This window comes from Pseudorasbora parva, chromosome 8, assembly GCF_024679245.1.
Source record: "Pseudorasbora parva isolate DD20220531a chromosome 8, ASM2467924v1, whole genome shotgun sequence".
NCBI lineage: Eukaryota > Metazoa > Chordata > Actinopteri > Cypriniformes > Gobionidae > Pseudorasbora > Pseudorasbora parva.
Genome location: NC_090179.1, coordinates 30965057 through 31221527, shown reverse-complemented (window position 1 = coordinate 31221527; position 256471 = coordinate 30965057). Strand labels below are relative to the sequence as shown.

General features: G+C 40.1%; 8 protein-coding genes and 1 long non-coding RNA gene across 16 annotated transcripts; 4 read left to right on the top strand and 5 right to left on the bottom strand.

Annotated features, from left to right (window-relative positions):
- Window positions 1-23798: 23798 nt before the first annotated feature.
- On the bottom strand, window positions 23799-43595 carry LOC137084592 (alpha-2-macroglobulin-like). The gene is made up of 34 exons (XM_067450885.1): window positions 43440-43595; window positions 42867-43047; window positions 42599-42755; window positions 42118-42170; window positions 41992-42012; window positions 39566-39731; window positions 39369-39453; window positions 39063-39174; window positions 38842-38962; window positions 38214-38323; window positions 37965-38135; window positions 37658-37891; window positions 37340-37552; window positions 37104-37253; window positions 36761-36886; window positions 36512-36605; window positions 29941-30064; window positions 29505-29730; window positions 29308-29434; window positions 29107-29228; window positions 28957-29008; window positions 27037-27120; window positions 26777-26953; window positions 26543-26618; window positions 26289-26445; window positions 26118-26192; window positions 25880-26042; window positions 25592-25785; window positions 25287-25499; window positions 25064-25182; window positions 24776-24857; window positions 24609-24692; window positions 24414-24519; window positions 23799-24066 (listed from the first exon to the last, which is right to left on the bottom strand). The coding sequence occupies exons 1-34, from the start codon at window positions 43523-43525 to the stop codon at window positions 24026-24028; spliced, it is 4302 nt and encodes a 1433-aa protein (XP_067306986.1). The 5' UTR covers window positions 43526-43595; the 3' UTR covers window positions 23799-24025.
- Window positions 43596-43738: 143 nt separating this feature from the next.
- On the top strand, window positions 43739-59500 carry LOC137084593 (uncharacterized). Of its 3 annotated transcripts, none has more exons than XM_067450886.1 (2): window positions 43739-44470; window positions 53988-56202. In XM_067450886.1, exon 2 carries the CDS (start codon window positions 54296-54298, stop codon window positions 56192-56194), a length of 1899 nt encoding a protein of 632 aa, XP_067306987.1. In that variant the 5' UTR covers window positions 43739-44470; window positions 53988-54295; the 3' UTR covers window positions 56195-56202. The 3 variants fall into 3 exon arrangements, with proteins under 3 accessions (XP_067306987.1, XP_067306988.1, XP_067306989.1); XM_067450887.1 differs by lacking the exon at window positions 43739-44470 and adding an exon at window positions 47035-47412; XM_067450888.1 differs by lacking the exon at window positions 43739-44470 and adding an exon at window positions 58737-59500 and having other exon boundaries at window positions 53078-55417.
- Window positions 59501-66354: 6854 nt separating this feature from the next.
- LOC137084595 (alpha-2-macroglobulin-like) lies at window positions 66355-123735 on the bottom strand. Its single transcript, XM_067450889.1, has 35 exons — window positions 123609-123735; window positions 122640-122799; window positions 122053-122233; window positions 121785-121941; window positions 121100-121152; window positions 120981-121001; window positions 120634-120799; window positions 120435-120519; window positions 120131-120242; window positions 119908-120028; window positions 119690-119799; window positions 119424-119594; window positions 119117-119350; window positions 118799-119011; window positions 118563-118712; window positions 118205-118330; window positions 117962-118049; window positions 111482-111620; window positions 111042-111267; window positions 110845-110971; window positions 110646-110767; window positions 110496-110547; window positions 92504-92587; window positions 91980-92156; window positions 91746-91821; window positions 91489-91645; window positions 91318-91392; window positions 91080-91242; window positions 83228-83430; window positions 82923-83135; window positions 82712-82830; window positions 82424-82505; window positions 82257-82340; window positions 82041-82146; window positions 66355-66590 (listed from the first exon to the last, which is right to left on the bottom strand). Exons 2-35 carry the CDS (start codon window positions 122723-122725, stop codon window positions 66550-66552), a joined length of 4320 nt encoding a protein of 1439 aa, XP_067306990.1. The 5' UTR covers window positions 122726-122799; window positions 123609-123735; the 3' UTR covers window positions 66355-66549.
- On the bottom strand, window positions 76552-82034 carry LOC137084599 (uncharacterized). 2 transcript variants are annotated; one of them, XR_010906770.1, is made up of 2 exons: window positions 76770-82034; window positions 76552-76681 (listed from the first exon to the last, which is right to left on the bottom strand). It is a non-coding gene; the product is annotated as an uncharacterized lncRNA (long non-coding RNA). The 2 variants fall into 2 exon arrangements; XR_010906771.1 differs by having other exon boundaries at window positions 76790-82034.
- LOC137084598 (uncharacterized) lies at window positions 83437-91082 on the bottom strand. Its single transcript, XM_067450893.1, has 2 exons — window positions 90943-91082; window positions 83437-90414 (listed from the first exon to the last, which is right to left on the bottom strand). The coding sequence occupies exon 2, from the start codon at window positions 88710-88712 to the stop codon at window positions 87309-87311; it is 1404 nt and encodes a 467-aa protein (XP_067306994.1). The 5' UTR covers window positions 88713-90414; window positions 90943-91082; the 3' UTR covers window positions 83437-87308.
- Window positions 123736-137084: 13349 nt separating the features above from the next.
- LOC137084591 (alpha-2-macroglobulin-like) lies at window positions 137085-157615 on the bottom strand. 2 transcript variants are annotated; one of them, XM_067450884.1, is made up of 34 exons: window positions 157462-157615; window positions 157128-157308; window positions 156887-157043; window positions 156621-156673; window positions 155862-155882; window positions 154719-154884; window positions 154555-154639; window positions 154329-154443; window positions 154125-154245; window positions 153451-153560; window positions 153191-153361; window positions 152869-153102; window positions 152551-152763; window positions 151142-151291; window positions 150917-151042; window positions 150626-150719; window positions 149927-150029; window positions 149584-149809; window positions 149387-149513; window positions 149188-149309; window positions 149038-149089; window positions 148838-148921; window positions 148578-148754; window positions 148343-148418; window positions 148057-148213; window positions 147886-147960; window positions 147648-147810; window positions 147364-147557; window positions 147059-147271; window positions 138293-138411; window positions 138005-138086; window positions 137838-137921; window positions 137631-137736; window positions 137085-137282 (listed from the first exon to the last, which is right to left on the bottom strand). In XM_067450884.1, exons 1-34 carry the CDS (start codon window positions 157545-157547, stop codon window positions 137242-137244), a joined length of 4284 nt encoding a protein of 1427 aa, XP_067306985.1. In that variant the 5' UTR covers window positions 157548-157615; the 3' UTR covers window positions 137085-137241. The 2 variants fall into 2 exon arrangements, with proteins under 2 accessions (XP_067306985.1, XP_067306984.1); XM_067450883.1 differs by lacking the exons at window positions 137085-137282; window positions 137631-137736; window positions 137838-137921; window positions 138005-138086; window positions 138293-138411 and adding exons at window positions 142690-146068; window positions 146163-146268; window positions 146365-146448; window positions 146652-146733; window positions 146832-146953.
- Window positions 157616-183349: 25734 nt separating this feature from the next.
- usf1 (upstream transcription factor 1) lies at window positions 183350-192528 on the top strand. Of its 4 annotated transcripts, none has more exons than XM_067450882.1 (11): window positions 183350-183452; window positions 183872-183925; window positions 184036-184085; window positions 184202-184317; window positions 184748-184861; window positions 184953-185103; window positions 185242-185296; window positions 185737-185795; window positions 185887-185981; window positions 188370-188498; window positions 191745-192528. In XM_067450882.1, exons 2-11 carry the CDS (start codon window positions 183918-183920, stop codon window positions 191832-191834), a joined length of 867 nt encoding a protein of 288 aa, XP_067306983.1. In that variant the 5' UTR covers window positions 183350-183452; window positions 183872-183917; the 3' UTR covers window positions 191835-192528. The 4 variants fall into 4 exon arrangements, with proteins under 4 accessions (XP_067306983.1, XP_067306981.1, XP_067306982.1 ...); XM_067450880.1 differs by having other exon boundaries at window positions 185242-185329; XM_067450881.1 differs by having other exon boundaries at window positions 184202-184347.
- Window positions 192529-194743: 2215 nt separating this feature from the next.
- On the top strand, window positions 194744-206661 carry gkup (glucuronokinase with putative uridyl pyrophosphorylase). The gene is made up of 23 exons (XM_067450878.1): window positions 194744-194901; window positions 195048-195154; window positions 195237-195281; window positions 195487-195640; window positions 195762-195833; window positions 196077-196165; window positions 197431-197587; window positions 197701-197778; window positions 199499-199590; window positions 199671-199776; window positions 199861-199940; window positions 200170-200238; window positions 200569-200629; window positions 200734-200750; window positions 200937-200994; window positions 201090-201182; window positions 201264-201324; window positions 201868-201981; window positions 202063-202120; window positions 202242-202310; window positions 204669-204732; window positions 204844-204915; window positions 205882-206661. The coding sequence occupies exons 1-23, from the start codon at window positions 194845-194847 to the stop codon at window positions 205966-205968; spliced, it is 1860 nt and encodes a 619-aa protein (XP_067306979.1). The 5' UTR covers window positions 194744-194844; the 3' UTR covers window positions 205969-206661.
- Window positions 206662-206788: 127 nt separating this feature from the next.
- ubash3bb (ubiquitin associated and SH3 domain containing Bb) lies at window positions 206789-230756 on the top strand. The gene is made up of 14 exons (XM_067450877.1): window positions 206789-207325; window positions 220520-220573; window positions 221736-221922; window positions 222013-222211; window positions 223597-223766; window positions 223869-224077; window positions 227083-227227; window positions 227337-227457; window positions 227535-227657; window positions 227752-227844; window positions 228977-229121; window positions 229211-229317; window positions 229924-230033; window positions 230108-230756. The coding sequence occupies exons 1-14, from the start codon at window positions 207198-207200 to the stop codon at window positions 230243-230245; spliced, it is 1929 nt and encodes a 642-aa protein (XP_067306978.1). The 5' UTR covers window positions 206789-207197; the 3' UTR covers window positions 230246-230756.
- Window positions 230757-256471: the final 25715 nt, after the last annotated feature.

Below are 256471 nucleotides of genomic sequence, written 5' to 3'. Positions count from 1 at the left end.
CCTGTTGAGAGAATGGAAAAGACTTGAGTTAAGGGATGGTGTTCTCTATCGCAAAAGAGCCGTTGGAGACTGTACCACTTACCAGCTTGTTCTACCACCTCACTTAAGAGCCATGATCATGGAGAGTCTACATGATAATATGGGTCACATGGGAATAGAACGGACCCTCGATCTCATCCGGTCCCGATTCTATTGGCCCAGAATGGCCATGGATGTAGAAAACAAAGTCAAGACCTGTAATCGCTGTGTGTGTAGAAAAACACTACCAGAAAGAGCCGCTCCTCTAATGAATATTCAGGTTACCCGGCCACTAGAGTTAGTGTGCATGGACTTTTTGTCGTTGGAACCCGACCGTAGCAACACCAAAGACATCTTGGTGATAACAGACTTCTTCACCAAGTATGCGGTCGCAATTCCCACCTCAAACCAAAAAGCCCGAACAGTTGCAAAAACTCTGTGGGAAAACTTTATAGTCCATTATGGTGTTCCTGAAAAGCTCCACAGTGACCAAGGACCTGATTTTGAGTCCAAGACAATCAAAGAACTCTGTGAAATTGCTGGTATCAGAAAAGTCAGAACCACACCGTACCATCCTAGAGGGAACCCGGTTGAGCGTTTCAATCGCACGCTGCTAGGAATGCTCGGTACCTTGAAAACTCAAGAGAAAGCTCGGTGGAAAGACTACGTGAAACCACTTGTACATGCGTACAATTGTACAAAACATGAAACAACAGGATTCACACCATACGAACTTATGTTCGGACGACAACCAAGATTGCCAGTTGATTTGATTTTCAACACTACAGTGAGTCAAGACAATCCTAAATTCCACTCACAATATGTGCAATCCCTGAAAACCCATCTTCAAGAGAGCTACAAATTAGCTCAGAAAAATGCAGCCAAATCTGCAGAGCGAAATAAAGTCCGTTTCGACCGTAAAGTAACCGAGTCATCTCTTGAGGAAGGTGACCGTGTCCTGGTCAGAAATGTGAGGATACGTGGAAAACACAAATTAGCTGACAGATGGGATCCCATGGTACACATTGTAGTGAGTCGTGCTGGTGAATTGCCTGTCTATACAGTGAAACCCGAAAAACAAGAAGGTCCCTTACGAACTCTACACAGGGATTTGTTGCTACCTTGTGGATTCATATCTCCGCCAATGGAAGATGAAACTGAAACAAACCCTCAGAAAAAACGAATAACCAGACAAAACAGAGATGAGGAAACTGATGATTGTCAGGAAAACTATCAAAGTTCTGATGACGACTACATACCCCAATTCTCTGAAGTCCCAGCCATCACTACGCAAAGGTTCATCAGAGAGTACGATGTGAGCAGAAAACCTAATGACATTTCTTCTGATTCTGAAATTCAAACATCCGTCCCAAGTCATGGTTCAGAGACTGAGGATGTAAGAAATAAACCCAGAATAAATGATTCATCTGAAATGGAACACTTACCTGATATTCAACACTAACCAGATACCCAGTCTTCATCCTGTGGAAAAGGACCTGTGAAGGAAAACCTGAAAGAAAGAAACCACTTACCTCAAGTAGAGCAGCAAGCACTGGATGTACATGATGGAAACCAGAAGGACAAAGACACACAAGCTGTACAAGTTGAGGAAAGTGCACCTGATGTTTCATTGAGGAAAAGCAGAGTAGAACCTGCTGAACTTACTGAATCTGTGGAAGAAACAGATCAAAGTGCAAGTGAGGATGAAGTTCAGTTAAGAAGGTCCAAAAGAGTTAAGCAGAAGTCAAAAAGACTGACTTACCCGGAAATGGGGAACCCGATGATATCCATTATCCAATCCCTGCTTCAAGGACTGAACACTGCTTTTGTAGAATCACTTGCAGAACAACCCAAACCAGCAAGACACCCCAAGCCCTAAAGCTTTAGATTTTAACTATGCAAAGGGACTTGCACAGATTTAAGAGGGGAGGGTGTAACACGGGTTAGAATCCTGCTATGTGAGAAACAGGAAGAAAAGAATATAATTTCTAAATAATTATAATTCTAACAAACCACAAAGAATAAATATAAAGTTGTTTAAAATCATTGCAGTTTAATATAATAATAAAATAAATAATAAAATGACTAAATGTTGAAATGATATATTCAGTTCAAACTGCGACCGTGTGTGACGTCATGGAGACGAGACGCGGAAGCAGTGAGAAGCGCACGCATTGCTGATCGCGAGAGAGCGAGCGAAAAGAAATGAGATCAATCTAAGGCAAATATCTAAATAATCCTTTCTAATATCCGAATAATATGATATATATATTATGTTGTAGACCTGTTATTTGATTATATTGGGTTATTTTTAGAACGAGATTGTTGATATTTCCACTGATGTGACGATCGCTGATTGAACCGCTGTTAAATCCAATGCGGGTGGTAAATGCACATGAAACCCCTCGGATTTGGTGAGTTTTTAAGTAATATTGTTCACTTTACTAAAAAACTAAATGTTATATTTGTTTATTGAAGGTTTGAAGTGTTTCTAAAGTGTTTAAAGTGTGTAACAGTCACGGAAGAAATGTGAAAGGTGATAAAATATTCCATTTAACCATTTAAATGTTATATGGTGCAAAATTACATATTCTGGTATGTTATACATGTCATGCCTAGAGGAAAAATTAGTATTTTAATACTATTTTCATACATATGGATGGTTGATTGATGAATGTAAAGCATGTATTGCGTTGTTCTAAAAGAAATAGTGTGTAAATGGTTATGATGCTTAAGACGCTGTTTGTGTGAACAGGTCAGGTTTTTTAGTGAGATTGGAACCCTTTAACACCGAGATGGCGAGCCTACCCAACCCGAACCACAGTAACTTGAGGGAAACGCAAGCAGAGGATTCCGGTAGCACCTTCTACTAAGCAGGTGGAACCCATTTTTCATTGCGTACATTCTGATCGGAGGGATCAGACCTTTTCCTTGACGGTGATCATTTTTGCACTTTTGACTGTCGCAATACAACTCTTCTACATCAAGAGACTTTGCACACACTAACATATTTTTTGCACTTTGCGTGACAGCGAACATTTCAATTGAGTTTTGATTTTTATATTTTTGAAGAATTTAATTGTTTTAAATTGTCTTGATTTGTCTAATGTGATTTGATGTAATTTATTTTCCTTATATTTTGTTTTAATTTGGGTTAATCATTTTTATGAGTGGGAATTAAAAGGAGTGAAAAGAACTAAAACCCCAAAATAACAAAAGCTCTTATTAAACTAAAAGTCGGTGAATCTAAATATCTATAAACTAAAATTAGAAACTAAACAACTAAAATATAGCAAAATACTAGAAGTAAACAGGAGAAAGCTATTTAAATAGTGAACAGAGCTCAAAAGATATCTAAAAGAACAACAAGGGATTAAAGAGAACAATTGTTTCATTTAATTTTATTTGTATTATTTCATTGTTGTGATTGTGTTACATTTGCTTTTATATATTTTTTGCACCAATCAAAATACATACTTACTTTCGTTGCCTGTGTCTCGAGTGCCTTGATTCTTACCCTCCTGTAAACGAACCTAGACACTGGTCCAATATCAGGTGCTTAGAGAGACCTGTCACTGTAGCATAGCCACCAAACTAAATTGTTACAGACCGCTACCGTCTTTAACTGGAATCTGATCGAGTGCCGCGGGAATGCGGACCAGTCAAATCCTGTAGTCACCAGTGTGCTATGAATTCTGGGATAGGGAAGGCTGTGAAGTTATGGGAAGGTCCCATCTGCTGTACCCAAGGGGGTAATCTAGCGCTCGGAAAGCGTTCCACCCCTAGGGGCTGCCATTGCTAACCAAGCCATCACCTGCTGTTAGCATCCCATTGACTCCCATTCATTTTTGAGTCACTTTGACAGTGAATAACTTTACATCCGAGACGTTTAAAGACTCCATTTGTCCATTGTTTATTTCTAAAGAAACACGACAATGTATAAAAGGCTCCATTACCTTGTATCTTACACTATCGCCCCGCAGAAGCTGTTTTTGTAAAAATAGGCTAACGATTGCGTCATAACCAACGCGACTCTGTCGCACAGTTGAGAAAATACCGTATAGACCAGAGGAGACGCTCGCGGGCAATCTTTTACTGTCTATGAGACAGTCGGGGGGACGTGGAGACATAAAGTCTGATAAAGTCAAGGGGGAAGAATGGGGAGAAGCCCATAGTGAGCCAAAAGCAACGGGAGAAAATATTTAAACAACGTGATTCAGCTTTCACTTTCCACATCTACTAGAAGACTCACAGCTGTCAGACAGGAGGCCTACGTCACATCTACGTCGTCAAGCTCAGCCTGAGCCTGCGCAGTTCGCTCAGCCATCAGGAAGTGAGTGCCCCTAGGTTGACTTCATTCTTTCGCCGTTGACGTCAATGGGGTCGCTGTGTCCATTTCTTTTACTGTCTATGGCTGTACCCTTCCTTTGGCTGAGAGCCGAAGGGCGCATTTTGAAGTCGCTCATGAATTGCGGCAGCCTTCGTCGCACCGCTGTGACGCAATCGCACTTCAAATGCGGCCTTCAGAGCGCTTCAGAGGTGCAGCTCTCACTTTGGGACAGCCTACGTAGTGCCGCTGTGACGTAATCGCACTTCAAATGCGGCCTTCAGAGGGTGCAGCCTTCACATTGGGACAGTCTTCGTAGTGCAGGTATGACGTAATCGCACTTCAAATGCGGCCTTCGAAGTGCGCGCACTTCACTTTGGGACACAGCTGGTGTCAGGGGTGCATCAGCAGTCCGTCTCTCTCTCGTCTGCTTCCGTTTCCCCGGGCATTGTATACTCTCCCCGCGCCCATTACTGAAACGAGATACAGGTGTTATCAATCTGCGTCCAACCCATTCACTTACCGCTCGTCCCGCGGCTCTCTCCCGCTGCAGACCTCGCTGAACCACGCCCCCCTTGCCACAATACTGTTTTCAAGCTGGTCAGCTACATCCAGCAACAGCTGAGCCAGTGGTACTAACAGAAACAGTTGTTCTGACTGCTTTGCCTAATTGACCAATCCTGCATTGAGAAAGGATAGGACTGCCTACCTTATTAACTTGGGTACAAATAAATAAATAAATAAATAAATTTAGAAATACATAAAAGTAGTATAACACAAATGATACAAGCATAGCGCAATTAAAAAAATATTATTTGGACAAAATTATTCATGTATTAATTCATTTTTGATTAGCTGCATTTATCTATTTTAGCCTCTTAAACTCTGAGGACCCTGTACATTTGTTTTACACAAAGTAATGTATTTACACTAAATTACTCTGGTGTCATTTCTGCCTGGATTTGGCCTACCCAAATTGAAAAGCCTCCCATACACACATACAGTGGTCTAGGTTCAAAATGTTGGTGTCATTTTACAGGAAACCCTTGAAAGTTACATAAAACACTGCTAAAAGTAATAAACATGTAAGTATATGTTGTGTAAGCTGTTATAACCCCCCAAAAAATTAGGCACTTTTTGATTTTTTTATATAAATACATTTTTGAAAGTGAGTGTGGTGGGACAGGCAGCGGGGCGAGGGACCGCGAGAGCGGGCCGGTGATTAATGTTCACGAGTGTCAGCTGCGTGGCACACCGGTCTCGTCTCGCGGCCATGTGACATAACATAAATTCCAGGCCTGGTCCTCTCTCATCTTCCGCTGTCCTTGCTCCTCCTTATATGCTCCCGTCACATGGCCGCGAGACGAGACCGGTGTGCCACGCAGCTGGCACTCGTGAACATTAATCACCGGCCCGCTCTCGCGGTCCCTCGCCCCGCTGCCTGTCACACCACATACCCCCAATTCCCCTCTCAGGCCGGGGGGCAGTCCCGAGACTGCGCTCTACTCCCCCCTCCCTCCTCCCGGAGGGGCCGATCACGGCGGCCGCGGCACCTGGGGGTAAGGACAGAGAGGCGAGAGAAATGTAGACGGGAGCACGAGGAGCCTCGCGGACGAGAGAGGGGAGAGAGGGAAAAAAGAAAGAAAGAGAGAAAAAAAAATTCTCGTCCGGTTCCCAGACACACTGCCGTTCGGCCCTCCGCCCGCCGAGAGGCTCTTCCTCGCGGTGCTGTGCGATGGCACTGGACGCCTGGTGGGCAGCTCGATCCTCCTCCGCCCCCTGGTGGCCGGCGGTGACTCCTCCTTCCGAGGGACCCGGCAGCGAGCCCCGCGCTCCCTGCTCCTCCCCTATCAGGCGGATGGCAGCAGGCTCCGGCCCCCGGCAAGCGCGGCGACTCCTCCGCTCCCTCCCGGACGGCAGCCACCCCACCTCGAACCCAGGGGCACGGCAGCGAGGTCTCTGTCCCACCTTTCCCGCTCCAGCACCATCGCCTCGGGCAGCCCTCGCGGTCCTCATTCATCCGCGCTGCCCGACCTCCTCAGCACCGCGATCCCCCTCAGCAGCGAGGGCTCTTCGACAGCATGTCCCTCCTTCCCCCCGGGTTTTGGCACCAGTGGTAACGAGGTTCGTAGATGGGAAGGAAGGAGGCGGGAACCGGCGAACGTTCAAAAACATTTATTCAAAATAAATAAACAAAATGAAAGTAAAACCGCGGGCAGCCCCTCACGGACGACTGCCCGCAAACACACAAAATAAAACGTGGGCAGCCCCTCACGGACGACTGCCCACAAACACATAATAACACGTAAAACAAAACATAACATAAACTCCAGGCCTGGTCCTCTCTCGTCTTCCGCTGTCCTTGCTCCTCCTTATATGCTCCCGTCACATGGCCGCGAGACGAGACCGGTGTGCCACGCAGCTGGCACTCGTGAACATTAATCACCGGCCCGCTCTCGCGGTCCCTCGCCCCGCTGCCTGTCCCACCACAGTGAGCTTGAATGTAACTCAGGCCCTGAGTGCTCTAGGACCCTGCAGCCACTTTGGGCTGCTTTCGACATGTATAATTAATTTCACTAGTACACACTTACATCAAATTAAATAGAGTAAAGATTACGCGTATTTAGCGTGCTGTCCTGGTGGGCTGGCGTTTTGCTAAGCTTTGTTGCTTGCTGGGCTTGCTGGCCCATGCTGGCTCTGATGGGAGCAGGTCACAGCCTCGGGCGTATGAGCCCTACTGGCTGATTGACTGGGAGCAACCTCGTTTTGGAATGACCGATCGGGAAGGCTCTTTCCTTCTGAGAGGGAACAGCACTACTGCTGCAGCTGTGGAGAAAAAGTTAGCCAGGGAAACTGGGCTCCTGTGGGAGCAGAGGAAACAGCACTGCTGCAGCTGTGGAGAAAAGGTTAGCCAGAGAAACTGAGCTCCTGTGGGAGCAAAGGGAACAGCACTGCTGCGGCAGTGGTGAAATTAGCCAGCGAAGCTGAGCTCCTGTGGGAGCAAAGGGAACAGCACTGTTGCGGCAGTGGTGAAATTAGCCAGCGAAGTTGAGCTCCTGTGGGAGCGAAGGGAACAGCACTGTTGCGGCAGTGGTGAAAATAGCCAGCGAAGCTGAGCTCCTGTGGGAGCAAAGGGAACAGCACTGTTGCGGCAGTGGAGAAATTAGCCAGAGAAACTGAGCAATTTCTAACACCAATTAATTAATTAAAAGTCAGGTTAATATCAGGTATTTCTAGAAAATAGATAAGCGAAAAGACTTTTGTCAGGGACTGTATAGTAATCTCCAGCTCTTCACACTCCAAAATGATCCCAGAGCTTAATCAAAATGTAAACTGGTGACTTACAGTTGTTTAGTGATGTTGCACTGAAAATGGTTAGCCAGATGGAGCACCATTACAACACAGGAAATCGTTTCGTCCGCCGCTACCACCGATTCCACTAGGCTTCATCCCACTTGCGTATCTACGGCAAACACTTCCACAGCACACGTGAACAATAATAAACAGCACTGCAAACCTCAAACAATCCCTCTTAATTCAGGCGGCGGTCTCAGTGGTCGGAACCTCTAACAGTTTACATAAACAAGCACTACTTATCTTCTTAAACCCGCGTTGTTTTTCACTGGAGGCCCTTTTTTTACCGTTCTCTTCTAAAATTCCACTGTATCCAGCAGACTCCCGTTGTCCTTTCACTTTCACATCCACACTCTCTCTTTGTCCTTGTGTTGTGCCCATCTCTCCGTGCTGACTCCCCCTGCGTGGTCGTTCTGACAAACACTTTATATGTCCTTATCCCAATCACCTGTTCCCAATTATTCCCCCCGCGCAGCTGATCATCTGATCAGTATTCTCGCGTCGTTTCTCTCCATTGCTTCTGCATCTTCCTCCCGGAAGCGGCTTGGTGTTACCTCCTGAACTGTCCCCTCCTGCCTCATCTTCCAACTAAAGTTCCGCCCCTTTCGTCACCCCGTGACATACATCTTATTTATTTTAAGGAACCTGTTTGATTTAGTTTACCCATACATGTTAATTAATGCATTAATTACCAAACATGTACTAACATGTATTAATGCTGCTGTATTCATGCAAGAATCCTTATGACTCATGTCTTAATTAAAGGGGGGGGGGGTGAAACACTTAGTTTCAGTCAATCTCATGTCAATCTTGAGTACCTATAGAGTAGTATTGCATCCTTCATATCTCCGAAAAGTCTTTAGTCGTATTATATTTATAAAAGAAATATAGGCTGTACAGAGTCTTTCCGGAAAAAAAACGAGTGCCTGGAGGTGTATCGTGTGGGCGGAGCTAAAGAATGACGAGCGCGCACAAAGCGGTGACGTCTTCAAGCGTGGAGAAGAAAACGCTACCCTAAATAAACCATGGCTATCAATCAGATTCAACTAATACATATATGATCCAGAATCAGATCCGGAGGCAACAACAGCAGGACGTCCGTCTCTGTGGTATGTACTGTATTTAGTGGCCTGTCAACATTTGTGTGTGTTTACTCGCAGTTTATGAGGACATGCTTTGGTTTATGGACTATTGTATGTGACTAAACCTTAGCAGTAGCAAGCAAAACGGTTTTGCATGTCAGACTAGTGTAACGTTATACATAGAACAACAATAGAGTAACCGTTAGCACATTTGAATGACGAAGCACGCTTTGTGAGAACGTCCACTAGGTTTATGTTTGGGTGGTTTTACAATAAACAATCTGACACCTATATTGGTCAGCTAAACAAATGTATTTAAACTGAAGGGGGGATTTTGAAATCCACTGCCGCTTCAATATACCTGTATATATTTATATCCTAATTAATTCATAATCAAAACTTTAATCAATATTTATCCTATATTATTATAATGATTCTATCCAGTTATGATTTTGTTTTAGTTTCTTTTTTCTAAAGTGTGTATTTGGTCTCTGAGGAGTGACTGAGGGTCTGGCCTAGAGATGTGTGATGTGTCACTAAACACTGGCAACAAGGTCGTGTGTTTGGATTTGAGGTATCACACACCCCTAACATGTCAGGAGTGCAGCAACAGGGTTTGCTCACTTAGCCCGGCTTCCAGATATGAAATATGGATTTGTCTTTCATTTAATTTATTATGTTTTATTCCTTTTATATTTTCTTTTACTGAAACACTAAAAAGTCAAGATGAATATTGCCTGTACTATTGTGTGTCCCTCTCACTAAAAGAAAGCACATGTTATCAGTATGTTTTGGTAAGAACTGGTTAAAACTGGAGCGTAATCAGCTCCAACCTTGGAGAGACTGTGTATCTGTGTATGTGCGCAATATTCTATGTTACAGATCAGAATGGTGTTCAATGGGCACCCTAAGAGATGGGTGGACTTGTTGTTCTGGGCAAGCTGGCGCCTGCTCCAGATCTGGAAGGTCACTACGGGCCTGATTCTGGGGTGAAAGCATCAACAAGTGACACGTCAGTGGAAACGTGCATCAGATTAACTGACTCGAGTGGAAATTTACCATGACTGTGCATTGTCTCTGAGCCAATCAGAACCATCCACATTGCAGTAATGACGTGGATAAGACCTTGAAAACGGTATAACTGTTGGGACAATTGTATGTACGATAGGGCGAGGCAACGAGACGGTGAGAGAGGGAGCGCGGCCTACGAACTCCTTGTGAGACTTGAAGCTGGCTTCTGCTTTTGAAACTGCAAACTATTCTTAAGTAAATTTTTCTTTTATTTAATTGCAATCCTGACTCTGTCTTCATTTCTTCACTACTGGTCCTGGGTCATAAGCTGTTAACCCCTAACAGTTTTGGTGGAGGATGCGGGCAATCATTCCTTGGTGACACCCCTGGCAAAACAACAAATAAGGTAGTAGAAAGCTTTAATTATTTGGTTAGGGTTGTCTGAATGGAAGAGATTGGAGAAGGACAGCAGTGTGCTTCGCTTCATTCCACTGGTGAAGAGTGAGGCATAATTATACTAAAGGGTAATAGTATAAGAAGTCGCTGAGAGCCTCGTGACGTGCTGAAGGCATAGGTAAAAACGGTAGCAGACAGTGCAAAGAAGCAGACTCAATAAAGGGGAGGCCCTGCGGGGCAGAGGTAACGTCCTCTACAGGAGCTGTCTTGGATCAACTGGTAAGGTCCAGGAGACATTGTGACCCTTCTCCATCTCTTCCATCTCAGACAGGGGATCCCCGAACTTAGAGTTTAGAACTTAGAGAATCAGGCAGTCAGGGAATAAAATATTAGTTATTAGTTAAACAAAATAAAAATAGATTCAGGAGTTGTTTGCCAGGGATGCATCTGGAACGATCCCGAGGAAAATAAAAATTGTGACCCAAATTGGCACGGACCAGTATGTGTGACGTTTTCGTACAAGTGTCCTTTGCAGTTTCATAACGCAGAAGCCACAGCTGTGTTGGGTAAAGATCGCCACCTCCATCTCTTGCTGTTTCGGTGAGTATGAACTTTGACTAATATATGGCTGATAAATTGTGAGATGATCAGTAACTTGATCAGTCTTGATAATATATATTGAAAAGAAAGAGAGCAAATGCTGTAACTAGCTTTGCTCTGAAGCCCTCACTTAAAAGAAATTTGCAGAACATATTTATAAAAAATAAATAAAACATGGCAGCAAGGTTTTAATTCAGACTGAAAAGTTAAATAGCAACTTGACTGGCTACAAACAAAGAGTGCTTATTAATGAATTTGTAAAATGGGTGGGGGTTTTAAACCCTGAAAGAAAAATCCCAGGAGATTACTGAGGGATGGTATATTCTAATTGCCAAATGTAATAAATTGTCTGAAATTACTGAAATTGAGATATAGTCTGAAAAAGGGCTTGAGATTGTTTTTGAAAAAGCGAAAACACCAAGATGTGTGAGCAGCCAGTCTTATCTGCCCCCTCCCCTCTCGCGCGCTCTTCTCTTCTCTGACTGTCCGAGTGAGTGCCGCTTTAGGCACCGCCTTACAGACTGGGAACTAGACTGAAGCGTGCCAGTTGCTAAATGACAGAGTTTTAATTGTGGTCAGCAGGGCCATTTTGAATGTAACCCACCCATAAGGTGTAGAAATGGTGGCAAATCAGCCCATCAGATTACATTTTGTAGATGAAACAAAGTAAAAAGAAATAAAGAAGAGATTTACACTCAGTCTAAGAAAATAATAAATTATAATGTTGCTGAATTTAAGGTCTTAAGTAATTATTTTTGAAGGAAAGATCTATGAAAATTAATTAAAATTTTGAGGTAAAATCAAAGACATTGACTGAAAAACGTGAGGCAAGAAAATGTATAAATAGTAACGTAGAAGTTTACATGACAAATGTATGAAAAAGGTGGTTCCTGTTACTCTAACTCTTGAAAAATTCTAATAATGTTAATTTGCCTCAATATTGGTAAAAACTGTTTGTAAGATAAATTGGTGTTAATATGTTAAAAACCCTAGATGCTGGTGTTTTGGTTTCAAAAAGATAAGCTGGTGCAGAGCTGTAATAAAACAATTCGCTTATCTGAATCTGGCCCCACCATTTCTGGTGCTATGGCCAAACTTGCAAGAGTAACAGAGACTTAATCTGAGAAATTTGTAGTTTCTAAATTACTTGTATGGAAAAAAGACAAATATAAACTTATGATTAATTGAAAATGTGATCTCTGTCTAAGGATAGAGTTTAAAGGAAATGTTTGATGTCTTATTTGAAAAAAAAAAAAAAAAAATCAATTTCTAGCCAGATCTTATGCTGAGCTAGTGTGAGTAGTATAAAGTTTATGAAAACACAGTGAACCATCCTGAATAACTCAGAGTCTCTCTCTCTCATTCAAAACCAGCTCAATGCTGTTATCTGAGCCTGTGTCAGAGGTGATAAGATATTTCTAGTAAAAGCACAGTGCAACAGTTGAAAATCATAGAGACAGTGATTTGTTAAAAAGAGTGAGAGTGCCATTAGGAGGGCAATAATAAAGGTATAAGATGTTTTTAAATACAGATTTTTAATGAACTGCAATTTTTAAATAAATTATCCCATGACCAGTGACATCTTTGTCTAATCTTAGCCACCACCATGCACAGGACCAATGGATCAGGTCAGAGTCAACATGCAGGACATTAAATTGAATGGACAGTTGTTATGGCTAAATTCACTGAGTATAATCTACGCACTAATATGTTGCGGTTTCGAAGATTTAATTGATATCAGTGATTAAGTAGTGTTATGATTAACCTGTCTCCATGTTCTACCTATAGTTCGCAGACTAAATGGCTCTGGTGACTCTTGAATGCACTTTCCCCAAGGCTCCAGAAAAACATCTGATCCTTTTTAAGGGTCAAAGATCTCAAGCGATGACCAATGTGAATGAGGGTGATTCGCCGAAGACGGGTAAGATCCTCTTTTGGCCAGCGGGGGACGACCTAAGACATGGGGGTCACCGCCATTGGGCACTTCCAAGAAGGGAGGTGTTTTATGTGAGGTGTGTATGAGAGTTGAACCGATGTCTGTGAGGCCAGCAGCATCAGTAAGGGGGGACGCTGTGGTTGTAGGGGCCGAGAGTCCAGACAGGACACAGCATGGCCTGCCTTAATAATGGCTCCTCCATACCGCTCACTCAAATACCGCATTGTTTGTGAATGCCAGGGAAGACCCTGAGTGAAAGTTATGATGGTAAAGGTCATTCAAGAGCCAGCTGAGACCATGAGGTGGTTGTCAATAACTTTTGTGGAGACCAGAACAAAATTGCATTAACTGAATCAGTAAAACTGTGATATTGAACTAATATTTCCATATCATGAGTTTAATCCTGCAGGTCATTAGATATGGCAGAGGAGAATTTGAAGGCATGGTGGTGCCTAAAGATAAGGACAGCTGTTGAAGTTTAAAGAGGAGGTCTGGATAACAAAAGGTATTTAACAAAAGATAACTTGAAAGAATTCATAGCATAACTTATTTTGAGATTATATAGCTCTAATTGGAAAGTTAAACATTTAAATTTCTGATACAAATTTATTCTTTAAGGATAAACCAATTTCTACAACTTTGTGAAGGATAAAGGTTAATGAATTGAATATAAGAGACTATCCGTGTAAGAGAGAGAGAGACTGCTTGAGAAGGAGGAATGGTGCTCTGTCTGTCATCGTCCTGCTAAAGCTGAAACAAAAACAAAAGCAATGATATCAGAACCAAAACAACCCAGCTGACTTCTCTAAAAATGAAGGAATAATGAACAAACATGATTTGAAAATTGGTTAAGAAACCATGTAAGAACTGAGTTTAAATATTTTTTAGTTAAACACTAAAAGCAAATTTTGAGAATGAGCAATTCAAAATTATATGTTTAATGTGCGTATGTTTGTTGATGACTGCACTTTATGTTTTGTATGTGTTGGTTTGTGAAACTGTTCTGTCCTGAGAGTGTGTGTGAGGTCATTAACCTCTGGAATGAGTGTTTATCATTACAGAAGGGTTAAGGCAAACGACAACCTTTAAAGGAACTGCTAATTCTGAAGGAATCTGGAAAAGTTGATCCAGAACATGGGACGAGCTTTAAGTGGACTGGTATCCAGCTCTGTCTGTTACTGGTAATTATGACTAATTTTGTCATTTATGATGCTGATTTGAATTAATCTCTGGATTAGTTGAAGTGGAATTATAAAGTTAAAGATTGCCGTTTCTTAATGGGTTAAAAACCCGTGTCCAAATTTAACTGAGGGTTTAAATTGAAATAATGTCAATTGATTAGAAATGGTAAATATAAATGTTAGAAACTTGACGGCAGAGACAAAGTGACAAATTGGCTGAAGTCACTATCTAAATTATCCAGAGATTCCCTCATATTTCTGAAGGCAGAAGGGCGGCCAAAAAGATAACTTCTAAAAGAAAAAGTTTTTATTGTTTATCCCTTAAATGGATGCAGGACATTAGATGTCTAGTAATAATGTTAAAGGAGCATGTGACTAAGTTTTTCTGTGTGACTGGGATTGAGAGATAATGTAAAATTATATTTTGGTTTCTGTAGAGCAGTAGAGATAAGACTGAAACAATAATGATCACATGGTGCATCTGCACTGGAGACTTACTATTTTGATAAAGAATAATGTGACACGTTAAAACGAGAGAGAAATAGCCCTAACGATTAATGTTGTGAAAGTAAAACTTCTGACATAATTTATGAACACTTTACATCAAATTAAGTTAATATTGAACAATGACTGATTTTCAAAAATACAGATTGTTTTAAAACAGTTTTAAATAAATTGATGATGACAGTACAAATTTGAATACTTTATAAAGTAATATGGGAGATTATGGAAATTTGTAAGTTCTTGGTAAAATTATAACAATTTTGGTGTAAGTGGCAAAGGAAGGCTAGTGAGGATCTGATGAGAAGTATCACTGCCAGATGACATAAATCAACAGGGTTAAGATTTTGGTCATTTGGAGCTTACGCCTAAAGAGTTTTAATGGACAAGACATTGAAAGAAAAATGTTACTGTAAAGGAAACCCTAATGAATTGATTTTGAATGGTTTACTAAATAACATGGGTTTGAAAAGTTATTTTGAAAAATAATTTGTATTGAGTATGATTAAGCACAATGTCACAAGATAAAGATGTGAACAAGCTGAATGAATGTAATACAAATGGATAAATATGTCACTTTGAAGTTTTCAACATTAACAATTTTATGGTTATGTTCATTTAAGTTAAAAATGATGTGGGCTATCATGAGTGAAAACTGGATTTGATGGAAAAAGCAAGTGTAACAAAAAGGTTTGAGTATGTGGAAATCTATGTGGAAAAAAAAAAAAATGGAGTTATGAAAATGGGTTTAACAAGAAGGTTCTTGAGTAAAATCAGGGAAAAGCGATTGAAATGGATGTTATGAACATGTTTGAGAAAGAAATGAATAGGATGTGTAATTAAGATGGTACCTGTATGTAGACTGTAAACTGAAGGATGTTTTATGCAGAGACTGAATGTAATTGGATGGATTATGATGCCTATTTATTTTGTTTATTTTTATTTCAGACCACTATTGTTTTGAAGATGAAAAAGGTCTGTGTTTGATATAAGTGTATTTAAAATCCCTATTTTTAATTGAGATATCTTGGTATTTATAATGGGGTGGTATTTAACATGGGGTGCTAATGTAGTATGTCCTCCTGAGGATGAATATGTGCTTATTGTAATCAATCAAGCCATTGATAAAACCAAATTAGATGAGATTAATAATGGTTGAAGTTAAATCACTGAGGGGAAAAGAGAATTTCTTTTTTTTTCAAAGATTATAAACTAAAAAGTGGGGGGATGGAACATTATGAAGCGGCCTAAATTGGTAGACCAACTTTAGGGGGTCATTGGGACCCCAAAATTGGCCTTTAGGAGGGAGTGAAGGGGGGATTTTGAAATCCACTGCCGCTTCAATATACCTGTATATATTTATATCCTAATTAATTCATAATCAAAACTTTAATCAATATTTATCCTATATTATTATAATGATTCTATCCAGTTATGATTTTGTTTTAGTTTCTTTTTTCTAAAGTGTGTATTTGGTCTCTGAGGAGTGACTGAGGGTCTGGCCTAGAGATGTGTGATGTGTCACTAAACACTGGCAACAAGGTCGTGTGTTTGGATTTGAGGTATCACACACCCCTAACATGTCAGGAGTGCAGCAACAGGGTTTGCTCACTTAGCCCGGCTTCCAGATATGAAATATGGATTTGTCTTTCATTTAATTTATTATGTTTTATTCCTTTTATATTTTCTTTTACTGAAACACTAAAAAGTCAAGATGAATATTGCCTGTACTATTGTGTGTCCCTCTCACTAAAAGAAAGCACATGTTATCAGTATGTTTTGGTAAGAACTGGTTAAAACTGGAGCGTAATCAGCTCCAACCTTGGAGAGACTGTGTATCTGTGTATGTGCGCAATATTCTATGTTACAGATCAGAATGGTGTTCAATGGGCACCCTAAGAGATGGGTGGACTTGTTGTTCTGGGCAAGCTGGCGCCTGCTCCAGATCTGGAAGGTCACTACGGGCCTGATTCTGGGGTGAAAGCATCAACAAGTGACACGTCAGTGGAAACGTGCATCAGATTAACTGACTCGAGTGGAAATTTACCATGACTGTGCATTGTCTCTGAGCCAATCAGAACCATCCACATTGCAGTAATGACGTGGATAAGACCTTGAAAACGGTATAACTGTTGGGACAATTGTATGTACGATAGGGCGAGGCAACGAGACGGTGAGAGAGGGAGCGCGGCCTACGAACTCCTTGTGAGACTTGAAGCTGGCTTCTGCTTTTGAAACTGCAAACTATTCTTAAGTAAATTTTTCTTTTATTTAATTGCAATCCTGACTCTGTCTTCATTTCTTCACTACTGGTCCTGGGTCATAAGCTGTTAACCCCTAACAAAACACACACCATAGATCGCATACTCTATTGATAAATTAACTAACGTTATACACGATCGTGTTGTTTACTGATGTTTACTTACGCGACAATAGCCAACAACATAGACATTTGAAGCAGTTTTACTCACCGCCTGTTTCCAAAGCACGACCGTGAACCTTTATCGTTGGGACCGCTCCGTCAAAAACACACTTCTTTGGTAACTGTTGATTTTGTGAAGTCCTGACAGCATTGACCGTGGAGATCCACTTTTGCGACACGACTGAAGCAATGTTGTGAAGCTTCCTGTCATTTCTGGGTTCAAATCCGTTCAAATGCAGCACTGCCTTCCCGGAATGCTGTGCTGAAGCGTTGAAGTCGCTTGATGTCATCCATAGGAATAAAGTGGAGCGCGGCGTGACAGAAGTGTTGCACGGACGAGTGGATCTGCATCTGAGAGCAGTGTTTATGGGCGTGCATTTGCTCCCTCGCTCTAGTCATGCGCGTGCGTACCCTTCCGGGAGAAGAGCCCGTACGGCCCATACAAGGACATTCCACTTTATCGACATCAAGCGGACCCATACTCTGAAAATACTCTCCGAAACTTGTGAGAAACTGGAAGGAGTATTTTTGACACAGAAATACTCCATCAAACGTCCAACATTACTTTTTGAAATTTGTCTATGTTTAGGATGCGAATCCAACTCTTTAAAAGTGTAAAAAGCTCAGTATGCATGAAACAGCATTTCACCACCCTTTAAGGATGGCTCCTTATTTGTTCATGATTAGTTCATATCTTAACTAATCACGAGTTCATGTTGAATTAACTATTAATTAATGTATTAATACATGAAAATTCATGTCCTGTTATTGTAAAGTGTTAACACTTTACAATAACAGGACATGAATAAGCATGTATTAATACAACATGAATTCATGATTTGTTAAGATATGAACTAATCATGAACAAATGAGGAGCTATCCTTAATTAAGACATGAGTCATAATGATTCATGCATGAATACAGCAGCATTAACTACATGTTAGTACATGTTTGGTAATTAATGCATTAATTAACAAGTATGGGTAAACTAAATTAAACAGGCTCTCTAAGAAGGAATAACAAATATTTTGACTTTGAAATACATTTTCAAATGAATTATTGTCATAATTTAAACCCTTTTTATCAGAAGCTTCATCATAAATATTACTGAAAGCCAAGATTAGTTTTTCATTACTTTCACTGATCATCTAAATCTGCTATATTTGATATTTTCTCCTATATATCTCAAAAGGTCTCAGTCTGTTTTGTGATCTCTTTCTTATCAAACTAAACCTACTGTGACTTATAACAGTTTCTGAGGAATCAGTCCCCAAAAAATAGCCAGACAGGAAACAAGTAGTTATGTCCGGAAGTGAGGGAACGTCTGCTGGGATCCGTACAGTTCTCTCTCCACCCAGACATTGGCCATGATGATTCGGTACCTCCGTTCTCTTAACTGGGCTGAATACTAGTTATAGTTACATGTGAATTTTATAGTAAGTTTATGATAAATCATGAGCGAGCTGAATTTGGTAAGTAGTTAATAGTGAATTAATCATGAAGTCATGACACAATGACGCATTAACAAACTATGAGTTGATGTTAGTGTATGGTTAGTTAATAATGAATTAATCATGATGTGCCCCCTCAAATAAAGTCATGACAGAATGACGCATTAACAATCTATGAGTTGATGTTAGTGTATGGTTAGTTAATAATGAATTAATCAAGATGTGCCCCCTCAAGTAAAGTCATGACATAGTCATACATTAACAAGCCATGAGTTGATGTTAGTGTATGGTTAGTTAACCATGAGTTAGTAATGATGTGCCCCCTGAAGTAAAGTCATGACACTATAGCCCCGTTTCCACCAGAGGAACTTTACCCAGGAACTAGGAACTTTGGGTGGTACTTTGTGTGTTTAGACCGCAGGAACCAGGGTCTAAATGAAGTTCCGGGTAAATATTTCCCCCTCCAAACGGCCCTGCTCGCGAGGTAGTACTTTTTCAAAGTTCAGGAACTTTCGAGGGCGGGACTTGGGCGCTGAACATGCTGATTGGTTTAGCTCACGCAGCATTTTAGTTCAACCGGCATTTTTAAAAGTCTTTTGCGAGGTTCGTTCTGCGTTCAGTAATATCAGTCTTGCTCTCTGTCTGGTGGCGCGTGGTCGTCTCAGCCATCTCACGTTCAATGTCCGTAATAGCTGATAATAATATACATTGTCATTCTAAATCTAGCTTTACAAGCTTTCTGAATATGCTGCATGCTGCTGAATCTGCATATTAGTGTTCTTTTCTGTCGTTGTTAATTACCTCTTTAGTAAACCTATACATAACCAGCAAAAGCAGCACAGCTTGAATCTCTTCCATACTCGTTATTCTTTTTTTTTCACCATGTAAAGGACCTGACCGATTACTTTTAAGTGTGTGTCCTTACATGACGTGACGGCGCGCGCCGCGCTCATGTTGACGAGAGGAAAGTACATTTTTCTGAGGGGTAAACTTTTTATTTCGTAAGTTATGAAGATAATGTTGGAGTAATGACACAGCGTATATTGCCCCGGGCAGTTTTTACTTTAACTGCGCCTGACAGAAGATTTTTTTTTCTGAGATGATTATTACACTTTACAACAAATAGCTATAAATAATACTGTATTAGTCCTGGTGGCCGTTAAGAGTTGCTATGGCTACAGTTAACACACTCCAGCTGCTGGAGAAAACAGCGTTGACATTTTTGGTGCGGCAGACAAACTGCATGTGACAAAATGATTGCGATTGAAAGTCATCACATGTAAACACCAGATCGGTTTAGATAACGTCTCATGTAAACAGTTCACTAAATCTTTCAATCGGTACACTTAAAAATGATTACTGTCCTTCACTGATTTGGAGGAGCAGTCGCGCGCAGTCCTACATCACCGGACTAATTTGCCTAATCTTCACAGAACTTTATCGCGGTCGAAACGCAGACAGATGCAGGTCTGGGGGTGAGAAAAGTTCCTGTAAAAAAGTTCCTGGTACAAATTGTTCCGGGTAATTTTGGTGGAAACGGGGCTTATGATGCACTAATTATTCATTATTTACAAAATGAATTAACATATAAACAAAGAAACCTTATTCCTTTTCACCCCTGGTACAAAAAAATAAATAAAATATACAAAGTATTTGTAGGCTAGTTATTTTATTTATATAATTAAACTTATATGGACTTAAAATAAAGCCCAAACATACCTGTAAAGACACACACAAAGCACGTTTACATGTAAAGCAGAGCACATCCACCGGCTAATGCTAATCGAATCATAAACATTTAAACAATTAAAAAATACAGTTAATTACTGTACACACCTCCAGAAATATCCCAATAAAACAATCATACAAACATCTCTTAAATTATTATTTTGGTTTACCAAAGCAGTCGACATTATTATTTGATAAAATGCCAGCATTACCGCCACTAATGAATGTCCCACCAGAAATAAACCCTACATACTGTAGTTCCGGGAAGAAAATTATAGCTAAAAAAGAGTAAATGTAATTGAACTATAAAAATCAGATTTATAGGTTTATATACAGGTTTATATATCAAATGAAAATTATTAGTGGTAGTTAGTAGTCTATTTTCCACGTTTGATTAGACAAATCTGTGAAATTGATGGCTAAATAATCATGTTATTCGTCACAAAGCTGCAGATGGCAGATTTTAATACAGTTTACAGTTTAAATTATGACAGTATTAAATCACATGTTTAATTAAAAGTCAGAGTACTTCTTATTTATTTTAAGGAACCTGTTTGATTTAGTTTACCCATACATGTTAATTAATGCATTAATTACCAAACATGTACTAACATGTAATTAATGCTGCTGTATTCATGCATGAATCATTATGACTCATGTCTTAGTTCATGATAGCTCCTCATTTGTTCATGATTAGTTCATATCTTAACTAATCATGAGTTCATGTTGAATTAACTATTAATTCATGTATTAATACATGCTTATTCATGTCCTGTTATTGTAAAGTGTTACCGAGAATTGTCATTCAACAATAAAATAACGGGATCTTTGCGAAATGAATCCTAAAAGCCTTATACATACTATCAAGCATCATATATTCCAGATTTTTTACACATCTGGACAGTCCCAAAGTGTCCACGAATCAAGGTTCACAAAAATTATAATATACAGGCTGATAGAGTCATAGCATATGCGTGTGGTTGAAGATTTGTACCCCAATGTACCTTATGGGTCTTTAACAAGGCACTTAATAAAAAATAAAAAAAGTGTTAATAAAAGTGTTACGTGAAATATTAAAACTTTCACTTAAAAATTTGAAAATCTAGGACTGATTCCTCACTTTTTACGTCAATTACCGTTAGAATATCTTTCATAGCCCAGAATGGCTGCACAAAAGGTTGTCTGCCTTAGCCTACATTCAAATTGTGCCAAAATGAATGTGCCATATAGTTTTAGATGAAAATAGGTCAATAGCTTTCTGTAACAAAGTCCAGTTTCAGACCCCAAGTGCAGTTTTAATTTAAATACAAAAACAAAGACACGACTTATAGGCAAAACAACTAAATAAGATCAAAGCTCACCAACAGTAATTACAGCAAAACTAAGCTAGACAAAGACATATGGCAAATGGGCCTTATGCATTCACGTCATGAAATTACTATAACTACATAACATGTGGGACATCACTGATTTTAAAACCCTGCATAGGGCCCTGATATTGCCTAGCCCACTTAAAATGAAAAATACCTTCCTCGTCACAAATCATTAAACACTTATGGCCCTGATGTTTGTCCATTGACACAGATCAGGAGGAAAGAGAGCAGAAGGAGCCATTTCCAACAGCAGCTAATATTCAGAGCCATGATGACGAGCGATCATCGAGGTCATGAGAGGAACTGGACCGTCTCTTTTAAAGAGACTCATGCTAAAGGAGGTCCTTCAAAACATATGTATTGATCATCTGATTAATGATTCAACCATGTAAAATATATTATGTTTTTATATGAATTACATTTGTTAAAGAAGAGCTGTTGTACTTTTTTTTCTGTTGAAAATAGTAAAATGTACACATCATACCGTCTGAACAAACAATACACAGGACAAAAAACTGGTGACTGACCTGTTTCCCAAAACAAACAATACTGAAATCAAGGGTCAAGAATCACCTACACCCACTCAGAGTGAGAGAGTTACTGTAAATGTTTGTTTAAAGGTCCCGTTCTTCACGATTCCATCTTTCAAACTTTAGTTAGTGTGAAATTTTGCTGTTGGAGCATAGATAATACCTGTAAAATTATAAAGCTCAAAGTTCAATGCCAAGCGAGATATTTTATTTAACAGAAGTTCCCTTTCAAAGCCTACAGCGAACGGCCGGTTTGGACTACACCCCTGCACTTCCTTTCTTGAATGACATGACTAGAACCGTTTGTTGACTAACCCTCCCATAGATATCCATAATAAAGGCTTAGATGTCTCGTGCGCGCTGTTGGCCAATAGAGGTCGCTGTCCGCAACTGGCAGCCATCTTGTCACAGGCAGCTTGCTCACTCGTAACAGTGTGTTTTAATGGTGCATGTACTTTTAAATAACCATAACTTGCTCAATTTTCAACCGAGTTTCGTTTTGTCAGCGATGTAGTTATTACACTACATACTTATGAATAATTATAACCATGGACTTCAATATGAAAGTAACATTGAACAGAACAGATAGGTGCAATGAATATACATACACACAAGGTATTTATGTTAAATCAATATATAGGCTGCTAAAACTGTGTACTGAATGGCAACATGAGAAATGATATATATTTATACACATATACAGCTCTGAATTTTTTTTCAACAATAAACTTTAGTTTGCATGTTTTTTTGTTTTGTTTAATAAAAAAAAACAAATTATTTTATTATAATAGTGATATTCTTATTATAACAGTGAGTGTATATATATATATATATATATATATATATATATATATATATATATATATATATATATATATAAAATAAGAATATCACTATTATAATAAAATAATTTGTTTTTTTTTTAAATTAAACAAAACAAAAAAAATATGCAAACTAAGTTTATTTTAACTAGACAAAAGATTGGTTGTAAACCATTTGTAAATCCGTCAAGATTTCAGCGAGATAAGAGTATTTATGTTCGTACAGATCACTCATCTTACATCAGGTTCCACAGAGCCTGACAGAAAGCTTGCCTGTGAGCCAAGATGGCTGCCGGTGATGACGATGGTGACTCCGCCGTAAGACATCTAGCCTTTATTATGGATATCTATGCGCTAAGCTGCTGTCCAATCACAACACGGGAAGCGCTGGCCCAATCAGAACTCGTTACGTGTTTCTGAAGGAGGGACTTAATAGAACAAGGAAATCATCAGGCCGTTTTTAGGACCGAGAAACCAGCGCTGTACAGATAAGTAAATTGTGTGGAAAATACTGTGTTTTTTTAAACGCGAAACATGAACTCATGTTATATTGCACACTGTAAACATAATCAAAGCTTTGAAAACACGCGAAGAACGGGACCTTTAAAATGTGCAACACAACGGCAGTTAAAAAAAAACACACTGTTTGGGAAGCTTTCTTATATGTAATTGTTTATCTGGTTTTAAGATTATAGTCTGTCCTTTCCTGATTACCTGGCTGTGATAGGATGAGGGAAGTTTCTTATCTCTCAGTGATTTTGGGTAAATTTAATTATTATTTATTATTGGTATTTGTTCATATTTTTCTTTTTTTGTAATTTGTTTTGATGCTGTTCAGTTAATAATAAAGGACAGAATCATTATTATTTTACAGCATGAGGACCTACAATGGACATAAATTGCCCTCTTACAGTGTGTCAAGACAATATAAAAAAGCAGAGCTGAGATGAGATTTATAAAAAATAAAAATATAAATAAAAAGCACAAGATATAACCATTATAATCTTGTCTGATGTTGTCATAGCATGTAACTACTACACATTCAACAGTTCAAGCAGCTCACCAACTTGTTTTCATCATTTTTTATTATTTATGCTTTGAGATTTGATTAGTCATGTTCTCAAGAGACATAGCAAAAATCTGATGAGGATTTGGGGGTTTCAATTTAGGCTGATGTACTTGAAATATTTTTTTTTTTTGTCCAGGATAAACATTAAACATTGTAACATTAAACATTAGAGTGTTTAAACATCTTTATCCAAGCTGTACTATGAGGTGACGAACTTCAGCAGCTTCATTCACAGGGGAACGAGTATTCGGCCTCTGACTGATCACCTGAAGAAAAAGCGAGATGTTCACATTCATATAGTAATGGAAATCTGTACGTGGATTTAATATGAATAAACAATATGCATCACATGTTCAAATTAGTAGTATGTGCACATCCCAAAAGCTTTAGGCAGGTGCACGATCAGATTAAGCATTTCACTACAGAATAAGCAAAAGTCAACACAAAGCTGCTGACCCGAAGATGGTTTTCAACGGGTCGAAACGTTGCACATTTCAATAAAGTGATTTTTGGAAACAGCAGTAGCAGTGTGCCAACTTTGTTTGCTCTACATCACATGCTTGTGGTGTTGTATACGTTTCCTCATATATAGCACGGGCATATTAAATCTTACTTGTTTGGTAGTAATCGTACACTTTGACCACAGCTGGCTTGAGATTCTTTACTGGAAGAACCTGTTTCATTTGTATCTGGTAATTCAATGGACTATTTTTTGGGATCTGCAGGAGGAAAAAAAATGCGTTACAGATAAAACGTTTATGAATCAACCTAATGACATGAAAGCATATGAATGTTGCTGATCTCTCACCTCCTTCAAATAAACAATGACATGATCATCTTTGGAATCGACCCGTTCCACGAGTGATGCGTACGTTCCGGAAGAAGTCCCAAGCTGTGGAGAAGAAGTGATTGTTATTTTCTAAATAGGAAACACTAGAAATTTTACACATTTAGTGATGAATCACTCAAAAGCACCATTGATGTATCAGCTGTAAATCCAGATAAGAGTTTAATATCCACAATGACCATGTTAGTTCTTTCCTGTAGACCATCATATCTGGAAAACAGCAAAGGAAAAGGTTTGGTTCTTAAATGCCTCATATTAATTTACAAATAAGTGATAACAAAAGTTTGAATAACTAACAAGACACAGTTTTCATCACTCATATGATGTTTTTCAAGTGTTTAGTGTTGCAGTTTTAACTACTGAGATCCGCCTTTTCAGTTTATATAGCTTTTGTGTCTATTAAGATGTTTTCTTACTTGACAGTGAATTTCAGATTAAAATTTTGTCCCAATGTTTTGCAGTCTCCCTCAATATTAGCATCAACGCTCAATGTTTTAGCTTCAGTAGGAGTGGGAATGTTGTAGAACTGAACCATCTGAGAGAGTCAACACAAACAGAAAAAAATTAATAAACCATGTAAAGCAGAAGAAACAAGAGAGAAAGTGAGTGAGAGTAAATGAAGCTGAACGCATTGCAGACCTGCACAGACACACAGGTGGAGCCCTTCACTTCAAGGCTGTATTTGGCTGGAACGTTCTGCAGCTGCTTCTCCTGGTACAGTAACTTGTTGTCCTGATTGACATCAAAGTGGTGAGTGTCTCCTGCTGACTGTACAGTCACTGTGCTGGAGCCGTCAGAGCTGAACACTTTGGTGGCGTACAAAGACAGAGCCTGAAGTGCCACCACTGTGTCCTGGGAAATAAATGTGTTCAGTACTGTCACTGTTACTCATTCACACCAGCACATTCAGCAATAATGTGTTTGATTGGAGTAGTTTGAGAAACCTGTGTGGAGGAGAATCCTCCATAGGCATTCTGCTGCTTCACAAGCCAGCTGACAATCCTGTTAGCATAGCCCAGATCAGCTGTAGTGACTGAATCTGCAGTGAGAGCAGCTAGCAGCACATATGAGCTGATCTCCACTGCCAGAGAATCAGAGTCATCAGCAGATGCAGACTGAGACCAGTGGAGATGAGGCCCTTAAGAACAAAAGACACACACACATGACAAAAAAAAACAACAATAGTACAGTCATAAAAGACAACAAAAAGTCATCAGAAACAAACCTCTTACCATCTGAAATAGCAACATCCTCCAGTTTCTTGAAAAGCTGCTGTCGAGTGGCCGCGTCTCTAGCCAGACTGAAAGTGTAGGCGAGCAGAGCGGTGGTGTAAGTGTTTTTGACATCCTCAATGACGGACCTCAAACATGACAAACCTTTAGTGACGACAGGATCCTGTGACAAAAACAGACGCTGTGATGCTGTCATTTTTCTATAAGTTTATAATGTATTTCCTGTAGATGAACTTACTGTGACGGGAGTTTCCAGTTCAAGCAATGATGCAGTAATGTAGGCCGTCATGGTCACATTATCATTAACTCCACCCTGGAATATATGGGGAAAAGAAATAAATACAAATACCCAGTTTATACTTTGATCTAAGAACTGGTCACAAAAATTTTTAAGAAACAGGCAAAATACCTTCATTCTGTTGTTGAACAATTGTCCCTGTTGGATAAAACAGCCGTCTGTATCCCGTCTGCTTATTACCCAATTCTTTGCACTCTGAATAATTTGTGGATCGATGAATATGTATTGCTGTGCTTTGCCAAAGGACCTCAGCACAAAGGCAGTCAACCTGGTGGTTTGGAAGACATAATTAAAAAAAAAATGTCATCAGGTGTTTCAATTAATTTTTCTCATTGAAAAAAGAGTAATGGTGAAAATATATTTACCATGTATTCCCATCACCATAACCAAATGTGCTGTATGATCCATCAGAATGCTTGTAGTTCATTTGTCTCTGGTATCCTGTTTAGTGTGATATTGGTTAACACGTCAACAGTTTGTTTGGGTTGACTCAATGTGTCTGATTTTTCAACTTTACTGAATGATATTCACGTGTGTTGAAAAATGTATCATTTGGTATCAAGTCTCAGTATTTTCTTGACATGGTTGATGTCTCTCACCGCTCTTCAGGAAGCCTGTGGCTTTCTCTCTGATGGCTGAGGTGAGCTGCTCCGTGTTCTCCAGATACTGCAGAATGTAAATATTGGGAGAAAGAACAGCCATGTTTTGCTCTCCACAGCCGTATGGCATCCGTAATAATCCGTGAAGATTCCTCAGTGCCCGACCCAATATGTCTCCTATAAACCATAAACAAATGAAAGTCGCTAGAATTCCAAACCCAATCTCCACATTTCTGCTTGTATAAGTAAATATAGCTTACCAATGACTGAAACAGAGGATCTGGCTGATCCCTCTATCACATCTTTAGGAAGAGTCAGAGTCACTTCCTCTGAGAGACTGTCACCTATGAACCAGACAGACAGAAACACATGTCAGAGATCAGTCTGTTGTGTTCGACCACTAGGTTGAGGGTGTGTTTTTAGTCTAAGTGTGCGCATGTGTTGTGGAGTGAGTGGCACAGGACTAATAAAGTGGTGATCCGTTCAGCCGTGTGTGTGCTTCATGTTAAATAACTAACTGAACTACTCCGACATAACATTGGCGACGAGGATGGCTGAGTTTAGTTTACCACCACTGGCCCCTTTTCTTCCCGTGCCTGGTGAACCGCCTATTCCATGGGCGAGCTGGATTGATGGCTTCACAGTGTATCTCGAGGCCATAAACTATGATGATATATCTGATCGGAGGAAAATCACTTTGCTTCGTCACTGCCTCGGGGCTGAGGGACAGAGAATATACAAGCCTGCAGTATCGTTCTCAGAAACTGAAGATTTCGCGCCTCGATCGCCCCCCGGTAATGGTCCCAGTATACCTGCCCCTCTGTGTTTTCTAATGGACGCGAGGCAAACTAAACAATAAAATTACACTTCAAATATTTTTTCCTAAAGTTAGTTTATGTCATTGAAGGCACTTATCATCACGATGATTTCCTTTCAAGTGTTCGTTTTTAAAATAAGTTTAGTTTTAGTAAGTTATTTGTTGCTATAAAAACGGAGGGTGTGACGTCATGATTGACAGCTGAGATCGACGTCTTCTCTGAGTGAAGTTGTCACTGAGGCACTAACAGAATTTTTTCTGAATTTTTGGGAGCAGATTGGAGCTTTAGCTTTAATTCCTACATTTCCATAACTGATTATTTCACACCAACATAATAAATTGTTCTGCATCTGTGAGAGTGTGGGCTGGCTTTTGATAACGTGACAGTATTTCCTGCTCTACTTCCTGCTCTCTACTGCACAACTCCGGTCCCGAAATCGCTACTGCGCAGACTCGGTCCCAAGATGTCAGCGCCCTGCAGGCCCCCTGAAAGCTTCAAATCTGGCAAGCGGAAACGGATTATGTCGAGTCGTCCATATTTTTTTACAGTAAATGAGAATATATCGTGCTCTCGGGAATGCTGCGAGGAAGCGGTCTCTCTTCTCGCAGACCACTTCACTGGCCAACAGCAAATCATACTCCACCGATATAAACTACTCAAGCGTCTACAGCGACCAGGTGAGTCTGTGCAAGATTACGTGACTAATCTGCAGGGCCAGCCCGTAGCATAGGTGAAATAGGCAAATGCTAGGGGCGCCCCTCGTCCATAGGGGCACCAAAATGAGTGATTTTTCCGGTTTTATTACTGCTACATTTTATTAATATTAATTCAAAATATTACCCCCCAAAAAAACATTTTTCTGCATGAGGTGTAGCCTTCGTTTCTGCAGATAACCCACAATTCTTTACGTTGGTCGGTGCGGGCTGTTTATACATTGACCCGCGCATCACTGGTCTTTACTGACTGTATGTAAAACATATTGACAATTTTTTATCAGTTGAAAAAGCCCCATTCCCAGCCACCCCCCTCACACACACACACACACACACACACACACACACACACACACACACACACACACACACACACACACACACATTTGATATGTCCTCATAAACCACATTTATAGTGTAATACCAGTGTAATACCCATGTAGTTATACAAATTTGTGTCCTCATAAACCACATAAACAGGCTCACACACACACACACACACACACACACACACACACACACACACACACACACACACACACACACACACACACCACCACCACCACCACCACCACCACCACCACCACCAAAATTAACAAAGGTAAAAGGGTTCCAGCATTATCAGTGCTTGTTATCAATGCAGACTAACCATTTGGACACAGTAACCAGCTGCGAGTCTCTGTCTTTTCAGTCCCTTCCGCCTGCAGCATAAAACAATCACATCAACACATCATACTGACATAAGCAGCATTATGATCATGGGTAAATGATGTCTGAAATCTGTTTCACGTGCACTGACCTGTACGAGCAGACTTCGTGTGACTGTGTCAATGCGTCCTCTCTCTGGGACGCTCACAATCTCATTGTCACACACAGTCTGGGACGCCTCTGCTTCTGCACTGACTGTAATATTAATGGCTCCTACAACACAAGATATGTGTACGTGAATATACAACAGACACAAAGACTGAGAAACAATGATTCAGATGGGAAAACTCACCAAGAACAGACGGACTGAGGATCCATTGAAAGGTTTTTCTTCCATTAGCACATAGACAGGATGAATACTGATCATCAGAGGAGGCTTTGAGAGTGTAGTCTGAGGAAGGAGCTGGAGTCACTTTAACCTGTCAATCAACCACACATGATTAGAGACATATTTGATATGATTTGATTAGACTGAGTCTGAAATCTCACCATGATGCACTTGGACAGATAGTTGAAGACAGTGGCCTTCAGCTCAAAGATCTCCCCACGGATGATGGAGTAAGGCAAAGAGAGCTCCAGGAAGAAGGGCTGGAAAACTGTCAGCTGAGCCGGAGGAGCCAGACCCAGACCTTCAGAGGACAGACAGAAGGCCTCTGTCTCCCAAGAGGTGATGGTGTCAGGAACCGTGACAGAAACCTGAGCTGATCCAGATTCCCTGTGGAGGAATTACAACAATAGGCATGTTTTATTCTACCATTTTTCTTTTAATAAAAAACAATATTCAGCATTCAGAAGATTGAACTGAATTCAGAATGGAAAGCAAGCAAGGTATTTTCTGTCCCTGTGGCCATGAGGGTAGATGATGTATTAAAGATGATTAATAAGATAAATGTGATGATAAATGTCCTGATTAAGCTTTGCACACCCCACTTCAGCAAGTTCCCAGATCCACGTTTCTGGAAAGACAGTTCGAACCGTCACTGCTGGAGAAGGTCTGTCCATTCCAACAGAAGCAACCATTAAATACGATACCTCTGGAACAGGCATCACTGGAGGAAAAAAAAGTGATATTTTGTAGTTTCAAGGTGTGTGTGTGTGTGTGTGTGTGTGAATAGCACTTCAAAATAACCAAGTCTATATAAAGCTATAAGTAAATAACAAATGGAAGGCAGAACATAATTTTTCTCATGTACATCATTTTATTTTCATGTACAGATTTATTTTAGTGTTGTCAGTGAGTGCGTTTACATCCATGTTCTTAACCCGATTATGATTAATAAGCCGACAATTCATGTGATCATGTAAAGACGTTAATCCGTTTTCCTTTATCAGAGTAAGGACATAAACAGCTTAAGCATAAACCTATCATCACAGTTAGATTTGTATGCTGTCCAGTAAGTAAATTCATTAACTGGCTTTCTGTTGGCTTATTGAAGTGTGAGTGTGTGATGTGATAGGAACGGGTCCTTACTCTGGAATTAAGCGCATCCAGACAGAGTGAGCATTTTGCAGTAAGGGAGGTGGAACACTGTATATTGCAAACTCAGACTCTTTCTTGACCCAAAAAATTATAAAAGTGCTCTCATCTCAACAAAAGAAGAAGTGGAACAGTCAAAATACTGTATTTGTAACTGCATGAGAGGATTATATACTTTATGAGCAGTAAGCTTCCCTCTGAGGTGTTGCAATATCGTTCTGTTTTTAATGCTTTTTTTAACATACAACCAACATAAATTAAATACTCAGTCAGATATGCAAATTATTTTGCAATAGTGCTTAAGTAATGGAAAATGGTGGCCCAGGTTTCACAATTCAAAGGAAACTCTGACTGTTTTCGAAAATGTACATTATCACATAAGGTGCTAATGCAAGTACTACATCCAACCAGTTTGTCAGAGTTTTACCCATTATTACCCACAGCTTAACACATGTCTGCTAATAAAGCACTGTGCGCAAGAGCTGACATACTGTAGCTGCGATAGTCTAGTGGATTGAGCCCTCACTCCCAATGGGCATGGAACATCCTGGACCTGGTAAGCACGAAGAATGGTATTTACAATCCAGTGGGCCATTTTTTGTTCATAGCTGTTCAAATAATTTGAGGTTCTGCAACCGGTCCAGGTATATTGGCAAAGCGTGAACTGGACATAACAGAGATAGATCTGGGTCTCCCTCATCAGAAGGGACTGCTTGCAAGTTCACCACTTGGTCCAGAAGGGCACATATTTAGGCCGGTGTCTCAGGACAATGGAAGAGTAGGCTGGCTCAAATTCCTGGCACGAAACGGAGAAGGCTTGTAGATCCCCCACCCTCTTGACAAAGGTAATTGCAATTAGGAGTGTCATCTTTATACAGAGGCGCTAATCTCGACTGACTCCAAGAGTTCAAACAGATCTTTCTGCAGGTTCTGAAGGACCAGAGAGAGTTCCTAAGAGGGGATTAGGTGAGGTCTAGAAGGATTTAGCCTCCGTGTACCTATCCTGAACCTAATTATCAGGTCATTCTTTCCTAAGAACCTAGCACTGTGTTGTGATTAGCCATGATTACGCCCATGTACACCTTAAGGGAGGAGACCAACAGGTGCCTCTCTAGGCCCTGTTGAAGAAAGGCAAGCACAGACCCAACTACCCAACTCTGTATGTCTTCACCTCAGGAACCCCACCTTGTAGTGAAGAGATGGCACTTCAAGGCAAAGAGCCGCGTGGAAGAGGGGACTCTGGCGTGAGTGATGGTATCTATCACAGCAGGTGATAGTCCTCTGAATTCCTCCTTGTCCCATTCAGGAACCAGATTTGGGGGTTCCAAAGGTCTCGGTTGGTTGCCAGATTGTGCCCTACATCTGAGAAAGAAGGCCATTCCTCCAAGGAATCTGCCAGGAAGGGGCCCACACCATTAACGTGAACTCTAGTAAGATTAGTCTCCAGTCTGGTCGGGCCAGTAGGGTGCAACCAGTGGTGGAGGAAGTACTGAATCTCAGTACTTAAGCAAAAGTACAAATAACCAGAGCCATATTTACTTAAGTCAAGGTCAAGGTCAATTTATTTAAATAGCACATTTACAACAGCCACTCGACTGACCAAAGTGCTTTACAAAAAGCCAGATAAAAGTCCAAATAAAAAATTAAAAAATTAAAAATTAAATTAGCAGACAAAAAAATTATAATAATTAGAAAAGCAGCATTGGCAGAACAATAGAAGACTAGGAAAGGACGAGATAAATGCAGAACAAATTTAGGTGGTAACATAATACAGCAAAAAGGCAAAGAGTAATAAACTCAATATCAAAAGATAAGAAGGAAGTGATAAATTAAAGTGTCAAGTTAAGCGATAAAATAACAACAGACTTTAAATCAAAAGTAGTCAAAAAGCTTGAGAAAACAGGAAAGTTTGGTAACACTTTAGATTACGGCCCAGAAAGTATTGCATAATTAGAGTGAATATACAGCATAACTTTCGGTAATTATAGTGTAACTATAAAGTAAGTATATGGGAACAATATGTAATATTGAGGGAATAACGGGGTAACTATCAGGAAAATTGACAAGTATTTGTACTTCGTTACATTCCACCACTGGGTGCAACCATTAGGACTTGTTCTTCTTCCTCCCTGATCCTGAGTCTATGTAATCAGGCTCCCTAGGGGTAATGCATACTTGCGATCAGGGAATACCACAGTGGACAGTGGGAGGAATCCTGAGAAACGAACAGGTCTACCTGAGTTTTTCCATACTGACTTCATATCAGCTGGACCACTTGGGGATAAAGTCTCCACTTGGGAAAGGTTGGAGGAAACCCCATAAGCCTGATGCTTATGGCTGCCAGGGAAAGCATGGCTGCCAACCCATGGCTGGCTGTGAAGAAATTTACAAAACCATCTGTAAACTTGACAGGGGAAACTGAGCATGCTGAGGAATGAGAGGCACCTGGGGATTGATCCAGCGGCAGCACTTTCATTGTAGCCCTCAGCACTCATTGCCAAGGCCTCGTACCTGGAAGTTGAAGGAGCGGAACTCAGCTGGTAATTGAAAATGGCCTGCAAAGAGAAATAATCTAGAAGGACAGGGTCGGAACGTGCAGCTCTTTTAGAGGAATTCACTCTTTAAATAAGGAAATTGCCACTTTCAGAACAGTCACTGATGCACCCAGGGGATCTGGAGAGAGACTGCTGTTCCAGGCTGATGATCCAGCAGCAAGCAGTTCTTTGTTAAGGTGAAGGAAATTGCTGAGAAGCTGGCTTTGGCTCATAAAAACAAAACAAAGTGTGTAGTGCAGCCAACCCGTCTTATATGCCCTTATGTCAGGGGGGCATGGCCTAGCATACAAATTCCACAAGCTGGTTCCACTGACCTTTGTTTGGGGCTCTCGAGAGTGACACCTAGTGTCAGTATTTTGACACAACGTCGAAAGTGACCGAAAGAAAGGGAACTAATAGCCCCAGATTACATTTTTTTTCACTTAAAACACTTTTCCACATTTTCATAATTGTGAAATTAGGGGCCAAGCACCAAAGGTGCAGAGCCCATCTTGAAATCGTTAGATTTCTTATTATTATTCCGCCATTGAAGTCAATGGCAGCCCCATAGAACCACTTGCGGGAAGGTTATGAAATTTGGTACACTGATAGAGGTCAGTACCAGTAGCAAAATGAACCACATCAAATGTGGAGTCTCTAAATCATTCCCTCTAGCACCACCAACTGTCCAAATGGTTTATGCTAATAACTTTTGAACTTTTGGGCAAGATTTTTTTTTTTTATTCGATTACACCCTATGACGTCATTTTCCGTCATGTAAATTTCCCCCCATTTTTAATTAACTAAAAAACAACTTTTTTTAACTTAAGAACTTAAAGATTTACACGGAAATTGAACCAGATCATCTTCAGAACATGCTGACAAAAAGTTATGGAATTCAAGTTGATTCATCAAATCGTTTTTGATAAACGCGCAAACAAATTATATATCCAATTTTATCATGTCGGCCATTGTGGCTGTTAGCCATTTTGAATTAAGTGCTAAAATGCAGTATTTTATGAATGCATAAACGGATTGTTACGAAACTTGTTATGGGTCATCACTATGATGCCCTGAAGTAGCCTGATAAGTTTCGAAACATCTTAGCCACCTAGTGAAGATTTTTTTTCCTTCAAACGCTTATAAATTTGGCGGTGGTTGACATATTTTGATGGGATTAACTTTTTTGTCTCCTGAATACTTGCCGGCTCCAACGATACCAGATTTGCCAGGTTTTGATGTACAGTCCCTGACAAAAGTCTTGTCACTTGTGTACAAATTGACCTAAAGTGCCGCTGAAATATATTTCTAATCAAGATATTTTTACAAGAAATGGCTCATTTTAATCCCACCAGCTTTTGTGATAATGTTTCAGTGAAAAACTAAACTTTCAAAAAGTATTCTAATATTCACAGCTTGGTAAAGCCCATTGAGTCAATTCTTGCAAAGACATAAGTGTTGTCACCTTGTCATATGAGCTTCACCTGTAACTAATAATGGATCAATTAGGTCTCAAGTGTGTATAAAAAGAACCCCAGTACGCTAGACCTTCACATCAACTGCAACTAGAGTTCTGCAAACATGCCTAAGATTCACCCTTAGACTAAAGTTTTGATTATCATGAGGCTGAAGACCAGATCCACTGCTGATGTGGCAGACACCTTCAATGTGTCTCAGCGTCAAGTACAAAGGATAAAAAAAAAGATTTGAAGAGACTGGAGACGTTTTTGACAAGCCCAGGTCAGGCAGACCCCGCAAGACAACTGCTTGAGAGGACCGTTTGTTGGCTCGAAAATCCAAGGCCAGCCCATTTTCCACTGCAGCAAAGCTCCACGAGACCTGGTCACCTGAAGTCCCTGTGTCAACCAGAACAGTTTGTCGGATTCTGTCTCGAAATGGCCTCCATGGTCGAATCAGTGCCCAGAAGCCAGCACTAAACAAAAGACAATTGAAAAACCGTGTGGCATTTGCCAAGGCCCACAGCCTGCTAAAAGGATGGACGCTGGAAAAGTGGCAGAAGGTGGATTTTTCAGATGAATCTTCTGTTGAATTACACCACAGTCGCCGCAAATATTGCAGGAGACCTACTGGTGCCCGATGGATCCGAGATTCACCCAGAAAACAGTGAAGTTTGGTGGCGGAAAAATCATGGTCTGGGGTTACATCCAGTATGGGGGTGTGCGAGAGATCTGCAGGGTGGAAGGCAACATCAATAGTCTAAAATACCAAGAAATCTTAGCTACCTCTTATATTCCCAACCATAAAAGAGGCCAAATTCTGCAGCAGGACGGTACTCCATCACATACTTCCATCTCCACATCAAAGTTCCTCAAGGCGAAGAAGATCAAGATGCTCCAGGATTGGCCATCCCAGTCACCAGACATGAACATCATTGAGCATATGTGGGGTAGGATGAAAGAGGACGCATGGAAGACGAAACCAAAGAATATTGATGAACTCTGGGAGGCATGCAAGACTGCTTTCTTAGCTATTCCTGATGACTTCATCAATAAATTGTATGAATCCTTGCCAAACCGCATGGATGCAGTCCTTCAAGCTCATGGAAGTCATACAAGATATTAAATTTGGATCTCACAGCACCACAACTTAATTTGCTGACATATTTTTGTATTTGCAGTAAATTTGTTCCATTTCTGTATAGGCGACAAAACTTTTGTCTTGCCAAATGTCTTGATTAAATGATAAATATTTTTTCTGTGAAAATTATTTATTTCAGTGCATTTAACATCATTTGGGAGGGTTTTAGCTTTTCATATGAGCTATTTCTAACACCAATTAATTAATTAAAAGTCAGGTTAATATCAGGTATTTCTAGAAAATAGATAAGCGACAAGACTTTTGTCAGGGACTGTATGGTTTGTGCTGCCTTGTAATAAAGAGCTTATAAATTGTAGCTGATATCTTCTAAACCGCTAGTCCGATCGAGACAAAACCAACGTCAGAAGTTTGAAAACATAGGTCCAAGCTATATGCAAAATATCAAATGTCAAAATATTGATAGTAAGGGGTAGTAAAATCCAGTCAAAGTCAGGTGTCAGTCATTTCTCATGTGTTTTTTCACATAAATGTCTATAACTCCAAAACGAAATGAGATATTGCCACCAAAATTCACACACACATCTATGGACTCACTCTGAGGACACACAAAAAATTGGTAGGATTGTGCCTTTTAGTGGTGCTACAATTAAACAAAACATGAAATTGACTCTATACAACTCAATGTATTAACGCAGTTTTAACATTTTTGCTTAAACTTGTCTACAAATGTCTTTACTCATTTTTGCAGTTGGTCTGCTGCTAGCTTCCTTGTGTGCTTTTGTTGCGTTTGGCCACGGTTATAATGCTGCTTGCAGCTATATTTGTAATTGTAATTAAATGTTTTGTAATGCAGTATATTTCAAAATAAGCACCTACATATTTAAACTTTACATCATTACATAGGATTGAAATAATCGTTCATGTACCTATATTGTTGTATAGGTGATACATCAAGCCTCTGTATGACAGACACTGAGGGGCTCGCACAAACAGATTTGTTGCCATCTTCAATCCCACTCTCTGTCAAATGACAATGATGATCCACAATAAAAGTCATGAAAATACAAATACTTTGAATTGTCAATATAACCAAGAGGGCTTTTTAATGCAGCATGTGCAGTATATCCTCTCCCAATCATTATCTACTGCACTGACACATATAATCCACCTGTTACCTTAAAGGATTCATAGGCGTTGTCTGTCAGCACAGCTCGACGAGGTCTCACATGCAGACACTCACGCTCATCTTCAACACTATAAGGATAATCTGACCCCGATTGCACTGGCAGCAGGTTGAAGATCTGTGACGGGAATCAGAATGATTTCTAAATAATTATTGTATTTTCTAACTGATGAGAAAGAATGACGATTAATGTTAAATCTCCTGAGTTTGGGATGTCAGCTTAAACACTGATGGATCATTGCAGTAATGCCTAACGACTGTTATCAATAGATTCACACTGTAGATTCCCACCATAAAGACCCAGTTAATCAATACTCAATCTTAAAGCATCTCACCTTGTCAACAGCCAGACGTTCTCCTGACTTCAGGATCAGGACGCTCTGATCTACAGCACTGAGGCCGCACAGTGAGCCAGGCTGAGCTGAGAGCTGGAGAGTGTTTTTCTCACCAGGAACTGCTTTATCAGGAGAAAACTGCAGAGACACCTGTGAGAACAGTGAATGGGATTTATTTTAGAATTAAGTCAGTAATATAGTTTAAAGAGGCTCATTTCTAAAACTACAATACATACCTTGTTTTTGAAACACTTTTCAATGTCAACATTTTTGCTAATAGCAACAACATTTTCACTGGGCAGAACACAGTATGCCAGAATCTGCAGAACAGGAGCCAGATCTGCACTAACAGACAGTTTGAATGACACTGTGCCAGTTGCTACTCCATTTGAAGACTTCACTTCAACCTTCTCATATCCATGATGAACGATCACTCCTTTGGACAAAATCTGAAACAGACAGATGACATTGATAACAAACTGACTCGTGCAGCCAATTATTACTGTTAAACAAAAACATCTCTGTAATAATGTCCATACTGCACATGTTCTCACCATATAGACTATGTCAGTTTTGAAGTCTTCAATTGTCTCTCCAACAAAATAATACTTGATGGTGGCTGTAAACTCAGAGTCACACTTTAATGGTTGCTCATTATTCTCTATAATCAATTCACTTAGTGTTGGGGTGTATGGAGTGGCAGGCTGGAAGAGCTGAACTGATTTTTCTTCAGTAGAGAAGTAAGGCGTGTTGTGGCCATAATAACGGACCTCTTTATAGACACTTGCCTGGATAATCAGAAATAACTCATAAAATTGAACTATTCAGGGAACACAAAAGAAAACTAACAAACTCTCTTACAATCAGATTAATATCATTTTTAGAATGACTGGATGTATTAAAAGAGAAGCTGGCCAGTCCATCGCTGTCTGTAGTCAGATTTAGGAGCAGGTTTGGGGACCAGGTGTGACCCTCCATAAGATAAACCTCTTTGTTTTGAACTGGTGCGCCTTTGAAATTTGAGACTTTGATCTGTGAAAAATAAGATTTAGAAGGAACGTATTAAGAAATAATTCTGTACAAATTAATAGTGTTAATAAACTAACTTACTTTTCCTTCTATAACTGATCCATGTTCATATGTTTTGGGCAGCTCAGTAAATGTGGCTTTACCGATTTCATAAGTGAGAGATACAGATTCAGATTTCCTCATTGTGATCTCTGTAAATAGTAAAAACACCTAAATAAACATTTAATTCACTAGTTCACACTTACATCAAATTAAATAGAGTAAAGATTATGCGTATTTGGCGTGCTGTCCGGGGGAGGGCGCCGGGCTCGGAATTTCGCCCAAACCCAGAGTACCCCCCCGTGATAGAGATACTCTAGAACTGGACTGGAGTATATTATAGATTGAGTTGACATCTAATAAGAGTTTGTTAGAATCAAGTGAGGAGCTGGGGTGGTGGAGGGATGCTAAAATGAAAATGGTCAATGAAAGAAGGTAAATCAGCTGTATTTATACACCCCTCTTATCGTTGATTAGCTTGATGTGCTCCACTTGTGTTTAATTAGGTTTAATTATATGAGCGTGCTCCGCTTGTGTTTAGTCAGGTTTAATTATCTGCACGTGCTCCTCCCGAAATTTTGTTAATAAAAACTTCACTAAAATAAAAGTAAAATATCAAACATTTGAAGAAATGTAGCACAATCTGGCAGGACCAAATCCAGCAGCTCACCTGTTCCTTCTTCTGTAACCATTGCCTCAACATCAAGAAAATTCTGCAGCCTTTCATTTAGTGTGGCGTTCAGTAAGACTGATGTATCTATGGTATGGATGGCACAGCCTGTCTTTTTTATCTAAATATAATGAATGAAAACAAACATAGCATAATAACTAAAGTGTGTTTTAATTGTATAAATGGAGGAAAGATAATGTGCCATTACTTAAGTCACACACCTCAATGGTTTCCTCTAAACACACTGGATTGGTTTGAGAGTAACTGTAGAAAAAATTATTACGACACACTTTCACCCATGATTTCCCAGGTACAGGCTGTCCGTAAGTGTATCTGTGAAAAAGGTACAAGCAACTGATCTACAGCCCAGGGTTGAGTTAAGCAACTGATATATAAGGATTAGGGTTACAGTAATTGACTCCAGATTTAAAATACAATTAACAATTAAATCAAAGTAACTTAATTGTACAAAGAATGAAAAAAAAAACACTTCTCTCTTAATGCAGGAAATAAAATAAACCATTCACCTTCCGCAAACCTCAATTATCAGTTCCTCTTCTTCAACAGTTACCTGCTTTGGACTTCTCACAGTTACGTCAAACTTAGGCAAAACTAGAAGTAAAAAGTCAGAAATTAGAGTTATTAGTAGTCAAAATAGATTATTATATGAACATTATTGAAACTCTCCTCATGCAACCTGAAATTGTTTGTTTTTTTGACTTACCATATTTTTTCACCTCAAAATCATGTGAGATCATCCTGTCTCCAATAAAAGCCTTCAGTTTGTACATGCCTTGACGGGCCTCTGGGTTTAATTCATAAGAACGCTGCAAAATCCATCTTGTTGAAGAAACATTTGTCCATTGACCGATCCGGTTACCTTGACTGTCCTGTTTAATACCAAAGACACAGTACAGATATTTAGTTACAATCAGCAACACATAACCTGACTATCAATGCTATCCTATGATATCAAACATTGTCTCTCTTAAAAAGCCCTGCCCCTGGATAAATAAATCTATCCAGAGTTGTAGAAGTAAACGTCGGAAAATAGAGCGCTTATGAAAAACAACTAAACTCGAAGTTCACAGGCTCTATCTTAGGGAATTAACTGCTTCCCTAAATGAACTTCTGAAAAGTGCTAGAACGAAATACTTCTCTCAGCCAATATCCTCTAATAAGAAAAACCCCAAATTCTTGTTTGATACCATTAACTCTATTGTTTCGCCATGTGTCCCTCCAATTGCAGTTTTCTCTCCATCAGACAGTAATGTATTCCTTAACTTCTTTGTTGAGAAGATTAGGGATATTAGAGTTAGTATCTTACCTCGACCTGCCCGTATAAAGGCATGTATCTTGGCTCCTTCACATCCGTGTTTCTCCTTTAAACCAGTGACATTGCATGAGGTCACCACTCTGCTAGATAATCTGAAACCTACTTCCTGTCATAGTGATGTTCTCCTGATTATGCAGTTTAGGCAGGTTTTTGATAGTATTGGCCCCTGTGTTGTAGAAATTATCAATACTTCTCTTTTAACTGGTGTGGTTCCAAACTTTTTTAAGCATGCTATTGTTGAACCTGTTCTTAAAAAGCCAAGTCTAGACCCATTGAAACCAATGAATTATAGGCCTATATCCAAACTCCCCTTTATGGCTAAGATTCTAGAGAGAGTGGTAGCAGAGCAGCTTACGACTTTCTTAAAGATAAATTATATTTTTGATAAATATCAGTCAGGTTTCCGTAAAAACCATTCTACCGAAACTGCATTAATTAAAGTCTCGAGTGATATTTTGATGTCAGCTGATTCTGGGAAGCATACAGTATTAGTTTTACTGGACCTTACATCTGCCTTTGACACTATTGATCATAATATTTTGATTAATAGACTTCAGGATCTAGTAGGGATATCTGAATCGGCTATAAAATGGTTTACCTCTTACCTTTCTGGTAGAAGTTTTAGTGTCTTTATTAATCAGATCATGTTAGATACTGCAGGTTTATTGAGTGGTGTACCTCAGGGTTCTGTCCTGGGACCGATTCTTTTCCCGCTGTACATACTGCCGCTAGGACAGATAATTGGCCAGTTTACTGATGTTTGCTCCTACTGAGTTACATGAACTGTCTTCTTTAATCAGCTGTCTGAGCAGTATCAAGCAGTGGCTAAATTATAACTTTTTAGTTCTGAATTCAGCTAAGACTGAAACACTGATCATTGCCCCTGAGCAAAGCATCTCTCAGATTAAACAACATATCGGTGCCCTAAGCTCGTCTGTCCAGCCGAGTCTTAGGAGCCTAGGTGTTGTTTTTGATTCGGCCATGTCCTTGGAGAAACACTCAAATCTACTTATGAAAAACTGTTTCTTTCAATTAAGGAACATTTCGAAAATAAGAGCCTTGGTGTCAAAGGCCGAATTGGAGATGATCATTCATGCTTTTATTTCATCCCGTTTAGACTATTGTAACAGTCTTTTTTTTTTTTGTCTAAATAAGAAAGATTTGTGTCACCTCCTGACTGTCCAGAATTCTGCTGCAAGGATTTTAACCCACACCAGTAAAAGAGTACACATCACACCGATCTTAGCTTCCCTTCATTGGTTACCAGTGAAATTTAGAATGCATTTTAAAATTTTGGTTCTTACTTTTAGAGCCCTACAAGGACAGGTGCCTTGTTACATCTCTGAACAGGTCAAAGATTTTTAGTTGCCCCCCACACACATTTTAAAACAAGAGGGGACCGTTCATTTCAAGCTGTGGCACCTAGACTGTGGAATGCATTGCCTTCTTCCTTACGCTGCCTGGACTCAGTGGAAAATTTTAAAACACAGTTGAAAACTCTTCTATTTAAAGAGGCTTTTATCTAGAGTGTAGGGTTTGGCTGGTCTTTTGTGTATTTCTGTTTATTTTCATTTATACTTATTGTTTTTGTTACTTATTTTGACTAAAACTGTAATGTTGTGTATTTCCTCTTTTTGTTGTGAAGCACTTTGTGATTTCTATCTATGAAAAGTGCTATACAAATACATTTTACTTACTTACTTTACTTACAATGCAGAAATGTGTAATAAGCCTAAAGAAAAAAAACTGCAAAGATTATACAATTTCTACAGTGTTTAGATTTAAAAGCTGCACAGAAGGTTTTGTGTTCTTACCTCAAGAAGCACTGTACTATACTGTAAAAGAGCAAATGGTATTTAAAAATGAAAACCAAAAAATGTATTTATTCATTAAATGTGTATTCAACAATGCAAGAGAAAAGAGGAAAAAACACATCAGACCTGCTGATCAAGGGGTGCAAAGTTTGTATCCATGGTAACAACTCTGAAGTTCACTGTAAAATAGAAATGTTTATTAAAAAAACTCCACTTTTGACATCTTCAGCTTTTATGTAAGGGACACACTTTTGAATTTGAATTGAATTAAAATTTGTTATTACAGTATTTAGTCTGAATATATGTTTGAATGTGAGGGGATTGTTCAAACACACACTTTGACCATTCACGTTTCCAAAGCTACTCATCCTTATCTGCTTTCCTTATAGTTTCTACTGCTTCCCTTTTCTGTTTATAAGTTTGTTAATCCATTGAACTGTTTACTTCTTTTATCATCTGCTGGTTTGTGCAAGATTTGCCATTTTTGACCTATGGTACATCCGCTCATAGCATGATTATAATATGCGTTATTTAATGTATGAGTGTCACATGTGATCAGGGATGTCAGTGACACAAGCATTATTTACTGAAGACATTGACAGCTCACCTGTCTGTCCTGGAATATAGATGGGTTTATCAGTCTGAATAAAGGTCAGAGGATGGTAAGGCTTGAACAACACTTTTCTCTCTTCAGTCATCTTGAAAGTCTCTCCCTGAAGTTCAACCTTCATTTTCTGCACTGATTCTCCTTCGACCAGAGGAGCCTGATGAAATAAATAATATACTGTACTCACAACCTGCCATCATGAAAACTAGCTGCATTATAATGAAAAATATTTGATCATATTTATCATGTGTATGTTTTGATGGCAAACCTTAAAGTTAAAGCAGCGATGAAACTCTTCCTCAACTTTCTCCTCTAGCAGTAAAGTGTTCTGGTTACCATGAACCAGATGAATGTTCATGACAAGGCTTTCATTGGGATTGAGAAGACTTGCACACAGTTTGGCCTCAGATCCCGACTCGATGACTGCAGGAAATGTCGCCATGAAAGACCTGTCGAGAGATAATGATCATTCAATAGTGGTGAGAAACAATAAACAATATAAATTCAATCAATATGGTTAATTTGCTATTGATCAAGAAATGACAATACAAGGGCAAACTGTGTAATGAAGTCTAGTGACTTTCTTTATTTTTGCATGTTTATTTAGAACAATATTTCTCTTTAATAAATACACTGTCATTAAATATAAATTATCTTATACATGCCTTCATTTGTCTTTCAAACAGCAAACCTCTGATGTGCAACACAGATCAGTTAAATAAATACAGGAGAAATCATCAAGAATAATGTAGGACTAATAATTTATGACTAATGTCGGACTAATAATTTATCACATTTAGAAAGTAAAACACAGCCTTCCTCAGCAGAAAGTGTTACTTACGGCCCTGGTGTTTGTCCATTGACACAGATCAGGAGGAAAGAGAGCAGAAGGAGCCATTTCCAACAGCAGCTAATATTCAGAGCCATGATGACGAGCGATCATCGAGGTCATGAGATGAACTGGACCGTCTCTTTTAAAGAGACTCATGCTAAAGGAGGTCCTTCAAAAAATTTGTATTGATCATCTGATTAATGATTCAACCATGTAGGCAATGCAGTTCAACAGTCTGTCATAATATGCTTCTTTTTCTGTCCAACAATGAGTGATGAGTTTGATAAATACAAGCAGGCTCAGTTCAAGAAAAACCATGCAAAAACTTTACTCTTGCACAAAATAGAATAAACATGTTGGAATATCCAACCAATTTCCAAGCATGTAAACAAATCTAATTATTCTAAATAGTCTTTTTATTTGCAGTGAAAAGAGAAGCTGAAAAGTTCAGATCTTAGTAGTCAATAACATGATGCGATATATAATCTGAGATCTTTAAAGTACATAGTATAAGTGCACGTGATCTTCTGAAAACAAACTCCTACTCTTATCCTCTTCTACAGAGAAAAGCACAGCTACTGACCTTTAACTCCATGTAGACAAATAGTGGGGCCGAACATCCAGTGGCACATACACACACCCACTCAAATTAGGCCTCGCCACTGGTCTATGACCGCGACACCTCCCGCCTGCCTGGGAACGGGATCTCAGCGGCGTGCGGGTCCTCAGACACCACCACACACGCTTTCTCGATGCTGGCCCTCGGGCCCTGCTATCGCTGGTGTGGCGCGTGTCTGCTGCCCTGCATCAGGGTTTTTATTTATTTTATTTTATTTTTGCCCTGATTGAGATCCCTCAGCAGACCTTCCCAGTATACTTGTAACACCGACATTATGTATAAAGTAGCACCAGGCTGACCCGCTGCCGTGTATGACCTGCCATCTAATAAAGTTATCGTTAAAAAAGCTCAGATGGCAGGGTTGGAGCTCTCAGTGTTTCTGCCTACCTGGACCGGAGATTACGCTTAACAACAACCCATGGTGAGAACACCTACCCAAATCCACTCATCCTCCAAACATCAGCATTCATACCCGTTGATGTCAGTGCACAAACTGGATATCGGTTCTTCCATGCCCTCCCGATCTCAGTAAGGCGATCAGAAAGGAATGGAAAGCTCAACTGAGCCGATGATTTCATGGCGTAGAGAAATCGATCGTAAGTCTAATACGAGCGATCTCTCCTCTAACGCGCCCACATGGCAGCCGTAGCCCTTGCAGCGCGTACATGACATTCATCGGCTCTGCATACATGTTCAGGATGGCTGCTAACTAGTTGATCTTCTTTCCAGCCATCCCTGAGAGCATTTATAATAGATCTCTTCAGCCGCCAGATCGCCAGAGGGAACTGCCCTCTTGTGACGATCGGTAGGCCCCATCTGGAGAAGGGTATTCCTGCACAACCGGAGGCTGCAGTTTCAGGACCCCAGTTCTAAGACCCCAGTTCTAGGACCCTAGTTTTTTGTGACAGCACCACCTACCGAATTTAATCACCAAAACACTAATTTAAGATGGACGATGGACACTGATCAGACTGTAAGTACCGATATTCAATCAAGTTTTATTTTATAATGTTTAAACGAAAAACAAAATGTACTAAAGTGAGCTGCTAACTATGAATTAAGAATAAATTCACACGAATTAAGAATTTGTGTGCTAGTTTTATTAGTTACTATGATGTTCTTGATCGTGGCGTGGCCATGATTTATTAAATCCTTTTTGATTTTTAATGACTATAATACATCTAGCCAGCACATTATTAAACTTAAAAAGATGACAAATGCATATTGGTGTAAGGGTGTGTGATTTACCTGTAGCTTACTGTATTAGTGGGGAAACTTCCTGAATAATCATTGTTTTACCATAGTTAAGAATAAAATATTCTTACATAACTGCTCTGACTGCCTGGTTGCACTACAATATCAGCCTGTCTAAATGATGCATAATGTTTGACAAGTTCAACCTTTTATACTTTGGCTACGTTCTTATAGTCTGTACTTTTGCTGCGAAGGATTAAAAAGATTAAAATGAATCATTTAATTAAAAAAATAATAATAATTCTGTATGAATCTTGCACAATTTTTTTTTATTATCCTTGGAGCTGGACTGAAAAGACTGGGCATAATATTGCAGTGATTAATAAATGCATATTTAGCTACTTCAAACAAATACTATTATATTCCATTCTGCATATCATGTAGATTTCATAATGTAACCGAGATGGCAATGGCTTTTGACATGTAGCCTATGTTACCTTTTTTTTTTTTTTGCTTTTAGGGATTGCCACGCCATCACTGTGAAAATGACTGCAGGATTGCCATGTTCATTTTAGAGTCTCAGTGTTTTTTTGTTGTTTTTTTTATTTTATTTTTTTATTTTATATAAGTATATGCTTATATAGTATCTGTCAATGTCACACATCTTTCAGATGGACATGGCTTTCATTAGAAAGTGGTGGTGTCTTCTTTTGATGGAGCGCTTCCAAATAGAAGGGTATTATAACAATATATATTTGTATTTTCAACACTTGCTGGTTTTTATAAATTGTGCAGTATTTTATTGAATATATGTTATCATCTACAGTTCATTTTGTGTCATGGCTTATTTATCAAAACTACCATGTTCACCAGATTAGTATAATGACTTTCAGTCATCATCCATTTAGCTAAGTAAGAAATGTTTACAATAGTTGCCTCACACTGTATGCAGCTTCAACTGTATAGTACCATGGTCTCAATTGGTGGGTATTGCTCTTATATACTACAAATTTGGAGTTTGGAATTAGACAATTAGACATTAGTAACATTAATATTCTGTTTGGCTTTCTCTCTCTATAACTCCAACAGTGCACAAGTGTTAAATCATATATATATCTTTTTGGTGCTGTTGTTATTGCAAAAATGACATAAATATATATTCTTCAAACATTCTTGAGTCTTGTCTTGCCTCTGTACAATCTTTAAAATATCTGACTGTAATTTAGTGACTGCATATACTGATTCCATCATTTTTTTACCTGATAATGAACTAATTAGTTAAAGTTAAGGAGGTTAATCAATATACAGTATAATTCAAGAAACTAAGATTTTTAAGGTACTCAACTTTTTTTTAAAGATTGATATACATTTTAAAATTTTATTTTGTGTAAATAAATGTGCTTAAATTTAAAATTGTGACTCAAAGCAGGTATTACACACTTTGTAATTAACCTCTGATGCATTTTGAATTAAAAAAAAAATCACATAAAATATACTCCTGAGATTAAATATCGTTATACTATGTAGGCTACTAACTAAACCACATGGGTCATAGAACTGAGGTCCTGAAACTGCAGCACACCGCTATATCATCCAGTTCTGTAGGTGGTGCTGTCACAAAAAACGAGGGTCCTAGAATTGCGGTCCTGAAACTGGGGTCCTGAAACTGCAGCCTCCGGTTGTGCAGGAATATACTACTGCCCATCTGAGGTAACCATGACGTGCGTCCACGCTCAGCCTCGGCGTGAGTGGGACTATGTCACTAGTCTCAGATGCAACCATCCTCTTCCCTCGGGAAGAGAGTCAGACGAGAGCGGAGCGATCTCATCCTGTGTTTTTTTTTTTTTTAACAAGCGCTCCCGTTGCACACAAACAAACAAACAATTCCATAAGAGCTTGCCTGTGCCCGCTCTTAATCCCAGGCAGAAATCAAATGAATTCGGATTACCTTTGACTTGAAGCATTCAGACAAAACAGTCCCTTAAGACAAAAAAGCTAGTGTCATGTTTGCAAGGCGCCCTTATATACTTCTTGGTCGCACCTTGATGACATCATAGGCTGTCGCCGGTCAGTAGGATTGCCGTTGTCATGACAAATCCTGTCCCCCTGTGAAATCGTGTCCGCAAGGACCCCCAGAGCGATTCTATTGGCTGAAAGAAATTTTAATAGGTAATCTGTTCAGAGCCTGACTACAATTCTTACACAATCGCGTTTTGATTTTTGCTGTTTAAATTGTGTTAAAATAGTCTTTAATGTCTTACAAAACATATGTTTCATATATTAGTAGTATATAACTGAAGCTATAAGTGCTTATATAGGTATATAAGATATATACAAGCATATCTCGTATATAATCTATTTATTTTGTGCACCTGTTCTGTATATTGCTGGGGGTTTTTTTATTCTTTTTTTATTTACATTATAGGTACATTACTATGTCATGATTTTGTATTGGTACTTAGTTTATCAGTCAAAATAATTCAGAACATGTTTTTGCTCCCATTATAGCAATCAATTACATATTTCAAATAAATGTTTTGCGTGTGTACTTAGTATGGCAATGAATTCATAGTTTATTAGTTTATTATTTAGTTATTTTTAAACAATTGATTGTCCAGAACCATGTATTTACATTGAATGATGTTTTGAATAGCTTTATACTAGGGGTGTAACGATTTACAATGCTTTTATGATAGTTATTGGATCTGTTTGTTACAAAGTTTGAGAGGAATGGACAGTCCCACCGCTGGCCGTCTTGATTGCCTAGCGTCAATACTCTATGATGCCCGCGGCACTGGGAATGGACTTAAATGGAGGGCCAGAAATCACAGGTTTTATAACAAACATCTTCATTTGTGTTTACAAGCTAAAACGAAACAACGTGGCTTTTGACGATTACGTAATCTTAATATCTAACACGATTACAAATTTGATTAGAATTGTGCAGCCCTATACCAAAGTTGTATGTAACTTTAGAGACGGTCCCTAGATCCACGGATATCGAATGACCATGTCAAGCCAGCTTTACTCCAGTTAATTTCACCTGTAGTAAGTAAGTCTGGCCAGTAGGAATGTACTACAAACTTTGGAACGTAAAAAAAAGCCTTTTGGTGAGTTACTGTGAATTTGCAGATGGTCCCTAAAGCAGCCTCAGCTGAAAATGGCTCGGGTTATGTATATAACCCTTGTTCCCTGAGAGGGAACGTGCACTGCGTCGGAACGATGAATTTGGGGATGCTCCCTAAGCATCAGCGAATCTGAAGTCCGAATAGACACTAGTCCAATCCGATTGGCGTGCGTGATGAAGTCATTGTGACGGCATACCCTGAAGTATAAAAGGGGAGCTGGCGCATAATGGCGGCAGCTATTTCTCTGAAGCATGCGCTCCAGGCGTGCCGAGGTGTGGCAGCGCGACGCAGTGCTCGTTCCCTCTCAGGGAACAAGGGTTATATACATAACCCGAACCGTTCCCTTATCGAGGGAACTCCCACTGCGCCGGTACGGCGAATTTGTGGAACGAGTAACCACTAGGCCACACCGAGGGTAGCGCCTGCCCTATTGTGAAGCCGGAACCCGGGCACAACTAGGACTGAAGCACCCTAGCGCCAGGAGATCTCCTCCATTGTGCAGACTTCACCAATACACTCTAAGCGCCCTAACCGGGCAGAGTAGGTGCAGTGTCCCTTCTTCCGCCGTCACGTGAGGCGGAGGATGAAATGCCTGCAGAACCAAAGACCTGACCACCCTTGATGGGACCTTAGGCACGTAGCCTGGCCTAGGATGTAAGATGGTTTTTACTCCACCCGGGGCAAACTCCAGGCAAGTCGGCGTTACCGCCAAGGCCTAGAGGTCTCCCACTCTCCGAAGAGAGGTAATGGCGAGGAGAAAAGCCACCTTAAGGGTCAGGTAATTTTGTTCTGCCAACTCCAGTGGCTCGAAGGGGGCCTCAGCCAGCCCTCCGAGAACCACTGCCAGATCCCAGGTTGGAACTCTGGACCGAGCCATAGGGCCTCATCCTCCGAGCCCCACGGAGGAACTGTACAACCAGCTGGTGCCTACCCAAAGGCCCATCACCCAAAGGCGTGTGGAAAGCCGCAATGGCAGCCACGTACACCTTGAGTGTGGACGGGGTTAGACCCACAGAGAAGCGATCTTGGAGGAATTCCAGCACTGAAGCCACTGGGCAGTTAACTGGTTCCACCTCACGCTCCCTGCACCAAGTGAAAAAGACATTCCACTTGAGGCTGTACAGTCTCCTTGTAGATGGAGCCCTGGAACTGAGTAAGGTCTCTACCACCTCTGCCGACAGGCCAGCCTCTAGGTATCTGGCCCCCTCAGGGGCCAGACCCAAAGGTTCCAATCTCTGGCCAGGCGGAAATATTGTGCCCGCTGCCTGAGACAGGAGATCCCTCCTCAGAGGAATCTGCCACGGATGACCTGCCAGCAGAGCTATGATATCCGAGAACCAAACCCGAGTCAGCCAACGGGGTGCCACCAGAAGTAGGCTGACCCCCTGTTGACGAACCCTTTCCAGGACTCCCGGGAGCAGAACGATCGGGGGAAATGCGTACAGACGCAGCCTCGGCCACGTCTGCACCATGGCATCCAACCCCAGCGAGGCTGGATGCGTGAGGGAAAACCACAGTGGACAGTGGGACGTCTCTCTAGACGCAAACAGGTCCACTTCCACTGGGCCGAACCTCTCGCACATGGCCCCCACCACCTCAGGGTGGAGCCGCCACTCCCCAGGCCTCAGCCCCTGCCTCGACAGGATGTCTGCTCCCTGATTTTGGACCCCCGGGACATACATTGCCCTGATGGACAACAATTTCCCTTGGGACCACGGGAGGATTAGATGCGCCAGTCTGCACAGAGGGCGTGACCTCAACCCTCCATGGTGATTGAGGTACGCTATGACAGCCATATGGCGAGTGGCGCCCCTAGCATTTGCCTATTCCGCCTATGCCACGGGCCGGCCCTGCTGTAATAACATAAGATACCTGTCCTGATAACTGGTGTTTCGTGTCAGATATTATATTCATACTGTAATAACATCAGATACCTGTCCTGATCACTGTTGTTTTGTGTCAGATATTCATACTGTAATAACTTCAGATACATGTCCTGATCACTGGTGTTTCGTGTCAGATATAGGTGTCTGAAGTTATTCACACTGCAATGTTGCATCCCAATTTGCCTTCTTATACTACGTCCTAAAAGTATGTACTCTTTTTGTGAAGAAAAGGTATTAACTTTTGAGTGTGTAGCAGAAAAGTATGCAAGCTTCGGGACATACTCCGCCATCTTTAACGGACTCTGTCGTTTAGTTACGTGCATCCCGTCACCGTTTAAATGCCCTGTAAGGCATCTGTTACGTCAGATTTTTCAACTGATAATTTCAACTGATAATTTTACGTCAGATTCGTAACAGTTGAAATCTTTCACATTCAGTTTAATCTCCTAACGTATCGGAGAGAAATGTAGCCCCACGTTGATCTGCCATTTGTGGGTCTTTAATGCAGAGACTCTCCTCATGTGTTTGCAGTGTAAATATAATGATGCATTTAAAAGTTAATGGCCAAACGTGTCATTACATAAGTTCACAATGCTGCTGCAGGTGAAATATAATGTGGACAACACTAAATAAATATATTTTTGTCAGGTTAAATATTGATAGTTGGTCACTCAAACCCCTTTATCTAAACTTTCTACGTAACCGTCAAACTCGCACATCCGTCATGTTCGGAGTTTTTAACTCTTTTTATCCACGTTTGTAGTTCTAATCGAATCCTCATCCAACTCTCAATGGGTTGTGGGCATGGGCGTCGGAAGCAAATAAAAAGTGGGTCAGTAGCGTCTAAGACAAAATATGATAGGTGGAGAAATTGTTTTGCGGGGGGTCTGGGGGTTCTTCCCCCGAAAAAATGATTTCATAGATGTGATTTCCTGCATTATGATGCGTTTTAGGCCATATCCCTTTCCTAAACAAAAAAGACCTCAAACCAGTCAATACCAATAGTCTAATAAAAAGGCTATATTAATTTAACTGCCATAGAAATCAACAGTTTCACAGATAATGATAATGAACAAGTTGCATGTTTTTTATGCTCCGTATCCAGACAGAAAAAGTGTCGTTTACTAAACGATTGATTGGGCCAGACAAAATTACAGAAATCAGAGAATTATTTGCCGTGGCTATAGAGTAGGAGTAAGATGCATGGCACTAAGTTTTGATGCATATCGCGAGCATAGGTTCGAATCCGCCTTTTGCCACACTTTCTCTACTCCCTTTCCCCATCACATATCAGATAGAAATAGAAATAAAAAATAGAAAATATTAGAAAAGGGGAAATAAAGCGTTTAACATGTGTTTAATAATAAGTTTCTTAATAAGTTTCTCGGTTAAGGGGTAATCAATGTAAGCAGACATGTGCTGAATTAGAGACAATAAAAGTGAGTGGGTCCAATATCATTGGTCTTAAAAAGTGGGTGGGTCTTGTCCTACCCACACACAATGGTTCCCGACACCCATGGTTGTGGGCAATATCAGCCGTTAGAGTGCCCATCGATCCATACTTCGAATTCGTACCGGAAATAGTAAACCATCCGGTTATCTTTGGAATACTCTTTTCAACATACAAATTCTATTTTCGAATACTATTTGGGATGGATAGTATGCGAATTGGGACGCAGGGTACGATTTAGGACATACTATGCATACTATAGAGGTTGCATGAAGGCTTGAAGGTTGCATACGTCATAAGGCCGTCTCGTTTCAAAAAAGTGAGAAGGACAATCCAAATGCGTCCTTCGAAAGCGTCCTTCTTTTACAGGAATTCGGAGTGTGCATGAGGTGTAGCCTTCACGGCTGGAGATAACCCACAATTCTTTGCGTCGCCGTTAACAACCGTCATATATATTTTTTTATATTATATGAAAAAAACTGCACCACTGCCAGATATACATGCAAGCGTAGGTGTGGTGTTTAAAATGTAAGTTCAAGCTTGTTTTTGTTTTTTAAGCTCTATTACCTCAGATAGTTGTGGTTAACAGGATTACAACGTGTTAGTGCTTTTTAAACGTTTAGAACAGTACATTGCTGTCAAGACAAGAAACATTTCATAGTCATTTTCAAGTTATAAATAATTTCATATAAACTGGCGTGAGAGCGTAGCGAGGCTGAACATGTTGGCATAGCAACGTAATACTTCCTGCCTGTGAGTCCTACGAAGGACGTCTCGTTTAATTCTGACTGCGGACACTCCATATACTGCATCCTACACAGGACGGGTCCTTTGGAGGACGCAGCCTTCTAAATTTAACGAAATGAGACACAGCTTATTTAAGCTGTGTCCCAAAGTGAAGGGTGCGCACTTCGAAGGCCATGCACTTCGAAGGCCAGGCCAGGCCACGCCTTCAAAGTGCACGAAGTGCATGAAGCTGCACGAAGGGCGAACCGAGGAATAGGGTTGCCAGGTCTGAATAATAAAACCCCTCCAATTATTATTCAAAAGTATCGGAATCACGGCCAGAATAGGCCAAAATATCCCATAATGTGGGGCGTGAGCGGTAGAAATATTGCGTAAGTAAAGACAACTTAACCTGTGGATTATAGGCTACAAACACCCCAAAGCAACAGTAGCCTAAATGCAGCCCAATTCCAGACTTGGCAACAATGAACCAAGCGACGTTAATGGCCTAGCAGGTTGTTACAACTGACAGCGGACGTTCATGAGGAGATTTTAAAAAGAGAAATGGAGCATATATAATAATAATACTTATATATATATAATTTTTATTTATTTATTTTTTAAAGCTTTTTATTGGGTTTTGACTTGCTTCAAAGCCTGCGACGATGGGAGACCGGACCATAGCATGTAAATCTAGCCGCTTAAATATTGTCAAATTGCAAATATTAGTTAACAGTTTATTTCTTATGTTAAATGTAACTGTTACAATATATTTTAAACATTTAGCCTATATACGTCCAAGTTTTTTTTTTTAAGTTGGCCTACTTATTTTTATTCAACTCATCATCTCAGATGCATTGTCTACTTTTTATGACATGCCAGCCGTCGACCGATTCAGCCTCGCAAAGCTGTGGACAGTGGAAATATGCCCTGCTCATCCCAGAAGATGATGTCCCGCTCAAGCCTTACCAGAGTCTCTATTGTGCATTAGCTCCAGCTTCTCCCGCTCAGCGCAATGAAAGTGTAGAAAAGTATAATATAATTTCATTTCTATGCTTTTATTTAGTTGAAGCAGAGACAGATGTCTGTATGATGAAATATTTTGCAAACATGTGATAATAAATCAATATTTCTCCAAATATGAGCACTTTTGAACTAAGAGCTTAACTGAAAGCTGTCCTTTGCAAGCTGTGTGGACACAACTGAACCGCTGCAGATGAGAGAGAATTCATTTGCGTGTGATAATCTATTTAAAGTATCGTTCATAACGTATTGATTATTTTGCACTCCTGACATAAATTAAGAAATGAATGCCACTACAACAGAGTTTTATCATAAACAGTGTTCAAATATCGAAGCTGGGGTTTTTAATCTCTCTAATGATACAGATTTTGTCCAGGTAAATTAAGAGTGTGATGTTTTAACAAGCAGTAAATGTTGAATGTGGCAAGGGGGGCGTGGTTCAGCGAGGTCTGCAGCGGGAGAGAGAGCCGCGGGACAAGCGGTAAGTGAGTGGATTGGAAGCAGATTAATAACACCTGTCTCTTGTTCTAGTAATGAGCGCGGAGAGGGAATAAAACCTCGGTGGAACCGGAGATCAAGGAGAGAGAGAGATCGGACGGTTGATACGAGCGCACAGAGACCGAGTTACCGGAAGCCGGAAGTGCCGACCCGGAAGTAATCGAGCGTCTATGAGAATCCACACCGCAGTGTGTGTTGTGAAGTTTATTACAAGTTTTGAGTTATAAATAAAGAAAGTATCAACCGTCCAGCCGACCCCCGTGTCCTCTTCCTTCCTTCCATTATCGAACTTACTACAGTGGTGCCGAAACCCGGGAAGGAAGTAGGACCGCGCCGCCGCCATGACAACACCAACGCCCTCCGCCACGCCGTTTGCGGACATCATCACCGCTCTCGCGGCCCTCCACCAGGAACAACATCAGTCCATGCTGGACCTGCGGGCGGACCAGGAGCGCCGTTTCGAGGCCATCGTCCGCGGCCAGCAAGAGGACCGCGAGAGGTTCCGGAGCTGGACAGCCCGGGAGGTTCGCACCGAAGCCGCCGGGCTCGCCAGCGCACCGGTCCACGTGCCCCTACATAAGATGGGGCCACAGGACGATCCCGAGGCCTTCATCGAACTGTTCCAGAAGGCAGCGGAGGCCTGCGGGTGGCCCCGGGCACAGTGGCCGGTGCGCCTCATACCACTGCTCACGGGAGAAGCCCAGGCGGCCGCTCAACAACTGCCGGTGGCGAACCTCCTGGATTATGAAGACCTAAAGAGGGCCATCATCCAGCGGGTCGGCCGGACCCCCGAGCAGCATCGACAGCGGTTCCGCTCGCTGGCGTGGGGTGAGGCCGGTCGGCCCTTCGCGATGGCCCAACAGCTCCGGGACGAGTGCCGCAAATGGCTATTGGCCGGTGGAAGCGACGTGGACCACATCGTCGATCTGGTGGTACTGGAGCAGTTCATCGCTCGGCTCCCCAGGAAGACCGCCGAGTGGGTCCAGTGCCACCGGCCCACGTCGCTGACGACGGCCATCAACCTGGCGGAGGACCATCTGGTGGCGTGCCCGGGGGTCGGCGAGCCCCTACTAACTTCTCCCTCTCTCTCTCCCCCCTCTGTCTCTCCTTCTCGCCCTGTCCCTCTCCCTAGGTCCCGCCCTCCAGGGCCCCCTCGTATTCCCCCCAGAGGACGGGGTGGAATGGGCCCAGGGCAATACGGGAGTTCGAGGGCCCCGCCCAGGGGGGCGGGGTTGCTGGGGTCGGGCGGGGATAACGGTTCCGGTTCCACCCCCCCTCCGCGCTCATTTTCCAATCCACTCCCCGCCGCAGGGGTGGCGGGCAGGCCTGGGCTGGCCTGCTGGCGGTGCGGCGACCCGGACCATTTTGTGGACCGATGTCCGATGATGGACATCGGGACAATGATCCGGGTCCCGGACTTCCAGCGGACCACCCCTGATCAAGCAGGAGAGTACCAAATTCCTGTGAGTATCAAGGGGGGTACATATCAGGCCTTGGTGGATTCCGGCTGTAACCAAACCTCGATCCATCAAAGCCTGATGCAACCGGGGGCATTGGATACAAGCCGCATGGTTAAGGTGCGGTGTGTGCACGGGGATGTGGTGGAATATCCGGTTGTCCCAGTCACGATACAGTTTAGGGGAGAAAATCATAGTGTTGAGGTGGCGGTTAGTCCCCACCTCCGGCATCCGCTAATTCTGGGGACAAATTGGCCCGCCTTTCCGGCATTATTGGGGTCGTTATGCGCGGATGCCGCTTGGGAGAACAAGGCTAGGAACGGGGCGGTGCGAGTGCAGGTTGGCGAGACTGATGCGGGGCCCTCGGGAATCGCTTCAGAGGAAGCGAGCGGGGTCGAGAGACTGATTCTCTCGGACCGCGATGACTTCCCTCTGGAGCAGTCCCAAGATGAGACTCTAAAACATGCTTTCCAACAGGTCCGCACTATCGACGGTCAGTCCCTCCAACCCGCCTTGCCCGTCACGTATCCTTATTTTGCCATAATTAAGGATAGGTTGTACCGAGTGACCCAAGACGCTCAAACAAAAGTGGATACAACCCAGTTGTTAGTACCGAAGAGCCGCCGGGAAATGCTTTTCCAGGCGGCTCACTCTAACCCGATGGCGGGCCACCTGGGACAGGCGGCCACACTGAATCGTTTAATGACCCGATTTTTTTGGCCAGGCAATGTCATGACAATGTGCGCAGGTGGTGCGCGTCTTGTCCGGAATGTCAGTTGGTAAACCCACTGGCCGCTCCAAAAGCACCATTGTGCCCCCTACCATTAATGCAGGTCCCCTTCGAAAGAATTGCGATGGACCTCATCGGGCCATTAGAGCGATCCGCACGCGGACATCGTTTTGCGCTAGTTATCGTGGACTACGCAACACGATATCCAGAAGCAGTGGCTCTCCGCAACATCTCTGCGAAGAGTGTTGCGGACGCACTGTTTCGGTTAATCTCCCGAGTGGGGATTCCGAAGGAAATCCTCACTGATCAAGGCACGGCGTTTATGTCACGCACGTTAAGCGAATTGTACGGATTATTGGGCATTAAATCCATTCGAACAAGCGTCTATCACCCACAAACAGACGGCTTAGTCGAACGATTTAATCGCACTCTTAAATCCATGATCCGTAAATTCGTACAGGAAGACGCCAAAAATTGGGATCGGTGGTTAGAACCCCTCTTATTCGCTGTGCGAGAGGTCCCGCAAGCCTCCACGGGGTTTTCCCCCTTCGAGCTTCTCTACGGACGACAGCCCCGGGGGGTGCTGGATGTCCTACGAGAAACTTGGGAGGAGGGACCTTCTTTGGCCAAGAACGAAATTCAATATGTGCTGGACTTGCGAACAAAACTCCACACCTTGGGGCGGCTATCTAGGGAGAATTTGTTGCAAGCCCAGGACCGCCAAAGCCGGTCGTATAACAGGGGTACGAGACTACGCAAATTCACACCGGGAGAGAAAGTGCTCGTATTACTCCCTACATCGAGCTCTAAATTAATGTCGAAGTGGCAGGGGCCGTTTGAGGTCGCACGACAGGTTGGAGACCTCGATTATGAAGTGATACGCTCCGATAGGAACGGGGCACGTCAAATATACCACCTCAATCTCCTTAAGAAATGGAATGAGGTGGAATCAGTGTTGTTGGCGACGGTGATCGGGGGAGAGGATGATCTCGGGCCAGAGGCGAGCATCAAAGCACAATCGGTCGCACTGGCCCCTGGGGGAGATCACCTCTCGCCGTCCCAACTCACTGATCTCTCAAAGCTACAGGCGGAGTTCGCCGACGTGTTTTCGCCCCTACCGGGACGTACCAACTTAATTCAGCACCATATCGAGACCGAGCCGGGCGTGGTAGTTCGCAGCCGGCCGTATCGCTTACCTGAACACAAGAAAAAGGTAGTTCAGGAAGAATTAGGGGCAATGCTCGATATGGGAGTAATAGAGGAGTCCAACAGTGACTGGGCGAGCCCGATCGTTTTAGTCCCTAAGACCGACGGCTCGGTCAGGTTCTGTGTGGACTACCGCAAGGTGAACGCAGTGTCGAAATTCGACGCGTATCCAATGCCGCGGGTTGACGAGTTGCTTGATCGGCTAGGCACGGCTCGATTTTATTCGACATTGGACTTAACGAAGGGCTATTGGCAGATCCCCTTGTCTCCATTGTCCAAAGAAAAGACAGCTTTCACCACGCCGTTTGGATTGCACCAATTCGTCACGCTTCCCTTCGGTTTGTTCGGGGCACCCGCTACCTTTCAGCGCCTCATGGACCGGATTTTACGGCCCCATGCCGCATATGCTGCTGCCTACCTGGACGATATCATGATTTACAGTCACGATTGGCAGCGGCATATGCAGCATGTCAGGGCGGTCCTGAGGTCGCTGAGGGGAGCGGGGCTCACGGCCAATCCGAAGAAGTGTGCAATTGGGCGGGTGGAGGTAAGGTATCTGGGCTTCCACTTGGGTCATGGGCAGGTGCGTCCCCAAATTGATAAGACCGCCGCAATTGCAACCTGTCCGAGACCCAAGACCAAAAAGGAGGTAAGGCAGTTCTTGGGGCTGGCGGGATATTATAGACGGTTTATACCAAATTATTCGGACCTCACCAGCCCTCTGACTGACCTTACTAAAAAGGGGCTACCAGATACGGTCCAATGGACGGAGCCGTGCCAGCAGGCCTTCACCCGAGTTAAGGCTGCTCTATGTGGCGGGCCGCTTTTACACTCCCCTGACTTTTCTCTCCCTTTTCTGTTGCAGACTGACGCGTCGGACAGGGGGCTGGGCGCAGTCCTGGCCCAGGAGGTGGAGGGGGGAGAGCGGCCGGTGCTGTACATTAGCCGTAAGCTCTCGAAGAGAGAGGCTAAGTACAGCACCATCGAAAAGGAGTGCCTTGCCATCAGGTGGGCCGTTCTCACCCTCCGCTACTACCTTCTGGGGCGGGAGTTCACCCTCTGTTCGGACCACGCTCCTCTCCAATGGCTCCACCGCATGAAGGATACCAACGCGCGGATCACCCGTTGGTATCTAGCTCTTCAGCCTTTTAAGTTCCAGGTGGTCCACAGGCCGGGTGCTCAGATGGCTGTGGCCGATTTCCTCTCCAGAAATGGGGGGGGGGGGGGGGGGGCTGCAGGCCGGACGGCTCCCCGGCCTGAGTCGGGCGGTGGGGGTATGTGGCAAGGGGGGCGTGGTTCAGCGAGGTCTGCAGCGGGAGAGAGAGCCGCGGGACAAGCGGTAAGTGAGTGGATTGGAAGCAGATTAATAACACCTGTCTCTTGTTCTAGTAATGAGCGCGGAGAGGGAATAAAACCTCGGTGGAACCGGAGATCAAGGAGAGAGAGAGATCGGACGGTTGATACGAGCGCACAGAGACCGAGTTACCGGAAGCCGGAAGTGCCGACCCGGAAGTAATCGAGCGTCTATGAGAATCCACACCGCAGTGTGTGTTGTGAAGTTTATTACAAGTTTTGAGTTATAAATAAAGAAAGTATCAACCGTCCAGCCGACCCCCGTGTCCTCTTCCTTCCTTCCATTATCGAACTTACTACATTGAACAATAGAAATCTGGGGCCATCTGCGATCTTTGATACCCAAGGGGTTAACACCACCATCATCTCCAAGCAATTCATGTGCCAGGAACGATGATGGTCCTGCAACTGGTCCTAGGCTAAGCAACAACTCATGGTCACCCTCCAACCCGTGAGGGAAGCATCCATTGTCAGAGTGACTCGCCGACACTGAGCTCCCAACACTGGGCCTTGGGCCATGAACCAAGACTCCTTCAACATCACCACGGCATGAAGGCACCTTGATGGTGCGAAGAGGATTCCTCCTCAGGGAAAACCCCTTGGTCTTAAGCCACCACTGTAATAGTCTCATGTACAACAGGCCACAAGGTATAATGTTCGACGCTTCTGCCATCAGACCTAACAGTCTCTGAAACTGTTTGACAGTGAGTGACTGGTCTAGCTTCAACCCTTTTACTGCTGATCAACCCTATATGCAGTTCTGATAGTAATCCCTGCATAGTGAACAAATTCCAACTCACACCCAGAAATGTAATTCCCTGTGCCGGAGAAAGAACTTTCTTTTTCAAGTCTCAGCCCCAGCTTTCTTATGTACATGAGAAACACATCTTGAACTGTCATCTGAGCTGACTGCGCTAGATTTAGCCAGACGTCAGAATAATTGAGAATGCGGCTCCTCTGCACGGGTATGGGAACCAAAGCTGCATCTTCACATTTTGTAAAGGTGTGGGGTGACAATGCTAGACAGAAGGGAAGGATCTGAAATTTGTATGATTCTACCCCTCAAAACGAACCTCAGGAACTTCCTGTGCTGCGGAAGGATGGATACGTGGAAATATGAGTCTTTATATGAGATAAACCAATGCACCGCAGCGTCTTGAAACAGTGAAACAGCATGGAACAACTGGCTCGACTGCACTATGGCCCTCCTCAGAGGGTGAGAGCCATATTCAATAAAAAAGTCACCCCTTTCATCACAAAAACAAAAACCGTTCTCATGAACAACTCGATAGAACACAAGCCGACAGTCCAACTAATGACATAATACAATTATGACCAGATTAGAGTTATAGCGATCACAAAAACACAAACCGTTCTCATGAACAACTCGATAACGTTAGCTCTATAGTCCAGCTCACAACATAATACAATTATGCCCAGATTAGAGTTATAGCGATCACAAAAACACAAACCGTTCTCATGAACAACTCGATAACGTTAGCTCTATAGTCCAGCTAACAACATATTACAATTATGACCGGATGGGTTATATAGATGAAAAGAGGAAACAAATATATATTATGAATATAGCATCTTACCTGTCGGACACATTTTGTGAGCTGACGCTTGAAACCTTGAGGGGGATTTAGATGCTCCATACGGTGTGGAAATGATCGGGTCTTTATCATCGCTGAAGTGAGCGACCATACGATCGCAAATGGACAAACAAACGAACATGACACACAAGCACATTCAAGCAAAATCCAGCATATATTTGTTCTTTCTTGGCTAATGTCTGTCCTGTGTGACTCGTGTGTTTTTTGAATAATGAGATGCACTGAGCCTCTCTTCTCACCATAGACACGCCCCATACCTGCTGATATCAAATTTGATATTCCACTCGGCCCGAGTCCTTTTCTAAAACGGTTTTGAAATAACACTTACCCCACCTTTAGAGCGTTTTCACATCTGAAAGTCCGCACCAAGGTCCGAACCAAAGTTTGTGTTTGGACATTTGGTCCGTTTTGGTTTGCTTTCACATTGCAGTTATGTCAGCGCACCAAAGAACTTTACATGACGCACTGCAGTCCTCTTGTCATCATCTATGTGGGCTGCATCTTAACATAGATTGGTTTGTTAGCGGACGTGCGTCTGACGTCAGTGTGTTGTCAATTCAGCGTAACTTTGACAAGAATGAATGAACAGACGCATATCGTTGCCAATACTCTTAATATTATGGGATTACTATCTGCAGCACCAACTATACTCGAGGCAAATTCACCAAATGAACGTCCTCGTTGTGCAAACATTTTTTCGGTGCCGACAGGAAAGGAGGAGTTCCTTCTAGAAGATAGGCTTTTTAGCCAAACAATGTATTTTGTTTTATAGTTATGTTTAAATATTATAATGTTATTTTTAAATTTCATCTAGGCTATATTGATTATGAAACGTGCACAATATATGTCAAAGACATCGAGTCAGGAATTTTGACCACTTCATTAAGTTTTGTTTTGTAGAAAGCTTTGTATAAATTGTATCTTAATGTTAATAGCCTAAATGTTTTATAATTTGCCTGAATTTAATAAATTAGCTTTAATAAATAATATAGCAGACATCCCGTGATGGAGCGATCATTTGTGTTGCACATGAACTGGAGCGTACAGAGTCACAGAACAGGCGACAGCGGGTGTTTCAGCAGAAAACTTTTGTCTTTTTCCTTTATTTCAGTTAAATTTATCCAGAAATGCCTCTCCGTGGCCACCATGCTCACTTTCCCCCAGGCCTTTTAGCAGGTTAGCCTGGTAGGCTTGCACAATAGCCATTGTATGAGGACAAGCTGCAGCCTGACCTGCTGCTGAATATTCTTCGCCCACCAGCGCAGAAGTGGCTCTTATTGGCGCTTAGTAAGCAATGTCTGGACTTTGATCGACGAAGCTGACACAGGAGAGAGATATGGCTCACAAACGACTCCTTCACCCTCAGCATCATAACCATGTTTTTTCAGTCCCAATAACTATAGGTGGATGTTTGGGGACTGAAAATTCTAGAGGAAACCGGACGTTTCCATGACCTCCATACCTCGAGAAAGAATGGCAAGCCCTGACATGGAGGCTGAGCAGAGTGTGCAGGCAGAAAGCGCTCGTCTAATCTGCTTCTGTCAGGGTTGGTTGAAGGGATGAGTGAGGACTCAGAGATGCAAAGGAAATGTGCTTTTATTATAAAATAAAATAAAACAAGACAAACAAAAAAAACGTGACTAGACTTAGCTGGACTTTAATTGACTTCAGGAGCAAAAAACCAGGAGGAATGTTCGACAACGATCCAGCACAGGACTGCAAACACAAGGTGACTAAATTGAGAGCAAACAAAAGAGGGTAACGAGGAAGACAGGTGGGCTAAATTAAACAGTAACCAGTTGGGCAGGAATAGACAATCGACATGAGCACATGGGACAAAGAAACACATGACAAGCCATGTGCTCTAACAAAACATGACATAAACATGTAGCTAATGAGACGTCATAAGCTGCATGTTCACACATGCATGAACACCATGCTTCGCACACAAAGGACTGAAGAGCATGCTCAAAGCTGTGTGCTCACCCAAGGCAAGACAAACACTCTGAGCATGAATGTCCAAATCCCGACACAAAACTGAAACCAGACTAGACCGAAGTCTAGGACTCCGAGGTCAGGACACAAGAAAAACAGGGAGGGGAGCCAAGTCAGAGCCAGCAGGACAGCTCAGAACATCTCAAAAATGGACCAAGGAAGGATGGGAGGGTTGAGCCAAGGAGACTTAGGCAGGTCTGGAGTCCCAGCCGAAGGCCAGGGCAGAGCCAGAGGGACACACCCGGGTGACTCTGGACAATCAGGAACCCTGGCAGATGACCAGGGCAGTGCAGGAGGGACAGTCCAAATGGGCTGCAGTGAATCTGGAGTTCTGGCACAGGGCCAGGGTGGGACTGGAGGGACAGACCAGGGTGACTCTGGCAGAATTGGAGTCCTGGCAGAGGGCCAGGGAGGGACGGACCAGGCGGGCTCTGGTGGGTATGGTGTCCTGGCTGAGGGCCAGGGTTGATCAGATGGGTTTGGATGCTTGACTGGGGATGGCTGGGCAGGAGACTTGAGTAGGACCAGCAGTGCAGGAAGCTTGAGTAGGACCGGCAGGGCATGAGACTTGAGTGAGGTTGGCTGGACAGGCAGATCAGACTCTGACAAGACAGGAATCAGGGTGAAAATATTGGTACAAAATTGGAAAATTGGACAAAATTGGACTGGGGATGTCCAGGGCAGTGCAGGAGGGACAGTCCAAATGGCAGTGCAGGAGGGACAGGCAGATCAGACTCTGACAAGACAGGAATCAGGGTGAAAATATTGGTACAAAATAATGGTGATAGTCTCAATGGGAGTTTGGCTGCCAGTGCAGTGGGCATGGGTCTGGGGAGCGGTCAGGTAGGGAACAAGGGTCATGAACAGTTCCAGTTCTTAAGAGTGGGCTCACGAATGACCTCAGAGCAAACAGTGTGCTCTAGGACAGTCTCCGGGCAAGCAGAATCCTCAATCAGGAACCCTGGCAGATGACCAGGGCAGTGCAGGAGGGACAGTCCAAATGGGCTGCAGTGAATCTGGAGTTCTGGCACAGGGCCAGGGTGGGACTGGAGGGACAGACCAGGGTGACTCCAGCAGTGCAGGAAGCTTGAGTAGGACCGGCAGGGCATGAGACTTGAGTGAGGTTGGCTGGACAGGCAGATCAGACTCTGACAAGACAGGAATCAGGGTGAAAATATTGGTACAAAATAATGGTGATAGTCTCAATGGGAGTTTGGCTGCCAGTGCAGTGGGCATGGGTCTGGGGAGCGGTCAGGTAGGGAACAAGGGTCATGAACAGTTCCAGTTCTTAAGAGTGGGCTCACGAATGACCTCAGAGCAAACAGTGTGCTCTAGGACAGTCTCCGGGCAAGCAGAATCCACAATCAGGAACCCTGGCAGATGACCAGGGCAGTGCAGGAGGGACAGTCCAAATGGGCTGCAGTGAATCTGGAGTTCTGGCACAGGGCCAGGGTGGGACTGGAGGGACAGACCAGGGTGACTCTGGCAGAATTGGAGTCCTGGCAGAGGGCCAGGGAGGGACGGACCAGGCGGGCTCTGGTGGGTATGGTGTCCTGGCTGAGGGCCAGGGTTGATCAGATGGGTTTGGATGCTTGACTGGGGATGGCTGGGCAGGAGACTTGAGTAGGACCAGCAGTGCAGGAAGCTTGAGTAGGACCGGCAGGGCATGAGACTTGAGTGAGGTTGGCTGGACAGGCAGATCAGACTCTGACAAGACAGGAATCAGGGTGAAAATATTGGTACAAAATAATGGTGATAGTCTCAATGGGAGTTTGGCTGCCAGTGCAGTGGGCATGGGTCTGGGGAGCGGTCAGGTAGGGAACAAGGGTCATGAACAGTTCCAGTTCTTAAGAGTGGGCTCACGAATGACCTCAGAGCAAACAGTGTGCTCTAGGACAGTCTCCGGGCAAGCAGAATCCTCAGGGAGAGTCTCCGAGCAGGCAGCGGGCTCTGGGACAGTTTCTGGGCAAGCAGCAGGCTCTCGGTCTTGGCCAATGCACCCTCCTCAAAGAGCGTATAGCAGAAGTGCAGCATTTTCATCGGCAAATGCTCAGTGCTCACAGTCAGCTTCCTCGAGGACATGCTGTGCTCTCATGCAAACAACACAGAGTGTTTGTCCCCACCCTTGATGTAGTGTGGGCAGGAATGAACACACTTCCTAAACTGCTGTTCACTCGTCATTTGTGCCACTCTTGTCAGTATAAGTGTACAATTTGTGTGTGTGGTGAAAATTATTCTTTTAGTATCTCTTTTCAACTAAGACAGCTGACAGACAATATACATAGAGCACTTCATTAAAAGCATAGAAGCTAAATGTGTTTGATTCAGGTGTGCTTTATAATTTGCTGGAATGACATCACCCGCCTGTGATTAGAGGAGGTTGAGAATTGTCATTCAACAAATAAAATAACGGGATCTTTGCGAAATGAATCCTAACAGTCTTATACATACCATCGAGCATCATATATTCCAGATTTTTTACACATCTGGACAGTCCCAAAGTGTCCACGCATCAAGGTTCACAAAAATTACAATATACAGGCTGATAGACTCATAGCATATGCGTGTGATTAAAGATTTGTACCCCAATGTACCTTATGGGTCTTTAACACGGCACTTAATAAAAAATTTTTTAAAAAGTGTAAATAAAAGTGTTACGTGAAATACTAAACCTTTCACTTAAAAATGTGAAAATCCAGGACTGATTCCTCACTTTTTATGTCAATTAACGTTAGAATATTTTTCATAGCCCCGAATGGCTGCACAAAAGGTTGTCTGCCTTAGCCTACATTCAAATTGTGCCAAAATGAATGTGCCATATAGTTTTAGATGAAAATAGGTAAATAGCTTTCTGTTACAAAGTCCAGTTTCAGACCCCAAGTGCAGTTTTAATTTAAATACAAAAACAAAGACACGACTTATAGGCAAAACAACTAAACAAGATCAAAACTCACCAACAGTAATTACAGCAAAACTAAGCTAGACAAAGACATATGGCAAATGGGCCTTATGCGTTCACGTCATGAAATTACTATAACTACATAACATGTGGGAAATCACTGATTTTAAAACCCTGCATAGGGCCCTGATATTGCCTAGCCACTTAAAATGAAAAATACCTGCCTCGTCACAAATCATTAAACACTTATGGCCCTGATGTTTGTCCATTGACACAGATCAGGAGGAAAGAGCAGAAGGAGCCATTTCCAACAGCAGCTAATATTCAGAGCCATGATGACGAGCGATCATCGAGGTCATGAGATGAACTGGACTGTCTCTTTTAAAGAGACTCATGCTAAAGGAGGTCCTTCAAAACATTTGTATTGATCATCTGATTAATGATTCAACCATGTAAAATACATAATGTTTCTATATGAATTGCATTTGTTAAAGAAGAGCAGTTGTACTTTTTTTCTGTTAAAAATAGTAAAATGTACACATCATATTGTCTGAACAAACTATACCCAGGACAAAAAACAGGTGACTGACCTGCTTCCCAAAACAAACAATACTGAAATCAAGGGTCAAGAATCCCCTACACCCACTCAGAGTGAGAGAGTTACTGTAAATGTTTGTTTAAAATGTGCAACACACGGGCAGTAAAAAAACCACACGGTTTGGGAAGCTTTCTTATATGTAATTGTTTATTTGGTTTTAAGATTATAGTCTGTCCTTTCCTGATTACCTGGCTGTGATGGGATGAGTGAAGTTTCTTATCTCTCAGTGATTTGGGGTAAATTGATTTATTATTTATTATTGGTATTTGTTCATATTTTTCTTATTTTGTAATTTGTTTTGATGCTGTTCAGTTAATAATAAAGGACAGAATCATTATTATTCTACAGCATGAGGACCTACAATGGACATAAATTGCCCTCTTACAGTGTGTCAAGACAATATAAAAAAGCAGAGCTGAGATGAGATTTATAAAAAATAGAAAAATAAAAATTTTAAAAAGCACAAGATATAACCATTATAATCTTGTCTGATGTTGTCATAGCATGTAGTTACTACACATTCAACAGTTCAAGCAGCTCACCAACTTGTTTTCATAAATTTTTATTATTTATGCTTTGAGATTTGATTAGTCATGTTCTCAAGAGACATAGCAAAAATCTGATGAAGATTTGGGGGTTTCAATCTGGGCTGATGTACTTTATCCAGGATAAACATTAAACATTAGAGTGTTTAAACATCTTTATCCAAGCTGTACTATGAGGTGACGAACTTCAGCAGCTTCATTCACAGGGGAAGGAGTATTCGGCCTCTGACTGATCACCTGAAGAAAAAGCGAGATGTTCACATTCATATAGCAATGGAAATCTGTACATGGATTTAATATGAATAAACAATGTGCATCACATGTTCAAAGTAGTAGTATGTGCACATCCCAAAAGATTTAGGCAGGTGCACGATCAGATAAAGCATTTCACTACAGAATAAGCAAAAGTCAACACAAAGCTGCTGACCCGAAGAAGGTTTTCAACGGGTCGAAGCGTTGCACATTTTAATAAAGTGATTTTTGGAAACAGCAGTAGCAGTGTGCCAACTTTTGTTTGCTCTACATCACATGCTTCTGGTGTTGTATATTAGGGATGTGTCGTTCATGAACGATTCGTTCATTTTGAACGAATCTTTAATATGACTCAGGACTACCGAGTTGTCTCAGAGAGTGATTTGTTCATTTTGTGTTGACTGCGCATGCGCATTACGCAACATATGTGCTCTGAATCTCCGTGTCTTTTGTTCTTCTTGTTAGTACCATAGAGTCTATGCTGTCAGTAACAGAAGCAGAAAAGATTAGTTCTTTTGAGTCTCGAGTTTGAGTCATTCGCTCTTCCTGTCAGTCCCATGCTGTATGCATGCCATATATATATATATATATATATATATATATATATATATATATATATATATATATATATATATATATGTATATTATATATATATATATATATATATATATATATATATATATATATATATATATATATATATATATATATACATACATACATACAGGTCCTACTCAAATAATTAGCATATTGTGATAAAGTTCATTATTTTCCATAATGTAATGATAAAAATTAAACTTTCATATATTCATTGCACACCAACTGAAATATTTCAGGTCTTTTATTGTTTTAATACTGATGATTTTGGCATACAGCTCATGAAAACCCAAAATTCCTGTCTCAAAAAATTAGCATATCATGAAAAGGTTCTCTAAACGAGCTATTAACCTAATCATCTGAATCAACCAATTAACTCTAAACACCTGCAAAAGATTCCTGAGGCTTTTAAAAACTCTCAGCCTGGTTCATTACTCAAAACCGCAATCATGTGTAAGACTGCAGACCTGACTGCTGTCCAGAAGGCCACCATTGACACCCTCAAGCAAGAGGGTAAGACACAGAAAGAAATTTCTGAACGAATAGGCTGTTCCCAGAGTGCTGTATAAAGGCACCTCAGTGGGAAGTCTGTGGGAAGGATAAACTGTGGCAAAAAACACTGCACAACGAGAAGGGGTGACGGGACCCTGAGGAAGATTGTGGAGAAGGACCGATTCCAGACCTTGGGGGACCTGCGGAAGCAGTGGACTGAGTCTGGAGTAGAAACTTCCAGAGCCACCGTGCACAGGCGTTTGCAGGAAATGGGCTACAGGTGCCGCATTACTCAGGTCAAGCCACTTTAGGGCTACAGAGAAGCAGCACTGAACTGTTGCTCAGTGGTCCAAAGTACTTTATTCAGATGAAAGCAAATGTTGCATATCATTCGGAAATCAAGGTGCCAGAGTCTGGAGGAAGACTGGGGAGAAGGAAATGCCAAAATGCCTGAAGTCCAGTGTCAAGTACCCACAATCAGTGATGGTCTGGGGTGCCAGCTGCTGGTGTTGGTCCACTGTGTTTTATCAAGGGCAGGGTCAATGCAGCTAGCTATCAGGAGATTTTAGAGAACTCCATCTCCATAAAGCTTTTTAGCAGATGGAAGCATGAAGATTTCGTTTTTCAGCACGACCTGGCACCTGCTCACAGTGCCAAAACCACTGGTAAATAGTTTACTGACCATGGTATTACTGTGCTCATTTGGCCTGCCAACTCTCCTGACCTGAACCCCATAGAGAATCTGTGGGATATTGTGAAAAGAAAGTTGAGAGACGAGAGACCCAACACTCTGGATGAGCTTAAGGCCGCTATCGAAGCATCCTGGGCCTCCAGAACACCTCAGCAGTGCCACAGGCTGATTGCCATGCCACGCCGCATTGAAGCAGTCATTTCTGCAAAAGGATTCCCGACCAAGTATTGACTGAAAATAATTATTTGGAGGTTGACTTTTTTTGTATCAAAAACACTTTTCTTTTATTGGTCGGATGAAATATGCAAATCTTTTGAGATAGGAATTTTGGGTTTTCATGAGTTGTATGCCAAAATCATCAGTAATAAAACAATAAAAGACCAGACATATTTCAGTTGGTGTGCAATGAATCTAAAATATTTTAAAGTTTAATTTTTATCATTACATTATGGAAAAAAATGAACTTTATCACAATATGCTAATTTTTTGAGAATGACCTGTATATATATATATATATATATATATATATATATATATATATATATATATATATATATATATATAGCTTATCACGATGTATGTGATAAGCTATATATATATATATATATATATATATATATATATATATATATATATATATATATATATATATATATATATAGTTGATTCAAAATTAGTAATAGTCTAATTGAATTTGTGATGTTAGACTTGAATAGTCAATATATTTCCCATATTTGTATATGTCTGATATTAACTGAGAATTATATAAACAGTAAAATAAAAAAATAACTACGTGCTTGTTACTAAAAAGTTTGTGAACTAGTGTTCAATACGGTGACAAGTCACGTGACAAAAGAACGAACGACTCAAACTCGAGACTCAAAAGAACGTACTCGGTTACTTTCGTAACCTCGGTTCCCTGAGAGAGGGGGAACGAGTATTGCGTACGGGAAAAACTCCTTTTCTCGAGAATGTGAAGCAAAACTTTATTAATAAAGGTATCTATGTGAAGCGCAGTGTAGCTGCACGGCCATAGCCCGGCGCGAGGAGCGCTCTGATTGGCCGGTCCGCGGCAACTGCAGGAACCTATGGTGAGGCGGCTGAGAGGAGCGAACCAATGGGGGCGCTCCAGAGAGACCGCCGAAAAGGGGGCTTATATTAGCATACAGAAGGCTATATAAGACCCTGATTCACCATAGGTGTCAGGTTTTAAAAATCGACACCTGCCTGAAGGGGGCGGAGCGCTCTAGATACAATCTCAATGCTCTGACTGGGCAGAAGGTTTGCGTCTTATTCTCTCTGAGACGCGTGAAAAGACCTGCATACTGAAGGGGTTGATAGCACTTTGAGTATAAAACCATGCCTCGGTTTGAGCACAACCTTTAAGTTGCTGGACCCAAACTCAATACAGGAAGGGCTCATGGAGAGTGCATGTAAGCCACCCACTCGCTTAACCGAGGCCACAGCCAGCAGAAAAGTGGTTTTGAGTGATACGTGCTTCAAGCTCGTGGTCTGAAGTGGTTAGGAGGGGGGACCCTTCACGGCTTCTGAAACCACAGCGAGGTCCCAAATAGGGACTGAGGAAGCACACAATAAGAGAAAAAGAAAACATACAACAAGATCACTCTTCCCTAGTGAATGTGCCGCGATCGGAGAGTGGTTAGCTGCTATGTCGGAGACATATACTTTAAGCATGGAGGGGGAACGGCCCGCGTCCATTAGCTCTTGGAGAAAGTGAGCAATTCCGCCAGTTCGCATGAATGTGCGTCGATGTTTCTGATTGGAAAGCCACTGACCACTTCAAAGCAGAGCTGCCAGATAGCGGGGGCTCTAGCTTCTGAAACAGTGTCCATAACTTGTCAGAGAGGTTCCTGGATACCCATTGATGGGCCATACGTGGAGGGCCCACAGCTCGGGACTGGGATGCCAGATCTTCCCTTTCGCCGGCGTAAGGAGGTATTTCATCAGCGGAATGGGCCTGACAGCTGAATCAGTTCGGAGAACCATGTGCGGTTCTTCCAAAGTGGGGCTATTAAAAGCACAAGCTTGCAGCTGCATCGCGATCGGAGGGAGCATATAGAGGGAGTCTGGACCAACATGGGCCAGGGCGTCCCTGCGTTTGCAGAAAAATATTGGGCAGCCTGTGCTGTGCGAGCTGAATCGTTTGCGGGTGAAGGGACCATCCCCCTGGGGGAATGGGTCCTCTGGATAACATGTCCGGACCCTGATTCAGAATACCTGGCATGTGAGCTGCCCTTAGGGAGCTCAGATTGCGCTCTGCCCATAAAAGGAGATGCTTAGCCATGCAGTGAAGAGAGTCTGATCTCAGCTGCCCTGGCGATTTTATGTACGTTACCAAGACGTGGTGCTTCTTATGACGTACGCCGCTCATTGAGTCTTGAGTCTATGACAGTGACTGTACTGATAAGCCTGCCCCTCGAAGGCGAATCTCAAGAATGGCCTGTAGTGGGGGGGCTATCGTAACGTGAAAGTATGCGTTTTTCAGATCTACTGTGAGGATTTGTTTCACCGTCAGCATCTTGAAACGAGCGTGTCATAAGTGCCTTGTTCAGATGTCTGGAAAATGGGCCTGAGACCGCCATCCATTTTCGGGATGAGGAATTAGCGACAGTAAAAACCTGACTCGCTAGCGTCGGGTGCACTGTTTCCACCTCTCTCTCCTTTAACAGTTTTAACATCTCGGCGAGAAGCGCGTGACTGACACTGCTTCTTACTGAGGGCTCGACCACGGCTTGAATCGCGGGGGTCTGCGAGCAAAACTGTAGCAAGAACCTTGTTTTATATGTTCAAAACCCAATATTATATACCAGGAATGGCCTGCCAGGCCTCGGCTCGTGAAGCCAGGGGTTGAATTAGATTCAGGGGTGGGCCGCTTAGTAATAGGGACCTGTTAACCTAGTTGCTTGTGCTGCAACACTGCTTGTAACACTGTGGGGATAGTGTTAGGTTTTGGCGGTGCAGGCTTTGCACTGGGCGCGCGCCTCACATTTATATTGTGTGTGCGAGAGTGGGCTTTGTGAAAAGTGCTTGGGTGCAGGAGTGCAGACTGTAAAGTGTGCACATTTCCTACATAGAAAAGCTCTTTTGTGTGTAGTTGTAAACAATGTGCAGTGGCGCGCAACCTACGTAGAATACCCACGGTGCAAACCAGTGAGCGAGTCCACAGGGGTAAACGCACACAGCATTAGTGTGCAGACGAGTGTGTTTAACACAGGCTAGTTGACTGCAATATTTCATCACCAACTTAAGGGAACTGGGAGAATTTAAGAATGTGCGGGTGGTATGGGAGCCATTCCACAATGCCGTTATGCTCTAGTCTAGACTGAAAGCGAGTGTGCAGACAAGCGTGTTTGACCACAGGCTAGTTGACTGCAATAAGGCTAGTTGACTTTACATGGTGTAATCCGGCCGCGGCGGGATTTATTTGTGATTTTGTGGGGCTGAATTAACAGCGCTTATGTAGGGGTGCACACTGTGTAGTGGACACTTTGTCTACAGTGTAAAAACCTTTCCAGCCGCCTGAATAAAGGGGACTGGAAGTGATAGAGTGAAAAAAGGCTTAGCTTGGCAGCCATATTCCGACGCACTTATGCTCTGACAGTGAGCGCGTGCTATGACGTAAGTCGCGCTCTAGTCAGCAAACGCGCGCTGCAGAAGGGGCGCGCGCTATCATGACAAGGCAGCCATTACAACTTCCTTGGCAGTAAGCGCGCGCTGCAGCGAGAACGTTCTTGACACACCCAACAGCCCGAGCTCGCTCGTCTACCTTAATCTAGTATTCTCTGTCTGCGGCGGTTCTTAGCGTGACGGAACGAGAGAAGAGGAAGTGTGAGGATGGCTGTGTCTGTCCACGGCGCTTCAGCACGGCGGCGGTAAAATGAGCACGGCGAGAGCTTCGGCTCGAGTTAGTTTATTCACTCTAGTATTTTCTGTCCCCGGCGATAGCGCGACTGAACGAGAGAACTGGAAGAGTGAGGAAAAACTCTGTCTGTCTGCGGCGCTTCTTAGCACGGCTAGAGCTTCAGCTCGAGTTAGTTTATTTACTCTAGTATTCTCTGTCCGCTACGATAGTGCGACTGAACGAGAGAATTGGAAGAGTGAGGAAAAACTCTGTCCACGGCGCTTCTAGCGCGGCGAGAGCTTCAGCTCGAGTTAGTTTATTTACTCTAGTATTCTCTGTCCGCGGCGATAGTGCGACTGAATGAGAGAATTGGAAGAGTGAGGAAAAACTCTGTCCACGGCACTTCTAGCACGGCGAGAGCTTCAGCTCGAGTTAGTTTATTTACTCTAGTATTCTCTGTCCGCGGCGGTAGCGCGACTGAACGAGATAATTGGAAGAGTGAGAAAAAATCTGTCCGCGCCGCTTCTTAGCACGGTGAGAGCTTCAGCTCGAGTTAGTTTATTTACTCTAGTATTCTCTGTCCGTGGCGGTAGCGCGACTGAACGAGAGAATTGGAAGAGTGAGGAAAAACTCTGTCTGCGGCGCTTCTAGCACGGCGAGAGCTTCAGCGCGAGTTAGTTTATTTACCCTAGTATTCTCTGTCCGCGGCGGTAGCGCGACTGACGAGAGAATTGGAAGAGTGAGGAAAAGCTCTGTCTGTCTGCGGCACTTCTTCAGCACAGCGTGAGCTTCAGCTCGAGTTCGTTTATTCACTCTAGTATTCTTTGTCCGCGGCAATAGCGCAACTGAACTAGAGAAGAGGAAGAGTGAGGAAAAGCTCCGTCTGTCGCGGCGCCTCCTCAGCACGGCGGTATAGTGACGAGAGCTTTGGCTCGAGTTCGCCTATTCACTCTAGTAATCTCTGTCCGCAGCGGTAGCGCGACGGAACGAGAGAAGAGTAAGAGTGAAGACAACTCTGCGGCAGCGGCGGAAGAAGAGCCGCGCCGGCGGCAGAGTGAAGAGAGCTTCGGCTTGAGTTTGCTCATGCCCTCTAACATTCTCTCTCTCCGCGGCGCTATTCAGCGCGACGGAACGAGAGAAGAGGGAGAGTGAGAAGAGCTCCGTCTTTCCGCGGCGCTATACGGTGCGGCGGAACGAGAGAGTCCTCGCATAGAACAAGCCTGTAAGCTCTAGAAGTGGCGTTGCAGTGGCAACACACACACAAACACACACACACACACACACACTCAACATAGACACACAGAATAAAGGATATTTAACGCCGGATGGCGCAGCTGGAACGCAGGTGGCTGAAGGTGGAGACCCGGAGGGAATCCAGCGTCCTCAGGGCTGCAGGAATGTTCCGCTGGTTGCTTTTCAACAGCGGTTTGCTTGATTCCGGAGGTCAGCGACGGTGTTGCTGAAGGAGATAAAATCTGACAGCTATGGTGAATCAGGGTCTTATATAGCCTCCTGTATGCTAATATAAGCCCCCTTTTCGGCGGTCTCTCTGGAGCGCCCCCATTGGTTCGCTCCTCTCAGCCACCTCACCATAGGTTCCTGCAGTTGCCGTGGCCCGGCCAATCAGAGCGCTCCTCGCGCCGGGCTATGGCTGTGCAGCTGCACTGCGCTTTACATAGATACCTTTATTAATAAAGTTTTGTACGCAATACGAGGAACCTCTCTCGAAAGGGAACTAATCTTTTCTGTTTCCGTTACTGACAGCATAGACTCTATGGGACTAACAGGAGAAAGACTCAAACCCGAAAGACTCAAAAGAACTAATCTTTTCTGTTTCCGTTACTGACAGCATAGACTCTACGGGACTAACAGGATGAATGAAAGACTCAAACCCGAAAGACTCATAAGAACTAATCATTTTTGTTTCCGGACCTGTGTCACGCACGGTCCGGCCGACCCAGCCCGCAGTTCTGATGAGTCAGACACAGACGAGTCGACATTCAACTAACGTCTCGAGGATTTCGAAGACACGAGAGGCGGAGAACAAACGAGATAAATATGAAGTTGCTAAAGAAAGAATGTTTTGGATCAGGAGGTGAGGTGAACTAACAGAGTTAGACTGCAATAGCCTGCCCAACAACTAATCAATTAATTAAACATTTCAGTTTCTTATAATTGGCTTTGGTTGCAGTACCCTATAGTTTATTTTTATTTAGTTTTAAAAATGTGTGACGACCCTGAGTCTCCTGTCATCCCTAATTGGGCAAAGTGGGAGGAGTTTCTGATTAGTCTCCTGTGCTCATTGCTAATTGCTTGGTGTATATAAGAGTGATGTGTATCATTATCAGTAGCTTCCTCTGTGTGATAGATCTTCTAAGAGGTGGCTCTGTAAATGATGTAAGCTCTTATTTTCTCATTCATGTTTGTTTGTAATTTCCTAAGTCATGCAGTGTATTCATATATTTTATTATATGTTGATTGTTTCTTTGATCCCTAGACTTTTGTTTGTTTATATTCATTTTATGTGGTGTTCTGGCACTTTAATAAACTAGGTTTCATTAACTAGAATTGTTGTCCGCTTTCCCCTTTTTATGTTGCGACGTTCAACAAGCGGGTCGTAACATAAATTGGGGGCTCGTCCGGGATCCTACATGCTTAGGAAAATGCATAATGTGTTAGTGTGTCATCTGTGTGACTGAGTAGACTCCGGGAAGTTAGAGTGTTCTCAGCTGGGTTGGTAATCCTTCCATCGAGGCACTATTTGTTGTTGTTGTTTATTTTGCCTTTCTTATTTTTGAAGGTTATTCTGGGCGGAGGTTTAATCTCTGTCGGGGGTACACTTCAGGCTTTTGGTTTCATTACCAATTGTCCGTGAGTTCAGCGTTTAAAGCCGCCTCGAGCCTGGTACACCTTTGAAGAGCAGGTAGGTTAGTTAGCTCTGTGTTTGTAGTTAGCTGGAGTCTCTCTTTCATATAAGATGGCACTATTGCTCTTTCTGTATCTGTGTTTGTGATGCCTACGGAGGTTGAAGATAATTTGAGAAACGAATTGTGGTAAGTCTTTATTCATCTTAACTACGGTGGCTAAGATTCGGAGCGCGTATGTATGACGATTCCTGATGCAGTGGCTGATGGGATTTGTATTTTTCACGCTCTAGTGTTAGTGGCGTAATCGAAGATTTCTTTGTATTTCCTTCGGAAATCTTGTTGGAGAGATGTACGAAGGAAGAGCTCTTACAGATTGCCGAACGTTTTGATGTTGAGGTAACAACTAATGATAAGAAACTTAAGGAGACACTGATTAAAGTTGTGAGCGGGGTGTTTTGGAGGTGAGAGCTCATGTTGATACTGATGTAGATTTAGTCTCTCCTCTTTTTGGTCCTGATCGAAATGTTAAAATGAGTGAGATGTCGTTGCAAGAGAAACAGTTATGTGTTGATGCAGAAAGATTTCGTGCTGAGCGTGATGCGTGTGCATTAAAAGAGAAAGAATTAGAAAATGATTTAGAATTAAAGAAGTTACAACAGCAGTTTGAGATGCGGAGAATGGAGTTACAGTTTGAAAGGGATGAAATAGAATTTCAGTTAAAAAAACTTGAGCTAGAGCTGAAGGCAAATCCCGTTGAAACTCCAGTTCACGTGTCACCTATGGAGGCTGTGTTCACTGCACCCGGTTTTGATGTTTTTAAAAACATCCGATTAGTGCCGCCGTTTTTAGAGAAGGAAGTAGAGAAGTATTTCCAACATTTTGAGCGTGTTGCAGAGTCTTTGAAATGGCCAAGGGAGTTTTGGACATTACTCTTGCAAAGTGTATTAGTCGGTAGAGCACAAGAAGTGTATTCAGCGTTGACTATAGAACAGAGTGGCGATTATGATGTCGTTAAGTCTGCTGTTTTACATGCTTACGAATTGGCACCTGAGGCATATCGCCAGAAATTTAGGAGTCATTTTAAGGCTGAGAAGTGCACGTATCTTGAGTTTGCTAGAGAGAAAGAAAATCTGTTCGACCGTTGGTGTTCCTCTTTAAAAATTACAACTAAGGAACAGCTTAGAGAGCTCATTCTTCTGGAAGACTTTAAAACATGTGTTCCAAGTGCTGTTGCTATGTATCTAAATGAACACAAAGTGACTAAAATGTCAGATGCTGCCCTTATGGCAGATGAATTTGTTCTTACCCATCAAATTTCTAGTCACGCAAATGATCTGAATAGGTTTAAGTTAAGTCTATCAGTTAAGAATAAAAAGATGGTTGCACTGCAGAATGTGTTAACCCCCCTTGCTGAAAGTAGTCCAGTTATGCGTCCAAAAGGTGAAGTGGTTTGTTTTTATTGTAAAAAACCAGGACATAAAATCTCAGACTGTGGTATTCTCAAAAAGAAAGAGAGAACTGTAATACCTGTTATTTTGATTTCTACAGCGAATGAAAACTCTCTTCCTGTACAGGTAAATAAACAGGGTAAACCGTTAGATATTACTGAGATGGAGAATGTTAAAACCAGTGCTGATTTCACACCATTTCTTACTGAAGGAAGTGTCTCTTTGCCTGATTCTGATGACTCTGTGTCTGTTTTCGTATTCTCCGAGATACAGGGGCGGGGCAGTCATTCCTGCTGGAAGGACTTTTATCTCTGTCTGAACGTACTGCTACTGGATCTCATGTGCTGGTCAGAGGACTTGAGATGGGTTACATGGAGGTTCCTTTGCACCATATTCATCTTAATTCTGGAATTGTTACAGGAGATGTGGTGGTGGGAGTTCGAGCTATGCTTCCTGTCCCTGGTGTCACTTTCATCCTTGGAAACGACTTGGCCGTAGGAAAGGTTTGGGAAAAGTTGGATCGAGATGTTCCTCCTATAGTAATTTCTGATGTGGAGAAATTAAAAGGATCATCTGATTGTCTTTTATTTCCTGCATGCGCGATCACTCGTGCAATGGATAAGAAAAGGATGTCAGACAAGAATGACCGTGTTCTTAAAGATACCTTTATGGCTCTGCTTAACTCTCCAGATTTTGAACCGAGCACTGCCTGTTCAGAAGCTGAAGAGGTGTCAGCTGTTGAAGAGTTACCGTTTAATGATCACCAGAAGTCTGATTCCATTTCGGGAAGTCCATCTATTTGTGCTGATCATGTTTGTGCTTTTTCTTTGTCTCCACTTCAGGGTGTGACCCGAGATGAATTCATTAAAGCACAGCAGGTGGATGAAACCCTGCAAGAAATGTTCTCCATAGCTGCTGGTGGTGGAGAGAAGGAATTTTCATCTTTCTATTTTCTTCAAGATGGATTACTTTGTAGACAGCAGCCTGAGTTCTGATTCTTCTCTTGATCCTAGAATCCAAATTGTTGTTCCTCTTCTTTTCCGTCAGGGTGTCCTCCAGTTATCCCACCAGGGTCTTGCCGGTCACATGGGAGTACGGAAGACGTGTGATAAAATTCTGAGGAAGTTTTATTGGCCTAGAATCAAGAGAGATGTGACTCATTGTCACGTCACAGACAAGGGAAAAGGGTGCGAGGACTCAAGTGCAGAAAATGATATATTTATTTATAACAAAAATAAACATAAACAGAAAACAAAACCCACGAGGGGGCAAAATACATAATCAAAAACCATGAACTGAAGACATACCACACAGGGAACCGGGAGACGATGACGAGACATATACAAGGATCCAACACAGACTGACAAACACAAGGAGCTTATAAGGGGAAGAAATCAAGAGGGAACAGGTGGGGCAAATTAACCAATAATCAGATAACAAGAAGGGCGGGGTTGACAGTAGACCGGAGACATGACAAAACCCACATGTGCACACAAGACAGGACAGGCATGTGACACTCATTACATCCGGTCCTGTCATACCTGCCAGATGACAGGAAAACCAAATCAGAAGGTTCCAGTAGCTCCTTTACAGCCTATTGCTGTCGTTACTACTCCTTTTGAACATTTGATTGTCGATTGTGTTGGTCCCTTACCTCGATCTAAGGCTGGACACACTTACTTACTTACTATCATGTGTCAGTCTACACGTTATCCTGCAGCTTATCCTTTGAGATCCATTACTGCAAAAAGTATATTGAAAGCATTAACAAATTTCATGTCTACTTTTGGTATCCCGAAAATGATCCAATCTGACCAAGGTTCAAACTTTATGCCTCGACAATTCTCTAAAGTTATGCAACAACTAAAAGTAAAACACAACGCCTCGGGTGCTTATCACCCACAGAGTCAGGGATGTCTGGAACGATTCCATCAGACTCTTAAATCCCTCCTGAGGATCTTATTGCGTTGAACTTGATCATGACTGGGAGGAAGGACTCCCTTGGATGTTGCTAGCTGTTCGTGAGGTGGTACAGGAAAGCATCGGTTTCAGTCCAAATGAGTTGGTGTTCGGACACACTGTCAGAGGTCCCATTACTGTTTTGGCGGATGAGTGGACATCATCTCATCCTCCTGAGAACGTTCTGGACTATGTTAGTAGTTTTCGTTATCGACTGTATGAAGCCCGTGCTATTGCTTTAAGAGAGTTGGATAAGTCTCAAGAAAGGATGCAGAAGTTGTTTGATCGTAAAGTCAAATCTAGAATTTTTCAGGTAGGAGATCAAGTTTTGGCTCTGTTACCTGTCTTGACTAGCCCCTTTCAGGATAGGTTTTCTGGACCGTATACGATTATCAAGTGTTATCCAAATAATAATTATGTGTTAAATACGCCTGCTCGTCTCAAGAAAATACAGGTTTGTCACGTTAATCTGCTAAAACCATATGTGACTCCTGTACCTTCATTGTCCCTTGATGTCGTGACCGCTACTGATCCTGTATGTCTGAGTATTTCAGAAACGCCTGTAGAGATGACTGAAAATCTGGAAGAGAATGGTCCTTCTCGAGGTGCAGTGGAAGGCCGTCTAAACAACTCTGAGATTTTGCTGACTTGGGTTATCATTTACCTCATTTATGTGACCCTAGAACAGTGTCAGATTGCCTTTGATAATGCTAAATCTTTGTTGGCAACTGCTCCTGTGTTGGCTGCGCCAAATTTTGAGAAACCTTTCCTACTTGCAGATGATGCTAGTGCCTATGGTGCTGGGGCTGTCCTTTTACAAGAGGATTCTCAAGGAATTTAACATCCAGTCAGTTACTTTTCAAAGAAATTCAATCGTCATCAGGAAGTGTATTCTACAGTGGAAAAAGAAGCTTTAGCCTTGGTTTTAGCTGTTCAGCATTTTGAAGTTTATCTGAGTTCTGTTTGTGGTCCTGTTATGGTATACACTGACCATAATCCATTGACTTTCTTGGAACGAATGCGAGGAAAGAATCAAAGGATAATGAGATGGAGTCTTATTCTTCAACCATTCCACTTACAAATTAGACACATACGTGGTAAGGATAACATAATCGCAGATGCTCTCTCGCGGGTATAGAATTGTCCCAGCATAGAGCTGGGTATCTTGTTTTTGTTTTCCCTCTTCCCTATTTTGTCTATTGTTATTAGTCTTCCTTTTCCCCTTCTCCTTTCTTTTTTTTCTCTTTCTGACATTTAGGGCCCAGGATTTCAGGAGTGAGGAATTGAGAATTTTGGAGATAAGTGTTGTGGTACTGATTGTATATTTTCATTCAGGTAGTGGTTTCGGGATGTGTATTATTTATTGTTTTTCTTTTGTCGGGTTTTTCAGGAAACCTCCTTTTGGTGTGGGTGGTGTGACGACCCTGAGTCTCCTGTCATCCCTAATTGGGCAAAGTGGGGGGAGTTTCTGATTAGTCTCCTGTGCTCATTGCTAATTGCTTGGTGTATATAAGAATGATGTGTATCATTATCAGTAGCTTCCTCTGTGTGATAGATCTTCTAAGAGGTGGCTCTGTGAATGATGTAAGCTCTTATTTTCTCATTCATGTTTGTTTGTAATTTCCTAAGTCATGTAGTGTATTCATATATTTTATTATATGTTGATTGTTTCTTTGATCGCTAGACTTCTGTTTGTTTATATTCATTTTATGTGGTGTTCTGGCACTTTAATAAACTAGTTTTCATTAACTAGAATTGTTGTCCGCTTTCCCCTTTTTATGTTGCGACTTTCAACGAGCGGGTCGTAACAAATGTAATCAACATTTTCATAAGTACTAGATGTGTTGGGCTATTAACATGTCATTTTAATTATATTTTGCTGAAATGAACAAAATGACTCGAAAAAAGATTCGTTCATTTTGCTGAACGAGACTCAAAGAGCCGAATCAGTAAAATGATCCGAACTTCCCACTACTATTGTATATGTTTCCTCATATATAGCACTGGCATATTAAATCTTGAGCGAGATGTTCACATTCATATAGCAATGGAAATCTGTATGTGGATTTAATATGAATTAACAATGTGCATCACATGTTCAAAGTAGTAGTATGTGCACATCCCAAAAGCTTTAGGCAGGTGCACAATCAGATAAAGCATTTCACTACAGAATAAGCAAAAGTCAACATAAAGCTGCTGACCCGAAGATGGTTTTCAATGGGTCGAAATGTTGCACATTTCAATAAAGAGATTTTTGGAAACAGCAGTAGCAGTGTGCCAACTTTTGTTTGCTCTACATCACATGCCAGGGGTGGTAAGTAATCAAATAAAAATACTTTGATACTTTACTTAAGTATTTTTTTCGGGGATCTGTACTTTACTTGAGTATATTTTATTTGCATCTACTTTTACTCTTACTCCACTACAATATCAAAGGCAAAGTTTACTTTTTACTCCAATACATTTCCCCATGCCCGCTCCAAGTATTAAGTATTTATTACACTTGATTTCCAAACCGGTCTGGTCGGTCATGGATGATCCAGTCGGGTATAGACTTGGAAAAGCTGACAAGTCAGCTTTGCCACACTAACGTTAGCTCAGTGTTTCCCCAACTTTTTTATTTTGCGGCACACAATTTACTATGAAAACATCAGTAACATTTTACAATACAGGTGCACTATTATAATTCATGCCTAACTAAAGCACAGATAATCATGAGTTAATGTATTACTAATGAAGAACTAAACCATTTATTAATGATTACTGCATCAGCAACTAATGAACATTCTCTATGATTAATAGATTAAGTAATCTATGAATTGCTATTAATTAAATATGACATCATTAATTCCCTAATAACATATTACATTAACTAATAATGTAAATTCATGTATTCAAAGCCATGCATTCCGACTCTCAGTTGTCTGTTTAATTAATCATTAATCATAACAATTGGCAAAATTATAGTATGACTTTACTTGTTGAGGCACATGACTATTAACTAATTGTTACGTAATATGTCATTGTGGTTATGGCTTTTGAATTAATTTTGAATTAGTTAATAGTATCTTGCTCGTCATCTGTTTTATGGAGCTAATGTTATGGAACATGTCTGTTTTAAGTTTAACCCCTATACTGCATTAAGGTGCTTCATTGTCTCCTATTAATTGCAAATCTAACAAATTCTTAATTGCAGTATCTAATCTTATCATTTGTTCAATTAAAGCATTGCATATCAGTCCCAAAAGATTTTATCTGCTTAATCATTGATATTTACAGTTAATTTGAATATTTACTTTTTACTTTCGGTACTTGAGTATGTTTAAATCTGATACTTTTGTACTTTTACTCAAGTGATGTTTGAATGGAGGACTTTCTACTTTTACTGGGGTATTTTTTTATTTAGGTATATATACTTTCACTCGAGTATAACTTTTGAGTACTTTTACCATCTCTGTCACATGCTTGTGGTGTTGTATACGTTTCCTCATATATAGCACTGGCATATTAAATCTTACTTGTTTGGTAGTAATCGTACACTTTGACCACCGCTGGCTTGAGATTCTTTACTGGAAGAACTTGTTTCATTTGTATCTGGTAATTCAATGGAATATTTTTTGGGATCTGCAGGAGGAAAAAAAACATAAGTCATGGACATTACAGATAAAATGTTTATGAATCAACCTAATGACATGAAAGCATATGAATGTTGCTGATCTCTGAATGTTGCTGACCTCCTTCAAATAAACAATGACATGATCATCTTTGGAATCGACCCGTTTCACAAGTGATGCATACGTTCCGGAAGAAGTCCTAAGCTGTGGGGAAGAAGTGACTGTCATTTTCTAAATAGGGAACACTAGAAATTGTACACATTTTGTGATGAATCACTCAAACGCACCATTGATGTATCAGCTGTGAATCCAGATAAGAGTTTAATATCCACAATGGCCATGTTAGTTCTTTCCTGTAGACCATCATATCTGGAAAACAGCAAAGGAAAAGGATCGGTTCTTAAATGCCTCATTTAAATTTACAAATAAGTGAGAACAAAAGTTTGAATAACTAACAAGACACAGTTTTCATCACTCATATGATGTTTTTCAAGTTTTTAATGTTGCAGTTTTTACTACTGAGATCCGCCTTTTCAGTTTATATAGCTTTTGAGTCTATTAAGATGTTTTCTTACTTGACAGTGAATTTCAGATTAAAATTTTGTCCTAATGTTTTGCAGTCTCCCTCAATATTAGCATCAACGCTTAATGTTTTAGCTTCAGTAGGAGTGGGAATGTTGTAGAACTGAACCATCTGAGAGAGTCAACACAAACAGAAATAAATTAATAAACCATGTAAAGCATGTAAAGTGAGTGAGAGTAAATTAATCTGAACGCATTGCAGACCTGCACAGACACACAGATTGAGCCATTCACTTCAAGGCTGTATTTGGCTGGAACGTTCTGAAGCTGCTTCTCCTGGTACAGTAACTTGTTGTCCTGATTGACATCAAAGTGGTGAGTGTCTCCTGCTGACTGTACAGTCACTGTGCTGGAGCCGTCAGAGCTGAACACTTTGGTGGCGTACAAAGACAGAGCCTGAAGAGCCACCACTGTGTCCTGGGAAATAAATGTGTTCAGTAATGTCACTTTTACTCATTCACACCAGCACATTCAGCAATAATGTGGTTGATTGGAGTAGTTTGAGTAACCTGTGTGGAGAAGAATCCTCCAAAGGCATTCTGCTGCTTCACAAGCCAGCTGACAATCCTGTTAGCATAGCCCAGATCAGCTGTAGTGACTGAATCTGCAGTGAGAACAGCTAGCAGCACATATGAGCTGATCTCCACTGCCAGAGAATCAGAGTCATCAGAGTCATCAGCAGATGCAGACTGAGACCAGTGGAGAGGAGGCCCTTAAGAACAAAAGACACACACGCATGACAAAACAATAGTAAAGTCACAAAAGACAACAGAAAGTCATCTGTTCGATAGTAGTACTGGAACGGTTGGACTGTATTAGGTGATGGCTTAAATCTAGCATTCTTCAATGGAGTGTCGGTAAAAACACAATGGACTTGATCAGTTCAAGCAAAGGAGGTTTAATTGTAGGCAGTCTTTGGATGGACAAAGCACAGTAGTTCACAGGCTTTACAGCTTTATAGCATGAATGGATGCGTACATACGAGTGTGGTCTACAAAGAGAAAGGAATAAAGATTAACAATGTGTCATGAGTACCATTGCTCAAACATTCTCTCAATACATTGTTTCCAACATAAATCTCTCAATTAACATAATTCTCAAGTTATTAGAATTAAATAAAGGAATCAATATCCAAGCAGTGAAATTCTAAACCAACACCGCCACCTAGTGGTCATAAACGGTAAAACACACAAAACCGAAACTAGTTATGACGCGATTTAACTGAAAGCACGTAATTAGAGACATCGCGTTCATTAACTTGCAAAGCAAGTGCCTCAACTGTGAAAGTTATGATCCCACACATGCATACAAACCACACACTGGTTACAATGTATAGAATACAAATTGCAAGTTATTATTTGACCCAGTCAGCACATTCACGTGCGATCGACAGCACGCGATAAACTGCGTTTTATCTCTGGTAAATATTCATCACTCAAATGTCAGGATGACGTCGTATAAAGGCCTTATAAACTTCTTAACCGGCATAGCATTCACTTGGTAAACAGTCAACTTACATTTATTTATTGACGCAAACTTTGCACACACAGTCCCACTCGCACCTTCTGCTCTCTCGACTGATGACGACTGACTGAAAGCGGATCATGCGCATCGAACTCGGCCTTTCTAACACAGCCGCCCCCAAATTTGGTTACAAATTTGCTCCACTGAAAGGCCGACATCATATGGTCCACCATTAGTCACTAGTGTGGGTGTCATCTCCTTCATCTCGGATCTCTGGCATAACAATCAGGCGAGCGATGGGTCTTTTGTAGACTTTGTCCTTTATCTGTACCTCTGCCATCCGGACTCGATTATCAGCGCCAGGGAAGACATTCACTACTCTCCCGATCTGCCAGAATGAACGGGGTAACTGGGGGTCAACAAGCATTACAACTTTCCCAGGTTTGATGTTTGCAGATGGATTCTGCCACTTTTCTCTGGCCTGCATTTCAGGCAAGTAGTACTTTATGAAGGAAGTCCAGAATCTGTCAGACAATACTTGTGAATGCCTCCATCTTCGTCTCCCCAGGAGCTCAGACACTGGATATATGACTTGGGGAAGGGAACCATCTGGCCGCCCCATCAGAAGGCAGTTTGGGGTGATCGGATCTACATTAGCTATGTCTGCTGAAACATACCCAAGTAGTTTGGAGTTCAGGATGGCCTCTATGTCTATAAGTACAGTACGGAGCACTTCTTCAGTGACTGTTTCAGAGCCCAGAGGGGTTTAGAGAGCAGCCTTAAGTGAACGAATCTCTCGTTCCCACACCCCGCCGAAGTGTAGAGCAGCTGGAGGATTGAAATGGAAGCTAATCTGTTGTTTCGCTAGCTGCTGTTGTAGATCACCACTGAGCTGATTGAAGGCTTCCTTAAGTTCTGTTTCTCCCCCTCTGAAGTTGGTGTCTTGGTCAGAATATAACTCTGCAGGTTTCCCATGGCGACCAATGAACCGTCGTAGTGCCATGAGAAAGGCATCACTGTCTATGGATGTCAGTAGCTCCAGATGCACAGCCCTGGTGGTCAGGCACTTAAATAGAAGTCCCCATCGCTTCTCCATCCCACCTTGACCAAAAGAGGTCCAAAACAGTCCATTCCGGTCGAATGGAAAGCAGGCTTGAACAGCCGAAGTCGTGGTGGAGGAAGATCAACCATTTTCCGGGAGGCTGGCTTAGACCTCCATTTGCAGCATTCAAGACATGCCCTCTGATGCTTTCTCACTGCCTCACTCCCTCTCAGTATCCATACCTTTCGGCGAAGCTCCGCAAACACACGTTCTGGTCCTGGATGGCAAAGGTGAGGATCATATTCTTTTATGAGTAACCAAGTGTTAGGGTGACTGGGATCCAGTACAATAGGGTGTACTGTGTTTGGGTCTAGTCCTTCCACCTGTCTCAATCGTCCTCCAACACGTATCAGATCACTAGTTCTGTCAAACTCAGGGGAAAGACATAGTAAGCGACTGCTAGAAAGAACAGGCTTTACGCTCTTCAATAGATGGTAGTCTTCAGGAAAGCTGTCCAACTGGACCTGTCTCAGTGCAATCAGCTCCGCCTTGTGGTAAGCACTTGATGGAGGGGAACCACTCTGTTCTGCCGCCCCATGCAGCTCCAGTGCTACCATTTCGACCAAGTTTTTCCAGGTACTAAACTTCACTGCTGTCGGCGGTGTTGATTGAATCATACCACAGAATGCACTTCTCTTTAATTCTGTTGTGTCATCAGGCCCTAGGCTGTGAATTATCGGCCCTGGTGTTGGCCAGGCATTCTGTGGTTGGAGGAGGAACTTTGGCCCTTGAGTCCACCGATTGGGTTCACCAAGGTCCTTCAGGCTCTTACCACGGGTAAGATCATCCGCAGGGTTCCTGGCAGAGTCAACGTAATGCCAAGCTTTGATGTCAGTTAATTCTTGAATTTCTGCCCTCGTACCCACAAACACCTTGAAGCGGCAGGATTCAGAATGTAACCAGTGGAGGACAGTTGTTGAATCTGTCCAGAAAGTGATCTTCTGGATCTTCAAGGTGAGCTCCTTTACAGCCAACTTGGCCAACTGCGCTAATGTAAGAGCAGCACACAGCTCAAGTTTAGGAATTCAGCACTGCTTACGTGAAGCGACACGCGATCGGGCTAAGAGGAAGGAAAGGTGTATATTCCCACAATGGTCTTCTGAGCGAAGGTAAGCAACTGCCCCGTAAGCTTTCTCAGGAGCATCGGTGAGGATATGGATCTCTTGAGTGACCTCTGGGTTGTCCATGCTGGATGGAGTGTAGCACCTAGGCAGTACTACAAGAGGTAAGTACTGAAGCTCAGCTTCCCACATCTCCCATGCCTGCTGAATATCCTCAGGGAGGTGTGGATCATCCCAGTTCCTGTCCTAGCCCAGAGCTGTTGAACAATCACCTTGGCTCGAGTGGTAAAAGGAAAATTGACACCAAGGGGGTCATACTGACTGACTAACACACGATATATCTTCCGCATCGTTAGAGCACTGTAAGTGACAGGTCTGTGTCTGAATCCTAGATGGTCGGATTCACAGTGCCAATTCAGACCCAAGGTGGTTCACGGGGGTCTACTTTATCATGTGAGAGCCACAGCTCTAGCTTAGCAGATCTGGCTTCTGGTAGCAAGTGACTGACGACTTCCTGCACGTTACTGGCCCATTGATGGATATCAAACCCTCCAGATGCAAGCAGCTCACGAAGTTTATCCAATAGCTGCCGTGCCTCTTGAGCTGATGGTAAGCTCTGGAGACAGTTGTCCACATAGAAGTATTGTTCAACAGAATGACTCACATCTTCATTGGCTGTGCTGTACGATGAGACGTGTCTCTGGAGGGCGAAGGAGGCACAGCAGGGGCTGCAGGTGGTCCCAAATGGTAGCACCTGCCATTCATAGGTGTCAGGGGGATCATCTTGTCTCATACCACGCCAGAGAAAGCGCAGGAGGGGCTTCTCCTCAGGTAAGAGTAGGACTTGGTGGAACATTCCACATATATCACCGCTGATAGCCACACAGTGCTCCCTGAAGCGAAGTAGAACACCCAGCAAAGAAGGGCTTAAGGCTGGACCTGGCATCAAGGATTCATTAAGGTTCAGTCCCATATAATGGAAAGAGCAATTGAACACAATACAATCCTTGCTGTCATACCTCGGAGACTTGGGACCACAGCCTCTTTGGGAGCACAAAAGAGTGGTGAATTCTTTCTGCGCAACAAGGGTGTCTCGTAACGTAAAATTCCATTCACCTTAACGCGAGTCGTCTTGGTCTCTAAGAGGTTAATGGCGTCCTGATCCTTTCTGGACCTTGTCACCTCTTTCTCACAGCGAAAAGGCAGAACATCAAGTTGCCATAGCCTTTCAACATCTTTTTTGAGCTCCAGTTCAGCAGGGGTGTGGGACAGGAAAAGGCACTGTTGTGGCTGCAATTGGGTCTCCACCATCTTGGCTGGTCCCTGCAGCGTCCATCCAAGCCTTGTCTTTATTACAGCCGGACCACCAGGTGGACCTATTCGGACATGTGCAATCGGTGTGATCAGGTGGGTATTGTCAGCTCCTATAAGAAGTAAAGGACTCACTTTTTCAAAGGCTTGAAGGGGAAGATCTTTAAGGTGCTTATATTTCTCCAGCAAACTCATGGGATACGTGTAATCAGCCAGACCAAGGCGTTTTGCAGTGAATGCTGCATTAATCTTGAAGGTCTTCTGTGGTTCAGTCGCAGAAGATATGTGAAAGGTAACTGAAGTACCACTGATGGTCTGCACATCTTGGCGTATGGTCCGCAAGGCTATGTTTTCAGTTTGACCTTGTTTGCCGAGCTTATGAGAGGCATCAGGAAGTAGAATAGTCCACTCAGACCCATCATCCATGACAGCATAGGTGTCGAGTATCCTGCCTCCATAGCATAGCAAGACCCTAATGACCTTGAGGAGAACGCGTCTACAGTCAGTTGGTCTATCCAAGTACAGCGTTTCAGTGGTGGAACTAACCAGGCAGGAACATTCTCTGGTACTCTTTGTGTTGACATCATGCAGGATTTGCAAATGCTTCCCTTTGCAGATGCTACAAGGCTTCCTGAGTGTGCAATGGGCTGCTTGGTGTGCACGTCCACAGCAATGACGGTTGGTTTGGATCCAGTCTATCATCTGCTGCTTATCAAAGGTCTGAAAGGTGGTACATTGACTGAGATAATGATCCTCTTTATCGCAGTATGGACAAAAGGCTCTAGGCAGGGCTTTAGGTTTCTCCACTGAAACTGGCTTAACTTGAGCCGGTGCTGGGGTTACCTTCATGATAATATCATCTGCTCCATGAAGGATGGTAGCTGAACGAGAAGTAGTTTTGATTTCTCGCCGACGTTCTGGTCTCTGGCTCTTGTAACTTATCTGTGCCTCACTGCTTTGACACCAGGCCTCATACTGTAGCCATTCAGAAAACTCACGAAGGTTATACACAGACCCAGGACGGTGGTACATCTGTCTTCGGAATCCTGATCTCATTTTAGCAGATAACTTACTCAACAGTCATTCTACATGTGACCCACATCGAACTTCAGCTTCGCCTTCATCTCCAAGCATCTCCAACATACCAACTAGAGCCCTGATATGCAAAATTATCAAAGGCCTCAGTATCTCCTCGTCGGATATCTGATGAATCCATCACTCAAGGCAATCTTCTTGAGTGCCAACTTGTGTGGCTGGCCAAACCTTTTGTTCAGAGCAGCCATGGTCTCAGAGTATGGAAATGGTGAATTGAGGTAGGAATCTGCCACCAGACGAGCTTCATCTAGCTTTAGATGATCTAGCAGGATTTGGTACCGGAACAGTTCCGTAGCATCGGATGGTAAGAGGTTCTCGAGGGCTATCTTTAACCGAGTAAACTCGCTGGGGTCTTTAATGCAGAAGTTGGGTATGGTCGGCACTGGACCTCGGTAGGTGGTTTCTTGCCCTGCAGGGTTCATATTTGAGAAATGAGGAGATCTATGGCCTGACTTTGACCTCGTGGGTTGTGGAAACTGATAACACACTTGATTAGGATAATGTCTCTCTAGGGAACTCATGGTATGTTCATGAATGCCAGTGAGGGACCGAAGTCTCTCCATAGAGGCCTGGTATTGGCTGAGCTGTTCTCTGATAAGGAGATGGATGATGCTGATTAAGTTCACCCCACATGGCTGACTCAGTGTTTGATTTAGTAGGTGCAGCGGCCAATATCTGATCTTTCATAATCTGAAGTTCACCCATCATTGTTTCCAAAATGTCTAACATATTAGTGTCACTTCGGGGCTCAACTGTTCTCGCCTGCACTGTGTTGGGCAGATTGTAATAGCCAGTTCCCTGATTCAAACTGAGTGAAGAGCCCACTGCTGTAGTAGGAAAAGGTTGGTGTTGCCTTAGAGATGGAGCTGTTGTGTAAGCTGACTGGCGTTGCTGACCATAGGTAGGAGCGGGCAAGGATGGAGACAACATTGATTGTGGATGGTAGGGTGCAGCTCCACGATGTGGTAGTAGCCCATCCTTTGCAGGGAAAGATCTCTGTATCAGTGGCGTAGACTGGTGACCTTCCCAGGGCCGATGATATGGAGAAGACTGAGGATGGTGAACTGGCTGAACTGGGGCATAGATGGCGCTAGGTTGTTGCAGTTTAGTGTTATCCATATCTCGGAAAGAATCTTCCCTCTCACCAGCCACAGACCATTCATCCACTGTGTCCCATGGACCCTGACTTATGGGACTCGATACTCTGTTAGAAGGTGAAGGGATGTTCTCTGCAGTATCTCCAAACCATTGTGCATGCTGTGTTATGTGAGGCGATACTGGCTGCCTGACTGCTCTGTGGCGCACAGTTGTAAGGTCAAAGTCTTTAAGGTAGGCAGGGGGATGAAACTGCCGTTTAGGTCTTACAATCTGTGCAGCTGCTTCTTCAGGTTGCATATTGATTCTGATCAGTTATTTATCCATGAGAAATGCCAGATCCGGCTCGAAGGACCTCTGTTCGATAGTAGTACTGGAACGGTTAGACTGTATTAGGTGATGGCTTAAATCTAGCATTCTTCAATGGAGTGTCAGTAAAAACACATTGGACTTGATCAGTTCAAGCAAATGAGGTTTAATTGTAGGCAGTCTTTGGATGGACACAGCACAGTAGTTCACAGGCTTTACAGCTTTATAGCATGAATGGATGCGTACATACGAGTGTGGTCTACAAAGAGAAAGGAATAAAGATTAACAATGTGAATTGAGTATCATTGCTCAAACATTCTCTCAATACATTGTTTCCAACATAAATCTCTCAATTAACATAATTCTCAAGTTATTAGAATTAAATAAAGGAATCAATATCCAAGCAGTGAAATTCTAAACCAACACTGCCACCTAGCGGTCATAAATGGTAAAACGCACACAAAACCGAAACTAGTTATGACGCGATTTAACTGAAAGCACGTAATTAGAGACATCGCGTTCATTAACTTGCAAAGCAAGTGCCTCAACTGTTAAAGTTATGATCACACACATGCATACAAACCACACACTGGTTACAATGTATAGAATACGAATTGCAAGTTATTATTAGACCCAGTCAGCACATTCACGTGCGATCGACAGCACGCGATAAACTGCGTTTTATCTCTGGTAAATATTCATCACTCAAATGTCAGGATGACGTTGTATAAAGGCCTTATAAACTCCTTAACCGGCATAGCATTCACTTGGTAAACAGTCAACTTACATTTATTTATTGACGCACACTTTGCGCACACAGTCCCACTCGCACCTTCTGCTCTCTCGGCTGATGACGACTGACTGAAAGCAGAGCATACGCAGTGATCTCGGCCTTTCTAACATCATCAGAAACAAACCTCTTACCATCTGAAATAGCAACATCCTCCAGTTTCTTGAAAAGTTGCTGTCGAGTGGCCGTGTCTCTAGCCAGACTGAAAGTGTAGGCGAGCAGAGCGGTGGTGTAAGTGTTTTTGATATCCTCAATGACGGACCTCAAACATGACAAACCTTTAGTGACGACAGGATCCTGTGACAAAAACAGACGCTGTGATGCTGTCATTTTTCTATAAGTTTATAATGGGTTTCCTGTAGATGAACTTACTGTGACTGGAGTTTCCAGTTCAAGCAATGATGCAGTAATGTAGGCCGTCATGGTCACATGATCATTCACTCCACCCTGGAATATATGGGAAAAAGAAATAAAGACAAATACCCAGTTTATACTTTGATCTAAGAACTGGTCACAAAAAATTTTAAGAAACAGGCAAAATACCTTCATTCTGTTGTGGATCAATTGTCCCTGTTGGATAAAACAGCCGTCTGAATCCCGTCTGCTTATTAACCAATTCTTTGCACTCTGAATAATTTGTGGATCAATGAATATGTATTTCTGTGCTTTGCCAAAGGACCTCAGCACAAAGGCAGTCAACCTGGTGGTTTGGAAGACATAATTAAAAAAAAAAAAATGTCATCAGGTGTTTCAATTAATTTTTTTCACTGAAAAAAGAGTAATGATGAAAATATATTTACCATGTATTCCCATCACCATAACCAAATGTGGTGTATGATCCATCAAAATGCTTGTAGTTCATTTGTCTCTGGTATCCTGTTTAGTTTGATAATGGTAAATACATCAACAGTTTGTTTGGGTTGACTCAATGTGTCTGATTATTCAACTTTACTGAATGATATTCAGGTGTGTTGAAAAATGTATAATTTGGTATTAAGTCTCAGTATTTTCTTGACATGATTGATATCTCTCACCGCTCTTCAAGAAGCCTGTGGCTCTCTCTCTGATGGCTGAGGTGAGCTGCTCCGTGTTCTCCAGATACTGCAGAATGTAAATATTGGGAGAAAGAACAGCCATGTTTTGCTCTCCACAGCCGTACGGCATCCGTAATAATCCATGAAGATTTCTCAGTGCCCGACCCAATATGTCTCCTATAAACCATAAACATGGCTATCAAAATCCAGTGTTCGGTATTTTGCGTAAGTGAGTTTTTGTTGTCGGTGGCTATTGTAGATGGCTATATATATATATATAAAAAAATAAAAAAAAATAAAAAAAAACTTGTGTACTATGCTAATTAATTGAGACTTCTTAAAGCTCCTACAGGTTGTTGGCCCTGTTTGTTTCGTTGTTTCTATTGCTCTCCCCTTTTTTGTAAGTCGCTTTGGATAAAAGCGTCTGCTAAATGATTAAATGTAAATGTAAACGTAAACAAATGAAAGTCGCTAGAATTCCAAACCCAATCTCATTTCTGCTTGTATATGTAAATATAACTTACCAATGACTGAAACAGAGGATCTGGCTGATCCCTCTATCACATCTTTAGGAAGAGTCAGAGTCACTTCGTCTGAGAGACTGTCACCTATGAACCAGACAGACAGAAACACATGTCAGAGATCAGTCTGTTGTGTTCGACCACTAGGTTGAGGGGGTGTTTTTAGTCTAAGTGTGCACATGCGTTGTGGAGTGAGTGGCACAGGACTAATAAAGTGGTGATCTGTTCAGCCGTGTGTCTGAACTACTCCGACATAACATTGGCGATGAGGATGGCTGAGTTTAGCTTACCACCGCCGGCCCCTTTTCTTCCCGTGCCTGGTGAACCACCTATTCCATTGGCGAGCTGGATTGATGGCTTCACATTGTATCTCGAGGCCATGAACTATGATGATATATCTGATCGGAGGAAAATGGCTTTACTTCGTCACTGCCTCAGGGCTGAGGGACAGATAATATATCGTGCTCTCGGGAAGGCTGAGAGGAGGCGGTCTCTCTTCTCGCAGACCACTTCACGGGCCAACAGCAAATCATACCCCACCGATATAAACTACTCAAGTGTCTTCAGCGACCGGGTGAGTCTGTGCAAGATTACGTGACTAATCTGCGTGACATGGCACGCTCATGCAATTATGGAACACTTCAAGATCAGATTGTTCGTGGTCAGTTTATTGAAGGGATACTATATGACAAGACTCGGGAAAAACTGTTGTTAGAACCTGACGAATTTACATTAAACCAAGCGGTTGTAATTGCACTGCAAGTGGAGGCTGCCCTTGAATGCTCCACACTGCTCGCTGAAGCGCGCCCCCCTGTGCTGTCCCACACAACAGCTCCGATCTTCCTGCCATTTAGGCCACTGCCATTTACCCACAGAAAAGACTGAAGATGACATTGCAGGTTTTCCAGTGCAGTTTGCACAGTTGCAGAGAAACCAATGCAGTTTGAGCTTTTGTGCCAAATGTGGCTCCAGTTCACACAATTCAAGAGCCCAAAATTGCCCTGCACGTGGACAGACATGCAGGAAGTGTTTTAAAAAAAATCACTTTGCTAAAGTTTGCCGGTCGGCTCCCGCTACACAAGCAGCACGAAGGAGACCCTCACCTGTCCGTAATGACTACACTGAGATTAGACATGTATCAGCTGGCCAGGCAGTTTTTAGGATATGTACTGTGCTGCTGGAGGAGGTGAGCCTTCCACTCCTGATGGATTCGGGAGCAGCGGCACTGTGCTTAATGCAAGTACGTATTACAAGTTTTTCTCACATCTGCCATTACAGAAGCCCTGCACTCTCTGCAGCTCTGTGGTTACAACAGCTACAAGATTGGGATGCTTGGCGTTCTCCGGGTCAGTACGTTAACGGCTCTAAACATCTGCCATCATTTCCTTTCCACATTACTGAGCGGGGAGCCAACCTTCTGGGACTTGATCTATTTACAAGCTTGGGATTCATACTTTGAGATGAAAAGGGCTCTGATATCCACCATGTCACCTCCACCTGGCAACAGAGATGGCCATCACTGTTTGACGGACTGGGCTGCCTTAAAACATTCACCCTTTTGTTGACCCTGGTGTGCCACCAGTCATTCAGCCCCTGCGTAGAATTTCCCTAGCTCTGTGGGAGGAAGATACTGCGGAGCTCCAAATGATACTGGACATGGGAATTATTGAGCTAGTCAATGCATCCCCTTGGATTTCTAATTTAGTCATCGCATAAAAGAAATTGGGAGGAATACGAGTTTGTGTTGACCTGCGCTCTGTAAATAAGGCGGTTATGCCAGACAAATACTCCTTACCCACAGCTGAGGAACTGACTGCTTACTTCTTTTTTTTTCTTTTTTTATTGAGCAAAATTGCAAATTTACAAAATAATAACTTTTACAAGGTAGGGGATCAATGATATACATACACTTACAGAAGAGGAGAAAGAGAGAGAGGAAAAAAGAAAAAAAAGGGGGGGGGGAAAGAAAATAGTAATAGAGTTTTAGTAGCAGTAGTCATCATAATAATAAATATAACAACAAAAATAATAGTAGCAGAGGTGGTAGTAATAGCAATAGTATTCATGTTAACAATCGTAATAGAAGCTGTATCATCTGTGAATTATAATAACGATAATAGTATTAGTAATAATAATAATAGTTGTAGTAGTACTGTAGTTGTTGTAGTTGTTGTGATAGAGGTAGTAATGACAAGTATAAGTATAGTAGTATTCATGATTGTAATAATAGCAGTAGTGGTAGTACTAGTAATATATAATAACAGTAATATTATTATTAATAATAATAAGATTAATAACAGAATAGTCAGTAACGTTATTGTAGATATACACTATTTAATTTTATTTTATAGGTCTGGGAACAACTCCACAATTGCCAGTGAGCCCAACCAACAGACATCCCTAAGATAGACATGGTCCCCTCTCTCCATTCCTCATCCCCCAGCCCCTTTCCTCCTCGCCAGTGACTCCCAAACCCAGCAGTTAACCCTCTCATGTATTGCTGTGTTTTCCTCCACAATGTATGCTGGGGCACCACAACAGGCACCGCCAAACCAAGCTCTCTTAGTCTGGTTGTGACCTGTCAGAACAGAAGTTATGTTTGGGTAACCCTCGGCAGCTTTTTATTATTATTATTATTTTTAAATTATTATTATTATTATTATTATTATTATTATTATTATTATTATTATTATTATTATTATCTGTGGCTTTGGAACGAAGTGTGAACTAGTTAGCTCCCCAGCTAGAGCCACCATATCCAACCCAGATAGCAATCAAATGTAATTTTACATGAGAGGAGGGATTGCAAAGACACTAAGAGGGAGGGGCCAGCCAACCCAATCGCCAAGTCTGTGATGACCATGCCTACAGGATGTGCTAGCTGTACCCACTGACAGTATCTAGGACAGGCCTGACCCAGACCATTTTACAAAAGGTATACAAATAGTAAATATTTATATATGTTTTCTGAAATGTTATTTATTTAGACTAAGCAAAGGAGATATGACAAATAAATGTATAACGTCAATACCAATACCACCATCCCTACTACCATCATCACAAACAAAAGTAAAATAGTAATATATAGATTTTACATATATAGATCTTATCAATAAATAATTGTAGAGAAATGTATTCATTCAATAATACTCAATAATAATATTCAATAATAATAGCATATTCAATAGTAATACAATAATATATTATTTATTATAAGTTTGTGAACATGTGGTTGGGAGAGTGCGTGGGTCAGTTTCCAAGTGATTTATGTGTAGATGAGTTAGGAATGGTTTCCAAGTATCAAGAAATGTAGATATAATATTTTTGTTAGTGTAGGTTATTTTTTCTAATGTGATATATTCTGTAAGAAGGTTGGTCCAGTGATTGATATGTATACAATTTTTTTTTGTTTTCCAATTTAGCAGAATTACTTTCTTGGCGATAGTTAGTGAAATGAGGAGTGGTTTTTTATATTTGACTGGGAGATAGATTAATAATGCGATTGAGTAAACAGAGTGATGGAGATGGAGGGATTCTGCGGCCCATGATAATGGAGAGTTTTATAGTCACTAATATCCAAAATGAGTGAACTGGTTGGCAGGTCCATATGGCATGAAAATAGTCATCTGTGCTCCCCAATGTGCACTGTGAACAAATATCTGTGTCCCTCAAGCCCATTTTAAACTTCTTTCTTTCGGTGATGTGAGTTCTGTGAATAATCTTAAACTGTATGAGTTGGAGGTTTGTGTTGTTAGTCATTGAAAATGTATTGTTACAGATTTCCTTCCAGAGGTCCGTGTTGAGGGAAAAGGCTAAATCTTGTTCCCATTGTTGCTGACCGCTTACTTCTATGGTTTGACGGTTTTCTCAAAACTGGACCTGTGCCAAGGTTATCTGCAGGTGCCGCTTCACCCTTCTAGCAGAGACCTCACAGCATTTGTCACACATGCTGGGGTATTTCGATATACTCATATGCTGTTTGGTCTTAGCTCCGCCCCAAGTTGCTTTCAAAAGGTAATGACCACCATTTTGGCTAGAATTCCCAGAGTTTCAGTATTCTTGGATGATATAGTAGTCCATGCGCCAGATGTCCAGACCCATAACGACCGTCTTATCAGGGTGGCCAGTGCTCTCATGGCACATAACCTTACGGTGAATGGAGAGAAATGCACTTTTGCAGCCTCAGCCATAGACTTTGTGGGGTACCGTCTCACGTCTAGGGGCATCGCCCCTCTTCAGTCAAATATTGAGGCAATAAACAGAATCCCAGAGCCCACCTCCCAGGTGGCCTCATTTCTGGGCATGACGGCCTATTACCTTAATTTCCTGCCTCAGTACTCCCAAACCACGGTGCCCCTTCGCCAGTTACTAAAGAGAGAAGAGCCATGGAACTGGACTAGTGCATGCTCCAAGGCTGTTCGAACACTGAAGTCCCAGCTTACCACACCTCCTGTCTCTACCACCCTCAGGCTAATGGTGGGGTCGAAAGATTCCATCAAAGCCTTAAGAATGGCATTCATGCACACCAGGTCCAGGGGTATACATTCCAAACAGCAATCAACTTGACACTGATGCATTACAGAGCTAGCCAGCACACCACCACTGAGGCTTCCCCTGCTCTGCTAATGCTTGGCTGAGAGATGGAACTGCCATTGGACAGACTCCGACCACAAGAATTGTTGGCCGCAGTGGCAGGTGGCACCAGGGCAAATGAAGGCCAACTTTGACAGAAGACATAAGGCCAAACTCAGTAAGATAACAGTTATGTACTGGGTTTGGGTCCACAGACCCCACCGCTGCAACAAAATGGGATCGTTTTGGTCTAAACCTCTCCAGGTGGAACGTCAGTTAGGGCCTGCCACTTTCTTGTTGAGTGATGGTTCTCGCTGGCATGCAAGCAGACTGCGGAAAGTGCCAACCCCTTTCAACTCAAAGATATGCTCACAGGCAAAGGAGCCTAGTGGAGGACCAACACACAGCATGGTTTTTGAACCGGGGCCAGTACAACCATGGACAGGCCAGGTGCATCAAGGTTCCCCTGTCAGGGTGATCCCACAACAATCTCCACCAGCTGTGGGGCCTCAACCTTTCTCAACCAGTCACTGCTTGATGAAAATCAGGAGGGTTAGGAGGTGCCGCAGTTGACAGTAACCGAGAGCCGGCCAATTCGCGCAAGGGCTCGTCCCTCATACCTAAAGGACTTTATCACTGACTTTAAAGCTTAGGTGTTTGTTCATTCTTTCTCTAGCAAAGGCTTGATAGAGCACAGTTTTTTTTAGTTCTTTAAAGCTACACTGTGTAACTTTTTTAGTTTATTCGTAAACCAACACTTAGTTCTTTCCAAAATATATGTGCTCATTAATGTATATTTACTTTTTTCAAGTAATAAAGTATTTTCTTAAGTTTATAATATGCCATTGAAAATACATACGGGTGAGAGGTTCGAATGCCGGTCGCCATGTTGCCCCTCCATCTTGAAAGTACATTAGCCAAAGAGGGACATACCCGTAAATTCAAGCTTCACTTTTCACTTTTTAACACTCGATGGCAGTCATGAAGGAGGTCGAACTGGAAGCCATGATAATCTTGGACTAAATCGGCCACCGTAGGAGTTAAAACGAAAGCAGAATTGAGAGGAACCGAAACTAATATTCACTGGATTGTCATATACCTTAAAACCGCTAGATGGGGGAAAATATCACACAGTGTAGCTTTTTTTTTTGGGGGGGGGGGGGGGGTCTAAGTGTGCGCATGCGTTGTGGGGTGAGTGGCACAGGACTAGTAAAGTGGTGATCCGTTCAGCCGTTTGTGTGTTTGTACTTCATGTTAAACTAACTGAACTACTCTGACATAACACAGTCGAGAAACACTATACAATTAACATTCTAATAACATATGTGAAGTCCCCGAAATAATAATATAATACAAATAAAACCAACAATTACAACAGGAGCTTGGCCCCTAATAACCGTAAGCAGGGATTATTGTGATTCAAGCAGTTGGAAAAGGGGAGAAAACAGACACAATTTCAAAATTTGGCACATATGAACAACTGAACTACAGTTGTCATGAAAGACTGACAAATTTCAGCTTTTTCAATTAACCTATTAATGCATGGAAAACATCTAGATTTTGTAAGATTATTTTTTTATCCCATAATATGATGCTTAATTTGAAATCCATTTTAATTTTTACAAAATTCAGTTTTATTATAAATTATTTAACTGACCACGTATGTGAACACCATGCAACAAAGACATAAAATGGGACACAAAGCCACACATGACAATCTGGCAGATTGTTATTATTTCATGTTATGCTATGTATATCAGCTCACTTATTAAAAACATTAATATTACAATAAAACAACAATAAAACACATACTGTAGTAACTATAATGCATATATGCACAAACCTACAGTAGTAGCAATATTGGCTGGGTTTTGCGGGCGTATACTCCTTATCACTGCTCTCACTGTCACTTCCACTGTCCTCTGGGATATTCTATATTATTAATAATTATAAACGCATTATAAACGTTTTTCACATTTATGCTTGGGGATTTTTGCACATGGTTATCGCTGTCAGTCATCTTGGATTGAGGATGTCATCAAGCAATGAATATTTGGGCTCTCTCCCAAATGACACACTTTATGTGCACTTTCGGTCTTGTGGACTTAAAATGGTCGATGTGTCCGCGTGTCTGTTAAGTCCACAAGTCCGTAGGATGTCCCTTTCTTCATTCAAAACGTTAGTTTACCCAAAAAAGAAAATTCTGTCAATAATTACTTGGCCTAATGTCGTTCGACACCCGTAAGTATTCATCTTCGGAACGCAAATGAAGATATTTTTGTTGAAATCCGATGGCTCAGACAGGCCTTCATTGACACCATGTCACGGTTCATGGATTCCCTGTCTCACTCTTGGGTGCGTGTTGAATGTAGGTGAGGGCGGAGCCTGGGATTGGCACATCACGCACCTGTGGCTGATCACCTGCACCAGCTGCAACTCATCACCTTCACCCTATTTAGTCTCTCTGTTTCTCTCTTGTCTTTGTCAGAGCGTTGTTGGATGTTTCCCCTTGTGTCTCCGTGTTGGTTGTCGTTTCTCCCTTCCGTGAAACGCTGGATCCCTTCCCGGATTACCTGTACCGATCTCCCGAGTCACAGCTGCTCACAGCCTGCCCGTGTCGCCAACAGAGCCTCTCTCACTGCTCCGTCTTATCCGGACTTCTTCAGTGTTCTGAGTTTTGACTTCTGTGACACTATCCGTCAAATAAACTGAATCACTTGCTATTGAATCCTGCCTCTGTGAATCCGTTACAGAACGCTCTGACCAACCATGGATTCAGCGAGTATCAATGCCCTACTGACCAGCAGCAACGAGAGACTGGACCAGCAGGAGGCGAACTTAACTGCCACAGGAAAGGCAGTACACACCTTGGTGGCACGGGTGGCCGAGCTGACCCAACACATGCAACAACTCGTCGGTCCCACTGTGCCCGACCCACCGCCGATTCCCCACACACCATCCGCATCGCGGCAACCGGAACCACGTCTGCCTACCCCCGAGAGTTATGCCGGTGAGAGCAATTTTTGCAGAGCCTTCCTTACCAAGTGTTCCTTGTTTTTCGCTCTTCAACCGCAGACTTTCAACACGGAGAGATCCAAGGTGGCATTCGTCCTCACCCTGCTCTCCGGACGAGCCACACTTTGGGGAACGGCGGTGTAGGAGAATCAACATCCTTGCTGCTCCTCGTTCCAGACGTTGGCGGCGGAGATGAGAAGGGTGTTTGACCGAGCGGTGACCGGAAGAGAAGCGGCACGTCAACTCGCAGAGCTCCGTCAAGGTAACCGCTCAGTCTCGGATTATTCCATCGAGTTCCGCACCCTGGCCGCCGAGTGCAAGTGGAACGAGGAGGCACAGTGGGACATGTTCCTGCATGGGCTGGCTGACCGCATCCAGAAGGAGATCTTTACCATCAACCTTCCGGAGAAGATTGACGGTCTCATCGATCTTGCGTTGAGGGTGGACGCTCGTCTGAGTCGGCTGAGGTCCAGGATGGAGCCTCAGCTTGGGAGCGTCGAATGCCCTCAGGCCAGCACTACGGATGCGGTCAGCCACACCTTCGACCCGGAGCCCATGCAGGTGGGTCGAGCTCGGCTCTCCCGGGAGGAGAAGGCGAGACGGAGATCCTGTGGTCTTTGCCTGTACTGCGGCGGGAACGGACACCTGCTAGACTCCTGCCCGGTAAAAGACCACGCCCGGCGGTAAAAAGAAGGCTACTGTCGGGCGGGATCTCCGTGGAAAAGACCTCATCCTCCACTCTCCTCCCGGTGAGATTGCTGTGGGCAGCTCAGGATTATTCCAGCCTCGCCCTTCTCGACTCGGGAGCGGAAGGTAACTTCATTGACTCTGCCCTGGTTCATAAACTCAACATAACCACCATTGCACTCAAGAACACCATTTCTGTCAACGCACTTAACGGACAAGTTCTCCCTGACATTTCATTCACCACTGAACCACTCACACTGATCACTTCCGGCAACCACACTGAACGCATTTCATTTTTCATCCTGGACTCCCCCTTGGCTCCCATTGTCCTCGGTCACCCTTGGCTGGAGTTACACAATCCAAGGGTTGACTGGGGACAAAACTCTGTGTCTGCGTGGAGTGATAAATGTTATGAGTCTTGTTTGGTGTCTGCTTGTTCGTCTGTGTCTCGTTCTGTTTTTCAGAGTGAGACGGTGAATCTGTCTAACGTGCCTCCGGAGTACCTCGACCTGAAGGAAGTGTTCAGTAAGTCCCGAGCTGCTTCTCTTCCTCCGCATCGTCCCTATGACTGTGCTATAGATTTACTCCCAGGTAAGTCTCCGCCTAAGGGCAAACTATACTCTCTTTCTATTCCAGAGAGGGAGGCCATGGAGAAATATATTTCTGATTCTCTAGCCTCCAAATTCATCCGCCCTTCCTCTTCTCCAGCGGGGGCGGGGTTCTTCTTCGTGGGGAAGAAGGATGGTTCTCTGCGACCTTGCATTGATTACCGAGGGCTGAATAACATCACGGTAAAGAATACCTATCCTTTGCCGTTGATGTCTTCAGCTTTCGAGAGGTTACAGGGAGCATCCGTCTTCACGAAGTTGGACTTACGTAACGCTTATCATTTGGTTCGCATCAGGGAGGGGGATGAATGGAAAACCGCATTTAACACCCCCAGGGGGCATTTTGAATATTTGGTCATGCCTTTCGGCCTTTCCAACTCCCCAGCGGTTTTCCAGGCACTCGTCAATGATGTGTTGAGAGACATGGTCGACCAATTCATATATGTCTACCTGGATGACATTTTGATTTTTTCTTCGTCTCTCCAGGAACATGTTCGACACGTCAGACGAGTGCTTCAGAGGTTGCTAGAGAATGGGCTTTTTGTCAAGGCGGAGAAATGCGCTTTTCATGCACAGTCTGTTCCTTTTTTAGGGTACATCGTGTCATCGGAGGGAATGCGCATGGATCCCGACAAGGTTAAGGCTGTGATGGATTGGCCAAGTCCAGATTCCCGTAAGGCCCTACAGAGGTTTCTGGGGTTCGCCAATTTCTATCGGCGTTTTATTCACAATTTCAGCCAACTAGCCGCGCCTCTGACTGCCTTGACCTCTCCCCGAACGACGTTCAGGTGGTCCGATACAGCCGAGGCTGTATTCGCCAAACTTAAAAGCCGCTTTGTTTCGGCTCCCATCTTAGTCGCCCCTGATTCCACACGTCAGTTCGTGGTAGAGGTCGACGCGTCAGAGGTGGGGGTAGGAGCGGTTCTTTCACAGCGCTTTCCCTCAGATGACAAGATGCACCCGTGCGCGTTTTTGTCCCATCGTCTTTCTCCTGCCGAACGCAATTATGACATTGGTAACAGAGAGTTGTTGGCCGTCAAGTTAGCGTTGGAGGAGTGGCGTCATTGGCTTGAAGGGTCGGGGGTACCTTTTATTGTATGGACGGATCATAAGAACCTTGAATATATTAGATCTGCTAAAAGACTCAACTCCAGGCAGGCTCGGTGGGCACTTTTTTTCGGACGTTTTGACTTTGTTCTCTCGTACCGCCCCGGGTCTAAAAACATCAAACCCGACTCTTTATCTCGTATTTTTGATGCTTCCGAACGCCCGGTTACTCCCGAGTGTATTTTGCCAGAGAAGATAGTTATCTCTACACTCACATGGGAGATCGAATCGAAGGTCAAAGTGGCCTTAGAAGGGGTAACGCCCCCGCCCGGCGGCCCACCGAGTCGTTTGTTCGTTCCGGAGGGGTTAAGATCCGAGGTCCTCAAATGGGGTCACTGCTCCAACATTGCTTGTCATCCAGGGGTAAACCGCACTAGCAGTTTAATAAAGCAATGATTTTGGTGGCCACTTATGGCTCGCGACATTCACAGTTTTGTTTTGGCTTGCTCGGTCTGTGCGGTTGGTAAGACATCTAACCAACCTCCTCATGGGTTACTTCAGCCGTTGTCTGTTCCTTCGAGACCCTGGTCCCACATCGCTCTAGATTTTGTTACCGCCCTCCCGCCCTCCCAGGGCAAGACGGTCGTTTTGACCGTCGTGGACCGATTCTCGAAGGCAGCACATTTCATTCCCTTGCCCAAATTACCCTCAGCCAAGGAGACAGCGGTATCTGTAGTAGACCACGTCTTTCGGTTACATGGCCTCCCGATGGACGTGGTCTCCGACAGAGGTTCCCAATTCGTGTCCAAATTTTGGCAGGAGTTTTGTAAATTACTAGGAGCCACGGTTAGTCTGTCTTCGGGTTATCACCCCCAAAGCAACGGTCAGACTGAGAGAGCCAATCAGGATCTGGAAAGAGTGTTGCGATGTTTGGTATCCAAGAATCCTTCATCCTGGAGCCAATAACTCTCTATGGTTGAGTACGCTCATAACTCGTTACCAGTGTCATCTACGGGCCTTTCGCCATTTGAGTGTAGTGTAGGTTACCAGCCACCTATTTTTCCTAGTCTGGATTCCGAGGTCGCGGTCCCCTCTGTTCACGCCTTTATCCAGAGGTGTCATCGCACATGGACCAGAGCCCGTGAGACTCTGCTCCAGGTGGTAGCGCGCACCAAGGCTAAAGCCGATCGCCACCGGTCTAAGCCTCCCGTTTACGTCGTGGGTCAAAAAGTGTGGCTTTCAACCAAGAACATTCCTCTCCGCTCCGTATCTAATAAACTTGCTCCCAAATTTATCGGCCCGTTCACTGTCACCAAGATCATTAGTCCGGTGACAGTCCGCCTCAAACTCCCTCCGGCGTACAGGAGGATTCATCCCGCCTTCCATGTATCCAAAATCAAGCCTGTTTTTCACTCCCACCTTAATCCGCCAGTCCCGGTTCCCCCACCGCCGCGACTCGTAGATGGGGAACCAACATATTCGGTTAATCGCATTCTGGATTCTAGACGGAGGGGACGCGGTTTCCAGTACTTGGTGGACTGGGAAGGTTACAGTCCGGAGGAGAGAAGTTGGGTTCCTGCTAGGGACATTCTGGATCACTCCCTTATTGATAATTACAATCAACAGGTAAGGTCGGCTGGGAGCGTCAGGGGACGCTCCTAGGGGGAGGGGTACTGTCACGGTTCATGGATTCCCTGTCTCACTCTTGGGTGCGTGTTGAATGTAGGTGAGGGCGGAGCCTGGGATTGGCACATCACGCACCTGTGGCTGATCACCTGCACCAGCTGCAACTCATCACCTTCACCCTATTTAGTCTCTCTGTTTCTCTCTTGTCTTTGTCAGAGCGTTGTTGGATGTTTCCCCTTGTGTCTCCGTGTTGGTTGTCGTTTCTCCCTTCCGTGAAACGCTGGATCCCTTCCCGGATTACCTGTACCGATCTCCCGAGTCACAGCTGCTCACAGCCTGCCCGTGTCGCCAACAGAGCCTCTCTCACTGCTCCGTCTTATCCGGACTTCTTCAGTGTTCTGAGTTTTGACTTCTGTGACACTATCCGTCAAATAAACTGAATCACTTGCTATTGAATCCTGCCTCTGTGAATCCGTTACACACCAATGTAATTTTCTCTCTCAAGACCAATTAAAGGCACTAAAAACGTTGTTACAAAGCCCATCTCACTACAGTGGCTCTACAAGTGAAGTTGTATTAACTAATTTCAGGAGGAGAGCTGAAAAATCTGGGTTCGGGCAAAAAATTCAGAGCCTGGAGCCCTCCCCTGGACAGCACACCAAATACTCATTATCTTTACTCTATTTAATTTGATGTAAGTGTGAACTCGTGAATAATTTTATGAAGCGAAGAAAATAGTTTGTGTACACAAAAAAACCTAAATATCGACTTATATAGTGGTGGGCCGATTTCAAAATAAAGATTGAAACGGTTATATAAATCACCATATCAATTCATGATTCGGATCACCAATGTCACGTGATTTCAGCAGTTCAGCGGATTTGTCACTCTTGAGAGAGGAAATGATATTGTGTCAATGAAGTCCTGTCTGAGCCATCAGATTTCCACAAAAATATCTTCATTTGTGTTCTGAAGATGAACAGAGGTCTTACAGGTGTCAAACAACATTAGGGTAAGTAATTAATGAGGGAATTTTCATTTTTGGGTGAACTAATCCTTTAAGCTTAAAGAAGGGTGCTCATGAGCCCTCTTTGTGGCAGTCAATTACGTTTTCAATTACGTTGTGCATTATGTTGTGAAGGTTCGGACTCAGAGGGAGACAGTGAGGGTTTAGGGTGCCATTTGGGACAGGGCCTTGGAATACAAGACAGTAGGCTCAACAGTAGTTACAATATTGCTGTCAATCTACTGACAATGCCCTCAAGTGGTTTGGAGAAAATTACCATGACAAATGAAACCTAAAGGGAGCTAAATTAACTGTCCCTTAATGACCATACATGAAAGGGTTAAAATGTCAGAGACATATGAGAATATTTTGGATACCGTATATTTTAGCTCCCTCTTTTGGTCCTCAAATTTGGTGTCATCAAAATGTCTTTGTCAGTGGCTATAAACTCTGTCCTGGGGACCACCAACCACTGCACATTGGCTGTGTCTCATTTCGGAAGGCTGTGTCCTCCGGAGGTCGCATTTGAAGGCTGCATACGTCATAAGGCTGTCTCATTTCAAAAAAGTAAGTAGGACTCTCCAAATGCCCTTCTTTCACAGGAATTCGGAGTGTGCATGAGGTGTAGCCTTCGTTGCTGCAGATAACCCACAATTCTTTACGTTGGTCGATGCGGGCTGTTTATACATTGACCCGCGCATCACTGGTCTTTACTGACTTTATGTAAAACATATTGATGAGTCAAAAAATCTTTGAGCAATTTTTAATCAGTTGAAAAAGCCCCATTCCCAGCCACCCCCCACCCCCCTCTCTTACACACACTCTTAGCTGTCCATCGTATGTTCGATGATGACACTTGCTCCAGGGATGGAGGGAAGGGGGTAGGGTGGGGGGGAGGGTTTCAGCGACATTGCCGCTGGTGCCACTTCTCGTGGGTGTTGAGTCCAATCCTTGAGCCACACACTCTTCCGCAGATGGAGCAAGGGAAACCAGACACCAGGGGGGTACCAGCCGCCCGCTGGTGTCTCTTGATGCGTCTCTCGGATCGTCTGTCTTGGTTTTTTGGTGTATTTGAAAGACTGCAGTGGCACAGGTGACCTGCCAGGCTGATCTGTCTAGTGCCAAAGATTCGAGCTGCGTGAGGGGAATGTTTGTTCTCTTCAGAAGGTCCCTGGTGTAGTCCTTGAAGCGCCGCTTTTGTCCTCCAGCGGAGCGCTTTGAGCCCAGTAGTTGACTGTAGAGGACTTGGCGAGGCAGGCGGTGTTCAGGCATGCGTATAGTTTGCCCAATCCAACGCAGGTGTTTGTTGGCCACAGCTGCTTCCATGCAGATTGAGCCAGTATTGCTGAGGATGACTGTGTGGGGGATTCTGTCTTCCCAGGACAAGTTGAGGATCTTCTGTAGGCAGCGGATATGGAAGGCCTCTAGGTTGGTGATGTGCTGGCGGTAAGGGGTCCATGACTCTGCCCCATAAAGCAGAGTGGAGAGACATACTGCATTATACACAGCCACCTTGGTACTGACCTTCAGGTTATGGTTTTCAAAAACCCTGCTGCGTAGGCGTCCAAAAGATGATGAAGCTTTATTTATCCGGGTGTGTAATTCTTTGTCAAGGGAGCAGCTTGAGGACAAAGTGGAGCCGAGATAGATGAAGTGGTCCACTGTTTTAAGTGGAACACCGTTTATATGAAAGCTGGGGGGTATGGGGACTGGGGTGGTGAGATGAGACATGACCTCAGTTTTTTGAATGTTAACCTGTAGGCCAAAAGATTGGTACAGACTGGCTATAGTGTTGAGGGCGTGCTGCATAGAGTCCGGGCTGTGGGCTACGACGGCACAGTAATCAGCATACTGAAGCTCACAAATTTGCAGGGACTTTGTCTTTGTGCGGGCCTGGAGTCGACGGATGTTGAAGAGGCTTCCGTCGAGTCGGTATTCCACATGGACACCGTCTTCATGCCTCATGACACGATGGAAGAGGCAGGTGATGGCAGACAGGAGGATGTTAAAGAGCATCGGAGCTAAGACGCACCCTTGTTTCACCCCAACGTTTACCTCAAAAGATTCTGACTGGAGTTCTCCCATGATCACTCTGGCTTGCATCCCGTTGTGCAGCTGCTGTAGGATGCTGAGAAACTTGGGTGGTACCCCAAGTTTAGAGAGGAGTTTCCAGAGCAGCTCACAATTGATGGTGTCAAAAGCTTTACTGAGGTCAATGAAGGCTACGTAAAGGTCTTTGTGCTGTTCTCGGCTCTTCTCCAACAGCTGCCTCAAGACAAAATCATGTCAATTGTGGATCTGGACTTCCGGAAGCCACACTGTGTTTCCGGAAGCACAGCTTCCGAGATGTGCTCAGCCAATCTGCTGAGCATGATCTTGGCCAGGACTTTCCCTGCGATGGAGAGGAGAGATATCCCACGGCTGTTGCTGCAGACTGCTCTGTCTCCCTTCTGCTTGTAAATAACCACGATGTTAGCATCTTTCCAGTCCTGTGGGAGGGTCCCATGTTCCCAGATATTTTGGATCAGGAGGTGCAGACAGCGCGTGAGGATGTATCCTCCTTGTTTGAAAACTTCTGCAGGAATTCCGTCGGGTCCAGCGCATTTGTTGTTCTTCAGTCCTGCAATGGCTTGCCGGAGCTCTGAGTAGAGTGGTGGGGTATCCAGGTGTATGGTTGGTGACAGGTCTGGCAAATTGTCCAGGATATGTGGGTCAGAAGGGTTGGTGTGGTTGAAGAGACTCTCAAAATGATTTGCCCAACGGGCAAGAATCTCATGTCGGTCCTTGAGAAGCGTGGACCCGTCAGCTGATCGGACTGGAACAGTCACTCGTTTCCTGGGGCCATACAATGCTTTCAAGGCATCGTAAAAGCCTTGAGTGTTGTTACAGTCAGCCAGGTTCTGTTTTTTACTGTGCCTTTTGCACCCACCAGGTGTTCTCCATAGCCCGAAGGGCTCGCTGGGTTTCTGCTCTAGCAGCAGTGAAGGAGGTTATAAGGGCAGGAGATCCAGGGCCGGACAGGAGAGCTTTGTGGGCCTCGTGCTTGGTTTTTAGGAGTGACTGTATCTCAGTTGATTTACAGTCGAACCAGTCCTGATGGAGTTTCCTTGATTGGCCAAGCGCCTCTGAGGCTGCTTTATGAATAGCCTGGTGCAATGCTGGCCAGTCAGCTGATTCTTCCGGGATCTTGTTGAGGTTTTCAGCAAGGAGCCAGCGAAGGTTGTCTTTGGTGGTGTGGCTGTTCAGCGCTGCACAGTTGAGTTTCTTGTGTGAGGCTGTCTTTGGGCTACGAGGTTGAATGCTCATGGATAATTTGGATCTGACCATGAGGTGGTCAGTCCAGCACTCAGCTCCTCTCATAACACGGGTGGTGAGGACATCTTTTCTGTCTTTTTGACGGACAATCACATAGTCAAGGAGATGCCAATGTTTTGAGCGTGGGTGCTGCCAGGTGGTCTTGAACCGGTTCTTCATCTGGAAAATGGTGTTAGTAATGACCAGCTGGTGCTCTGAACAGAGGGCGAGGAGTCTGAGCCCATTGTGGTTCATAGGAAATTCATTGTGGTTGTGTAGAAATCCTCTTTGATGTTGTGCTCAGGATCAAGGGTTGGAGCGTATGCGCTGATGAGAGTTGCAAAGCGTTTCTTTGCCAGGGGAATGCGCCAAGTCATCAGTCTTTCATTGATGCCGATAGGGGATTCCGAAATGTGCTGCAGCAGTTTTGTCTTCACGGCAAAACCAACTCCATGGTTGCGACGAGTGCCTTCAGGGACCCCCATCCAGAAGAAGGTGTACCCAGCACCAACCTCTGTCAGGGAGTCCTCCCCATGCAGTCTGGTCTCGCTGAGAGCTGCTATGTCGATGTTATATCTCTCAAGCTCCAAGGCCACCAGTGCTGTCCTGCGGTGGGGCCTACCAGGAGTTTCAGCCAGGTCCAACAGTGTACGAACGTTCCATGAAGCAATGCTTAGTTTATTTTTTACTTTTGTTTTTCGACCGCGAGGGGGGATGCTCCGACGGTTGCGGTTTACCGTCCGGAGTGTGGGGAGCAGACAGTTTTTGGACCACCTTTTCCAGGTCCTTCCCCATCTCAGGGGTGAGCAGTGTGGGGCTGCTCAGTCGCAGTGGAAGCTGCCGAAAAGACCCGCTGTTCCATCCCGCAGTCCTAACGACCATCACTCCACTGCCGTCTGTGTGCATGGTTTGGCTAGGCACTCCCAGCCACATCCTTGGCCTGTGCCCACCACTATTCCACATCGCCACAGGACTTTTTTGGAGGAGGGGGGGAAGGGAGTCGGGGCAAGAAGCTTGTGCATAGGTGAGGATTAAGGTGGGTGTGAGGGTGCACAGACCTCACCCCCACCAACTTCACTTCTGCCAGAGGGATCTCCAGTGGCATGGGGGAACCCATGACGACCTTCGTCTGGCAGGAGTTGCAGGAGGCTGCCGGTGGTCCAATCAGCTGGACTCCGCCTGTGCCTACCCCCAAGTGCAGGTTTGTCTTCGAGGTTTGCTCCCCTTGCCACTATACCCTCCCGAGTTAGCCCACGTGGCTGTGGGGTTGCCCTCTTCCACCTTCCTAGCCGTTGTGATGGTTCTCACACCATCATCTTCCGTCTGCGTCACCGTTGGGGTCTTCCACTATTTACCCATAGCTGGGGCTATTTGCCCATAGCTGGGACAGTGGTTGACGGGCATCAGGGCATTTCCACTCACTGATGGGCCTGCATGCCGCGACTCTGGGGCCCACTGCTGCTCCGAGATCCCGTACAACTTAGCCTGGAACCGCAAGGGACCAGTTACCATGTGTGCCACGAGAAGGCGTGCACGAGATCTTGGCAGTGGAGAGGCTATGTACCGGCTGAGGAGGCTTACACACTCGGCTCCTCTTTTCGCCCCTAAATAACAAAGGGCTATCCGGTGGCAGTAGCTGAAAGCAGAAAGTGGCAAGCAGAAGCATACATGCTGCTAATACAAGCACTACTACTCCATCACTGTTGCACTGACGCATCACACGCCCTGTGTAACCAACACACACACACACACACACACACACACACACATGTTGGTCTATGTGGTTTACATGGACTCTCCATAGGCGTAATGGATTTTATACTGTACAAACCGTATTTTCTATCCCCTTACAATGCCCCTAAACCTACCCATCACAGGAAACATTCTGCATTTTTTCTTTCTCAAAAAAACATAATTTAGTATGTTTTTAAGGCCATTTGAATTATGAGGACATTTGATATGTCCTCATAAACCACATTTATAGTGTAATACCAGTGTAATACCCATGTAGTTATACAAATTTGTGTCCTCATAAACCACATAAACAGGCTCACACACACACACACAACCACCACCACCAAAATTAACAAAGGTAAAAGGGTTCCAGCATTATCAGTGCTTGTTATCAATGCAGACTAACCATTTGGACACAGTAACCAGCTGCGAGTCTCTGTCTTTTCAGTCCCTTCCGCCTGCAGCATAAAACAATCACATCAACACATCATACTGACATAAGCAGCATTATGATCATGGGTAAATTGTGTCTGAAATCTGTTTCACGTGCACTGACCTGTACGAGCAGACTTCGGGTGACCGTGTCAATGCGTCCTCTCTCTGGGACGCTCACAATCTCATTGTCACACACAGTCTGGGACGCCTCTGCTTCTGCACTGACTGTAATATTCATGACTCCTACAACACAAGACATGTACGTGAAAATACAATAGACACAAACACTGAGAAACAATGATTCAGATGGGAAAACTCACCAAGAACAGAAGGACTGAGGATCCATTTAAAGGTTTTTCTTCCGTTAACACATAGACAGGATGAATACTGATCCTCAGAGGAGGCTTTGAGAGTGTAGTCTGAGGAAGGAGCTGGAGTCACTTTAACCTGTCAATCAACCACACATGATTAGAGACATATTTGATATGATTTGATTAGACTGAGTCTGAAATCTCACCATGATGCACTTGGACAGATAGTTGAAGACAGTGGCCTTCAGCTCAAAGATCTCCCCACGGATGATGGAGTAAGGCAAAGAGAGCTCCAGGAAGAAGGGCTGGAAAACTGTCAGCTGAGCCGGAGGAGCCAGACCCAGACCTTCAGAGGACAGACAGAAGGCCTCCGTCTCCCAAGAGGTGATAGTGTCAGGAACCGTGACAGAAACCTGAGCTGATCCAGAGTCCCTGTGGAGGAATTACAACAAAAGGCATATTTCATTCTACCATTTTTCTTTTAATAAAAAAACAATATTCAGCATTCAGAAGATATAAAAAACTGAATTCAGAATGGAAAGCAAGCAAGGTATTTTCTGTCCTGTGGGCATGAGGGTAGATGATGTATTAAAGATGAGTAATAAGATAAATGTGATGTTAAATGTCCTGATTATGCTTTGCACACCTCACTTCAGCAAGTTCCCAAATCCAAGTTTCTGGAAAGACAGTTCGAACCGTCACTGCTGGAGAAGGTCTGTCCATTACCATTGATCCATCGGTTAAATACGCTTCCACTGGAGGAGGCATCAATGGGGGAATCATCACTGGGGGGAAAAAAGTGATATTTTGTAGTTTCAAGGTGTGTGTTTGTGTGTGAATAGCACTATAAAAAGTCTATATACAGCTATAAGTAAATAACAAATGGAAGGCAGAACATAATTTTTCTCATGTACATCATTTTATTTTCAAATAATATATTTTAAGTGAGTGTGGAAAAGAGGTGAAGAAGTTTGTGCAGGCAGGTTGGAATGGGTGGAGAAAAGTGTCAGGTCTGTTGTGTGATAAAAGTGTACCAAGAATCTGTAAGAATCTTGCAGTCTACCAGTTGAACTCATGTTATATTGCACACTATAAACATAATCAAAGCATCGAAAACACGCGAAGATTGGGACCTTTAAAATCGCCCATCAGTAGAAAGCGGTCAAAGTTTGTAGCGATAGGCTCAGTAAATTGCTGTATAAAATCCGTAGCGGGGTGTGGAGGGCGGTAGACCACCCCTAAACAGACAGGGCCATTCCAGTCATGGTGAAGAAGTTGAACTTCAAAACTGGAGAAGGCTGTTACAGGAACAAGCCGGCATTTTGCAGAAAGAGAGTTTTTTAGGATTGTTATTAGCCCACCACCACGACCACTAGGACGAGAAGAATTAAAAAAATTACAATTCGCTGGGATCAGTTCAGAGTAAGGAGTAAGATCACCAACCTTTATCCAGGATTCTGTGATGAACATGAAATCCAGGTTATAAGATGAGTAGAAGTCGTTCAATATGTAGGTCTTATTCACCACAGAGCAGGCGTTTATTAGAGCCATCTTAGGCAGAGGTAAAGTTACAGGAGAAGAAGACTCTTCTCAATGAACGCAGGTTTTCAAAATTAACTCCTTGCTGTCGGAAGCAGAGGCCACCTCTGTGAAGATCAGCCCGAGCGACAGGACTCACGTGAAGGGGGAAAACAGGACGAAGCCAGCGGACTCCAAACATCCGCGCACATATTGGAAAACAAACCGGCTCGTAAATGCGATCTACATTTCGCGATGTAGCCTCCGCGGCTGCTACGTTTCCTCCTCTGCTTTCTCCGTGAAGGGTTAAGCGGCCAGCGTCGGATGTCATGCGGGATGATCGCTCTGTGACTTTTGCGATTTGAAAACAGGGTAATCCACATCCGCTGTATGAGAGTAGGTGAGTGAATGAAAAACAGTCGCCAATGTCTAGAAGAAAATGACGATCGAATACTCGAAGCGCATCACAGGTTAAAAATATAGCAGACAACCAGAGAAGAAAACATGAGACCAGTAGACGGCAAGCCAAACACATCGGTGCCATCTTCCACCAAGTGAACTAAATTTAAGCTTTAGCCTTCTTGTAAAAGTAGCCTACTTTTAAGTAAAAGTAGAAGTACTACAATGACAATCTTACTTAAGTAAAAGTAAAAAAGCACTTGATTTTAAATGTACTTTTAGTATTAAAAGTAACAGTGCCTGTATAACAATTTATTCTCTTAATGTCAATATTCTAATAATTAAAAAGAAGAAAACAGTATGGGCTGTGGCGTTTTAATTAAGTTAGTTTTTGGTTAATGTAGGCTAATTGTGCGTATCATCTGATGACCAGTTTACATTCTGACTCACAATATCAGGGGGATCTGCAGAGTTAAATATCAATATTCAGAAGTAACATTTTTATCAGCTTTGATGTATTTAAATCTTCATATTTTTGAGGATTAATCTTAAATATAGGATATGCTTCAGCTTTCCTTTTATATTCTTAATTTGATCAATAAATTAAATTAGAATAACACTGTCACAGACACGCCAGGCTCCCACGTCACAGACACCCCACATTCATACTCCCCTGAGTACTGATTACACACACCTGCACATCATCAGCACCTCATCACCCACAGCATAAAACCCACGCTCACACACACACACACAAGTGTCCGGTCTCGTTTGCACAAGGTACTAACCTGCTCTGCTTACCTTAAGGACTCCCTCGAAGTGTGTTACCTCTCTCTCCGTCGATCTCCAGTGTCCAGCGTGTGTGTGTTCTGTGTTCTCCATCATTCCCTCCTGAGCCTATCCAGTCCATCTCTACATCACCCAAGAGCTCTCTACATCACCCAAGAGCCTGATCGCCGTCACCTCACTTCACTCTGCCACTGTCATTCTCTACTGGTGCCCTTACAAATAAACTCTGTTAACCATCTCTTGTCTCCGTCAGTCTGTACTGTAACAAACTTAACGGAGTTAACGGAGTAACAAACCTATATGGTTGTTAAATTAAATAATTTACACTGACAAATTACAACTGCATTAAATAATGTTATGAGATTGTTTTAACTATATATTTTTAATACAATAAGAAACGTTGGAATAGAATGTTTAAACATGAAACTAAACTACCAGTAGGTGGCGGCAGGTCTTAATGAGTGAGTCATTGAGTTAGTTCGTTCAAACGGCTGATTGGTTAATGAATGAGGCAGTCGTTTACGAACAGGTCATTGAATCTTTGATTCAACCGATTCATTCAAACGCTGAATCATTCATTAACACACTATTGCTGTGAGATGCGTTGTGGTTCTGATGTGGAAATATGGTCTGATCTTGGAATTATTTTCGCTGCTGTAATAGAACAAAAGCAGTTTATATTGCATCTAAAATGTAAGTGACTCATTTTAATTAATTGTTTATGGAACTGTTATGAAATCAGTGTCACATTTTCAGTCGTGATGGTATTCAGGAAAACAGCACTCTTGGTCTTGTCATGTGATGTTTTTTAACTGTATTATAAAATATAAAAACCTTCACATTTTGAATATTTACTGCAGTATGTTACTTAGTTTCTCTGAACGAGCGGTGTTGGTTTGTTTCCATTTCTCCTCGAGAGGCTGCGCGATTGTCAACAGCGCAACCGTCAGTTCATACATTAGCCTATTATTATCCATTAATTATCCGAACAAACCTTAATCTCGAGCCCTGAAACTGATCAGAAAATGTAACGAAAATGTAACGAAACATTGTAGAAATGTAGTGGAGTAGAAAGTAAAATATTTGCTGCAAAATGTAACGAAATAAAAGTAAAAAGTATGCACTATTGATTCTACTTAAGTAAAGTACAGATATACATGAAAAATGTACTTAAGTAAAGTAACGAAGTATTTGTACTTCATTACATTCCACCACTGGGTGCAACCATTAGGACTTGTTCTTCTTCCTCCTTGATCCTGAGTCTGTGTAATCAGGCTCCCTAGGGGTAAGGCATACTTGCGATAAGGGAATACCACAGTGGACAGTGGGAGGAATCCTGAGAAACTAACAGGTCTACCTGAGTTTTTCCATATTGACTTCATATCAGTGGATAAAGTCTCCACTTGGGAGAGGTTGGAGGAAACCCCATAAGCCTGATGTTTATGGCTGCCAGGGAAAGCATGGCTGCCAACTCATGGCTGGCTGTGAAGAAATTTACAAAACCATCTGGAAACTTGACAAGGGAAACTGAGCATGCTGAGGAATGAGAGGCACCTGGGGATTGATCCAGCGGCAGCACTTTCATTGTAGCCCTCAGCACTCACTGCCAAGGCCTCATACCTGGAAGTTGAAGGAGCAGAACTCAGCTGGTAATCGTAAATGGCCTGCAAAGAAAAATAATCTAGAAGGACAGGGTCGGAACGTGCAGCTCTTTTAGAGGAATTCACTCTTTAAATAAGGAAATTGTCGCTTTCAGAACAGTCGCTGATGCACCTAGGGGATCTGGAAAGAGACTGCTGTTCCAGGCTGATGATCCAGCAGCAAGCAGTTCTTTGTTGAGGTGAAGGAAATTGTCTGAGAAGCTGGCTTAGGCTAAAAAAAAACAAAGCAAAGTGTGTAGTGCAGCCAACCCGTCTTATATGCCCTTATGTCAGGGGGGCATGGCCTAGCATACAAATTCCACAAGCTGGTTCCACTGACCTTTGTTTGGGGCTCTCAAGAGTGACACCTAGTTTCAGTATTTTGACACAATGTCGAAAGTGACCGACAGAAAGGGAACTTTGGCCCCGTTCACACTGCAGGCAAAAGTGGCCAAATCTGATTTTTTGGGGTCAAGTGACCAGGTCAGACCACTTCAGAGGTAGTGTGAACACTCAAATCTAACCCAGATCTGATTTTTTTCAAATCAGATTTAGACCACATACATATGTGGTCCTGAACAAAACCCAGATCTGATTTTTTTTCCAATGCGGCCGCAGTGTGAACCAAAGCGGATTTGATGCGGATATGATGAGTATTTTACGTCAATCTATGTCGACATTTGTCACAATTATGCACCAGCGAGTTAGCCCTAGACACAACAGACACAGACAGTAACATTAAAATGATATGATCTTCACTAGATATGGAGAACAGCGATGGAGCAAGTCAGTGGAGGGAGAGTGAGGTGTTAGACCTAATTAGTATATGGGGAGAAACTTCAATTCAAGCTAAACTAGAAGGATCCTACCGTAACCGCTCCGTTTTTGAAAGCACACGAAATTGAAGAACAGGGACACAGAAAAACGTGGTTTCAGTGCCAAAGGCCAAAATAACCAATTTTGCTCTCTTTCTTTTCGTTCTTCTCCTCTTCAGCACCTGCTCATTAATGTTATGGCTTCCATTACACAAACATGTTTAAATAAATCGAAAATGCTTACTTCCTCTATAACCTCCCGAACTTTATTGCATCAGCGTGCTGCGTCTGATGTCATTGATATTGTGCTTTTGCACATGCGGGTTTGTTTGAATCCTGAAACAGTTTACACTGGAATCAGATTTAGGCCACATTTTAAAAGGTAATGTGAACAGCCAAACAAAAAATCAGATCTGAGCAAAAAATCAGAATTGATCATTAGGACTTGCAGTGTGAACGGGGCCTAATAGGCCCAGATTAAACATTTTTCCACTTAAAACACTTTTCCACATTATCATAATTGTGAAATTAGGGGCCAAGCACCGAAGCTGCAGAGCCCATCTTGAAAGCGTTAGATTTCTTATTATTATTCCGCCATTGAAGTCAATGGCAGCCTGGTACACTGATAGAGGTCAGTACCAGTAGCAAAATTAACCACATCAAATGTGGAGTCTCTAAATCATTCCCTCTAGCACCACCAACTGTCCAAATTGTTTATGCTAATAACTTTTGAAATTTTGATAACTTTTGGGGTAGAATTTTTTTTTTATTCGATTACACCCTACAACGTCATTTTCCATCATGCACATTTTCCCCCATTATTAATTAACCAAAAAACAACTTTTTCGAACTTAAGAACTTAAAAGATTTACACGGAAATTGAACCAGATCATTTTCAGAACGTGCTGACAAAAAGTTATGGAATTCAAGTTGATTCATCAAATCGTTTTTGATAAACACGCAAACGCAAAAAAAAATATAATTCACGCATTGGATTATATATCCAATTTTATCATGTCGGCATTGTGGCTGTTAGCCATTTTGAATTATGTGCTAAAATGCTGTATTTTATGAATGCATTACGGATTGTTACGAAACTTGTTATGGGTCATCACTATGATGCCCTGAAGTAGCCTGATAAGTTTCGAAACATCTTAGCCACCTAGTGGAGATTTTTTTTTTTTTCAAACGCTTATAACTTTGGGTGTGGTTGACATATTTTGATGGGATTAACTTTTTTTGTCTCCTGAATACTTGCCGGGTCCAACGATACCAGATTTGCCAGGTTTTGATGTATGGTTTGTGCAGCGTTGTGATTAAGAGCTTATAAATTTTAGCTGATATCTTCTAAACCGCTAGTCCGATCGAGACAAAACCAACGTCAGAAGTTCGAAAACGTAGGTCTAAGCTATATGCAAAATATCAAATGTCAAAATATTAATAGTAAGGGGTAATAAAATTCATTCAAAGTCAGGTGTCAGTCATTTTTCATGCGTTTTTTCACATAAATGTCTATAACTCCAAAACTAAATGAGATATTGCCACCCAAATTCACACACACATCTATAGACTCACTCTGAGGACACACAAAAAATTGGTAGGATTGTGCCTTTTAGTGGTGCTTCAATTAAACAAAACATGAAATTGACTCTATACAACTCAATGTATTAACGTGGGGTTTCAACATTTTTGCTTAAACTTGTCTACAAATGTCTTTACTCATTTTTGCAGTTTGTCTGCTGCTAGCTTCCTTGTTTGCTTTTGTTGCGTTTGGCAATACCAATTTAACCACCACTTTAACCAACAGGTGTTTTTTAATTGTACACCTGTAATGATGCTGCTTGCAGCTATATTTGTAATTGTAATTAAACATTTTGAAATATAATAAAAATAGAATTTCAAAATAAGCACCTACATATTTAAACTTTACATCATTATATAGGATTGAAATAATGGCTCATGTACCTATAAATTGGTGATACATCAAGCCTCTGTATGACAGACATTGAGGGGCTCGCACAAACAGATTTGTTGCCATCTTCAATCCCACTCTCTGTCAAATGACAATGATGATCCACAATAAAAGTCATGAAAATACAAATACTTTTAATTGTCAATATAACCAAGAGGGCTTTTTAATGCAGCATGTGCAGTATATCCTCTCCCAATCATTATCTACTGTACTGACACATATAATCCACCTGTTACCTTTAAGGATTCAAAAGCGTTGTCTGTCGGCACAGCTCGACGGGGTCTCACATGCAGACACTCACGCTCATCTTCATCATTATATAGATAATCTGACCCCGATTGCACTGGCAGCAGGTTGAAGATCTGTGACGGGAATCAGTATGATTTCTAAATAATTACTGTATTTTCCAACAAAACTTTAATTTTGATGAGAAAGAATGACGATTAATGTTAAATCTCCTGAGTTTGGGATGTCAGCTTAAACACTGATGGATCATTGCAGTAATGCCTAACGACTGTTATCAATAGATTCACACTGTAGATTTCCACCATAAAGACGCAGTTAATCAATACTGAATCTCAAAAAGCATCTCACCTTGTCAACATCCAGACGTTTACCTGACTTCAGGATCAGGACGCTCTGATCTACAGCACTGAGGCCGCACAGTGAGCCAGGCTGAGCTGAGAGCTGGAGAGTGTTTTTCTCACCAGGAACTGCTTTATCAGGAGAAAACTGCAGAGACACCTGTGAGAACAGTGAATGGGATTTATTTTAGAACGGAGTCAGTAATACAGTTTAAAGAGGCTCATTTCTAAAGCTACAATACATACCTTGTTTTTGAAACACTTTTCAGTGTCAAATTTTTTGCTAATAGCAACAACATTTTCACTGGGCAGAACACAGTATGCCAGAATCTGCAGAACAGGAGCCAGATCTGCACTAACAGACAGTTTGAATGACACTGTGCCAGTTGCTACTCCATTTGAAGACTTCACTTCAACCTTCTCATATCCATGATGAACGATCACTCCTTTGGACAAAATCTGAAACAGACAGATGACACTGATAACAAACTGACTAGTGCAGCCAAATATTACTGTTAAATAAAAACATCTCTGTAATAATGTCCATACTGCACATGTTCTCACCATATAGACTATGTCAGTTTTGAAGTCTTCAACAGTCTCTTCAACAAAATAATACTTGATGGTGGCTTTAAAATCAGAGCCACACTTTAATGGTTGCTCAGTATTCTCTATAATCAATTCACTTAGTGTTGAGGTGTATGGAGTGGAAGGCTGGAAGAGCTGAACTGATATTTCTTCAGTAGAGAAGTAAGGCGTGTTGTGGCCATAATAACGTCCCCCTTTATAGACACTTGCCTGGATAATCAGAAATAACTCATGAAATTGAACTATTCAGGGAACACAAAAGAAAACTAACAAACTCTCTTACAATCAGATTAATATCACTTTTAGAATGACTGGATGTATTAAAAGAGAAGCTGGCCAGTCCATCGCTGTCTGTAGTCAGATTTAGGAGCAGGTTTGGGGACCAGGTGTGACCCTCCATAAGATAAACCTCTTTGTTTTGAACTGGTGCGCCTTTGAAATTTGAGACTTTGATCTGTTAAAAATGAGATTTAGAAGGAATGCATTAAGAAATAATTCTGTACATATTAATGGTGTTAATAAACTGAGACAAACTCATTTTAGTCTTACTTTTCCTTCTATAACTGATCCATGTTCATATGTTTTGGGCAGCTCAGTAAATGTGGCTTTACCGATTTCATAAGTGAGAGTTACAGATTCAAATTTCCTCATTGTGATCTCTGTAAATAGTAAAAACACCAAAATAAACAGTTAATGAAATAAAAGTAAAATATCAAACATTTGAAGAAATGTAGCATGATCTGGCAGGACCAAATCCAGCAGCTCACCTGTTCCTTCTTCTGTAACCATTGCCTCAACATCAAGAAAATTCTGCAGCCTTTCATTTAGTTTGGCGTTCAGTAAGACTGATGTATTTATGGTATGGATGGAGCAGCCTGTCTTTTTTAACTAAATATAATGAATGAAAAAAAAAACATAGCATAATAACCAAAGAGTGTTTTAATTGTATAAATAGAGGAAAGATAATGTTCCTTTATTTAAGTCACACACCTCAATAGTTTCCTCTAAACACACTCGATTGGTTTGAGAGTAACTGTAGAAAAAATGATTACGACACACTTTCACCCATGATTTCCCAGGTACAGGCTGTCCGTAAGTGTGTCTGTGAAAAAGGTACAAGCAACTGATCTACAGCCCAGGGTTGAGTTAAGCAACTGATATATAAGGATTAGGGCTACAGTAATTGACTCCAGATTTAAAATACAATTAACAATTAAATCAAAGTAACTTAATTGTACAAAGAATGGAAGAAAACACTCCTCTCTTAATGCAGGAAATAAAATAAACCATTCACCTTCCGCAAACCTCAATTATCAGTTCCTCTTCTTCAACAGTTACTTGCTTTGGACTTTTTACAGTTACGTCAAACTTAGGCAAAACTAGAAGCCAAAAGTCAGAAATTAGAGTTATTAGTAGTCAAAATAGATATTAATATACAAACATTATTGAAACTCTTCTCATGCAACTGCAAACTGTTTGTTTTTATGACTTACCATATTTTTTCACCTCAAAATCATGTGAGATCATCCTGTCTCCAATAAAAGCCTTCAGTTTGTACATGCCTTGACGGGCCTCTGGGTTTAATTCATAAGAACGCTGCAAAATCCATCTTGTTGAAGAAACATTTGTCCATTGACCGATCCGGTTACCTTGACTGTCCTGTTTAATACCAAAGACACAGTACAGATATGTAGTTACAGTCAGCAACACATAACCTGACTATCAATGAAGAAATGTGTAATAAGCCTAAATAAAAAAAAAAATCCAAATCTTATAGAATTTATAAAGTGTTAAGATTTAAAAGCTGTTTATGACTGCACAGAAGGTTTTGTGTTCTTACCTCAAGAAGCACTGTACTATACTGTAAAAGAGCAAATTAAAAATTAAAACCAAAAATGTGTTTATTCATTAAATGTGTATTCAACAATGCAAGTGAGAAGAGGAAAAAACACATCAGACCTGCTGATCAAGGGGTGCAAAGTTTGTATCCATGGTAACAACTCTGAAGTTCACTGTAAAATAGAAATGTTTATTAAAAAACTCCACTTTTGACATCTTCAGCTCTTATGTAAGGGACACACTTTTGAATTGAATTCAAATTTGTTATTACCGTATTTAGTCTGAATATTATGTTTGAATGTGAGGGGATTGTTCAAACACAAACTCTAAAAAATGCTGGGTTGTTTTAACCCAATGTTGGGTCAAATATGGACTAACCCAGCAATTGGGTTGTTTTAATCCTGCGGTTGGGTTAAATATTAGCTTAAGACAACCCAATCACTGTGTTAAAACAATCCAATTGCTGGGTTAGTCCATATTTGACCCAACATTGGATTGTTTTTTACCAATAATTTTTCAGAGTGCACACTTTGACCATTCATGTTTCCAAAGCTACTCATCCTTATCTGCTTTCCTTATCTTTTCTGCTGCTCCTCTTTTCTGTTTATAAGTTTGTAAATCGATTGATCTGTTTACTTCTTTTATCATCTGCTGGATTTATCAAACATTTGTCATTTTTGACCTATGGTACATCAGTTCATAGCATGATTATAACATGCGTTATTTAATGTATGAGTGTTACATCAGCTGTGATCAGGGATGTCAGTGACACAAGCATTATTTACTGAAGACATTGACAGCTCACCTGTCTGTCCTGGAATATAGATGGGTTTATCAGTCTGGATAAAGGTCAGAGGATCGTAATGCTTGAACAACACTTTTCTCTCTTCAGTCATCTTGAAAGTCTCTCCCTGAAGTTCAACCTTTATTTTCTGCAGTGATTCTCCTTCAACCAGAGGAGCCTGATGAAATAAATAATATACTGTACTCACAACCTGCCATCATGAAAACTAGCTGCATTATGATGAAAAATATTTGATCATATTTATCATGTGTATGTTTTGATGGCAAACCTTAAAGTTAAAGCAGCGATGAAACTCTTCCTCAACTTTCTCCTCTAGCAGTAAAGTGCTCTGGTTACCATGAACCAGATGAATGTTCATGACAAGGCTTTCATTGGGCTTGAGAAGACTTGCACACAGTTTGGCCTTAGATCCCGACTCGATCACGGCAGGAAACGTCACCACGAAAGACCTGTCGAGAGATAATGATCTTTCAATAATGGTTAGAAACAATAAGAAACAATAAAAATTCAACTGGAAGTGAAAATCAAGACGGTTAATTTGCTATTGATCAAGAAATGACAATACAAGGGCAAGCTGTGTAATGAAGTCTAGTGACTTTCTTTATTTTTGCATGTTTATTTAGAACAATATTTCTCTTAAAAATACACTGTCGTTAAATATAAATTATCTTATACATGCCTTCATTTGTCTTTCAAACAGCAAACCTCTGATGTGCAACACAGATCAGTTAAATAAATACAGGAGAAACCATCAAGAATAATGTCGGACTAATAATTTATGACTAATGTCGGACTAATAATTTATCACATTTAGAAAGTAAAACAGTGCCTTCCTCAGCAGAAAGTGTTACTTACGGCCCTGGTGTTTGTCCATTGACACAGATCAGGAGGAAAGAGAGCAGAAGGAGCCATTTCCAACAGCAGCTAATATTCAGAGCCATGGTGACGAGCGATCATCGAGGTCATGAGATGAACTGGACCGTCTCTTTTAAAGAGACTCATGCTAAAGGAGGTCCTTCAAAACATTTGTATTGATCATCTGATTAATGATTCAACCATGTAGGCAATGCAGTTCAACAGTCTGTCATAATATGCTTCTTCTTTTTTTGTCCAAAAATGAGTGATAAATGAGTTTGATAAATACAAGCAGGCTCAGTTCAAGAAAAGCCATGCAAAAACTTTACTCTTGCACAAAATAGAATACACATGTTGGAATATCCAACCAATATCCAAGCATGTAAAAAAAATCTAAATATTCTAAATAGTCTTTTTATTTGCAGTGAAAAAAGAAAAACTGAAAAGTTCAGATCTTAGTAGTCAATAACATGATGCGATATATAATCTGAGATCTTTAAAGTACACAGTATAAGTGCACATGTGATCTTCTGAAAACAAACTTCTCACTGTAAAAAAAATTTGGTTGTTTTTTGTTGGTTTAACTTAAAAAAGTAAGTAACCTGGTTGCCTTAAAATTGTGAGTTTATTGAAATTAAAAATTTGAGTTGATATAATGAAGGAAATTTGTTTAATAAATAGAAACTCAAAATATTTTTGTATCTGAACCACATAAAAAATGTGATAAATCATGAAAATAGCACTATTTGGCATGTTTCACTGCATCATCAGAAATAAAACACACACAATTACCCAATATGCTTAAAAAATCTTTTAGTAATATTTTAATAAAGGTTGTCGAATCTCAAAAAATGTTCATTGTATTAGCTCAAAATTTCAATTTCAATTAACTCAAAATTTTAAGGCAACCAGGTAACTTTTTCTAAATATTTTTTTTCCTCATCTACAGAGTAAAGCACAGCTACTGACCTTTAACTCCATGTAGACAAATAGTGGGGCCGAACATCCAGTGGCACACACACACCCGCTCAAATTGAGAGTGAGAGTTACTGTAAGCTAGAGTTTGCATTTGTAAGTTATCTGCCGCCTACACAATACGACTAAACATGCCTACTGAAAGTCACCTTAAATCTGTTGTGTAATGGTAAATATGCAAGATAATTTCTGCAATCTGATATTAATTGTTATTTAAGGCGGCCCAGAAAGTATTGCATAATTAAAGTGAATTTACAGCATAAGTTTCGGTAATTATAGTCTATAAAGTAAGTATATGTGAACAATATGTAATATTGGGGGAATAAAGGGGTAACTATCAGGAAAATTTACAAATTATTTATACTGTAAGTATTTTTTAATTAAGTGGTAATTATACTGTAAGTATTTTTTTAATTAAGGGGTAATTATCCGTGTAGTTACGTGGTAAGTATGAAAGTGTGGGCTTTAATTTAAAGTGGCTCTTGTTCCCCTCTTGTTTCATGTAGTTACAGGGTAAGTACAATAAAAACACAAATACAATCTGATATCACTCAGAAACCTTTATTTAAAAAATTTAAAAAAAAAATTTTTTTAACAGATTTAGAACATTAATTTCTCTTGCATGGCTTCATCCTCCTCTTGTTCATCTTCTTTTTCTTTCTTGCCACAGATCTTAAGAAGGATCCCACAGCTTTTCTACAACTATTACACTGAAAATACAGTGCACGCAGAAATGTCCTCCGTTTACTCGTCTTTTACCCTCATGACATCCGAGATGTATACGACTTTATTTCCTCAGATGAACACAGATAAATAAATAATCTCTGCTAATTAAAACTCATTTGGGTTTCTAAGAGTTAAGGCATCAAACAGCACATACAGCAATAATGCTGCCTTCACGTGCTATCGAAGGTTTCCTACTTCCCACTTCAGAAGTCGTGATTATGAGCTTGTTGTGTTCAGGTGCTTTGTTGTCGGAAAGAATGGAGGACGCCAGGTTCATACTTTTGTGCGTCTTTGGAAAATGTTATTTAAACACTATAACCATTTCAATCATTTCCCGGTCCCAGAAAATCATAGAATCACTGGCAAACATAGCAGCACAGCACGAAAGCATATCGTTTATAGTCATCACAATAAAAGCATAATGTAGACAAGATAAGGCTGCTTAAAGACTAAAATGGCAATAGTTTTCAACAGTCTCTGAAACTGTTTGACAGTGAGTGACTGGTCTAGCTTCAACCCTTTCACTGCTGAGAGAATCAACCCTATATGCGGTTCTGATAGTAATCCCTGCATAGTGAACAAATTCCAACTTACACCCAGATGTGTAATTCTCTGTGCCGGAGAAAGAACACTTTTTTTCGAGTCTCAGCCCCAGCTTACTTATGTGCATTAGAAACACATCTTGAACTGTCATCTGAGCTGACTGCGCTAGATTTAGCCAGTTCTGCACGGAGATTCTGCACGGGCATGGGAACCAAAGCTGCATCTACACATTTTGTAAAGGTGTGGGGTGCCAATGTTAGACAGAGGGGAATGATCTGAAATTGGTATGCTTCTCCCCTCAAAACGAACCTCAGGAACTTCCTGTGCTGCGGAAGGATGGATACGTGGAAATATGAGTCTTTATATGAGACAAACCAGAACCGCAGCGTCCTGAAACGGTGAAACAGCATGGAGTGAGAGATGACTTGACTTGCAGATGACTTGCGAAGGCCCCCCCCACGGCCCGACATTGCGGCAGGGTTGGTGGGTCGACCCTCTCAGGGCACTGAAGGGAGGCTTGCACCGTATGCTGAGGTGAACACCGCCTGCCTTTGGAGAGGATTACCCTCATGACCCTGACACGACTGGCATCAGGGTCACTTCAATGCAGCCTTCTTAGAAGATAATGATGGTCCTCAGATCCATCTTACCCTTTGAGGGCTGCATCTGAGAGCACTGGCTATCCACTAGGCATGTGAACCTATATTGGTCGGAGATACATTTACATCTGTGTGTAACTAATCCAGGTCGAATATTCAATGAAAAAGTCACCCCTTTCATCACAAAAACACAAACCGGTCTCATGAACAACTCGATAGAACACAAGCCGACAGTCCAACTAACGACATAATACAATTATGACCAGATTAGAGTTATAGCGATCACAAAAACACAAACCGGTCTCATGAACAACTCGATAGAACACGAGCTGACAGTCCAACTAACGACATAATACAATTATGACCAGATTAGAGTTATAGCGATCACAAAAACACAAACCGTTCTCATGAACAACTCGATAACGTTAGCTCTATAGTCCAGCTAACAACATATTACAATTATGACTGGATGGGTTATATAGATGAAAATAGGAAACAAATATATATTAGGAGTATAGTATCTTACCTGTTGGACACATTTTGTGAGCTGAAGCTTGAAACCTTGAAACACTGAGGGGGATTTAGATGCTCCATACGGTGTGGAAATGATCGGGTCTTTGTCATTGCTGAAGTGAGCGACCATACGATCGCAAGATGGACAAACAAGCGAACATGACACTCAAGCACATTCAAGCAAAATCCAGCATATATTTGTTCTTTCTTGGCTAATGTCTGTCCTGTGTGACTCGTGTGTTTTGAATAATGAGATGCACTGAGCCTCTCTTCTCACCATAGACACGCCCCATACCTGCTGATTGGCTACAAATTTGTTATTCCACTCGGCCGAGTCCTTTTCTAAAACGGTTTTGAAATAACACTTACCCCACCTTTAGAGCGTTTTCACATCTGAAAGTCCGCACCAAGGTCCGAACCAAAGTTTGTGATTGGACATTTGGTTCGTTTTGGTTTGCTTTCACATTGCAGTTATGTCAGCGCACCAAAGAACTTTACATGACGCACTGCAGTCCTCTTGTCATCATCTATGTGGGCTGCATCTTAACATAGATTGGTTTGTTAGCGGACGTGCGTCTGACGTCAGTGTGTTGTCAATTCAGCGTAACTTTGACAAGAATGAATGAACAGACACATATCGTTGCCAATACTCTTAATATTATGGGATTACTATCTGCAGCACCAACTATACTCGAGGCAAATTCACCAAATGAACGTCCTCGTTGCGCAAACATTTTATCGGCGCCGACAGGAAAGGAGGAGCTCCTCCTAGAAGATAGGCTTTTCAGCCAAACAATGTATTTTGTTTTATAGTTATGTTTAAATATTATAATGTTATTTTTAAATTTCATCTAGGCTATATTGATTATAAAACGAGCACAGATGTGCAATATATGTCAAAGACATTGAGTCAGAAAATTAACCACTTCATTAAGTTTTGTTTTGTAGAAAGCTTTGTATAAATTGTATCTTTTTTTTAATAGCCTAAATGTTTCATCATTTGCCTGAATTTAATAATTAAGCTTTAATAAATAATATAGCAGACATCCCGTGACGGAGCGATCATTTGTGTTGCACATGAACTGGAGCGGTCTCATAAATAAACTAAAACTCAGCATACAGGCTACTTGTCTCACAGACATTAGAAATTGTATATATATATATATATATATATATATATATATATATATATATATATATATATATATATATATATCACAGAACAGGCCTTCAGGAGACAGCGGGTGTTCCAGCAGAAAGCTTTTGTCTTTCTCCTATATTTCAATTAAATTTATCCAGAAATGCCTCTCTGTGGCCACCAGGGCTGCCATAGAACTGCTGACTGATCTGGCCATCTCCTTGGTGGCACAGAGAGTTAAATTAGCTCAGGATTGCGAACAACATCAGCTCCTTTCTGCTCACTTTCCCCCAGGCCTTTTAGCTGGTTAGCCTGGTAGGCTTGCACAATAGCCATTGTATGAAGACAAGCTGCAGCCTTACCTGCTGCCGAATATTCTTTGCCCACCAGCGCAGAAGTGGCTCTTATTGGCGCTTAGTGAGCAATGTCTGGACTTTGATGGACGATGCCGACACGGGAGAGAGATGGCTCACAAACGACCCTTTCACCCTCGGCGTCATAACCATGTTTTTTTCAGTCCCAATTACTATAGGTGGATGTTTGGGGACTGGAAATTCTAGAGGAAACCGGACGTTTCCATGACCTCCATACCTCGGGAAAGAATGGCAAGCCCTGACATGGGGGCTGAGCAGAGTGTGCAGGCAGAAAGCGCTCGTCTAATCTGCTTCTGTCAGGGTTGGTTGAAGGGATGAGTGAGGACTCAGAAATGCAGAGGAAATGTGCTTTTATTGTAAAATAAAGCAAGACAAACAAAAAAAATCTTGACTAGACTTAGCTGGATTTGAATTGACTTCAGGAGCAGAAAACCAGGAGGAATGTTCGACAACGATCCAGCACAGGACTGCAAACACAAGGTGACTAAATAGAGAGCAAACAAAAGAGGATAACGAGGAAGAAAGGTGGGCTAAATTAAACAGTAATCAGGTGGGCAGGAATAGACAATCGACATGAGCACATGGGACAAAGAAACACATGACAAGCCATGTGCTCTAACAAAACATGACATAAACATGTAGCTAATGAGACGTCATAAGCTGCATGTTCACACAAAACAGGACAACATGAAAACACACAGCCAGTGAAAAACACCAACTGCATGCTACACAACACCAAACAAAACATGAAAGCGCATGGCCGTAGTAAACACAAACCGCGTGCAACACAGAACACAACACACGGACAGAAGCGCACACACTCACATGACAAGACAGAAAACAAACATGTGGAGCATTAATGTCCGAACCACCACACAAAACCAAAACCCACAGAAGTGCTGGGATCTGAGCACCACGCTTCGCACACAAAGCTCACAAGGACAGAAGAGCATGCAGCTCGAGCATGCTCAAAGCTGTGTGCTTACCCAAGACAAGACAAACACTCTGAGCATTGAATGTCCAAATCCCGACACAAAACTGAAACCAGACTAGACCGAAGTCTAGGACTCCGAGGTCAGGACACAAGAAAAACACAGAGGGGAGCCAAGTCAGAGCCAGAAGGACAGCTCAGAACATCTCAAAATGGGACCAAGGAAGGACGGGAGGGTTGAGCCAAGGAGACTTAGGCAGGTCTGGAGTCCCAGCAGAAGGCCAGGGCAGAGCCAGAGGGACACACCCGGGTGACTCTGGACAATCAGGAACCCTGGCAGATGACCAGGGCAGTGCAGGAGGGACAGTCCAAGTGGGCTGCAGTGAATCTGGAGTTCTGGCACAGGGCCAGGGTGGGACTGGAGGGACAGACCAGGGTGACTCTGGCAGAACTGGAGTCCTGGCAGAGGGCCAGGGAGGGACGGACCAGGCGGGCTCTGGTGGATCTGGTGTCCTGGCTGAGGGCCAGGGTGGATCAGGTGGGTTTGAATGCTTGACTGGGGATGGCTGGGCAGGAGACTTGAGTAGGACCAGCAGAGCAGGAAGCTCGAGTAGGACCGGCAGGTCATGAGACTTGAGTGAGGTTGGATGGACAGGCAGATCAGACTCTGACAAGACAGGAATCAGGGTAAAAAATTGGAACAAAATAATGGTGATAGTCTCAATGGGAGTTTGGCAGCCAGTGTAGTGGGCATGGGTCTGGGGAGAGGTCAGGTAGGGAACAAGGGTCATGAACAGTTCCAGTTCTTAAGAGTGGGCTCACGAATGGCCTCCGAGCAAAAAGCGGGCTCGGGGACAGTTTCTGGGCAAGCAGCAGGCTCTTGGTCTTGGCCAATGCGCCCTCCTCAAAGAGCGTTCAGCGGAAGCGCAGCATTTTCATCGGCAAATGCTCAGTGCTCACAGTCAGCTTCCTCGAGAACATGCCCCCCCCCCCCCCCTTGATGTAGTGTGGGCTGGAATGACCACACTTCCTAAACTGCTGTTCGCTCGTCATTTGTGCCACTCTTGTCAGTATAAGTGTATAACTTTTGTGTGTGGTAAAAATTCTTCTTTTAGTATCTCTTTTCAACTAAGAGAGCTGACAGACAATATACATAGAGCACTTCATTAAAAGCATAGAAGCTAAATGTGTTTGATTCAGGTGTGCTTTATAATTTGCTGGAATGACATCACCCGCCTGTGATTAGAGGAGGTTGAGAATTGTCATTCAACAATAAAATAACGGGATCTTTGCAAAATGAATCCTAAAAGCCTTATACATACCATCAAGCACCATATATTCCAGATTTTTTACACATCTGGACAGTCCCAAAGTGTCCTCGCATCAAGGTTCACAAAAATTACAATATACAGGCTGATAGACTCATAGCACATGCGTGTGATTAAAGATTTGTACCCCAATGTACCTTATGGGTCTTTAACACGGCACTTAATAAAAAAATAAAAAAAAGTGTTAATAAAAGTGTTATGTGAAATATTAAAACTTTCACTTAAAAATGTGAAAATCCAGGACTGATTCCTCACTTTTTATGTCAATTAACGTTAGAATATCTTTTATAGCCCAGAATGGCTGCACAAAAGGTTTGCTGCCTTAGCCTACATTCAAATTGTGCCAAAATGAATGTGCCATATAGTTTTAGATGAAAATAGGTCAATAGCTTTCTGTAGCAAAGTCCATTTTCAGACCCCAAGTGCAGTTTTAATTTAAATACAAATACAAAGACACGACTTATAGGCAAAACAACTAAATAAGATCAAAACTCACCAACAGTAATTACAGCAAAACTAAGCTAGACAAAGACATATGGCAAATGGGCCTTATACATTCACGTCATGAAATTACTATAACTACATAAAATGTGGGACATCACTGATTTTAAAACCCTGCATAGGGCCCTGATATTGCCTAGCCCACTTAAAATGAAAAATACCTTCCTTGTCACAAATCATTAAACACTTATGGCCCTGATGTTTGTCCATTGACACAGATCAGGAGGAAAGAGAGCAGAAGGAGCCATTTCCAACAGCAGCTAATATTCAGAGCCATGATGACGAGCGATCATCGAGGTCATGAGATGAACTGGACCGTCTCTTTTAAAGAGACGCATGCTAAAGGAGGTCCTTCAAAACATTTGTATTGATCATTTGATTAATGATTCAACCATGTAAAATATATGTTTTATATGAATTGCATTTTTGAAAGAAGAGCTGTTGTACTTTTTTTTCTGTTGAAAATAGTAAAAATGTACACATCATATCGTCTGAACAAACTATACACAGGACCAAAAAAAACAGGTGACTGACCTGCTTCCCAAAACAAACAATACTGAAATCAAGGGTCAAGAATCCCCTACACCCACTCAGAGTGAGAGAGTTACTGTAAATGTTTGTTTAAAATGTGCAGCACACAGGCATTAAAAAAACACATGGTTTGGAAAGCTTTCTTATATGTAATTGTTTATCTGGTTTTAAGATTATAGTCTGTCCTTTCCTGATTACCTGGCTGTAATGGGATGAGGGAAGTTTCTTATCTCTCAGTAATTTTGGGTAAATTGATTTATTATTTATTATTGGTATTTGTTCATATTTTTCTTATTTTGACATTTGTTTTGATGCTGTTCAGTTAATAATAAAGGACAGAATCATTATTATTCTACATCATGAGGACCTACAATGGACATCAATTGCCCTCTTACAGTGTGTCAAGACAATATAAAAAAGCAGAGCTGAGATGAGATTTATAAAAAATAGTTTAGCACTAAAGTTGCCGGGGCGCACTGGACTGAGGGAAGTTTCTTAACCAAACCCGGCTCTTCTCTTCATATGAGACTTCTCTGCGGTTTTTATTATAACTCCTGAGTTGTCTTTTTTTGTGGCTTTTTTACAGCACTCCTCTGCTTTCAATTTCAGTTGTGCTAGATGGTGGACAACATCATAGGATGGAGTCGATGGTAACACATTCTTACCCTGCAGTACTTTATCCATGGGACTTTGCAGCTTCCTTTCCATTTGGAGTGCTGCAGGGGACATCCCAATGCTTTCTTGCACAGCAGAGTTAATTGCAAAGCGGAGTTCAGGTAAATATTGATCCCACTTCTTGTGGTTGTCATCCACATACGAGGCAATCATGCATTTCAGGGTTCGGTTAACTCTCTCAGTCATATTTGTTTGAGGGTGGTAGGCAGTTGTTAATTTTTGAGTAACATTCCATTTTTCACACAGCTCTCGGAAGATCGAGGAAACAACTTGGGAACCACAGTCAGACAAGATAAAGTTTGGTACACCCCACCGGGTAAGTATTTCAGTTCTGAGAATCTTTGCTATAATGTGGGCTTTAGCAGTGCGCATCGGGAAAAACTCAACCCAGCGAGAGAAATAATCGACAAAAACCAGAAGGTACTCATGACGTTGTGTGCTGCTTAGCAATGGCCCCATGAAGTCAACCCCCACCATTTTGTTGGGTTGTTTTACAGTAATGGGTTGTAGCTTGCCTGCTGGTTTCTGGTTTTCGCTTTTTAGTGTTTGACATTTTGAAAAGCACTTAACATGTTGTTTGATTTCGGTCCACATCCCTGGCCAAAAAACAACATCCTTCAGGCGCTGGTACGTTTTATAGATACCTGCATGGCCACTTAAAGGATGAGAGTGGTAATGTCGAAGGATTGTTGGTTTTAGACTGCTAGGCAGGTACACTCGGTAGTGGACTTGGCCATCTGACAGGTGGGTCTTATGATACAATCGGTCGTCCTCCCCAATCTCATATCTGTCTTTCAAATCCTGGTTGTCACGTTCTGCCAATGCTTTAAACATCTATATAATTTCAGGATCTTTATGTTGCTCCTCCCAAATGCACACAATGGAGACTGGAAACTCAACATCGTCTTTCTGGCTGGAGTACAAACTGCAGCAAGGTGAGTGGGAAATCCTGGACAAAGCATCAGGGGCTACATTTAGGTTGCCTTTTCGGTATTCAATGATGAAATCAAACCTTTGCAATCGTAGGGCCCACCTGATGAGAGGGCTGGTGGTTTTCGGGGAGCTCATGACCCACTGAAGTGCAGTATGATCAGTGACTACCGTGAACATCTTGTGCTCCAGGTAATGCTGCCATTTTTCCAATGCCCATACGACTGCTAGGCATTCTTTCTCCGTAGCAGAGTAGTTTGATTCAGCTTTGTTAAGGCTGCGGCTTGCATATGCAATGACTTCCTCCAGTCCCTGGTTTTTCCGTTGTGTTAATACAGCGTCGAGTCCGATGTCACTGGCATCTGTATACACCATAAAAGGCAGCTGGAGATTTGGATGGCCTAAAATAGGAGGTGAGGTGAGGAGTGCCTTCAATTTCTCAAAAGCTTCCTGGCATTGGGGAGACCAGAGAAAAGAATGTCCTTTTTTCTTCAAGGCATTAATGGGTTCAGCGATCTTGGAGAATTCTGGGACAAATCGGTGGTACCCTCCCGCTAATCCAAGAAAACGCTGAACCTCTTTGATGTTCCGGGATACAGGGTAAGATCTAATAGCCTCGACTTTGGATGAATCTGCCTTGATACCATTGATACTAACCACATGTCCCAAAAAGGAAAGTTCTTTAAGGCAAAACTTGCTCTTTTTTAGGTTTATGGTCAAGCCTGCTTCCTGCAGTCTATGCAGAACAGTTTGGAGGTCTTCTGAAGGTGAATATATGATAATATCATCAATGTATACAAAGCAAATGGTTCTTAGTTCTCTTGGTTCTCAAATGGTTCTCTCCCAATATGGTCTCCATTAAACGTTGGAATGTTGCAGGTGCATTTTTTAACCCAAAGGGCATGACATTAAAGGGTTAGTTCACCCAAAAATGAAAATTATTTCATTAATTAATCACCCTCATGTCGTTGGACACCTGTAACACCTTCAGAACACAAATGAAGATATTTTTGTTGAAAGCTGATGGCTGAGAAAGGCTTCAAAAAGGCCTCCATTGGCATTCAGTATATTTCCACTGACCCACTCACAAGACCCATAAAAGGCACTAAAGACTTCGTTACAAAGTCTATCTCACTACAGTTGCTTTACAATAATTTTACAATGTGACGAAAATAGTTATTGTGCGCACAAATCAAAATAACGATATAATCCACCAAATTATTGACGTGAACTCTACTCATGCGCGAGAATATGACGCAGCTCCACCGTTCGAATCATAGCGAATACATGACCCGGAAGAGGAGGAGCGCCGCTATCGCGTGAGTTCACGTCCGAGACCTACACTGAAGACAATATCTTGGCAGATAAAGTCATTATTTTGATTTTTTTTGCACACAAAAACTGTTCTCGCCGCTTGGTACAATTATTGTACAGCCACTGTAGTGAGATGGAATTTGTAACGAAGTCTTTAGTGCCTTTTATGGGTCTTGTGAGTGGGTCAGTGGAAATGTACTGAATCCCAATGGAGGCCTTTTTGAAGCCTTTCTCAGCCATCAGCTTTCAACAAAAATATCTTCATTTGTGTTCTGAAGATGAACGAAGGTTTTACAGGTGTCCAACGACATGAGGGTGAGTAAATAATGAAATAATTTTCATTTTTGGGTGAACTAACCCTTTAAAGTGAAACAACCCTGGTGGAGTGATGAATGCTGTCTTCAGTTTACTCTGGGGGTCCATGGCCACCTGCCAGTAGCCGCTATTAAGATCAATTGTTGAAAAAATGGCTGCACCAGAAAGAGATTCAAGGAACTCTGTGATATTTGGAATTGGATAAGCATCATTTTCTGTGATGGCATTAAGCTTTCGATAGTCAACAAAAAATCTAAGGCTGCCATCTTTTTTTTTGGAACAAGTACGACAGGGGAAGCCCAGCCAGAATATGAAGGTTCCACAATTCCTGCATTCAACATCTCGACGAGTTGTTCTTGTACCATTGCTTGTTTACCTGGGGACATGCAGAGGTAAGGCCTCTGTTTAATGGGCACTTGATGCTGTATGTAAATAGCGTGTTGGAGGAAATCAGTACGACCTGGTTGAAGAGAACACACTTCAGGGTTGACCTCCAGGATTCGCCTCAGTCTAATTTTCTCAGCAGGGAGTAAGTGGGCTTCGCTCACAGCACTATCAATTAAAGTTTGTACATCTGCGATGGCACGTGAAGATGACTGGCATTCAGGTTGTGGTGGAGGAATAGAACTCAATAGTGAGAGGCTTTGATTAAAAAACTTTGCAGGCTGTCTTTGATTTTTGGATTGACCACTCATATCAGGGACACTGGCATTGCCTGGTTGAAATGGGTGATCTTCATGTGGCGAGGACTTAAAGGAATATTTTTTGACGATTACGTCGATTTGCTGGCCACTTTCCCCACAAACTCAAATAAGCTTTCCCAATTACATGGTACTTGCACTGAAAGATGTTGAATATCATTTCCATGAGTTGGGAGGTAGCCAGGCAGCTCATGTTGTGTTCCTGCAGATGGAGGTGAAACTTCAGGGGAGGTGCACAATTGCATGAGATCCGATCCTACTTGCCAGGTTGGCACTTGGACTGGTAGACTGCCATCTGGAATGGAAGAGACAAAACATACATGGGCTCTGGATGGGTCACTGCTGAACTGAGTGGGTGTTGAATAAAAGGTAGGAATATGTGGTGGTGGGAAAAATCTAGGTTGCTGTTGAAGTTGTTGCTCCGGATGCCAGACAGGGGTTGCTGTGTCTGGAGGTGGCTCAATTTCCACAAAAGTGGTTGGAGAGGGCGTAGTGGAGGGGTCTGCAGACATGGCCACGTTTGCTTAGGATGTCTGAAGATGAAAATATATATGTAAAATTTTATGTGAGCAATCAATAAACAATGAGTATGCTGATTGAATTTGAAGGTGTAATTTAAAAAAAACAAAAAACAAAAAACGATGTACAGAGTTCAAATTCCACAGTTTCTCTTTTTTTTCCTTTTTCACTGTACAGATTTACCCAAAAATACACTTATTTTCCCAATTTAATAAAAACACACCAAGTATTCAAGTATTAATTCAGACTTGAATTACCACCCTTAAATCTTCAATCATACAATTATAATTCACATACAGGAACCCCTTTTAAATGTCTTCTCTATATAATATTCAAATATAGCAAAAGCACACACATTAATCACTTTTTTGTTTTTTCCTCACACACACACACACACACACACACACACACACACACACACACACACACACACACACACACACTTTAACAAAATGTACTCTATGAATGCACCACAAAGGTTTCACTAATTCACCCACACCAACAAACAACAACAACAACAAAAAATATATGTATATATTTGTTTTAATGTTCAAGGTCCCTTTTTGGGCACCACTTCTGTAACGGTGGCTACCTGAACTAAATAACTCAAATAATTTGTTTCAGGCGCCAGGTAGACAAAAGTCTACCAAAAGGATTAAAGTTAGTCAATTTTACCCAGAATAACTCAAACCACCAGTTACGAAAATATAATTAATCCCAGTAAATAATGATTTTATAATGAAATACATTCCACACAATTTCAAATGCAAAAATATGTATTGTAAAGCAAACAAGAAACACAAAAAACAATAGTCACTTAAATAGTATGCACAAATCAAACAAAGTCTTTGAAAGTGGCCTGCTGAATCTTAGTGTTCAATGTTTACGAGTTCATGTCGCCACAAAAGGAGGAAAAAAACAAAGACAAAACAATGTTGCCACAACACAGATTCAATCCCACACACAAAAATAAAAATAAAATAAAAATAACCCTTCAAAATCAGTTTCTCACGAAATTGAAAAACAAATCAAAACAAAATCAAGGAAGTCTGTAAACGTGTGTGTGTGTGTGTGTGTGTGTGTGTGTGTGTGTGTGTGTGTGTGTGTGTGTGTGTGTGTGTGTGTGTGTGTGTGTGTGTGTGTGTCAGGAGTGCGAACTGCTGACGGGTGATAGCGTGGGAAGTTTTCTGAGGAGTGCTTCGGGTTTTAGACAGTACCTGAAGATGAGTCGGCAGTTTTTTAACTCACACACTCTGTAAACAACCTCAGAGATCCAAAACTCGGCGAACAATCCGTCATTCGATTCCAAGGCAACTGGCCCTTGATGACGTGTACCAGCAGGTGGATCCGGCAAGACGCTCTGCAGGTAATCGCGGAGACAGGACGCACACACACAGCGAAAGTACTCGGCCCGCGACTCTCTGTCGTCTGTATTCATCAATGTTCAGTAAGTGCCAGTCAGACCCTCCTTTGGTGCATTAGCCACTCTTCCATTTAGCAAACACAGCGTGCACTTGGTTAAAAAAAACCCGCGACTCAACTACTGCCTCTATTGTTGACTATACTATCGCACTATCACCGCCATTCAACATGTCACGGTCACTTCCTTCCCACAGCTTCCACTTCCTCTTTTATTTCCGCTCGTGATCCTACTGATTGGTTCTCAGATGTGTGATATATAGAAGGAAAAAAAAGGAAAAAAATGTATATATATATATATATATATATATATATATATATATATATACGTATATATATATATATATATATATATATATATATATATATATACAACCGTATACAATTTGATTAGTCGTGTTCTCAAGAGACATAGCAAAAATCTGATGAGGATTTGGGGGTTTCAATCTGGGCTGATGTACTTGAAATATTTTTTGTCCAGGATAAACATTAAACATTATAACATTAAACATTAGAGTGTTTAAACATCTTTATCCAAGCTGTACTATGAGGTGATGCACTTCAGCAGCTTCATTCACAGGGGAAGGAGTATTCGGCCTCTGACTGATCACCTGAAGAAAAAGCGAGATGTTCACATTCATATAGCAATGGAAATCTGTAAGTGGATTTAATATGAATTAACAATGTGCATCACATGTTCAAATTAGTAGTATGTGCACATCCCAAAAGCTTTAGGCAGGTGCACGATCAGATAAAGCATTTTACTACAGAATAAGCAAAAGTCAACACAAAGCTGCTGACCCGAAGAAAGTTTTCAACAGGTCGAAACGTTGCACATTTTAATAAAGTGATTTTTGGAAACAGCAGTAGCAGTGTGCCAACTTTGGTTTGCTCTACATCACATGCTTGTGGTGTTGTATATGTTTCCTCATATATAGCACGGGCATATTAAATCTTACTTGTTTGGTAGTAATCGTACACTTTGACCACAGCTGGCTTGAGATTCTTTACTGGAAGAACCTGTTTCATTTGTATCTGGTAATTCAATGGACTATTTTTTGGGATCTGCAGGAGGAAAAAAAAACATAAGTCATGGACATTACAGATAAAATGTTTATGAATCAACCTAATGACATGAAAGCATATGAATGTTGCTGATCTCTCACCTCCTTCAAATAAACAATGACATGATCATCTTTGGAATCGACCCGCTCCACAAGTGATTTGTACGTTCCGGAAGAAGTCCCAAGCTGTGGAGAAGAAGTGATAGTTATTTTCTAAATAGGAAACACTAGAAATTGTACACATTTTGTGATGAATCACTCAAACGCACCATTGATGTATCAGCTGTGAATCCAGATAAGAGTTTAATATCCACAATGACCATGTTAGTTCTTTTCTGTAGACCATCATATCTGGAAAACAGCAAAGGAAAAGGTTTGGTTATTAAATGCCTCATATAAATTTACAAATAAGTGAGAACAAAAGTTTGAATAACTAACAAGACACAGTTTTCATCACTCATGTGATGTTTTTCAAGTGTTTAGTGTTGCAGTTTTAACTACTGAGATCCGCCTTTTCAGTTTGTATAGCTTTTGTGTCTATTAAGATGTTTTCTTACTTGACAGTGAATTTCAGATTAAAATTTTGTCCCAATGTTTTGCCGTCTCCCTCAATCTTAGCATCAACGCTCAATGTTTTAGCTTCAGTAGGAGTGGGAATGTTGTAGAACTGAACCATCTGAGAGAGTCAACACAAACAGAAATAAATTAATAAACCATGTAAAGCAGAATAATCAAGAGAGAAAGTGAGTGAGAGTAAATGAAGTTGAACGCATTGCAGACCTGCACAGACACACAGGTTGAGCCCTTCACTTCAAGGCTGTATTTGGCTGGAACGTTCTGCAGCTGCTTCTCCTGGTACAGTAACTTGTTGTCCTGATTGACATCAAAGTGGTGAGTGTCTCCTGCTGACTGTACAGTCACTGTGCTGGAGCCGTCAGAGCTGAACACTTTGGTGGCGTACAAAGACAGAGCCTGAAGAGCCACCACTGTGTCCTGGGAAATAAATGTGATCAGTACTGTCACTTTTACTCATTCACACCAGCACATTCAGCAATAATGTGTTTGATTGGAGTAGTTTAAGAAACATGTGTGGAGAAGAATCCTCCATAGGCATTCTGCTGCTTCACAAGCCAGCGGACAATCCTGTTAGCATAGCCCAGATCAGCTGTAGTGACTGAATCTGCAGTGAGAGCAGCTAGCAGCACATATGAGCTGATCTCCACTGCCAGAGAATCAGAGTCAAAACAAAATGACAGAGGGTTCAAAGGTTACTCACAACAAAGGATATTTCAACACTTCCACTTTATAACGGCATTAACACATTAAAACAAAAGTGTATTTATACATCAGGGACAATTGAACTGGCCCATACTTCAGAATATCTTGTATTTCCGTTAACACAACACAAAATAAACGATATATAAAATTAGCAGGGGCTACATATGTAAATATGTACTAGGCCTACTTTACCGACAAGACAATGAAATGGGAAAGACAATGTTGAGGGAAAAAAACTAATAAAACACCTGCCACAGCAGAAAATTCGTCTCCCATCTGCCATTTTTAACGGTTATGCCACGCCCATCTCGGGAACTTGGGTATCAAATTATTTCCGAACTTCCCAGTGGTAAACACGACATCAGTGCGCGTTTTTCCGATAATTCCGATAGCATGAAGGCAGCATAACTACAGTAACCCGATCCCAATGGATGAATCAATGTCTTCTGAAGTTAAACGATAAGTGTTTGTAAGAAAAATAACAATATATCGCATCCGACCAGCAGTTATCTGCATGTGCATGCAAGGGTTGATTTCACGCTTGACGTATCTTGAACGATCTTGAAGCGTGACGTGTGCGCGCCGAAAAACTCTGGTCATGTGGATGTCTGATGCTGTCTGGTTTTTTTAATGCTCACAACAGTATACAAAAAATAACATAATATATGATAATAGCAATTAGAAACAAACAAGAATAAAATACAAGCGATGTCCGTTCTCGCGTGTTTCAGATGAAACGTGCATGAGAACGTCATGAAAGCTTGAAGCGTCTCATGCACGCGCTGGTAACAGCTGATCGGATATGAAACGATTACTGAATTATGACAGCATTTCTTGGTGTACTACTTTTTCTTTTAATAAATAATAATAAAAAATGTCAAGACATGGGATTCATCCTAACATCCATCAATGGAAACGAAAATGAAGAAGAGGAACAAGAAAAGAAAAATAAGAGAAAGGGACAAAACGTGTCTCTTTCTGTCAGGACTTTATCATCTGAAATGAAAAGTTAATTAAAAAAAAAACGAATACGTGTTTTTTTTTTTTTTTAAATAAATATCTATGACTGATATCAGATTGTGTATGTGTTTTTATTGTAGGCCTACTTACCCTATAACTGCAAGAAACAAGAGGGGAACAAGAGCCACTTTAATTTACAGCCTGCACATTACTTACCCCGTAATACACGAATAATTACCCCTTAATTAAAAAATACTTACAGTATAAATCATTTGTTATTTTTCCTGATAGTACCCCTTTATTCCCCGAATATTATATATTGTTCCCTTATACCTACACATACTTACTTACACTATAACGTAAAACCATGCCATGTAATGACAAAATAACTGCTTGTCAATTACTTTTAAAGAATATGAGTGTACACTGTATAAACAAGTTGATACATTTTTGACCTTGGAATGACTTGAGCAATATACTTGGTCATTGACTTAATTTACATTTTTGGGTGAACTAACCCTTTATGTCATTAATGACTCACCCTAATGTCGTTCCACACTGTTAAGACCTCCGTTCATCTTCAGACACAGTTTAAGATATTTTAAGATATTTCAAAAATATATGTGCTCAATAATGTATATTTACTTTTTTCAAGTTATAAAGTATTCTCGTAAGTTTATAATATGCCATTGAAAATACATACGGGTGAGGGGTTCGAATTCCGGTCGCCATGTTGCCCCTCCATCTTGAAAGTACATTAGCCAAAGAGGGACATACCCGTAAATTCAAGCTTTGCCTTTCGCGTTTTAACACTCGATGGCACTCATGTGCTGCGTTCCAGTTCGTTTTTATCATGCCCTTCACTCGCAAACTTCCCTCCGTCTCATTCACTCGGATGTGCGTCATTGCTTACGTTGCATGAGTGCCCACTACTGGCGGAAACTTTGCAATGGACTGAACTGGAACGCCCTAAGCCCTTGATCACTTTGAATCCACTATGGAATTGATTTATTATTATTTTTTTCTTTATGAAATTGTTTACTGCAGCATTCTATATGTATATGGATGTGTTTGGGTTGTTTTAAATGTTTTTAAAAATATCATAGAGTTGTTTGTGGTGGGGTAAATTAAACGCGATATGTGGTGACGTCAAAATCGCGTTGCATTGTGGTAGGGCTGGACGATATGGCCAAAATTCATATCACAATATTTTTCTTAATTTCGTTCGATACGATATAATTCCGATATCGATATGAATTATATAAAAGCTTTTAAAAAAACTACTAAGAACTGCCACAAAGGATGTCTGTACCTACAAACTTCTGAAAAATGTATTTGCCAAGTCTATGAATAGTCCTCCTATAAAACTATATAATATTTTAGAAATAAAGCCAGTACAAATAAATGAATGTTCACCTTTTATTTGTATTTAGCCTTTATATGAAAAAGAAATGTGAAATCAACATCAAATAAACATAAGACTCTCACTTTATTAATATTAATATCTTTAAGTTTAAACTATAATATAGGATGATTATATTATTCTTAATATAGATTAAACAAAAGTGCTTCAGCCAGGATTCAGCCTGACTCAGAATATTCTAGCGGATGGATCTGCTTCAGATGGTGGATCTGCTTCACAGGGTACAGTGCTCCTATGCCGCAGACGCAGTTTATTGAGCATTTTCTTTTAAGTTTTAAATTTCAGTGAAGAACAATTCATAGCGCTCTATTTTCCATTTATGCAAAACTATAGCATATATTTAATGCTCCAGTTATTTAATTAAAAATGCAGTAAAAAACGTAATACAGTGAAATATTATTCTGATCTACATCATCTGTTCACTACGTGAATATATAGTAAAGTGTCATTTATTTCTGTGATCAAAGCTGAATTTATCATCATTACTCCAGTCTTCAGTGTCACTCATCATTTATTAGGATTTGATGCTCAACAAACATTTATGATTATTATCAGTGTTGAAAACAGTTTTGTTGCTCATGATGCTCCTTCATTGCTTTCATATATTGTCGCAATCGTCTGACTGTCGTCGTCACCTTTCAGCTCATAACGATTGTTTTCCTTCCGCTGCAGCTCCAGCGCGACAGTAAGTTTCTACGAATCCGCTTTTGGACTTTCTGTGAGAGCGCCCTCCTCATATTTAGATACGAATAAAATGACAGGTCATGCATAGATTATTTTTTGTCTCTGAAATTAAATCTTGATGTATTCACGTTGGTTTCTATGTATACACTTGCCCGTCCCATACGGAAATGTAATATATGTCTATATATGAAATATCAATATATGTGATATATGTGATATATAAAGTAAAAACATATATGAAACATATTAGAAATTGGAACAATTCCATATATTGACATATAAATGTATCCCATATATTATATATGTTAATGTATGTATTATACATATATTGACATATAGGTCTCATATATGAAATATCCTAATATGCTCATATAGAGTAAAAACATAAATGCACATATATGCACAGCATCAGAAATTCCATATATTGACATATATCTTTAGTCCACATATTATATATGTTTAAATTATATATGTGACAAATCATTATCACTATCAAATGTCGTAGAGTCTTAAAGTCTATACTATGTATAAAACAAATGACATTTAAAATATAAAATATTTATAATGTTACTTATTGTCAGGTGAGGCAAGAGATGAAGGACTCAAGGGTGCAGAGGTTAATGGGCTTTTTATTAGACATCAAAAATAAACAGTCGAAACAATCAAACCCCTTCATGCTTGTAACTGGCTCGTCTTAGTTTTTTATACAATAAGAAATCCTAAAAAAAACAAAACGGGAATTCACTTTAGCCAATAGTTTGTGTTCAAACTAACTGTAAGATTCTCAATGAGGGAGTGAAAATAAATTGTATCTATTTAACCACTGAATGAGATAACATAGTAACAATTAGCACATGGATGGAAATCCAAGACAGCATTGTGAATATCAAAGCTCAACACTTTAAGTAAACAAATAAACAGTAAATCAATTCCAAACCCAAAATACTAGTGATACACAAACAAAACCCTGTACCAAACAATTCAAAATGCCGTAGAGGGAAAAGAATATACAGTCTGCAATGCAAGTCTCTTATATGAGTGTTGTAGAAGTCCCAGTCCAAGCAGGCAATGAAGATATACAATCCTAAATCCTAGATTAGGCACTGGCACAATCCAACACAGGTAAGAAGTAGGTATCAGTGCACTCAAGCCCCATTACAGAGTCCTCTGCCAGCTTCTCTGCAAACTTCCAAACACTATGAATTAACATTTTTATGGGTACATAAAAATGTGCATTTGAACAAGTTTGTAAAGCATTAGAATGTACAATTCACTTAACTCTCAAACACAATGTGATTCCAGGCATTTTCACCCATGCTCCATTGCCATGCCTCTCCTCTATGCTACTCGTAACCTTAAAACCACTTCCTCCATTTGTTGCCCTCTAGAGGACAGGATGAAAAATGTCGCCAGAGTAACCGTTACAATCTACACAGAACAAAACATGAAAGTACACGCCATGGCTAATGATGAGCACAAGCCGCATGCTAAACAAATAACCCTAAACACATGGACAAAAGAGTGTATTCTTCCCAAGCAAAATTAGATGCTCACACGAGACCAAGCGAATGCTCAAACTGTACACTTACAACGGGGAGAAAAACACACATGGAGCTTTTAATGTCCGAAGCCTGAACCAAAACCAAATTATGAAATGCCAGGATTCAAACACCACTATATAAATCCATATAAAATTCTATACAAGCATACTGAATGTTTGCATATATTATGTTTAAATAAACTTACATATATAAATTCGACATATATTGTTTACATATATGGCATTAACATACAGTACCATATAAAAAAACCATCATATAAATAATTTTAATATATGTATATATAATAATTGTTCTATGGGTATTTCATACATGGTATAAACCTATATCTTCATATATCGTGAGAATGTATATATGCGCTAATAATGTATTGCCTTATATGAAACATATATGACATCACTACTCGGATATAGGGACATATATGTACATATATTACATTTCCGTATGGGTGACCTCAAGAAGCGCGCAATCAACCGAGGTTAGAGAAAGCGGTCTTTTAGAGTCCCTGTTAACTTGCTCCAGGTAATGCCATTTCGAATCCCGCTCGGAGCGGGTCGACTAGGACCGGTGAGACCCAGTAAAAGTGCGGGGGATGAAAATACACTTTATTAAAAGTGCGGGGGACACGCCGAACCACTTCCACCCCACTGAATTAACGTTAGTCTTTCTTCTCTTATCAACTATTTCTTTCTCCTTACTTGTGGAAGTTCGTTCAGTCACATTTGTGTTGCGGTCAGGGAAACTCTTTTTGTAGCTAAAACTTGCCGCGTTGGATCTATCACTCAGCCTACTACTGCTGAGCACTGACTGCGTTTCTGTGGTGTACGTCATCCCACAAGTAGCCAATCATGTTCTGCTCTTTCTGACGGCTGCGCCCTGAACGTCAGTCAGTGAGGAATGCTGTAATGTATTTATCAAAATATCGGAAATGTGTTTAAAAATCATATCACCGTTATTGAAAAAAATTATATCGCGATATATATTGATATTGAATTATTGTCCAGCCCTACATTGTGGTATATGAAGCTGCCTGAAGTGTACATATGAAGTAGACTCGCTCACTCGGTCAAAATCGAGGGAGCAAGGGTCTGTCCATATAAACTTCCCTTGTCCATTTCACGAGTGGAACGCACTTCAAAATGGCGGCGGGGATTCCCCCAAGGGGAAGTGCTTAGAGAAGTTTTCAAGTGCGTGTCTTAAAGTGGAGTGGAACGCAGCAATGGCAATTTTTAGGTCGGGCAGTTCAGTCTGGCCTTGCTCCATAGAGGAGTAATTATCCCCGAACAGAAACTGTTCGGACCAATGAAATCATCAGGAAGGGCTTTAGACGATGATGGACAGATGATCAACAGTAACGTAATCATCCACGTCAGGGGCTTGGATTATATTTTTTCGAATCCTAAACGGAGAGCTTGTTTCTATATGCATTCACCTTCACAATTTCTCTCAGAAATGATCATGTTGGGTAAGTACTCTGTGTATCATTAAATTATGTTATTTTTTTACAACACCGGCAAAGATCGTGTATTCCAGCCTGATACCAGCACGCGTGCAGACAGGGTACCCAAGTTTTTACAACAAAACCCACCAACTACTAGCCCTAAACAATAGCTTCTCGAGGGGTTCTCCGGGGGGAAAATGGCGTTTGAGGGGTGAAATGTGTGTTATTTTGGCAAGGTTGCCTACTAAAATTCGCACTCCTGGGTCTATATATCACATAATAGTCGCTTCAACCCGTGGACATAGAAAACAACCCGCGGAGAAAAAAAACGCGGACTTGGCAACACCATGGGCAACACAGAGCAGTTGAGCTCTGTTGACATTTGACAATGCGTTGCTTCGTTGCTCTGATTGGTTGTAGGTCTATCCAATTGATGTCTTCTCTGGTTCGGTTGAAACACGCCCCATAATCACAGCCCAATGGAGCAGTTTCAGACTCATATTCTGACTAGAATTAAATATGACCACGTCAGGCTAGGAATCGAGAGGAACAGAAACTAATATTCACTGGATTGTCATATACCTTTTCACCGCTAGATGGGGGAAAATATCACACAGTGTAGCTTAAGTGCAACATCCATTTAAAGTGCACTATTTCAAAAAAAAAATCTGGGTGACTAAACTACTTTATTTAACCTATAAATTGGCTTAGAATAGAGCATTAGTATGTGATTTGAAAAATATCATTTCTGACACTGAAATATGGTATGTATAAGCAACTACAATTCAAGAACAAAAATACAAAAAGCTCAGTGTTTTCTGGTTGTTTTGGTTTAATGAAACAAAGGCTAATCAGCAAACCAATTTGCCCAGAAAAAAAACTGAATAAACACATTTAGTCAGTATTCAAACATATTTCTCCAAGCTGCAGAACTGAAGCATGACACTTCAATCACATTGGGATGAATACTCTGTCTCCGACAGATCACCTGAGGGAAATGTTGATAACGAGACATTAGTTTAATGCCAACTGATACTTTTGAATAGAATCACATAATAAAAAAATGGCACACAAAATCTTACTTGTTTGGTAGTAATCATACACTTTAATCACAGCTGGCTTGAGATTCTTCACAGGAACAACCTGTTTCAATTGTAACTGGTGACTGACTGGAATATTTTTTGGAACCTGCGGGAGGATAAACAGAAATCATGGAATGTACTGAAGAATTTAAACTAAATGTGAATGAATCATCTTATCATATGAATGTTACTGTTCTCCCACCTCTTTCAAATACATGATGACATGATCATCTTTAGAATCGACCCGTTCCACAAGTGATGCGCTTGAAGTGCTTCGAGTTTCAAGCTGCGGAAAAAGTCATTTAAAAATAAATAAAAATAAATATATGATTTGTTACATGCCCAACCGAAGAGCTATTTTCTGTAAGCTATCATGCTGTTCAACAAGAAGTGAGCAGGACAATATCGGCCATCTGCACCATCTTACAGTAGATTGACAGTGACAGTACAGTAAATCTATCATGAATCGCTTCACATAGTCAAACGCACCATTGATGTATCAGCTGTGAATCCTGATAAGAGTTTAATATCCACAATGACCATGTTAGTTCTTGCCTGTGGACCATCATATCTGAAAAAAATAAATAGGAACCATCAGAGTCCATTTTGAATGAAGTTAAATATCCATAACAAAAACCATGTCTTATTGCATAAATTTATTGTTCTTACTTCACAGTGAAATTTAACAATAGGTACTGTCCAAAAGTTTTCTTGCAGTCTCCCTCAATCTTATAATCAATGCTCAATGTTTTAGCTTCGGTAGGAGTGGGAATGTTGTACAACTGAACCATCTAAGAGAGTCAACACAGGCAAAAATAAATTAATAAACTATGTCAAAGCAAAATAATCAAGAGAGAAAGTGAGTGAGAGTAAATGAAGCTGAACGCATTGCAGACCTGCACAGACACACAGGTGGAGCCCTTCACTTCAAGGCTGTATTTGGCTGGAACGTTCTGCAGCTGCTTCTCCTGGTACAGTAACTTGTTGTCCTGATTGACATCAAAGTGGTGAGTGTCTCCTGCTGACTGTACAGTCACTGTGCTGGAGCCGTCAGAGCTGAACACTTTGGTGGCGTACAAAGACAGAGCCTGAAGAGCCACCACTGTGTCCTGGGAAATATATGTGTTCAGTAATGTCACTTGTACTCATTCCCACCAGCACATTCAGCAATAATGTGTTTGATTGGAGTAGTTTAAGAAACCTGTGTGGAGGAGAATCCTCCATAGGCATTCTGCTGCTTCACAAGCCAGCTGACAATCCTGTTAGCATAGCCCAGATCAGCTGTAGTGACTGAATCTGCAGTGAGAGCAGCTAGCAGCACATATGAGCTGATCTCCACTGCCAGAGAATCAGAGTCATCAGCAGATGCAGACTGAGACCAGTGGAGATGAGGCCCTTAAGAACAAAAGACACACACACATGACAAAAAAAACAATAGTACAGTCATAAAAGACAACAGAAAGTCATCAGAAACAAACCTCTTACCATCTGAAATAGAAACATCCTCCAGTTTCTTGAAAAGCTGCTGTCGAGTGGCCGTGTCTCTAGCCAGACTGAAAGTGTAGGCGAGCAGAGCGGTGGTGTAAGTGTTTTTGACATCCTCAATGACGGACCTCAAACATGACAAACCTTTAGTGACGACAGGATCCTGTGACAAAAACAGACGCTGTGATGCTGTCATTTTTCTATACGTTTATAATGTGTTTCCTGTAGATGAACTTACTGTGACGGGAGTTTCCAGTTCAAGCAATGATGCAGTAATGTAGGCCGTCATGGTCACATTATCATTCACTCCACCCTGGAATATATGGGGAAAAGAAATAAAGACAAATACCCTATTTATGCTTAGATCTGAGAACTGGTCACAGAAAATGTTAAGAAACAGGCAAAATACCTTCATTCTGTTGTTGAACAATCTTCCCTGTTGGATAAAACAGCCGTCTGTATCCCGTCTGCTTATTAACCAATTCTTTGCACTCTGAATAATTTGTGGATCAATGAATATGTATTTCTGTGCTTTGCCAAAGGACCTCAGCACAAAGGCAGTCAACCTGGTGGTGTGGAAGACATAATAAAATGTGTATTTTATTTCATTTATTCATAAATCTCAAAACAAATAAGTTAAACAAAGAGAATAATTTATTTCTGTTTAAAAAGAATAATAGTGAAAATATATTTACCATGTATTCCCACTCCCATAACCAAATGTGCTGTATGATCCATCAGAATGCTTGTAGTTCATTTGTCTCTGGTATCCTGTTTAGTGTGATAATGGTTAACACTTCAGCAGTTTGTTTGGGTTGACTCAATCTGTCTGATTATTCAACTTTACTGAATGACATTCAGGTGTGTTCAAATTTTTTTTAATTTGGTATCAAGTCTCAGTATTTTCTTGACATGATTGATGTCTCTCACCGCTCTTCAGGAAGCCTGTGGCTCTCTCTCTGATGGCTGAGGTGAGCTGCTCCGTGTTCTCCAGATACTGCAGAATGTAAATATTGGGAGAAAGAACAGCCATGTTTTGCTCTCCACAGCCGTACGGCATCCGTAATAATCCGTGAAGATTCCTCAGTGCCCGACCCAATATGTCTCCTATAAACCATAAACAAATGAAAGTCGCTAGAATTCCAAACCCAATCTCCTCATTTCTGATTGTATATGTAAATATAACTTACCAATGACGGAAACAGAGGATCTGGCTGATCCCTCTATCACATCTTTAGGAAGAGTCAGAGTCACTTCCTCTGAGAGACTGTCACCTATGAACCAGACAGACAGAAAAACATGTCAGATATCAACAGAAAAACACTATGATTTAATATTAAATCAGATCTGTACATTTTAAATCAGTTTTAAATATTCTCTGTGGACAAACCATTTGGACACAGTAACCAGCTGCGAGTCTCTGTCTTTTCAGTTCCTTCCGCCTGCAGCATAAAACAATCACATCAACACATCATACTTACATAAGCAGCATTATGATCATGGGTAAATGATGTCTGAAATCTGTTTCATGTGCACTGACCTGTACGAGCAGACTTCGTGTGACCGTGTCAATGCGTCCTCTCTCTGGGACGCTCACAATCTCATTGTCACACACAGTCTGGGATGCCTCTGCTTCTGCACTGACTGTAATATTCATGACTCCTACAACACAAGACATGTACGTGAAGATACAACAGAACCAAACACTGAGAAACAATGATTCAGACAGGAAAACTCACCAAGAACAGAAGGACTGAGGATCCATTTAAAGGTTTTTCTTCCGTTAGCACATAGACAGGATGAATACTGATCATCAGAGGAGGCTTTGAGAGTGTAGTCTGAGGAAGGAGCTGGAGTCACTTTAACCTGTCAATCAACCACACATGATTAGAGACATATTTGATATGATTTGATTAGACTGAGTCTGAAATCTCACCATGATGCACTTGGACAGATAGTTGAAGACAGTGGCCTTCAGCTCAAAGATCTCCCCACGGATGATGGAGTAAGGCAGAGAGAGCTCCAGGAAGAAGGGCTGGAAAACTGTCAGCTGAGCCGGAGGAGCCAGACCCAGACCTTCAGAGGACAGACAGAAGGCCTCCGTCTCCCAAGAGGTGATGGTGTCAGGAACCGTGACAGGAACCTGAGCTGATCCAGAGTCTCTGTTGTGCAACACAGTACAGTAAAATGGAATGGAAAGGGGTTTAGTAATGTTTAGTTTTGTCTTACAAACTCTGTTTTGTATCCTTGAATAAATAGTCCTTATTCCATTTACCTACCCCACTTCACTGAGTTGCCAGATCCATGTTTCTGGGAAAAAGGTGCGAACTGTTTCCACAGGAGGTGGCCTGCCTGACACCCCAAACATGTATTCTCGAGTATCTGAATGTGTGCAAACAAACAGTGCTCTCAACAGGTGCAATTGATTTTTTAGTGAATTCACCTGTATAATGTATTTAGTTGTCCAAAATGCTTTAGTTTGTTTATGCATCTGAATCAATTTTAAACTGTTAACAGGACAAGGTGGATTTCCAGTTAGGTACATTTTAAGGCTGAAATGCACTACACAAGTAGCCAAAATTCAGTGGCAGTCGGCAGATTAGAGTTGACAGATTTGAGATTTCACAGAAAATCATGTAGTATATAATGAGCACATTTTTTTAGCTTAGACTATGATTCCATCCAGTTGTAGGATATCAAAATGTTGAAATTTTGAGCTGATTTTAAAATACATTGTCAATTGTCATGTACCCCCTTGCAACAAGGTGCATGTTTGTGTGAGTTTGGACCAATTTGAATGTCTTGTTTTGTGTGATCCTCAGTTGTTTGGTGTATGATTCCCAGTTTTTCTCTGCAACAATTTACTTAGTTGTTAAGTGCATGATGCTTAGTGTTTTAAAATCAATTGAAAAATTTGTGTAGTGTATTCTAGCCATTAAACACTTCTGCAATTGTGTGTAAAAAAAATAAAAACATACTTAATAGATAGTTTCTGTGATAAGTAATTCCACGGAATTTCAGACAAAGGGGTTGTCTCACAAGCAAATTCGTAGCCATCTTCAATCCCACTTTCTGTCAGAAAGCAATTATAAACTACATGAAATGTAAAATGAGGATTCAATGTTTAAAATAAAATAAATTAAAGTATACCCCTTGGGCATAGTGTAATACCACAACAATCTGGATTTCTGTTTTAAGTGTTTTCATTATGTACTACTTCATCCACTTCATAAATAACTTATCTAACCATTTTATTAAAAGTTTGTTACCTTCAAGCTGTCATAAACATGGTCTGGTGACACAGCTCGGCGAGGTCTAACTTCTAGGCACTCTGGTGTATCCACAGCATTATAAGGATAACTTGATACTGACTGTACTGGCAGCAGGTTAAAAACCTATTAAGGTAACATTTATATTCAGATTAAAAACAATCTACAGACTTCTTGTTATATTTTTCTCTAGACAACTTTTGTTTTCATTTGATACATCTACACCTTGTCCGCATCCAGACGTTCTCCTGACTTCAGGATCAGGACGCTCTGATCTACAGCACTGAGGCCGCACAGTGAGCCAGGCTGAGCTGAGAGCTGGAGAGTGTTTTTCTCACCAGGAACTGCTTTATCAGGAGAAAACTGCAGAGACACCTGTGAGAACAACAGAAGGATTTGTCATTTATTACAGAACCAGAACGACTGTGGTCATGTAAATGGTCATTTTTGTTCCATTAATTTTGGTTCACTCTACATTGCATCAGAAGCTGATACTATGGAAACACCTTTCACAGAGAAATGATGAAGCCTGATTGAATAACGCTGTTGTTTTGGTGGCCAGTGGCATTCAAATGTGAGAAACATGGATGGGGCTTACTCCTTAAATAAAATGGCATTGAGCGAAATTGTCTCATACACAAGATCTTCTACAAGAAGCCTCTCACTGTGATTCATCACCTGCAGGGGATGACAATTCTACACTGATCCCCTTAGCCTTCTCGCGAGGATAGCTTTAATGGAAAAAGCTAACAAGGCCTTTGCTACCTGTTCAGGACCAATTGAGCTCCTGGCAGTTGTGTCTTCTTTCTCAGAAGATGCGTTCTAGGGAACCAAGTGAGAAGCAGGAAAATACTATGTCAAAGGTGGAGTCAGACAAAGGGGACTGGTCTTATAATGTTGGATTTTCACCACAGTTGATGGAGCAGGCCACCAGGATTATTTTAAACTTCCCCCCAAGCCATCAGCGGCCACCTTCACACTTCTGCATCTCTGGGAGTCAAGTCGACAGTGCAGCACCCCAAAAAGTCCTGCCGCACAACTGCCAACATCACTGGAAAAGACTAAACTGTGCAGCCTTGCAGACCCTCACAGACCTCAAAGATTCAGAAAAGGCAGACCTCTTGAACATGTGCTCTTGGGTAACAAGCTTGGAACATACTCTGCAAGAACAAAGAAATTTGTTCGTTTTCTTGAGGTGGCAAGAACACGAACAAAGTTCGTTCTGGCCAGTACATTCCATACTTCACGAGAAAAGCAGGTGCCGACCATCTCAGTTTCTCCGCATTAACCACGCCCGCATTAAATGTATGACCAATCACACAATAGTTCTCGGACACTCGCAAGAAAAAAGTTCTGCTCTGGCGACGGGTCGAGAACAAGCTGCGAGAACTCCCAAACCAGGGCTGCGAGAACTTTTTTCTCTGTTCCTGCGGAGTATGTTGCAGCCTGCGTAACCGTAATCCTATTTTCTGTGCGTGAACGCCATTAGCTGTTGTAAGAACAATAGCGTTATTCAATCAGGCTTCAGTATTTCTCTGTCAGCTTCTGAGGCAATGTATATTTCCCTCTTCTTGGGTTAACAAGGTTAACCTAACAAGGTTATGTTAAGTAACCAGAGAAGTTTTTATACATGCCTTGTTTTTGAAACACTTTTCAACATCGAAATTTTTGCTACTAGCAACCACATTTTCACTGGGCAGAACACAGTATGCCAGAATCTGCAGAACAGGAGCCAGATCTGCACTAACAGACAGTTTGAATGACACTGTGCCAGTTGCTACTCCATTTGAAGACTTCGCTTCAACCTTCTCATATCCATGATGAACGATCACTCCTTTGGACAAAACCTGAAACAGACAGGTGACACTGATAACAAACTGACTCGTGCAGCCAAATATTACTGTTAAACAAAAACATCTCTGTAATAATGTCCATACTGCACATGTTCTCACCATATAGACTATGTCAGTTTTGAAGTCTTCAACAGTCTCACCAACAAAATAATACTTGATGGTGGCTGTAAACTCAGAGTCACACTTTAATGGTTGCTCAGTATTCTCTATAACCAGTTCACTTAGTGTTGGGGTGTATGGAGTGGCAGGCTGGAAGAGCTGAACTGATTTTTCTTCAGTAGAGAAGTAAAGCACATTAAAACGTTGAAACTGAAACACTGGATATGCACTAGCCTGTTTAACAAAGAATGTGCAGTTATTTTTCATGTAACAAAGACATAAAATGATCAAACACTGGATGGATGAGCACGGATTATCATACCATTAAGTTAATATCACTTTTAGAAAGATTAGACGTATTAAGAGAGAAACTGGCTAGTCCATCGCTGTCTGTAGTCAGATTTAGGAGCAGTTTTGAAGCCCACTTTTTACCCTCCAAAAGATAAACCTCTTTGTTTTGAAGAGGCCGTCCATTCAAATATGCAAGTTTGATCTGTTCAATGTAAAAAAAAAAAAAAAAAAAATTAAATCAGACTACATTTTTATATTTAATAAAAATTAAAAGACACAATTCAGACATACCTTTCCTTCAATAATCGACCCATGTTGATAAATTTCAGGTAACTCAGTAAACGTAGCTTTACCACTTTCATATGTTAGACGTATAGTTTCAGACCTCTCCATTGTGGTTTCTGGGGGGTTAATAATATGGAAACACTTTAAAATATGGGTGCACTAATATGCATTAATGCATGTTTAATAGAGTCTAATACTAGATGTTGATAGGGAATTAATCAATGGAGATACATTTAATTCATAGCAATTCGTATTTGACCTAATCTATTAATTAGTCTAAGACTCTTTCAGTCTTCTAATTCTTGTTTTGTTTTTGCACACAAATATTATTCTCGTCACTTCATAACATTAAGGTTGAACCACTTTAGTCACATGGATTATTTTAATGCTGTCCTTACTACCTTTCGGGCCTTGAAAGGCCTATGGATGGTTCAGAAACCTCTCGGATTTCATCCAAAATATCTTAATTTGTGTTCCAAAGATGAACAAAGGTCTTACGGGTATGGAACGACTTTAGGGTCAGTAATTCATTCATTTTAATTTTTGGGTGAACTAACCCTGTCCATTAGATAAGCATTTAATGCATCTTAGCGCACTCATGCTGTAAAGTGTTAACAATATTTGTATATTAGCAAGTGGTTGTGCGATTCAAGTGTCCATGTTCGGCTCAGATCTGTCACCTGTTCCTTCTTCTGTTACATTCCCTTTTACAGTAAGATATTCTTCCAGATATCTATCATTTTTAGAGTTAAAAAAGACTGATGTGTCCAAGGTAAAGGAGGCACAGCCCATCTCACTTATCTGTATAAAACAAACACAGTCATTAAAAAGAGTATCTGATCAAAATGTGTTCAAAAACATACAGTAACATATATTGTTCATACCTCAGTGGTTTCAATTAAACATTGTGAAATCAAGTTGGGCCGAGAAATATATTTCAGAGGTTCCCGGCATACGTTCACCCATGCTTTACCAGCCACTGGTTGTTTAAATGTGTATCTATGGAGTACATGCTTTGAGTTTTATTTTTGAAATAGTGCTTTATTATAGCATATTATAATAAAACACTAATATATGCAATAAATTGCAATACAATAAACCTTTACTTACTTCCCGCAAAGCACTATATTCATGTCGCTATCACCAAAACTTATTTCTTTTGGAGCTTTCATGGTAACTTCAAACTTAGGTAAAACTAGGAAATAAAATACAGGTTTTGAATGAGGATTAATGAATGAGCGCTCTCAAAAACATTCTGTTACATTGTAACTTACCATACTTTTTCACCTCAAAATTATAGTTGATCATTCGTTCACCAATAAAAGCCTTCAGTCTGTAAATGCCTTCACGAGCCTCTGGGTTCAACTCATGAGAGAGCTGCAATATCCACCTTGTTGAGGAAATATTTGTCCACTGACCAATCCTGTTATATTGGCTGTCCTGTTTGATCCCAAAGAACACACAGTTCCTGACAAGTCACCATGAAATCAAAACTTGCATCTATTATTTTATATTGAAATATTTATTACAAATGATTTATCTATGCACATCATTAAATTTTTACATAATGTACATAAAAAATTACTCCCTTTTTTGCTTTAAAAATGCTCATCAGAAACCTATGGCTGACGTCACAGACACTACGTCCATTGTTTTATACAGCCTATGGTTTGATCTCTCCTTCTTTAACCCTTTAGTCTTTGTTTTCTTTCTTTCCACATGGCAATCACCCGCAGCTGATTGTGCTTTGCTACTGTGTTTTGGAGCCCGATCTCACGAAAATGCGAATAAATATTAAGAGTGTGCAATCTTGTGGGCGTGCATATGATACGTGGTTTTCCGCATGCATATGATACACACTTTATGGCGTATTATAAGTACGAACCACCCACCCTACCACACCTAACCTACCCAAGAGCGTGTCATATGCACACCATAAAGTGCGTATCATATTCACGCAAAAAACTGTGTAGCATATGCACGCCAAAACTCATTTTGGTGTATCCATTCCATGAGATTTCACACTCGTACTATTGATACGCATTACCATGTGATTGTGTTAGTGTTTTGTGCTTTCCACGTTTCACATGTGCCCATGTCTCAGTCCTGCAAGTCTGTCTGTCTCATTCCTTAGTCTAGTTTTGTACTTTGAGTTTAAATAAAAGTTGACTGAGGATCTGTCTGTCAATTCCTAGTGGACAAAATCAAGTCCTGTCCTTACACTTTTTCTTGTTGAAGAAGCTGTTTTACTCAGATAAACGCTACAATAGGGAAGAACTATTGTTTTTTTTTTTTTCTATTTAATGCAAGTTTCACAGTAATCACTGATTAATGAATAAATAAATGTAAATACAACAGAAATTTGAAATGCAAATGTTGTATATCATAAATGGCTATGTAAAAGAGGTTGTGCTTACCTCCAGCACGACTGCACTGTACTAAAAACAAGAGAATACATATTAATAATGTAACAGAATGCAATAAAAATGTCAAACTATCTATTGTGAAAATAATAATTTTATTGCTTAAAGTAAGGGTGTCCAAACTGTGTCATGCAGAGTTTAGCTTCAACTTCAACTATTTTTTGGTATAAGACCTTGCCCCCTAAACCATCAGTCACTCTTCCCTACATTACTCCACTAATACACGTCACTTGATAGAGTGAATTAATTAAATGGATGAGTGAAAACAAGTGAACAAATTCGAACAGCTGTTGAGTGTACATCGGCTGTACACGTGTTATTGCAGTGCAACGTGGGATAGAATGAGTGCATTCGATAACGCCCACTATGGTTTCGAAAACCACTACAAATGGCTGTCCATTTGTAGGTGCCGATTTTTAATTTAGCCCTTGGTTCATGGGTGTTTATTCGGGGGTTGAAGCTAAACTCTGGCCCTCCAGGAGCAAGATTGGACGCTTCTAGTTTTCTACACTCTCAAAAATGCTGGCTTAAAAACAACCCAATTTCAGTTGAATATGGACAAACCCAGAAATTGGGTTGTTTGAACCCAGTGAATGCACTCCTTCAAATAATCCAATTTATGGGTTTGTCCATTTTCCATGTCCTTGTCCATGTTTTTAACCCAGCATGTTTTAGAGTGTAGTAAGTATTTGGTATATGGTGTAGAGAGAATAACTACAAAAAAACTCTTGCTTTTACTTAAAGGACACAAACCTTCTGATCAAAGGGTACCAATTTTGTATCCAGGGTGACAACTCTGAAATTCACTGTTAAATGAGAAATGTGTGATAACATGAGATTATGAGATCACAAACTTTCCACTTGTCATTTCTGAGAAATGCCAAACTTGTCTGTTGTGATTTGGACATTGCTAATGTTCTTTCATTAACGACATCCTATAAAAGTCATGAACAGTGTTAAACAAATTAAACCTAAGTATTTATTCATGGAACTTTAAATCTCAAACATACAGAACTCACCTGTTTGTCCTGGAATATAGATGGGTTTATCAGTCTGGATAAAAGTCAAAGGGTTGTAACGTCTAAACAAGACTTTTCTCTCTTGGTTCATTATGAAGTTCTCTCCCTGAAGTTCAACCTTCATTGTCTGCACTGATTCTGCTTTTACCTGAGGTGTCTGTTGGGACACAAGTTATATCAAACCTTAAGCACAAATGTTCAATTATGTGGGAATAGTGTGGGAAAAGACTTGACGACAAACCTGAAAGTTAAAGCAGCGATGAAACTCTTCCTCAACTTTCTCCTGTAGCAGTAAAGTGTTCTGGTTACCATGAACCAGATGAATGTTCATGACAAGGCTTTCATTGGGCTTGAGAAGACTTGCACACAGTTTGGCCTCAGATCCCGACTCGATGACTGCAGGAAATGTCACCATGAAAGACCTGTCGAGAAATATCAAAGCTCTGCGACATTTGTATTTCAGTGCAACACACTGTGTCTTAATCAAGAACATTCAGCAAACAGCAAATTTGTGGCACAATCCATTCTCTATATTCACCATGATTTATAAACAGATACCATTCAAAGTTACTTACGGCCCTGAGGTTTGTCCATGTACAGAGAGGAAGAAGAAAGAAACTAAAAGGAGCCCTTTCCAAACACAAAGCTTGCTGAAAGCCATGATGAAGGCTGATGCAGAAACACACTATCAACACAACTTTGACTGTGTCTTCATTTTAAAGGGCACTTGCATAAAACAAGCTATTGAGAAATTATTTGTATTAAAATTAATGATTAATTTATTGAGACTTTGATAAACATTATTTACATTTGTTAGTGCTTCGAGACATTGTGCAAAGGTCCTATAAGACATTTCTTAACTCCTGATATCATTCACAGAATAGACTTTTCAACAACGACTTTTCATTAATTCAGATGCAAAGCTGATACCTACATGTTTATGAAATATAAACAATATAAAATGTATAAACATATAAAGAGATTTCATCCGTATTTAGTTGTAAATGATAATGTTTCATCACTGCACTTATGTCATCAGTGAAAAACCATGGTCACTGACCTGTTGGCCCTGTTTACACAGTAGATATCTCACACCCACTTTTATGTGTGAGAGGGGCTACTGGTCATTCTGTATAGATCAGCTGGAACAGTGTTTCCTAACTATGTACAAACTGTGCTGTCAATATCATAAAATAATAATAATAATAATAATAATAATAATAATAATAATAATAATAATAGACTTTATTTTATATAGCGCCTTTAAAATGTATCTCAAAGCGCTTCACAAAACATAGACATGCAAAAAAGTAATAAAATACAAAAATACAAACATGAAATGTAGGATTAAATAACAATAATACGGCAATTGAAAACAATTTATATAAAAGCTACCTGAAACAAATACGTTTTTAGGGCAGATTTAAAAACACTAAGTGATTACGCTTGTCTAATCTCCAAAGGTAGGGAGTTCCAGAGTGTAGGAGCATTTGATGAAAAGGCCCTATCACCCTTGGATTTAAGTTTAGTTTTGGGAACAATTAAAAGGCCAGCTTCTGAGGAGCGAAGTTCACGTAGAGATGTTTAATGTTAAATGTTAAGTCATAGTCCTTAATTTGTATTTTAAGTAATTTTCAGTTTTACACCTTAAAGGGACAGTTTACTCAAAAATTCTCTCAACTCACTTTTTACAACAAACTCACTACAAACTCACTTTTTACAACCTTTACTCAGGGACAGTTTACTCAAAAATTCTCTAAACATTTACTCACTCTCATGGCATCACCGATATACTGTATATGACTTTCTTTCTTCAGATAAACACGAACAACTTCTTTAAAAAATAAAAAAAAGGTTTTTAGAAAAAAATTATAATAATAGGTGTGTTAAAGCCACAGTATATTTTGAGATGAGATTATTAATGTTACTGTAGTATTAAACAGAGCAGGGCCGCTCTGGGAGGTCGCTGGAGCGATTGCTAATGAGAGATGAGTGCGACACGTGGCTCAACAGCAGTGGAACTTTTATTATGCCACAGTTGCCACTTCCGATTCTTCCATTCAAGCGTATGTGAGGTAACTGTCAGGATGCACACACTGGACAATGTTATGGTGAATACACAAGACATTTATTGAACCACAGGACGGGGAGTGGAGTGTGAATGGGTAGATCGATTATGGCTCAGTTTTACGGAGAATCTTGGAGATAATGGCAGGATGCACAGAGACAACGGTGGAGGGACTCTGATGATGGGGAAAGACTGGAGACACAAAGGAAACTCTGGAAACAGGTAATCGCTGGAATACTGGTAATCACTGGAGAACAGGTAAGTGGGTCTTTCCTAGTTTGTGGTGAGACGCTGACTGAAGGTGAGTGCTGGGATTATATGGGGAGCTGTGATGAGGTGACGAGATGCAGGTGCGATTGATTAGTACCCGGGTGACTGTGAACACTGAGTGCAGGAGGTGAGAGAGTCTGGCAGAACTGTGACACTACCCCCTTCTCCATGGCCTGCTGTAGCGGACCAAGGACCCCGGCGTCGTGGTGGCCAGCCGTGGGGACGAGAAGCAGGTCGAGTAGGATAACTGTGATGGAACTTGGAGAGCAACGAAGGGTCGAGGATGTCGTCCTTGGGAATCCACGACCGCTCCTCAGGTCTGTAGCCTTCCCAATCCACCAGATATAAAAGACGACCACGTCGACGTCGGGAGTCTAGAATCTCATGAACGGAGTAGATGGCACCAGCTTCAACTGGTGGCTCGGGGGGTAGGTTATCCTGGCCAGACTCTGTGGAGGGAGAACTCTGAGGAGGGTAGTGAGGCTTGAGGAGGGAGACATGGAACACAGGATGGATTCTGCAGTGAGGAGGTAACACAAACTTATACGTGACAGGGGTGACCTGTCTTTTGACCTGGAAGGGACCAGGGAACCGAGGACTCAGTTTCTTGCAGGGCAGCTGCAGATGGATGTCTCGGGTGGAGAGCCAGATGAGTTGTCCCGGGTGGTAAGTGGGAGCCTCTTGACGTCATCTATCCGCGAACAGGGTGTGTCTGCGCACTGCCCGCTGAAGATGGTGGTGAGCCTCGTCCCAGACCCTCTCGCTATCACAGAACCAGTGATTGACGGAGGGAACATTGGAAGGTTCACCGGACCAGGGAAACAGAGGGGGTTGAAAACCAAAGATACATTGGAAGGCTGTGAGACCGGTGGTGGGTTGATGGAGGGAGTTTTCGGCATATTCGGCCCAAGCGATGAACTGGTTTCAGGTGTTCTGGTGGCACTGGCAAAAGATCCGAAGGAACCGGTTGATCTCCTGCACCTTCCTCTCGGTCTGTCCATTGGCTTTGGGGTGATAGCCGAACGTCAGACTAACCGTGACCCCCAGGAGGTTGAAGAATGCCTTCCATACGTGGGAGATAAACTGGGGTCCGCGATCAGAGACAATGTCTTCTGTGATACCAAAGTTACGGAAAACCTGACCGAACAAGGCTTCGGCCGTCTCCATCGCGGTGGGGAGTCCTTTCAGGGGAATTAATTTACATGCCTTGGAGAATCTATTAACTACGAGGAGAATACACGTATTACCGTCAGAGGAAGGAAGGTCAGTGATGAAGTCCACCCCCAAGTGAAACCAAGGTCGTTGTGGAATCGGGAGAGAAAGGAGTTTGCCAGATGGTTGATGGCGGGGAACCTTGGATACGGCACACAGTTGGCATCCTCGGACGAACCGTTTCACATCCCTTGCAATGCCAGGCCACCAGAACTGGTGTTGCACAAGCGAGAGAGTCTGGGCGGTTCCCTGAGTGGCCAGTACCCACGGATGAGTGGACAGATTCCAGAAGGTTATTGCAGAGAGTTTGAGGGACATAGCGTCGGTCAGCGGGGCACCCCGGCGGAGCAGGTTCAAGGCGAGTGGCCTCAGCCAACTGACTGTCGAAATCTCACTGGATGGGATTGAGAAAGACACTGGAAGGAACAACGGGCTTGGTAGTTTCAACTACATAGGAGGGAGCGTAGGGTTGAGACAGCACATCTGCGCGTATATTCTTGGTGCCTGGGCGATAGGAGATGTGGAAATTGAAACGAGTAAAGAACAAAGCCCACAGGGATCGAGTCGTTTAGCCTCTTTAAGGTACTGAAGATTCTTGTGGTCGGTGAACACTACAAAGGGATGACGTGCTCCTTCCAACCAGTGTCTCCATTCTTCCAGCGTGAGCTTGATGGCAAGTAGCTCCCGGTTGCCAATGTCGTAATTTTGCTCCGCCGGGGACAACTTTCTGGAGAAGAAGGCACATGGAAGAGGCTTGGCTACATTCTCCTGCTGCTGCGATAAGATAGCTCTAACTCCGGTGGTTGATGCATCAACTTCTACCCAGAACACCTTGTTCGGGTAGGGCTGACACAGGAGTGTAAAGGCTTCCTTCAGGATCTGGATAACCTTCTCAGCCTCTGGATTCCAGGCTATAGTTTTTGGTTTGCCCTTGAGGAGGAGGTGCAGTGAGCAGGCTTTAGTCTTGAATAAGCCATCGATAGAAATTTGAGAATCCTAGGAAGCATTGCAATTCCTTGACTGTCGTAGGAGTGGGACAGGGAGTGATAGCGGCAAACCTTCCCCTCATCCATCGAGACACCTTGGGCATTTACATTATAACCCAGGAACTGTACGGAGACACTTCTTGGCCTTCAAATACAAGGAGTACTTGCGGAGTCTTTGGAGAACTGGAGACATGGCGACGATGTTCGGCCATATTACGAGAATAAATGAGGATGTCATCGATGTAAATAAGTACAAAGTGATGGAGAATGTCTCGGAACACCTCATTCATAAAATCTTGGAAGATGGACGGTGCTTTGACCAGGCCATAGGGCATCACAAGATATTCGTTGTGCCCCGAGGGAGTAATGAAAGCTGTCTTCCACTTGTCTCCTTCTCGGATACGAATTAGATTGTAGGCACTGCGCAGGTCTCACTTGGAAAACATGGTGGCCCCACGCAGATGCTCGAGGGCGGCTGGAACGAGGGGAAGAGGATACCTAAACTTCTTGGTTATCTTGTTAAGAGCTCGGTAATCGATGCATGGACGTAGACCGCCATCTTTCTTAGCCACAAAGAAGAAGCTGGAAGCAGCAGGAGACGTGGGTGGTCGAATGTAGCCTTGTTTGAGAGCCTCAGCGATATACTCTTCCATGGCCTTCTGTTCAGGAATGGAGAGTGGGTATACATGACCATGGGGTACTGGCTCACCCGGTTCCAGGTTGATGGCGCTGTCCCATGGTCGGTGTAGTGGTAAATCTGAGGCTCGCTTCGGGCAGAAGACATCTGAGTAGGGCTTGTAACAGGCGGGAGTGTCGACGGACCATTTCTCAAGGGGACGTTCAATCGTCGTCAAATTGACAGAAATAGACTTGGGAGAAAGATGAAGAGATCTTGGTAATCGAGGAAAACAGGAGGGAAAACAGCTGGAGCCCCACTTCAGAACGTCTCCGTTGCGCCAGGAGACCTCAGGATGATGTTGATTGAGCCAGGGGAGCCCCAGGATGACCGCGGCCATAGAGCTGTCCAGAACCAGAGGAGAGAATATTTCTTCATGCAGCCAGCCTAGTCACAGGATGACTGATTTCACTTGACGGTTGACACAGCCATGGTTCAAGTTTTTCCCAGTTATGGACTTAACTTTATACGGGGTAGGCAAGCGGATGGTGGCAAGTTTGAGCTGCATGCAGAGGTCGCTGGAGATGAAGTTACCAGCTGACCCAGAGTCGATGAGAGCTGTGACTGTAACAAAGCATTCGGCAGCAATCAACATCACATTGGTAACTCTGCTCTGTTTTATCATATTAGATACATTTGAGTGTGTTGAAAAAAATATGTTATAATATTACTCTGTGCATTCACTCATCGGCTGCTATGATACACTTGTTGCACACTGGAGTAAGCAAGATCGATATTAGAATATCATTGTAATACGGTTTGTAGATGGGAAGGAAGGAGGCGGGAACCGGCGAACGTTCAACAACATTTATTCAAAAGAAATAAACAAACCGAAAGTAAAACCGACACACACAAAATAAAACGTGGCCAGCCCCTCACGGACGACTGCCCACAAACACATAAAACAAAACTAAACATAAACTCCAGGCCTGGTCCTCTCCCCTCTCTCTCCTCCTTATATGCTCCCGTCACATGGCCGCGAGACGAGACCGGTGTGCCACGCAGCTAGCACTCGTGAACATTAATCACCGGCCCACTCTCGCGGCCCCTCGCCCCGCTGCCTGTCACACCACATACCCCCATCGCCCCTCGCAGGCCGGGGGGCACTCCCGAGACTGCGCTCTACTCCCCCCCCCCCATCTCCCGGGGGGGCCGATCACGGCGGCCGCGGCACCTGGGGGTAAGGACAGAGAGGCGAGAGAAATGTAGACGGGAGCACGAGGAGCCCGCGGACGAGAGAGGGGAGAGAGGGAAAAAAGAAAGAAAGAGGAAAAAAAAAAATTCTGGTCCGGTTCCCAGACACACTGCCGTTCGGCCCTCCGCCCGCCGAGAGGCTCTTCCTCGCGGTGCTGTGCGATGGCACTGGACGCCTGGTGGGCAGCTCGATCCTCCTCCGCCCCCTGGCGGCCGGCGGTGACTCCTCCTTCTGAGGGACCCGGCAGGAAGGAAGGAGGCGGGAACCGGCGAACGATCAACAACATTTATTCAAAAGAAATAAACAAACCGAAAGTAAAACCGCGGGCACCCCCTCACGGATGACTGCCCGCAAACACACACAAAATAAAACGTGGGCAGCCCCTCACGGACGACTGCCCACAAACACATAAAACAAAACTAAACATAAACTCCAGGCCTGGTCCTCTCTCGTCTTCCGCAGCCCTTGCTCCTCCTTATATGCTCCCGTCACATGGCCGCGAGACGAGACCGGTGTGCCACGCAGCTGGCACTCGTGAACATTAATCACCGGCCCGCTCTCGCGGCCCCTTGCCCCGCTGCCTGTCACACCACAATCATATTAATAAATACTAAACAGCTTATTTTGCTAAATGCTGTATTACTGTATAATAATTCGTTTCCGGATGATTAATGTATCCAAACAGTTGTTCCCTTGTCTAATAAAACATAATATATTTAAGCGTTGTTGGTGTTTCCATGGTTTCTACAAAATAAAATAATAAAATAATAATTGAGAAAAAGGTGTATGACCAAAACATCCAAAACGCAGCAACTCGAGTTCTTACTAAAACCAGGAAGTATGATAATATTAGCCCGGATCTGACAACACTGCCCTGGCTCCCTATTAAACATTGCATACATTTTAAAATCTTGCTTATTACTTACAAAGCACTAAATGGTTTAGCTCCCCAGTACTTAAGCGAGCTCTTAACACATTACATTCCATCACGTCTATTGCGGTCTCAAAACTCTGGCCAGTTGATAATACCTAGAATATCTAAACCAACTACAGGCGATCGATCCTTTTCCTATTTAGAACTTAGCACTTATTAACTCTGGAAAAGTCTTCCTAGCATTGTTCGGGAAGCAGACACACTCTGTCAGTTTAAATCTAGACTAAAAACGCATCTCTTTACTATGGCATACACATAGAACATTTTTAACTTTCATTATTCAAATCAATTGACTGATTGTTAGGCTGCATTAACTAGGTCAGCCGGAACTGGGAACACTTCCCATAACACCTGATGTACTCGTTACATCATAAAAAGAGTGACATCTACACTGATGTTGGTCTCTCTGTTTATCCCGAGGTTTACTGCAGTCGGCCGGATCCAGGCCGTGTCCGGATCGGAGAATGGGTGGACCTGCGCCCAGACATGACCAGCGTATCCTGGAGTGTCTGCTGAGCCGTGTCAATTGGTGTCTCCTCTGAATTTGCCTCACCGGCACGTCATCCTCAATAAACCCGTCTGCAGCGAGATGACTCCGATCTTTCAAGTATTCATACTCTTGTGTAATCTACGCACCATCCTAAATAAAACCGTCTCTTATAAAATAAAAAATAAAAATAAATAAATAAATAAATAAATAAATAAATAAATAAATAAACAAATAAATAAATAAATAAATAAATAAATAAATAAATAAATAAATAAAGTGTAACCAAAATGTTTTAGGATTTTAAACAGAAATAAAAGTTATGATGTAAAAAAAATAAAAATTAAAAAATTAAAAAATTAAAATAAAAATAAAACCGTCTCTTGCATGATACCCAGAAACTTTGAATATTCCAATCTAAAATGATTTCTGACTTATAAGGTTGCCAGAATTATAATCATACACTGTTTGTTAATAGGCCAGAGGAGAACTGGTACCCCGACTGAGTCTGGTTTTCCCAAGGTTTATTTTTCTCCATCATACCCTGATGGAGTTTTGGTTTCTTACCACTGTCACCTTTGGATTGGCTTGCTTATTTGGAGACACTAAAATTATGATCTAAGTTATTCAACTAAATATACAATTAAAAATAATTATTTGTCTTATTTTATTCTATAAACTATAATACTGATCTGCCAACAATGTTGCTGTATGATAAATTAAAATGAGTTGATAACATCACTGTTTTTCTCCAGAGCGACTGTACAGCTAAATCACATTTTGTTGCAATATTGTCCTGTTTAGCACTGTGAAGCTGCTTTGAAACAATCGTCATTGTAAAAGGGCTATAAATAAAGTTGATTGATTGATTGTATGACGTCACTGATAGGCGTGTCCTGGTTCAAATGTCTTACTTCTCTGGATTTAAACATTCTTGGAAACATCGTGGATAATGTAAATACAAGTCAACAAAAAATATAACATTGTTCTAGTGTTTTTTTTTTGGATATTTTCATCCAAAAAATCTTACATATTGTGCCTTTAAGAAAAATACTTCACTTACAATATATGGACTCAGAGATTGATTTGTTTCCTAAAAAAAATATTTGGGTTAACAACAAAAAAAAAAAAACTTAAAGGTGCAACTCTCCTAAAATTTGGAAAAACAAACTTTGAGCTTTTGAGTTTTTTGAGCATCAAAAAAAAAACTTTTTTTAATTATGTACATGTGTAGAAGTGTAAAAATAGAAATGCAATCCGATTCACGAACAACTGATTTGTATGAGCTGGAAAACTGGGCTATGGCAACTAAAATAATGATTCTAGCTGTTTGCTGAGTTTATTTAAATAAAATAAGCTGAAACAACACAAATCTTTAGTTTTTTACTTAAGTGTCATTTTACTTGATTTTATTAGGTTAAATTAAATAAAATTTGTTAAATGTTAAGTTAACCTAAACCATTTGTGTTGAGACTACATGAATCATTTATGTTGCGCTGACTGAACTGGGCAGTGTATTTCTATTTCCCCAGCATGCTATGCATAGGGATGCCTCAGGAGATTAAATGTTGAAATGAAGTGCTGTTTAATGTGTTTTTTAGTGAAGGGAAAGACCTGTTAATGTTTTATGTTATATTTGACAGTTATATTTGACATTTAAAAGTTGTTATGTTGTGTTAATTTTTTTGAGGTTATCATTATCGTGAAGTGTAGATCTTGTGGTTAAGCTATGCTGTTCTGAAACTGTGCTAATGCCAGTGATGAGAGATGCCCAACGTATGTACATTAAATTGGAATAACAGAATTGCATAATGCTGAAATAAAGCAAGTTAATCATGTGGAAATACTTTCCATGATTTTTTTTATGTTCATTCATGGAAAGTATTTCCACATGATTAACTTGCTTTATTTCAGCATTATGCAATTCTGTTATTCCAATTTAATGTACTTACGTTGGGTCAACTTAATTTATTAAGGTTGATTCAACTTATTTACTATGGTTGGGCACAGCTTAATTTAATAGTGTCAGCTCAACTACACAAATCTGTTGTAATCTTTGTTGTATTAACTTTTGTATTAATTTTTTAGTAGTTTTGACTAAATTATTTTATGTCAATCCATGTAGATAAAGTAGGATAGAGAGGGATAGAACTGATGCCCATATGTATTCTATGGGAGCTGCGTCACATGAATTAGTTTTCTTTATTTCTATAAAAACTATTAGTCAACAACACTTGATCAATTGCTAATTGTAACATGCATGTATATAATCAAGTAAAGCATCTCTCATCACTGGCATTAGCACAGTTTCAGAACAGCATAGCTTAAGCACAAGATCTACACTTCACGATAATGGTAACATAAAAAAAAATTACACAACATAAAAACTTTTAAATGTCCAATATAACTGTCAAATATAACATAAAACATTAACAGGTCTTTCCCTTCACTAAACAGCACACTTCATTTCAACATTTACTCTCCTGAGGCATCCCTATGCAAAGCATGCTGGGGAAATAGAAATACACTGCCCAGTTCATTGCAACATAAATGATTCATGTAGTCTCAACACAAATGGTTTAGGTTAACTTAACATTTAACACATTTTATTTCATTTAACCTAATAAAATAAAGTAAAATGACACTAATAAAATGATGTAAAAAACTAAAGATTTGTGTTGTTTCAGCTTATTTTATTTAAATAAACTCATCAAACAGCTAGAATCATTTTTTTGAGAGTAAGTAGGGCAAACAAGACAGACAACGTGTTACATCAAGTTAATATCTGGAAGCTGTGAAAATGGCTCTTGTGGTACCGGGAAATTTAGATTTCTAATGGTGCATTACATTTATAATTCATGATGTTGTAGTACTTATAGACACACTGATGATGGACTGTGATAGCTGAGGTTTTTTAAGAAGATAGGATGTGGTTAATCCAAGCCCAACAACAACTATATTTGCCATGTGTATAGTTGTCATTTTCCTTTTATAGGTATGTTTCTAGATATTATCCATGTTTCACACACACACACACACACACACACACACACACACACACACATATATATATATATATATATATATATATATATATATATATATATATATATATATATATATATATACACACAGTACAGACCAAACTTTTGGACACATTACTATTTGTAATGTTTTTGAAAGAAGTTTATTCTGCTCATCAAGCTTGCATTTATTTGATCAAAAATACAAAAATGTAATATTGTGATATATTATTACAATTTAAAATAAATGGTTTTCAATTTATTATACTTTAAATGATCATTTATTTCTGTGATGGAAAGCTGAATTTTCAGTATCAATCCTCCAGTCTTCAGTGTCACATGACCCTTCAGAAATCATTCTAATATGATGATTCATTTTCAAAGTTGGAAACAGTTCTGCTGGTTAATATATTTTCATAACCTTTGATACTTTTTTTTATAATACTTTAATGAATAAAAAGTAAAAAATAAAATAAAAAAAAGAAGCAAATGTTTTAAAAATAGAAATCTTTTGTAACAACAATATACACTACTGGTCAGTAATTTGGGGTCAGTCATTTTTATTTTTTATTTTTTTAAATAAAACAATTTTATTTAGCAAGGATGTGTTAAATTGATAAAAAAAATGATAGTAATGGAGATTTATATTATTTGAAAATGTTTTTATTTTGAATGAATGCAGTTCTTTTGAACCTTTTATTCCTCAGATATATTAGGCAGCAGAAGTGTTTTCAACACTGATAATAAATCAGAATATTAGAATGATTTCTGAAGGATCATGTGATGGACTGAATTTAACATGACACTGAAGACTGGAGTAATGATCTTGAAAATTCAGCTTTGCATCACCGAAATAAATGATAATGTAAAGTATAATAAATTGAAGACCAAATATTTTACATTGTAATAATATATATCACAATATTTTTTTAAAAAATCTGTATTTTTGATCAAATAAATGCAGCTTGCTGAGCAGAAGAAACTTCTTTCAAAAACTTTACAAATAGTAATGTGTCCAAACTTTTGGCCTGTACTGTATATATAATCAAAAGATATAACTTAATTTTATAGGGAATAAATCTGTCAAAAGGAGTTCCAGAGCTCTACTGTCCAACCGTCCCATGACTGCTGTCCATGAGGGGATGGGCCTTCCAGTTTTCAAGTGACAGCAGCAGTTTCTAAATTTCAGCAATCACACAAAAACAAGAATGGAAAGATAAAGAGATAAAGCATGAGATACTGCTGTAGAATACATTATCGTTTTCTCCCTTGTATGTTATTGTGTCTTGTAAGGGGCAAAATATTGAGGTCCCTTAATTCGATTTGAATGCATTTCATTCTAATCTGTTAAAGACCCTAATTCTTGTTATGTCTAGTAGCTTATGATTCCATTATAATGTGGAAATTCAGACGAGTAATGAGTTTACATTTACATTATTATATGAAATCATCTACTACAGTCTGCCATTTGAAATGGGCCTATTTATTTGTAGTTGTTTATTTATTTATTTTTATGTAATCTATGTTCCACCACTTTAAGATAAATAGATTTGTTGTTTGTTGTGTTTGCATATTAAGAAATTATAAGTAAGAGGCAGCTTTTTGGGTTCGCATTGACTGTTCTTCGACTTTACATAATACATTTGTTTATGGATAAAGAATGATGATCTGTTATTTTGAGTTAGATGCCAAATGTTAACTCCTAAATTTAACATTGAAGAGGTGCATATACAACATATTGCCTAAAGGCAAAGTTGGCCACACATTCAAATATTATTTTCAAGAAAGAAAATAAAGAAGAAGAAAACAAAACCCTGGGAAAAATAAATGCAGAACATGTTCACATATAGGGCACTATTAACACTACTTTATGCATGAAAGCATTCAGGAAAAAATGGGCACCAATGGGTTAAAAGGTTATTAATGGGATATATTGGATTTGGGTGTATTCATAATTGTTACTGTTATTCTTTTTTCTACTTTTCTTTCTGAGTAGGCCTAATGGTTTCCTCGTAATATGCAATGTAATAAACTGCATCTGGAAATGGACTCCACGCCCCAGCGCGCGCGCACACACACAAATGAATGCTTCATGATATCTCATTCGATTGCTCTCATTTGAACTCTGCCCACAGTGTTTCTCTCAATCTCAAAAAGCTGAAATACAAGGATTATTCATCCAACCGCAAATATATTCAAGCAACGATGTTCAAAGGTAAGAGCTTTAGACTCGTCTTTAATATTTTAGTCTTCCACCTGTTGAGCTTTTTTACTGAAAATTGTGAACCAAAAACCCCGTTGCCATTGTGCCCGTATGAAAACAGTTTAGATAGATGACTAACACTAGATAGCAGTTTACAGCACGGGTAAAAATTGCTGTAGTTTACAGCTAAATTTCAACAGTATACTGTTCACTTCAAGTTCAAAAGTAGTACAATCCTCCAATTTATTTGTTTTTTCCACATATTTTATTTTGGTGAATTGACGTAGACAAAATATAACTGCATTTTACCGTATTTATTGCTCAGAAGAATTTTGGATACAGTAGGCCTAAGCCACATGGATTTGCCCCTCATACTGTTAATAGGTGAGTTCCCTTTTACTTTGCTTGTTGTCAGACAAAATACATTTGCAATTGCAATATTGTGGATATTGGAACTATAACTATTTTTCATTCACTTGTTTCATTGATAAAGGCGCCAGCTGTGACAACTATTTCTGAATAATTACATTATTCCCGATTACAGGGTTTGGTACAGTTCTTAAAACACTGTTGCATTGAAATTATATTGATGTCTCTGTAGCACGCTAAATGACTGGTGTTGTTAGCTAATATCAGCTTGATTTTCCAAGACAATTTGCTGTTGTGCTTGCAGCTTTAGGTAAACATTGCAACATTGCACACTGCAAAACGGTTTCATTATTATAATGTATTAACATGAACTAACACTAAACAAAATATTTGCTACATTATAGCCTACTTAATCATCTTTGTTAAGGTTAGTTAATAAAAATACAATAGTGCATTGTTTGTTCATGTTAGTTTACAGTGTTAACAAAAACATCTTTTGATTTTAATAATGTATGTATAACGTACTGCTCTGAAACGTGAAGGCTGAGGATCCAAATGCAGCTTTATTGAAAGGGTAATCCACAATCCTAGTCAAAAGTACAGCAAAGTCAAAACGCAGGCAGTCCAAACAGGCAAACCAGGCAGGAAAGACAGGCAATGCCACGGAACAGGCAAGTAATTCAATAAGGCACTAGACAATCCAATAGGCAAGAAACAAGAAACGGGTGTTCACTGGTCTGTTGGCCATTTTGATATGAAGGTATATTTGGTGCAAAACAACTGAACATGTGTTAGAGTGAAATTTGTATCTGTAGAGCATATCCACACGTGTATCAATAAATTTGAAGTCACAGAAAAAAATATTTTAGGAGTTTTAAACTTTTTTAAGCTTTTTTTCTCTCTTACAAACACAACACAACAGTTACACCTTTACACATTCTTCACTGCAGGTGCACAAATCCTATTCTACGAATCACACATGAAGAAACACATATGCTCACATTTTTGCTACAGTTCCTGCAGTGCATATGGTGCAAAACGCAGTCACACATCTGTATCAAAAATGTGAAGTCACGGACAAATTTTGCACATCTGCGAATTAACATGTGAATTCATGCAATGAGAGTTGCACTAAAATGCCACAGCCCATACTTTTCTTCTTTTTAATTATTAGAATATAGACATTAAAAGAATAAATTGTTACACAAGTACTTTTACTTTTAATACTAAAAGTACATTTAAAATCAAGAACTTTTTTACTTTAACTTAAGTAAATATGGCTAAATATGACTGAGATTCAGTACTTCCTCCACCACTGGTTATCGAGTAGATGGGTTATCCAAACAACATTTCTTGTCTTAAAAAAATCTATTTTGTGCACCCTTTGCCACATCTCTCTAAACCAAATCGTTTTAGCTGTTTATAACTCATTATCAATCCATGGTGCCCTAACATTCTTCACTAACATATTTTCATAGGTGCATGTTTGTCCACCCAGAGGGTAAAATAATTCTTCAAATGCTGACAATGTATTATCATAATGATCTTCCTTACATACATCAATCCAACATATGTCTGTACAAAATTATTCTTGACTGAATCTCTTATGGTCTTTTGTTGTCAACATGTCAAACCAAATCACTATTGGTTTGACATGTTTGCTAAATAAAACATATATTTTTACCAATGTCTTAAAGGTCCCGTTCTTCGTGATTTCATCTTTCAAACTTTAGTTAGTGTGTAATGTTGCTGTTAGAGCATAAATAATACCTGTAAAATTATAAAGCTCAAAGTTCAATGCCAAGCGAGATATTTTATTTAACAGAAGTTCCCTTTCAAAGCCTACAGCGAACGGCTGGTTTGGACTACACCCCTGCACTTCCTTCAGGAATGACGTCACTAGAACCGTTTGTTGACTAACCCTCCGCCCACAAGAACACGCAAAATATGGGGTGTGGACTTGTTGCTCTCCCACGTGGAGAAGAGTGTGCATTCAGTTCTTGCATCTCCCCTGTTTGTACCTTTCCGGGCAAAATGCGCTAAGCTGCTGTCCAATCACAACACGGGAAGCAATGGCCCAATCAGAACTCGTTACGTATTTCTGAAGGAGGGACTTCATAAAACAAGGAAATCATCAGGCCGTTTTTAGGACAGAGGAAACAGCGGTGTACAGATAAGTAAATTGTGTGAAAAATACTGTGTTTTTTTACACGCGAAAACATGAACTCATGTTATATTGCACACTGTAAACATAATCAAAGCTTCAAAAACACACGAAGAACGGGACCTTTAAAGGACTTAATCTGCTTGAATCCCGATAAATGCTGCTGGCAGTTTTACTTTATTCTTGGTTTTATGTCAGAGCCCTGACACTTCTTGGGGGTAAGGTGAATTCACGGTTATCTGGACACTTTTTAACATGAGATTACTTGGAAAAAGTGTCCCAATCACCCTGACTTCACCCTATTCCAGAAAGTAGGTTAACTTACCATCACTTGAACTTTCTGTTGATTAACCCAAACCTTACTTACTCGAGGTATGTTAGTTCAAAAAATGCGTCCAGGAGTAAGTTTAGCCAACTCAAAAGTATGTTCCTTGTTCCCTGTATTTTTTTACAGTCTATATGGTTAACACACAAGACAGTCTCATGATGATTTACCATGGAATCAGACACTAAGAGAAGCATGCCATTCTACTTCCTCTTTTTCTTTTGTTTAATGGCGATTTACATAACCTACTTAGTGCACATCGCCACTTATTTGGTTGTGCAATCTTTTTTTCCAACCTACTTGTTTAATAAGTAATCTTTATTTACTGAGTATAGGGATACTATTATTTGTTATCGACAAAGGTTATGTTCAGAGAGTGAGTTGTTATTGCTACTTACATACCCTGAAAGTTACCTCAGTTACCTCAAGTTTTTGGAACCGAAAGTTGAGGTTATCCACTTACTTATTCCTAAACATACCCAGGTATGTCACATAACCTGGTGCCTGTTTCAGTAAGGAGGTTCAACCAACTCTAAGTTCAAACTTGAACTCTGAGTTGACTTACCCTGTTTTCTTGGGTTTAACATATATACCCCCATTCTGAAACGGAAAACCCAGAGTTCCCTGCATTTCAGAGTTTTCACTTAACCTCCTTTCTGAAACAGGCCCCTGCTTTATGGAATACCCCCCTGGAATACTGTTTGTGTCATGTTTGGTCTGAGCACATGGCTTGTGACATGTTTCCTTGTGCCATGTGCTCTCCTGTCTATTGTCTAACTGCCCATCTTTTTATCTGATTAATGGTTCATTTGTTCCACCTGTCTTCCCTCTTAGCCCTCTTTTGTTTGCTTCCTATTTATTAACCCTGTGATTGCAGTCCTGTGCTAGTTCGTCGTCTAAGATACCTTCATGTGTCTCGTCGCCAAGTCTTGTTTTACCCCACAGAGTAGTTTTTGTTTGTTTTGTTTTATTTTGTACAATTAATAAAAGACCCTTGAATTCTGCATCTGAGTACTCGCTCCTTTCATCACCCAAACCCCGACACTTACACAATAGCATATTTGTAGTTTACACTGCAAAAACCTCTTGTGAAGAGCAAATAAACAATCACTAACCATCAATGCTTTTCACATAATTTTGCTGTGAAGTGTAGAAACAACTTTATGCTATACTTGAAAAAAAAACAAAAAAACAGACTAACTAGAAATTGTCACTGCACTGCTTCCTTAATTTGTAAGTTGCTTTGGATAAAATGTAATTTTACATGTATAAAATAATAACTGCAATGTTACAGTATAAAAATATAATGATAATGGTCTTTTAATGTAGATATTTTTGCATATTCTAAATGATATATTAAGCTTGTATTTCCTATAACTGAAGTAACTTGACATATAATGTGTTATGTACAATAACTAATACTGTAAATCTGCAAATTCTGTACTATATTTTGTAAATTTAACAAATTGGCTTTAATGGTTGCTATATTTATGTACAAGTAGGTCTACTTAATTTAAGTTGTGAGTGGTTCTGTAAAAATAAAGATTAATACTGTAAATATGCAAACATTTGTTTTTAAATTTGGAGAGAAAAAAACAGTAGGCAACTGTAAATTTCACCTACAGTAAGAGAAAGTAAATTTAACAGTAACTTGCTGCCAGTTCTTTACAGGTTTTTTTTTAAGGAGAAAGTTTCAACAGACGACTTTGATGTTATCATCTTTGTTGTTAAGTTTTAGTTGTATGATATAAATATATGAAATATTTGCTTTTATTGTCTTGCACAGAGAACCATTTGAATATTGAAGTGACCTTCACTGTCCTCCTGTTCTCAGGTAAGAATCACAGAAGCCCCCTTATAATCTCAAAATTTTGCAATGTAAAAAATTCTAATGACACTTGCGTTACGCTTTCTTGAAATTGTTTTGGTGTGAACCTTTGGCAGCATATTTACCAGTAAGTTTACGATGTGCCCTTAATGAGATTTTTATATACGTTTTTTAATCTTCAAGGTTAAAGTTTTTAAATCACCCATTTGTCTTATACACTTACATTGTTTGTCATTACTTTTATTTATTTGTTGTATTAATTTCTGGATCATTTTACTTTCAATGAATTATAACACTAACACAATTTACAATCCAGATATCTGCACATTCAAATCTATACATAAATATTAATATATATAGGCTAACATTTTACAGTAAGGTTGTATTAGTTAACATTAGTTATTGCATTAGTTAAAATGAACTAGCAACACCTCTGTTCAGCATTAGTTTATATTAACTTGAATATATTAATGTATCATGTTAACAGTGGAAATAGTTAATTTTAGTTGATGCCTTAGTTAACATGAACTAACAATGATCAATGCCTGTAGATTTACTGTTCTCTTTCATAGGTTCACTCGACGCTGCGAATGACGCATATTGGGATACGCCCCTGGGCGTGCCTATTGTCTAAAGCCCTTTTAGAATCACGCCAATTCATTGGCTGATGGCTCAGCGCCACCCTTCTAGCTCATCACCTTTGAGCTATACTGGCGCGCCATCTTCTCCCCAGATTTCTCTGCCTTTCACGAAGCGGTAGCATCACTCCCTTCCTGTGATTTATCTGACCCTTAAAAACTGGATTTAAGCATCTTTCTCCTTCAATACTTCAATGACCATGGATGGTGGAACTTTGTTCTCCCAACTGGTGAAGTATATGATGGAGTTTCGTCGTTGCCCCGCCGTACACTCGCTCTACTCGAGCGATGACCTGCATGGTAAGTGATACATCATATATTATTTTATATATTTATGTATATGGGCCTGCCCACGTGCGTGAGGCGGCTCAGGGCACTTCGAAATGCGAATATCGCTATGTACTCCCTCTTGAAGAGGTATTTCAATAAAAAACGTTTGATTCCCCCGCCGCGCGCCCGAGGCGACTAGGCCTCCCTCGACCACGGCCTGGGGGGTTTGGATGTTTAGCTCTAGGACATCGAGTGTGAGCGGGCTATTCCCTTCTCTCACTCCCTCTCCTGAGCATGCGTGCTTAGCAAAGTTTTTCCGCTTGTATGCGCGCACAAAACTATTATCCCCAGCCCGGAAGCACGTAGACCATTTCTTTCGGCCTGGCTTACACTTTGCTTACGACAGCCTCCGACTATGAGGATTTCGGGCCTGTCTCGTTTGACTATGCTTTCCCGCCTGGTGGCCAGGAAAATGCGTGGCCTACTCCCTCTCCCGAGCGCGCGCGCTTAGCGAAGTTTTTTCGCTTGTATGCGCGCACAAACTATTGATCCCCAGCCGGGAAGCACGTGATACCGTTTCTTTCGGCCTGGCCTACACTTGGCTTACGACAGCGTCCGACTCCGAGGACTTCGGGCCTGTCTCATTTGACTATGCTTTCCCGCCTGGCGGCCAGGAAAAAGCGCGGTCTTTTCAGCTGAAATGATCCTGTCAAAAACGAAATGGTCTACGTTGCAGGATCCTCCTCAGGATTTAACCGCCCAAAACTTTTTCACACACGGCTGAGTTTCTTAATTCCTGTAGTGGCCCGCCTGTGACAAAACTAACTTGGGCCAAAGGTAAATACACGTCGCTACAGTGAGTATGAACCGGTTGAACCTGACACCAGTACAACTGCGTTCAGCCGACGCTGGCCCATATAGAAAAAGCCATCGGTCAGCCAACGCGGGTACAACCTGCATTCAACCGATGCTGGCCCATAAAGAAAAAGCCGTCGGTCAGCCAACGCGGGTACAACTGTGTTCAGCCGATGCTGGCCCATAAAGAAAAAGCCGTCGGTCAGCCAACGCGGGTACAACTGCCTTCAGCCGATGCTGGCCCATAAAGAAAAAGCCGTCAGTCAGTCAGATGTGTAAAAAACAGTTGGCACGGGTTTGGCCCATTATCATTTCACCGATGCCGACAGTGAGCCAACAGTGGCGCATTTCAGACGGAAACGGCCCAGCTGTGCTTGCTATCTGGGGGGACTTCATAGAACAAGGAAATCATCAGGCCATATTTAGGACAGAGAAAACAGCGCTGTACAGATAAGTAAATTGTGTGAAAAATACTGTTTTTTTACACGTGAAACATGAACTCATATTATATTGCACACTGTAAACATAATCAAAGCTTCCAATACGCGCAAAGAATGGGACCTTTAAATCAAACTAAATGTAAGAGTATTTAAAGAAGAGAAACTGACATATTTTTGCTGTTCTACAAGCCCTTCTGTCAGCGAGTCTGTTGTCTAGTATTTTTGCCACGATGCTCGCGTTGCATTAAAGCCACGGTGCATAGTTCTTATAAACATGAAAGATAACCGATTTCACCATAAAATCATATAGTGCAGTGTTCCGTGTGTTTCACAATCACCTCATCCAGCGCTTTGAAATAAATAATAAAATACATGAAAACACGTTACTGCCAGAAGATTTTGCCCAAACTTCCAAGGCCTGTTTAAATGATTAAACTAAGTGTATCTTAACTTTGTTACATTTTATCAAGTGAACAACTTATATACAGCATATTATATGCATGTGTGTTTGGGAATGTTGCATTTGCAGCAGATATATGCTGCCCGTCATGAATCAAAGCACATCTCGGGGGAAAACACCGGCAAATGTGACAGAATAGACGATATTATAGTCTGTGTTACACGTTTCAGGTGCAAGTGATCAGTGAGGCAAGCGCTGCCAGAATGCACAACGGACGAGCGTTGGTCACCCACGGCTCCTGCTCCATATGCACTGCTTCTACCCTGTCAACCATAGCTTGCGTGTGCAGTGTGACATTTGAATGGTCACAATGCGCGTTCGCGACCGGCTTTGACCGTTCTAAAATGGCGGACGGCTAACGTATAGCGGCCCATAGAAACAGTCGCTAATGAGGTATCTACGTATACATATCTGTGGTTGACACATACTAAGAATGAACATATCTAACTCACCTCTCAAGGTAAAGAGTTGTTGTGTACCTTATCAACATTCTTTAATAATAAGGCATTGATTTGGGCTGTTACATAATTATAACATGGAAACCATGATTATACACATTTTACTATCATTACTTACAGTAAAAAAAAGCATCCATTCATTTTTTACCCTTATTGTAAGTGTACACCATTTTAACATTACCTGATGTTTTACTAGACTCTTTGACTTGCCATTAACAAAGCATTTATTATTTACTGCTTTGTAATAAACCTACAAATGTTAACACAGTTAATGTTGAAATAGTGTAAACTTTATAATAAGGTTCACAAAAACCATTAACAAATGCATTGTTAATGGAAAGTCATGTTAATAAAAGTCTACAGTAAAAATCAGGTAATATTGAAAAACTGTACACTTTACAGTAAAGGGGGTCGCACTCCGGACGCGGAGCTCGGCGGCGTGCCACGTCTTTAAAATTCGAACACATTGTTTTCAACGAGTGTACGCACACCGGTGGCGGCATTCGGCGCCTGTCCGCGGCGACTCAGGAAGTTGTTCTAAATCCTGCCGCGCCACATTTCAAGGCTTTATATTAAAAGTATATTATCGTTAAGGTATACTGATTTCAACCTTTGCTACAAGACACATTTGTTTTACATTCTGAGTTCAACAGCTTGAATAAAGTCTAAACATATTTTGGGGAAATGTATAATAAACGTAGCCTTTTAAAATGTGCGCGTCCGGTGTGCGATACCTGAGACGCTGCGTGGCGCGCCGCCGAGCTCCGCGTCCGGTGTGCAACCCCCTTAAGGGTCACAAAATCCATGATAAATCCTTTGTTGATAGTAAAGTGGGTATAAACTAGGGCTGTACTAGAATAATCGAATATTCGAATATTCGTTCGATGAGGTGGCATTCGATTTTCAGTTTTGAGATTCGAATATTCGGGTTTTTTTTTTTCAACACGTGACTTCCGTCGCGGACTCATTCTCACTCATGCTTGAAATAATAATAATAAATTAAAAAAAAACACCGCAACATGCTTTCAATAAAAGCATCGCACATTTTAAAGATTTAAATTAACAAAAAGTCAGAATAAGACAAAATAAATCCCTTATATAGAATAAAACTAATTGTAATAGATATTACATTTTGTGTCATTTTAAAAACAATTCATTTATTCTTATTCAACTGTTTATAAGCATGCTACCGTGTTCTTTATTTATTACAGTTCATTGAAATCACTGTGTGTTACTAATTTAATTTCTGTTTTGGGATTCATTTGTTTTAAAGAAAGGTTCGTTATTAATACCTTATTAAAGTTCTTGCTCTCAACAGACTTTGTGTTTTGTATCACTTGTGCACTGTCCGTTTTCGGAGCATAAACCTGCCCGTGCACTGCGTACCGGAAACTGTTTTATTTAAAAGATTATTAAATGTTTATTAATATTTAAAGAATGTGTGCCACCTGATCATATTGCACCAAATGCAACACTGCACTCCACTGGGTCTGCCACAACACATTTACGATGCCGAAGAGTGAAACGTGAAGTCATGAAAGATGATACAAATACAAACCGACACTATTATTATATATTTAGCCCCACCCACCGAAGCTTCGAATATTCGATATTGATTGCCACCTAAGCTTCGAAGCTCAAAAAATGGCATTCGAAACAGCCCTAGTATAAACATGGTTTCTTCTGTAGAATTATGTTTACCAACAGCCCAAATTATTGCCTTGATACGGTACACTACAGACTTTTTTCAGACACTACAGACTTTTTTAGAAACGTCCATCCTTAGTGTGTGTCAGCTGCTGCGTAAACAAATGTAAATATGTAGCCTACAGTAAGATAACCTTACAAAAACAGTAAAGCTACAGGCATTGATCATAGTTCATGTTAACTAAAACATTATCTAATGTTATCTAATACAACCTTATTGTAAAGTGTTATATCTACGTATACATAATACACCTAAGACTTTTTATTTTCTTCCTCAGCTGTCTATTCTCTAAAGAAACCAGATTTTGGAAACTTCACAGCATGTGTCAGCAAAAACCAAAGCCTAATCATGTATTGTTCTTACCCATCTTGTGACTCCAGCCTCACACCCTTTAATTGTGACTTGTATGATGTTGAGGGAAACACAGTGCTAATTGCCAGCTCAGACTGGACAAAGGTAAACAGCAATGTTTCATACTTAAATGCTACAACTGGAATATGTCGATTTATTATCAAAGATCATGCCATAATTTACCAAAACAAGACCAAGATTTACGCATGCCATCTGTCACGGAAAACAAGTAAAGAAAAGAAAACACTGATTGTGAAACACAATGGCCCAGGTTAGTGGCAGTTTACTTAATCTCAAAATAAATGATTTTTGTTCTCATTAAAATTGATCAAAGAATAGTTAATAAGTTCCAAAACTATGTGAAAGATACACTGACATTCTACATTAATTTCACTGGGGGGGGGGGGGGGGGTGATAATTCTGACAAACAGAATGCTATATTGTTGTTATCCTGCAAAAAAGTTAAAAAGCATTTCAAACATGAAATTCATGCTATAGATGATTATGTATGCAAATGTAGGTGATTTAAAGGCTTGGTTATCAGTGCATTTTTCTTCACACTTTAACAGCCTTCTTTTTACTTCCAGAGAAACCAAAGAAGTGTCCCTCAGGTGGAACATTCCTACATGTCTCAAGACTGCTGTTGTCAATAGCATTTTTTTTCTTCCTAGAAACTTACCTGTAAAGTAATTTTCTCCACTCAAAACATATACTCATAAGTGTGGAGTGTACAAAGGAAACATTGTGGAATGGAATATAAATTACATAAACTCACATAACCAAAATAAATAGTGTAAAGCAGATTATACTTTAACTTATTAGGAACAAGCAACCACTTGGTTTTATTGGTTCATTGTCCATATTACAGTCTTTGTGTTTATGGCCCTGGGTCTTAAACACTTATCATGCTCTTTATATATATATATATATATATATATATATATATATATATATATATATATATATATATATATATATACACTAGCAATGTCAAACTGTATGCATGAATCATGAGACATTTTTTTCTGAAAGCAATGAACATATTTCAATGTCACCACATCTTCAGTTATGTATCATGTATTTTTAGTGCCGAAATTAGGCACAATCCTCACAGGTTTTACCCTTAATGTTTTCACATTTTCCTGGTTAAATACACATTAAATACATAAAAGTATATAATAAAAATAAAATAAAAATCAGTGTTATATTCAGTTGTTATATTCAATTGTCTGTTACTGCATTCATGAAAATGATGCTGATATTATGCATTTTAACGACTAAAGAGAAAATGTCTTGAGTTATATTGTATGTTGTTCAATGAAATTAAAAGTTAAGTATTCTGTCTATCATTGCCAGGCCAGTATTGTAATGATTTATGACTGCTGTGTGCCTTTCTTTCTTTCCTTCTTTTACAACTACAATAAAATGTTAAAAAATACAACCCGTATGTTATACCATACCGAAGGAAAAACATTTTTTTTAATAATGTATTATAACAATAATAACAATTTATAGATATACACTTACATTTACTAGCGATATAACACCAAATAACATTTATTCAAAAGACCAATATGCTTGTACACAATAAACTGATTCATGTAAACTGTAACTGACTGTCATAAAACTTTGAGAAATTACTTCAGAAGTGGAAAACGTTGGTAAAAAACTGACCCACAACCACAAATTCCAGACTCCATCTTTCTTTTTCTAGCTCATCTGCCAGCAAATGGAACGCATAGGATTGTGGGATATCAAAGGCAGCAAAGTATACATGCTGCTTTCAAAAATCAATCAGATGAAAGGATCTTAGGAAACAGGAATTGAAGCTAACATTGGATTTGGACATGCATTGATGCCTTCTTACCTTGAAATGTGCCCGTCGAAGGCAGCATTTTCCAGTTTTCGGACACCCCCTCCCAGGAGCTGCAACCATGCCCCAAAAACATTGGGAGAGGAGGAGGAGGAGGATATGGCGAAAGGCTGGCAAAGGGATGGCCGGTATGTTTCGAGGTGGGGCCTCCATGGATCGGACTTGTTTGTTCAGCACAGATGCTCAATTGGATTGAGATCTGGGGAATTTGTAGGCTAAGTCAACACCTCAAACTCGTGCTCCTCAAACCATTCCTGAACCATTTTTTCTAAGTAAAACACTTTCTCATATGGATCTGTTATACCTACATACAACACCCTCTGGCTGTTACTCTGGTCACCATCTAATCCCCAACAGAAAGTACATATAGTCTTAATGCATAAATAATCTCATAAAATAACATTATCTTCAATTAACTATTGTTAATGATTAATCTCTAAAAGCATGCTAGCAATAATGCACAAACAAATATTTTATCTCATTGCCTGCTGAAAAAGACCACAGCCTCCAGGGAATACCATTTCCATGAAAGGGTGCTCATGGTCTGCAACAATGTGGTAAGTTTCAAAATAACATTACACCACCCCCGCCGGCTTGCCTTCTTCCTGATGCCATGTGTTCCCCAAGCAAGCCACAGGTGGACAGGAGTCAGCATGGGAACCCTGACTACGGCTGTAGCCCCATATGCAACAAACTGCGATGCAATCACAATATGTTCAGTTATGTGTATTCTGACCATTTTTTTTAATAATTTTTTTTTTTTTATCAGAACCAGCATTAATGCAGTAACACAGCATTAATTAGTGTTATCCACTTCACCTGTCATAATGTTATGCCTATTCGGTGTATTAATACTGGACTGATTGTTTCACTCTATGTTTATTTTATCATGGGTTTTTAATCATGTTACAATTCATATTTTTACAATAGTATTCTCAATAGCCTATTTATGGACTGTCAGATTAAAAAAGTAAAATAATAAAACTTTATATTTAATGGCATTTTAAGCAATAAAAAAGTATGATTAGATATTTGCTTTTCATATCATATATAGATTACATATCATGCTTTCCACACAACGAAACAGTAATAAGTCGCTGGCATAGGAGTTATTTCTAAAAGATATCGATAATGGTCGTTTCTCCCTAGCCTTGTCCTAGCAGACTCGTAGCCTACATTTAATTTGCTACTGTCTGTAAAATTAAGTAACGTTACTGAATTATTATTTTTTTTATTTTTTTTGCAGAAGTACGTAGGAGGGCGCAGCCAGCCAGGCTAGTTCCTCCCTACACTCGATCGAATCCGGGCGCCATTCAGCCTTTTTTAAATTTTATTTTATTTTAGATAAACTTGACAATACGACCGTAAAATAAGCTAAATTACTTCTCTGCATAATATGTCATACTCTAGGCTAGTCATAATCATAATATAGGATAGCACCCTGGGCGATAGTGTTTTCTTCAGAGCTAAAGTTATTTTTTTCTTATATCAGACTTAAGTTGCACAAGAATTCAAACAGAAACACATTAAAAAGGTCGAATAGTTTACTTGCCCACGAAGACAGGTTTACTGAATTAAATTGTTACAGAAACAGACTCAATGTGCAAATAAAATTGTACAACTCTGACCAGTTCAAGTTCCGTAGCACAGAACAGAACAGTGTAACAACAATCGACTCACTGATGTCCTGCAAAAGCTGATTATGCGCATGCGCAGAAGCCGAACCGCCCGGTTGCTCCTCTTGTAAACAAGACGACACGAGAACAGTAAACGGTGAGATTTAAATAAAACCCAACGTTTCTTGTGCTAAATTCAACACCAATTTTATGACGGCTGTATGTAGATGAAAATTATCCACTCTCGTACGTGACTCGTATAAAATATGCTTCGTTATTTGTCAAAGCTCCCCAGATAGCTCTGGTAGGAGCTAGCTAGCTGTTCTTAGTCTATAACCTCCATTGATTTGGCTTATACATCTCTGTAGATACAGATGTTTTGATGGCATATTGCCTGCAATATAATATTGATGTATTTTATATTGAAATATTTACCTTCTAATACACAGCCAGGGTACTAATGAAAGGAGTGACTCCTGTTGGCCATCTTTGTTAATAACGGTTATCGATCTATCCATCCATCCATCCATCCAATATGTGGCTAACGTTCAAATAGTTATTTTTTCTTCATTACAGATTTGATCAGTCAACAGGAAGTAAAGTCACTTCATACTGACTGGATATGAAAGGGTTAGTTGCAAGTGTTACTGTCACTGATCATAATTTATCTGAATGTTTTCTCTATAACATTTAGAATGACACTGTTTTAACTACACTGGGTTTTAAAATATTTTTTTCAGACAACAGAAAAGTTCTGAACCTGATGTCAATGTTCCAGTCATTGAAGAAGGTATTATCACATTAAGCAATGCAGTAATGACAGTTTTAAAAATGCTTTTGAGAATTGAAAATCCCCTCAATTCACAGAATGTTTGTGTGTGTCTGTGTGTGTGTGTTTTCTCTCAGGGGCAGTTGCTACTGCAGAGGACCCATCAGCAATCACAACTATTCAGTCTGCTTCTACGTTTTCCTCGGAGCAGCCGATTAAATACCTCTTCAAGACAGAGGGAGCTGGGGGGCAGGTAGGGGAGCTGTACCCTCCCTCGGGGCAGGTAGGAGATGGGGAGGAAGGGTTATATTTAAACCTGAGTGAGAAACTAGGACCAGTTTTCACCTGGTAGTGACATTCATCTCGGTCAAGTGTTCAGTCAAGAAAGACAGACACACATTTGCTTGCATATATATCACAGAAATGACTTTTTGAGTGCTTTTGGAGAATTTTTTTTACAAATGTATATACCGGTAGTGCTGCAGCTGCTGTCCATCCCAGACGGATGTTAATACCAGGTTTAAACCAACCTAAATTCTTCCCATTGAGTGTTCTTTCTGATGTATAATTCAGAAAGATTTAGCAATGATTTCTCTTTTTGCACCTTAGCTAGTATCTACAGACAAGTGTAGTTCTGAAAGATTGTATTTCATAACATAATTCACCGTCTTAATTTTCTTCAGGTTACATATAGAGTAATCCAGGTCGCAGATGGACAGCTGGAAGCACAAGCCGACGGTGCAACAGCTGTTAGTGTACTTACTGGTTTTCCAGCTACAACACAGCCTGTTACACAGGTAGAAACACTCTTATTTTTTTACTTGAAATAGACAATTGAAACAAATCTGATCACAACTAATTTCAGTATTATTTAAATATGTTTTCCAGGCTGTTTTCTCTCAGGCAGAAGGCTTAGATGGAGATGGCACAGAAACCCATTATACGTATTACCCTGCTACTATCTCAGACGCTGCAGCAGGCACAATGGTGACTGGTGTTCAGGCCTCAGATGCTCTTCTTAGTCAGAGTGCTCCTGCAGGTACATCTTAAACCCTTTTCAGCATAGATAATGACTTTCAATTTCTATTATCTGGATGAATATACAACGATGCAACAGTTCTGTTGCAAAGCAGCCTGGATTTTGTTAATATTTATTAGTTTTTTGCTCCTGCTTTAGGTCAGTTGTATGTTATGATGTCTCCGCAGGAGGTCCTTACTGGAGCCAACCAGAGGTCTATTGCACCTCGTACACAACCTTACCATGCGTAATGTTGCCTTTTCAAGCCTCTTAAAAGCACTCAGTCTTTATTACATCTCTCTTTTCAGTTATTGCTGTTTTGCTATCTTTATTTGTATTCTGTTTTTAGTGACCATAAACAAATAATATAGAAATAAAACACTCAATCTATTATTTTGATGTCAGTGTATGCATGCCATGATTCTATTTTATATTAAATGTTAACAATATAGTGTAGACCGTGCCTGCTGCTCTTAAAATGTCTTAATTCACCCGTACACAAATTAAGTAATGGATAGCTGTGTAGTAATGGAAGTTGTTGTAATTTCAACTTTGAAATGTTGCTAATACAACTCATTGTGTTTCTTCCTAGACATTTTGCATATAGTCCCAAAGAAAAAAAACTGTTGTAACACACTTTTTAAATATTTGCAGTAAGTCAGAGGGGCCAAGAACTTCAAGAGATGAGAAAAGGCGAGCTCAGCACAATGAAGGTAAAGGTTTCCAATTGAAAAATGTTTGAAAATTACATGCATTTAGTTGTGTAGGATATTTGTGAGTGATTGTTTTCAAACCACTTTACAGTTGAGCGAAGGCGTAGAGACAAAATTAACAACTGGATCGTTCAGCTCTCAAAAACAATTCCAGACTGCACTATTGATGCCACTAAAACTGGACAGGTATGTGTTTATAATTTTAGAAGCAAGTTTTATTGGATAGGCTTTAAGAAAGCAGGTCTCGTTGCATCCACCTTGTTGGAGAAAGTGTAATTGGCAACATGAACTGACGCCAATATCTATGGACTTTTAAGGTAACCATCGGCTAACTTTAGGGCTGCAGCTATCGATTCTTTTTGTAATCGATTAATCTACCACTTAATCGATCGATTAATCGATTAATCGGATAATAATTACTTTTTCTTTATTAAAGAGCAATAAGAGACAATAAGACGGGTATCTTAAAATTAACATCTAATTTGTCTTCTTTTTAGAAAAATTAAGTTTTATTGCTGAAATTGCATACATTAATAACTGTGAAACTAAACAATTTTAATGCATACAATTGCCATATTATATTAAATAAAAATCTATTTCAAATTACTTTAAAAAGGTAAACATAGTTCAATCTAAAACTAAACCTACAACCAATAAATCTAAATAGTAGTAATATAAATAACAATAATGCCAATATAAATAATATAAATATTCTATAAATTCTATATAATATAAATATTCTAATATTCTATAAATATTCTATAAATAATATAAATAACTAAACATTGTATTTATGTTGTGCAACTTAACTTTCATGTATCAGCTTCAGCTCAGGCATGACATAAGCATTTACTGTCTTATTTACTCCTTTACTGGAGCAAAACATATTGGACAGGTTAACTTGGAATAAGAGATGTGCGGATCAGCTCTATCGTCACCGAATCAGCTGTTAGAAGCAAACCATCCACCCGCACCCGATCGTCACATATTAGCTACACTGAAGTAGGTTGCTAAACAAAACAAAAAAAAATATTTTGGCAAAATTACATTTACATAAACCAGGGTCGACAACCTATACATCACACGGAGGAATAACCGCTAGAACGTGATCAAACGCGAGATATGTTTAATTCAGTTACAGTACATCACACATGCTGATCTTTTGAGCTAATCATTCATCATTGTAACACAGCTTGCTTTAAGTTAGTAGCTATAAATATGATTAAAAAAGTGTGATATTTAAATTACACAAATCAATGAAAGCACGCAGCTCTGAGCTCTGAAAGCACGAGCGCTGCTAATCACACACACGCACACACACACACACACGCACACGCGCGCGTTACAGCTTGTTCTGATATTTGTTGCGCCTAGTATTGAGAACATCTAATGGTGCATTTCGAAGATATTATCAAGTAGGATATATAAAGTCTCATTAAAGATTTCACACACATCACAATGACGATCCATGTGCAAAGCTGCAAACTCCATCGCGTTCATGTGTTTGGAGTTGCTCTTATCTCCTCAGCTGACGCGTGAACTGCCGCAAATGAAGCTTAAATGTTCAGCGTCGCATCCTGAAGCTCAACACACAGTTTTCTTCATTTAAAAACAGCGATATTAAATGATATTACCAGTGCTGATGCCCGCCCGCTCTCTCTCTCTCTCTCTCTAGCATTGCGGTCTTTGATCTCGACATGAGCTGAAAACGAAAGTTAAAGAACGACACGCATTCATTGTGTTTTAGCGTGATATGAGAGTTCCGCGTCTTTATTAAAATCAACATATTAACGATTTCTCTCATCCACCTGCAATGTTTGGGATGTTTACGCACCTGAACCGCGGATATAACCGCAATCCGCTCATACTCCGAGTCCTTACACAAAAAAATGTCTTTCTGCAATATCTGTGTGTAGTTAAATGGACTAAGCGAAGCGTCGAGGCAGATGATTTTGCCTCGAGGATTTTTTTGATTCGATTAACTCGAGTTACTCGATGAATCGTTGCAGCCCTAGCTAACTTAGTTCTTTTTATTGTTGTTGTTTCATTCAGTTTAAATATCTAAATGTTAGTGAGTGAGAAGAAGAAAAATAAAAAACTTTTACATAGTCTGTATTTGATGGTCATTTGTTATGCTCATCTTTGCTTGCGCTTTTGATGGTATCTTGAGTAAAACAGCTCTTTCTTTAACGAAACACATACAAAAGACCTGAACCAGAAGCGATGCAACCTGGTATCTGTATTCTGACTTTTTTTTTTTTAATCATCAGAACCAGCATTAATGCATTAACAGCATTAATCAGTGTTATTCGCTTCACCTGTCAGTGGTCATAATGTTATGCCTAATCGGTGTATATAATACTGGACTGATTGTTTCACTCTGTTTATTTTATTATGGGTTTTAAACATGTAACACTTTATAAAATTGTAAAAAATATGTTCTCAATATGTTTACGGATTGTCAGATTGAAAGTAAAATAATAAAACTAGTGATTCAACCTGTATTACAGAATATGGAAATTTGTTTGCGCACAACCCACATCACATTTGATTTTACTGTTGTGTGTGTTACAGAGTAAGGGTGGGATTCTATCAAAGGCCTGCGATTACATTCAGGAGCTGCGACAAAGTAACAGCCGTTTAGGAGATGAAATGAACAGCCTTGAGAGGTTGAGGATGGATAACCAGTTGTTACGGCAAGAGGTATTTTACTGGTTTGCACAAATAAGAGCTCAATTCAAATCTAGATTAAATTATCCTAATAATTCAGGTTCATCTAATAATTCAGTTGAACTTTAACCATAATTTTGCAGTGAACTGGAATTAATTTTAACTTATTTAAAGCTGCAGTCCATAACTTTTCTTGATTAAAAATGACCCAAAATCAATTTTAAGCCAGTATTCAAAACAATCTCCTTTCTTTAGTCCCATTCACAGCAGTAAGCTTGTAATACTGTGTTATAATTAGCATGGTACTGGTGGATTTATGTGGGAAATTCAAGCATGTTTGCGTCATGTCTGCATACATGAAGAAGGAGACTGGCTGGTAGCAGTAATGCACGTTAGGAGCATGTTCTTTAGAGGATCATTTATAGCATTTTCTCATAGCAGCTTGAGTTATTAAACATATTGTTTTGATGGCAGATTGTAATTCAGAAATGCCCAAATGACATAATCAGTGACTGGAGATTCACCCCTAGTCAAAAGCAAAAGATTAGACTGTACGGAAATTAAAAACTACAGGTAACGCTAACACACACTAAATACACGTCACGCAGTGCTAATGCTGTTAACATTAACAATTTGAGAATAAAGTATAACAATAATAATCATTTGCACGTTTTGATGTTATATGAGTGATCGTTAGGTTTAATAACTGTTGGAAGCGTGATTTATTGTGAGGTTTTGTTCCCACAAGTGGCAAATATGTTACTTAAAGGGTTAGTTCACCCAAAAATTTTATTTATTTCATTAATGACTCACCCCAATGTCGTTTCATACCCGTAAGACCTCTGTTCATCCTCGGAATACAGTTTAAGATATTTTAGGTTTAGTCCAAGGCCTTTCTGTCCTTTGAATGTAAGTGTATGCCCACTTGCTGTCCATGTCCGAAGGTAATGAAAACATCATCAAAGTAGTCCATATGTGACATCAGTTGGTTAGTTAGACTCTTTTGAAGCATCGACAATACATTTTGGTCCAAAAATAACAAAAAATACGAATTTATTCAGCATCGTCTTCTCTTCCGTGTTGCTCAAATAAAGAATCAAACGGTCATGATTCAAAATCACGTGATTTTGATTCTGAAATCACGTGACATTGGTGATATGAATCAATCTGCTGATTCACGACCGTTTGTTTCTTTATTTGAGGTTTGAAAACAAACGCGGAAGAGAAGACAATGCTGAATAAAGTCGTATTTTTTGTTATTTTTGGACCAAAATGTATTGTCGACGCTTCAAAAGAGTCTAACTAACCAACTGATGTCACATATGGACTACTTTGATGATGTTTTCATTACCTTCTGGACATGGACAGCAAGTGGGCATACACTTACAATCAAAGGACAGAAAGGCCTCGGACTAAATCTTAAACTGTATTCCGAGGATGAACAGAGGTCTTACGTGTGTATTTAAGCCCCGTTTCTACCGTTTAACCATTTAAGCCCCGTTTCTACCGAAATTACCTGGAACAATTTGTACCAGGAACTTTTTTTACAGGAACTTTTTCCCCCCAGATCTGCTACTGTCTGCGTTTCCACCGCGGTCTAAAGTACAGTGAAGATTAGGCAAATTAGTACGGTGATGTAGGACTGAGCGTGACTGCTCCTCCAAGTCAAGTGACGGACAATAATCATTTTTGCACGACACTAGCCACATTTGCAAGCACACTTTTTTGTCATTCCGATTTAGTTGACTGTTTGCATGAGACGTTATCGAAACCGATCTGGTGTGCCATGAAAGTGACGTGCTCACTTTCAATGGCAATCATTTTGTGACATGCAGTTTGTCTGCCGCATCAAAAATGTCGACGCTGCCCTCTCCACCAGCTGTAATGTGTTAGCTAACAAAACTGCGGAAAAGAGCACTGATACTAAAGTGTATTCTGAAAGCTTGTAAAGCTAGATTTAAAATGACAATGTATGTTATTATCAGCTATACACATTGACTGGGAGATGGCTGAGACGAACGTGCTCCATCAGACAGAAAGAGCAAGACTGATACTGAACGCAGAACCTTGCAAAACTTTTAAAATAACCTTTTAAAAATGCCGGTTGAAATAAAATGATGCGTCAGCTCAACCAATCAGCATGTTCAGCGCCCAAGTCCCGCCCTCGAAAGTTCCTGAACTTTGAAAAAGTAGTACCTCACGAGCAGGGCTGTTTGGAGGATAAATATTTACCTGGAACTTCATGTAGTCTCTAGTTCCTGGGGTCGAAACACACTGAGTACCACCCCAAAGTTCCTAGTTCCTGGGGTGGAAACGCGGCTTTACTTAGGATATACTCCAAGATTTTGAATCTGTAATTCTGAAGTACAGTATCCACACTGGTGTGGTGACTGACAGCAAGGTGCACATAGGCCTACTCCTCAAAACATTAGATTCATCTGCGCTGAGGATTCACGTACAGATGATAACTCCACAAATAGCTGCAATTGACTGCCCCTTTTAGTTACTGTTGCTATGTACTACAAGCCATGACGCTCCCGTCCGATCATCTCTTCCTTTTAGTTCATTGATAAGTATCAAATTAACATGAACGAACACAAAAGGAAATGTTGTTTGAATTCAAGTTCAAGTCCACCGATGTTAATCTACTAACTCTCCAGACTGCTTTGTAGGAAAAAACAGCAGATTCAGCGATGTGATTGGTCAGATCACCTGTCAATCAAACATTCGGGTTGAATTGCATGTTTCAAACAGAGATGGTGACACAAAAGCAAATCTTATGGACTGCAGCTTTAAATAAATAAAAATATCATAGGTAAAGGTATTAAATGGATTTGTTATTTAAAATGAATTGGAGAAACAGCCATTTTTAGGCCTAATCTATGTTAGGTAATGATAGACCCTATCGCATGAGAACTGAACGGAGCTCTATGATGTCACCACTGTTTAATGCAGAGATGCTTTATAGCTGAATTGAACTTCATAATTTATTAACTTTACACTGAATCAACACTGAACTGACTTCAGCTGAATAATGAGAGTATTGTCTTTTTTAGAGCTGCTTTACTCCCTAATTGAATTCTTTTTGCATCATTAAGCATAATTCTCCTGTTTATCACTGAAAGCTGCTTTGAAACTATCTGTATCCTATAAAGAGTTATATGCAGTAAATAAAGGTGACTTGACATATTTTCCTATCTGTCTTTGTCGCTTTCTTTATTTCTCTCTTTTGTATTGTTCTCATTGACAGTTTTATTTCGTCATGTTTTTTTTTTAAAGGTGGAAGATTGGAAATCTAAGAATCAGATTTTGAGGAACCAACTCCGACAACACGGCATAGTTGCAGCAGCAAGTGCAGACTCCCAGTGAAGAATTCTAAGGAAGTTGGAGTTCTGGAAATTTATAACAAAAACATTCAGTGCTGGAGATGCACATTTCTGAAGTTTTTTAACAACCTTGAACAATGCATAATGCAGAACCTACATAATGCAGTATTCAACATACTGGTGATCAGTGGCGTGCACTGGAGTGGCCCTGCCCCTGCCCTTTTAATCGCCAATAGTAAAGTGCCCTTCCGGTCATGTTGTGGTGCCTCCAGGAACATGATTTCAACTGTGGGGGACCACTCTTCAACCACTTTCACGGAACGGGATTTCACCCCTTCCCTAGCAGAGGTCTGTGCACGCCACTGCTGGTGATGATTCTCTATCAGGATCTTGCCTTTATTTTTTTTTATTTTTTGCGCCCTCTCGTCCCCATACTTTATTGTCATTTCATTTTTATGTACCAAGACAGGTCAGAAGAATTTGTTTATTTTGTGCTTTTTCTTAAACCTTTGTTTTACAAATTTTACAAATTTTGTGGAAATATGTGTCAAATATTTGTGTTATAAATGCATTTTTTATATATTTCATACTTTTCAGAAGGTTTTTCCATTTATTTTGTTCGAATAATGAGCATGTAAAATAACTGCCTATTAAGTCATATTTAATAACATGGTATAGAATCAGATTAGATTTCACTATTCAGAGTACTGAAATAAATAGACAAATTTCCCTTGCGCCATTCTTGTAGATTCTGGTTTAAGAATGTTTTGTGCTGCAAGATCTCAGTGTATGTTGTTATATTGTCTTAAGCCCTTTCATTTGTCAAATATTTAGCATTTAACAGAGATAGACAAAAGTATATCATCTTCCTTGAGATATTCTTGTCTATTTTTGTTAAATACCAAATATTTTGTAACCAAAAAGGCTCAAGACTTACAAGCACTTTGAGCCTTAAAGAACCTGTTTTCATTGTTCTTAGACCTTTCTCCATGACATCTCAAACCTCCACTCCTCGATGCCTGCTGTCCTGCAAAGTATGTAGCTCTAACCAGCTCCAAAACACCTGCCCGGAAGATTCTAGTAATCCCGAGGACCTTGATTAGCTGGTTCAGTTGTGTAATTAAGGTTGGAGCTAAACTCTACAGGACAGTGGCCCTTCAGGAACTGAGTTTGCCATCCCTGTTCTATGACCATGTACATTATGGCAAGCCATATTAACACTTATACCTGTTTCTATAACTTTTATGAAATTAATAGTAAGTAATCCAATGGTGACTAATATCTTTGTCCATACAGTAGTAACTATAGGGTACTGGTGGTTACTGGTGAATTTATAATAATTCATTTTGTACAAATACAGTGGTACTCAACCCTGTTTCTGGAGTACCCCCAACACTGCACATTTTTGATGTCCTAACACACAAATATATAAGGAGTTGGAGCAGGGATGGTCCTGGACAGCGACAGAGAACGATGACGTTGATGTTGAGCGCTAGTTTGAGTTGTAGTTCAGTAATGGTGGTGGAGAAAGATGAGAACGAAACCATTAATTCCGTTGTGGCACAGCTGCCGAATATCCAGACACAAAGCCGGAGCAATAACAATCTTTGCTGAGGTTTGTTGGTGGCCATGATGTTGTGGCCCTCCTCCCCAACAGGGTGAATTTGGGAAAAGATATTCCAGTTCGCTCCGTTAGTGGGGCAGGAGTTGACTGAAGCCCTATTTTTTTTTTTTTTCAACAATTGGCCTGATAGTAGTAATTGTTCCTCGTGGGGTCGGAAGGTATTGCCATAATTTACAGGTGCTAGTCACTGATTTTATTGCCGTCCATTTCCCACCACCCGCGTAAAAATCCCTGGACAAATTACCTACTTCTTTTAAAAAACACCGAGGTCGTGTGTTGTTGTAATAGCTGTCCCAATCCACATCTCTGAGTTTTCAAGAATATATCACTTCAAAATTCACTGTTATAATCATTTTTGACCACTGCAGAGCACCGTATGGTTGCGCTTTGCTGTTATTTGGATGCATTTCTAGACTTGTATTTCTTTAAAATGCTGGCAAGTATTTACAAGAGCAATATTTAATCACTGCTCAAACAAATTAAAATAAAAGCACGTAAACATTTGAATTGGTCCGTTTTTATAGCAACATTTATTATCATACCAAGCATAGGACATTTTATTTACAGCATACAATCATGTTACAGACCACGTGAGCGGCACGCTCCCGATCACAAAACTCTCCCCTCCACTGCAGGTGTGAATAAAGTACAATCCGAATGCACAAGTTTTAGGTTTTATCCTATGGTTTTATTACTGAGGTGGCATGCACAAGTGCACATTTATTTTGTCGAATTTCCTTGTGTGAAACAGGCGAAGGGCGCATGACATACATCATGACCAAACGTTAGCGATTGGTTATGGCAGATCCAGAGTGGCTCAGGGCAGATCCAATAGTTTTAAACTTTAACAGAGTACCCGCCTTCGTGGAAATAAATGCTTGTCAATGGAGAGTGGCCAGACTCTATGTACAATTGAAATGTACGAGAGTCTGGTAGGACCAGGCTAGCATTTATTAGGATTGAAGCTAAAATCTGCAGGGCTGTGGCAAAATATCTTATCTAATCCTAGCCGTGGGTGTTTATTTCCAAGTGTCCAATGCTGCACGCCCATCAGAACCCAGCGTTTTGGAGAGTCTCAAAACCAGTGTAGAAAATAGCCTGTTAGTTAGGATGTTTTTGAATGTAAAAAACACACAACTAAATCATTAGTTCACCTCAGACAGAAGTATACATTTTTTTTAAAAGCCAGTTCATGACACCTTTAATAAGTAGTATACAAACAAACACGAGTTTGTGTAAAGTACTAAATGATGAAACGGCTTGCCATATTACAAATGTAATCGTGAGCCTGTTTCTTTAAGGATTTGTAGGGTTTCCGGTGACGTGTGTTACTTCACGGTTGTAACTGTGTTATTAGTTGCACTATGGACTTTCTACTGTGATGGAAGGATTATACTTTGCTATTTCAAATAAATAATAAGCAGGAGCAATGATTTGCATATTGTTAGTTGCAGGGCACGGTACGATTTTAGAGACACAGATTAAGGTAAATCGATTGATTTAAACCTTTTCGAATGAGCTGCAAAACAGTTATGATTTCTTAAATCTTTGTGTAATTTTGCAGTTAGCCTTTCTATTAACTTTACTGCCACGTTAATTTCACGTAAATGTTCAATGTCTCTTTATTTCAAGAATGATATTACAGGTCTGTATGCTCATCTGCCCGGTGTTCCAAAAGCTCTGTTACCTGGGGTGGGGGGAAAGAAAATATTGGATTTCTGGTGGGAAACCGTCAACACGTGAGTCATTACATTTGTTAGCATTATTGTGAAAGGCGTTTTCCATCCAAACTAATGCAACACAATATTTACCCTCTCCCAGTCGCCAGCTCTTCAGTGAAGTCTATCTGGTCACGAATGCTGACAAGTAAGTCCTATTTGTTCTGCCATTTGACATACATGGCAACCTGGTTTGTTGAATGTTTACATTTTTCTATTGTGGAAATAAGGGCTGGAAGTGTGGCTTTTTTAGTCTGTTTAGGTCGGATATACAATAGCAGCCAATAAACCCTATATTTAAATTTAAAATGAATTTAAAATTGTATATTGCTTGAAATCTTCACTCAATTCAGATACAAACACTATGAACGGTGGGCAACAGCCAATGACTTTCCGGTGGAGAATGTTGTGAATGATGGCAGCACTACTTTGGATGACAGACTCGGGGCTGTCGCAGACCTTGAATTGGCCATCCGAAGCCGACAGCTACAAGATGACATTATGGTGGTATGACACAGCATTGAGCTATAAACTTGTATAATATCCTTTTTCCAAGACCTATTTTATTTTACTTAAATCCTAAATTTGAAGGAATGTTTTCAATTGTGTTCGCATATTGCATTTGCAGATTGCAGGAGATATGCTTTGTGCTGATCAAAACTTTGATATTGCACAAGTCATTCGCTTTTTCAGATCCAAGGTAAGAGAAACTCATTAAAATGACTGTTGTAACAAGTTGATTCTTGTGGGTGAGATGTCATAGTTACCCAACAAGGTTCGTTCATACTTATTTGTACTTTCCCGCTTGCACCATAGTGGGATGCTCATCCAGCACAGACTGTATTTACTCCAACTTATCATTATTTCCCACTTGTTTAATTTGTTGAAATCATTTCTGCCATTTCTACTCCAATTTAATTCTCATTACAATTTGATACTTTAGCCTGGAGAACTTGCTATATATTATGAGCTGGAGTCAGGAGAGAAGAGCTACTCCAGAGGAATTGTTGAAGTTTGTCCAAACACCCATCGGTGAGACGGCATCTTTACACTGTTGTGTTGTCACGGAAGAAGTAACCCCTGATATTATAAAATTAGCCAATTTATGTGTGTATATATATAAAATTGTATGTATGTATGTATGTATGTATGTATGTATGCATGCATGTGTATATATATATATATGTGTATGTATATATATATATATATATATATATATATATATATATATATATATATATATATATATATATATATATATATATACATACATATATATATACATGCATGCATACATACATACATACAATTTTATATATATAATGGCCATTGCACTCTAAACAGCATGCTTTTGTGCTTTATTGTTCAATAATTGTCATTAAATAGAAATGTAGCAGTGTGACATGATGGCAAAAGTCAAATGAAATGTAAACATTAAATAAACATAAATAGACAAGTAATTGTATAAACATACTTGTAGACATAAGTAAAAAAGTAGTTTTAAAATGCAAAGTGACATCTATTAAACATTACTAATTCTTAGTTTTACTTCTATTAAACTATTCAAAAAACACAGAAATAGACATTATTATCTTGTGATACTCAAGTCATTTATGCCATATTATATCTTCTGAGATAATAAAATTAACCAAGGTTAATAGATTCTTTATTATATTTTTATATAGGGTGCATGGCAATTTATGTACTCTAGGGGGATATAAATAACAGGGTTTGGATATCAGGGGAAATAACAGGGGTAAATTAAATGTAGACAATTGTGTACAGAAAATAATCATTAGACATAATCATTGAATATAAACATACCTATGGACAACTCTTTTTTTTTTTTTAAATGACGTTATGATTCTAAAAGTCAGTACTTTTTTTTACTGGTTTTATTTTATTTATTTATTTTATTTATTTTACTTATGTCTACATGAATGCTTATGTTTATAAATGCTTATGTTAATATATGGCCCAATGGAAAATGTAGTCAATGTTTGGAAAGTTAAAAGAGAGCATGGGTGGAATGTGAAGTCCATCTGGACGTCTAGCTCCCCCTCTCTTGATGTAATTTAGGCATAATGAGTGGAGCTAGAAGGTTCAACCACACCACCCTACCCATAACTATATCCCTCCACCCATTAGATCCACAGAGGTGGAGCTGGACTAAGTCAAGCTCAACCAGTGATGTCCAAAGAGGGGGAGTTGAAAGTCATTTGGCTTTGCAGTGAGCAGTGAACACTACTTGAGTTTAGCATTTACTACAAGCTTCTGTCTGAATCTGTCTACACCAGGGTCATGCGCTTCCTTGAGAAGCCTCAGGAGGGCGTCACCGCGTCCCGTCTGGCAAGTGTGGTATTTTACTGCTTGCGCAAAGAGTCCTTACCATACATCTCTGAATTCCTTGTTCAACACTCAGATGTTAAAGATAGAACCTTTGGCATGTTTTGGGTAAATGTTTTAAATTATCTATGAATTTTAAAATGTAAAACATTAAGCCTTTGTGTATGTGTCTTTAGATTTAATGTTAACTTCTATATTAAATATGATTTTACTGTTTGTAGGAATGGCTTATAAATGAAGAGAAAGTTCCTGTTTATGGGATGAAGTTACCAACAGGATTTCAACTAATTGGACAAGTGGTGGGTACAGATGTAGCATTATTTAGGTTAATTTTTTTTTTTTTTATGGTTTTTTGTTTTAAGTTTGTGGTCGGTAAGATTTAAAATGTTTTGGAGAGAAATTTCTTTACAGAGAGAACTCTTCTAGAGAACTCTTCTAGTTTTCAGTGTCAGAGGATTCAAAAATCATTAAGGCATGTTCACACCAGGAACGATAACTGTAAAGATAACCATAACAATAATTATATTAACATCCACATCAACAAATAATAACGCTCTGTTTATAATAAGCGTGCTCTGCATCTATTTTTATTTTTTTAGTAAATCTTTATCATTATAGTTATCTTGTGACTGGACCTTAAGATACTGATTTGGTTAGATTACAATGTTGAAAACTTTTGTGCTGCTTAATATTTTTGTGAAAACTGAATTATAATTTTTTTAGGATCCATTGAGCGAAATGTTATATAGTATATAATATTAAATACAGCATTTATTTGACATCTTTTGAAACATTAAAAATGACACAAGTCACTTTTGATCAATTTAATGTATCCTTGTTGAATGTACGTATCAATTAAAATAATCCTGCTGACCCCAAACTGTAGTGTATACCACGTTATTCGAAACATAATGGTAACATGTTATAATAGTGTACAGTAATAAAGTACTTACAAATCATGAAGAAAATGTTAATTCATAGTTAATATATTGTAGTCAATATACATTGTTAATATATTAATAGGCTATAGACAAATATTGAGTTTTTCATTCATTTTCACTATAATTAACACAATTATAATTGTTTAATTAGCTCGTAGTAAAGAAATTGTTAAATAGTTATTAGGAATAAATAGTTCTCACTTTAGGTCTTGGAAAATAGGACAATTATTTTAAGTTTGTGCTGTAAACCAAACTTTATTAATTGCATTCATATTCAGTGTTCGTACTTATTTGTATTTTCCTGCTTCATAGTGGGACGCTCATCCTGCACACACTGTATTTACTCCAACTTATCATTTAATTTACTCCAACTTATCATTATTACCCACTCGTTTAATTTGTTGAAATCATTTCTGCCATTTATTAAACACACACATACACACACATGGTTTCCATGTTTTATGGGGACTTTCCATAGACATAATGACTTTTATACTGTATAAACTATTTATTCCCTCCCCTTACCCTAAACCTACTCATTACAGAAAACGTTCTGCATTTTAAAATTTTCACAATGATTTATACTTCCTCATAGATACTAAAATGTCACCACAGGGACAAGGATTTTGGATATTGGCATCTTTGTGGGGACATTTTGTGCCTATAATGTAGAGTTTACAGGACACACACACACATACACGTGCTAATGTAATTAATATCTAATAAAGGTTGGTTTTAAGCACTTAATTAATTACATTTTTCAATTTTCCTTGACCTAATTTAAAGTGAGAACAATCTAACTATTTTCTATTAAATAGTAATAATTGGGTTAATTACGGTGACAATGAATGGAGAACTCACTATTTGTATATACTATTTGTATATAACCTTTATATAGGCTTTAGTATAATGTAACAACAGAGACTACAATATATATATTAACTTTGAACTATAAACGTATAGTTTGCAAATGATTTGTAAGTACTTTATTACTGTGTACCTATTACAAAATGTTACCTAAATACATAGATAAATTGTGTATTAATACATGTTGAACTTTTAACATATGTTATTACAGGGTCTGTCTGATTACACAAAATGGCTCACTCACTATTCTTCAAAACAGCAGCTGTCTCCATCTAAACCCATTACATGCCGTTCATATGCCAGGTCAGTCAGAACACGGTAGTCTTCACAAATGCATACCTGCTTTTCATCACTATACATTGTGTCTGTGTGTTGACTGGCAGGGTTGGACTCATGGGGAACCCCTCTGATGGTTTCAATGGGAAAACCATTGCTATGACCATTGCTAACTTCTGGGCTGAGGTTACACTCATGGAGAGCCAGACTCTGGTATATAAAAAAATAAATAAAAGAACATTAGATAAGACATCATGGAGAGCACTGTTATTTATTCATCTCATTGTTTTTATTAAGGTCATTCTACCTCATCCTCTTAATGACCCAACTGAATTCGGAAGTTTGCAGGATCTCTTTCAGATCAGCCGGAAAGAAGGGTTTGTCCACACATCAAGCATTTGTCTCCTTTTTTCCTCCTTTTTTTTATGAACTTCAACAAATTGAAAACTTTAAACGAATAAATCATGTAAAATGAACATTCTGTCATCATTTACTCACCCTCATGTCGACCTTCAGTGGAACAGAAAATTAGAAATTTTGCAGAATGTTTCCGATACAACAAAACCAATTGTTTAAATTATTTATATACATTAATTTGCCTTACAGGTATCTGGGAGGTCTGAGACTTCTACAAGCCACCTGTAAAAAGTTTTACCAGTTCTGCTCTGAACAAGGGTGAGATCCAATAACCATAATTAAATAAATATATTTTCTTAAAGTCGTGATTATCAGGGTCCAATCATCTTATGTAGACATGGATCCTGTAATACAGAAATACAATGGCAGTGGCTTGTAAGTGTCTATTAAGTATTATTCCATGTATTATAATGAAATAGACAACTGATGTGTAAGTATTTTGGAGATCACAGTTGTCTTTTCAAACTGATTTTATTCAAGTCCCTTTTCCTTTTCAATAATCCATCGGATATATGGAATAATACATTAAAAAAAAAATTGTTGTGTAATTGGAATGATTAATGTATTTTCTTTCTTTTATGCTGACAGCATTGCTCTTTCCAAGCAGAATTTTACTCTCAAGTATGATACAAACATTCCTCGGCAAGTGGTAAGACTTATTATGATTATATTATCAGTTGTTTTAACGCAAATTGAAGTTCTAAGAATGTGAGTACATTCTTAACACTACTATATTCCTTTGATGACTTCTAGGGTTTAGCTGGCAGTAGGTAAGTCGAGCGTTAACTACAAACTTCCATGAACATCGAACAACAATGAACAACAACAGTCAGGTTCTCCAAAGCTCATTCATGTCTATGTAATTTGTAATCAAACACAAATACCCTGTTTCATCTGCTGTTGTTAGGGTCAAATTTGAATATTCTAACAGTACCATTTGGGTGTTCCCTGTGTAGTGCGATTGTGTCTGCCACACTGAAGTGCCTGATGAAGTTTTACAACATCACAGACAACGTATGTTCAGCATTCACCAATAAGTGGATAGATTTAGAACTTCTTTTTTATGTTGGAAAAAGCCATTAGCTTACATAAACTTTATCCTGAGTCAGGATCTTCCTAAACCAGTCCGAGCCAACTTCATCCTCAACGTAGAGACAGACGAGCTGTTCATCACAGCAGGTCTACAGGATCGCGTTGTGCAAGTATGGATATTCATATTAATTTGACCCATCTGACTTGCACTGTGCATGAACATGACTGTCTCTGTATTAACTCCCTAATAGGTCTATGAAGGCTTGGTGTACATGGACTTCAACAAACAGCTTATGGACGAGCGCGGTTATGGTACTGTGTTTGAACAGAAATATTATTTTGGGCAATATAAGTAGCATTTTTCATTATTTTATATAAACCTGGGATTAACACTCCTGTTCAAAAGTCTTTTATGCTGACTCAAGGCTGTAATTATTTGATTAAAAAAATACAGTAAAATTGAAAATAACTGTTTCCTATTTAAATATAGTTCATAATGTAATTTATTCCTGTGATGATAGCTGAATTTTCAGTCTCACATGATCCTTCCAAAATCATTCTAATATGCTGATTTGCTGCTTAAGAAACATTTTGTATTATTATTATTATTAATGTTGTGCTGCTTAATTTTTTGTGGAAACTGCAAAAAAAATGTCTGGATTCTTTGATGAATAGAAAGTTCAAAATAACAGCATTTTCGGAAGTAGAAAATTGTAACAATATAAAAGACATTACTGTCACTTTTGATTAATTAAATGCATCCTTGCTGAATAAAAGTGTTAATTTAATCCCCATAAACTTTTAAATGGTAATGCATTTGCAATATATACCTGAAGTGACTAGTATTTTCTATAGGAGAATACATTCCCTTGGACATGAGCGATCTTCCCTTGTTCTGGCTGGCATACTTGGGCGATCCAAGTGATTCTGGCCGGATTCACAGTAATGTTAGACAGCGCTGGTTAAACGGTGAGTCCTGCTTTATGCCTTGGTTTATGTTTTGATTGTGAATGAATTTAGCTTTTCATAAGTCTTGTTCTGTCTGGACAGGTGACTCTGCTGTGGTTGAAGCTATGAAATCGTTTGCTGAACTCACAGACCAAGCCCGGTTGGTTCATCTTTGAGCACTGTTCCTTCAATAACTGTAGCGTTACACTTTTCATGCAGAATTTGGAATAAGACATGGTGAATGAAAAGTGCTTTAAAGGTGCTTTTCTCACCTTACGCAGGGATGCCTTTCAGTGTAAGGACTGGACCAGACTCGCACAGCTCATGGATGAAAACTTTGAGCTACGGCGGTATGGTGTTTTAGTCCATTCATCAAACAAAGTCGAATAGAGGTTTAACTGCATGTCACTAATCTGTTGGTTAATGTTGTAGATTTAAAGGGATAGTTCATCAAAAAATTAAAAGTACCCCATGATTTACTCCCCCTTAAGCCATCCTAGGTGTATATGACATTGTTCTTTCAGACCAATACAACTGATGTTATATATAAAAAATGTCCTTGCTAATTCAAGCATTATAATGACACTGATTTGAAGCCCTAAAAAAGTTTATTAAATGGGTACTTCAGCGCTGGAAAGATGAATCTGTATTTAAACTGGGTCATCAATGTAGTAGAAATGTGAAATTATTTTTGAATTTGGTGTCTTCTAGACTGAGAAAAGACAGAAAATGTATTTTTGTCCCATGGGGATGAAAGACTACAATTCCCAGAATGCTTCACTGCCCTGTGCCATTGCCAACGCCACCAACTTGATTACAGTGACTGAGTTAGAGAAGACACTACAATTAAAAACTGAACGTGTCTGTTCAATATAATGAGTGAGTTACCGCGCGAGTATCAGAGCACTGAGCACTAACTGCACGAGTGATGAGAGCTGAGGTAATCGCGACTACACTCGCGGCATATATTCACAACGCGAGTTCAGTCTGGCGCGTTTCAGTTCATGCCTTTACAAGCTTAACTTTCATAGAAATTAATTTGAGAAGTTAAAAGACTTACATTGCACACCATAGCTCCGTTTAAATGAGTGCCTGTAGCTGTGGGCTTAGCTCTCCCTGCAAGCTGAGTGTAATCTCCCAACCCCCATGCGCGGATTCAAAACATGCAGAAATGGCTCCCTCTGCTGGCTGTAGTCTTTAGCCTTTGGGCAAACATTCCTCCTATGATGCAAAAATCGTCAATTTGCATCATAGGAGGAATTTTTCCAGAAATAAAATGCATAAATCTCTTGTCTCAGGGAGATATGAGGGGGGAAAGCACAATCATTTGAATATACTCCAGGGTTTCTACTGATACAAAGCCATATGCTAATCGCTGAAGTAACCCTTTAATATCCATCCATTGTAAAAGTAATCAACATGGCTGCAGGTGGGGTTAATAAAGGCCTTCTTTATTAAAAGCGAACCGATGGGTTTGTGTAAGAGAAATATATTTATTTAACGTGTTAAAAAGTAAAATATCTAGTTTCCAGTGGACCGGCTTCTATATTCAACTAATGAAAAAAGCATTCCTCGCACGGCGATGACGTTGGACGTAGCATAAGTGTTTTAACTTCGAGAAGCATTACACTTTCTTTGTAAGTTGAATCTGGTCGGCCGGAAACTGGATATTTTACTTCATAAGGTGTTAAATATGGATATTTTTCTTACAACAAACTCATCGTTTCACTTTAAAAGGGCTTTATTAACCTCTGGAGCTGTGTGGATTACTTTTATAATGGAATGATGCACTTTTTTGAGCTTCAAATTTTGTGCTGCCATAATGCTTGGATTAGCCAGGATTATATATATATATATATATATATATTAGGGCTGTAACGATATGCGATATGAAATCGAAATCGCAATACGCAGGTCCACGAACCTGTATCGCGATGTGAGAAGGCAGAATCGCGACACACCCCTTCCAACTCCCAGAATTATCCTTCCTGTCCAGGTCCAACTTTTAAGTCAGCAGTATGGCAACATTTCAGCTACCCGGTGGAGAACAAGGATGGCAATCGTGTAGTTGACAAGACCCACACAATTTGCCGTAAGTGTTTCAAGAAGCTTCCCCAACCGGCTGGCAACGTGGTGTGAGCGTGGCGTTTCTGTTGCGTCATCCGCGGGGCGGCTGCGTGGCGTTTTCTCTTTCTTTGCACACCAGAAGCGTGTCTGACGTGGCGCTTCTGTTGGTATTGATGTACAGGAGGCCCTATACTTCATGTTAAATATATATTGCCTATTGGTACCGCAAAGAAAACGTCGGCAGTAGCCTATTGACCATACAGATATATGGTATTGACGGCAAAATAGGCTACAGAATATTGTACAGAATAAAACTGTTTTGTCCCCCCCATATCGAGGTTTGTATCGTACCGTGGGTAAAAAAAATCGTGATACGAACCGAATCGTGGGTTTGGTGTATCGTTACAGCCCTAATATATATATATATAAATAACTCGGAATGTATTTGTCTGAAAGGAGAATGTAATATACACATAGGAAGTAAGACTTGAGAGTATGGGTAATTTTCATTTTTGGGTGAACTAACCCTTTAAGCTATAAGAACCAACAACAAATCCTTCCCTGTGTTTTGTAAATAAAACAGGATTTTAATGTGCATTTATAAATAGATGCCTCTGTTGAAGATGCATTGTGTCCATTAGGTCAGTGTATACTGAAGACTGCTTGGGCCCTGGAAATCTGAAAATGGTGCAGCTTGCTAGACAGGTAAATGAATGTGTCAATGTGTTATTCCATAAATACTACTAATGACATTAGAAGTAATCTGACTTTTAGAAAAAAGCTGCACATCAGAATGCTTCTTTGTTGTCTATGTAGTTTGAATCTGCAGTCAAATTGCCCGGCAGTGGTGGTGCTGTGGTGGGCTTGTGTATGGACCAAGAGCGGCTGGTATGGCAAATCTTTCGACTTTTATATATTGCTTGTTTGTAATTTAATTTATGTCATGTGAATTGCCATAATTAGGAGGCAGCAAGTAACTTGGGATTCTACGCCAAGCTATTGAAAATCGTAACATTCATAAAATCAATACGTTTGTACAAGAAACCATTTTAATGTATTTGGTTTATAATGTAAATGATTTATATTAAGACATTATGAATTTATCAAACATAAACATACACTAGTGTTCAGAGGTTTATGGTCTGATTTTTTTTTGTTTTTTTTAATGCTCACTTTTTATGCTTCATTTGATAAAAAAATACAGTATACAGTAAAAACAGTAATATTGTGAAGTATTTTACAATTTAAAACATTTCAGTTTTAATACATTCTGAATTTTTAGCATAATTTCTCCAGTTTTCAGTGTCACATGATCCTTCAGAAATATTTCTAATGTGCTGATTTGATGCTCAAGAAACATTTCTTATTATTGCTGAAAACAGTTGTGCTGCTTAATATTTTAATATCTTAATATTAACATATTTTGTAATATTATGAACTTTGTGACTTTACTGTCACTTTTGATCAATTTAATGTATCCATACTGAATAAAAGTATTAAAAAAAAATATTTCAAAAAAATGATGAATGACCGCAAACTTTTATTAGTGAGTGTATATATACACATAGCTACCAATCTACTTTTTAACTTGTAATTATGAGTTAGTCTAGAACTTGTAATAACTGTAATTTTAATATGATGTGAAAACAGCATCAACATCATAAACAGATCTTGTAACTGGCTGATTTAAAGTTAAAACTAACTTGGATTGGTGTATATTTTTGATCTTTCAACAAGTGACCGCTGAATTGTAATTACATTTATCATCATCATCATCATCAAAAAAAAAAAAAAAAAAATCTTCTTTTTATTGTACCCCATTGTAAAATTATCTTTATCATGTTTTACCTCTAGGTGGAGATGAAGAGGGCTTTCCAAGAGGCGGGATGTGTGTTTTGTCTTATTGTGCCTTATGACCCATCAGTGCAGGGTCAGAACTGATCACCCAGTCAAAAGGTTGTATGAATTGTTGGCCAAGAAGCTGAGATGTAAATGGTCTGCTAAAGGAACAGCTTAAAGGCATAGTTCATCCCAAAATTTTACATTTTACAATATACATTTGCAAACCTGTATGACTTTATTTGTTCCATGGAACATAAAATATTATATTTTAGGGCTTTATTTTTGGTCCGTATAGTAGACTTGCAGCCAAAACGGTTTTAGTTACTATTCTTCAAAACATCATATTTTGTCTTCCACGGAAAAAAAAAGTCATACAGGTTTGGAACGACATGAGGGTGAGTAAATGATGACAGAATGTTCATTTTTGGGTAAACTATCCCTTAATATTTGCACTTGAGTTTAAGTGAACTCAGGGCTTTTCTATTTCAGACTTATATCACAGGTCATTGTTTCATGGTAGGTGGGGCTCCAATTGTTGCACGTTTCAGATAGAAATGAGAAACAATTGACTTTGCAATGGTAGCCTTTCACACCCATCCTGTTCTTGTGTCGTAAAGATGTTTTTGTGCAGAGTCCAGAGTGTTTACTTTATTTCATAAAGACATGATTGCGAATGGTGTTATTTAATCATGCCTGTAGTCAACTACCAAATTCCTACCAATTATGTTTCTCATTTTGTCAATATGTTAATGAATCCAATAAATCCTTGACTCTCTTTACTTTAGTAAGTTACATGGATGTGATTGAATGTGTAAATATTTTGTATTTGGTAAGTTCGTGTTTAATACTAATGTAATGTGAAATATTATTAACCTATAGGTTGGACTTTTAGGTAAATTAGACTAATTAAAGAAGGTAGTGTCAAGCATGACGAGTGAACGGGTCGCTGCTATTTGACAACCATAACACTTGAGCTGTATCTCCTCGTCACCTCCCTCCCTACACATATCTCTTCTTTTTTGCCTTTTCTTTTTTTGGCATACAGGCGCGTTGCTCAAATAGCCTATGCTGCCGTGTTCTTACTTGGAACCCGCCTATGATAGTCAACATTATGTTTAGTAGCCTACGTAGGCAGCTGACTGGGTTTTGAGACACAGACATTAACTGGAGCTCGTTAATCTACTGTACTACTACTGTATACAAACATACGCTGCCGCTGTCAGGAGGAGGGGCCGATTATGCTTGCAGTCATAGTGTAAAGCGCTAAATAAGCAGATGTGAATGTGTCGTATCCGACTATCGTCAGAATCATTTGATGGGTCTGAAGGATGGCAGCAAAGGAGGATCTTTACTCAAAGATTATTCCGCGCAGACTGAGACAGAACAATTGCGTCTCTGTCAAACATGGATCCAATCTGGACGTGCTGCTGTCGATGGGATTTCCTCAGATGAGAGCGTAAGTCCCATATTTATAATTTAGGCTATAATGTTCTTAAAATTATAATTGTAGAATAATGGAGATTTTTTTTGTCTCCCTGGAAGTTCGTCTGTAGGGTATATTTTAACGCTATTGAACCTAATTAAATTATTATTGAGGTAGGTGGACTACTTTGACTTCAAGTCGGTATCAAGTCAAGAAACTGACTGAATAACCTTTGGGATAATGTACATTCTGACATGAAAATAATGATTATTATGCAATCCAAATGGCTTGTATTATATCGCATACAAGATAGGCGTTTAATGGTTAGTCATTCAGCCAGGTCACTGATGTGTTTTTGCAGCCACATTGAGTATCACAGCCTTTTTTGGTAATTGTCAAAAAACCACAGTGTGCTAGATTTAAACAGGAATCTAAGGCATTGTAAAAATGTATTTTCATTAGAAGAAGTCACTGACTTGCTTATCGTATCCTGCACATATATAATTGATATAGCCTACATATTATAAATGTGAGGTAACGCTTTATTTTATAATATCCTCTTGTTATGTATGTAGGCTACTTCAAATAAAAGAGAACTGCACACTTTACAATGTTTCGGCTTGTAGCCTTTGTCAAGGTAGAGTTTAGGTACCGAAATTCAATTAGCAATTCGTTTTTTCCTACACTTGCATCTCAAAAAGGTGTGCGTCTTCTTTGCCTTACATAGGCTGCTTACAAAAACAGTAAATTATGAATAATTGCATAGCTACAACTAACTCTCTAGTTACAAATAACCCTTAACAAAACCCCTCTAGTAAGTAGGCTACATGTTGATCATTTATATTGATCAGGTCTTAAATAACTACACTGACACCTTAAAATGAAGTGTAACTAAATGTTACAATGTAAAAAATACAACAATTTGAAGTGTGTGTGTATTCATTCATGCATACTGATCAGGCATAACATTATGACCACCGACAATCATGGCACCTGTAAGTAGGTGGGATATATTAGGCTGCAAGTGAACATTGTCCTCAAATTTGATGTTTTAGAAGAAGGAAAAATGGGGAAGCGTAAGGATTTGATATGGGTCAAATTGTGATGGTTAGACGACTGAGTCAGAGCATCCCCAAAACTGCAGCTCTTGTGGGGGCTTCCCATTCTGCAGTGGTCACTTTCTATTAAAAGTGATCTAAGGAAGAAACAGTGATCTGGCAACAGGTTCATGGGCAACCAAGGCTTATTTATGCATGTGGGGAGCGAATGCTGGCCCATGTGGTCCAGTCAAATAGACAAGCTACTGTAGTTCAAATTGCTCAAGAAGTTAATGCTGGTTCTGGTAGAAAGGTTCCAAAAGGAATATGCAGTACATCACAGTTTGTTGCGTATGAGGCTGCATAGCCGCTGACCCCTGGCCACTGCCAAAAGCGCCAACAGTAGACACGTGAGCATCAAAACTAGACCACGGAGCAATAGAAGAAGGTGCCCTGGTCTGATGAATCACGTTTTCTTTTACATCACATGGGTGGTCGGTGCGTGTGTGTCGCTTACCTTGGGAACACATGGCACCAGGATGCACTTTGTGAAGAAGGCAAGCTGGTGGATGCACTGTGATGCTTTGTCAATGTTCTGTTGGGAAACCTTGTGTCCTGATATCCATGATGATACTTCGACACGTACCACTTACCTAAGCATTGTTGCAGACCATGTACACCCTTTCATGGAAATGGTCTCATGGCCTCAATGGTCCAGGAATGGTTTGAGGAGCACAACAATGAGTTTGAGGTGTTGACTTGGCCTCCAAATTCTCCAGATGTCAAGCCAATCAAGCATCTATGGGATGTGCTAAGCAAACAAGTCCGACCCACCTTGCAACTTGCAGGACTTAATGAATCTGTTGCTAACATCTTGGTGCTTGATACCACAGCACACCTTCAGGGGTCTAGTGGAGTCCATGCCCAATGGGTCAGGGTTGATTTGGCATCGTGTCATCATAAATATATCTTAATATCAACACAATATTAAGATATATTTATGATTATAATTGTGATTATAATGTTATGCCTGATCGGTGTGTATATATATTCCGTTTTTTTAAATGTCCTATGTAAATGCACTCATGCATTTGTATTTAACTAGCGTGCGTGTCGAGCTTAGTCAGGAGTTATTAATATGCTTTTCCTCTCCTTTATGGATATTTTGACCCACATAACAGTGAACTGTCCTGATTTTCTGTAAAGGACTCTTTTAAAGATAAGAGCTTTCAGATGTATCAATTGTGGTAAGTCAACAATGGACCACCATCATACTGACCCAGTCAATGTAAAAGATTGTAAATGTGTCCTGGCTGTAACATGTGGAAAGGAACATCTGTGCTTATTACAGCATGAATGATTTGTAAGTCACAAGGTTTTTATTTTCATTCTTATTTTGGCACATAAACGAGAAAACCCAAGACTATGCAGCTGTTCAACATTAAATAAAGCACATGTAGCTGATGTGTGCTCAGTCTTGTGTGAGAAGTTTATTTTTTGTAGTCCTGGCATTTACTTGTTGGGTCCTCTTGTGTTTGGACGTGATCACAGCTATGTTTTTTTATTATTATTTATTTATTTGTTTAATAAAAAATGAAAAATCGATCACCCTTTGTTCACCCTCATGCCGTTCTAACCCCATGTGACTTTTTTTCCCTCAGTGGGACACAAAAAGCAGAATTTTGGAAGAAAAGCCTGACCTCTCCAGTCCATATAATGAAAGTGAAATGACTAAAAGCAGAATTTAAAGTAATCAATATTACTTGGTGTAAGGAATTAATTGAAATTTAAGTCATTATTCACTGATAACCTTAACCTCCAGAGAGCTGTTAAATGTTGCAGCCGGATCAGTTAGTAATTAGTAAATCATTCTCTTTGTCATCATTATAACCAGGAGACTCATTCTGATCAGTAGAATCATTTAGGAGAACAATCGTTCAGACTAGGGCTGCATTTAACTCCACTTTTGATATACATTTGCAAACATCCCTAAGCCCTTTCCCTCTGGGAAATCTCCGCTACCATTTTGAAGTGCTTTCAACTTCGTCAAGTGGACTAGAAAAGTTTTTTTGGACAGACCCTTGACTCCTCGATTTTGACCAAGGGAGTAAATCTACTCAACATGTAGACTTCAGGCAGATCCATAGTCCACAATGCAATTCAATTGTGACATTACAGCTGATGGCGCTTAATTTACCAACTCATCTGTAGAGTATGATATTGGCATTTTGTTTTAACCACATTTAATTGGTTTGTTGAAGCTACCATAAGCTTTTTTTAAAACACAGTTATAGTTTATTGTATTATAATTTGTATTTGTGTATTTTTAATATATTCATATTTGTTTATATTACATTTTTGAGCAGGCCTATAAAATTGTACATAAAACAAATTAATAAGGAAAAAAATATATAAAAAATAATACATCATCTTCATAGCAGATTCCAAGTGATCAAGGGCTTCAGGCGTTTCATTAAAACACATTTCTAGGGTTTAATTGTAAGAAATGACGTACAATGTGAACGAGACGGAGGGAAATGCGTAAAAACATTTGACTTAAACACGGCCTTGTTTTTCTGAACTGGATTAACAGATTATTAATAAAGATTTGATTTACAAGAATGATTCATTCACAAATTGGACATCACAACTTGTCATAAACTCCCCAAGTTCATGGCAGTTCAAGTTAAGGCAGATGTTAAGATTTTCACTGAATAACAGCTTGACATAATACAGGAATAAACTAGTTCTCATTAACTTTCGTTGTATTAAAAAAGTTTGGGCAAGAAGTTCTACCAAAAAAGAAGAACTCCAAAAAATGTCTGTGTTCACAGAAAAAAAAGTCATACAGGTTTGAAACAACAGCAGGGTGAGTAAACGATGACACAGTTTTCATTCTTGTGTGAACCGTTAAATCCGACTCCACTAACCAGTCCTTCTCGTATTCTCTTGCTCATACATATATATCACAATTACTGACTTGTCATAGGGTAGTGTTTACCAGTAGTCAGTCTGCGCATATCATAATGCTGTATCAGTGTGGTTTTGTCTCAGGGTCATGCTGTGTAAATGTCATCAACTTCCTTCCTGAAAGATGACAGAGCAGGAGATGAGATAGCGACCATGACCTCCCCGTGTATAAATATTGAGATCCTGATCATCTTCCGTACTGAAAGGCCACAGTATATCTCTGTGAGGATGCATTTAATGTTTCTGATGTTCTGTGGATACAAGTGGGCCATCACTTGTCCCGGGTGCCTGCCCTGCCCTGGCCACATTTGCCGGCAGGCCTGCAGGTGTTGGCTGGCCATATTTTGGGATGAACAGCTGTGCTGTCTGTGTGGCAAGGATGGCAGCTGGTACTTGTGGGCTTTGGGGCATGTGGGATAGTGTCTGTTGCTCTTGCCGGGCGTCAGTGAGATCAATCGTATCTTTTTCTTCTTCCTCTTTGGCTCAGCTCTCTCAGTGGCTGCTGGGATAAAGGAAACAGATGTAAGCCAGCACACTAGCATAAATAGGGAGCGAACCTCTCCTCTACTGCTGAAAAAACAGACACTGGCACAAGAAGTGGGATCCACAGAGGCAGTTGTTATAAAGTCAGCCTACTCTTCCACTCCTCCGCTGTTTATAAAGGGCCTGTATCAGTGTGTGTTCTCTCATTTGTGACTCCACCATCTGTGGCAGTTGCGCGATTGCCAGAATGAGAGCCGTGTTTCCAAATGCGGGTGTCCTTCCACCCTCCTGCTCAGAATGAATCTCTGGAAGACACACAAGGATACAGCTAAAAGCAGCCATAATGTGAAATATTGTTACTATTTAGAGTGTTTTATGCCTGCAATGCTAAAGCTGGTTTTTCAGCATCATTACTCCAGTTTTCAGTGTCACATGAATTCATTCTAACATGCTGATTTGGTACTCAAGAAATACACTATATTGCCGAAAGTATTGGGACACCCCTCCAAATAATTGAATTCAGGTGTTCCAATCACTTTCATGGACAAAGGTGTATAAAATCAAGCACCTAAGAATGTAGACTGATATTGTTAAAGATTTGCTTATTCGGGGTCACTCCTACAGCACACCAAGACATTTTGGACAATTTCATGCTCCCAATTTTGTGGGAACAATTTGGGGATGGCCCCTTCCTGTTCCAAGATGACTCTACACCAATGCACAAAACAAGATCCATAAAGAAATGAGTGAGTTCGGTGTGAAGGAACTTGACTGGCCTGCACGGAGTTCTGACCTCAACTTGATAGAACACCTTTGGGGTGAATTAAAGCAGGGACTGCGAGCCAGACCTCCTTTTCTAACATTAGTGCCTGACCTTGCAAATGCGCTTTTTGAAGAATGGTCAAAAATTGCCATAAACACACTCCTAAACCTTGTGAAAAGCCTTCCCAGAAGAGTTGAAACTGTTATAGCTGCAAAGGGTGGGCCAACTCCACATTAAACGAATTAAGAATTAAGAATTAAGAATGGGGTCATTAAAGTTCATGTCCATGTTAAGGCAGGCATCCCAAAACTTTTGGCAATATAGTGTATTTCTTATTATCAATGTTGAAAACAGTACTGCAACATATTTTTTTCAAGCTTCTTTGATGAGTACATTTTTTTTCAAAAGAACAGCATTTAAAATACAACTCTTTTCTAACTTTGTCTTTACAGTCATGTTTGATTCTCTCTCTCTCTCTCTCTCTCTCTCTCTCTCTCTCTCTCTCTCTCTCTCTCTCTCTCTCTCTCTCTCTATATATATATATATATATATAGAATCTTTCCATATATTACTAATGAGTGCAAAATAGTCCAGTACTGCAGTAGAACGCCTTCTAAACACTGTAGACATTAGTTATCTGTCTGGAAGTCTGTTGAAAGTGTTATTCTGGATTGCAGTGACTCTCTTGAGCCTCTTGGCAAAGAATCAGGCTAAACGGAAGATCTGTAAACAGGAAACTTAGGGATGCAGAGGTCTGAGCTGTGGGATTTCCCCAAAGAGCCGAGTGAAAGGTGTGTCCATGCCTGTTTAGTCAGCTGAATGATTATGAAAAGACGCTTTGTGGAGATTATCTTGAGTGATTTATAGAAAACAGTTAGATGCATTATTAAAGGACAAGGATTGAGTAAAATACACTGGTCTTAGTTGTGTAAATCTTGTTTAAAGGTTGCTGGTTGCTAATGCTAAGTCATGTTATAAATATTGAATCACCTATTAGATCATTTATTATATGACCACTACCACTATGCTCTTGTGATTTGTGGCATATTTTTGAATAATCTTTCCCCCTCTCCATTTACTTCTACGTTTTTGTTCAATATACATGAGGATTTAGGCCTAGATGTACAAATTCATTGTGCAAAAAAGGTGTGGTCGTGTGGAAGACTTTGCTGATCACAGCTTTTCATAAGAACAGTCATATTTAATTAATTATCATATGTGTCACTGGAATTTGACAAATAATCACCCCCCATAAACCTTCAAGCAATTTGTACATGAGTAATAGAGGGTAAATTGGAAATAGCTTGTAAGACATAAAACGGCATCTTAGTACATGACAGGTCGCGAGTGGGGCTTGTGTGGGCGGATATTCCGTTTTTTATCTTGGTTTAAGAGGCATATTTGGTTATATGATGGAAAAATATTACTTCAAGCGTCATGACCTACTTTAAATAGTAATTAGTGAATGTTTTCATTATCATGCTAGGTATGGGTGTTAATATTTCATAAGATCTCTTTCCATGAAATGAGATTTCCATAAAAACTGATTTGTTTAACCTTGTTAACTTGTATATCTCTTCGGTCTCTTTCTTTTTCATGCAGTTTATGAGGAAGTATTTAGGTCCTGTTACCGTCATAGACATGGCTTTGGGCTGAGCTGCTTTATTATGAAAAGGTACAGGTCTATTCTAATAAGAAAATGGGGAAATGAAAAAAAAACACATTTAATGCAAATAATAATGTAATAACCATATCAAATCATTCATTTTATTATATTATATTATTTATATTATATTTAAAATGGCTAAATAAATTTGGCAACAATTATGAAGAACATAATGCTTTTTTAATTTTGTGTTTTTTGTCTGTTGTCAAGTGAAAGGCCGTGAGCCTAATTAAAAAAAAAAAATGTTTGGCTAATATTTAGCCAAGTGATCGGATTGTAAAGCACACTTCGGTATTCATAAAAAGAAATAAGTCCCTTTCATCATATGTCATGTTAAAATTTGCATGTTGTAGAGCATGCATACGATCATGAATTCTTTTTTTTTTCTTTTTTTTTACGATCTAGTCATTTATTTATGTTTCCATGTTGACTGCTGTTATCTACAGCAGTTTAAAGTCTTTTCAGTGAACAAATAATAGTGTAAAATGTTATAGCAAATTTTTATTTCATTATTATTGTGAGATACACTTGGAAACAAAATTGAAACCAAATTAGTTTGCTGGGCTGTGCTTTGTACTAGAAAAAAAAAGAGTTTAAACCGTCACAGGGGAGTAATAATGGAAAAGTCAGTTTTTAAAAAAAAAAAATTGAGAGAACACCAAACAAATATACAGACTGTCCGTGGCCTTTGGTAAACTCTTTCCTGTTCGAGGTCGTTGTAGAGAAGAGTTTAGGGGAAGTCCTGGCGTACCTTGAGGTTTCGCTTCGTGGTAATAGTTTAAATGAAGCCTATGTGAGGTCTTATGAGGACCTGTTCACACAGGCTGAAACACTAATACACTCTACAATCCCATGTAACCACAGTCACAGTCTCACTTAGTTGTGCTTCCAGAACAGAAACCGTCTCACAATGTGAATTTTGTTCAGTGAGAGGCTTATTTGGTCCGAAAATTGCTGTTAAATTGACCTCTTCTTCTAATGACACCAGGTTCCAAGTTTTCTGGAAATGGAATATATAGGGTGTATTCTTTCTTACCCTGACGTATTTTTATTTTCATGAGCATCTTAAAGAATTGTTCTATAGTCTATAAAGTGTTTAATGCTATTAAGTAAGAAGAAACAGTAATAGTAAAAATTAATAGTAATCCCTTACTTTACTTTTTCAAGGGAAAAGTTTTACGTTCAACACTTTATGCAGGGCTCCATAATACGCAAATAAAGTCCAACTAATTATAATATCATGCATAGTTGGAAAGAAAGGTTTTATCGACTTATTGGAAATGTTTCCCATTTTGTTGTTGATCTCAAAAGTTGCATGTTGAAACTCTACTATATTTCAACACAAATGTATCTGTCACTTGGTAGAAGCTAGTCAAGTTTTAAAGAAGATCTTTGAAAACCATGAAGAAAACTGTGCAAGATCAAAGAAAATATTATCCGAACTGCATTTAATACTGTAATACTTTACATTTAAGTTGCATCTTAAAAAGCTTTATACTTTTTAAAGCGGTATCTATTCTCACTTCAAGATGCAATCATAGTGTGTATGAGACTGTGAGAAGTGTGAGGCTCACCTCTCCCACGCAACATATCAGCTCCCTCACTGGCTCACAAGTTGGAAATCATAAAAATATAATCTCATCTCTTTTTACACACATTCTCCACTGTCACAGACCTCAGAACATGGTGTCATATGCGAGCACGTAGTCTATTCGATTTAAAATCACACATGGTCCACTGGAAAATTACAAGTTCATCTTGGCTCTTAGCTCATAGACTTCAAACATATTTTCATCATACTGTATGCTCGCTCAGGCCCACACAGTACAAGTTACTTAATGCAATTAAATTACATGCAGCAGTTCCATACAGTGGAACGTTGAATTTAATGATAAATTCTACTGAAATAATTGAATAGCTGAAAAAACCTAGCTGAACTAAATCAAAATTTTCTTTTGTAGAAACATGGAAACTCTGTTTGGAGACGTTTATAGACAGAAAACTAATTTTACAGTGATACAGCATTTTCTCCACCATACAACATGTTTTAAAATGAATAGCATGTCATTTAGCAATACAAGCCATAGCGTATTTATTAATACTTCAGTATGCTTCAGTATTAATACTTCAGTGTCTCATAGCAGCCGAACATTATAACACAATTTTTAACACACAAATGTATCTAATATGATAAAATTACCCTACATACGCTTGAATGGAAGAAGTGGAATTGGCTACTGTGGCATAATAAAAGTTCCCCTGCTGTTGAGCCGCGGGTCACGCTCGACTCTCATTAGCAATCGCTCCAGCGACCTCCTTCAGATCCTTCAGCATTCGGCCCTGCTCTGTTTCATACTAATCTCATCCATGAACATGATTTCTGCCCGAGTCCAATCTCGATTCTTTTCCACCGGCTGTGAGGTGAATCTCACAAGATTCTGCGTTTAATCTCGGCATCATCAAGCTACTCCTTTATTTTGAATAGGCAACCTCCAGCTTGCGAAAAACTACATAGTGTGCCTTTAAAGAGAGTACACTTTCATGACTCTTTTTATAACCACACTTAAAGGGGTAGTACTTCAGCGCTGGGAAGATGAATCTGTATTTAAACTGGGTCATCAATGTAGTAGAAATATGAAATTATTTTTGATGAATTTGGTGCCTTCTAGACTGAGAAAAGACAGAAAATGTATTTTTGTCTCATGGGGATGGAAGACTACAATTCCCAGAATCCTTCGCTGCCCTGTGAGGCCATTCCCGAAGCCACCTAATTGATTACTGTGACTGAGTTGGAGAAGACACTACAATTAAAAACTGAACGTGTCTGTTCAATATAATGAGTGAGTTACCGCGCGAGTATCCCAGCACTGAGCACTAACTGCAGGAGTCAGATAAATGAGCTGATGAGCTCTCGTGATGAGAGCTGAGGTAATCGCGACTACACTCGCGGCATACATTCACAACGCGAGTTCAGTCTGGCGTGTTTCAGTTCATACCTTTGCAAGCTTAACTTTCACAGAAATTAATTTGAGAATTTAAAAGACTTACATTGCTCACCATAGCTCCGTTTAAATGAGTGCCTGTAGCTGCGAGCTGAGTTCTGAGTGTAATCTCCCATCCCCCATGCGCGTGTTCAAAACATGCAGAAATGGCTTCCGCTGCTGGCTGTAGTCTCTAGCCTTTGGCCAAACATTCCTCCTATGATACAAATATCTAGCCTAGAAAGCTAGACGCACCCTAGCGGCAGCAAATTTAATCTGCCCGCAAGTGTCGTCTAGGAACTCTCAATACCCTTCTGAGCTGTGTTCCTCTCAATCTGGACGGGCAAATCACATTGTCTATAGAGTCGGTGGGCGGGGCCATAATGACGACGGCCGAGTTGCGTTTGCGTGCTTCTAGTAAACACAGAAACTGGCGAATGGCGGCGGTCTTTCGAATCAGCTTTGACCGCGACTCTGGAAGACTTGGAGTTAAGCTTTTCTCTGAGAAAAGAACAAAGAACGGCACTGAAGTCATTCTTAAAAAGGTAAGATGTGTTCGGAGTTTTGCCGACCGGATACGGTGAATGTTTAATCTATCAACAAGCTCTGTTTCACCTTCGTTGCTCTGGTTGGTGTAGCGCTATCCTATCGCGTGTAGAGGGAGTTTGAAAGACAACCATTTATCCCGCCCCTCGAATTGAGCCCTGTCAATGGTGAGTTTCCAGACCAAACATCTTGATGTGGGTCTGGCTTGTCAGGCTAGCAAATATCGTCAATTCGCGTCATAGGAGGAATTTTTCCAGAAATAAAATGCATAAACTCAGGGGGATATGAGGGGGGGAAGCACAATCATTTGAATATACTCCAGGGTTTCTACTGATACTAAGCCATATGCTAATCGCTGAAGTAACACTTTAAGCCGAGTTCACAGTCCACGATTTTCATCAGATTGCTGTTCTTTTCACACTGCACGACTATCTGTCTTTGGTAGCATTCAGCTGCTGCTGTGTGCACATTGGATGTTGGAATCGGCGACAGTGGTTTACACATTGCATTACAATAGGCCTTTATCACACTTCCTATTTCCGGTAAGTGAAGCAGTGTATCGCTACTTCCGGTCCAATCACAACACAATCAAAAGCAATGGCTGAATCCTCTCGCCGGTGTTATTGCAGCGTACCCGGCTGCTCTAATTTTAAACAACGAAACCCTTACCTCAGTTTTCACAATTTCCCAAGACTGATGGCGGGATGAAGATCCTTCTTATAGAATAATACACAGGAGTATGTTCATGTGTAGTATGCATTGCGGTTAAATCTCATGTCTTCAACCTGCTGAAATGTTCCCTTCCAAATGTGCAACTGAATAATAAATACATTTTATTTATTTATAACCTGCCCCAGTCCATTGCTTTTCTTCTCATTAACAGTTTTTTTCCCTTAGTATACGGACTGAAAAGATGTAGGGGGAGGGTTATCTAAATATTATACGGAAAAAAGGACACTGACTAATACAATATAGGTGATAAGGAGTGATGGTATTGGTATTGATAATAAAATAAATACTAAATGGGTAATTTTGCTCATGAATACACACACTAACACTCAAATCTACACCCACCCATACCTTTATTTCACTTCTAGAATTATGTATTTACTTGATTGTCAGTTACTGCACTATTATGGTTTGTCTGTTTGTCAATAAAAAAACTATTTATTTCTTTTCATAATATACCTGTTGAATTTACATTTTAAATGAATTTTACCAATTTACACCCTTATGAAATTGACCATAGTTTCATTGTAAAAATGTAGTAAGTAACCATGTTTTTTCTGTGGTGTTATTATCACTTGTATTACCATCGTTTTACTACAAATACTTCGGATAAACAATGGTTAGCAAATCATTCGTAAGATCAGTATTAAAAATAAAAATAAAATTTCATTATTAAAATAGATGAATGAAATCATGGATTTAGCTTTAAAGAAATTTAACGATGTTAAACATAGCAATTCAACTTAAACAGTAATGCGTTGTTGGAGATTATCCTATTTTTGAGAAGTTATTTACAGTGGTTTTTAAGTAAATAGTTTTCAAGAGTTTTGTCCTAAGAACAATCTTAAAGGTGTCATGAACTGTCTTTTTTTCTTTTTTTTATACTGTTGTCTGAGGTCAACTAATGATGTCCGTGTGTTTTTTACATTCAAAAACATAACAAATAAGTAATAGGCTTTTTTCTACACTGGTTTCGAAGCTCTCTTCTGAACGCTGGGTTTTGATGGGCGTGCCGCACTGGAGACATGGAAGCAAACGCCCATGCCCACGGCTAGGATTGGATTCGATTTGCATATTTAATGAGCTTCAGGTCCTCTGTCATATCTAGCCCCTGTCAGTTCAGTTCACTTGAGGTAGAGATTATTTTGAAAGTGGCAACTGCAAAGTGTCTTTATCAAACAAACACAATGATTTATTTCTCATCCACCCACGATTGGATTACATGGCCCACACCCACACCCACACGATCAGTCGATATAAGTGCGAACCGCGTGCTCTCTCACACACACACACACACACACACACACACACACACACACACACACACACACACACATCTGTGCATGCCCAGGTCAAGAAAGAATTTCTGCCGACGGGCATACATTTTTGTAGCCCGTCTGGTACAGTTGCTTGTCCTCAAACTGGCAACCCTCGTAACTGTTGAGTCTGAGGAGGGGCGGGGCAAGCAATATTTTGAATTTGGCCTGCAGTACCCATTTCAACCACTAGCTAATTCTTACATACAGCACCTTTAAGTTATAAATTATTAATAAAAATAGTAGTTAAGAAGAATTTTATCCTTAAGCATGTTTTGAGAATTCGGCCCCTGAATCTCACCATTTCAGAGTATTACCACTCAACAATCTTGCTATAAAAAAAACACTTCCCATCTCCCCATCCAAAGCATACTGGAAGCTAGAAGTCCCCTGCACATGTTTTTCATGTAGGCACAATGGATATATATATATATATATATATATATATATATATATATATATATATATATATATATATATATATATATATATATATATATATATATATATATATGTATCCAAAATATATATATCCAAAATATATATATTAAAAAAAGAACAAAACTAAGTATCACATTTTTTTCAAAACAAAACAAAATGGTCTTTTATGTGTGGCTGTCATGCCCTCAGCACACTGGCCTGAAAGATGGGAAATTATTATTATTTGATCTTGGATGCAGACAGAATGATCGTCACTTGTAGCTGCTGGTAATTCTAAAATATTCTCTCTTTACAGTCTGAAAGCTCTGGCATCAACTGGAGGCAGAAGTGTTCAGCTTGCATGTGACTGGTGAGCTTTCCTATTTGCACACCTAGGCCTTGAACCCTGCTCCTGGTGACCCACTCTCCTGCAAGGTTTATTTCCAACCTGCTTCAACACACTTGAAGACCTTCATTAGCCGCTTAAATTCCGTGGACCCTGTACAGGGTTCAGAATGACATTGTCATATACACTTTCAATTTTAAATGACTGTGGAGGAGATATGATGTCATATATGTGGTACCATTTGAAAGCTTAGAGTCTCTACTTTCTGGGGATATACTTTCACTTTGGCATTTCTTTTAGATAAAGTAATGTATTTACACTAAATTACTCTGTTACCATTTCAGCCTGGATTTGGCCTACCCAAATTGAAAAGCTTCCCATACACACATACAGTGATCTAAGTTCAAAATGTTGGTGTCATGACAGCACAAACTGTCTGCAGGGAACTAGAGAACACAGGGCCTGAGTTACACACTTTCAAAAATGAATTCATAAAACAAACAAAAAACAAAAAGCGCCTCATTTTTTACAAGTATATGTTATTACAAGTATAGGTATTACAACCTACACTTACATGTTTATCACTTTTAGCAGTGTTTTATGAAACTTCAAAGGGTTTCCTGTAAAATGGCACCAACATTTTGAACTTAGACCACTGTATGTGTGTATGGGAAGCTTTTCTATTTGGGTAGGCCAAATCCAGGTCGGAAATCCCAAAAATGGTCCTGGAGTTTAAGCGGTTAGCTGGTTCAGGTGTGTGTAATTAGGGTTGTAGCTAAACCAGAGACGTGCTGCGTCTCAATCCGCCTACGTATACTGGTACTATGCCCTAAAAGTGACAAAAATGTACATCCTTTTGAGTGTGTCACTTGGTTACGTGCATCGTGTCATTGTTTAAACTGCTCTGTCAAACGTCATGTCAGTTAAAATTCTAATTTGCTAACCTTGCAGGCATGCCTTCAAGTGGCTTTGGCTAAACTCTTCAGGACAGTGGGTCCTAAGGAGCAGGGTTGAAAACCTATGTTTAAAGGAATTGTACTGCCCTCTAGTGGTTAATTTGCATCAATCCAGCTGTTCTATACATAAAACAAGCAAAATAATTTGTTGACCATTACAATTACACAGACTTTATATGCTGGTTTAGCTATGCTGAGGCATTTATGATCATGTGCATGTGTCTTCTTAGGCTTTTCTCACATTTGGATGACCCTTTCCTGGATGACCCTTTACCCAGAGAGTATGTGCTCTACCTGCGCCCCAGTGGGCCTTTACAAAACCAGCTTTCCCATTTCTGGCAGCAGTCTCGCTTGACTTGTGGAAAGAACAAAGCTCACAACATATTTCCGCACATCACACTCTGCCAGTTCTTTATGGTGAGTCACAATTTTTTTTTTTTTTTTTTATATATTATAATTACTGTATGTTGTGCAATTTTCAAAATTTTTCATTTTATGTATTTGCAGTGTCCAGACAATAAACTAGTGGCGTTGACTGAAGCTCTGCAGTCTGCAGTGAATCAGTGGAGAGGACGCTTCCCCAGCCCTTTGCCCCTGGAGCTCTACACCTCGACCAACTTCATAGGCCTCTTTGTGGAGGAGCAGGTGGCTGAGACACTGAAGAAGTTTGCGGCTGACTTTGCGGTGGAGGCTGCCACTAAAGCTGGTGGGGAGGCGTGATCTGAGCATTTGTCACAGATGGTGCTCACGTTTTTTTTTTTTTTTTTATCAGCTCATTACTCATCCTCATGTTGTTCCAAACATGTATGAATTTCTTTCTTACTTGGAACATAAATGTAGACATTTAGGAGAATGTCCAAGGAATAAAGACAATTGGGGTCTTTTATGCCTTTATTGGATAGGACAATTATAGATAAGACAGGCATGGATAAGGTGGAGAAATAGGAATGGGATCGGCAAAGGACCTCGAGCTGGCAACTGAACTTAGGTCGCCACAGCAGTTGTGAATAATGCCATGAATTTAGTTTTGAATATAGTTTATGAAAATAGTAACACTTTAAAAGTAGTTTACATTCCTTAAAATTTGTTAATTTATAGTCAACATTAACTAACAATTAAAAATACAATTAAAGTATTGATTAATCTTAGTTGATGTTAATTTAAACTTTTACTAGTACATTATCAAAAGTTGTATCTGTTAATATTATTTAATGGACTTGAGCTAAGATGAGCTAACAATTAACCGGTTGTATTTTTATTAACTAACATTAACAAAGATTCATAAATAAATAAATCATTGCTCATTGTCTGTTGATGTTGGTTAATGTATTTATTCATATTAATTAATTGGACCATATTGAAGCGTTACCACAAAAACTAATAAAAACATTTTTGTTAAGTGAAATAAAATTGAAATTAATTTGAAATATTAGACTAACTGCTTAAAAGAAAATGAAAGTTATACTTTTTGCTTTTACAAGAAAGTGAAGTAAAATGAGCTTAAATACTAAAATATTAAAGGTAAATGGATTTTTAAAAAATATATAAAAGTGACAAAAGCACATGCTACAATTAGTAAAACTAAAATTAAAATGAAACTGAAAATATAAAATTTTAAGTTAACTCAAAATATTAATAAATACTATAATAGTTTATAAGCAATACGAAAATAATATTCTGTTTCTGACTCAAAGCTGTCATATGGCTTTAGAAAACGTATATAATATAATATATAAAGATGTATGGACTACCTTTTATGGTTTTATTGTGCTTATTTTTCCCTTTTTGGAGCTTGACATCCCTTGGACACTTTATGCTTTCAAGAGCAGCAAAAACATTCACCTTTTTTGCGTTACTGAAAGATATGACATCAAAGACATGAGAGTGAGTGAATGATGCCAGAACTACCCCTTTACATCTATAATTATCCAAAATAAATTGCTAAACGATTAAACATTCTGAATGATTTATGTTTTAAACAAATTGTTCAAATGAAATGAACTGATACTGATTCATTATTTAAAATGAGTATTTGAATATTGGTTATAAATTCATAAAAATGCTCATGGCATTATTTCATTTATTTTCTAGATATTCATGTGGAACCACATAAAAAGCAGCTTCATTTGACTCTAGCCTACCACTTCCCAGCCAATCATTATTCTTCCTTGGAAAAGTTGGCAAGAGGGATTGAGGTGAAGCTGGGTTGTGACTGGCTAGCTGCCCTCTTTTCACGGGACATACGATTTGCGAATCATGAGGTGAGGTCCAATTGAGCCTTATGTCATACTAGAGTATTTCATGCAATTTAAAGTTTTACCAATTTATGCACATGCACTCTAATGCACACTATCCTTTGTCAGACTTTGCGAGTGATGTATCCCTACACGCCTCAGAATGACGATGAGCTGGAACTGGTGCCAGGAGACTTTATCTTTTCATCTACAGTGGAGCAAATGAGTACCAGCGAGGGCTGGGTGTACGGCACGTCTCTGGGAACGGGCGTCTCTGGACTGCTGCCTGAGAATTATGTGAGCCCTGCTGATGAGTCTGACACGTGGGTTTTCCATGGGTAGGTTCTCCAAATGCTTTGATCAGTTCTCAGCACTCAATGTTTGGGACTCAAGGGAAAGTTTACCTAAAACATACTCATCAGATGTGTCCGAAATCACACACTTCCTGAGTAGGTACTTCTTTTGAATAAGAAATTACTTTCCATCTATTAAACAAGTATGGTCTATATGCTATGAATGTGTGTAGTATGAATGTAATCCAGACGTATTAAATGATCCATGTTGTCATTGTCATGTGTGACCTACCGGTTTCAGTTGTGTGATTTCACTGTCATTCACAAATCCTCTCCTGTGGTCTCATTGGATAGTAAATTGACCATTGGATGTGAGCTTCAGAATCTCGACAGGAGTTTTTCACCTATTATGTAGTAAGGAAGTGTGTGATTTCGGATGCAGCCATCCTCATGTTATTCCTCATATGACTTTCTTTCTTCTATGGAACACAAGAAGATACTTTGAGAAATGCCTCAGTGTTTTTATCCATACAAATGTAAGTCGGTACTGACATTTACAAATATGATACCAGCATTTCTGTAGTACAGACTCCCGAGTATATCCGGTACCCGCAGCTGCGTTCAGTCGTTTCCATGTTAATCTAAGCGCAGGGCTCCAGACTGTAGCCGATTATATACTTGTGTATTTAAATATATTACACTGAAAAATGCTATTTAAATAGTACTCCTGCTGGTTCCGGTGTTCTGTGAAAATGAACGCATGAACCATCACTTCATGAGACTTTACCGTTTCATTTGAGAAAACGCTCATATCATGAACACAGACAAGGTCTTCACCGCAACCCGTCAAAATAAAAGTTAGGTGTAACGTGAAGAAATTGACAGAATATATAGGCTACTGTACAGTAGAGTTAGTTACATCTCTATGTAATAATAATACGTCTAATAATAATAATGCCTAGATGGTTGCTTATTTTTCACTTGATCGTTAAACAATGTTTAATTTTAAACAACAGCCTTTACATTTGTATGTGTTATTTACTTATAATGATTATCATCATAAATAATAAACTCATTGAATTTAATAATATTTTTGAAAAATAGTTAAATAATATAAAAATAAAAACATTTTGCTGTGGTTCCAAAATTGGTACAGAGTGCCATCATATGTTTATGGTATTGGTACCGACTACTGGAATTTTGGTACCGTGACATCCTTAAAAGTGACATTGCCAACTACTGGCCGGACAGAATAAAACAGCGTTTTTAGACATTTTTGCTGATCCAAAAATATTTTTTGACAACGTTGTCTGTACATGAGAAATTTAAAGGAAAAGCTTTTCTATTTTTAGTACATAGTTGTAATGTAAATGCAGTCTTAGAAAACCTTGTTCAGCCACAAAACATTCTAGCATTGTGACTGGTTAAAGGCTCAGTATGTAAGTTTCGCCGCTAAAGATTGCATATTGAAAAAATGATGATGGCATGAATGAGTGTGGAATCATGGGAGTTGTAGTCCTGTCTCTTCATCTTCCCTGCCAATAGAAAGTAATGTGATGGACTCAGGAAGAAATTATGTTCATTAATCAGCGAATGTATTAAAATTGTATTAACATTACGGTGGTATGAAGCAGGATGCGCTGCGAGTCCTTGGGAGTGAATGCCAATGAAAGAGACCTGCACAAACATTGGTCACAAACAGAGCTTTTATTATGCTTATGCTACAGTCGGCCCCTTCCGCTCTTTTTTGTTCCGTATGTGGGGTAACGCAGTGCTGTTTTACATGGTTAAAACAATCATACTAAATACATTTGAGTGTGTTGAAAATTATGTTAGCTCAGTGGCTGGAGACTTGTTGCACTTTGCAGTAATCTAGATTGATATTAGAATATCCTATAATTAAAAACACAATGACTAAATGTGTAACGAACTGCTCTGAGACAGAAGGTTGGGTTGAAGATCCAAATGCAGTATTTATTGAAGGGTAATCCAAAGTCGTAGTCTATAAAACACGCAAAAGGTCATACACAGGCAAGCAGTCCGAAAAGGCAAGCAAAACAGAAGGAAGAGGCAAAAGGGTAATCCACAGAGAAGGCAAGAAATCAAAGACCAAGATACATGAAACCAGGGAACCGCTCAGAAATGCAGTTGTGACACTAAACAAGACTTCGCAATGAATGACAAAGATAACCAGGCTATATAGGCAGAGTTAATGAGGTGATGAGACACAGGTGTCAACAGTGAGTGCTAATGAGTCCAGGGAAAGGATTATGGGAAATGTAGTTTGTGATGGAGTGACAGTCCGGGGTGGAGTGCCCTCTGGTGGTGATCATGGGCACTCACACTGGTGAATTGTGACAAAATGACTATTGCTAAATGACATGCAATTCATTTTAAAAAATATTGTATGATGGAGAAGCTCTCTCTGATTTTCTATGTTACCCATTTAAATAGTGTTGATTCTGAGGCAAGATAAAAAAAATTACTCACGCGGAATCAAGAAAAACAACCAATTCAAACAATAAGACTAACTGCACTCTAAAAAATGCTGGGTTAAAAACAACCCAAGTTGGGTTGAAAATGCACCGACCCAACAATTGGGTTGTTTTAACCCAATGGTTGAGTTGTTCTTACCCAGCAATTGGGTTGTCTTTAGCAACATTTAACCCAACCATTGGGTTAAAACAACTCAATTGTTGGGTCGGTGCATTTTCAACCCAACTTGGGTTGTTTTTAACCCAGCATTTTTTAGAGTGTGTGTTTCACTGTATAACAATGAATTTTTTTCGTTTGCTCGCTTGTCTGATAAAACGCATATATTTTAATTTGTCTTTAGTGTTTACATGGTTTCTATGGAAATCAAGAGTAGCACAGAAAGGAAATAATTGATAGTAATTATTTTAACCTAAAAATCTTACATATTGTGCCTTTAACCCCACTAACATCCGGAAATGTAAAACATAATCTCATTTCCACAGTCTGAATGAGTGTTAAATGTTAACAAAGAATGTTTTGCAGTGCATTTAACTCTTCTCATCCTCCTTGAACAGATCACACTCCTTCTTTTGTACTTCTCCTTTGGAAAAGTCTTGCAAAGAGAGCAAAGCATTGGATGGGCTGCTCAACATTCGATGCTTTGAAAACTCAAAGCTGGGAGAGTCTGCCATCTTGAGTGTTATTTGCCAACCTATGCAGGTGCCTAACATTTAAGACAAATAAGCACATTTGAGTAAAACATAAACTTTAGGTTTGTGCAGTTACTAATGGTGTAATTTATTAACCCATTTTGTGCTGTTGGTGGTAGGTGCTTCGCTCAAACATGCAGTCTCGGACCCCTAAAAGGACCCTGTTTGTATGTCGGCATGGAGAGAGAATGGATGTTGTGTTTGGGAAACACTGGCTCTCACACTGTTCTGACTCCAAAGGTAATCTGAACAGATGGGTCGTGGCTCCTCGCTCACGTGGTACTGTTAGTTTGCCAGCTCAGTTTGTCTTCCTGTAGGCAGGTACGTGAGGAGTAACCTGAATATGCCTGCTGCACTGCCTGCATGGGGTGGAGCACAAAGGGACTATGGAATGGATGCTCCAATCACAGTGGTTGGATCTACACAAGCTAAGATAGTGGGTATGTCTGCTGCTCAGTGTTTTAATGTTCACATGCAATTTCACCAATTGAATTGTCTGTCATGCTCTTTTTATGTCATCTGTCTGATTTCCAGGTGAGGCTCTGATGGAAAGTAATACCAGTATTGATTTTGTGTATTGCTCACCCAGCCTCCGATGTGTCCAGACAGCTCATGAAATCCTCAGAGGTACATACTGTAGTCAGGAATCTGTAGGCAGAAGTGGTGTAATAAATGCCAACATGATATAAAGAAGGGTTGAATTTGCCAATGTAATAATGGAAGAATGAATCACACTCTTATTTCTCTTTAAGGATATGAATGATAATTTATATATATATATATATATATATATATATATATATATATATATATATATATATATATATATATATATATATATATATATATATATATATATATATATATTTTTTTTTTTTTTTTTAATTTTTTTTAAAAAAAAATTTATTATTGTCTAAAAACAAAATGACAGCTTCCGTAACCCAAACACAGCTTGTTGATAGGCGCGCTCTTGCTCTTGCTCTGGTTGATGCACACACAGGTATATCCGGGAGAAGTTCCCATACAAGGAATTCTACCCTTTAAGACATCATACAGTGCCATACTCGAGAAAAAAACGTTCTGAAACTTGTTTGAATCCTGAAGGAGTGTATTTGTCACAGAAATATACTATCATACATCCAACTAATTTTTTGACATTTTTGCCATGTTAAGCATGATAATCCAGCTGTTTAACTGTATAAATAAGAATGCATGAGATAGCATTAGACCCCCCCCCCCCCCCCATATTTAAACAGAAAACAGTTATTTTAAATTGTAATAATATTTCACACAATTACTGCTTTACTGGATTTTTAATCTAATAAATGCAGCCTTGGTGATCATAATACTATCCCTAATATTTAATGGATATTAGCTGAATATTTCAATCTATTTATGGATATTTAGTATATATATATATATATATATATATATATATATATATATATATATATATATATATATATATATATATATATATATATATATATAATATATTTATTTATTTATTTTATTATTTATTTTTTCACCCACCAATAGTTCGCTTTTCCTTGCGGTTCCCTTTGAAAATCCCTGTTTTAGAGAATTCCAGTTGTATTAGATTTGTACTTAATCCAGAATATTCCAAAAAGTTTTATAATAAATGTGGAAGAATGACACTGTTATGCTATATCTTTATTGACATTGTCACTTTATAAGTATACTTTTAATTAAAAATGTTATATTTAAATGCTCTGTGACATGTCATGTACTGCTTTAGGAATGCAACAAGATGGCAGAATAAGCATTCGAGTTGAGCCTGGGCTTTTTGAGTGGACTAAATGGGTGTCAGGAACATCTTTGCCTGTTTGGATACCCCCCACAGATCTTGCTGCGGCCAACCTTAATGTAGACACAACGTACAGGTAACAACTGTAGTGAGCATGTTCTGTTGCCTATTTAGGAGCTATTTACATTTCATATTCAATCCTAATCAACAGCTGCCTTTCCACAGACCCCATATCCCCATTAGCAAGCTAACCGCCTCGGAGTCATATGAAACGTACATCAGTCGCAGCCACCAGGTGACCAAAGACATTTTGGCATACTGCAAAAATAAGGGTGAGTCATCAACATGCTGCGTTAGCTTGACTATTGGTGTGTTCATATCCTCTGGGGAACTCAGTTGTGTTTTACGACATCATCATGTGTGTTGAAGTAATTTTTATCAGAGTAAAGTGGCGGAGTAATTTCTCTTAATTTAATTGCACAAAAATACAGCAAGGTTCTTAAAAACTACTTCCAGAAAATGAAGAACAAGGAATGTGCATCAGTGTGTTTAATTCATTTATGAAGCCACTGTAAGCTTTATTATGACATATTATAGGCTATTGTTATATTATAATGCTATCATATTTTGTCCAGGCAATTAGCTTACTTCACTGTAAATAAGAAAGCATGAAAATATCTCTGCTGAATACCTTTAAGTATTGTGGTATTCCGCCTGTTTCCCACTGACACCCCCGACTCGTAAAGATCGGGGCTTAAAATCAGAGTTTTTAGTTTGACATGCGTCCCATTGGATTAAATGGAGAGGGCGGGGTTTATGACTTATACTGCAGCCAACCGGAGCGATTAAAATGCTTGGACTTCACTTTTCAGGATATGTGCTGCACTTGAACTTGAACTTGAACTAATAATAACCCTCCATCTCTTTTTTTCTATCAGGAAAAAATATTCTGTTTGTGGGACATGCTTCCTCTTTGGAGGCCTGCACTCGCCAGATCCAGGGTCTTTCTCCCCAGAATCCTAAAGATTTTGTGCAAGTAGTCCGAAAGGTTAGTTTAATCCTTTTACTTCAAACCCATTTTTATACTTTAAAAGAGATGTTTTATGGAATCTTTCCATCCAGATTCCATACCTGGGTCTCTGTGCCTGTGAGGAGCAGGGGGACTCAGGAGTCTGGCAGCTGGTGGATCCACCAATTCTTCCTTTAACTCATGGGCCCAACCACAGCTTCAGTTGGAGAGAGACCCTACAGCAAGAATGACCTAATCTGCAGGCAGGGTCATTCCACTAGAGACTGACATGTTACCTGCGCTGGAAGCACACAACTGGGAATATTTTTTTAAACAGATCTAACCTGTCATATCTTTTAATTATGCAAATAAGATATTGATACAGGATTTGGCAGAGTTTTTGTTTGCAGATGGACAGAGGAGAATGCACTGAGCAATGAACATGTGTGGTAGTGTTTACCGAGCCTTTAAAGAGGCTTTCTCAGGGCATTGGCTATCACTTTAACAGGTCAAAATGCACAGTGGCATAATGCAGCACTTATAATAAATATTAAAGATCATGTTCTGCCATGAAAATATGTACAATTATGCAATGAGATGTTAAAGGCAGCCATGTCTCAATTATTTCTCTTGCAAATGTAACTTTGAATGCATAAAAAGTGTAATATTTGTTTTAGCATAGCTGAATGGATATCAGATGCATTTGTAATATCTTTACATTAAAGCTGAAGTGTGTAAATTAAAAAATAATAATGTAATTAATCGTTAAAAGGCTTCTTGTATCTTCCCATAATACTGTGAACAGACAATTAGAAGCAAGTCATTTGCAGGTTGATTTTCCAAAAAAGTATGGATGCTCTGTGTCTGAGTAGCCAAACAGCCAATTTGTTTGAGCAGCCAGACAGTTGGTGTGAGACTATCAGTTTTTCGACAAGTGACAGACATATTCTGGAAACCTGGTAGAAAAAAAAAAATCATTATTGTTGTCAATACCTTTGGTGAGTGGTTCTTACACACTTCAGTTTTAACGCCACGTCTCTCAACCAGGCGAATCGCACGGTAAGTTTCCAGCAATAATAAGCTTTTGTCGGTCAAAAATGTGAAAATGCAGCGTGATGTGACATTAACTATGGCAGCTTGTCATACTTTGGCAAGCTGTTTTGACTTGTATTCATTCACAGGATATGAATTCTTGATATCAATAAGTCAAATGCCACTATGTTAATTTTTTGATATCATGAATGTGATTGTTGCTAGTAAGAAAGCCGTTTTTAGATATCTGAAATTATATTGATATCAAGAATTGAGTTGTTGATATCAGTGCTAATTGTTGATATCAGGAGTTTAATTGTTTATTTTAAGATTTTAATTGTTGATATCAGGATTTTAATTGTTGATATCAAGATTTAAGTTGTGAAAAAAATGAATAGGCCTACAAATCAAAACGGCTTGCCATAATTAACAGTCAATCATAACATTTGACGTAGGCCTACTTAATGTGACGACAGACAGATTCACCTGTTTACTTTGGATACTGTAAAACTGTTTAGTAGGATAACCATATTAGTTTTACAATCAGCAGTTTTACAATCAGCAGCAGATTTTAAAACGACTGGCCTCATTCCTGAGACTAACATTAATATAGCATATACTTGGAAAAGTCAATAGTGTTTGTTTGTGTAGAACACATTTGAGATGTTTTTTTGTTTTCAAATTTGAACAGTTGGCTTTTTTGTTATTATCAGTGTTTCTTCGAACTTGTGGAAATGATCAAGAAGAGATCAGTGAACAAATCTATTTCGAGTCGAATCGTTAATAACTTAGTTAACACCTTAATAACTTAGTTTAAAAAAAAATACAAATAGCAACATGTTTCTAGAAATGGCTTTATTGGAATGTTCAGAGCAATGTTCGAAAGAACCGATTCACGGAAAGGATTCGAACGAGTGACAGCTGCATCGCCTCGCCTCGCCTCGCCTCAGCAGCGCCTGAACTCTGTGCAACAAGCTCATCCTCACTGCAGAAAAGAAAAGTACTGCGAGATATCGTCATTAAAAACGACATAAAACAGCTACTAGAAGTAGGTAATTCATTGCTTTCATCCTTTCAATTAGGCCTTCTCAAATCTAGAAATTGCACGTTTTATTCAATTACGTTTAGAGTAATTTTGGGCCCGGATCCATTAAGAAAGTCCGCTCTTTATTTGAGAGCTCCTAGGATCTCGTTTATCTGGAGATGAAAGTTTTGCGAAGACAGTCAGGGGTCTCACGCCTTAGTAAGGTGTCTTATTTTTGTGGTTTCACGCCTTTGAAGGTGACGTTCCTGGTATGGCGGGAAACAAGTCGATTGAAAGTAGCTATGTATGTAAATTAGCTGCTTCGCACTGTTATCAAGTGCATCACCATCAGTGTTGCCAATCCTACCATTTAATTTGCCGACAGTAGAGGATTTTTTTTTTTTTTATGTGAGTAATAGCAAATTATCAAATAGTGTTGTGGCATACCATAATAACCGAAACTTGAGTAAACTATAACTGTTCTGTTTTATCAATAAGGCCATTAAGACATTACTAAAACGGCCTTGGTCAGGTTTCCTAAGGACAACAATATAAAATCGTTAATGTCCTGGTTTAACCTCAGGTATCTTGTCATGGCTTCTTCCTTTGACCTGTGATTTGTGGGCTAATCTGATCTATTAGACATATTGTTCTCTTCGATACACATGCCCTCTAGCAGCATCAAGAAATTAGATTGAACAAATGCAGCATTGATGCATTTGTTCAATTACAGAGAGCTGGTCACTTCAGGTCAGCTACTGTTACAGATCCTTATGGGAGAGAGTGGCAAACTCCAGACATTTTTTAAGTGCAATTTTAAACAAATACCTTTCAGTTTAGGTATTCAGTTTAGATCTTGGTGGCAGAATGAACACAAATGACTCTCTGATTAGCATTTTAAGACTTAGTTATTAAATGTATTAAATACTTAAAGCATATGGCTACTTACCATACAGTGATGAACCTGCAGCAGTTGACTACATCCTCTAATTACGCAAGCTGTAAAGCAGGCTTTCCCCCCTCTTCCTTTCTGTTTGGCACCTGCGATCTTTCAGATGTGGACCGGTCGGACCTTCCTCTGATTAATGGGCCTGATTGGCAATAGAGGAGACTGACAAACGATTGGAGGGTTTCATTCCTCTAAAAATCCAAGTCATTATTGGAGAGCAGTGAATCTCTGCAATCTAATAATGCTCTCAGTGTTCTTTTCAAGCTTTTAAACTAATTCGTGATTGATCACTAATTATCGGTGACGGAGCCTCTCGAGACAGCACTTTCCAGCTCTGAACGTTTGTTCCTATCTTAAAACTGTTTGAAAGGAGCTATAACTTCCAAATGGTTGACTCTGCTCTCTGGTGGAGAGTCAATAGACCGCCTTGAGACGTTTGAGTGAACATTGATGTTCTTTGCCAATATGCAATATCGCCTCTCGACAGAATAAAACACCTGGAACTGGCCGTCTGGTTTTGATGGGACCGTAGTCGGCAATCAGCAGTGTTACTGCTCTTATTGAACTCCTTATTGGGTATTTGTATAGTGCTCCCCACACGCACTTTAACAGCCAGAAGCCGGTTGACAAATCCACATTCTGTAATTGCGTGACCATTGATTTCAGTTCCAGTCAAAAAGAGAAAAAAGGGAAGTGCCTTCTTAAAGACAAGACATATATTAGTGTAATGCCGATAGCAAAGGCACGCATATGTGGAGTGAAAGGAGCACACACACATACACGCGCACACACACACACACAGAGGGTGTAAAGACACTGAGCCCCTGTCTCTCCCACAGACGTCTCACCGGAATAACGTTTGCTTTTCAGTGTTGATATAGTCTTTTTGCTTGTTCACTTTGCATTCAGAGACAGAATGAGTGAGTTTTGTAGCTTGTTGTTTGTGTTGAGGTCTGAATCTTTCAGCTGAAACTTGTGTTTCTACAAATTATGGACAGATGATTCATATTTATGCAGTCTTAACCAGAACATTTCAGGTAAGATGTCAGTTTTCTTGTTCATATATATGTTCATATATGTTTATGTTCATATATATATATATATATATATATATATATATATATATATATATATATATATATATATATATATTTTTTTTTTTCATTATTTTTTTTAATATAGACTTTTTCAAGTTAAGGAACAGGATATTATTGAGCAAATAAAGGAAAAACTTTAATTTAAAAGACAAAAGAACAATGTATTTCTGTTGCATTCACACATGCTTGAAAACTAATCTTTGTGTTTAAATTTTAGATATTAAAAACATTTATTATATGTCTAAATGCCATAGGGAATGAAGCAAAATACAGCCTACTACAAAACTAATCGAGCTGTCCGGCTCAAATGAAGTCCTCAGGAACTTCCATTTATTTCCAAAAGGAGGCAATAGAGCTTCATATGGTGTGATGCAAGCTGCTGGTCCATTGCCTCATGCAGCAACAATGTAAGACCTGTGAGTTTTCTACTTTTTGCTTGTTGTTAAGCCCTTTTATTTCAAGGCCTACACACAAAAGGTCCATTGTTGGCTTGTGCAGGTGTTTCTATTCTCTTGAGATGAAAACAGTAAAGAGAATTTGCAGTGAATTTGCTTCTGTTTTATATATAAGATAACTTAAATAAATATAATATATAAATACAATAAATGTGAAAATAAATATATACAAAAGTAAAAAATATTAGAAATAATTATAAAAATAAAAATCACCACAAATATTTTTATTAGAGTTTTTATAGCAAAGGGGTCAAATGCTGCCATCTGCTGTCTCTGTTTTGTTTTAAACGAGCAGTATGGTTTCATTATATTTTTGTGGCAGAAAGAAATACAAAAATATGTAAAATGTGATATATATCAATTGTTTGCTTGTAGAACAGATGACCTGCACCGGAGCTGCTGCTGCTGTTCGCGCAGATCCTTGTTCCAGGCTGTTGAGGTTAGCAGCTTTAATAATGCATTGCACACACCTGGGAGAGATTATGGTCTGATTTACTTACCATGATAAATGAAAGTAGTCCATGCATTATTTGTTGAGATATAGTTGTTTTAAATGCATCCTTCCTTTTTTTTATTTGCAGAGGAAACACAGATAACCACATGCTATTCAGCATCAATGGTGCAGGCAGCCGCTGCCTTTGAAACTCAGATTTAAACCACTTTCTTATTTGTTTTCACTTTGTAATGTCACAGGGTCAGCGTAGTGGCTTGCCGGTCAATGCTGCTGTGTTATGGTAAGGCGTGACCCGAGAAAGGCAGTAAATGTACCGCCTTTGTTCTTGATGTTGTTCTTATGTACGGACAATGTGAGCCGTTTGTCTGGCTGAAGTGGTCATTAAAACTGACAAATAGGACCAGGGCTAAGAGCCACTGGCTGAACCCATGCTAGGGTCTCTTAAAGCTTAATTGGCATTATTTTGGCTTTGAAGGGTCACAGGATTAAACCTTTTATTGTGGCCACCGTAATGACAATCTTCCTCCCCCACTTCTGCACCCCACTGTTTTGTTCTTGCCCAGTCAGACAACCACCTTCACCTCAGCACGAGTGCTCTTTTTACCTCCTTTTTTCCCATAACCTTTGACCTATGATTCTTGTAGTCACTCTGACACCCGCCAAAACTAATCGGGCGATTTGTTTACACAAAACATTGAGCAAACCATTTCAATAATATTAGATAATTAATTTAATGTAAAATGACTGTTAAACTGAATGAACCATTTAGGATCCTTTTTCTGGAATACTCTAGATTTGCGAGGTATGTTATTATGTTGTGAGAAGTAGAAGAGACTCGGGAAAGTTATTGAACACAGAAGGGTAAAGCTCTGCATTAAGGGTTTTCATGCCAAGAGGATTGCAAAGGACCTTCTTCCCAAATTGCAATGAAGGTTGGCGTATATTATAAGACCAGCTTATTCAGTGTGAGAAAAAATAGTGAATGTGATATTATAAAGATAGCTATTTATGTATTTATTGCACTAAAGCTAATTCAGATTTACTTGTATAGCACTTTTCACACTGCAGAATTTACACTTTACTTTTTTTGCCAACATTTTGAAAACCCCATTATTAGATACAATGAATAGAAACCATTTGAGGTAAGACGTTAACTTGGCATTTGTTTGGTGCCTTCAGGGACATGGTATGATGGACAGGTATTAAGAGGGAAGGGAAAATACTGAGAAGAAGGTTTGGTTCTCATTGTAGGCTGGCAGTCAGGGTAAGACTAAAAAAAAAAAGAAGTGAGTGGGGGAGAGAAAGTGAGAGTGTGTGAAAGAGGAGAGAGCAAGAGGGAGGCTGAGAATGTCTCAAAGGACTAATGTCCTCATTGTACAACCTGGTTTGAATGCAGACAGAATCTCTGAGAAATTAGGGCAGGAGAGAGAATCACCGGAGCACGGCAGAAACAGTGAATACTTACCACCAGAATATGTAATACCTGGTGTCAAAAAACCTATTCATTACATACCTTTTATTAGACAACATTTAGATTTGAGCAGTAATTAGTAGATGAAGGATTTTTGAGGAATTAAAAAGGAGAAAATTTGATTTGTTTTGTAATGTTCTCCGAATGGAAGCTTGCACCAGCGGAATCATGTTTTCTAGAATGAATCTGTTTGCTCTTCGGTCTTATCAGCCCTGTGTGTGTTTTTGAGAGCTGGAGAATATGAGCAGTGATTCCATGGGTCGTGTGTGTTTTTGTCTGCGATAGATAGAGCGGGATGTGATAAGTATGCATGTATGTGTGAAAACAGCAGCGGTTTGTTTTGCTTCACTTGGTGAACAAAAGTCTCATCCGGCTGATCAGTGAAATGGCAAATAGATCTGCATGTAGGCTGAGACAAGGCGCTTATCAGCGTTATCCAGACAGCGGTGCACAGATAGAAGAGTGAAAACAGACGTGCGCACACTGAAAAACACCATAGGAGGCGCGCCTCATTCTTCCCTTGGGTGGATATGTATATGAAACGGCATACTGTACCAAAAAAATATTTTGCGTTAGTTCTAGTTGTTTAGTTTGTGTTTTAGTCTTTTTATTGTAACGTAGCATAACACACCACTTATAATTCAGTCCTTTTCAGCTGTGTGGTTATTTCTTTTAGGGCGATCAGATCTTGTATCCTAAATTTAACATTTTTTTAGTTAATGACATTGTGCCATTTATTAAATGGCTACTTGACAAATAAATAAATACAGAGACCTAAAATACTGGAGTGTATAAAATGTGTATAAAATACTGATTAGAGTTGAACTTACTTTATCAGTATGTGTATAAAAAAGGATGTAGCTTGTTACTAGAAATATGAAACTAGTCCACGGTCGACTAAACACTTATGGCCATTTTACAAAAAATGCAGAATGCTGTCTTTTTACCAATTAGAATCAAGTAGATTATAGTATAATATGGTGTTATTATTGTATTACATAGTATAGTAGTTAAAGATTGTGCTTATCTTATGTTAAGTTTAATACTTTAATATAATTATTTTTATGGATTGTTCTATTGACCTTGTGTTTGCCATTGTAAATAGCCTTTAGGCTAATATAGTGTTATAAATATATACTACTGTTTAAAATAATGTGGTCAGTAAGGTTTTTTTCAAGAAATTGATCATTTTATTCAGCAGCTTGATTAAATTGATTACAAGTGACAGTAATGACAACATTAAGAATATTTAGAAATGTTTCTTGAGCTGCAAATCAGCATATTAGGGAGTAATGAAGCTGAAAATGTAACTTCGCCACCACAGGAATAAATTACATAAAATATATTCAAATAAAAAACAGTTATTTTAATTGTTCAGCATTTTTAACCAAATAAATGCAGCCTTGGAGCATAATAAACTTCCTTCCAAGGAATTAAAGAAAAATCGTACTGGTTCCAAACGGTTGAATGGTACTGAAGAAAGAAATAATTTCAGACCTGTTTAAGTTTCAGTAGAGGTCAGAGGGTTGACTAAAGGAGGCGTGGCACCTTTGATTTGTGAGAACTTGAGAGCAGTAACATAAGAGGGTATTTCACAACCTACTTAACCAGTTGAACACTTTTGCTCAGGTGTCTTTTTACCTCACACATTCCTATTCTTAGTAGAAACACACTTTGTTGGGAAAGCCAGTCATTTTGGGATGCCCCTGGGGCAGAGGAAGGGTCATGGGGTTAGTTAGGTGCCATTCTCCCAGCAGTGGTTTCACTGGGAACTGGGACCCTCCCATTTTTGGTACAGACCTCTTGCCATTTAGCCACCTGCCTCCAATAAAGAAAACCAAGCGGCCGGTAAAATTCAGCGTTTGCCTCAGGCAGCTGGACGTGTTATTGATCCAGTGGGGGAGGCTTTCTCTTGCTCGTCTACTACTGATGGAGGCCGGACTTTGGTCTGAGCCGCATTCCTGGGTTCTGTTCAGCTCGGAGGCAGAAGGGAGGGAGGATGTTTAGGGGTGGAGGGGAGGAGGGACTGGAAATCATTTGTCATGTGCCTATAAAAGTGTGCCTTTCGTTTTCAGAGCATGCTCTCTGAGGCACGCTCGGCTCCCACAAAATCCAACCCCCAAATTTGAACTGGAGGGAGGGCAACGCCGCTTGTGTTATACTCTTCTGTGTCTGTTTGGCTTCCACCCTGCATGGCTCCCTATGGCTCTATGGTTGAAAAGGTGGATTACACTGGAAAAGATGGACAGGATTGACAGGAAGCCTTTTGAGATAGGTGCGTGCACTTTTTCTTAATTCTATTTTTTTTCTGTACATTTTCTCTCTTAAGTAAGGAAAACTTCATCAGAAAGATAAGAACTAGTCTGTATAAACATTTGAGAAAAAAGGAGGTCAAAGAAACTTGAAGTAGTTTGAAGTGTTGTTAACTTAAATGGAAAGAATGGACATGATTGCTTCAGCAACCAGTGATGTATAAGAAAAGGTCAGGAGGCATGTTTACCTTCTGTTTACATGCTGGCAAAAAGGCGTTAGGAGTTTTATACTTGTGTAATGATTTGAGGAGACACGTGGACACATTCTGAGAACTCCTGCATTGACAAGGCTGAGAGTTTTACATAACTGCTCGAAGTGTCTCATCATTACTTCATGTGTGGCTGCTCTTATTCAGGGTGAATGTCTGTCTGAGATGGGATGGCAGGGCGGAAGGGATTTGTCTTGACTGCAACCACGTGGGTATGATGAAAAAAAGACAGATTTCATAAAATGGGAAACACGTGGTTGTGTTTCTGAATTCTTTATGCAACTTCTAGACTTTCTGTAAACGTGTGAAATTTTCAAAAGTCTCAGATTTGTTGTGTTCTTGGGGGGCACAAGCTGTAGTCAGCTGTCGGAATATCTTAGCACTGACATATTCTTGAGTACTATTAAAATCTGTGTTTCCATTGTTTTAAGAAGTTATTTTGGTAAGGTGTTAATGGTAGATGTGTTTTGAAAAGTGATGAACACCAATAGACTTGTCACCTGCTACATCTGAAGTAAGACACCAATTCTATAAGCAGTAACATAATTTCCGGTCACCTTATAAAAACTGAAAGATGTCTTGATGTACAAAAATATTTAACGTACCTATTTCACTGTATGTAGTCTAATCTATAACAATTTTTAATAAGGTTATATTAGGTAACATTAGTTAGTTATACTTCTACAGCATTGATCTTTATGTTAAATTCAGCATTATTAAAATCAAAGTTGTATTTGTTAACTTTAATACACTGTGAACTAACAATGAACAACTGGATAACTAACATTAACAAAAAATTATAAATACTGTAACAAATGTTTTTTCTCATTTTTAGTTCATGGTAGTTAATACATGAACTATAAGGAAAAGTAAAGTAAAGTGTTTCCATATCCTCTATGCTGAAACTACCAGTGTGTTATTTTCAGACCAGGAAGTTTATTCAAGGCTTCTGGCTAAGACAATATATATTTAGTTTGAAATCAAGAAGCTACTGAACAACATCAAAACACTTAACACATTTGACACCACATCCATATTGCCATCCACTAAATCTAACTTTTACATTTCTACAATACATAGTTTGCCTCATTTTTGTCGCATGAAATAAGTTCCTCAGAAGCATCTTATTCCTTATTCCTTTGTATGTATTTTCATTTGTAGTCATACTAGTAGTATAGCATTATTAACACAATTTCAGTCAGTAGTCCAGATTTTGAAGCACACAATTTTAAATTGCAAAACAAAACATCATATTATATATGGTATTATTTGTGTCATTTATTATTTATGCTAATGTTGCAACTTTTTAATTTCAGAGAAGAAAAGTCAGGCTGTTTTGTTCGCTCTCTTATTTTAATGTCCAGAAGGGAAACCACGAACAGTCCGTGAAATAATTTTCCCACTCAACTGTTGTGCAGATCCCTTCTCCAGCAGGAGATGTAAAGATGAGCTGTGTTTTCCGACATAGCCTGTTTGTTTCGTCATAAAAGCTCACCAGACATAATACTCACTCAAATGCTTTGATACTGGGAATTCACATCTGGGAAGTGCTGCTTGGCAACAAACAGCCGAATGAAAATCCCACAACCTATTTATGCACCCTTTGGCACTGTTTGTAAGTAACTGTTACACAATACTACATATGAAAAGTGTGTTTGCACTCTAAATCATTGACTCTAAGGTACTAAGATAATTACACAAATTCATCGCATTCAAAAAATCTCATAAACTTAAAGAATAGTATGTAATTTTATGGACACATACACTCTTGGTCAGTAGTTAGTAAATACGTCTTAAAATAAAACTGCACGTTTACATTGGAAAGCACTTTTTTTAAATGTTCCCCATCACAATAAATTGTTCTAACCAGAAATATTTAGTAAATTCATGAATTTGCTGAAGATCCTCGCAACGTTCATAATAATAGATTGTTTTCTTTGTCCTGAATGCTGTAGACTAAATCTTCAATTCATAGAGCATCCCACTCAAGGTGCCAGAGGCCATGAAGTTGTTTTAGGCTTTTGGCTTTACTGCCCAATGCCAACACTTTTTTCCTATTGTATTCAGTACCAGATGTGTCATTGTCAAAAATTCTATTTCCTTTTTAACTTTCTGAAGGATACAGTTTCCTCCAAAATTGCTAAAATGGCGGTACAGATGCTGTAAAAAATGTTATCCTACTAAAATTATTTAAAACTGGAGTTTAAATGCTGGCTTAAATCTAAAGATGTGTTCTCAAATATAGTTTGGTTTTTTAGGTCCAGACCAACAAAAGTTGGTATGATTAAAACAAACCCTGGGGAGATTTTATTAGTGCGGTTATTTTAAAAAAGTGTGAATGCTGCCATCTGAACCCTGGTGCGCACCATGCAAGCAGACCAAGACCCCTGAAAAGATGAGTCTTGCTCTGCTTCCAAACGAATTCTGGTGCGGTTTGAATGAAATGTTAATGCAACGCAGACCAAAAACATCTAAACAAACACGATGTCACAAGATGTGACCCTAAAACGGACAGAATGCTTAAGCATACCTGTTTTTTCTCGTGTTGCCCAATACAGTTCGTTACAGGCATCAGAACTGCGTCTCCTCTCAGCCGATCTTCTTTGTGTGTGTGATGGAAGGATTCCTGCTGCTTCTTTGACTCCTTTACACATTTTATAAGCTCTTTACGAGTTGTCAGCTCCATCAAAATATGTACGCACATAGAGAGAGCACATTTAGCCCAGCACATAGCATTGTTTTGGATGTTCGACAAGTTCATTCACAAAATACACATCATAAAAGTGGTTGTTTCTTTTTTTCTTTTTCTTTAGTGTTTGGTGTTTAAAATAACAGTGTGAACTCTAAGCTGAACAGGACTAAATGGATTGTTTTCTTTTTTTGGTCTGGACCAAAAGAACCAAACTGCAATATTACATTCACACTGTCATAAAAAAACAATGCTGTGTTCTGGGCTAAATGCATGTACGCATATAATGGTATTTGACAGCTGAATACATGTGAAGAGTTTATAAAATGTGTAAAGGAGTCAAAAAGGCATCAGGAATTCCTCCGATGCACACAAACTAAGGTCTGCTGTAAGGTGACAGTTTCTGATACCTGCACCTGTAATGGGCAACGTAGCTCCCATGATGAGAAAAAAACAAGTATGCTTCAGCATCCTGTCCTTTTTAGGGTTTTTTGTTTGTTTGTTTAGATGTCTTTGTTTGGTCCTTGTTGGGTTTATATTTCAGTGGAACCGCACCAGAGTTAATTGGAGTGGAAGTGAACCGAGAACCATCTTTTCAGGGATCTCAGTTCGCTTGTATAGCAGCGTTCACACTTAATCAAATGAAAGGCACTAACAGAGCAATTGCACCAGGGTTCGTTTTAATCAGACTAAAGTGTGAACACACCCAAAGTGGCAACCTAATTGCACCTTTTCAACCACCAACCAATTAATTAATTAAACTTAATTAAAATGATTAGACATGACCAAATTTTGCGTTACAGTTATGGAAACAAAGGTATTAACTTTTTTTACAGTGTCCCTCATGTGGTTTTCTCTAGAGATCTTATAGTCAGACTGAACCCAGGAAGGGTTCGCAGGTCGATGGCCCAAAAGTCCGGGCAGATTATATAAATTTGGGAAATTACCGTTAAATGGTTAGTTCACCCAACTGCTGAAACTGCTGAAATCACGTGACATTGGCGACACGAATCTTTGATCGATTCACTGATTCATTAACCGTTTGATTCTTTTTGGAGGCACATGGAGGAGAAGACAATGCTGAATAAAATCATAGTTTTTGATATTTTTGGACCGAAATGTATTTTCAATGCTTCAAGAGACTCTAATCAACCAACTGATGTCACATATGGACTACTTTGATGATGTTTTTATTAGCTTTCTGGACATGGACAGTGAAGTGGGCATTGACTGCATTATGCTCTGGGACTAAAATATAAAATATCTTAAACTGTGTTCCGATGATGGACGAAGGTCTCACGGGTGTGGAACGACATTAGGGTGAGTCATTAATGACATCCATTTCATTTTTGGGTGAACTAACCCTTTAAGAAGAAGAAGACAATATGGAAAGATTGCATGACATGCTTTCATCCTTACGTGAACAAAATTATTTAATATCATATGGCAATTTAAATATGTCAAAGCTGATTGATCACTGCTCAAATTAAATATTGCTTCAGAATAAATTTACCCAAAAAAAGGTACATTTGGTGAAAGGCACCTCTTATTAGCCTCAATAATTTCTCATGTAGACAGGTTAAGTAAAAATATAAGGATTAGTGCATATAGTACATATAGAACTTGGATTAAAACTTGTTTGTAATTGTACTTTCTGAACGTTAAGTCTATTATTACCTGGGCAATAAATGGGGAAAATGTGAAGAACTGCTTTGCAGGCTGATTTAAAGTATGCCCCTAAATTTTCTGCTTGTGCTCCTAAAAATTTCAGTTAGGGGCTGCAGTGCTCCTATTAAAAACAAAGTAAAATATGACCCAGACTTTCATAGTTCACTTGTAATGAGAATAAACATGTTTGTCCTGTGAATTATATGCTGAGATTATTTAATATTTTTTATTTAATTTTAATTATAATCATTTATATTATTCATATTAAATGTATTGTATTTCTATCCAGGGTAATTTCATTGTTTGATTTTAAAGACATTTTTGTGTACTTTTGTGGGAGGCGAGGAAAAAACTTTATTGAGTAAAGTTTCTGCTTTGGGTCAGTCGATGATTATGATGATGAGCAGTAGTTGAGGCTTCCTTTATCTTTTTTTTTCTTCTTCTTTTTTTCTAGACAATAGGAAAAAAGGATGTCACTGTCTTTAGGATCTCAATGTAGGTGTCATGAAATGTTCATCTTAAGCTGTATTTACCATAGTATAACAGCTGCAGCTTTGTTGCAAACAAGGTTGCAGGAGGACCTCAACCTGTTGTTATGATGTCTTAGCTCACTCTGCTTTGGGCCAGAGTACATTGAATGTGTCAGATCTTTTGTTTGGTCTGGCAGACACACGTCATTGCTCACACAACGTTATCATACTGACATCAGCTGTGTGTTTTTTGAGTATGGGGTGAAAGAGTTCAGTTAACACAACGCTAAAAGCATACAGCAGAAGGCCACTGAGCCTTGAAGGAAAGCAGTCATTTTCCTATTTTTAAGAATGTCCTGAGTATTATATGAGGTGTTTCCTTTCCCACAATTGCAGGACACTGTGGTTACCCTTGGAAGCAATATTATTCTCGAGCTCTTTGTTTTCTCAGCTATCTTACCTGTCCCTGTGATAGATTTGAAGGCTGAGTGTGAATGAGATCAGCTGATAAAATCTGAATCCTAAATGCTGCAGTGGAAGCTGTTATTGTTCATATGTGAGTTTCTGTAAGGTTTATGGGCAGAAACTGCAAGTAATTGCTGTTGATATTTTACTTTGGGTGTTGTTTACATTTTTTATGTCTTTCCTAAAAGTTCAAATGCTGCAACAAATATTAGCTTCTAGAGGTGTGATATACACTCACCTAAAGCATTATTAGGAACACCTGTTAGATTTCTCATTAATGCAATTATCTAATCAACCAATCACATGGCAGTTGCTTCTAGGGATGGGCATTTTTGTCAATTTTTCATTTCGATCATCGATAGGTCTCAAAAACGAGTAATCGATTAACCATGGGCGGGGCTTGTACGGGGGGCGGGGCGTCTCCGTCATGGAGATATGAAACTATTTTAAGACTGTTATGAAAATGTATGCGACAAAAACATGAGATGTCTATGCAAATATGAACATATGACTATAAAAAAATAACTGTTACATTATGATGCATAAATGTCTTAAAGAAAAAGAAACTAAATAGGCCTAACTGTCTCAAATAACCCAGTCAATGATCGGGCATTGTATTTGAGCTGCAACTGTGAATACACCACCCCGCAGAGCTTTGCTAGAGAATTAATAAACTCAGTCAAATGCATCCTATATGAGATTAATCAGATGTATGCCTGTTACAATTTACATCTGCCCAAAAGGACGCAAATGCGCACGTGAACTTGGCCAACAGGTTGAAAACGAAACTCATTTTGAATGCGCTCTTCAACGCTAATACACGGGCAACGAAACCACAGATAATTTACAACACTTTAATCGTGTACTTATTATAATTCTATGTAGCCCACATGACAGATTGGCGCTGCACATAATTCTATTTTTCATGATCAAAGTGTGAACCGCATCACTGCGCGTTTTTGAATCCATGAGAAACATTAAAACAGATCGACTGTTAAAAAAATGAGTAACACTGCTGCATTATTAATATCATCAATTATTTTGAAAAAGAAATAGCCTATCTAAAAATAATATGACCGTCTCAAATAACCCAGAGTCGATAATGTCGGGCTGTTCGAATTTGAGCTGAAGCTGAAGAGAACCAGCCGAAATAACGGCAGCGCTTTGCTAGCTGGTTATTAAACTCAACCAAACGCCATCCTATATGAGATTAATCAGATATAGACAACATATAATCAAGTATAAAACAAATAATCTTACAACTTGCATCTGTGGAAAAGGACGCGGATACGCAGATGAACTTGACCGCGCTCTGACTCTGGTTGGGGATTTCCTTTATTAACAGAGATTAACAGCGCGCGCTAATCCACGGGGAGCTATAAGCACGGAGAATACAACATTATATGACAATCATGTTCTCATTGTAATGCTGTGTATGTGATAGATTGGCTGCCGCACATCTTGCACTGTATTTCATGATCATTCTCAGTGCTTCCTTCAGGCATCGCTGCGCGCTTTAGTTTCACTTTGTTTCGCAGTCTGGAAGGCGTGCTGTCTAATGCTAACCAATCAGACCTCAGTTAATGTTTAGAAGAACAACATTGACTGAAATAACCAAACGTTACAACCGAGGTATGCAGCAAAGCATTTGTGAAGCCACAACACGCACAACCTTGAGGCGGATGGGCTACAACAGCAGAAAACCCCATCGGGTACCACTCATCTCCACTACAAATAGGAAAAAGAGGCTACAATTTGCACAAGCTCACCAAAATTGGACAGTTGAAGACTGGAAAAATGTTGCCTTGTCTGATGAGTCTCGATTTCTGTTGATACATTCGTCAAGAATGAGAATGAGAACATGGATCCAACATGCCTTGTTATCACTGCAGGTTGGTGGTGGTGGTGTAATGGTGTGGGGGATGTTTTCTTGGCACACTTTAGGCCCCTTAATGCCAACTGGGCATTGTTTCTGACTATGTCCATCCCTTTATGACCACCCTGTACCCATCCTCTGATGACTGCTTCCAGCAGGATAATACACCATGTCATAAATTGGTTTCTTGAACATGACAATGAGTTCACTGTACTAAAATGGCCCCCACAGTCACCAGATCTCAACCCAATAGAGCATCTTTGGGATGTGGTGGAACGGGATCTTCGTGCCCTGGATGTGCATCCCACAAATCTCCATCAACTGCAAGATGCTATCATCCTAATGTATAACTGACACGGAGCCGGAGAAGCGCAAGGTAAAAGTTAGTGCATTACTTGTGTTTGCATTAGCAAACCCAGCTCTCAAGACGATAGAATTATTCCCCTCCTAGAGTATATAGAGCTGAAGTGTGGACTCATTTTGGCTTCAGCTAAAAAGAAGCCACTAAGGAAATCGACAAGAAACATTTTGTTTGCAAAATAGGCCAAGTTAAAACCTGATACTCGGGAAACACATTGAAACTAAGAGCTCGCTTAACATCCTGACGTCACCCACGCTGCTGAGAAGCGTTTCGATATAATGTACTGCAAGTTTTCCTCTCAGTAACAAAATAAACACACACCAAAACTGACAGCGGTGTCAGCAGAATGAAAGATCATAGCGATGTGCATATGGATGCACCAGCTCTGCAGTTCAGTACTTGAAATAGCACTTTATACAATAGACTGCTTTATAGAAAATATCTTAACTATATTAAATATAAAACAAACAGTCATTCAGTCATGAAATGGACTGGCTTTCTGTTGTTAAATAGCCACTGCTATACTGTAAGCCTTTTAAACATATACACATAAAGAATCCTGCAGTCACGTTACATTTTACTTTACTCAGATTGCACAAAATAGTGATTAGTGATATAAATTATACTGTATTAATTAAATAAAATACTTTGTCTCGTGTTTTAGTAATATGGTTGTGTTCTTTATTCTTTTAAATTATTTTTTTTATAAAAACACAAAAAAGAAATATCACAATATATTGCCTCTCTTACAATATCGCAATATATCGTATCGTAACCCTTGTATTGTGATACGTATTGTATCGCCAGATTCTTGGCAATACACAGCCCTAATCCCATATCTTACTGAATAGGTTTTTAAGCCTTCCTTTTTGAAAAACAAGTGATTTTAAATCATTCAAGAACAATAAGCAGCAATAAAATACTAATTTCGGTGTATGCTGTTTCTAAGGCCGTGTGAGATACGCACACACATGAAGCTGCTGCTCATACAGCTCATTGTTTTTGGTGCCTAATTGGGCTTGAGTGGTCAAATACACACTCATATGTGTCAAAAGGCAAATTTTTGCTAAAATAAGAAAGTTGTCTTAAGTGAACACAAAAACAGAAAACTTACTATTTTTTTAGCACATCGTTGTCATTTTCATTTGTATCTTTGTTCTATTGTAGTTTTTTGCTTGTCATTCGTTTATTTTACTAATTTATCTCTCACTGTTTACTTGTCTTCAGCAAGCTTGACATTTTTTTTGTAAACTTATGTTAGTTGAGCTAGTGTTCAAATCTTGATGAAATCTTTATTTAAAGCAAAAATTAGCATATTGTGATTTATTGTTATCGTGAAATAACATTACTCATATCATGATATAACATTTTGGTAATATCACACCCATATTAGCCACTCATGTCTAATCTAGTGTAGCCAGACCTTCACACTTTTGGCAGAAGGTCTGGACTCCATCGCAGCTTTTTTTCATTATTACCGACAAAATGTAAACACTACATTAATAATAGATGTATTGTGCAGTGTAGGCAGCTTTTGTGATTATAGCAGGAGGTGCGTTTGTCTTCCTGGCAGGGGGTTAGGGCGTGTGGACTGTGGGCACCCATCGGCGGGAAAACATAAATTGGCGCCTATGTTGACAGTGATATAACCATAGCAACAGACAGGAAAAAACTATTTGAGACTGTATGCCATAATAGGTGTGCCTTGAGTCTTGGTGTGTGGTAATGCAAACTAAAATACCTGCCGCTTGTTGTGTGTTATGTGTATGTTTCTACGTACTATTACACAATTTTAATTTGATCTTTTTTATAAACAGTGTTTACATATAAACATTTGAAGGCTACATGCCATATAAATATATTATTTACTTGTAATTATTATCATCATACATAATAAACTTATTACAGACTACTGGAATTTCATTCAAATGTTCATATAATAACAGATTGACACAGGAAGTGTAATATAGTGTTTACTTCATTTGGTAGTTTGGGGTCTTTAGGATTTTTTTATTCAGCATTAAATTGATCAAAAGTGATTGTTACAAATGATTTCTATTTCAAATAAATGAAAAACTTTCTAATTATCAAAGAATTCTGAAAAAATTCATTATCAAGTTTCCTCAAAAAAGCAGCACAACTGTTTTGAACATTGAAAAGACATTTTCTTGAGCACTATTTATTTCATATTAGCAAAATGGACTTTATAACTGAAATATATCCAAATGAATCTGAACTGAATCGACAAAAGCAAGTGCTGTTGCTCTTGCGACTGGTTAGGACACGGTGTTAGTTGCTGTGTTGAGTCCAAACCACTCAGCACTTATACTGCATTTCAATTTCTTGTATGAGTATGTATTGTTGTCATCATTATTGAAGCTGATTATGTCAAGGGTCTGCTTTTTCACCTCCGTTTACTCATCAGTAGCGCAGTAAAAGTGGTCATGGAGTCCGCTGAGCTTTTGCACAAGTGGAGTTTGCCATTAGTCAGGTTAACAGCTCCCGTGGTTCTCCTTCTTTCTTTCTTGCTTTCTGTCTCGATCTCTCCCTCTCCGTGGGGTGTTCGAAGTGCCAGACACTCACAGGTTGCCATTTTATGGGGCTCTGCAGAACCAGATTTATGGGAATGATAAAAGCTGTGTAGAGCAATAACGACACGGGCAGCTGCTCGGAGCCTTGCTCACGTCTTGTACTGCTGCATCCCCAGTTCTCTGCAAACTCAGAGAGAAAGACAAATAAAAATGTATAAATTTTGTCCTTTGGAAGACATTAGACGATATGGTCCCCTTACATGTGTGGTGCTTAAATCTAGACTGCTGTCACAATGAAGAGCTTTGTGACTATGTGCTTTGATCTAATGCTCCTGGCCTCTTATAGCGTGGTAGTTTTTGGTCATGTTCAGAAGAAATCCATGCTTGTAAAAGCCTTGTCTCATAGTCTGCGATAACATCAGTCATTCATCACTATAAAATAAGAGGGAACAAAAAGCTGATGGGACTTGGGCAGAGAGAGAGAGGGATAGCGACCGCCACCGTCATTAATGGCCTGACAGAAGTGAAGATGGATGCCGCTTTGTGTTGTGTAATGGTCCAGTAGACTACCAATGATAAAAACAGATCATAAATCTACAACTATCTGCTTGCTACAACAATTTTATGTGTGCTGTCTCACATTTATTGGATTCATTCAGAACATATTCCATGACCTTTGGTAGTGTCTGAAGGATATGGGTTTTTCAGTGGCCGATGCCGTTGCTTATCTCTCTCAACTCTAGCACAGGATTCGACTCCAAATGAGTGAATTCCTCAACTCTAAATATCTGTAGATTCAGGGTCGACATGTGAGAAGTGTTGGTTCACAAGAAAAAGTGAGGGTGCGCTAGAAATTAAAATATAGAAGCTTAAGCCCCACTTTAAGCACTGCACATGGTAAGGAAAAATGGCTGCATGCATGTTGATGAGAAATATGATGAGCAATTATACTTTTCTCCTAACCCCATTATTGGACACCTTTACTATAATAGAAAAAGTGCAGTTTTTAATGGCCTTGTGTACAAGGTTGCTGGCTGATACTGATCTCAGCTTGAATAAATCTTAAACGACTACATTCAAGATGCTTTTATAAAGAGGATCTTTTAAATTTCTGGATATCCTTGACTCATAATGACCTGCATAGTCAATTTTTGAAGGACATTTTACTCACACACTCACTTTAAACCATCATGAATCATTCTGGGTGTCACAAGGGTCCACATCAATTTGTTCTGTGTGTATTTTCTCCTGTTCTGCTTTGCTGACAGCGGTGTTTCTCTGTCCGCAGCTGGAGAGGAGAAGAACAAGTATGGGGCCCTTTGTTGCCATGCTGAGAGAGACAGATCGGGTCAGTGCAACTGTTGTCATTTCTTCCCCCCATCGTATATCCCCCATCGTATATATCCCCCAGCAGCACCCCAGCTAGACTCATCAGATCAACCCTGAAGAATGGGGTCAATCTTGGGTTCGTCGACAGATTAGCTGCTCAGCCAATAAATGATCTGAGGACAAAACCCTGGCCAAATAGCAGTTATAACCTTCTTTCAAAACCCTTTCAGAGCTACAGCTAGTTCCAGATGGGCACATTTACCTGTATAAACAGTGAGTGCACTAAGGTTGAGTTCAAGCATCTCTTGTACATGTTTTCAAATGCAGTCTTTTATATTTATAAAAGAACATTTTAAACGGCAGCCTCCCTGCCGTACATTTTTGATTTGTAAACCTTTCAAAAAGAATCACTAATAAAAAGCGTAATGGCCAAAAGATCCAAACATATTTGAAAAAGAGCAAAATAACATAATTTGTGGCTTTTTGTCAACAACAACAAAAATCTCGTCTGAGATTTTAACTTTGTGGTGGGCACACTTTACCTCCTGTTCAGTCACTCTCTTATGTCTTCCCATCCCTCTTTCCGTTCCATCATTTTGCCAGAGGATTCATATGCTAATAGGGTTCAGGAGATGAGGTGGTTCTCACGTTCAACTTGAAACTCAGGCTTTTGTGTGCCTAAAGCACAAGCTGCAGAACAGAAGCTAGAAGTGAAATTAAAATCTGCTGAATGCCCCAGCGGGACTAGGAGGGTAGTGAAGGGGAGGGCAGGGGCGGTCCAGCAGCTGCTGATATTGGATAAATGTGAGATGCCCACTGTTGCGTTTCTTGCTTTCCTAGGGGACCGGCTAAACGAGGCATGGCTGTGTGTTTCTTTAATCTTACTGCAGGCCTGTCCCTGGTCTACTGATCAGTGCCTTTCTGAGGATGGTTATTTGGCAAATGGTACCCGACCCCCACGCATACCCTGCAATTCCATGTCATTGTTTAAATATTCTGGAAGTTCCTCACACCACTTATAATACAAGTCTGACTCTGTATTCACGCGTACTCTTTAGTTAAAGGCCCACATGCCATTTTATTTAAAGGGGTAGTTCACCCATCTGTGTTATTTATTCACCCTCATGTCGTTCCAAACCTGTATGACATTCGTTCTTCTATGAAACACAAAAGAAGATTTTTTTTGTTGTTGTCCATAAAATGGATTCAATGTTGCTTTTGACCCTATTGTCATTGTATGGTTAAAAAACTGATCTTTTTTAATGGTCCACAGAAAAAGGAAAGTCATACAGGTTTGAAACAACATTTGAGTGAGTAAATGGTTTTTGGTTAAACCTTTAATGGTGTTTGGACCAGTCTGCAGTGGCTGTGCAAATAGAGGCCATTTTTTCAGGAGTTACTCTCACAATGTGCAATCACTCGGGCAACCACAAATCTTCTGTGCTTGCTGATGCAGAATGTGCACACAATCTGGGCTTCAATGATTAATATAGCCTCTTTTTCCTTACAAAAACATTCTGCCACGCTTAGAGTTACAACTCGAGCCTGCAATTATGAGCAATTTGGAGAAAATATGTGATAATTGTACAGTATAGTCCAATAAGTTTATTATTCCTGTCTCCCATAGCTGAACTAGACAAAATATATGCAGCACTTTATGACCAATCAGAACAGCTCTGTGATTGATATAAGGAATAGTTTTATATGATCGCAGTTCAGCATTAGACCCACTTCAGTGTTCGTTTGCTTTCTCATCTGGGATAATTGTCTTGGGTTTTATCGTTCATCAACTATGCAGCCTGGTTTATGTTTGTGTAAAGACTGAAAAATGGAATAGAAAAGACATGGTCTTCCAGACACTGACGGGAATGCACAACCACAGAACGCAAGATTGATAGTCTTGTTAGTCGTCACCTTCCAGACCCTGTAATGCTCACACGTCAGCCCATGGTCTTAGAGGATCCTACAACATGTGAGTCACAGGTGTATGTCTAGTGACCATGCCGGGGTTTTGCTTTATTCTATTTTTGACTGTATTTATTATGCAGCACCCCCTAAAAGGATTTGGACGCTTATGTCACACTTGAAAGGCTTAAAGTCTAGTTCTGACAAAAATCAGAACTAACTTTTTCTGAGACAATTTTCATAGTTATTATTAACTGTGATTTTTAGTGGCTGTAAGAATTCAGTTCCCCTCAAGTTCACTCTGGTGTCCTAGCTGGGTAACCACAGGTGCAATTTATCACCTATCACCTTCAGTTGGCCGAATTAAAATTCTGTGGATTGATGTCATTTAATTTACCGAAATTTAATTCGGCCAACTGAAAAATTTGATGTGATCAGTCACTTGAAAATTTTCAATTGGAGACCGGAATTTTTTTTACAGTGTATTTGCCAGTAACCGATATATTGGCTGATAAAATCTAAATAAACATTTTTGAGAGCTGATTACAAAAACTAAAGTCTTCCCATGTCCCACACAATTATAATACTTTCATTATAATTGTATGTAGCCTATATGACAGACTGGTGCACATGTTGCACTTAACTGCTTTTTGAAGTGATTCCATTTATATTTTAAGCTTTAATATGTCTGCCAATATCGATATAGTAAGTGACCGTATACAGTAGAACACAATTATTGCAAATTCAGTCTTCCCAGCCTGGGGCAGGTCTATAATTTTGTTTCTGGTGTCCTTTGACAGCTCTTTGGTCTTGGCCATAGTGGAGTTTGGAGACTGTTTGAGGTTGTGGACAGGTGTCTTTTATACTGATAACGAGTTCAAACAGGTGCCATTAATACGGGTAATGAGTGGAGGACAGAGGAGCCTCCTAAAGAAGTTATTTTGACATAATTTGCAAATAAATTCTTTAAAAATCAGACAATGTGATTTTCTGGATTTTGTTTTCTCATTCTGTCTCTCATAGTTGAAGTGTACCTATGATGAAAATTACAGGGCTCTCTTATCTTTTTAAGTGGGAGAACTTGCATAATTGGTGGCTGACTAAATCATTTTTTGCCCCACTGTATTGTGCATCCCGTTATTTGAGATAGTGAAAGAAATAAAAACCAGAGATGATTTGACTATGTGATTTGGCTTGTTATCCTGCTGGTTGTAGCCATCAGAAGATGGACATGGTACACTGGACATGGTCAGCAAAAATACTCAAGTAGGATGTGGCGTTTAAAGGGGTGATGAATTGAGAAATCAACTTTCCCTTGAGCTTTTGATATATAAGAGGTTATGGCAATATAAGAATATCCTCTAAGTTTCAGAGCTGAAAACTTCATTGTTAGTCAAAGAAAAGCTTTTATAGACACCAGGCCCAGCAAACGGTCCTGTGCTTCATACTGACGTCATAGCTACGAAACACCGCCTCTACAGCACATCTAATCCAGTAGCCCCGCACACCGACTCATGGAGTTGATCGGCTCGTGCTAGCTAGCCAACAACAATAAACATGCAGATGAAGATTAAGATATTGCGCTATTCCTAGTTGTAGAAGAACACAGTCGTTGCATAAGCTTCCTTCTGATCCTAATATTAGGAATGTGTGGTTGAACTTTATTTTTAATGAAGTTCCAGCTCACATGGGGAAGACATGTTCACTTCATTTCACTGCGAGATCGTTCGTAAACAAATCTCCGGTCGACGATGCTGGATTTGGATCCGACAGGAATGGTGCAACACACTTGTAGAGTAAAACGTGTTTTTATATTTAATAGTATTGCATTGTTATAAATCGTTTTGCTTATGTGTACGTGTCTAACAAAACATACCTCAGCACGCTGGACTCGTATGGGCCAGAGCTCGCAAAGCCCGGCAGGCCGATTAATGTCTTAGTATTCTGTTCATGTTCTGCTATTCTCTCTCTCTCTCTCTCTCTCTCTCTCTCTCTCTCTCTCTCTCTCTCTCTCTCTCTCTCTCTCTCTCTCTCTCTCTCTCTCTCTCTCTCTCTCTCTCTCTCTCTCTCTCTCTCTCTCGACATCTGAAGGGCAGCGCACGCTGAACGTGTATGTGTGTGCGCGCACTTCACGCTTATATTGTCCGATCTTGCGGGCTATGTGTAATATAAAAAGAATAGTCCAATCAATTGCGGGTCGATGAGAAATAAATCATTGTGTTTGTTTGATAAAGACGTTTACGAGCCCTGTGATCAAAATAATCATTCTGTTTGCCGCTTCTCCCTCATTCTCTCCTCTCCCTGAACTGACCGGGGAATTTAAGCTCAGTTTCACTCAGTTTCAGTCAATCTCACGTCAATCTTGAGTACCTATAGAGTAGTATTGCATCCTTCATATCTCCGAAAAGTCTTTAGTTTTGTTATATTTATAAAGAAATACAGGCTGTACCGAGTCTTTCCGGAAAAAAACGAGCGGCTGGAGGCGTATGGTGTGGGCGGAGCTAAAGAATGACGATCGCGCACAAAGCGGTGAAATAGGCTGAAATAAATTGAACAGGAGAAGCAACAATATCAGGACGTCTGTCTCTGTGGTATGTACTGTATTTAGTGGCCTGTCAACATTTGTGTGTCTTTACTCGCAGTTTATGAGGACATGATTTGGTTTATGGACTATTGTATGAGACTAAACCTTAGCAGTAGCAAGCAAAACGGTTTTGCACGTCAGACTAGTGTAACGTTATACATAGAACAACGTTAGCGCATTTGAATGACAGCACGCTTTGTGAGAACACTAGGTTTATGTTTGGGTGGTTTTACAATAACGTTAAACAAACTGACACCTATAGTGGTCAGCTAAACAAATGTATTTAAACACACACCATAGATCGCATGCTCCATTGATAAATTAACTAACGTTATACACGATCGTGTTGTTTACTGATGTTTACTTACGCGATGATAGCCAACATCATAGACATTTGAAGCAGTTTTACTCACTGCCTGCTTCCAAAGCAGGATTGTGAACCTTTATCATCACCGCTCCATCAAAAACACACTTCTTTGGTTACTGTTGATTTCGTGAAGTCCTTTGACAGCAGTGACTGTGGAGATCCACTTTTGCGACACGAATAAAGCGTGATGTTGTGCCGCTTCCCGTCATTTCTGCGTTCAAATCGGTTCAAATGCAGCGCTGCCTTCCCGGAATGCTGTGCTGAAGCGTTGAAGTCGCATAGGAATAGGAATGGGATAGGAATAAAGTGGAGTGTGGCGCGACAGAAGTGTTGCACGGACGACTGGATCTGCACCTGAGAGAGTGTTTATGGGCGTGCATTTCCTCTCTCGCTCTAGTCACGCGCGCGTGCACCTTTCCGGGAGAAGAGCCCGTACGGCCCATACAAGGACCTTCTGCTCTAAAAAAAACTCTCCGAAACTTGTGAGAAACCGGAAGGAGTATTTTTGACACAGAAATACTCCATCAAACGTCCACCTTATTTTTTGAAACTTTGTCTATGTTTAGGATGGGAATCCAAGTCTTTAACAGTGTAAAAAGCTCAGTATGCATGAAACAGCATTTCACCCCCCCTTTAAAAAATCACTTGTATGACCCAAATTTCTCAGGAGGCATAAAATGGCCAAAATGTTTGACAGCCAGTACAGAGCGGGACAATTCACTGCATCCTCGGGAGAAATGTGGGAACATGACTCTATGCTTACAGCTTTGTAGAGAGGGGCACATACTGTCTGACGGGCCATAGGGCCGGAGCCCAGCCCTGCTCCACTTGATTCATTTATTAATTTAATTTGCAAGCCCGCCATGAGAGGAGTCAGAGGGTGCATGACTCTCCCGGGCCCTAATAGCTTTTAGGCAGGATGACGAGGGTTGATGGAGAGAGATTTATTTATTCTTTTTTCCCCTAAAAGCTGGCCGTGCTCCAATCATCACAGATCTTGTTTGTTTTGTCACGGGGTGTGATGGCTGAATGTGTCTCGGAGGGAGTTGAAGAATGACTGCAGCTCTCCCTGCGGTCGGGCCCCCACAGCTGCTCTGAACACCACACCTCAACTCAGCCTGCAGAAATGCCCGCTGCTTTTTTCTGCTTTTGCATAAAATATACATAAGCAACAGAGCACAGTGATTGAAAAGTATTTCAGATATATTTTCCTTTTACATTTATAGCTC

Excerpts from the sequence above, each read along its gene's own strand:
- LOC137084592 (XM_067450885.1), bottom strand. The coding sequence starts at position 43,525 with ATGGCTCTGAATATTAGCTGCTGTTGGAAATGGCTCCTTCTGCTCTCT. Across the intron at positions 39,175-39,368 it reads ATAATTGAGGTTTGCGGAAG|ATACACTTACGGACAGCCTG; the intron begins GTGAATGGTTTA and ends CCTTTTTCACAG. Across the intron at positions 24,693-24,775 it reads TTACAGCTGATACATCAATG|CTTGGGACTTCTTCCGGAAC; the intron begins GTGCTTTTGAGT and ends TCTTCTCCACAG.
- LOC137084593 (XM_067450886.1), top strand. The coding sequence starts at position 54,296 with ATGACAACACCAACGCCCTCCGCCACGCCGTTTGCGGACATCATCACC.
- LOC137084598 (XM_067450893.1), bottom strand. The coding sequence starts at position 88,712 with ATGAGATCAGGATTCCGAAGACAGATGTACCACCGTCCTGGGTCTGTG.
- LOC137084595 (XM_067450889.1), bottom strand. The coding sequence starts at position 122,725 with ATGGCTCTGAATATTAGCTGCTGTTGGAAATGGCTCCTTCTGCTCTCT. Across the intron at positions 120,800-120,980 it reads ATAGTACAGTGCTTCTTGAG|GACAGTCAAGGTAACCGGAT; the intron begins GTAAGAACACAA and ends GGTATTAAACAG. Across the intron at positions 120,029-120,130 it reads GTTTAGAGGAAACTATTGAG|TTAAAAAAGACAGGCTGCTC; the intron begins GTGTGTGACTTA and ends CATTATATTTAG.
- LOC137084591 (XM_067450883.1), bottom strand. The coding sequence starts at position 157,547 with ATGGCTTTCAGCAAGCTTTGTGTTTGGAAAGGGCTCCTTTTAGTTTCT. Across the intron at positions 157,044-157,127 it reads ATCGCTGCTTTAACTTTCAG|ACACCTCAGGTAAAAGCAGA; the intron begins GTTTGTCGTCAA and ends GTGTCCCAACAG. Across the intron at positions 148,214-148,342 it reads TATGGGAGTGGGAATACATG|GTTGACTGCCTTTGTGCTGA; the intron begins GTAAATATATTT and ends CCACACCACCAG.
- usf1 (XM_067450879.1), top strand. Across the intron at positions 185,104-185,241 it reads TAGTCAGAGTGCTCCTGCAG|GTCAGTTGTATGTTATGATG; the intron begins GTACATCTTAAA and ends CTCCTGCTTTAG. Across the intron at positions 185,982-188,369 it reads ATGCCACTAAAACTGGACAG|AGTAAGGGTGGGATTCTATC; the intron begins GTATGTGTTTAT and ends TGTGTGTTACAG.
- gkup (XM_067450878.1), top strand. The coding sequence starts at position 194,845 with ATGATTTGCATATTGTTAGTTGCAGGGCACGGTACGATTTTAGAGACA. Across the intron at positions 196,166-197,430 it reads GTTTGTCCAAACACCCATCG|GGTCATGCGCTTCCTTGAGA; the intron begins GTGAGACGGCAT and ends TGTCTACACCAG. Across the intron at positions 200,995-201,089 it reads TTTACAACATCACAGACAAC|GATCTTCCTAAACCAGTCCG; the intron begins GTATGTTCAGCA and ends ATCCTGAGTCAG.
- ubash3bb (XM_067450877.1), top strand. The coding sequence starts at position 207,198 with ATGGCAGCAAAGGAGGATCTTTACTCAAAGATTATTCCGCGCAGACTG. Across the intron at positions 223,767-223,868 it reads TACGATTTGCGAATCATGAG|ACTTTGCGAGTGATGTATCC; the intron begins GTGAGGTCCAAT and ends ATCCTTTGTCAG. Across the intron at positions 224,078-227,082 it reads GACACGTGGGTTTTCCATGG|ATCACACTCCTTCTTTTGTA; the intron begins GTAGGTTCTCCA and ends CTCCTTGAACAG.